Here is a 288,358-nt window from a genome sequence, read left to right as displayed (position 1 = left end):
TAAGTCTCACTAGGTCTGGAAATGTGTATTCAGCCACAGCCCAACAGTGCAGAGCACAGCATCTCTAAATGAAAGAGATCAAGGCAGCAGTTGGTGGTGAAGACCTCCTGCAGCTGCAGTTAGAGCCCTCAAATGCCAGTGTCTGAAAGCTTACCATGCATTTGGTGATTTTTTTTTTTAATGAAGTAAAACATAAGTCATCATACATTCTAGTAATCTGACTCAATATATTCCTAAGAGAAATGGGGGAAACCCAGACTACAGAAAGAGCAGTACTCAAATGTTCATGCTTATTTACAATAGGTTGGAACCACTACAGAAATATAAATTTGGGTATGTTACTTCACAACAGTACTACTTAATCATACAAAGGAACTAGCAGCGGCCGAGCTGTGCAGTAAGTTGGTGGAACTCAAAAACATTCTTCCAAGAGAAATAAACATATGATTTCCTCTGTGTGAAATTCTAGAAAATTGAAATTCTGGGAACAAAAGCAGATAAATGTTTGTTTTAGTTGGGGAGCATAGTTTTCTGTTATGGTGTAACAAATTACCACAAGTTTAGCAACTTAAAATAATTCCTATCAATTGTTTTATACTTTCATAGTTTTAGGGAGCCAGTCCAGATAGGCTCAACAAGGTCTCTGTCCTTGGTGTCCCACGGCTGAGGTCAGAGAGTCAAATGTGTAGGTTCCTCAGGGAAGAATCTGCTAACGGGCAGATTCTTTTCCCTGTAGGACTAAAATCTCACTTCTCCGGCCCTAAGGGCTCCCCACACTCCTCATGTGGGCTCCATATCCTTGTTACCCTGTAGGGGTGAAATCTGTCCACCTTCTCCCTACCCTCTACCAGCTAAAGAAAGCTTTCGTTGCTTTTAAAGGCTTCTGACATTAGATTTCCCCCTCCCTCCCAAATAATCTGTCATCATCTGTCAGAAAACAGATGCCATCAATGGATTGTATCTTGCCTATCCTCGGTTTTGGACAGTAGGGTGTAAAGTATGTGAGTATGTGTACATGTATACATGCATATTATTGTACTTCTCCCCATACTGGAAAAGGTTATGGCTGTGAAGAGGCTTGAGAGAGCTTTCAGGGGATTGGAAACAGTTGGCTGGGGTAGTGATTACATGTCAAAACTCATTCAGCTGTACATTAGAGGAATGAATTTTGTTGAATAACCATGACTCAGAAAAGCAGGCTAGTTTTTAAATCCTGGATATAAGAATACAGGGAGTGATACTAGTGTCTCCCAACTGTTCAGTTTTTATCCTACTGAGTGCTAAGACTGACCACAATATAAGCAGAAGAGAAAAGTAGAGTAAGAAATCTACAGTAGTGTGCATAATACCGTTAAGATTAATACAAGGTCAGGGTTTGGCCAGCCCACTTAGATCTTCTTTTAGGTTTGGAGTCCCTGTAGTGTGCTTTGTTTTTTGCTGCTCAGCTGTTGGACCTGGAGATAGAAAATCAGGACAGCGTGAGCCCTTTCATCTTTGATTTTACGTCTGAAGAGTTCCAGTATTCTTCCCCTTATCAGTGGGACCCGCTGCCCTTACCCAGGGCCATGGGATGTCTCACACATTCCTGGAGCAGCCTTCTGATGGACTGCTCTCATGCACTGAGCTCACTTACCCACCTAGCTTTGGTCTATCACTGGACATCCATCTATTATAAATAGGCACTTACCTCAAGTGCTGGCACAGTCATGCTGTGAGGTTTGCCAGTCGAATGGGTATAAGTAGTAAGTTGTATGTTCCAAGGTTGAAATGTGTGTTTGCCATTTAGTCTTCTCTGTCTGTTGACTTGTAGTCTTAGTCTTACTTTCTGCTTGTGTAATGTGTCATGTTTTAGCCTTCAGTAGTTCTGTGTATTGCGTGTATAGTCATTCTCTGTTGGTTGTAGTTCTTGGAACCTTGTCTCATTTCTATTTGAAGAGAATTGTTTTCTTAATTTTTTTAGTCCTTTGTATTGTAGTGATTTGTATTCAGTCTTGTTTTCTGTTGTATCCAGAACTTTAAATTTTATCAGCTTCTTTTAAGCTTGATGTGTATTGCCTTGTCATTGAGTTCTATATATTAATCTTACTTTTTTAAAATTTTTTTAATATTTTCTAACTTCACTCAAATAATTTTTTAAGATTATTTATTATTTAATGTATATGCATACACTGTAGCTGTCTTCAGACACACAAGAAGAGGGCATCAATCCCATTACAGATGGTTGTGAGCGTCCATGTGGTTGCTGGGAATTGAACTCAAGTCCTCTAAAAGAGCATTCAGTGCTCTTAACCTCTGAGCCATCTCTCCAGCCCCACTTTTTCTTTTTTTTTAAATTTAAAGCATTGGTTTGTTGTTTACTTCTAATTCCTACAATAGCTTGATAGTCAGATGTCAGTTTGATACTGAATTTAAAGAGATACCCTTTAATCTTGCATGATCCTAACATTGGTGCATTAAATGTCTTTAGATTTAGTTTCCTTGCTTATCCTTTTGTGTTGTGAACACATATTTACATAGATAACTTTATAAGTTACATACATGAGACTAGTACAATTCATAATTATTTTTGGCCCAGGTTTTTCCCTCCTTGTCTGCAGGTTGGTTGAGCAGCATTGTTTCAAATATAAATGAAATTGCTTGGCTGTTCATGTAAAACATACATGCGCCCACTGTTCATGTAAAACATACATGCGCCCACACTTCCTTGCTTTACACCAAGTGGAATCATTGTTGCATAAGAACACTGTTGATTTTTTTCTTTAATTTGGTGTCATGGTCTCTCTGGGGAGTGGCTGTGAACAAGCCCTGCCCTGACAGAGCTTCAGGTGACCTGGGTCATGGGTTCTTATGCATTTTTCATGATATTTTTATTCTGACATACAACCGAGTGCCTAAGCACCCAGGACCTGTGTGTGACCAAGTGTCCTCTCCCTCAGAAGTTACCTATGGCAGATACCCTTGTGGCCCTACCCTTGTGGCCCTTGCTCAAATTGCATTCAGTTTGGGATAGCCATTCTCTCCTAAAGCTCTAATGGGAAAGAAGCCAGGTTTGAGTGTGTTTAGCCAGGGAGACAAAGGGGACTTCTTACCACAGCTCATGGAATAATAGAAACAGTTTATCATTTTCAGACTCAGAGAGAAGAGGGGTGGGCCAGCAGGAGGAAGAGGTACCCCTCATGAGTAGCAAGAAGGGGTGTCCAGGATGCTATCTAGTGGTGTGTCCCACAGAGTTCCTGCAGGGTTTTGAGAGCAGCCTGCCACATGTTCCATAGAGTCACACAGCTGAGAGGTGGGTGTGCTCCTTAGCCACTCCGTCCTTTCAGAGCGTGATGCTGAGCAAGTCAAGTACATTGGATCTACCCTCACCATAAGAAAGTGGTCAGCAGGAGGCAAGTGTAGAGGCTGGATAAGGCCTTGTATCTACCATACTGATAAGGTGGGAGAAGTTTAGAGAACTGGAGCTGTGGGGAGTAAACAAGCCCCACCTCTCATAATGAAAGCCCACTTCATGTTGAGAATGGATGCAGACCCTGCAAAGACCTTGTTAGACTAGTGCGTCTCTGCTAATGGTTCCTGCTTTGTTTCCTTCGTGATTTACTGCTGCTACCCAGTAGTCAGTAATGTTTTTATTCTGCACTGTTCAGCTCTCAGTGTTGGGTTTGAAGGCTGTGCGAGTGCATGTGTGCGCACGTGTGTGTGTGTGTGTGTGTGTGTGTGTGTGTGTGTGTGTGTGTGTGTGTAACTAATCAACAATAAAAGCACCATTTCCCTTTTAATACACCAACAATTATTTTTAAATTGTGAGATTGGTAGCTCTTAACTGCTACATTATTCGCCTGAGTTGAAGCTATTGAAGAGCATCCTTTACTGTTTCACTGCAGGTCTCAGGATGGCTGTGTAGTCCTACCTTACTCATTGTAGTCTCCTTGCAGTGGGAAAATATAAAGCAAAGTAAGCACATTTAAAAATAAGGTTTCAGGGGCTTCCTGCCAGTGAGCTTAGGCAGGACTGTCCTTCCTCCAGTAGAGACTTAACAGTGATGTGAAAATGATGTCTGCCAGGAAGCCCACTAGAGACTGCCAGACATTTTTGTTGGAGGATGGTTACATAGTCATTCTCTACTGAGAATACGCCAAAATTCTAGCCTCCAAGGATAATTAACATTTGTGATAAGTCAAGTTGTCTGAAGCTTAGTGCACGCATGCCCCGGTAAGCGAGAGGGGAAGAAGCCTCCAAGCTCTTGAAGGCCAGCCTTCAAGCAGACCAGCAAAAGCCAGACCTGCCATAGTAGGTTTTCTTTTTGAAGTATAAGTCATGTATGGTCTAATTCCCTATTTAAAGTACCTGCCAGTAGTTCTTAGTTACCCACACAAGTGTATATCCATCACTATGATTTTAGGGTATTTTATCACCGAGAAAAAAGAGGAACAACCTTGTACCCTTAGCTGCCACCCCCTTTCCAAATCCCACCCCCACTCCTAGACCTTTCTTCTCCAGTCCTAACCAACCCCTGTTGTACTGTGTGAATAGAATCACAGTATGTGGCCTTCTGTGTCTTTCACCTAGCTCGTCCATCCCTGTAGCATGTTACCAGTAGTTCATTTCTTTTTGTGGTGATTGATGTTCCATTGTATGACCACACCACATTTTGTTTATACATCTAGTCTATCTTCCAGTCAATGGAATTTGGATTATTTCCACTTTTTGGCTATTATGAAAATGTTACTTCTTTTCAACATAGTCTCCCCAATGCTTTCTAGAGCATAAATATAGACTCCCATTGAAATGAGCTCTACCTTTCCTTCTCTTGACACGCTTTTACTTAAAATCTTTATAGAAGCTGCAGTCTTATGTCTTACTGGTCTGAGGCTTACCACACTTGGACATGAAGGTTATGCTTCCTTCATTTGGGGCTATTTTGTAGTTTATTTTCCCTGTGGCCTGTGATAATTTAATATTGGGAAATGATAACTTTTTGAAAATTGGGTAATGTTTGACTTTTCATCCAATTCTGGTGCTACTGTCAGTGGGAGAAGGCTTGTCTCTTTTCTGTTTTCCCCTCAACTATTTAGTTTTTTTGTTTTATACTTTTGCTTGAATTACCTTTAGGGACTATACTTTCCCGTACAGTCATCTGGACCTTTAGATTTTTAGAAGTTTTTTTGTTTTAACAGTGTTTTCACTACTTACATATGATCTTGTCTCCTAGATCAGTTCTATCAGTTTATCTCTCCCTTTTCTTTAATCATCCTTGTGAAGATTTGTCTAATGTGATAGCTTTTGCAGAGACTTAGTTTAATTCATCCTTTCACCTGACGGTTTCTCTCCTACTCCCTTTCTTCGCATTATATTTGGACTTTACGCCATCCATCTGGCTTGCTTATTTCACCTCTCAAGTTGAGCTCTGAAACTCTTACATCTTTTTAGAGGTATTTGCTTTTTCTTTTTAGGAATCATTGATAGAGTTTGAGTACATCCATGCCTCTCTTAAATAGTGTTTATGATTGTGTGTGTATATGTATGTGTGTACTGCTTTTATAGTGCTTTATGTGAGAACTTAAGAATATTTTTAGTAGTTCTCTGAAAGTTTTGGATAACATACCCCGCCCCCTTCTCTTTAGATCCAGTGCCTTCCTTATCCATCCAATGTGTGTTGTTTTAAAACCCATCAAGACAGATTTGTGTTGCCCAGATATTCTGGATGTGTGGCCCTTCTTAGAGTATGGTCTACTCACCAGGGGCTACATTCTTAGAAGACACTGATTCTCCTAGAAGCCATCTGTTGTCTCAGCTAGGGCTCCTCAGCTAAGCTGGGACTTCTGACTAACTCTAATCTCCATTTTGGATTTGGTGTGGCTTGAACTTGCAGAAGACTTGTGTGGGCTGTCTCAAGTACTGTGAATTCGTGTGTGGAGTGAGTTCATATTTCTGCAGGGTCCAGAAGATACTGTTTCCTTTAGGTCATAGACTACCTCTGGTTCTTACACTTTCTTCCACCTCTTCTACATTGATCCCTATGCCTCTGGAAATGGGGTACAGTATATCCGTTCCACTTAGGGCTGATCATTTGGTCTCTGATTTCTGTACCTTGGCCAGTCTTGGGCCTCTGTGTTAATCCTATCTACTGCAAATTGAAGCCGATGGGCCTTGAGAGGTGAGGCAGTGTATGGGTATAACCTGAACTCATTGCTCACAGAGATTTTCTTCTCCACTGTATTTGTTTTCATTTTCATTGCCAACTAGCTAGTACTGTGTTGTTTGTCTTTCCGCTGCTCTTTCATTTCCTATGCTATGGAGGGTTCAGTTCATTACCTCTTTTTGGCTCTTTGTTATTTACCTTGCTTATTTATTTATTTATTTATTTACTTATAGAAAATAAGCATGAGATTGCTTGTATGTGAACATATCACCACACATGTGGCTGACATGACAACTTACGGGAATTGGGGTCTTTATTCCAAGGATCAATCTTGGACTGCCAGACTTGTTGGCAAGCATCTTTAACCAGTGAGCCATCTCACTGGCCTGCATTCTCTCTCTATTCATATTTTTTAAGACTCCAGTCATATTTACCTGAGGAATCATAAGCTAGTCCTGTTTGTGGGAAAGTGAAGCAAGGTGACAGCTCTAATATGTGTGTGAGCTGATTTCAGGGAATAGAGGGGAGGGGAGGGAATTCAGTGATGAAGTCTGAGAATTTATGCTTATAAAGAACTTTTTAAAAAAATTCTTATCAGTGATTTTACGTATTTTTATTTTATATACACTGGTGTTTGCTGCATGTGTGAGGTTGCCACACCCCTGGAACTGTAATTACAGACAACCGTGAGCTGCCTTGTGGGTGCTAGGAATTAAGCCCTGGTCCTCCAGCAGAGCAGCCAACGCCTTCACTGCAGAGTGACCCATCTCTCCTCTAAGGAGCTTATCGCCTGCTCACAGGAACAGGACTGTGTAATGGGGGTGAGGACAGGGACAGAGGCCATGCTCTTCTCACTTTCACTTCCCAAACTGTTTTTTTCTGTAACACTGATTTGATGTAAAATCTCCCCCAGGTACACTGGGTAGCGGTCCTTTCCCTGTCATTGTGTTGTGTGGATTTAGAGTTCTCTGGAATGAGAAAGTTACACCTAGAAATGTCTACTTGTTCTCTTAGCTGATGTTACCTTCCTCCTATAGGAGCCAGTCACTTGGTATCCTCAGGCTTTCTCCATTTTTCATTAGACTGACTAACTTTTTTCTGATCTTTAGAAATAGGTTGAAGCAGTGATTCTTAATCTTACTAATTCGACTCTTTAATACATTTCCTCATGTTGTGGTGTGGACCCCCCCCCCCCATAAAGTTACTCTTGTTGCTACTTCAAAACTGTAATTTTGCTTCTGTTATGAATCATAATATAAATATCTGTGTTTTCTATTGGTCTCAGGAAATTCCTGCGAAGGGGTCATTTACCCACCCCCCCAGGGGTCATGGCCTACATGTGGAGAAACATTGGGTTAGAGGAAAGGAATCAAGAGCACATACTTACTTGTCTGATGTCTTATGTAGAAATGGAAGGCACAGTATTTTAAAGTATCAATCATTGCCCCTCACAAACCTGAGTTCTTAAAAGGAAATAATTGTTTCACATATTTCATGGTGTGGAATTGGTGACAATTAAGTTTTGTTGAAAGAATATAATTGTAAAAGGACATTCCATTAAAAATAGGGATTTATGGACTGGGGAGATGGCTTAGTGATAAAAGTGTTTTCTGCAAGTGTGAGGACCTGAGTTTGAACCCTCATAAAAGCTGAACACAGGGCACAAGTGTCTAATCCTAACATTTCTACAGAGGGCTGAGAGCTGAGAAACGGAGATGAAATTCCCAGGAGCTGACAGGCCAGCCAGTCTGGCCTACATAGCAGAAAGACAATGAAGAGACTTTGTCCTCAGCAAGGTAGAAAGTAGAGATCAAGACCAGAGGTTGTCCTCTGACCACTGCTGTATGGTATGTGAATGCCCCTATTCACACACAATTAAAATAATAGAAATAGAAATTTGATACTGTTCTAGTTACTTTCCTGTTGCTGAGATAAAACACCATGATGCTTTTAGAAGGAAATATTTATTTGGGGCTTACAGTTTCTAGAGGGATGGGAGTTCATCAGCATTGTTGGTGGGGAGCGAGGCAGTGAGTAGGCAGGCCTAAGAGAGAGGTCAAGTCTTGATCCATTAGCAGGAGGCAGAGAAAGCTAATTGGGGGTGGTTTGGGCTTTTGAAACCTCAAAGCCCATCCTCTGTGATACATTTTCTTCAACAAGTCCACACCTCCCTCTCTGTCTGAAACAGTTGTGCCAACTGATGGCCAAGTATTCAAACATGTGAGTCTATGGGAACCATTCTCATTCAGTCACCACATAAAGAGTTACTAGTAAAGAGCTCCCTTAATGTACAAACATGGATGGATTAATTAAAAATTTAATTATATGATGCGTTTCAGGATTATTTATATCTCTTTAAGAGAAGGTTGCAAATTATAGAGTTAAATAGGAGAAACAGCTAGCATACCTTATAATTTTAAAAATATTTTACTTCATTAAGCAGGTCAGTTACGGTGACCTCATGGAGGAGGTGAGCATCCTTGATTCTGGGGTGGAAAGATTGTATCTGAGACAGGCAGCTGATAAGCTGGCCTGGAAACAAGGCCTGTTGGCGTGCTCTGTAGAGACTGGTGGCTTTCTTCTTTCCAGCTGTGTTCCGGTGGGTATTTGATCAGTGGTGGTAAGCTGACCGAATCCCTCTTCTCTTCCGTGCTGTGAAGATGGGACGCAATGCCTTTCACCTCAGTTTGCCAAGGCGCTTGTTAAGACCGGAAGCGCTCTCTCCCGCCTGCATCCCTTTGCTTTCTTCTTTAGCATTTCTCCTGCCACGCTGGGCTTCTTTGTGCTCCTCCATCATACCTGACCTGTGGGCTCAGCATCTAAAGTCGCTGTCCCTGCTAATTGGGGTTCTTCCCCTCAGGTGGCATTATCTCTTTCAAATCTTGATGTAGATACAACCTTCCTACTGAGTCCTTTCTCGGCTGTCTTGCCCTCCTGCTTCCTTACCTTCCCCACATTAATACTGAACAGGTAACTTCTGCTTGTTTATTCTGTTGTCCAAGGATGAGGCATTGTCTGAGTGTTGCTCACTGTGCTAATTCAGTGTTTGGCACAGAACGTGGCTCAGTGGGTATTTGTTAAATGAAAGAGTGCAAGAAGGAAATTTAGTTGATTAAACAAACTGTTGATACTGAGTACTTGTTTTTAATCGAGGAGTTGAACATTTAAAGTCCATTAAAACAGGAGCACACATTTGTGAAAAAAGTGGAATACCTCACTCGGGATTTTTATTTAGTCTAGTTCCTTTTAGGAATTTAAATAAAATCTAACTGTCTTGGAAAAAATAGTCTGTTTATAGACCATACATTTATTTAATACAATAATTTGTTGTTGACAAATACAGATTACCACCTCAGATTTAATGTAATTTTTTCAGATATTTTTCTTAAACCTTCCTCTGAACATGGCAGTGTGGGGTGGGTAGTGATTAATGTCCTAACAACTTAAAAAAAACCTAAATGAAGTGTTTTTATTTTTATATTTCAGAATGCTGTTCTAATTCTTTTGAAGATAAATTGTGATTTATTCAATGATTGTGTGAAATAATACGTGAGAAAGTCTTGATCAGCTTTTACTTAATTTTTTTTTTTTTTGTAGATTTGAGTCATGCTGATGAAGTATGGAGTCCTTTGCTAACTTCACCCAGATCAGAGAAAAGCTGCTTCACTAAAGACGCATAAAGAAAACAATGACCAGAGGAGCCCTGCAGACGCCAACTGTGCAGCTTGGATCTTCTGTTCTCAGCCCAGCAGGACTAATGACTTACACGTTAAAGAACATGATCTATTCATCATATATTTTTAGCAGTTAATTTTTATCAGTGTGTCCAACTTATAAAATTTAAATGTTATCAAACCTGGAAGGCCTTGTTTAAAATAGGTTGCTTTTTTTAGCTCTCAGAAATTCACCATTTACTTTGTTTTTACATATGAAAGTCCTCAGAAATGTAGCCCATCAGGAACAATATGGGCTTGGAAGCATACAGTCTTATTGTGGATTGCCGTGGAATTCAGTGGACAGCGCAACATCACCCATTTTCTTGTCCAGAATACCACATCAACACACTACTTTAATGCAAAAGAAGTGGCTTGAAAATGGCCTGGGTGAAATTTTTACGGAAGCCTAGTGGTAACCTTGGCAAAGCCTATCCAGCTGGAAGCTTGCTGTCCCTGGCCCCTACTGTAGGCCTGTTAAATGAGCCAGGACAGAACAGCTGCTTTCTTAACAGTGCTGTACAGGTGAGACCATTAGATCCTTGTTTCAGCCTTTACTGCGCTTTAAGGGACTCTTATTTAATGATTCTTTTAACTCCTCATTGACTGGACTGACTTCTCTGTTGTGTGTAGGGTTGGTTGTATGAACCTCTTTATATGTGCATGAGCATATAGGTTTCTGTGTGTGTGATACATGAAGTCAAAGTTAGTTCCTCACCTGCTTTCCACCTTTTTTTTGAGGCATGGTCTCTCACTGAACATGCAGCTCATCCATTCTGCTTGGCTGAATTGGCTGAGCTCCAGGGAAATGCCTGACTCTCCTCCTTCCCCACCACTGGGCTTACACACTTTACCATTGCTGGTTTCTACATGGTCCATCTGAATCAGGTCATCAGACATGCATGAGCAGTGTTTTACCAGCTAAGCCTTCTGCTTACTCTTTGAATACGTTCATGTCACTTTTAATGGTGCAGAAGATATTCTTGCTAAACATTTTGGTTTTTATGATAACTAGAAGTGATATTTTCCCATAAAATGATACATTGCTCTGGTATAAAGAACATTTTTATTCAAAATGCTTAATAAATTAAGAATATTTTAAAGTAAACACTTTTTGCTTTAATTAGCTAACACACTCTTCTGCATGTTCTTTTAAAAAATAAGTATAGAACCCAGTCTACGGGATAAAAACAAATGAGCTAGGTTGAAATAAGAATGCAAATTTGGGGGGGTACCCTCTCAGGTAAGGGGGAGGGCAGATGGGGGGAAAGAACTCTGGGAGGGAGGATCAGGAACAGGGTAACATTTGGGATATAAATAAAATAATTAATATAAAATGAATGCAAATTTATTTTATTTCACCTCACAGTGACCCTTAAATTGTTTCTTGAATTATAATTTGAGTGTCACTGTTTTAGATTAATTGAAGATTATATCATCAATCTCGCACCATTTTGAAATTATTTCAATAAATGTGTACATAAACATCCCTTTCTATTCTTAATAGTCTTCTGTGAAATATGCTTTGCTCTTTTAGCAGTTCTGTGTGTTTTCTTCTGAACACTAATGTTAGACAGAGCTCTATCATTTGTTCAATGATTCTCACATCTGTGACGTGCCACGTACCCCAGCATCTACACGCTTGTTCTCGGTTATTCTCCACCTGGACCAGATCTCCCCCTGAACGTTCTTTATTCCCCCAGGAAAGGGAGCCAGAAGCATTAGGAAAACACTGACTTAGTTCACTTTGGACCTACAGAAGTGTTCCATCTGGCTCAGAGTCTACTGCTGTTAAGAGAAAAGACAGTCCTTAGAGAATGGCAGTGGATATCAGGAAACTCAAGCACCAGATATTTGAAGTGCTTTGATTGGATTCAACTGTCAATTTAGGTCTTTTCCTGTTTTCTACTTTTACTTTTTTTTCCCTTTAGTTCCCACAGTTTGTGTGTGTGTGTGTGTGTGTGTGTGTGTGTGTGTGTGTGTGTGTGTGTATGAGGTTTAGGGGGACAAAACATGTTATAACAACAAATCGCAAGTATGGAAATGTTCACAGTCAAGAAAGTAAAAATATTCCATATACATATATTCTAAAATACATATATTTTAAATGGACATGTCATAAAGACTTTTTCTATATAATACTTGTTTATGGTACGTCCCGCTACATTAAATAGTACCACCTTCAATGGTAACAACTTTTTCTTCTGTTTGAAGGACCTTTACCTTCTTTATAATCCTGGCCTGTTAGTAATATATTCTACCTTTTGCATGTTTGAAAGAAAATCCATTTCACTCCTGTGTTTGAAAGATTAAAGAATTAAAGGTGGGTGTGGAAGTGCATGCCTTTAATCCCAGTTCTTGGGAGGTTGAGGCAGGAGGATCAGAACTTCCAAGATCAGTCTTAGGCACATCCCAAATGGGGAAGATGACCTTCCAGGCCTCCTGATGGCTGTCCTTCCATTGTTTCTAATGAAACTATGATTCATCTTCGCTTTTCTGTTTGCCATACATCCTTTCCTTTGGCCACTCTTAAGGTTTTTTCCTAAGTGTTGTTCATGGTTGAGTTTGTTGGATCTCTTGAAGCTGTCAACTTGACATTTTTCCTTCCTGTCCCTCCTTTGGAGGACTCTAGTTATGTACATGGTTGTTCCTAGTGGCATGTGGTGTTCACTTTCTTAGTCTTTTTTCCTCTGTGTCATTCTCTGTGGATTCTGTTTCTCTGTCCTGAAGTTAGTTCTTTACTTTCCAATGTCTAATCTGCTGTTTGTCATATTTTTCATACTGGGCATAGTGGTGCACATCTTTAATCCCAGTACTTGGGAGGCAAAGGCAGGTGGATCTCTGACTTCAAGGCTATACTGGTCTACAAACTACGTTCCAGGAGAGTCAGGGCAACACATAGAAATCCTGTTTGGGAAAACAAACAGCAAACATATATTTTTTTTATCTTAGACATTCTGATTTTCATTAGTAAATATTTTCTATGTGTCTTCATGTGTTCAGTCTTAACCTCTTGTCTCTGAATTGCTTTCCTGTGCTTATCTACTGATTTGCTCTTTATACAGAATTTGAGTGTTCTCTCCCCCACCAGCCCCTTTTTTTTCTTTTGGTTTAATGGTCACTAATTTTTATTGGATGTCATAGAAATTTTACCTTGTGAGGTTATAGATATTTTCAGGATTCCTAAAGATAATCTTAAACTTTATTCTGGGTTAATTTAGTTGGAAACAGTTTGATTATTTTGGTGTTTTGGTTTCTTGGGCAGGGATAGTTTTATTCATTCCTTTTTTAAAAGATTTATTTGTTTATTTTATGTATATGAATATACTGTAGCTGTCTTCAGACACACCAGAAAAGGGCATCGGATCCCATTACAGATGGTTGTGAGCCACCATGTGGTTGCTGGAATTAAACTCAGGACCTCTGGAAGAGCAGGCAGTGCTCTTAACCACTCAGCTATCTCTCCAGCCCAGTTTTATTTATTCTTAAGGTTAATTTCTTTTCAGATACTTCTTTTCTTCAGCCAGTGCTCTATGAACCTAAGTTTTCCACCTAGACTATTGAGAATAGGTCTCATCCTGGTTCTCCCTGAGCTCTGAGCATATTTCTTCTAGTTCATTTGAGTTCCTTTCCCTGGCCCACGATGAAGTCCTGCTTGTGCTTACTGGCACACGTGGAGGGAGCCTGGTGACCCTGGTGGGGCTCTACATGCTCTGCCCTACTTGCTCAAGAAGCCTCCAGGGTTCTGATGGTGCTACAGGCTGATTCGTAAAACCAGTTCTCAAAAAAAAAAAAAAAAAAAAAAAAAAAAAAACCAGTTCTCATCAGATTAAAAAGCTACTATTCGAGTAGACTTCCTGTCAGAAAATGTCTTGTTAATAATCAGTTTCATGATTATTTTAAAGCTTGCTCAGAAATAATTGAGGACTCCATCTTATAAGGCCATACCAATTTCAAATGCAGCTATTGAAAAGGTATGGACCCAGTGAAAGGCAGAGAATGAATTTATACACTGTCTCATTTCTTATCATTTCAGGATTTTTTATAGTGTTTTAAAATGAGGAATATGATCAAGTTAATATTCCTTGGGGGAGACATGATTATATGCACTAATTTGGGGGGGTGTTTAAATTGTATATAACGATGTAAAAAACTGCATATCTTTTAGGATTTATATTAAATAACTACATGCAATAAATTAAAAAAGGAGTATATATTGCTAAAAACTAATTAGTTCAGCAATTAACTGAGACTTATTTTGTAACAGGTGCTAGAATATAACTATTGAAATAGCATAAGGATGGATTATAATTAGCATAATTTTGTAGGATTTTTAAGGTTTTTATGCTATTGTATTGAATAATGTACAGAAAATAATATTTTTTAAATTTTCATATGTATACAGTGTATTCTTATACCCATCCCCCACTACCTCCGTCCGGTTTGTCTGGGACTCCCCAGCTCGTATCCATTCCTGTTTTGTGGCTTGGTGGTGGTGGTGGTTATCATCATCATCATCCTCTTCCTCTCCTCCTTTGAACCAAACAGTACTGATGTATGTATGCACATGGACTGAAGCCCATGTCACAGTAGAGGCCACACCCCCACCCCCAAAGTGACTCAGCAGCCATTAGTCATCAGTAGTTCCTTTGCTGGGGGTTAGGGCTCCTATAGTACCTTTCCCATTCGTGCTTGATTTTTTGCTGGCCTAATCTTGTACAGATTCTTTGCAGATAACCATAGGGACTGTGAGATGGCATTCACAAAAAACATGTAGCATTCCGAAGTCTGCATTTCAGAGTTCTCTTCATCTGGCAGCTTAGTGTTTACACCTGGTCATTGGTCAGATGCTCTCTGCATTAACTGTTACCCACAACAAAAAGAAACTTCTCTGACCAGAGTTGAGAGCAACACAAATCCATTGGTATAAACTTAGATATTAGAAGTTAACTTGACAAAGTAACGATTTGAGTTTTCCCTACCCCTAGCTCCTAATATATCCCAAGTCATGGCCTTTTGACAAGTTTACAAAATCAGAAATGAAATGAAGCAGACAGCTTGCTCCCATAGCTGTCACGCCACTGTGGCATAAGTACACTAAATGTGGCAGGCAGGTCAATGTTGTAATTCACGGGGTCCTTTAAGACCACCGACGATGTCTTCTCTCCTCCATTAGCCTGCATGACGCCTTCCAGCACTGTGAACACTAGCCAGTGGCAGAGGGTTGCCCGGCCCGGCAGCTTGATTTCTCTGTGTCGTGCACTGGAAGTGACTGTAGGATCTTATCTAGTTATGGTGAGCAAGCAAATGCAATGGTAGCCCATGTGTTTTGAGGTGCCTCTAGGGAGGCGCGTGGTAGGGAGATATCCATCCACGCCTGGCACTGAGATTGCCACTGAGAAAACTCTGCTGGCCCACCCATGGAGAGCACTTCTGTTCAATCTCCTTTTAAAAATAAATTTAAAAATTGAAAGACATTACCGACTTTATCAACAGATTCTTGAGGGTTTCCTGTTTACTAAATGATTTAAATTTTCAGGTGCCAAGGAAGTATGCACTTAAAATACCATGTTTGGCGTGTTGGGTGCTGGTACATTCTTTAAGTTAGAAGCAATGTTCTATTTAATAGCCGACATTTGCTGAGTAGTTACTGTGTATTAGATCCTTGCCTGCTTATTGTGGATGCCATTTTGATTAACCTTTGCACCTCCTGGTGATGGATGCTACACTGACTGTCAGTTCAAGAACTGCTCAACAGACGAACCAGAACCCAAGCCATCTGTCTTCAAAGCTGTGTTGTTAGACATTTTCCTATCATTAATCTTCGTTGTCTTTGTTGAGTTCTTTGAAATAAATTTCAATCTTGTATTTTTATGATTTGCTGTGACAATATATAAGAAGTTAGTGTTACCAAGTACTTTATAAAACATTTTGTTTTTAACATCTTATTTTTAGATGAGAGAATTTAGATATTTTAAGTGGGTTCTTCTAAGTTATATTATTTGAAGAAATTACTAAAAAGATACAGGGGATCTTTTATTAAAATATTTTTCAAGATTTATTTATTAGATATGAATACATTGTCGCTGTCTTCAGACATACTGAAAGAGGGCATCAGATCCCATTACAGATGGTTGTGAGCCACCATGTGGTTGCTGGGATTTGAACTCAGGACCTCTGGAAGAGCAGTCAGTGCTCTTAACCACTGAGCCATCTCTCCAGCCCAGATATAGGGAATCTTGGTAAACTTGCTTATACACTATTTATGTGTCAGGCCCTGCAGTACACGCTTTGCCTTTTGTATCTTCCCCAAAACTGTGGGAAATGTCATAATATTATTCCACTGTGTAGAATGAAATGGGTTTTAGGTACTGGACTAATTTATTTCAACTGTTAAAGTTTTTTGAAGTTTGACTTTGTCTCTTTATAGCAAATGTCCAAGGCGTAATTGCAGCAGATACATTCAGGTCGTTGCTTGGCCACGCTGTTCTATCACCACAGAGTCTCCGTTTAGTGTGCCTGACCACACACATGCTGGCCACACGTCCTTGCTAAGACACACTGACCACTCTTTAGTACACCCTAGCTTTAAAGTCTAATTGTATTTCCCTCCTAGGTGTCCGGTATTTCCAAGTATTATAATCTTTTCCTCTTTCATGTCTCTGCCAAATACTCCATGTAGTAGCCCATATTTCCTGTCTGTGTGCAAATACTTAACTGAAAGCTTCGAGGGTTTTTTTGTGCTCTATTCCCATCGTGGCTTTTCATGTGAATCAATAGGAATTTCCTCTATGCAGTGTTGTGCTTCCTGTTTCTAGTGATTATGTACAGGAGATGAAAGAGGTCACTTACTATCTTACTGCTTTTAAAATGTCCAAATATGCTTTTTTGTCAGACTGTGAACAATCTCAATACTGCTTTTCATTCAAATGGTTTTTTTTTTTTTTAGGTTTTATGGCAATTAGATATATTCCGAAGAAGCTTGAGAGTTCTGACTGGACATATATGTCAGGGAGATGCCTGTATATTTTGTGCATTGAAGGTAACTGTTCAGTAATTACTATTCTTTCTCCAAAACTCCTAAAAGTAGGAGTTTTTAATCTCCTATTTTTATGTTAGATAATTAAAATTTATTTTTAAGTACTTTTTTATATTCTGTTGAGAATATTCTTCATTGTTTTGTAATTATTATTTATTTTAATGACCGTGTTCTTAGCTACTACTGAGTTCTAGGTCCTGCTCTCATTATTGGGTTAATGCTGTAAGCATTATTTTTGTAACAATCTCTGTTCTTCCTACCACTGGGATGTGGAAGCAAGTAAATTTCAAGTTCAAGACTGCCCTGAGCTACACAGTGAGATTCTGTTAACATAAACAACAACAAAACCCTGTTCTCCTGGAGCTAGGTCCTTTTGTAGCATAGGAAGCAATGTGTAAGCTGCATGTAGAGTATGTTAGGTGCTAAAAATAATGTGAATGGCCAAGGAGGAAATATTAGCCAGGGAAAACTAGGAAGTATTAAGGAGCGAGAAAAACCTCACCAAAAGGTTCACAATTGACTCAAGACCTCAAAAAGGTGATTGAGTTTCACTAAACTGCCTTGTGGGAGAACCTTCCAGGTAGACAGAGAAACAACTTCAAAATGTTGTTTAGTGAATACCAAAAAAGTCTGGGCACCAGAAGCATTTTGAACAAGAGAGTGGTAGAGCTGGGCCTCAGAGGTAAGGGGAGTTCTGTTGGCTTCAAAGTAGGTCTGTCCCAGAGGAGGGAAGGATGGCTTAGTGTTTGCTGTGCAAGCATGAGGACTCAAATTTGTTCTGGGAATTAAAGGTGGGAAGGGTGCACTTGGCTATAGTGTGTCTCCCTCGGTCATTCTCCATGTTGTGTTTTGAGCAGGTCTCTAGCTGAATGTGGACCTCCATGAGGAGTCAGGCTAGCCAGCTTGTTAACTTGATACAGAATTTTAGGACTAGGCTGTTCTTGATTTATTTCTGCGTATGGGTTTACTGTTTATGTTGTGGTGAAATTATTTATGTGTCTGTAAAGTTGTTTGCTTTCGACCTACTGATATATTTTTGATTTCTAGACAATATTTGCACAATTTCAACACAGTCGAGAGAAAGCACTTCCGTCAGATAACATAAGGCATGCTCTTGCAGAGAGCTTCAAAGATGAGCAGAGATTTCAGCTTGGCCTCATGGACGATGCTGCCGAGTGCTTTGTAAGTGTCTCTGACAAACCGTAAGAACTCAGGAGAATAGTTTCAATTCCTTGTGTGATACAAATTTGAAAACAAATAAAAATATAAATGAAAAAATGTCAGAATGGGTCAGTGTCTCTCTATATTTTATTCATCCTTCAAAGACCAGTTTGTGTTGCCCAAAGTATTTGGGATGTGTTGTTCCACTGGAGAGTAGATTACTTACCAGAAGCTACACTTTTGGAGGAAACTGTCTCTTCCTCTCCCAGCAGCTGACTGTTGCCAAATCTGTATGGCTAAGGGTGGAATTTTATGCACATCTCCCCTTTCTGTGCTGAGATTTGATCTAGCTTCAGTTTGCACAGGATTTGAGTATGCTATCAAAACCTCTGAGTTCATATGTGCAACTCTTCTGCTGTGTCTAAAAGGCAATGATTTCTTGTAGTTATCCACTATTTGTGGGTCTTAACAGTCTTGACACCCTATCAGTGATCCATGAGTCTTAGATGTGGGCATATGATATCTATATATGGAGTGTCTCTCTCTCTCTCTCTCTCTCTCTCTCTCTCTCTCTCGCTCTCTCGCTCTCTCGCTATCTCGCTCTCTCGCTCTCGCTCTCTGTGACACACACACACACACACACACACACACACACACACACACACACATTCATTAGCTTAATTGGTATGCTCCAGGCCAATGAGAGCCATTGTCTGAAATGATGTTGCCAGTGTTCCTAAGTTTGACACTTTTTTTTTTACTTAATATGGGAATGTAAGAAATTCAGTTTCTGATACTGAATTCTATATATCATCCATTGTAATTGGTATTGAAAATAATGCTTTAAAGTTTGTTCATGGATTTTTTTTTTAAAGCTAGCATTGCAAAAGGTAAATTCTTGAACATTTGCAGTGATTAGAAAGGAGAATTGAAAAACTAGCAGTTATGACATTTCTGTATTTACACTTTGGAAAATGTTCAGTTAAAAATAATTACATATTAAGGTGTTCTCTGCAAGATCAGAAACTTATTTCACTTGTGGTTTTTTTTTAATTTTTTTGATTAGGAAAATATACTGGCAAGAATTCATTTTCACCTGGCGCCAAACAGGGATGCAGACATGTGCACCTCTAAATCGTGTGTGACTCATCAGAAGTTTGCCATGACTCTGTATGAACAGGTGAAATGCCGTAGTTATTTGTTTAGATGCTAGACCTCTGTCTCGCGATGAGAGATTAAGCGTATGTCTTTAACTGCAGTGTGTGTGCCGCAGCTGTGGAGCGTCCTCAGACCCTCTGCCCTTCACGGAATTCGTGCGGTACATTTCTACAACAGCCCTGTGGTAAGACCTCTCCAAGAACATTTAACGAAGAAGCCAGGAGCACATCTAAACACGTTGAGCCTTTATTCTGTAAAATTGTAGCATAGGATGGAGTTTCCTTTCTGACACTATTGAACATGCTTTAATAAGAGAGCCCAGGAGTTAGCTTTCTCAGCTAAAAGCTTAGAATTTAGCTTAATATAGGTTACCTGGAGTGCTTGACTAATGTTTCAAATTTAGGTTTGGAATACTTGCATATATGTAATGTAGCATGTTTTTTGTGGAACCTAAGGCTAATATGGAATTTATTTGTTTATATAGCATGCATATAATCTAACACTAATTTGATGACGTATATATAGTGAGCCTACACTTAGGTGGAGCCATCACATAAACTTAGGGTTAGAGTTTACCATTTGTAACATGATATGATATGATATGATAACCCTCAAATTTCAGATTTTAGATCATTTCAGACTAAATGCATTATATAATGAAATGTACAGGATTTATATCTTATATTTATAGCAGACCTCTGGAACTGGGAAAATGACTTAAAATGAGAAACTCATTGGTAAATGAACTGTGCAAGATGTCGTCATCTTTACTATGATGCTCCCTTTGTATTGGCCTTTTTCTACCATTGTCTCCTTTATAGTGATAAAAGCTAGGGTAAGGTGAGAAAAAAGAGAAACATGCATATAACCTTAGTTTATTGTATGTGAGACCTCAACAGTCACCTTAAAAGTTTGGCATGCTTACTGCCTGCCTATCTGCCGGCTCCTTCCCTCTCCCTCTCTGTGAAACAGCTGGATAAGAGGCAAACTCTGTTGTAGATCTTATGCTACATTTGTTAATCAAAGTTACTTCAAGTCCTTTATCAATTTTATGAGGTTAATTTGGTAAATCTCTACCTCCTAGGTGGATGGATTAAGACGGAAACCCAGGTCTGATTACAGAATTTATCATTACTCGGATACTATCAGTTTGTAAAATTATCATGTGTTCTTTGAATGTTTATCAGACTGAGTGCTTTCTAGTGTACTTGTACAGTATGTTAGAGGATCTAGAGTAGAAAGTAGTGATGGCGTGTGACCTGTAACAGCTTCCTTTGAAAATGCCTACACAGGTGTTTTAATTGCATGCTATTTTACAATGTGAGGGGTAGTCCCCAGTAATGTAGGAAAATGTCTGTCCCAGCTCAGAAAAGCCATTAGTATTCACAAAACAAGCAAAAGGCACTTAGGCAGATTTGCTGGTGGAGTCTGCCATCTTCTAGCTGAAACGCTTAACTCCACCTCTGGCAACTTTAGGCCAAGGAAAGATACTTTTCTACAATTTGTGTTTGCTCAAGTAGAATTTAAATTCAAACTTCTTGTCAATTAATAGAATAAATAAAACTTTATATTAGAATTACTTCCACATAGAACCTTTACCCTCATCCAGGAAGTACTAAACAAAAGTATAGCTGACAAGGTGACACTTATCTGTAATCCTAAGTGTTTGGGGCCTGCGGGAGAATTTCAATAAGTTTAGGCCATTGTGAGCTTAAATAGAAGGATGATATCTCAAAAAGTAAATAAATAAGTAAATAGAAAGGGTACTCGAATATGGTGCTATATTTGTCTTAATTCTTCATATATCGTCCATATTTAGTAATTTTTCACTATATGGTTACGTTTTCAGATAGAAAAGTAATGCACACCTATGAGAATATATTAATGCTCAATTTTTCAAGTGAAATTGATTGATACACTTGTTGTAAGTTCATAGGCTAGGCTAGATTAAAATTCCTACTGTTTTTGTTTTTTTTCAGCAATGAAGTTGAAAGAATGATGGAAAGGCATGAACGATTTAAACCAGAGATGTTCGCAGACTTGCTGCAAGCTGCAAATACAGCAGATGACTACCGGAAGTGCCCTGTGAGTGTAGTCGGAGAGCATTAGTGTGCTTCTATGTTGATAAACTTGACACTCGGCATTCAGAATTGTCATGTAAATACTAATTGGACATGTATAAAATGTATCGTTATTTAATGATATTGGAGATGACTTTACATCACATAAGCTATTTATCTTAGTGCTGTTATTGTGAAAATTCTTTAACTTATGCTCACACCTGTAGTCCTCGCTACTTGGGAGATTAGGGCAAGATCATTTGAGGCCACAGATCTGTGACAAGCCTGGGCAACATAGAAGAACCACCATAAAGACAAAAACTTATTAGCTTTGCAAAATTGTTCATTTTTTCAAAAATTGTTTTATATTTATGTATTTGTAAGTATACCCAAGTGTACATGGTGGCCACAGGTCAGAAGAGGGCATTCAGTCCTTAGGGACTGGAGTTACAGATAATTGTAAGCCACCATGTGGGTGGGAAGGATTTAACCTGGGTCCTCTAAGAGCAGCAAGTGTTCTTAAACACTGAGCTAACTCTCCGGGCAACCCCACTCCCTTTTTTTATGAGACAGTCTTATTCCTGGGCAGCCTGAACTCACTGAGTAGACCAGGCTGGCTCAAACTCACAGAGATCTGCCCACCTCACTTTACTAAAAAATGTAAAGTATCATGTGTTGGTTGAAGTCTGTCAGAGGTCTGAAAAGTGTCCCATGACTGCAGAGGACTCATGTTACTCTCACTGTTGCTCTGAGTAATTGTGACAAATGGTTTTTTTTATTGTATAATATTATAAACAACTTCAGTGATTTTTTTTTTTTTAAACAGTCTAATGCCATACAGCCTGACAAACACCACAACCAGCTGTTAACAACCTTCTGGGTTTTTTTTTTTTTTCTGCTTTTTGTTGTTGTGTTCAGGATGAGTATTTGTTTTAACACATCTAAAAGTAGCAAGTGAGTTAAAATTAAGGTCTTGCTTAATCAGTAAAGACAAACAGCTGATCATAAGCCAATTTCCAATAAACTGAAAAACCAAATTTCAGATACACTTTTTTAATTGTCTAAGGTATATATAGTAACTAATTATTTAAAAACTTGCCTTTTGTGTTTGTTCTTCTGTAGAGTAACTGTGGCCAAAAAATAAAAATCCGCCGTGTTTTAATGAATTGCCCAGAGATTGTTACAATTGGATTAGTCTGGGACTCTGAGCACTCGGACTTGACTGAAGATGTTGTTCGAAGTCTAGCCACGCATCTCTACCTTCCTGGGGTATCACAGTTGCTTTCATTCAAATGTTATATATCATGATGGTCTTAGTTTTATTCATCAACCTAAATCTTTTAAAGGAAATATTGATATCCAGATGTGCTTTGATGAAGATAATTTTGCCTAATCAGACTAAGTGGAATACCTTTCTCCATAGACTAGAAATGACTTCCAATCATAAACTAACACATCTCATGCCCTCTCACCCTAGAGTGATGATTGGTGACAATGTTAGTTACCATAAATACTAATCTAGAAAGGGTTTAAGGTTTAAAATCAATCTGTGTATTGATCTCCCTGATACATGTGTGCTTTTTAAAATTGATCCTTTCTAAATTTACTTTGTTATTGTTACAATTAAAAAGAATTATACTTTAAGTGATATTTTAATGTTTCTTCAAATGTGCTATCTAATCAAGAATATATAATTCATCTTACATTTGGAGTATAAGTAAAGTGTCAATTTTGTGTTGCTAGAGAAACTTACTGCACTAATACATGGTGAATCCAATTTGTGGAGCTTAGAGGTTCTGTAGACTAAAAGTGCTCTGTGACAGTTCTGTATCAGTGGCACCTTCAGTAATAATGTTGGATCAAAGCCAGTCTGTAGGTGAAATATTTTCATATAATGTAGATGCATGATTCGTAATTTAAAGAGACAATAGTAAATATACATTAATATTTTTAAATAGCTTTTTTACAGGGTTACTGATGAAAATGCCGTAGACAGTGAACTGCACCTTGTTGGTATGATCTGTTACACCAGCCGACACTACTGTGCCTTTGCGTTTCACACCAAGAGCTCCAAGTGGGTGTTTTTTGATGATGCACTTGTGAAGGAGGTAAGTAAGACCTGTGCTGACTGCAGTAACCATTGGGACTTCCACACGACAGACGTACATAACAATATATACGGTACTGGCATAATTGTTAAGAGTAATGGATTAAAGGATAAGCTACCTATTGCAATTTTTTAAATTTTAGTTTATTTTAAAACTTAAGTTTTAATCTAGTCCAGTTTTAGAGTAATGAGTTTGGGGGTAGGGATAGAATGAGGCACTGTTTTTCCAGTTTTGTGTATATAATAAGGAATTGGGTATATGTTCTTTTGATAAATTATTTGTTTGCTTTTTGAAACAGTGTCTCACATTATAAACCATTCTAACCTAGAATTAATATGTAGCTAAAATAGCCTTAAACTCACAGCAGTCCTCCTATCTCAGCATCTTATGTGTGGAATTGTAGGTGTAACACATTGTACCTGGCTTGTTAAAAATTATCTGTTATTTGTTTGATATGTATGCTGTAGTGTGCCTGTGCGTGTCTGTACATACACATGTATGTGTGTGTGTGTGTGTGTGTGTGTGTGTGTGTGTGTGTGTGTGTGTATGTGCGCACCCGCGCGCGAGTGTGCGCATGTGCGGCTCACCCTGCAGGGGAAGTCAGGACAGTTTACATGAACTGATGCTCTCCTCCCACCATGAAGGTTTCCTGATGAGAACTGGGTTGTCAGCTTGTCACGGGTGCTTTTGCCCAGCAGTTCACTGCTGACTCGGTGCTTGTCTTTGAATAAACTGTGGCTGGACTCTAGAATTCTTCCTTACCTAGTAGATGCCCAAGGATCTGAGGTTTTAAAAAAGAGTTCTAAAACAGATTTAGACCTGAGAAAGTTGAAAGCAATTGATCTTGTGAGCACTTCTCAAAGTTCACTAGCTTTGGAAATTTTATTAATAAACTGTTAAACTGGTTTTAAAATTAGAAATCCATAGGTTTTACAAGCACGTGGTATGGAACTTTATGTACTTTCTTCATAACACATAACAAAGGCCATTTGTCAACTCTGATTGTTTTCATAGACATTTCTTAGATAGCATTCACTGAACATCTTTTAGGCCATAAAAAATGAATACTGATAAATTGGGGTCATCAAAATTTAATAAAACTTTTGCCCTTTAGTAAGACGTTCTTAGAATAAAATGACAAGCTGGAGGCTGGAAGAGAGTATTTGTCTGACATATGTAATAGAGCCAGTATCCAGAATGCATGTCTTAGGTTGACTTGTTTTTAGTATAGGGGATTGAAGCTTACAGCGCTATATATCCTAAGCAAGTGGTCTCTGCCACTGAACTTTAGCCCCAGCTCTGTATTCAAAATATTAAAATATAAAATTTTACAGCTCTACAATAACAAGATGACCAATTTTTCTTTAACAAATGAATAAGACTTTGCTAAAGTATACAAATGTTTTCTGTTACATTCTATTTATCCTCAGCTGTTGAGAAATACACAGAGTTCATGGCGGGATCCCAGTACTTACTCAGTGTATTGACTAAACTCAAAAAGAATTACTAAAACCATAATTAGCAAGGATAATGAAACTGAGGAATTGAGCAGCCACTTGAGAAAACAGCCTGTGTTTGTTTTTAATTTGAGGGAGGGAGGAAGGGAGGGAGGGAGGGAGGGAGGGGGAGAGAGAGAGAGAGAGAGAGAGAGAGAGAGAGTGTGTGTGTGTGTGTGTGTGTGTGTGTGTGTACAGGAGGGAAGGTTTTAGAGCAAGGATTCTGTAATGTACTTTGAAATGTAAATTAATTCAGTTTCTGCCTATTAATATTACAGACGTCAGGAATGGTTTATGTTTCTTTACTGTGATTTTGCTTTTAAAGATCGGAACCAGATGGAAAGATGTGGTCTCCAAGTGCATCCGATGCCACTTACAGCCACTTTTGCTGTTTTATGCAAACCCAGATGGTACAGCAGTCTCTACTGAGGACGCACTCAAGCAGGTTGTCCACTGGTCACATTACAAATCTGTTGAAGAAAATATGGGTAATTCCTTTTAAAAAGTAATTTTTGATATTTTTCATTTATTACAATTAGCTACTGAATGTAAGAGGAATGTGGAGAATATTTTAAAATTGAGTTTTAGCCAATTGAAATCCAGGATAATTTTACTATGTTTTGTTGATCTTTTCAAAGAAACCTTTCCCTCCCAGTAGCCTCAGAAGGCTGTTAGGAATTCCCCAGTATGGTCAATGTGGTGCACCCAGAGCACAGAAGAAGCTATAGGGAACTCTTTCTGTCAGTGAATTCTGAGATGGTAAATGTTTAGTAACCAGAAAAGTCTGAAGCAGCAAAACACAGCGAATAAAGCCCTGAGTGACGTCACCCCTAGGATATTAACTTATTTTGTCTGGGGTATTAAAAATGTCTGAACAATGACTTAAATATCTTTTCTTCTAATGAGAAAGAAAGAAATAATGTGTTTTTAACTGTCTTTTCAAGGATGTGAAAAGCCTATCATTTATAAACCAGATAATTTGAAGGAAAATGGATTTGGTGGTCAGATAAAGCAGAAAGAAAATCACAAATTTCAAGGTGATAACATTTCCTCCTTTAATCGGAGCCAAGTGCAGACAAGTGGAAGGAGAGCACCAGGTATGTTTTTACTCTGTCCGGTGTGCAGGGTGTGTGAACAGCTGAGCAACCTGTAACTCCTGGTAAGAACTGAACAGAAAGGCTAAACTGCCTTCCTCTGCCCGTGAAGAGACAAGGCTAGGTAGATTTGTGTCTTTTTGTGAATGTGTTTCTCAGTTAGGATTCCACTGACCTGTTTGAGATTGTCTGTGCAGTGGAACAAGACAGCATGAGTTCACACGAGTTTTGTAAACTTCGGCCAGCTTTTCATTATTCTAGGCTTTATATCTTACACGAGTTGGATATAGTTACGGTGCCCACCTCGGAGACCTCCATAAGTCAGAATACTTAGAGCACAGCAGTTCCCATCCTTTTTCTTACACATGCGTTAGGGACTGTAGAAAACATTTAAAGAAAGCGTGGGTCTCCAGTGTCAAGAAAAATCATGCTGAACATTAATTAAGCATAAAATGAGCTCATATGTTCTTTGTTTTTTGACATTTGTCTGTGTGTGTGTGTGTGTGTGTGTGTGTGTGTGTGTCTGTCTGTCTGTCTGTCTGTCTGTCTGTCTGTCTGTGTCTATGTGAAGGTGAAAGGACAACTTGGGACTTGATTTTTTTCTTTCTATTATATGAGTCCAGGGAGTGTATTCAGGTCGGCAGCTTAGCAACAAGTGCCCTCCCCCTGAGCCATTTCAGTGGGCCGTGGCTGTTTATTTTTATTGGATTTTTTATTTACATTTCAAATGTTATCCCCTTTCCCGGTTTCCCCTCTGGAAACCCCCATCCCATCCCCCCTCCCCCTGCTTCTATGGTCCATGCTGTTTTAAGTCTAGATTTTTTTTTTTTAGTTCAAGGTTTATTTTTGTTGAACAACTTGAAAAATAATGTATATCATTATAAGGATTTTTTTTTTCTTTTACAGTTAAGTTAAGCCATGATCAAAGAGAAAAGATAAAAGACATTTCCAGAGAATGTGCTCTGAAAGCCATGGAACAGAAAAATGCACTTTCTTCTCAACGAAAAGAGTTAGAAAAGGGACAGAGGAAAGACACAGGCCGGCACAGAGGTAAGTTATGCACTTAGAGCATGAAAATCCTATTTAAAAATGGAGTTTCCTGGTATACTATGTATATTTATATACTACATTTTAGATGTTTACATGTTTTCAGTATTTCTTGAATGCCACTTTATTAAATATGAACGTGAAATTTTTTTCCAGCTCTTACTTAATTGTAATTTTAAGATATAGCTCAGTTACTGTTCTGTTGCTGGGAAGAGACACCATTACCAGGGTTACTCTTGTCTAATAAAGGAACAGGATTTGCTTGTAGTTTCAGCAGGAAGCAGCAGGCGTGGTGCTGGAGCAGTAGATGAGAGCTTTATGTCCTGATCCAGAGGCAGCAGCAAGACAGAAACTGAGCCTGGTGGGGACATCACAGTGACACATCTCCTCCAACAAGGACACACCTCCTAATCCTTCTCAGACTGTTCTACTAACTGGGGACCAAGCATTCAAACACATGAGCCTATGGGGGCTGTTCTCAGAAAACAGTCCCAACGTACTAGTGTTTATGTTTTCATGTCTATGGTATTTACAAATGCCACTCACTCATACAGTACCGTAAACTAAGAAGGAAGGCCAGGGGTAAGAGTTCTTGGTAGAACTCCTGCCCACAAGCATGCTCAGGCTTTGTAGTTGATCCTCAGGGCTGAAAACAAAGAGGAGAGTTACAGAAGGTTTCCCACTGCACATACTTGTTTGTTATTAATGTGGTAACTTTGAGTGCATTGTAAATGTAACCTTTTTGGATTTTATGGTCTTTTCATGGATATAACAGCTTTTCCGCTGTGTTTTAAATGCTGAGCTCAGAGGTTTGGTACAGTGATGTCCTGTCATGTACACCCTTGTGTATATTTTGGGGTGTGGGTATGACATGACATTGCTGAGATGGACACTGCTTCAGGGTATATCTGTATCTGGTTTGGACAGATGCCCTCAGTTGTCTTCTGGAAGACTGACAGCACCTTGCAACCCAAGGGACAGTGTGTCTGGTTCTTGAACGTAATTTGAAAATCTTCACCAACATGGGAAATATATTTATGATTGTTGTTAATTATAAGTGAGCCAAATGCTTAATTCTTTTACCAAAAACAAACAAACCCTTTTATGATCTACTTTCTAGGTCTTTTTAAAGCCCAGTTAATTTTATAAATATTTCTCATTTGTAAATAAATGATAAGGCATTGTTTTTGTTTAGTTGGGTAGACTTTGATACAAGATCTTACTATGTAGCCCATGCCGGCTTCAAACTCATAATCTTCTTGCTTCACTGTTTTAGCCTCCCAGGCACTGATAGAAAAGGCGTGCACCACCACACCTAACTTCACCCAATGCACTGTAATCCTAAATCAGTTTGCAATGTGTTTGGATTATTATTTCACGTGTCTTATGTTATTTCTTTAAAGATGTGGTTGATGAAGACCTGTCGTCTTTCAAGTCTGCTTCACCTCCTGCTTCAGATGGCTTTAGACAACAAGGGAACCCCCATCTGTACCACAGCCAAGGCAAAGGACCTTGTAAACATGACCGAGCTGCCTCTGAGAGCTCCTCCTCAGGAAAAGTGATGAGTTCAAGCAGATCCCAGAATCCTCTTGTTCCTGGAGAGAAGACAACAGGCAAAGCTAAGAGTGACAGTGGCACTGGTTATGATACAGACAGCAGCCAAGATTCAAGGGACAAAGGAGGCAGCTACGGTAGTAGGACCAAAAGCCGCCACCGAGGCTGGAAACCCATGAGAGAAACATTAAACGTCGATAGTGTTTTTAGTGAAAGTGAGAAAAGGCAGCATAGTCCAAGGCGGAAGTCAGATATTGGGAACAGACCTAAGTGTAGCAAGGACCAGAGTTGTAATAACTGGCCAAAAGCAAACCCAAAGCGAAAAGGCTTAATGACCATATATGAAGATGAAATGAAACAAGAGGCAGGAAGCAGAAGTTCCCATGAAACTAATGGGAAAGGAGCAGAGAAAAACACAGGCGCTGCCGAGAGCAGAGGTCCTGGAAGCAGCTGGCAGATGCAGAGGACAGAGTCTGGGTATGAGAGCAGCGATCATGTCAGTAATGGATCTGCTAGCTTGGACTCTCCTGGTATTGATGGAAGTGGGGCAGTCATGGATGTCGGTGGTGGTAAAGCCTTCAGGTAATACACAGTCAACAGTTTCTCCCTCACTGATCATATGTCTGTGTGTGGGGGGATATACCATGTTTGTGGGGGTGCCTGTGGAGGCCGGAGGAAGTCAGTGGGCCCCTTGGAGCTGGAGTTACAGACTGTTTGTGACCTTCATACAGGTGCTGGAAACCGAATTCTGGTCCTCTGGAAGAGCAAGAAGTGCTTTTAACTGCTGGGCCATCTCTCCAGACCCTTCTTATTCTTTTTAAAAATGTTTTTTTCTGCTTTGAAATTTTTTTATTACAGATTTTTATTTATTTTATGTATCTGAGTACACTGTAGCTGTCTTCAGACACACCAGAAGAGGGCATCGGATCCCATTACAGATGGTTGTGAACCACCATGTGGTTGCTGGGAATTGAACTCAGAAGCTCTGGAAGTCAGTGCTCTTAACCACTGAGCCATCTCTCCAGCCCTGAACTTAGGCAAATGGCTTAGGCTTTCTTAAACAGCATTCATTTGCTCATGCTAGGTGAGCAGTCTACCTCCAAGCCTCATCCTCCGTGGTCACTGCCCATTTTCGCTAATTATTTGAAGTAATTTTATAGATTTGGGTTCAATGAATTATTAGGAAAACTTCAGCTTATTTGAGATTTCATATTTTCAACTTAAATAGTTATTTCCTAACTCCAAAATAATGACTGTGGTTTTAGGAAACTTGAAAACCACAGAAGTACAGCCATTATTTTTATTATTATCAATTTGATTTTTAAAAATAAGTTTATTTGTTTATTTTGTGTGTGGGTGTTTGGCTTGTGTCTCTGGCACCACATCTGCCCATGGCCTTCTGGAGCCAGAAGAGGGATGGACCCTATGAGTGACAGACAATTGTGAGCTGCCATGCGATTGCTCGGAATTGAACTCAGGTCCTCTGAAAGAACAATCAGTACTCTTCACCACTAAGTTGTCTCTCCAGTCCTCAACTATTAATTTTTTACAATAGGCTTTAAAGTGTTGACTTAAATTGGTATCTTAGTTTTAAGTTGATTGTTGAATTCTTCCATATATACATGTGTGTATATATATACGTATATATATGATATAAATTATCATCTCTGACACTTGTATCTCAAAATTGAGGTTATTTCTGTTATTACAAACCATTTCCATGGAAGGAAATATAAAAAATTCAATCAGACAAGTTTGTGATCAGTTAATTAATTCTGAATACACATTTTTATTACTGATGTTAGCAACAGTGCATTTGGATTTCTCTGTCATCTCTCAAGCACGCTTGTTCTCAGTGTAATACCGATTTCTTTTTTTTTTTTTTTTCTTCCGGAGCTAAGGACCGAACCCAGGGCCTTGCGCTCTACCACTGAGCTAAATCCCCAACCCCAATAACCGATTCCTTAATATCACTCTTACGACTTTCTTCTGTTTTTAATTTCTCAAAAGCATACCCAATTTTACCTAGTGCTTGACAACATTGATTCATTTTGAAAAATCAGATTTAGAAGAATCAGTTGTTTATACTCTATTAAAATGATTGATTCCATAAAGAATTAAAGAAGATTTTTTTTCCTAGTGTTATAAATTTCATGATGCTTCTTGAAATGTACTAGTACACACAATAGAACAGGACTTTGTAAAGACATAAACTTGCATTTTAATTATTGGGCAAATTAATTTGACTTACAGCTCAGTTTCCTGTCATAAGAAGAGTGTACCTCATTCAAGTGCTGTAGGCTAGGAGTGAAGGAGTACACAGCAGGCAGGCAGTGCTTCGGAGGCAAGGCAGGGGATTGCGGATTGTAGGTCACCTTGAACTATAAACAAAGCCGAACAGCAAACAAGTGTGTGCCCCGTCTTCACAGCTGGCATAAGAGCATTTAACACGTGTGCTTCTTCTCCTTAGGGTGAGCTAACAGAACCCGCAGTAACCGAGCACGTGGTGTGTGTGTGTCTTATTTTTCAGTGAGCAGATTAAGATGAACAGCCCAAACACGGACAGTGTGGAGTGTGTATCTCATCAGAGCAAAGACCTCCCAGAAGGTACAAACCACTCCAGTATACTTCGAGGGTCGCTGTGAAGAGTGAATTACAGTAATTTATTGTTTGTGTATGGGCATATTTAATATATTTATGATATACCTTCTGTCTTCGTCAGTATTTTTATTGCTGTGATGAAACACCATGATCCAAGCAATTTGGGGAGAAAAATCACTCTTTATCATCAAAAGAAGTGAGGACAGGAATTCAAACAGGACAGGAACCTGGAGGCCTAAGCTGATGCAGAGGCCATGGAGGGTGCTGCTCGTTCCCTCCCTGTGGCTGCGCAGCCAGCTTTGTTATAGAACTCAGGCCCACCAGCCCAGGAATGGCACCACCCACAATGTGCTGGTCCCAGCCCCATCAGTCACTGATTAAGAAAGCGCTGTATCGGCCTGCCTACAGCCTGAGTTTTTGGAGGCCTCTTTCTTAGTATACACTCCCTCTTCTCAGATGACTTTAGCTTGGGCCAAGTTGACCTAAGCCTATCCAGAACACCTTAGAAAACCCTACATGGCCAAAATAATTATTTTGTCAGGTGATTTGTGCCTGTAATTCCAGCACTGAAGAATTTAAGACACAAGAATGGTTATGTCGGAGGCCATTCAGTAGAGTAAGACAAAACAAATGGATAAATGCAAATAATATTTTAAATAACTTTATAATTCCTTAATTTTGCCTTTCATGGTGTCCCAAGATTGTCCATGTGTATATATCTGAGTGATCCTATTCTCCTCTGCCTTTAAGTTCTGTCCTCCACATGATTCAGGGATTTTCACTGAACTTTATTTGACCAATTGTATTTTTCATTTCTATCATTCCAGTCTGTTTTTTCTTCAGTATTTCTATTTCCTTATTGACTTCTATTTTCATATTCCAGATTGACTTTCTTGTTTTATTTATTTGTTCTTAAATATAAATGCATGTCCTCTTTGACTTGTTTTGACCATATTTTGAATTGTGTGTCAGGAATTGTATCTAGCGTGTGTCGCTGGTACTCTACTGTGGGGTTGTGGCAGTTGGGATAAGATGAGGGCATGAGCAGTGGGGAGCCAGAGGGCCTGCCACAGTTACCCTGTCAACTCTACTGACACCCTGACCTTGCTGGATGACCTAGGATGGAGACTGGCGTCTCAGCACTCCCTAACCTCAGACGGCAAACCAGAGCTGAGGCCAGCATAGAGATAGGCTCCCTACTGTAAATTGTGAATCAAAAGTGAGGCCAAGGTACCGGAGCATTCCCTTATCCCAAGTGGAAAACCAGAGCTGGGCTCTTTGCCATAAGGGATGTTCATGCTCCAAGGCTTGTAAAAGGTGGGATTAGCTAATTAGGTACTGAGAAAAAGGAAACATCATCAATCAGGTATACTGGTTCAAGGTTACAGTATTAATTTTAGTGTTGCTGTGATATACCTGATAAGGCAACTTGAGTTACGTTGGCTTATAGTTTGAGAGTATTAAACACCTTGTCACACTGTGTCCATCATGCGCTGTGAGGATGGAGAGAGAATACACCTTGAAAGAGCAAAATCTTTTTACTATTACCACATAAGCAGTTGCTGATCCATCAGGACACTAGACCAGGACTTGGAAACTGGTTTCTTCTGACAGCCCCAACTGGGGCTGAAGCAGGGTTTATATGCAGAGAACCCACAGGCATCTGGGCTAAGTTACAGTTGGAATGTTTACCAATCAGAACTGGGAGATTAGGGACTTTCCCAGGTGTTTTTGTCCAGCCAATCAAATTATTGGTTCTTTCTGTTGTTAGGAACAGGTATTATGTTTTGGGGAACCATTGTTGCTTAGAGGGGGAGTTGGGCAGCTTAGGTAAGATGGAGTCCTAAGTAGAAATGTCAGTACTTAAGTCACATTGTCCTGCTTGTTCCCAGCAAGCTCAGCATGGCCAGGATGGCATGGCGGTGAGAGCTTGAGGGAGCCGAGTCACACCGCATCTGCAGTTAGGAAACAGGGGAAGATGAGTGCTCCTACTCAGTCCAGGGTGCAGTCCAGAATGGTGCTGCCTCAGTTCTTCAGGCTTCATGCTTGTGTCTAGAGATGTATTTCCTCAGTGGTTCTACTGTCAGTTTGACAGCATTAACTCACACTTTCAAGTGGTACTATCTCCAAGACTTCAGTGTCCTGTCACAGTTTATACCTTATTCATACATGTATACAGAGAGTCAGCATGGAGTGTTTTCCCAGGTCCCAGTCAGTGTCTCACAAATGTGGTGAGTGTAGTTGTAGGAATGAAAAGAGCTTACAACACAGAATCATCTCTGGGCTCTTCAAATCTTACACTAGAAATGGCGCTTGGACCTCTACGCACAGCCATTGTCCATGGGAACACTTCAGGCGGTCCTAATTTTAAGAATGGGAACATGAGTTTTATAAATGCTGGAACTGAATTAAGTATCTGTACGAACTGCAGAGATGTCGGGACAATGGGAGAATGTCGTTTTCCAGATGCCTGTGTAATAGCTACAATGATACCATAGGCGTTAAGAAAGAGTAACAAGGGTCATCAGAAAAGCTTCAGTTTGGAAATAATATGCAGTGGTCTGGCATTATTACAGGTGATATGCTAAAAATATACAGTAGCTTATAAGCCAAGCAAACATGAGCATTTGTGGTAAGAAAAGGGGGTTGTGTTGAAATAAAAGAAACTTTTTAAGTTTTAGAAATCAGAATGGGGGTGTAACTTTTCACTGTGAGCAGCCATAAACAACCAATTACAAAACATTTTAGTCCTTGTTTATATTTGTAGAGATTGTTTTTCAGATTACAAGCCTTGACTGTGATTATTTGATAATTTATTTTGTTTTCATCAAATGTATGCTATCAGGAGGAAACACTTTATAGTAAGGAAATAACTTTCCCTTCCCATATCAAAATGCCTGGCTTGTTTTAAAAATCCGATAAAAGCCTAAGTAACCAAGTATTACAGGAAACAGTAAAAGGTTGGCCAGAAACCACAGCAGGAGTCGGTGAGACACGAACAATAACTGCAGGTTCAGTAAATGCTCCTTGCTTCCTGATGGCTGCAAAACAGAAGGCATAGAGATTGTGATGGTGGAAACGTCATTGTTTATGCATGTAATATGGTGAATGTGCGTTATACTACATCTCCACTTTTATTTCAGTAAGGAACGCTTTTAAAGACTCACCATGGAAATCACCTTTGTGTCATTAAGTACTTTACATTGTACATTACTGTCACCACCTCCAGCTCCCAAACGATCGTATCAAAAGCCCAACTACACAGCTCTTCTCTTCCCTCAAGAAACTGGCAGCCATCATGCTGGTTTGGTTGGTTTGTTTTGTCACCAGTTTGGCTGTTCTTGGTCCCTTGTGTAGGTAGGCTTGTGTTTATCCTTTTGTATTTGGGTTATTTATTCATAATGACCACAAGGGTTAACCATGTTGTAACACATATAAATGCATCGTTTTTCTTTTATTTTTGAGATAATACTGTAATTACTCATTTCCCATTTCGGTTTCCTCCCTCCAAGCCCTCACCTGTATCCTTCCTTGCTCTCTATCAAATTCTTGGATTCGTTGTTTTCATTAATTATTTTTACAAAAATATATGTATGTACATATGTGTATGTTTGCATGTGTATATACATATATATGTTCTTAGATACCTAAATATAATTTGTTGAGTCTAATATTATTTATGTTTTCAGATACTAACATTGAATAGCCAGCCAGCTGGTGTGTTCTTCCCTGGGGAAGACTCCTCCTGCTGTCAGTATTCCATAGTTGCCTACAATTCTTTGTGTAGGGTTGAGGCCCTCCCCCCAGACTTTCCCCTAGCCATGATATCATTCTATTGTTGCTTTGTAAGGATTTCATTTTCTTATAGCTCATCCATTCCTCTCTTGGTGGGCATTTGAGCTGTTGCTACACATTAGCTATTGTGAACACTGTTACTGTGAACATTGGTTTGCAAGTATGTTCCTGTCTTCCTGATCATTTTTTTTAGTGCATATCCAAGGAGAAATTGCCAACCCTGTGGTAGCTCATTTTCTTTCTCTTTCTCTTCATCCATCTTTCTTTCTTTCTTTCTTTCTTTCTTTCTTTCTTTTCCTTCCTTCCTTTCTTCTTTTTTTAAAATTTATTTTTGTGGATGCCTGTGTGTTTCTGTGAATGTCTACCACATGTGTGGGTGCCCATCAAGACAGTAGAGGGCATTAACTTTGCATTACTAGAGATACTAAGTAGCCTTACCTCATATGATGAGTTCTGCAATACAAGGGTATTCTTGAAGTTGCCACAGTGGTATTTGAAATTTTTAGCTTCTCTTTTAAAATAAATTCCTAGTGGGATTTTAAATCCTTTCAAATACAATAAAAGAAATACATTAAAAACATGCTGTCAAAATAAGTAATGATATTTGAAAACATAAGGTAGTTGATGTATGCAAAGTGGAATGTATAGATGTAGTGGCAGGCATGGGATGGCTTCAAGAAGGATTAACAGCGTAAATCATGGTGTGGCTTTGCTTTCTTTGGTAGCTGTGTAGAGGGTGAATTCTGAGCACTGAGAAAATTCTTTGGCTTTTCCTTAACCAAGGCAGTACCAGTGTCCAGAAAGATGACTTCAGTGGGTAGACATACATAATAAAGAAAAGGAAGGAAGCCATGTTTGGGCATAACTAGATGCACCACTTACCAAAAGGGGAAAATACCTAATGGAAGAAGGGATATCATGTTCATTTTTAATTTATTGAACTCATCACCTTGATAAATGGGCTTTATTATTCAGTGAAGAACGAAGTTTAGAAATAAGGAAAATTTTGTGATTTGTAACCACCGCGTATAGGATTGACTGCCTTATGTTTGGATAGATTATTCAGTAAAATTGTACAACGGCAAAACAAGAATCGACAGAAGCAAAGAAGCTGGGTAAGAGAGTGGTAGTCGAGGGCAGATGGAGGGAGGAGCAAGTGCTAAAAGGTGTGGAGTCGCAGGACCTGAGAAGAAAGGAGCAGAGGGCACTGCAGAGGATCCAGAGAGGGGAGCTTCAAGGAAGGCCACAGACTAAACAACTTAAAAGTACCAGCTTGGGTTTGCAACAAGCCATTAGTTACGTGAAAAAGAAGTGCTGGAAACAGTGCTACAGTGAGGAAGCATTGACTTATTTACAAGTAAAGGACCATTATGTATATAACTTATTTTCAAATGTCTAAAGGAGGGGGATTTAACGCTTGATTATTTGGGGAACCTTTAGTTAATCTTTGTATCACTTTCAGTTTTTTAAATTTTTTCTGAACTTTTTGAAATATAATCTGTGCATTTTTTTAAACTAAACTTGTACTATTGGAATTGATTTATAACAACATGTTTTTTTCTTTAAAATACAATCCCATGAAAAGGGAAGTTACTGACTCCTATCACTTTAGTTTATAGCATCACTGGGTATCATTAGCACAGAGTACTGTATACTGTTAATCTCTTTTTGGTATATGGTAGGAAAATATTTGTAGACAGTTGATGTTTTATGATCCTTCTGAAATAATTGAGTTATGTTTTATTTGTAAATTAAGTCAGGGATTACATTCCTGTTCTTGACTGCTTAGCATTTGCAATTATAAGTGGAAATAAGTCTAAGTTGAAAACTGTAATAACTACTTTTACATTTTTAAATGTTACTGCAATAATGAGTGGAGATTGCACTGTCTAGGTTTTATTTCTCCATGAACCTGTTCTGAACATGAACCATGTTTTTAGATAAGGCATGTATTTCAAGTTCTTGAAGATTATGTTGTGGAGTTTTTACAGAATCAAAATTAACCTCAGTTAAAGCTGCGTGCTTTGGTATTGAGGCTTCTACTGTGCCAAGTGTTAAAATTGGACTATCAGATTTACAAAGAATGTGGAGCCAAAATTCCCTGTAAGACATGTGGATGTCTATGTCAGCAGCAGAGAAAAATAACACATCTATTTTTAAGTTAGTTGGAATTCTGAAGTCAAACCCAGTGGGTTGAATGCCTGCCACAGCGATATTAAATTTTCAAACATGGTTATAAGTCCTCTGCTGCCTCCTGCTGCTTATTGTGTGAATAATTAGTACAAGGAAAGAATTGGGGTTTTAAAGTAATTAATTTTTGTCTTTTAAAATGTTTATTATACATTTACAAATTGTATTTGTATTTATTGGGTACGAAATGAAATGATTTTTTTAATCAACCTGAAATGATTAAATCATACCAATCTAAAGCTTTAAGTCATTTCCAAAATTTAACTTTCTCATCATACTGATATTTTTAGAGTAACAGTTATTTTAATCAACTGTAGTTTCCAATTGAATTTTGAAAGATCGGGTTTGTTTGTTTTTAATACCAAAACAATCTATTTAGGGATTAAAAGTGCACCTAAGTTAAAGTAATTCAATTTATACATGTCATTTTTCTGTTTTCTTTTGTTTTCTTTATAGGCTTTAATTCATAGATGTGATGTTCAGATAAATTAGAACCAGGGGAATAAAGGGAAACAGATCAAATGGATGATGAAAATGTCAATTAATGTAACTAAAATGTCTGGTTTTGCATTTGCTACCTAATTATAAAGGAAACAAAAAATATGAATTGTACAGTGAATTAGTAACTTAAGTATTTGGGTATTTTTCTTTGGCTTTAACTTCTTGAGGAATATTGTTATGTGGTGGGTGCTGGTGGGCTATGTTGAGAAGGCAGGGGCAGGAAGATCATGAATGCTAGACCTGTCTGAACTGCACTTTAAAAAAGATAGATAGATAGATAGATAGATAGATAGATAGATAGATAGATAGATAGATAGATAGATAGATGATAGATAGATAGATAGATTAGATAGATAGATAGATCATGAATGCTAGACCTGTCTGAACTGCACTTTAAAAAAGATAGATAGATAGATGATAGATAGATAGATAGATAGATAGATAGATAGATAGATAGATCATGAATGCTAGACCTGTCTGAACTTCACTTTAAAAAAGATAGAGAGATAGATAGACAGACAGACTGACTGACTGACTGACTGACTGACTTTAGAAAAGATAGACAAAGTGATCAATCATATTATCTGGTATTTAAACTAATGTCTTTATTTCATCCGCATGACAGGTGATTTGGGGCTTATATGTTAATAATATGTGCTCATGAAAGCTGAGAGATGGCTTTCAGCTAACCCAAGATAAGCTAGCATTGATTAAGTTTCCTAACTTCCCACAACCTGCTTCCTCAAGTTTGAAAGGGGAATTGGTTTTGCAGAGTACTTAAGGCTAACATTTTAAAAAAGAACACTATTGGCAGTCACCTGGACTTGGCAGTCAGCATTTCAAAGGAAATGTGGGAAATGTTATATTTAGGACATCTTTACCCTTAGAAAAGGATTGATCTACCAATGGGGTTTGTTTCTGTGGATTTTATCAGCATTTCCTATGCTGGTGGTAGAGAAAGAAAATTTTTAAATATTTATTCACATAGAGAAAATCTAATACACACTGACATAAACAGGACTTCTTGGGGCAGAGAACCAAGCTCAGAAAGAGTAATAAAGGCAAAACTGGATATTGGCGTGGGGGACATTTGATTTTAAACATTGCTTTCAGAACAAACAGTGAAAGGAGGGAGGAGTTGAAATGCCTTCTTCGTCTTAGTGGTTTGCGTTCAGACTGTCGTGTTAGTGGTTTTTTTCATATATAAAGAAAATCTTGCTTCACATAGATAGCAGTTGAAAAATGTCAGATTTTGTTTATTCTAAAAATAACCAGCACTTCTTTGACCCTACTCACATACATGATAGTTTCTCCAAATAATAATTGCAATATAAAATGTGATGTAGGCATAAATTTCTTGCAACCTACTTTTTATTTTCAGTAAAGATCTTACTTTCATTTCAGTGAATTCTTATTTATTTATTTATTTATTTATTTATTTATTTAACACTCCAGATTTTATTCACCTCCCAGTCCACCCTCCCCCACAGTTCCACATCCCATACCACTTCTCCTCTCCCAACCCCAGTGTCTCCACAAGGATGTCCCCACCCCACCACACCCATCCCACCAGACCTCTAAACTTCCTGGGGCCCCCAGTCTCTTGAGTGTTAGGTGCATCTTCCCTGACTGAACCCAGACCTGGGAGTCCTCTGCTGCATATGTGTTGGGGGCCTCATCTCACCTGGTGAATGTTGCCTGGTTGGTGATCCAGTCAATGTCTGAGAGATCTCAGGGTCCAGGTTAATGGAGACTGCTGGTCCTCCTACAGGGTTGCCCTCCTCCTCAGCTTCCTCCAGCTTTTCCCCAATTCAACCACAAGGGTCAGCAGCTTCTGTTCATTGGTTGGGTGCATATATCTGCATCTAACTCTTTCAGCTGCTTGTTGGGTCTTTTGGAGGTCAGCCATGGTAGGTTACTTTTGGTGAATGCCCCATAGCCTCAGTAATGTGTCAGGTCTTGGGGCTTCTCCATGAGCTGGATCCCACTTTGGGCCTGTTGTTGGACTTTTTTCCCCCAGGTTCTTCTCTGTTTCCATCCCTGCATTTCTTTCAGACAAGAAGAATTATGTGTCAGAGTTTTGACTGTGGGATAGCAACTGCATCCCTCATTTGATACCCTCTCTTTCTGCTGGAGGTGGGTTCAGTAAGTTTCCTCTCCCCACTGTAGGGCCTTTCATCTAGGGTCCCCCCTTTGAGTCCTGAAAGTCTCTCACTTACCAGGTCTCTGGCACATAGTTGTTTATTTCCATTCTTTCTGCTGGCCCTCAGGACTTCAGTCCTTCCCCCCGCCCCCAATACTAGATCATGTTCCCCTCTCCCCCTACCTCATCCCCTTTAACCTCCCTGTGCCTGTCTCCCCACCACCCTGTTGTTGCTTTCTTCTCCCTCCCGAGTGGGACCGAGGTGTCCTCACTTAGACCCTTTGGCTTGTTGAACTTTTTGAATTCTGTGGACTGTTTCTTGAGTATTCCGTACATTTTTTTGTTTTTGTTTTTTGGCTAATATGCACTTATTAGTGAGAACATACTGTGCATGTCCTTTTGGGTCTGACTGAGTTTCTCACTCGGGATATTTTCTAGTTCCATCCATTTGCCTGCAAAACTCAGGATGTCCTAATTCTTAATAGCTGAGTAATATTCCATTGTGTAAATGAACCACATTTTCTGTATCCATTCTTCTATTGGGGGACGTCTGGGTTGTTTCCAGCTTCTGACTATTACAAATAAGGTTGCTATGAACATAGTAGAGCATGTGCCCTTGTGGCATGGTGGGGCATCTTTTGGGTATATTCCCAAGGGTGGTATTGCTGGGTCTTTAGGTAGGTCTATTTCCAATTTTCTGAGGAACCTCCAAATTGATTTCCAGAGCAGTTGTACCAGTCTGCAATCCCACCAGCAATGGAGGAGTGTTCCTCTTTGTCCACATCCTTACCAACATGTGTTGTCACCTGAGGTTTTGATCTTAGTCATTCTGACTGGTATAAAGTGGAATCTCAGGGTCGTTTTGATTTGCATTTTTCTGATCACTAAAGACTTTGAACATTTTTTTAGGTGCTTCTCAGACATTTGAGATTCCTCTGTTGTGAATTTTTGGTTTAGTTCTATACCCGATTTTTTTGATTGGGGTTGTTTGGTTTTTTGGTGATTAGCTTTTTAAGTTCTTTATATATTTTGGCTATTAGTCCTTTATTGGAGGTGGGGTTAGTGAAGATTTTTCCCAATCTGTAGGATGCCGATTTGTCTTATTAACTATGTCCTTTACCTTACAGAAGCTTTCCAATTTCATGAGGTCCCATTTATCAATTCTTGATCTTAGAGTGTGAGCCATTGGAGTTCTGTTTAGGAAATTTCCCCCAGTGCCAATGAGTTTAAGGCTCTTTCCCACTTTCTCTTCTGTTAGATTCAGTATATCTGGTTTTATGTTGATATCCTTGATCCACTTGGACTTGAGCTTTGTGCATGGTGACAAATATGGGTCTATTTTCATTTTTCTACATACAGACAGCTATTTAGACCAGCATCATTTATTGAAGATGCTTTCTGTTTTCCATTGTATATTTTTGGCTTTTTTGTCAAAGATCAAGTGTGCATAAGTGTGTGGTTGTTGTGGTATAATTAAAATGGTTTCTTTTATCCCGCACTAGTGCTGGCACTGTAGTGCCACATGGCATCTGCGGGATATTTTCATCTCAGTCAACAAAGCCTCTTGCCTGCTAAGCTCCATCCCATCTCACACTGCCAGTGGCTACTCTCTGAGCCTGGCAGCAATTTCTCTACCCATCTAGTTCCCAAGGCAGGTTGCCACCGTGTCAGGCATATACATCCCAATCCTGTGATGAGCCCAGTGTGTCCTACCACCACACGCTCTCTTGAGCTCAACTAAGTCACCAGATGAAAGAACATACCACACAATAACCTGTGATCCAATTGATAAGATATAATCTGCCCATCTAGATAAGATAAAATTTGTTCATCTAGACATACAAAATCCTGAACACATCCATCCCTTAAAAATAGTCATATCAACCTGTAAATGTGCAGAGAGAAATCTTAACATCTGCCTCTATGTTCTCCCAGCTGCTCCCTCTCCTCTTGCCTGGTCTCCTCCTCTCTAAAACTTTTCTCCTTCCCATCCTTCCTTCTTGTCCAGTGACAATCCTCATTCTATCCTGTACCTGCCTTCACCTGCATAATGACATCAACCTATACTTCACCCTTTCTGTCTAATTAAAAAGAAAACTTTTCTCTCGGATGTCAGCTGAGCACTATTATCATTTTGTAATTTAAAAGCATAAAATACACCTAACGCCCAGGCCAACATTTTGATCAGTTAGAACATTTAGTTATCCATTCCAGCTTAAGAAAGGCTTAAAATCTACGTTATATCCTGGCTAGCTCATACACTGATAACTGTCTAATTAGATATGTATTTTCAAAGTTAAACAGTCTGAGTAGACTATGAGTCTATAATCAGTCTTCAGCCCCATCAGAATGACCAAATATCTATAAACATAGGAAGCCTAACACGGCTTCCAGAACTGAGAGGTTGTAGAGACAAATCTCCACTAGCACAGCCCTCCAGTTAGCCACTGTGAGCGCAAGGCTTCAGCCTTCTGGTCCAGGATCAACTGACAGACCCTTGAAATGCAGAGATCTTGAAGGGCTGATAATTCTGGCTAGGCAAAGATTATCAGTCGACTATTCTGCATAATGTGTCCTTTTTTGGACAGTATAGTCAGTAGGTGAAATGGGCAGCTTCTGCTCAGTGGCTGCCTAACCACAAAGATTTTCCTCATCTGGAGGTAGAGATGCTCAAGTTCTTTGTTAAATCCACCAAAGGGGAACAGTTAGGAGCAGATATGTCTCAACCAAAGATAAATAACTTTAAATGTTATATTTTATGGATATCTGACGTTTTTGAAAACTATGTATCTATATAAGGTAATCTGGACTTTTGTCCATTAACTATTCTCAGCTGTTTCTGACGAGAAGTTTTTAAAACATTCTAATGGTGAACCAGGAGCTACGAATTCGCTATTTGGCCCGTAATTCCTATGTTTAATTAACTCAGAATTTTGTAATGGCATCAATAGAAGGATTGGGTCCAAACCTTGTACTTTTAAAATTTTGTAACAAATAAGTTCTATACTAAAGTAAAGATATGATTTTAGCATAATTACCAAATGAGATTATGGCTGTACAAATCAATCTAGCTAATTCCTTCACATTAAATTATGACCATTTCTAAATTGCTCGTAAAAACAACATTAGAATAACCACCTTCAGCCCCCCAAAGTCAAGGGAATCAGGGTGACAACTCTTCAATAATTTCAAGTGTACATGGGCAATGAGATAGATATCCTTGGGTGGTAGGGGATAGGGAAAATGGATCGAATCTTGTACCCTAATGTGTCTGTCTATCTTGACCCAGCTGAAAGTCCTTGAGATCGGGAATCCAAGCAGGTGCATTCTGCAAAATATAATTCCCAAGACAAAAGTTTAGAATCGAGATATCTTTTTGTTTGATTCTCTTGAATTTAGTTTTTCAGGTGGTCTCCCTCTATCAGATCTGATCCATATAACTTGGAAGGTGTCCAGAGCCTAATCACCCTTTTTAAAAACATAAAGACAAGACCTTTCTCCCAAAATACCATGTTCCTTAGTCTTTAACCAGCAAAACTTGTGTCTTGCACTCTCACCCAGAGGAATAACAAGACTCAAACTCACATGCATTATGAAAATTAAAACAATTTTACCGAAAGAAGTAAGCTGAACAAAAGTGTCTGAGCCCGTTTAGGCTTTTCTAATCTGTCATAACAGGAAATTAAGTCAAAATTCCCATGGAGCCCACAGTAAGAGAACCTGAGCTTCCTGTTGTAGTAAATATCAAAATTAACCACGAACCCTCGCTGGCCAGCATCTTTGAGCCATATGGCCTTAGCAGGGTAACTCATAAAACAAGTTAAATATCTTCAATCAGTTCTAATACCAATAGGAAGTAAGCAACTTATCAAACCGGGACTTTAGCCCAAAATACATTGATCTATCAAGCTCTCTACCCAGAGCCTCAGATTTTTATTTATTAATAACTTCCATAATATATGTCTGTATTCACTCTACCTGGTGTACAGACTTCTATTTTTAATAACCTCATTAACTTGTAAATATCACCACTCTGTACTTAGAGTCAGTGACTAATTTTCCCTATCCAAGTTCTGAACCGTGGGTGAAAATCTCCATGTGGTTTGGGTAATCTCTGTACTCTCTTCTTCCAAAAACAAACTTAAATCACCTTCCAATAATACTTGTCTTTAAGAAGCAGGCAGCTTGTCTAACTAGGATTTTAACCCAAAATTCCTGTGGAGCCCACGTTAGAAAGAATATGAGTATCCTGTAGGACTTATGAGAGCATTGTATCTTTATACCGTCTACCTGTTAAGCTCTCTATCTGGAGCATCAGACTTTATTAATAACTTTATAAGATATGTCTGTATTTACTCTGCTTGGTATTACAGAATTCTATTTTCTTCTATCTTAGTTCCAAGTCATGGGCGAAATTCAGACAAACTCTGTATATATGTATTCTTTTTTTTTAAAGACACATTTATTTAGCATCATGATCAAACTTTGACATTTAGCAGTCAGCAGCATGAGTGGGAAAGGTCTACAGTAAAACCCTTTGTTGGAATGCTTTGTACTTTCCACAGAACAGAAACTAAAATAACCTGTTATACAACTAGTCACAGATACAGTCCCACACACATGAGTGTTGTTTAAAACATGCCTTCTTTGTTAGCAACAAGGCCCTGCCACCACTGTGCTTGGCTGAGGTCACAAATCTGTTTTAACCTGTGACTTCTCTGGCTCTCCTCTCCCGATCAGCTTTGTTTCCTGGTTATAATTAGAACCTCCTGCCACTGTCATAGCTACTGCTCCGGTTTCCTGGTTTAGCAAATTAGCAATGTACTGACTTCCACCACCATAAGGGCCAGAGCTCCTGCCTCCAAAGTTTCCTCCTTTCATTGGTCCAAAATTTGAAGACGGTTGTTGCAATTGCCAAAATCATTGTGGCTTCCACCATCTCCAAAATTGCTTCCACTACCACCGCCAAAGCCGCCTCCTGTCATGGACATTGCCCTGGTTTGCATAACCCTGTTCACCACTTCCATAGTCTCTGCTTCCTCCAGAGTAACCAGGGCCGCCTCCTCCATAACCACCATCATTGCCAAATCCATTGTAGCCATCCCCACTGCCACCATATCCGCCACCACCACGGCTGCCACCAAAACCACCACGACCACTGAAGTTCCCTCCTTGATCAAAATTGTCACTGCCACCAAAACCACCTCCATGACCACCACCAAAGTTTCCGGAACCACTTCAACCTCTCTGGCTGGACGAAGCACTAGCCATCTCTTGCTTCGACAGAGCCTTTCTTACTTCACAGTTGTGGCATTCACAGTATGGTATTTCTGAATAACAATCTTATGCACAGATTCATGGTCATCAAAGGTGACAAAAGCAAATCTCTTTTCTACTGTCTCTGTCAGTCATAATTTCAATCACTTCAATTTTCCCACTGTTCAAAATAATCTCGTAGGTGATGTTCTTCAGTGTCTTCAATACCACCAACAAAGATCTTTTTCACAGTTAAGTGGGCACCTGGTCTGAGAATCTTCTCTTGACACAGCTCTCTTAGGTTCCACAATTCTGCCATCCACCTTGTGTGGCCTTGCATTCATGGCAGCATCCACTTCCTCCACAGTGGCATACGTGACAAACCCAAAGCCTCTGGATCTCTTGGTTGGTCAAAGAGTATATAAGTATTCTAAAAGCAAATAAACCAGCCTTTTTAATCATGCTCTAATCAACATCTGATAAGGAAGCAGGCAACTCCCATTTGTTTAACTCTCTGTGGCTAGGAGCAGCCTGCACTTTTCACAACAGGGGACCTAGAGTCTGTTAGCAGACCCTCCTCTGTTCCTTTAAGGTTCCCACTCTTGGGCCATCACATAACTCAGCATGGCGCTGAGCCCCTCTTACTTAGAAAATAAAACTTTCTAACTCTTGGGCTGAAAATATTTACTTACTAGTGGATTCTTGTCCAACACATTGGTTTGCCACTTGTTGCTGTATAATTAAAATGGTTTCTTTTATCTCCACACTACTTCTGGCACCATAGGGATTATTTTCATCTCAGTCAACAAAGTGTCTAATCCACCAAGCTCCATCCTATCTCATACTGCCAATGGCTGCTCACTGAACCCGGCAGCAATCTCTCTACCTATCTAGTTCCCAAGGCAGGTTGCCACCATGCCAGGCATACACATCCCAATTCTGTGGCGGGCCCATTGTGTCCCGCCATTACACACTCTCTTGAACTCAAGTCACTACATGAAAGAGCACAACACACAATAACCTGTGATCCAATTGATAAGATATAATTGCCCATCTAAACAGCACAAAACACTGTACACATCCATCCCTTAAGAAAAGTCATATCAACCTGTAAATATGCAGAGAGAAATCTTAACATCTGCCTCCATGTTCTCTAGACTGCTCCCTCTCCTCTCGCCCCATCTTATCCTCTCTAAAACTTTTCTCCCGTCCATCCTTCCTTCTCATCCAATGACAGGCCTTGTTCTATCCTGTATCTGCCTTCACTTGCATAATGACATCAACCTACATGTGGTTTTATTTTTGGGTCTTCATTTATTCCGTTGATCAATGTATCTGTCACTATACCAGTACCATGCTGTTTTTATCACTATTGGCTCTGTAGTAGAGCTTGAGGTCAGGGATGGTGATTCCCCCAGCCATTCTTTTATTATTAAGAATTATTTTCACTATTCTGGGTTTTTTTCCTTTCCAGATGGCTTTGAGAATTGTTCTTTCCATGTCTTTGAAGAATTGTGTTGGGATTTTGATGGGGATTGCATTGAATCTGTAGATTGCCTTTGGTTTGGTAGGATGGCCATTTTTACTGTGTTAATTCTGCCAATCCATGAGCATGGGAGATCTCTCCATTTTCTGAGATCTTTGATTTCTTTCTTGAGAGACTTGAAGTTCTTATAAACGTCTTTCACTTGTTTGGTTACAGTTACCCCAAGATATTTTATAATATCTGTGGCTATTGTGAAGGAAGTTGTTTCCCTAATTTCTTTCTCAGCCTGTTTATCATTTGTATAAAGGAAGGCTACTGTTTTGTTTGAGTTAATTTTATATCTGGTCACTTTGAAGTTGTTTATCAGCTGGAGAAGTTCTCTGGTCGAATTTTTTGGGTCACTTTTGTAGGCTATCCTATCATCTGCAAATAGTGATAGCTTTAATTCTTCTTTGCCAAATTGTATCCCCTAGATCTCTTTTTGTTCTTATTGTTCTAGCTAGCACTTCTAGTACTATATCGAATAGATATAGGGAGAGTGGGCATCCTTGACTTGTCCCCGATTTTAGTGGGATTGCTTCAAGTATCTCTCCATTTAATTTGATATTGGCCATTGGTTTACAGTAAACTGCTTTTATTATGTTTAGGTATGGGCCTTGAATTCCTGATCTCTTTAATATTTTTAACATGAAAGGATGTTGTATTTTGTTAAATGCTTTTACTACATCTAAGAAGATGATCATGTGATTTTTTTTTTAAGTTTGTTTATATGGTGGATTACGTTAATGGATTTTCGTATATTGAACGAATCTTGCATCCCTGGAATGAAGCCTACTTGGTCATGGTGAATGATGGTTTTGATGTGTTCTTGGATTTGGTTTGCAAGAATTTTATTGAGTATTCATTGATATTCATAAGTGAGATTGGTCTGAAGTTCTATTTTTGGTTCCGTCCTTGTGTGGTTTAGGTATCAGAGTAATTGTGGCTTCATAGAATGATTAGGTAGTATTAGGTCTTCTTTGAAGGTCTGGTAGAATTCTGAACTAAATCCATCTGGCCCTGGACTTTTGTTGGTTGGGAGGTTTTTAATGACTTCTATTTCCTTATGGGATATAGGCCTTTAGAAAGTTTACCTGCTCTTTATTTAACTTTGGTATGTGGTATCTGTCTAGAAAACCATCAGTTTCATCTAGACTTTCCAGTTTTGTTAAGTATGGGCATTTGTAGTAGGATCTGATGATTTTTTTGAATTTCCTCAGTTTCTGTTGCTATGTCTCCCTTTTCATTTCTAATTTTGCTAATTTGGATAATACTGCCTCTGGGCCCTTTAGTTAGTTTGGCTAGAGGTTTATCTTGTTAATTTTCTCAAAGAACCAGCTTTTGGTTTTTCTGATTTTTTTTTTTTTGTACTGCTCTCTTTGTTTCTATTTGGTTGATTTCAGCCCTGAGTTTGACTATTTCCTGCCTTTTACTCCTCTTGGATGAGTTTGCTTCTTTTTGTTTTAAAGTTTTTAGTGTACTGTCAAGCTACTAATGTATGCTCTCTCTAGTTTCTTTTTGGAGGCATTCAGAGCTATGAGTTTTCCTCTTAGTACTGCTTTCATTGTGTCCCATAAGTTTTGATATGATGTGTCAACATTTTAATTAAATTTCAGAAAGTTTTTAATTTCTTTCTTTATTTCATCCCTGACCAAATTATCATTGAGTAGAGAATTGTTCAGTTTCCACATGTATGTGGGTTTTCTGTTCCTTTTGCTATTATTGAAGACCATCTTTAAACCATGGTGGTCTGATAGGATGCATGGGATTATTTTAATCATCTTGTATTGGTTAAGGGTTGTTTTTGTAACCAGTTATATAGTCGATTTTGGAGACGGTACCATGAGGTGCTGAAAAGGTTTATTCTTCTATTTTAGAGTGAAATGTTCTGTAGATATCTGTTAGATCTATTTGGTTCATAACCTCTATTAGTGTCATTGTGTCTCTGTTTGGTTTCTATTTCAATGACCCGTTCATTGGTGAGAGTGGGATGTTGAAGTCTCCCACTATTATTGTGTGGGGTTCAATGTGTGTTTTGAGCTTTAGTAAAGTTTCTTTTTGAATGTGGGTGCCCTTGCATTTGGGGGCATAGCTGTTCAGAATTGAGACTTCTTCTTGGTGGATTTTTTTCCATTTGATGTATATGAAGTATCCTTTCTCATCATGCTTGATAACTTTTCGTTGAAAGTCTATTTTATTGGATATTAGGATGGCAACTCCACCTTGTTTCTTGGAACCATTTGCTTGGAAGACCTTTTTCCAAGATAGTGTCTGTCTTTGTTATTGAGGTGTGTTGTATGCAGCAAAATGATTGGTTTTATTTGTGTATCCAGTCTGTTAGCTTATGTCTTTTTATAGGTGAGTTGAGACCATTAATATTGAGAGATAGTAAAGACAGATGACTGCTGTTTGCTTTTTAGAGGTGCTATTTGTTTTTAGAGGTAGCTTTATGTGCTTGTGGTTTTCTCCTTTTGACTTTGTTGTGGGATGCTTAATATCTTGTCTTTTCTTTGGTATAGGTATCTTCCTTGTATTGGAGTTTTCCTCCTGGGATCCTCTGTAGGGCTGGATTGGTCGATAGACTGTTTCAATTTGGTTTTGTCCTGGAATAGTTTGGTTTCTCCATCTATGTTGATTGAGAGTTTTGCTGGGTATAGTAGCCTGGGTTGACATTTGTGTTCTCTTAGAGTCTGCATGACCTCTGACCAGGCTCTTCTGGTTTTCATTGTCTCTGTTGAGAAGTCTGGTGTAATTCTGATAGGTCTGCCTTTGTATGTTACTTGGCCCTGTTCCCTTGCAGCTTTTTTTTTTTCTTTTTTTTTTTTTCGGAGCTGGGGACCGAACCCAGGGCCTTGCGCTTCCTAGGCAAGCGCTCTACCACTGAGCTAAATCCCCAACCCCCCCTTGCAGCTTTTTTTTTTTTTATTCTTTTTTTGTTCTGTGCATTTAGTGTTTTGACCATTATGTGATGAGAGGATTTTCATTTCTGGTCCCATTTGTTTAGTGTTATGTAGGCTTCTTGTACCTTTATGACTATCTCTTTCTTTAGGTTGGGGAAGTTTTCTTCTATGATTTTGTTGAAGACATTTCCAAGTCCTTTGAGCTGGGAATCTTGATTCTCCTCTATTCTAGTTATGCTTACATTTGGTCTTTTCATTGTGTCCTGAATTTCCTGGATGTTTTGGGTTAGAAGTTTTTTGTTTTGAATTTTCTTTGACCGTTGTTCAATCTCTTCTACAGTGTCTTCTACACCTAAGATTCTCTCTTGTATTCTGTTGGTGATAACTTACATCTGTAATTCCTGTCTTCTTTCTAGGTTTTCCATTTCCAGGTTTGCGTGTGTGTGTGTGTGTGTGTGTGTGTGTGTGTGTGTGTGTGTGTGTGTGAGAGAGAGAGAGAGAGAGAGAGAGAGTGTGTGTGTGTGTGTGTGTGTGTGTGTGTGTGTGTGTGTGTGTGTGTTTTCTTTATTGTTTCTACTTCACTTTTAGGTCTTGGACCACTTTATGCAGTCCCTTTATCTGTTTACCTGGACTTTCCTGTATTTCTTTCAGTGAGTTATTTATATCCTCCTTTTAAAGGACTCTATTATCTTCATGAGATAGGAGTTTAGGTCAGCTTCGTGATTTTCAGGTGTGTTGGTGTATTCAGGGCTTGCTGTCGTGGGGAAACTAGGATCTGACGATGCCCATGTATATTAGCTTCCGTTGCTTATGGTCTTGTGCTTGCCTCTTGCCATCTGGTTATCCCTAGTGTTTTCTGGTCTCAGTGACTCTGTCTGGAATCTTCTTCTTTTTTCCTAGGTTGCAACAGGTCTCCTGGTAGGCCTGTTGCCCTGGCTGTAGCAGACCTCCTGTGGGGCCTTCCACCTGGGGGTGGGGTCTTCAGAGGCACAGAGAAGCTGCTGATCTGTTGCCTTGGCTATAGTAGATCTCCTGGGAGGCCTTCAGACTGCTGTCTCTTCAGAGGAGGAGCAGTCACAGATGCCCTGGGTGCAGCAGGTCTCTTCAGAGGAGGAGCAGTCACAGATGCCCTGGGTGCAGCAGGTCTCTTCAGAGGAGGAGCAGTCACAGATGCCCTGGGTGCAGCAGGTCTCTTCAGAGGAGGAGCAGTCACAGATGCCCTGGGTGCAGCAGGTCTCCTGGGATGTCTCAGGATGTGGTGTCAAATGTTCTGAGTGCAGCGGTTCTTCCAGTATGTCTCAGGATATGATGTCAAATGTTCTGAGTGTAGCAGATCCTCTGGTAACCCTCAGGATACAGTGTCTTCTGGGAAGCAGACTAGCTAGCAGTCTGTCCCAGCAGAAAGGACCAGGCAGAAAGGGACTGTTATTCGGCAGGTGGGGTGGGGTGGTTAGGGAGATGATGGGTCCCTGAGTTCACTGGCCCCCAGCAGCTGCTGTGGGAGTTGGGGGTGCCGGTCTCTTATCAAATGCTGAGTGCAGTGGATCCTCTGGTATGCCTTAGGATATAGTCTCTTCCAGGGAGCAGACTTGCTAGCAGTCTGTTCCAGCAGAAAGGACCAGGCAGAAGGGGCAACCTACTTTTAATAAGGGTTCAATGTCTCCTCCAAACCCCCCCGCCCCCAGCAGAGGTAGTAAAAGAGGAAAGAGTTAGGATGTGGGGAGTGGACCTGTTCAACAGTAGTTCTCTGGGGGTGAGCTGGATCGTCTTTGGCAGCTGCTACCTTTTATATGGTACAACATTGGCTTCTAGGGACTAAATAGTTCTTAAAAACGAAAATGTGGTTTGGGATTTTTTAAATTCACAATGTTACTTAGGAATAACAAGTTGAATCCTAAAGTGATTTTTCATAAGTCTTTAGCATTCAAAAAACCTCATATCTATCATTGTTAGAATTGAGGGTAACTTAAGCCACACGGTACATAATATGAATCATGGTGAATGTGGGCATGATTTGGGCATGGGTCAGTGGTAGAGCACTTACCTATTGTGCAGAAGGCCCTCACTTCCATCCCCAGCACGGAGAGGAAAAGCACAGGCCTGAGTTAGACAGATCTGGTTTTGCATTTGCTGTCTAATTAATCTGGCAAGTCATGTAGCCTTGCCAAGTCTGCTTCTGCACAAAGATAATACTTTCTTGGTAAGATTGGTGCACATGCCTTGACGTTGTCTTCTGTGCTGTTCTCATACTGTCGCAGTATTTGAACTGACTGATGTCACTAGCCAGTCCTTCCTGTGAGGCAGGTAACTGGGTTCTTGTCTCATCCGCCTCGTAAGGGCGGCAGGTGTGGATGCTTCAGAGGCCTGCTTAACGTTACCATGTCTCCTACAGGCTTTTCCACTGTTATATGTTCAGTAATGATCATGCAGTGAGGAGGAACACATGACCCAGAACAACAAGATTGTTCTGAGATTGGTGGTACCTTAGAACAAGTAATCTTAATCTTGCATAAAAGGATTTAGTAAACAAATGGGAAAAATTGAACTTTTGTAGATCACATACACAGATGTAACGTGAGTGGACTAGAAGTGTATAAGATGATTTAAATTATTTTGTTTCCCTTCTGTTTCCCCCAGGCTTTAGAAAAGACCTCCAGGACTTGGAAGCAGATGATAAATCTTATGAGCTCCACCCAGAATCACATGTGCAAATAAAAAACCATTTGATAAAAAGGTAATCATAGATATTTAGAAATAGGAAATTTTCAGTTCCTGAATTCATATATAATGGAAACTCTTGCAGAGGGAATAGATGTGTATTTTCAATCTGAAAGTATTACAATGCTTATTTTATTGGGTAATTTAATAGCATGTAGACCTGAGGACAGAATGCCTGCAAGCTGTTTGGTACACATTTTACTGCACTCTCATATGTAGCAGGCATACAGAAGTGCTGATATCCTTAGCTTTTCCTTATACTTAACCTCAGATGCCTAATGCCTTTTCCACCTTAACTGCTCAGTTGTTTACCCTCTAACACTCACTTTTTCGTTTTGAGGTGTAAATAAAACCAGCAGGACTTTAATTTTTCTTCTTTATGATCTTGGGCTCTTATTGTTCTCCAATTTTCCTAAGTCTAGAACTTAAAGAAGCTTTTTTAAAGCACTTCCTTTTTGTCCTGACAGAGTTGACATCCTCAGTCACTGTGGACTAGGTGAGCACAAGCACAGGATAGGACACAGCAGCACCCTGTGTCACAGCCTACAGGTAGGCAGGTGGGCAGGACTCAGACAGTCTAGGGAATGCTGCCCAGAGGTCTGCACAGTTGAAAACCGAACTCATAATGTCAGGAAGCTTTCGCTTAGTGACCGGCACTGAGTTAGCATTGGGTAACTAAACCCTTAATGGGGAGGGTCTAGTGTATTTACAAGAAACACTTTGCAGTTTCCATGGTGACATGAAAAGCAATGGAGCTGGGATTTCATCATAGTTGTTTCTGTTCAGCCATGCCCTGCTGCTCTTTGAATTCCAAATAACTCTGGAAAAACTGCTTTTACTATAGAGAAAAATAATTTAATTATTTCTCTTTACTTTAAAATCACTTACTACCTCAAGACAGTCTTGATTAAGATTACTACGCTGTCTCGCACTGTATATCAGAATTTAAGCATCTCTGCTGCCTAGAAACGTAATCTTGGTAGGAAATGTTTAAGCTATTGAATTGTTTGCTTGTAACAGTTCCCTTAAATTGTATATGTTATCATAAATAAATGTAGTTTCAGCATTTTTAATCTGAAATGAGTTTTAAGATCACATGTGATTAGCATGCACAGGCCCTGGGTTCAGTCTCTTGCCACTACCACTCCCCATCATACAGTGAAGATACTGATTCGTGAAGTGATGGATGTTTCTGGCATATATGTACTCTTCTGGCATATAGATTCAGGATCAGAGAGCACCGAAAATGTTAACAGCTGCAAAGTAGTCCCCATTTGTACTACTGTGCTGTAAAAATGTAAACCATAAGCTGGGAAAAATCAAACTAAAAGACAAATACTTCATTTCCCTCTGTGGTTACTTGGCTTTACTTTTTATTTTTATTTTTAAATTTCAGGTCACAGATTGGTGAAACCAATGACAAGCTGTTTCCTTCAGCCAGCTCACAAACACCTGCAAGAGAGTATGTCTACCAGACAAATGAACAGAAAGGAGAAAAACCAGATAGGACCAAATGTTCTGAGTGGCGTAATACAGAAATTTCTGAAGGAATGGGTTTGCCATTTCATGTTGATGAGAGTTCTGTGGCTGGGAAGAGAGTCAACAGTAACGAAACAGTCTCGCCATCTTCATTGTCTTCGTCTGTGAGAACTGCTGGGCTAAAGGCCGAAACTGGACCCGTCATATTTTGGCCACAGCAAAACATCACAGAACAGGGTTACTCTGAGAATTCGCTGTCCAGAGAACTCACACGTCAGTCTGCTTGCAATGCTGATAGTTGCCAGATGCCAAAACTCCACTGCCACCGTTCACCACCCCCTTTGCCACCAAAGAAATACTCTACAACCAGTGTGCCCAGGTTAGAGAGAGCTGGATTTATACCTGACGTCAGGCTTCCCGAGGCATTTAACACTAATTTCTCCAGTCTTCCAAAACACAGCTTGAGTACAGCCTCAGGACCAAGTTCAGAAGGGAGTGCGTACATGACCCAGGAAAAAGATAAAGAAACCATTCAAGTGAAGCACCAGGCTGCCAACAGCTGCCCATCTAGTTGTTCAACTGGTGGTTTTCAGGCAAACTCAAAAGCACTCGTCAATATGTTTTGCGAGCCAGATCAAGACTCTAGGTCTATGTGTCCCAGTGAAACAGTTTCGTTAACTACCTATTTCTCAGTTGATAGTTGCATGACTGATACGTACAGATTGAAGTACCATCAAAGACCCAAGCTCTGTTTTCCGGAGAGCAGTGGCCATTGTAGTGATAAGTCACTGTCTCAGACTGAGCAGGTAGAGGGATCTATTACATAATGGTCCTTTCTTCAACCTGTCCTCCGAGCAAAGATTAAAAACCCTGGCATGCATTGTTTGATAAATGAACCAGCCATTAAAAATACCAACTGATAAAACCTAATGATATATAAAATAAAACCTGTTATTTTGAAAATTATTAATCAGGTTAACATATATTTTATGATCAATTTACTGAATATTTTAGAAATTTCCTTTGGTCTTGGCGTGCCTTGAAAAATAAGGAAGTGTCTAATTAATTTGCTGTATGTAACAGTTGAGCAAGCGCCGTGCCTCCTACTGTTAGGTAGCAGGTGTTTAACTACTATACTTCAGTGTAGGCTGGTGAATTCTGCTAAATAAGAAGTACAGCGTGTCTAGGAAAGCAGTATCCGCTTTCGCAGAGCACTTTCTGGTGGGTAACCAAAAGATGGCTATACCCACATGCTTTTGACTTCTATGATAGTCTAATACAAGTGATCTTTCAAGTGTCTTAAAAATGCCCATGGATTTGCTATGTTATCATCTGGAAAGCATTTGCTTAATGATGAACAATTTTTAATAAAAATATCAAGGTCATATAAAATTTACTTTGTTCCTAGAACTTTTCAGAGTGTCTATCATAATTAGCCATTATAACTTGTACCCAAAAATATTTCAGTCATGTAAGTTAAAAATAAAAATATGGTAGTATATTTATCTTATTTAATTGTCTTCTAGCTTTATATGAAATGTGAAAGATCTTCCCTTTGGTTTGATTTACTTTAGGCTGCTATTAACCAATGTTACAAGTTAACTTTGGGCTTCTTCTCGGGATGGTCACTGCTGCTTTGATCACTAAAAGATTGCTAGATGGTCTGTGCTTTTACTATTGAGGCTTCCAGGTTAAATTTCTGCCTTTATATAAGGTTTAATCTTAATGAAATGTTTTCTTTCTTTCTTTCTTTTTTTTTACTTAAACAAATAATGGCTTTAGCTCCACTACCATCACGGAGTGGAGTTTATTTATATTAATTTTTTTCATTATTTTGAAAGTAAGCTGAATTGCCTTATTAGTTTTTATTTTATTTTGTAACAGGCTGAAAACTAGTTTTAGCATAGTTTCATAATAACTATTCCAGAGAATTAAGAACTACAAAATTAGTTGTCTTTATTACCTCTCTAAATGGGAAGGCTCATAATCATGACTTTAAAACTCATAGCTCGCTGAGCCCTACAAACTACTAAAACTCAAAACCCAACACTTGTTTAAGAAAAGGTACTTTTAACTCAAAATTGCTTATAAAAGTGTTGTCAATTCTTAGCCAAACCCTGTTTTTGTTCATTTCTAGCATAATTGGTGACCATTTCTTTGTATTCTCTTAAGGAACACTTGAATATAAAATTAAAATTTATCCTTAAAGATTATTTTTTAACAGCTTTTAGTACGGAGCGTTTGTAAATAATGTAAACTTTGTAAAATTGTATTTGAAATGTCAGTGTTTATAATTCTTGCTTTTATAACACTGTAAAATACTAGAAAAGATCTTGTTATTTTTAATAGTTTTTAAAAGATTTTAAAGTTTAAAAAAAATCCCATTTGGTCTCTATTCCCTGTTGGGAATGCATTATCTGAAGCACTAACTAATTTCTGTGCATTACAGCAGTTTCCTAGATGAACCTTTCGACTCCGTCGAGTTTGCAAACAGAAGTGTCATTTCTCCTCTCGGTTGATGCACAGCTTAGTTACACACTCTGCATTATCTAAGACTGAAATAGAGAACCTGCTCGTTTGTCAATTCAACACAGAATAGATCCAGTACGTTTGCCTAATTAATTGTATGTATTTCTTCTCTGGTGCCTATTGTTAACCAATGTTTCCGTGTCGATAAGCTTGTAACTTCTTAAATGATGTAATCATGTTTCACATAGTTATCTTCAGAGTATTATATTTTCATGTGAAATCAACTTCTTTTGGCTCAAAAAAAATGAAGCTTAATTTTAAGCAGTATAGTTGATCTTTTCTTTGCCTTTATGAACTGTGGTCCCCTTCCCCAACTACTCAATTTATGGGAAACATTAAAAAACAAAAATTTAAAGTTTACAAATGTTAGCCGAGGATGTTCCCAAGATTTACATCCCCAAGTCAGAACCACAGCTCGTGGCAGCAAGTTCTGGGCAACATGTCAGTGATTTAGACTGTGGACAATGTGGATAGTAAATCTCTGGAACACAGCATTTTTGGATTGAAAACAGCCATAAACAATTCGTAATGGGTATGCAGGGCTGTTTTTTCAATTAAAAGCTTACCAACATCAAATCTAGATTAGATGTGACTTTCATTTAATAAGAAATTATTGTTTTCTATTCACTTCCAAGTAGTAAGAAAAATAAATGTGTACATTTACTCCTAGCACTTAGGAGGCAGAGACAGGTGGATCTTTCTGAGTTCAAGGCCAGCCTTGTCTGCAAAGCTGTGTACAGGGCTGCACAGTAAGACCCTGTCCCAGAAAACAAAATGTAAAAGCAAAAGCAAAGTCCATTCTTGACTAAGAAGCCTTATAGCAAACATTTGGTCCAGTGCCCAGTTCTGTGCCGTCACTGACTTCCATGTGTGTCTTGTGTTTAGTGCCCAGGGTTTGGAGCTCTTTAACTCCTGGAACTTTCAGTTAATGTCCCCCTAAAAAGTTCTTCCAAGTCCTCAGCCAGTTCAGATGCAATGATCAGAAGCTACTTCACGTTTAGAAACCAAATGTGGATTACTTTTTTGCTGTCTTTAAATGGGAACAAATTTGCAGCTTGCCTTGAAGTCCCATTTTTATATTTCTAGTAACTTCTAAAGTGTGAGCATCATAGTTTCCTTAAAAAAAAATCTCAATTATCTATAGGACTTGGAGCCTTCATGCTGTTCCTGTGTGGCAATTACAGCTATGTATTAACTATTCTTGAGTTCCTGAAAGCACTATAGAGAGAGAAATTATCAGCAAGAAATTGTCTTACATGAGGCCTAGAAATCTCATCTATCTACTGTAGGCTTGACGCCTAGGGAAGGTTGAGTTTTAGTCCAAACCTTAGGGACTGGCCAGAGCCTAAGAACTCAGAACTGTAAGCACTGACGTCCACACAGATGAAAACTGAAAAGCTGGTAACCTGGGCAATGGGGGAAGTAATGAAAAGGGCTGGAGGACTGTTTATTAATTACAGCTGTTCAGCTACAGTGGGCATGACAGTAAAGACAAACACTTTCAAGGAGGCTATTTTAAGGGGAGGGGTACACGACTGAAGCATTAAGGCAGTGGGTCAATGTCAAGGTACTCAGAACAGTCCCAGCTGGGGCCCAAGGTCCCAGCTTAGTTAACTCCAAGGTCAGAGCAGTCCTGCGTGGAGGAAACACCTGTGCTTTGAACCCAGCTTGTCCTGATCTACTGTCTTGTTCTGAGGCCAGGCTACATCAGCGCAGCCTTTGCTCATCTCAGGACAGTACCCACACAAATAGATGTTCCAACAGAGAGATCTGCCTTCTCTTCTTGTCCAGGCTCTAAAAGGGGGATGACTGGTCTCACATCATGGAGGCTTCCTTTACTGTTTTTCCAACAGATTAGCTTTTCCTGAAACAGACAGACCCAGGAATAATGTTTTGCCATCTGTCGTGAATCCCTTAGCTCAAAGGGACCCAAAAACTCACCATTATACTAAGTTCTCCAAACTAGAAATGTCCAGAGCAGCTGGCACCTGTGGTAGGCTGGCTTGGGACACAAGAGAAAAAAAAACAGTGTGACCTAACGGCAAGCCAGTAACCTCCCCACACTACCACCAGAGAGTCTGACACAGTGAAGCTAAATTCAGTGATTAAACATTTATTAGAGAATATTAGTAAGCAGTACAAATCGGGTCCCAGAGTGTGGTAAACTCAGTGTCACCCCAGTCCTGTATTCTAATACACATACTTCAGTTACACTTTGCACAAAAAATTATCCAAGCAAATGCAACAGTATCTTAAGACAACTGTCAACAGTTTACCAAATATTGTGAATTATAAGGGAGAAGAACACCACCTCTGAATATTTTAGGCAGTTCTCATGTACTGAAACCAGCAGTATAAAAAACTCTAATTACCCAGATCTTAAGGTGAAAAGGAATAGCTTCCAAAATATTTATGGTAGCTGCTTTGGGACTGTAGCCTTTCTGCATAAATGCTACCTACTCAACCCTAGATGATAACTATTTTATAATGGCATAGTTTTAAAACAATATCTGAGAAAGTAAGCTTCACAAAGATAACTTTTTTTTTTGCTGATGTTCACTGCTGTGTCCCAACTGATGCCTGGGTAATAGAAAGGGGCCGGATACCCGATGGATGAGTAAATGCTACATAAATTTCCTTAAAGTACTTAAATTACAGGCATTATTAAAAATATATATTATATATCATTTAGCTACAATCATGGTTTTAAACATATAGTACTACTTTAGGGAGGTCAAGGGCTGAAGGAAAGCCTGGAGGTCTGGAATTCAGCTCCTGGAAGTCCTCTTCATTCAAGAAGTCTAGTAGTTTTCAGGATTCACTCCAGAAGCCAGCCGTGTTCTAGACTCTCAGCAAACCAATCTGTAAAGACCAAACATTTGTTTCCTTTATCTGCTTATTTTTGACATTTAATGAGACACTGGACATCGATATTGCTAGCCTTTGCCTATCCCTACATAATTTACACTATGGCTTACCAAAATGGCTTAACAAGTTTTTATCAAAAATTCTTATCTTTTCATCATCAGATTACCAACTCCCCCACCCCTCATTCTCTGCCTTCTAGTTTGCCACAAAACCGAAAAATGAGAGCCAAAGCGAACCCAAGATACTCCATTCTTTGACAGAAGTAGGAATGGGGATACTTTGGAAGATGAGTGTATTTGCATAAATTTGCATACAAATTTACAGGGCTTGCTTTGGAATAACATTTTAAGTACACGCACAACACTCAAATCACTTTAGATTAATCACACTTAACCTAATTTTTTTATTATTTACGATATTTACTTTTTATCTTTATTAGTTTTTAGTAATTTTTATTATTTACGATAGATCTAATTGTGAGTATAGGTTTCTAAAACTTAAGCAGTTCCGTTGTGGTGGTGAAACTCAGGACAGCGCACCTGAGGTGCCAAGGAAATCCACTTTCGCTCTTTCTCCCAACTCCGCCATCTCTAGCTGCGGCCCCTCCCTCCCGGAGAAGACTGGAGCAGTCGCCAGCCTCCTGAGCACTTCCACTCTGTACTCAAGACACTCACCAGGGCAAGAGGTACACGAAGATGAACAACGCCAGGTCGAAAAGGATGAAGAGCCAGAGATCCAGCCAGTAGGAGTGTTTCGGAATCCCGTTCATCCCCGACTGAACGGGCTCATCTTGGCTCCTCCTTCTAGCTGCGGACGAGCCCCTCCGCTCCCGGACACCATCGGTACCAGACGCCGCCTGGCCCACCTCCATCTTCACGTCGCTTCACTTTCCGCGCACCTGAGACTAAACCTGAAGGCCGCTGCGCGCCCTCGTCTTAGCAATCGATTCCGGACAGCCCCGCCAATCACTTAGGCGCCACGCCCCGTCCCGCCCCGCTCCGCCGCTCCGCCCCCTGGACCGCGCGCAGGCGTCCTCCCTTTCTAGGAACTCCCCGCACGCTGTGTTCCGCATCGCCGGGAACGCGCAGACTCCGCTGGTCCGGCTGCTGAACTTGGCGCAGGCGCCTTCCCCGCCTTCCCGATCGCACGCATGCGCTCTGTACCCGCCGCATGCTTCCTGGTGGCGTGGTGGGTGGCGTGTTCGTCGGTTGCTTCTGTGGTACAGGTTCGCTGCCTCACGTAGCGCACATCGCCTTGCACAGCGCACAACTGGTTCTACCGGTTTCTGGGACGAAAACTGTCTCAACCCCTTTTCTCTGGGTTGATGCCAGAACTTTAGGAACAGCCTCAAAGGATTCCAGTCTTGACCACCCACAAAAGTAGTCTTTTGTAAACACGAGCATGTGTGGGGATTTAAAAAAACAAAACAAAACTGGATCCTGAGATTCTCCGATATTAACTTTGGAGATGATAACATTGTGTGGCAATGTAAAAAGGTTGGCAGTCCCCTTAGGATCATCTCTAACACCTGTAGTAAGCCTTTTAGTTGCATGTTTGGGAAGTTTGGGTGATTTTGTACAGACTTGGGCGGTTTGCTCTTAAGTTTTGAAACGGTTTTGATGAGTTGCGCGTTGTAAGGGTCTATGATTTGCTGAAGCATGATACCCCGGACTCAAATAGTATGTAAGCGCAAAGAGTGTTTTATATTGCATGCTTGGGTCTCCTATTACCAAGATAGAGAGACAATCAAATATGCTCGCAGTCCTGATTTACAGCACGTTAGGGGAATTCTAGGTTAGATGGGCTTTGCCTTACTCTATCGCTAGGCATTCCAGAACCATTACCTTGGCGTGTTGGCTGCAAACAATTGCTGAGGATTCCGGAGATAGTTGGCCTTACCTTGCTCTCTTCTGAAACTACTGTGTCAGGGTGTGAGGGCTGAAACTGTTGTTGACCCATTTTCCTTGCTTCAGGCCAGGTATCAGGTCAGTTTCTGATGGCAGGGCACTTTCTGGCTAGCTGCTTGAAGCCTGCAGATTTTAGGCCTAATCTGAACTGACAATTTGAAGCCTGTCATGGAGTTAACCTCTCTCATCAATGTCACAATTACAATCGTGAATTTTCAGAAGGATCAGATCGGTTAAAGTGTGAAATTTACATAGGTATTTTGTGGGAGTATTTTTAATAAGACTCTCAACTCTGTGTCAAAACATCCCATAATAGATTAAAAACCCCTTGGAGTCTATTAACTTAGCCCACTAACTTTTACCAACCAAATAGCCCAGATAGTGTCTTGGGCCTGTAGATAAGCTTCTTTCTCCCTTCCCGAACCTGCCTGTCTAATGTACCCACCAATATATTTTGGACTTGCCTTGATTTATGCTTTTTTTTTGTTCTGTAAAATGATTTTTAAAAACTTTATGAAACTGTTTCCACCTGGGAATCTGAATTGAAGGTAACCTATATATCTGTGTTCTGTGGCCATTCAGGGTGATTCCAGGATAAACTGTCTCTTTTTTCCTTTATGATGAGAGCTATAGTTTTTGCATAGACAACACAAAGGTTGGTTCTGGATTTAGAAAACTGGGCAAAACTGACAAATTAAGGTTACTAAAATAACCATAAAGTGAACTTCAAATTCAATATCTTAATACTATCAGTGTGCCACTAACTGGGCTTCACGTCGCTAGTAGGACATACAGACAAAGACAGCGTGCATCTCCAAAGGAAAATTCTGTATCCTTTGCCTTGTAGATTGTGAGAATGAGAGTCATTACCTGGGAATTAGTCACACTGTGTGTTGAGCTTCAGGGATCTCCACACAAATAACTCAGACTCCTGTCTCAGTTAAGCAAGAATAGTTTATTGAATGCACACCCCAAGACCGATTGATCAGGGTCGAAGCCCAGGCTCTGGAACTAAGACTGGACCTTGAACCTATAAGGGCCAGCTTATAAAGGAAAACCACAGTGACCACACACACAGCCTGGCAGGGAGGTTGGCTCTGAGTCAAGCTAGTCTGCCTAGCTAGACAGAGCAGTTCTAACTGACTGACTTACATTCTGATTGGTCTTAAGTGGACCTTATGGTTGTGGGATTTCTTAAGCTTAACACATCTAAGAAAATACAGAAAGTAACATGGTGTGTGGGCAGCATGACCCTGCTGTGAGCCAAGATATTTTTCTGCCTCACTAACTGGCAGGCGTGGAACAAAATGTCTACAGCTCTGCTGGGAGAGAAGGCTTCAACAATGTACCGGAGACAGATTATCTCACATTCATGGGCTAGAAGTGACCTGCTTTTAATTAATATTTAGTGTTTACAATCCTTTAAAAAAATTAAATGAACTGCTGATTCTTCCAGAGGTAGATCATGCATCCACCGGCAAGGTAAGACCACTTTCTAATTATTGACATAGGACTGATAAAACTTGAATTTATTAAAATAGAAGTAGCCTGACATAAGGTGAAAAAATTTTGAAGTGTTTCCAAGTACCCCTGGTACTGAACTGAGTTTGATGCCTGTGTGGGTGTTGGTTTTCTTGATCTATCCAGGAAGGAAGGGCTCTCCTGGGCACGAGGTGAGGGACGTCCACGTGCAAGTATTGTTCCTCTGGGGACAGTAATTGCTGCAATTAGACAGGGTCGTTTATGTCAAATTCAGTTGAAGGATCCTTCACCCCTTCAGACTTAGCTGTGTTGGTTCTTGGCTACTCCACATAATGGAAGTGAATGGAGAGCATGTCGAGGAGGGAATGCTATGCCAACTGGTTAAAAGCTCGATTGAAAAAAAACAAGAAGAGATTTCTCTGTGTCCAAACTGAAAGATTTTTTAATGTTTTGTCTAGCATATTGGCTTGATTTGTGCCACTTTATTTTTATTTTTATTTTTACAAATTTGCTATGTTGTTAGGCTGGCCTAGAATTCCCTGTCCTCTTTAGGTAGTAACATAGGTTCAGACCCAAATGACTATGGGCGTTAACCCTGGGAGAAAGAGCATCCACTGAGCTTGCCAGAGGGAACAGTCCTTACCCAACACACAGAAAAATCAGCCACCTACAACAGTCAAAAAAAAAAGATCCACGTCTTTCTGAGAAAGCTTCCCTTCCCTTTTGAGCTGTGAAACTGGGAAACAGTAGATGGCTCTTAAAGATTCGTGGTTCCTTGAGTCTTCTCCAATCCTCTGGAGTGGGTTAGGAAGAAAAAAACCCCAACTTTCTCACCACTACCACAACTACTACTCTGTCTTTACAAAAGAATAGTCATTTGTTTGTTTGTTTATCTATTGTAGCCAGGGTACAGGCCAGACCACATGTATGGAGGTAAAAGACAACTTTGCGAAGTCGATTACGCTCTTCCACTTGTATGAGGAGCCTAGAGATTGAACTTGGGTTGCTTGCAAGGCAAACACGTTTACTGGCTAAACTGTCTCTCCAGCCCTACTCCACGTCTTGCCCAATCCCATATTCACAAGCCGCAAAACCTGGATCTCATGTCGTAGAACATGCACAAGACTTCTACCAGTAACTTGTCTAACCTTCCTGGCAAAGGGAATACATCCTTGCCTGGCTTGTATCCACTTTGTGTCTTCCCTGCAGAGTGCAGGCTGCCCTTTAGCAGGGAGTTGCCATTTTACCATCTTGGCACCATCTACAGTTCCTCAGACAACACCTTGAAAATAGAAGGCATTCAATATTTATTCGATTTTATTTTGTTATATCCTGTTAGGATTGCCTAAAGCAGTCCTAGTCAAACATACTTTTTACAAATCTCTTTTAAACATTATAGTGTAATAAATAATACCACAGGATCTGATGCAACTGATCTGTCAATCTTGGCAGGGGTACTTTCTGAGGTTTACTTAAGTACTAGTAGTTAATACATATTAATTCAGTCCTTCCCTTTACACAGCCCCTTTTGAATAATTCAGAGAATCAAACCTAGCATTCAGGCTTCTCAGCAAGCGTTTCCCACTGATTTACATCCTTAACCCTTAATTACTTTCCTTCTTTAGCTTTACTAATACTTTCTGACTACCTACAGTTTTGTCATTGTCTAGAAAGCCACAGAGGCAATAGTCACACGGTTAACTGAGAGCGCCGATTGAGCACATCAAAAACAGAGCTCTGAGATTCTTCATAATGGCTTGTGTATTTGGACTCCTAGGCAGAATCCTCTATCTGTGAGCAAGAAATGTAATCTCTTCCCTCTTTCTCCTTCCACATGTACACCATATAGACTGCTACCACAAGAACACAGTTTGCCCGCATTTAGAGTTCCACACATGATTATATTTCAAAATAAAGAAGGTGCCTTGGTAAGTTTTACAGTTTAGAAACAGTTACAGTATGGAAAAGCTAACCTAATGGGCACTGATAAGAAAGGTGCTGAAACTCACAGCCTGAATTCTCTTGATGCTAATCAGCTAAAGTATCAATGGATTGTTTATGAAGGACATTGGAGAGACAGTCACTATGAAGAGACACATACTATTCCATGAAGTTGCACGGTAGGTAGTCTTGTAAAACCACAAAACATTGACCTGACCTGGAGTAAGAAAATGAATGCCAAGATGATAATTAAACTATTAACTAGAACTGCACTTCTCATAAATATAAGAAATGTCAATATACTTACAGAAGTTATGTCTAGAAAATGGAATCACTCATGATTTGAGTCTCTGAACCTACGTATGTTCTCAGTGAAAATGCACTCACCACAAGTTGGTTTGGGTTCTTTGTTGTTGTTGGGGTTGTTTGTTTATTTGTTTGTTTTTTGGTTTTTTGGTTTTTGGTTTTGTTTGTTTTAGTCAGAAAATAAGCCAAAGTTATCTAAAACCAAATTAGTTCAGTATTTCTCGTATCAGATTTCCTGGCACTGGAGAGATAACAAACATCAGGGAGTTTTTAATGAATTTTAACACCTTTTCAGGCCAAACTGTGTGAGGTTCAGGGATTACCCAAGGGTAAATATGGAAGAAATGGCTGTGCAGAAGCCAGTATCAAGCCTCTGCTGGTAAAGTGTACATTCTTAATTTATATCTTAAACTACACCCTACCTACAGCAGGAAGAGGGAGAGGGCGTGGGTGTGTGAACCAAGGCTACAGTGAGGGAGCCAACAGAGACATGGGCAAATTATCCTATAGGAACAGCAAGCAAGCTGGAACTGGTCTGTTCTAGTAGATACAGCGTGTGTTACACTGTTTCGTTAAGTAGGGGCCATTATAATCTGTCTCCACACCTGGCTTTATGTAATACTGGGAAATAAAGCCAGCACTTCTTCAACACATGCAAGGATTCTAGAAGGCCTCTCTAGCCTTCTCTGATAAACACCTAAAGAAAGATATATGCCAGTCTTTTTCAAACTCGAAGAAGAAGAAGAAGAAGAAGAAGAAGAAGAAGAAGAAGAAGAAGAAGAAGAAGAAGAAGAAGAAGAAGAAGAAGAAGAAGAAGAAGCAGCAGCAGCAGCAGCAGCAGCAGCAGCAGCAGCAGCAGCAGCAGCAGCAGCAGCGAAGGAACCCTTTCTGTCTTGTTCTGTCAGACAGAGACTCTAACCAAGCTGGATAACGTCACAAAGAAAGCAGAGGTGCCTGGACATCCATGTTTAATAGCAGCTTTGTTCACAACATAGTGTCCACCAATAGATGAACAAAATGTGTAACAATATTAATATACAGTGAAAACCAGCCTCGAAGGATACTCTGTTGCATTACAGCTTAGATCACCACTAACGATATTAGGCCAAGTAATATAAGCCAGTAACAAAAGAGAAATACTGTATAACTCACTTATTTATAGTATCTAACTGAGTCATTTCACAAACAGTAAAGATAAGGAAGGGATAATCTTGTGTAATGGGTTTTGAATCACAGTTGTGCAAGATGAAAATGTACTGGAGATTGTTTCTTTATAGTGTGAGTGTGTTAGATAATGCTAAACTGTACGTTGGGAAACAAAATTAGCATGTGTATTGTGTGCTTCTACCACACTGAAATAGGCATTACCCAGTCTCAGGAATTATCTATTATTATTGGTGTGTGTGTGTGTGTGCGTGTGTGTGTGTGTGTGTGTGTGTGCGCGCGTGCATGCGTGTGCAGAAAACACTACATGCTCACATTTCAAGGTGCATGTGCAGAGATCAGAGAGAGGACAACTTTTGGGAAGTAGCTCTTCCCAAAAGCTCTTCTCTCCATGAGCTCCAGAAATTGAACCTAGACTGTGAGATTTGCAAAGCTTCAAACATCCTGCCCTATTCTTTTAGGCAGTCGTGAGTGCTTTATTAACTGGGACTGTCAGGAGTCCATTCACTCTGGTATTTATGTCATAATAGCATTCCTTATTAGCGCAAAAGGTGAAGTTGGAGGGTGCTGATAAAGAGAGAGTGGGAAAGCTTGGGCGGCATGGGGACTTGGGAGGTGGATGACCACACACCCTCTAGCCCTATGCTCCAACTTCGAGTGCTAGACGTGGTTATCAACATGGAAGCAGGAGGCTGAGGACCCGTGGCTGGATCTCAGGGAGGCCATCTACCTGCTTTAGGATCAGATTGAAGCAGACCAGACTGACTGCTGCTTCTGGGAACATCTATGGCTGTTTTGAGAAATGCCTTTCATTTACTGCCTGAAAGCGTGGGTAGACCAGAAGAGCTTAAGCACTGCTGGGTTGGATTCAGAATGAGCCGGCAAACCTTGACCTAAGTACACAGAACGGAGTTCTGAATCGGGGGTTTCATGTGAGAGGAAACAAAGTTTTTATATTAGAAGTAAGTTACAAACCAAGTGTGGTGACTCGTGCCTGTAATCCCAGCAACTCAGGGGGCTAAGGCAGGAGGATTGCTGTGGGTCTGAGGCAAGGCTAGCTAGTGAATCTACACATTTGGAGGATCCTTAGAATCTAAAAGAAAAACAACAAACGCACTTCTGTCTTCTGCCCAGTGTTTTGGGTGGTCTAAGAGGACAGTGTGCTCACTTAAGTTGGAGCACTATATCTCTGTTTTTAAGGTTGGAAAGATGTTTCTTGCTCTGGGAGGGGGAGGGGGAGGTGGAGAGGGAAAGAGAGAGAGAGAGAGAGAGAGAGAGAGAGAGAGAGAGAGAGAGAAGAAATGGACTTTAAATGAGTGTGTAGACATGGATATAGGTTTCTTATTTATCCATGAGAAGAGCTGTAAAATTGCTTCATAATTTCCATGGAACCTAGGTAGTTGTCCAAACAGTTTTCTTTTCATAAAGTGATCCTTATTGGGGATGAAGGGTCCTCTATCGAGAGCCATTTTGCTGCTTCTGTGAAAGTCTACCTGTCAGGCAGAGTCAAGACGGGTCAGGGTCCGCTGGAAGATTTCCTGGCCTTGTGAGGCATGGAACCATAGAGGAGGTGCACTTGAGGCTCAAGGTGAGTGTACATGGCAACAGTTGCTTCTGCTAGCTTGTGGCTTTTTTTCCCTCAGTACTGTGGAGTATAAAAAAGCTATGCAAAATCAACTTGGAGCCGCTTCAGTATTTACTGTCAGCCCTCCCCAATCTCTCTCCCTCTTCTTTCTGCCTCTCCTATCTTTAGTCCTTGCTCCCCTCTCAGGTACTGTTTGACTTGTGTCAGCCAACTCCAGCACAGTCCTCCCTAGAAGACTGAGTCCCAGTCAGGTTTCTATTGCTGTGATAATGACCATGATCTTGCTCTTCTTGCTTGTTCAAACTGCCTTCTTGTATCCTCAGGACCACCCGCTCAGAGGTGGCGGAGCTGATGCCCCGCACCCAACACACATCAATCTTCTGTCAAGAAAATGCTTCCATTGGCATGCACAGGACCTGTGCGTGCTGTCATAACCACAACAGGCTCCTATGTGCAGCTGCCCAGTTGTATCTGGGGACGACTGTTTCCTTGTATTCATCCACTGGCCTCCGGTTCTCACAGCTCCCCAAAGCCTCTTCTGCAGTGATCTGTGCACCTTGGGAAGAGAGTGTAGAGTGTAGACCATTCATCCGGGGCCGAGCATCCAGCGCCCTTGCTCTCTGCACGTGGCCAGCCTGCTCATCGCTGTCACTGCATACTTTTCTGATGAAGGTTGAGGGATCCATTAATCTGTGTCTCCTGGCCGTGTGGGTAGTAGAGCTATTTGGTTTTGAGACAGGGTAGGAGAAGTGAAATGGCAGAGAGCAGGGAATGAGCTATTCTCAATCTGCTCTGTATGACACCAGTAGAGGGTCTGACAGGAAGAGCACAGGGCTTGGAGTCATGGACTCAGGGAAATTTTGAAATTTTGCTCATTGCACTGGGTGAGGACCTAGGCTCTATAAAATATGAATAGCTCAATTAATACTGCCTTGTGAGTTGGGGGTTGAGAGGTGTATAGTAGAAACAGTTCTATGAAACAAACAAGTCTCTTCATTTCTTTTTTTTTTTCATTTCTTCTTTTAAAAGAAGTATTTTATCTTATGTCATAGGTCAGAACAAATCCCAGCATGGAGAGGAAGGTGGACACTAAGCCCCATCTCCAGGAGGAGCTGTTGGCATCTGATAGCCACTGAAGAATGTAGGTCGGTTTTAACAATGTACCTACCAGTTAAACCATCCTCCAGTGGAAGGCCGCACATCCAAGATATCGATAGCTCAGATCGAACTCTGCCTCTACCTCCCAAGTGCTGGGATTAAAGGTGTGCGTCACCACTGCCAGGCTTACTTTTGTTTTTAAGAGAGCAGAGTTGGATAGCTGTAGAAGAGGGTTGGGTCTGGGAGATGCGTACAGTTGAATATGGCCAAGCGTAATTGTACAAAAATTTCAAAGAACTAATAAAGGAAAAAAGATTTTCAGGCCACAGGTGGGGGAAAATAAACAAAACCCAAAGAGGTGAAAAAATTCCAGGTACAATAGAACAGATGCATGTATGAATTTGCAGATGATAGATAGCAGCATGCATAAGACTCCTGTAAGTTGAAGTCAGGTCCTGGCACTGAAAGGAGGACTGACCATGGGGTCCCACACGTAAGCAAGAGGGGAATTTATACTCACCAGCAAAGGGGAAAGTTCATACTTTTACTGGTTATAGTAATTGCACACCAAGGCTGGTTTCATGCCTAGGAGTAGTTGGCCAACATACAATAAACTCTGTGTGTGTGTGTGTGTGTGTGTGTGTGTGTGTGTGTGTGTGTGTGTGTGTGTGGTGTCTCCTTTGTGTTTTGTTTCATGTTTAAAAAGTATTTCTACTGATCTTTGCTTGTCTTGATTTTTGATTTTGTGGTTTTGAGGGGATGGAAGGGTTTAGTGGTTTTGGTTTTTTCTTTCTTTTTGTTTGAAAGAAAAAGCTGGGTAGATAGGGAGGTGAGGAGGATCTGGGAGGAGTTGAGAGAGGACAGAAACATGATCAGACTATATTTTATGAAAAACTTAGCTAAAAAATACAGGAAAAAAAGAGGTGAAAATCGATGTTCTGGAGCACACAAGGACAAACACTTTTCTGGGTTGGAGGATGGAACTGTGCTCATCCATTCTTCCTGCTCAGATAATTCGTTAAAGAGCTGCCTCACATTTATTCCCTTTGACATCTCTTCCAAAAATACTATTGCTACATTATCTAGAAGTGAAGCAAAGGGATGACGTCAATCGTGTGCTCCTTCATCTAAATGACGGTTTCTCTAAGTTCAGGATGAGGGTTGTTCTTTAACCCAAGGGACTTTGCAAGTGGGGTGTGAGTGTGTGTTTGTGTGTGTGTATGCGTGAGTGTGTGTGTGTGAGTGTGTGAGTGTGTGCGTGTGTGTAAGTTGATGTGGCCTTGAAACTGGGCTGACACTTGGGGAGAACTTGGAGCTTTCCATTCCGATTTCTACTAATCACCCACCTTCTCACAGTCCTAACAACTGGTTACCAAATAAAAATTTAAGTTCTTTCTTTAATTCTTTGTGGTCTAGAGACTCCCAGGGAGGCTTCTGTAACCGTGCATTCTAATGGGATCCTCAGTGGGGACCATGAACTGAGACACACTCTGCAACTGCTCCTTCTCATGACCACTGACTGGTCCATGTCTCCTGGTCTTTCTCAGCTACCATTGCCTTGTTCATTCTTCCATCCCTTTCATTTCTCCAATAAAACCAATTTGCACCAGCATCCTGAATGTTGATCTCTGGGCTCAAGCAAAGCCAGGTACACAACCCTGTGAGTTAGCAAACATGGTGTCACTATCCACTTTCAAAAGATAGTAATGCTACGTTAGGTGTTCTGATTCAAAACTAAGATAAACCTGAATAAAGTAGCAATGCTGTTTCTGTTTAGGAAATGAAAACGGTTTTAGGGAATTGCTCCTGCAGAACGAAAGATGAGCCTTTGTATTAGTTTTGCTTGTATAAAGCCTGGAGCCGTGCAAACATTCAATACCATTTTAAGCTTTAGTGCATGCGGTAGATGTCTTGCAGCAGACCCTGAAACATACATGGAAAGAGTCCATGTCCTTGCCCAGTAGAGGGCGCTCCTGTACTATAACCAAAGCAAGCTGATATCAGCCTAAGGGAAAGACCATCTCATAATTGAAGCATCTGCCCTGCCTCCCACTCCTCACAAAACTACTCTAGCCTCCATTCTGTATCATGCAACTATCTTACCTACACACTTAGGCTTGAAGTGCCCATTAATGTCTTGCTGGCATTGTCTGGCCATTCTTTTGAAAATACCTTTTTGTACTTATGAACAATCCGTTCATAGAGATGGAAGTGGAGACATTCACAGGGCGCTGACTGAGTCACTCTGGGTGGATGTGTGCTGAACAAGCGTGAGGACCTCAGTTTGGTCCCTAGCACCCACATAAAACACGAACATAGTGGTGTGCCTCTGTAACCCCAATACTGAGGGGGCGGTAGATATAGGAGCAGGGGTCCCCAGAGTTTACTGACTGGTGAGCTCCAGATTCAGCTAAAGAACCTGTCCCCTCAAATATGATGAAGAACAATAGAAAAAATACTCAATATCAACTTGGGGCCTCCATACATACCCAGGCACACATGTGTACAAGTATTCCCACATTACATCATAAACATGTACACATGCACACACCGACACACATACACACACCGACACACAACGAAAGGAAGGAAGATAGAGAAAATACAATGGTTCTATGTAATCGAGAGTCTTAAAAAAAAGTAACAATAAGGCATAGGGTTAAACAAACATAGGGTCTTTCTGAGCCAAAACCTGCTGTGAGCCCATGAAACCAGCCAAATTCAGGAAGGAAGTGATATTTCCCCTCCCCCTCCACGTTCTCTATCCTTCCAGCACTCTCCCCACATCGTATCCCGAATGGCTGATGAAGAAAGGGGAGTAACTGTTATTCAGACACCATATTATATTGCATAATGTAAATATATTATAGTATGAAAGGAGCTGAGAAATCCAGTCTAATTGCCTCATTTTAGAGAGATGAAGTTCACACTAGTTATGTGTAAGCCTGGACCAGATTAAAGAGGTCTCATCTGCCAGGGTGAGGCACTCACTCAGACCCATGCAGAAAGAAAGAATTAAGAGTTTCTCACTCTCCTCAGAGTGAAAAACTACATTTTGGTCCATTCTCTCTACGAGAAAAGGACACACTCTTTTATTACATTCATTGAGGACCAGCTATATTCAAGGGACCACTCAAGATGCTTTATGTGATTGGTATATCAATTAAAAAATGTTCAGAAAAATCACAACTCAGTACATACACTATTTAACAGTCATCAGTGCATATGCCACACAACTCTTCCTGAGGAAACACTACATACAAAGCAATGTGGGAATAGGATTTATTTTTTTAAAAGACTAGTTAATGTATATCATAAGGATCCTAAAACAAACAAAGTCCTAATCAACTTTTACTTCTTTGGCTCTGACAAGGCTTGGAAGCAGTGCTCATGACACAATGAGTGAGCCTGCATTATCAGCGAGATGGAGAAAGGAATCCGACACCAGGCTAGCCCTTCTGCATTGCGCCAGGCTCCAAGAAGCTGGCCTATTCCTTCTTAAAGATCCGCTTGGCCTCCACTCCTTCATATGTGTAGGTCTGAAAGATGTTGACAGACATAAAAGGATGTGCCGTTACGATAAAATCTCAAAGTCATAAACAGTAATGTTAGAGCCTACCCTAGCATTTTCTTATGCCTGATAGCAGCATTCTCGGAAGATATAGACGGGAGCCATTAAATTAAATCTGTGGTTTAGGCATTTATGGTTTTTGTTAACGTAGGAATTGATGTATGTATATATATATATATATGTAAGCTCTTGAATAAATAATACCATATATATATGTCTTGTAATATATACATATACATTACACATAAGTACACACACATATATATGCATGTGTATGTGTATATATGTATATATACAAATATACAATATATATATTGACAAGATCAAAATTCTTACTCATAATCACGTTTGTCTTTGGAATATATTTATTAATGTTTCTTACAACTTACCTGGATTAGTTCGTTACCAGAAATCTCTCGGACAGCAATCAGCTCCTTTCCATTGTCTACACGTTTGAATTTTCCAACAAGTTTATTTCCCTCCATGGTCCAGGTCCCCTGTGTCACAGTAATAAAGCAGCATTTATTATAGTCTTAGATGTATCTAACATGAATTCCAGTTTTACAACCCACATTCATTACAGTGACCCTATGGCTGGTATGAAGCAATGCGTTACCTCCATTTACATCTATGGAGACAGTGAAATGACAGCAATTCCCCAAAACTCAGAAAGAGCGCTGTACATGAGCTATGGGACTCAAGGCTCTGTGGCAACCGTTAAGCCACCTGAGGATAAATGCTATACACTGATGAATATCGATCATCATTAGCGATAAAGTACTCAACACTTACACCATCAGGGCAGGGCGGAAGAGATTGCTCTGCTGGTAAGAAAACTTGCTAAACAAGCCTGAGGACCTGACCTCAAACCCTGAAATCCAACATAAAAAGGAGGGATCACATATACCTGACACCAGTGCTGTGGAGGACAGAGATGGCATCAATGAGGTTTATGGTCACCAGGCTGCCTCCGGGTTCAAGAGTTATACCCTTCTCCCTGTGCACCTACCACATACACACACACACCACACACACACAAACACATACACACACACACACATACAAACACACACACATACACACCACACAAACACACATACACACTACACACCACACATACACACCACACACACACACCACACACAAACACACATATACACCACACACATAAACACACACATATACACACACACATACCACACACACAAACACACATAAACATACACATACACACATGCCACACACACACCACACACACACAAACACACATACACACCACACACATACACACACAAACACATGTACACACACACACATACACACTACACACCACACATATACACCACACACACACACCACACACACACAAACACACATATACACCACACACATAAACACACACATACACACACACACAAACACACATACACATACACACACACACCACACACACACAAACACACATACACATATACACACACAAACACACATACACACCACACACATACACACCACACACACAAACACACACACGTACACACCACACACACATAAACACACATACACACCACACACACCACCACACACACACACACACACACACACACCCCAAGGCTAAAAAACATTTTGAAAAATTAGTTGAAAAGCTTATCTCCTAAATTTTTTTTATCTTTTCCGTTGAAAGAGCCATACTTAATGACCTATGATACATTAGCCTTTCACATGTGGCTACTCGTTTATTCATCATTAATTGTTTAATAGTCGTTTTATCAGCTGAGATCTCATGTAGCCCAAGCTAGCCTCACACTTAGTCTGCATCTGAGGACAAGCTTGACTTTATGAACTCCAGTTCCCAAGTCCTGGGATCTCAGGCCTTGCGACCATGGCCAGTTTTATACACTGCTGGGGTTTGTGCTTGCCGTAGTCTCCTGATTCACCTACACTCCCCACCTTTATTGTTCAAGTGCATTTACAAAGCGGTTATTAAGTTTGAATATCATGAACGCTAAAAGCTTGTGGGCCACCTGCATGTAGAGTTGAAAATATAGAACTTCACATTTCCTTGAGACTGTCCCTACACTCAGTCAATCTGAGAGGGTTGATCTGAGTCTTATTATTCAGTATAGCTTTTTCACAGACACATACATAGTGAAGTACTATATTAAACATTTTGTCAATGTGCATAATATAAGATATTTGCGGCCTTTTCAGTAAATGAAGAAGGTTTGCATTAGCTGCTCTTTCCATGAGATAAACCATTTTGTATTGGTAAAAAAAAAAAATCAAAATGTTCTGCCTATGAAAATGTCTTACAGTGAGTTCTGTTCCATCTGCTAGACTATAGGCAAAGTCGACGCCGAGTTCAAACACAACATCAATGTTTCGGAAGTTGCTTGATTCTTTGACTGTGAATTTATTTCCTTCCTGTGTGATCGTCAGTTTCAGGTTGTCATGAGCTCCAAGCTTCCTCTTCACCACATTAATGCCTGCAAAGGAGAGAGATGGAGGGAGCGTGAGATTAGAATGTCACCCAAAGGGTTTCTCTTCCCAAGTTCTGTTTCCATTTGCTCATCTTTATTTTGTGGGTGTGGAAGAAAAAGCAAATAGTGTCATGTATGCAAACAGCACCAACAGGCTTCTAGAGAAAAAGGGAGAAGCACTGGCAGATCCAGGGAAGGTTCAAGCTGCTTTTCCAAAGTAAGAAAATGTAAATGAAGCCACAAACGGTAGCACCTCAGCCCTGGATAGCATGAACGAGATTAGCCGACCTTTCGCTTCCATGATCAGGCAAATTTCAGCAACGTCAAGTGAAGTATTAAGAGGCATATTGATATATTAAAGAGACACACGCTCAGGTTTGAGTATTTATTTCCAACACTACTTTGCTTTCAAAATTGCTTGTATTTATTTTGTTGTTGTTTGGAACCAGGTCTTAGTGTGTAACTCAGGCAGGCCCCAAACTTACTGCATAGCACAGGCTAGCCTATAACTCACAGTCCTCTCTTTTCACTCTTCAGGACTGTTGAGATCCCTGGCGTACACCATGGTTTGTTTGCCTCGTAATTCTATTGACTCTTTGTAGCATTCCTCATTGGCCTAATCCAGAAAAATTATAATGACATTTTATGATTAATTCATTATAATACGAAATTTTATAAACTTCAATTCACAATCCCTCAAGTGAAAGAGATAATTTATTCAGGCTTTATTTTGAGAAATGAAGCATGTTTGCCCAGTTTGTAGTGTAGGCTACCAGGATATTAGCAAATATGTATAATATTGTTAAATTACACCTCTGTGAAGAATATACCGCTTTTTATACTTATTCCTGAAGTTAGATAAGTCAGAGAAAAGAATTCCATATGATTTATTCAAGCTGAGTTTTGACAAAATTCTTTTCTTTATTAAAAGATCCTTGCTTTTTAAATCCCCTATAGGCTAGTGGTTTTTTTTTTAAGCTCTTGAAATTATCATAACTCACCATACTATTCTTTTTTAAATGAACACAAACATGTCAGTTTTTACACAATTATCAGGCAAGGGAAGAAACCACAGGTGGCTCTTCCTTGGTGTGTTTCAGAGAGCAGGGCTTGCCCTAGCGAAACAAGATATTCTTCCTAAAGCAGGAAGTGCAAATATGGGTTTCCTGGCTCTGAACAATCACGCCTAGAACCTTACCACATCCCAAGTCATTCAGTAACTACAGACAGGAGAAAGCAAATAGACAGGAAGCCAGCCCTTACCCATTTTCTCCATGAACTTTTCATAGTTCTCATTCCGGTCTACTTTCCAAGTGCCATCAAATGCCATGATGTCAGCTGTGTGTGCCTCTAGGAAAGCAGAGATTCGGTCCTGTCCACTAGAGAGAATTTATTCTATTTCTTATCTTCGAACCAATTCATACCATGATGTGGAAGTTCAAAGTTCAAGAGATAACCTGGCAGTTTTGCATGCCAGGCCCCTTTAGTTTCTCTTCTAGTGCTTTCTTTGAATCTATTGCTGAGATTCAACTGCATTCAAATTTGGTAACCATACCTACTCTGTCTCCGACTACAGCATGTAGGCATTTTTATTCCAAGAATTAGGGTCAAGTGTGATGGCTTCCACCTTTAATCCGAGCTCTCCAGAAGCAGAGGCAGACAATTCTAGCCTGCTGTAATAAGGAGTTCCACTCCAGCCAAAAGACAAACAACAAGAATGAATCAGGCGATAAACCAAACCAAACAGACAAACAACAACAAGAAGAAAAAACCCTCAAGATACTTTTCTATTTACAGGTTCAAAGTGCACACTCTACAGCAGGTGTAACTATGTAATTATGTAACTATGTATCATTTGTAAGAAACGTCAAACAACTGGGATGTGAGACTTATACCACGAATCTTTAACAGGAGTTGAACAAACTATACAAAAGTGCAATTGCAAAGTTAAAGTTTAAGTGATTATTGGAACTAAAAAATGTATTTTAATTTTTCTGTGTTCCTAAGGTTATTTTATTGATATCAAATCAATCTAAAATTTAGTATATAAACTATTTGCCCAAACATCTCTATTATCATATTCTGAAACAGTGTCATTATCCCCAAAAGAAACTGCATACATTTTAAGCAGTGGGTTTTCATTTTCTATTTTTTTTTTAAAGAATTTTTTACTTTATGTATGTGAGTACACCACCGCTGTCTTTGGACACACCAGAAGAGGGCATCAGATCCCATTACAGATGGTTGTGAGCCACCATGTGGTTGCTGGGAATTGAACTCAGGTCCTCTGGAAGAGCAGTCAGTGCTTTTAACTGCTGAGCCATCTCTCCAGCTCTCATTTTCTATTTTTAGACCATTAGGTTCCCATCCACTTTCTACCTCTATGGACATTTCATACAAATATAATTATATATCAGGTAGTCTTTTTATGTTTGAATCTTTTCACCGAATGTGTTTTCAGTATTTACATATCAGCTACCTCTTTATTTTTTTAAATGTTTTGTTCTTGACTAATGTGAGTAAATTATGCAAATTAAGGAATTCAGCATGACATTTCAATACAGGCATAATCAAATCCAGTTTCCCTCCCTCCCTCCCCCCACGCCGACCTCCAGCAACATACTCCAGTCAATGTTCGTATTTGAAGCTATGTTTTCTAATATGCCCTTTTGCATTGTACTTTGGATCAGCAGCGTTTTATAGAAATAACCCTGGTTCCTGGCCTACTTGTCTGATGCCCTAGGAATCATGAGATTTTTTTGCATCCTGAAGGGTGATAGATCACCAAGCAAAATCTCAAGAGGTAGCAATGTGGCTGTGTAGTGAGAATTCTGGTATTTGGGTTTCTTTTAAAAACAAAGACATACTATGGGGATGTGTTTTTACTTTGATCCACTAGTGTACGGGCCTGCTTCAGACTGTGATTCGATTCGTGCTGTAGCAGGGGTGTGATTTTGCCAACTGCAGATGGTTGCTGTCGGTCGGGTCTGTTAAGTAGTCATGTGAAAGAAGAAGCAAGAAGAGGAGGAGGAAAAAGAGGAGGAGCAGAAGAAATTATATATTCTGACCTCAAAGATCAAACATCCCAAGAAGTGCAACTCCCTAGTCATCAGAGTAGTGTAACACTAACATCAGCCCCTCTCTGACCCCTGACTTTATTGAAGGATCTCTTTCCTTTCCTTTCCTCTCTATCCTTTTTCCTCTCTTATCTCATGTTAGGGAATTGAAAGGATGAAAGAAAGAAGAACCCATGAAATAGCCCAAAACCAGCTACATGGCCGCCTCTCACAGAACTCTCCGAATCAGTGTTTACTATCCGCCATGTGAGGAGAGATCAAAAGCCAAATGCTAGGTATGCTATTTGATTTTTTTTCTCATTTTCTGCTTTTTCCACACTAGGTAGAATCAGAAACCATTGCCCAGTATGTGTGTTGGGGTAGGGGGAGGAGGCAGCGGGGCAAGAGAGAACAGCTGGAACCCACATCTGTCCCTTCCTTTGCTGCTGGCTCGGCTTATAGAGGCCTGGGCTGGAAGAGGGAAGAGTGGCAGCACAGAGAAGGAAGTCGTAATTGTTAACTAGTCTTAAGATGTCAGTTACTGAAAAGAGAGGTTTACTATGAATGATTGTGCTCAGAGAATGTCTTAACTCATGGGGGCAAAGAAGCTGGACTTTCTTTCTAGATCAGGGGAAGAAGATGCCATCTGAATACTACATTGGAGAACAGAATCACATGTGAGAATTTTGATGGTTGTCCATTGGGCATCTGTTTTTTGGTGAAGTTGTGCTATCACACCAAGTCTGTTTGCACCACGAGGAAGGGGAAAGAATACACCAGTGGGCTTGTGAAACAGCAAAGTCTTTTATTATTCCCACCACATAAGCAATGTTGATGATCAATCAGGGCCACCAGACAAGGAGTCTGGAGCCTTGTTTCTTCTGGCTTTGTCTATGGCTGCTTTAAATTTGTAAAAAGGAGCAAAAGGCTTCGTTGTAAGATAATACTGTTTGGATCCACACACGCTGCTAACAGATGGGCATACCAAACTTTATTCTCAGTTTTTCAGCTTGGAAACCCATTTTCTCCATGTTGTAGCATCACTAAATGTCTAAATGCCCTGCTCAAATTTTTTTTTAACATTATAGTTCTTCTCTAGTTTTCCTTCCATACAATTCTTGTTGCTCACTAGATTCTATCTAGGAAAAAAAATTATCCAAGACCTGTGGGCAGCACAACCTTTTCCTTACAGACTTTCCCTGGCAGACTGAGGCAGCTAACAGTACAGACCTAGCCTGTTCATTTCCCTTTCTTGTAGAACTATAAAGCTCAGCATCTTAGGGCTTGGAGGAAAGTGTGGGGATGTGGATGTAGATGTGGTGGAGACTATGGAATTCAGTTGCCCTCTCTCCGGGTTCTGTTGTCCTTTCCCCCACCTGAGTGGAAGAAGTGGAAATTAGTGAAGTCTTCTACTGAGTCATACCCATGTCTCCAAAGAAGAGCCAAAAACCTTGTTTAGCATGGATTCGATTAACTGCTTATGCAGCATGTCCCAGACTTCACTGTGTACCCCATGTTCCAGCATGGCCTCTCACTACTCTACTGAGCCTGCTCTGAACTGCCAAGGGTGAGTCAGGTTACTCCCCCTAGAGTGGGTATAAAGGTCTCAGGATAGAAAAGACAAATGGTAGATTGGCGATAACAAGCGAATGTCATTATCACGATGTCCAGAGATGTCATGAGCAAGGGAAGGAGGATGTCCCAAGCTTATCTCAGTCAACTGACCTTTAGAATCTCACAGAAATCCCTTTGCCTCGCTGAATAATGATAAAAAGCATTTCTAGGTATTATATTCTGTATATCATAAGAAGAAAAAAAAGCATTATATATAAGGCATGGTATAATTACCTCGGAATCCGTGGATTCTGTTTCTTTTCCCAAGCTCTTCAGCTTTTGCATATCAAAGACTAACAGATACCCTGAAAGGACTGAATTGGCAGAGACATTTATATTACTCTGCATCCCTAGCAAGGAATGGGGAGCAGAGCATGCTAAAGTCTGCCAACAAACACTAGCACATTCTGTGTTAATGGACCCTTACAGCGTGATTTATTTTGTTTCAGAGTTTGAGAAGACTGCCTGGACTCCTTTCCAAGACTGGGCTTGGCAGCGTGCAGGGGTGTCTAGAATACAACAGAAAGGATGTTTTCCTGCTTCTTAATGAAATCGAGATTTTTAGAGCATTCGCCATACTTATTATTCAAAAATGTCAATCTCCTTCTTTTCTTTTTTCCCCTCTTCTGTTTTCCTGAAATGGTTTTGCTGTGTAGCTCAGTCAGGTCTTGGACTTTAGATCTTCTTGTCCCTGTTCCCAACACATAGAATTCCAGGCAGGTCCGCCACGCTGCATGACCGTGGCTGTGGAAGTGTGGCTCCTCCATGGTGTAAGTGTATCCTGAGGATGGGTTCTCTTTAAACAATGTAGGGAGCAGGTGCCCTAAGTGCCTTATATCACAGAGAGCAAGGATAGGCTTGCAATATCACAGCTCCTTACTATCCCAACTAATTGATTTCTCACAAATATCACACACATACATACCTTTCATATATGTGTGTGTGTATCTCTCTCTATATATATATGTATATATATATATTTCACATCATACACACACGCCTTTTCCTTTACATCCAGTTTAATTTCACTCTATCCTCTTCCAACCTGTTTCAACATTGATATCTACCATCTTATCTCTCTCTATCTTTGCTACAGATTGCACTACCTGGAGTTATCTGCTGTCTACACCTATATAATTTTATCTGCCTCCTATTACTGAAAACCCCCGTATGCCATCATCTTGATGGACCCCAGATAAGCCACGTCTCTCTGGCCTTCCATTTCCCTAACTCCACGCTCTGCATCAATACCTCATTGCTTTGCCACCTTCAACCCAACACTGTCCTGTGCTGAGTCACTGCTCTCACACACCGTCCAGTGCAGGCTGCTGCCCATGGCTTTGTCATCTCGGTTCCTTCGTTTTCCCACACAGCATCAGCTCATGGTTCTGTAAGAAAAACATTGTTCTATCTCTATAAAAGGTGTTCAGTTTCAGCAAAAAGTCATATTTTCTGAGCTCTCCTCTTTCCGTTTAGCCAACTGAGGCAGTTAGTGAAGTCGAGCTCTTGCCAATGGCATGACATAGAGTTACCCGCTAGGGCAGGGACAAGAGATGGCAGCCATCATGGTCCTGTGTGCTTGCTGGCCAGGTTTGGGCCCCAGCACACCCATTTTACAAATAGAATTGCCTTGGCAAGCCACTTTTACTTTGTTTGATTTGTTCATGTGTTGGTTCCTGTGACTCAAGATTAGTGTTGGCTTTTAGCAGTCTGAAGAAAATGTCAGTTAGCTGTTCCCCCTCAAGCTAGAGCACCTTCTGGGTTTATCTGCATTCTCTCTCCTAATCAATTGCCAATAAAAAACAAACAAAACAACTTCTTCGAGCTTATTCCTGATGATGGTGTTATTATTACACATTCATAGTTTCTGGTCCCCCCTAATCATCTGCCTTGCCTAGCAAGACTTCTATGTGTTTTTCTGCTTTATAACAAGGTGTGCCTTTACTCATTTTGTAGCCTTTTACTCTTTCCTCAGAGATGACCCAGGGGAGGAAAGGGGAAGGAATAAACCCTCTCGCTACTCTACCCTAACTTTATACCTTCTTGGTTTTAAAGCTACTTGTTTTGTCTGTCTTAGTTCTTTCTCCCATTTCTGTGTTAAAAAAATGTATCCATTTCCATCCAGAGGACAGACTGTCGGTGTTTGATCATCTAGTGTGTCGAGGCATCAGGAACTATATACGACTATCTTCTATGGTACAAGGTCCTGTTTTCCCAGCATAATATTTTGACTCCTCACCTACTTTGCAGCTTGACCAAGGAGTTCCTATCTGCAGGCTCACCCAAAGAAATGTAATTGAAGATAGATGGCTCAGAACCTATCTAAATGGCAGGCTATGACCCGGGACTCTGACTCCTTATGAAGTGAGTCAGGGCTTCGTACTAAGTTCCTGGCCATCAAGGGCATAGTTGAAACTTTATCTCAAAATAAATAAATAAATAAAACAAGCAAAAATCAATCCATCAACATTTTCTTATCTTTAGAAGTTCCTGTGTGTGTGTTTCATTGTACATGTGTGGTATATGTACTTGTTAGTGCCTATGTGTTTGCAGAGCCGGGTAGTGAATGACTTTGGTCAGCCATTTTTCACTATTTTTTTTTTTTGATACAGAGACACTCATTAAACTTGAAAACTCCCTGATTTGGCTAGACTGGCTGCCCAGTGATCTTCAAGGCTTATAGGCATACACTATCATGTTTGACTGTTTATATAGGTCTTGTAGATCTATGCTTTCATGGCTAACAATTTACAAGCTGAGCATCTCCTGAGCCCCTGCTTTCTTTATATTTTTTTAAAAATAGAAATACAGTCTAATGAGTGTGGGTAATTTAGAAAGTATAAACATACTTGAGGAGCTCATTATTGGGTGGAGCTAGTCAGACATTATAAACTTTCTGGGAAATAAAAACTAAATTCAGATGCTAGGAAAAAGACTATATAAACAAAACCTCTTGGTGAGTGCCCTAGGTTGCTGTCCTGGGTGACAGTGGGTGCCTGCTTGTGCCTGGAAACTATGGCTCTGCCACAACACCTGAACACAGCATTCCCTCTGGCTTAGCTCATCCACTTGGGAGGCCAACCTTTGAGACAGGCGATCAGTCAGACTTTGAAATTTGCTCCCAGTGTCTCTTTCAATCAAAATATGCCTCTTAAATCCTTTTCCTGCTAGGGGAACAGACTAATTTAAATGTGAACACTTTCCTTAATGACTTAAATTGACCCAATAATTCCCCAATTAAAAATCAAAAACCCACAATTTATGGGGCTTAATTTGAAATGGAAATTAATGTTTTCTTTACTCTTTCTTATATCGTGTGTATACGTGTGTGTGTGTTTTATGTGTACATGAGTTTGTGCATAATTGTGTGTGTGAATATAGTTGTGTGCCAAAACACCTGCTTTGCCCTTGAGTAGTATTTGGCTTTGTGTGGTTGTGGAGATTTGAACTTTAGCACTTTACATTTGCAAGGCAAACATTTTACTTGCTGAGCTATCTCTTCAGTCTCTAATTTTCTTCTTTATCTTTCACTAAGAGGTTTTCGTTTTCAGTGAAAATGCTCAATTTAAGCCAGGCTGTGGTGGCAAACACCTTTAATCCCAGTACTTGAGAGGCAGGTAGATCTCTTGAGTTGGAGGCCAGTCTGGTCTACAGAACAAGTTCCAGAGCTGCATAGAAACACACACACACACACACACACACACACACACACACATACACACACACACATACACACACACACACACTCACACACTCACACACGCACACACTCACACTCCACCCCCCCAAAAAAACGACCAAAAAGAAAGAAAAAGTTAAATTTAAATTAAACTTGTCCATCCATCTATCTTGTGTTAAGGATAATAAACATCAATTTTTAAATACTAGTGATTGATCTATTTTAATAGTTAAACTAAGGACTCTGAGCTAGAACTATTCACACTTACAAAGGCAACACTTATGCAGAAGGCCCCGAACACACACTATGTATGTAAAACTAAAGAAAATAATGTGTTTTGTTAATCCTGTCAATCAAGAATAAGGTGACTACTATAATTTTGAGGCAAATTTGAAGGAAGCCTTCATTAAAACTCTCCAAGATGATGGACTCTGGCCAGGTTTATTCCTAGGTTCCCAGAAAATGGCGATCAGTCACATTCTGCAGAGGCTTATAAAAGCAAACCCATAGGACACCATATTTCCCATCAGGTCCCATCGTATGTCCTGAGGCAGGAATACATCCTGACATACTTTCCGCCTGCGTGCCTCCCCCCATGTGACCAAGCACATCTGGTGTAGTCGGGTCAAAAAAACATGTGGCTTGTCACACCCGTAAACAGCAGCGTACGGCATTTCGGGAAGTAGCTGTCTTTGGACAAGGGGTTAGCAGGTTAGAGGCAGTTCTGTTTCATGGATCTCTTAGGCACAGTAATTAAGACTTAAAACATAACTTTTTTGGCTCTCACAGTCCATGAATGGAGTATGTGAGGATTCTGAGAGTTTGGAGAAAACTCCAAGAAAACAAGAGTCCTGCGACCTCTGTTCCTTCTAAACATGGGTGGTTCTTGTACCTTCCGGCCCCTCCCAGGTATGGTCAATAGGAGTGGGTTCACTTCAGATTACACAACATCTACTGTTACTGTTCAGATATTGCCAAAGGGATTATCCTCGCAGCTGCATGCAGCCTAAACCAATGTGACCTTTGCTCATCTGATCTTGCTTGATCCTCAGGATACTCTCAGAATAAATTATCTGATGCTCCAAGTAAAGTTGGCCACTGCATGAGATTTTAGGCTGCTTCATTTTCAGGCCAGATTCACGCCTCCGACTAAAGCAGTAACCATGGGTTACTTATCTTTTTGGTCATCGGCACCAACTACTCTGCCCTAATGCCTCTCCCTCAGAGGGCTAAACCTTGAGAGCGGCTCTGAGTCAGTTTATCCTATAGGTTCCAGTGGATTGGTTGTCAGTGTAAACAAATGTCCACCTTCCGGTGCAGACTATTGGCTTTGTTAGAAAAAAAGTAAGGGCCTCAGACCAAGAATCCTCTGTTTTCTTTGTTAATGGTAATTTTATTACCCTTCAGGTATTAGGAGGTAAAGAGGATTATGTTAAATTTTATATCTCATTGTGTGTTTTGTGTGTGTGTGTGTGTGTGTGTGTGTGTGTGTGTGTGTCGTCTGTCTGTCTGTCTATCTGTCTCTTAGTGGCTTAATGATCTGAGTTGTTTTTTTTCCAGTTTGGAAAAAGTTTGGAAAACATGTTTTTCTAGTACTAAGGATTAAACTTGTCTTGCTATTGAAGTAGTCTTAAAAGTGTTATGAAAACATTGTAAAGGCTGAAGAACCTAAGCTATAGGTTCCAATGATTTTGAGTGGTCAATAATACTTCTGGAACATATATTTAAGGCCCTTCTGCCCGCCTCGTTCTGTACACACGGTCTGCAGTGGTCAGCTGGGCAACCCTGCTCTGTCAGTGCTGTCTGGAAAGCTGCCAGCTTGGTTTGGGTTAGACAAACTGTAATGTAGCATGTGTTAAGTCTCAAAGACCTGGCACAAATGCCTGAGGTGCCTACTAACTTAACAGCAGACCCCCCTCCCATCTGCCCCCCATCCCCTCTCTCTCAACATCACTCAATACCTGTAGCTCCCCCCAGGACTTTTACCCTCCACCCACAACCTTCCCCTTCCAGGGGCTGGGCTTCTGCTTCCCCCCAGTCAGCTTCTCCTCCCTGAATAATTCTTAGCCACAGACTATCAGTCTCCATGTGATCTCTTGGTTCTCTGGCCTCTTGGTTTGTTCTTGGCTTTTTGGTCTAGGGCTTCTCTCTTGATCCTATGTGTGCTCCTGGTCCAGGAGCTCTCTTGGCCCTTAATCCTTGCCTCCCAGCTTCTTCCTCCCACCCCACACTCCTCCTCTCGTGGCCCAGTCAATCTATTGGCTTGGTTCAATCTGGATCCTTCCAGATGCCTTTGGCTATTCTCTCCCACATATCTAAAATAGATTCCTTCTCCTCCTCTTCTTCTTCCTCCTCCTCCTCCTCCTCTACCTTGGAACAGTCATGTCCTCATTTTTTATTCAGCATCTACACAAAAGAAACTTTCATAGAGCTGCTTCTGCCTGGGATACCATGGTACATTTACACGGTGGAATATTATTCAGCTATGAAGAAAGATGAAATAAGTAAAATTGCAGGTAAATGAGCACAGTTGGAGATACTCTTCCTGAGGGATGGAACACAGACCCAAAAAGACAAGTGTTGCTTGTTTTCTCTTATGTGTTGGTGTTAGCCTTTAAGCTTTAGATATGTGTGTGTTTTAATCTGAACAACAACAGAGGTTAGGAACCTAGTAAAGGATCAAGGATGAGGGAGAGGGGCATCTTCCAAGGGGAAATAGAGTATAGTGTTGCAAAGAGACAAAGGTAACAAGAGTAGGAGGATTAAGTGGGGAAGAGGGAGGGAGGGCAGGGTAAAGTAAGCACTATGGGGAGGGAAAAAACACTAAAGCCCTTTTGAAAAGCCATATCAAAACCCACTGCTCTAAACACTTCATAAAATACATACATATCAAAAAGAAATTTAAATGGAATCACGATATAATGTGGAAGATAATGCCTAACTAGATCTCTTACAGGCCAAGTCAAACCCCCAGAGCCAGGAGTGAGTTAAATCTGATGAGTCTTTAGCCAAAGAAGTCCCACAGCTGTTCCCCCAAAACATCACAGACCTTTGCCAGAGCTGGTGATGACTCCTTATAACCTTATGGTGAGTTTAATCATAGTCCAAGAAGTTGTCTTAGCCTCTGGCATATGAACTGTGGAGCCACAATTGCCAGAAACGTACTATGTCAACATGACTCATAAGCTATAAAAATAGATGCCCAAACCAAATAGAATTGTTTCATGTCATGCTGTTTTCTTAATTATTCTGTTTGAAGAGTGTTTCTTCTTTTCCAAGGAGTCCCCACTGCTTGGTAAAAGTCATATTTGTTCAGAAGGCCAACCCGTTCAACGACAGCACTGCCACTAAGAAGACCTCTTGCTGCTAGAGAGTGGAACAGTGAGAATAAACTTCTAGGAGTCAACGCCTGACGAACACACCTATGGCCACTTGACCTCTGACAAAGGAGCCAAAACCATCCAATGGAAGAAAGACAGCATTTTCAGCAAATGGTGCTGGTTCAACTGGAGGTCAGCATGTAGAAGAATGCAGATCGATCCATGCTTATCACCCTGTACAAAGCTTAAGTCCAAGTGGATCAAGGACCTCCACATCAAACCAGATACACTCAAACTAATAGAAGAAAAAGTGGGGAAGAGCCTCGAACACATGGGCACTGGGGACATTTTCCTGAACAGAACACCAATGGCTTATGCTCTAAGATCAAGAATCAACAAATGGGATCTCATAAAACTGCAAAACTTCTGTAAGGCAAAGGACACTGTCACTAGGACAGAATGGCAACCAACAGATTGGGAAAAGATCTTTACCAATCCTACATCTGATAGAGGCCTTATATCCAAAATATACAAAGAACTCAAGAAGTTAGACTGCAGGGAGACAAATAATCCTATTAAAAAATGGGCTAAAAAGACTATACATGGACTGACCCTGGACTCTGACCTCATAGGTAGCAATGAATATCCCAGTAAGAGCACCAGTGGAAGGGGAAGCCCTGGGTCCTGCTAAGACTGAACCCCCAGTGAACTAGATTGTTGGGGGGAGGGTGGCAATGGGGGGAGGATGGGGAGGGGAACACCCATAGTGAAGGGGAGGGGGAGGGATTAGGGGGATGTTTGCCCGGAAACCGGGAAAGGGAATAACACTCAAAATGTATATAAGAAATACTCAAGTTAATAAAAAAAATGGGCTAAACAAAGAATTCTTAGCTGAGGATTATCGAATGGCCAAAAAGCACCTAAAGAAATGTTCAACATCCTTAGTCATAAGGGAAATGCAAATCAAAACAACCCTGAGATTCTATCTCACACCAGTCAGAATGGCTAAGATCAAAAACTCAGGTGACAGCAGACACTGGCGAGGATGTGGAGAAAGAGGAACACTCCTCCAATGTTGGTGGGATTGCAGACTGTTACAAGCACTAAGGAAATCAGTCTAGAGGTTCCTCAGATAATTGGACATTCCACTACCTGAGGACCCAGCTATACCTCTCCTGGGCATATACCCAAAAGATGCTCCAACATACAATAAAGACACATGCTCCACTATTTTCATAGCAGCCTTATTTATAACAGCCAGAAGCTGGAAAGAACCCAGATGCCCTTCAACAGAGGAATGGATACAGAAAATGTGGTACATCTACACAATGGAATACTACTCAGCTATCAAAAACAATGACTTCATGAAATTCGTAGGCAAATGGTTGGAACTAGAAAATATCATCCTGAGTGAGGTAACCAAATTACAGAAAAACACACCTGGTATGCACTCATTGATAAGTGGATATTAGCCAAAAAGCTCGATTTACCCAAAATGCACTCCACAGACCACAGGAAGCTCAAGAAGGAGGATGACCAAAATTCGGATGCTCCCACTCCTTAAAAGGGGAAAAAGTATCCATAGGAGTGGATATGGAAGCAAAGTTTAGAGCAGCGACTCAAGGAACGGCCATTCAGAGCCTGCCCCACATGTGGCCCATATATATACAGCCACCAAAACTAGATAAGATTGATGAAGCTAAGAAGTACATGCTGAAAGGGACCAGATATAGATCTCTCCTGAGAGACACATCCAGAACATGTCCAATACAGAGGTCAATGCTAGCAGCAAATCATTGAACTGAGAACAGGACCCCTGTTGGAGGAATTAGAGGAAGGATTGAAAGAGTTGAAGGAGCTTGCAACCCCATATGAACAACAATGCCAACCAACCAGAGCTTCCAGGGACTAAGCCACTACCCAAAGACTATACATGGACTGACCCAGGGCTCTAACTGCATAGGTAGCAGAGAATAGCCTTTTTGGGGCACCAGTGGAAGGGGAAGCCCTTGGTCCTGCCAAGGTTGGACCCCCAGTGCAGGGGAATAGGGGGAGCAGTAAGGGGGATGTATGGGAGGGATACCCGTATGGGGAAGGGAGGAGGAGAGGAGGGGATGCGGACTTATGGACAGGAAACCGGGAAGGGAATAACATTTGAAATGTAAGTAAAGAAATATATCTAATAAAAATTTTAAAAAAGGACACTGGTAATTCAAAAACCATTCATATATTTCCTGAATACATTTTAACACTACATAGAAATACAACTCACAGCAGGGTCTTTATTTGAGCTACCTCTGGCCCCTCAGCTTACCACCTTTGCACAGGATGGTTTTTGGTGGAGAGGATCCTCGAACAGCTATCAAGGCAAGGCTTTATAGAAAACAGCAAGGTGGGTGGAGGGGTAGTAAGTGTGGAAGCATCTAATTGGAAAGCTATTATGGCCTTTAGCAAAATTGGCTGGTGCGAGGAGTCAAATTATAAACTTAATTTCTGTTTCTCTCTGCATTGGTGGTTGTTAAGCATGGATACAGATTTGTTGGGGAAATAACCTGGAGATGACGCTGGTCTTGTTGGGGATGTAACCTGGAGATGCAAGTCTTATTGGGGGTTAGGCTAGAGACCGGAGCTAGGCGTGGGCTTTGTTGGGGGTGACTTGGAAACTAATGTTAGGTAACCAACCTGGTAGTTTACCTGAGTTCAACTTCTCTAAAATGGAGTCTGAATTTGAAAGATTTGGCCTCTCAGTGCCTCTTGCTTGTCTGCCCCAGAACATGAGGCTATCAATACAGTTAGCTAATGTGATGTTCATTAGAGGCCTAAGGCAGTTAAGCTTCCAGAGGATCCAGGTTCAATTCCCAGCACCCACATAGGAGCTCAAAACTGTCCGTAATCCAGCTACAAGTAATTTGATACACTTACACAGACATACACGCAAAATACCAATCCACAGAAAATGAAAACAAGGCATGTAATTTCTAGGTCTTTTGGATGTGAGAGTTAACAAAATTCTCAAGGAAGACTATAAATTTATTCCATGTATCGTGTTTTATGTACTTCTTTGTTGACTTCTTTTGGGTGGGGATGCTTTGTTTTAGTTGACTGTCATTCCCAGAACCTTCCAGTTTCTCCAGGGGCCAACCTGATTAATTAGATGGGGATACAATGTGGGTCATCACTCTCATATCCTTATGATGTCTAAAAGTGGTTCTAATACCTTACTTAGATTGTGGAGAACCACAGTTTGCCTGTCTCACCTCTGGGAGTATCGAGCTTGTCAGCCACCCATCATGACCACAGTTGGGCTTCCAATCGACTACTTCAACCTTGCTGTTCATTTTGATGGCTACCAGGCTTCCCTTTGCTTCACCAGAGTCTTATTTCCATTTTCACCAGGAAGATGAGCTCTCCCACAGCATGTCCTAGGTCCTCACTTTCAATGGATTGTCACCACAGAACATGTCGAGGACAGCTATGCTCCTGTCACCCATTCTGTCTTATCACTAAAGTCAACGAAATATCTTCGGCAGTACCACACAATGATGGCTTTCAGAGTCTGGGTACAATCAGACTAGCTGTCTCCATTGTAAGTAGTAGGATGCCCCTATTCCTCCCCTATTACAGTGGCATAGTAAACTCACCACAGTGGGAGGGGGTGGTCTGGTGTCTGGGGCTCTGCTGTCTTTATAAAAGTCTTGGTGGCAAGTCCTTAGTTCTGTTTCATTTTGGTTTTGGCTTTGTGTTTGGGCTTCCCAGAAGGCCTCTGACGGTCCTGCTCCAGTACGTTGCCCATCACTCACACTCTGCATTTCATTCTCCTCCTTCAATATACAGATAGCATGCAACAATGGGTATAGGGATTCCTTGTTCTAACCAGTCTGACTGCAGAAGTGGCGAGGATACTAAGTCCATAAGTTCACTCCCTTCTGTTGGTTTTCTGTCCCTATCCACCACAAGAGTTTAGCCGCTGCTGTTCTCTCTAACGAAGTGGTTTTCATTGCCTTCTGGCTGGCTGGTGTTACAGATCCCCAAGCCCACTTCTGAGTATGTGTTCTCAGACCACTTCAAAAATTATTTGCAACTAGACTCTCTGTGACTCAGAACTGTGTGACAATGTTTACTGGGGGTTACTGCAGCTTGAATATGTTTCTTCTACAAACTTCTGTTAGAATCTAATTGCCAGTGTAGTGGTATTAGAGGATGTGGCCTTTAAGAAGCCATTATCATGTGCTGAGCTAGTTTTTGTCAACTTGACACATACTGGTTATCTGGGAAGGCGGAGCCCCAGCTGACAAATTGTTTCCAGTAGACTGGCTTGTCCACATGTCTCCAAGGCAGTGGTTCTCAACCAGCAGGCCATTACCTGCATGTATCCGAGATTTACATTATGATTCATAGCAGTAACAGCAGTAGGACAGCCAAGAAGTACCTGCTCTGGGGCATCTTGGTTCATTCATCAAAGACTATGAGATCCTCTTGCACACGCAACTTTCCCCCCAGCCCCAGATACTTCTTGAATCTTCCCTTCCTCAAAACCTCCCTGATTATTGGAGAGAAATTGTGAGTTCAGATCTGAGTTTTTGCAAATTCAGGGTACTTGTCTGTAATTGTGGAAGGGATGCTTTATTAGGACATCATGCTTTATTATTTTCACCGAGGAAGAAAACATGGAGGATTTTCACATGTTTTCCAACAAGACTTGTCATTCCCAACAGCATTGTTTGGGCCCAGGCCCACACTCCCCACGGCCTGCTACATACAGGTCCAGTCTGACACTTATTCCCCATTTTTTCAAGTCTAATCTGTTCCCACAACTGCAAAGATTTCATGCATCTTCGACAAAAACTACCCTAAAACATTCTTTGAAGACTAGTTCTCCTTCCTTTATCATATGTATACAATTGTTGTATTAATGTGCAGCTTTTCCTGTGAATTTTATTCTTCTCATATTTTGAAGTAAGCCTGTCACTATTAAGCCTGGCTTCTAACTTAGAAAAGATTTTTTTCCTTGTTTCTATGTGTTATGTTAATAAATCTTCTCATGTGTTATAATTCAATGGTCAAGAAATGAAGATTGGAAAAATCATGTTCAAATCACCATATTTTTATACTTAATTTAATGACCTGAGGGCTTCAGCTTTAAAATAACAAATGTGTTTTGAATTAGCCGCAATGCACATCTTATGGGGCTCCTCAGAGCTGTGTGAAATGCTAACACATTATTATAGGCCTGGTATTCTTGTTATGATATGGAGCTTCAAGGCATGGAATCAAATAACAATTCTGCTTCTATTAAAAGATAACATTTTGAGAAACTTTATGAGGCCTGGGGTAAAAAGAAAAGTCCAATTCTAAAATCCGTTTTGCCACCAACTGCTGTAGACTCTGTCACCTGTTACAGAAGACGATGCTGCCAACTCAAGTCATCTAAAATAAACATTTCTTAATCTGAAGCCAATTCACCTTTAGGAGGCCATGGACAAGTGAATCAGCACCTTGGTGACCAAAGTGCACAAGGAGAAAGGGCACGTGTCCCGGAATCAGTGACCAATTCACAGTCTCTCTCTGGCGCTCACAGAGGACACCGGTCATAAGGCACAGGTGCAGTGCAGAGGGCTGTGAGATTACCGTATTTCCAAGCATGCTGCTCTCTGCCTCTCAGCAGAGGGGCTGTGTGGATACAGAAGCTGTCTAATGTCTTCTGGAATCATTTCTAGAATACTCTTAACTGTGTTTTCCACCTCTCTTGATCACAAAATCAACAGAGAGAGGCCTTTCTTAGCAAAGCCAGAATGTATAGAAAAGTAAAAACAGCTAAGTCAAGTAGAACCGTTTATCTCTGTCCTGAGAGCCATTTTTTATCAGTGTCATGTAATGCAGTCACAGCCTTTCTAATAAATGTATGCTGGGCACGGAAATCTACTTTTCCATCTCTCAGTTTGACGACTTGGGGCTGGGGAGGTAGCTCAGTGGGTAAAAGTACTCGCAGTCAAGGCCTCACAGCCTGAGGTCAGCTCCCAAAGGGTCATGTAAAGGCTAGACAGTTTGTCCTCTGACCTCCACACACATACTGCACACAGCCCAGGAGCAGACTCGCACACAGACATGTATACAGACATACACAGAATAAATAAATGTTAAACTACTTTGGTGGAACTGTTTATAAATAATTTTAATGTCTTTATGGTATTATTTTATGTAAATATCTCATAATGTAATTAGTTCAGCATATATGTATGTACATATATATATATGTACCATTTGAAGCTTTCTTTCTTTTTCTGATTTTTTTCTTTATTGGATTTTTTTTATTTACATTTCAAATGTTATTCCCTTTCCCAGTTTCCTGGACATACGCCTCCATCCCATCCTCCTCCCCTTCTTCTATAAGGGTGTGCCCCTCCCCAACTGTCCCCCCTTTCGCCGCCCCCAGACATTCCCCTACACTGGGGGATCCAGCCTTCTCAGGACCAACTGCTTCTCCTTCCATTGGTACCCAACAAGGCCATCCTCTGCTACATATGCAGCTGGAGCCATGGGTCTGTCCATGTATAGTCTTTGGGTAGTGGTTTAGTCCCTGGGAGCTCTGATTGGTTGGCATTGCTGTTCTTATGGGGTTGCAAGCCCCATCAGTTCTTTCAATCCTTTCTCTACTCCCTCCAGCGGGGGTCCTGTTCTGAGTTCAATGATTTGCTGCTAGCATTCTCCTCTGTATATGACATGTTCTGGCTGTGTCTCTCAGGAGAGATCTATATCCGGTTCCTGTCAGCATGCACTTCTTAGCTTTATCAATCTTATCTAGTCTTGGTGGCTATATATATATGGGCCACATGTGGGGCAGGCTCTGAATGGCCATTCCTTCAGTCTCTGCTCCAAACTTTGCCTCCATATCTCCTCCTATGGATATTTTTGTTCCCCTTTTAAGAAAGAATGAAGCATCTGCATTTTGGTCATCCTTCTTGAGATTTATGTGGTCTGTGGATTGCATCTTGGGTAATTCAAGCTTTTGGGCCAATATCCACTTATCAGTGAGTGCATACCGTGTGTGCTTTTCTGTGATTGGGTTACCTCACTCAGGATGATATTTTCTAGTTCTATCCATTTGCTTTTGAATTTCATGAAGTCATTGTTTTTGATAGCTGAGTAGTACTCCATTGTGTAGATGTACTACATTTTCTGTATCCATTCCTCTGTTGAAGGGCATCTGGGTTCTTTCCAGTTTCTGGCTACTATAAATAAGGCTGCTATGAACATAGTGGAGCATATGTCTTTATTGTATGTTGGAGCATCTTTTGGGTATATGCCCAGGAGAGGTATAGCTGGGTCCTCAGGTAGTGCAATGTCCAATTTTCTGAGGAACCTCCAGACTGATTTCCAGAGTGGTTGTAACAGTCTGCAATCCCACCAACAATGGAGGAGTGTTCCTCTTTCTCCACATCCTCGCCAGTGTCTGCTGTCACCTGAGTCTTTGATCTTAGCCATTCTGACTGATATGAGGTGGAATCTCAGGGTTGTTTTGATTTGCATTTCCCTGATGATAAATGATGTTGAACATTTCCTTAGGTACTTTTTGGCCATTCGATATTCCTCAGCTAAGAATTCTTTGTTTAGCTCTGTACCCCATTTTTAATAGGGTTATTTGGCTGTCTGGAGTCTAACTTCTTGAGTTCCTTGTATATTTTGAATATTAGCCCTCTATCAGTTGTAGGGTTGGTAAAGATCTTTTCCCAATCTGTTGGTTGCCATTCTGTCCTAATGACAGTGTCCTTTGCCTTACAGAAGCTTTGCAGTTTTATGAGGTCCCATTTGTCCATGTGATCGAGCTTTCTTTCTTACAATGTACATCTCTGTCTTTGAGAACTCCCTGAAGCAGACTGGGAGAGCTAGGCCCAGTCAAAGGGCAGCTCACACACAGACATGTGTGCCCTCATGCTAGGTCAGGTCAGAGCATATCTGGTGGCTAGAAAGTGCTTCTTCCTTCTTATCCCCGTTGTCTCTGCCCTGGAAGGCCATGCACTAGGGAACTCTGCTGTGTGGGGCTGGATTCTATCGTGGAATTGTCCTGAAAAGCAGTTTTTTGAAACAGTGATGCAGTTGTAGCTAGTGAGTCCTAAAACTTAAAATTCTTTTTTATATAAAAACTAAATGATAGTTATATTGCTAGTGAGGAAGGGTGTGTGTGTGTGTGTGTGTGTGTGTGTGTGTGTGTGTTTGCATAGATAGGTAGCTCTATTTTTTAAAGGCATTCATTTCTACAGAGGGTTACTTTGGCCACTTGAGAGTAATCAAAACAAACTCCAAAGAAACCTTTGAATGATTAACTGGCTCAAATATGATTGGTGATTATGAACCCTTCATATCTCAATCTTGCTCAGAGACACTAGAAACACAAAGGCGTGTGCTGAGACTAGCAGACTTGAGCGAGTACCCTGATTATCTGAACAATAAAATACTCACCTTAGCCCTGTTCCCCCCTGTGTACGAGATAACAAAACTCCTGATGGTGGATTTCTGTGTAGCTGGGATGTGTGAGGGTAACTTGGAAGGAGATAGGGATGCAGAACAAGGAATAGATACATAAATAAGGATCACTCATGAGAAAAAACTTCTAATTAGATGTCTGTGATCTCCAACTCCTTCTTTAAAACATCTTCTTATTACAGTGTGTGTGTGTGTGTGTGTGCGTGTGCGTGTGTGTGTGCGTGTGTGTGTGCATGTGTGTGTGCGTGTGTGTGTGCGCGCGCGCGTGTGTGTGCGTGTGCCTGTGTGTGTGTGTGCGTGTGTGTGTGCATGTGTGTTTCATGGAGTGTGTGAAGGTCAGAGGACAACTTTTGGGAGATTTTTAGTCTGTTCTCTTCTTCCACCAGGGAAGCTTGTTGTCAGGCTTGTGTGGCAAATGCTTCAGACACAGAGGCACCTCACTGCCCCTCCTCCAACCCTTTCTGTAGCTGGCAGAAGACATATACAACAATTCTCTTAAATCTGAAAATTAAGGCATTCACCTAAAGTCAAGAAAGATGGCCTGGGTGTTCTCTGAACTCTAATTGCTTTTGTGGCTGACAAGTCACAGAAGATGTGTTCTTCCTCCCAGTACCAGGCAGTCAGTCCATAATGTCATGCTAGTACTGTGATGAAGAGTGTGCCCTTTGAGCCCCAATCGCATCCTCCCTCTGCCTCCTTGAAGCTGCTTGTTATCAGTCACCTAGTCTTGCCTGCATTGCTCCCCCAAACAGGATCAGACATCTACCTAAGGTGACTGCAGGGAATGGAAAGGGTTGGCAAACAGTTGCTGCTCACTAACGACCTCATCCCCTTCCTTCTCCTCTGCCTTCCCACCAGCCAGAAAGCTGCCATCTGGCAGGACTGTGGGGAAAACCTGGTAAGGCAGGATGGCGCCTGGCAGTTATTTTGAGTAGCCAGGTTGAATGCAGCTCTTAGAAGCTAAGGTAGAGGCTTGGGACAAGGTGATGCTTAACTGTACTGCTGTCCACATTGCTCACCAGGACTCTTGCCTGTCTGGAGAGCAGCATTATCTGATCCACACACTTGCCAGCTCCATTCTCACTTAGACTGGCTCCAGGTATAAACAGTCTGTAAACCAGAGCAGCAAGGAAGGCCTAGGACTAAGCCAGGCAGCAGTTCTGCCCTGCGTTTTTGCCTCCATTGAAAGCACCATTGGCCTTTCCTTCCCCTTTGAGTCCCTTTGGAAATCATTCCTCTCTGGCACGGATGCTGGGCCATCCAAATTGCTCCTAGATATTAATCCAGTGTATTTGTATAAACAGGATTTTTATGGTAAAATGTCCAGTCTCCAGGAACTCTGACTGGCCACACTCACTCACTCATTCCAGAACAGTTAGAGAGACCAGCAATGATTAGAAAGGCAAAACCCAGAGAGAGGCGATTTAACCAAAACACATTGGGAAGAACAGCCCCCATCAGTTTCATCTTCAAGCCACTGGTGTGAGCTTCAGGTTTAACTTGAAGACGAACACGTGTCAGAACCCTGCATGATAGCCAGGTCTGGTCCCAACTCTGATTCTGCAGATGAGTCCTCTGCCACCTTTGTATACAAAGCTGTTTGTATGCAATGGAGACTTCTGTTCTAGAGCATAGCCCCTCCGACTTAGAGTGTTGCTCTCATCTTGACTGTGTTAGACCCTGCCTGTGAGATATTGGTGCTCCTGGTAATGGCTGGTTTAGCAGGATGATTCTGTGTCTTCAACCTTAAAAGAGGAACAAGTCAGGGTTTTAGATTAGATCTCCAGGGTTTTAATAATTATTGTGCCTAATAAAATGTCAAAGAGTAGTGTGACCCAAGTGAAAGGGACACTCAGAGGTATTGGCTTTTGCCTGCTGCGTTGGCCCAGATGAGTTTTAGTAGAGGCTCTGTGTGCCTGTAACGTGAGGATCTATTCAGATGATAAGTCAGGAAGAACACCGGAAGCCTGGGAGCACTCAAGGGTGCAGCTACAGCAACAGAAGAATCAATGCTTTTTTTTTTTTTTTTTGTAATGCCTTGATTTTAAGCCTGCTTTGTCCTGTCACTATAGAAACACCATGAAACGATTTTCTAGCCACTAGAAATACTTGATAAATTACTAGTAAGCAGTCTCACCTCAGATAAAATGCCAGCTTTGCTTTTGCCCTTCACAGAATCTCCATGAAGACACAACAGTTTCCTAAGGTAGAAGGCAGAGCAGTCTTGGCTTAACTTCCTGTGTTTTCAGCCTTCAAACTTATCTACTTAAACCTAAAAGCTTCCATTTGAACCCCTAGGATTGGTTTTGAAATCTCCATCATTTCAGTCGTGATGATGTTGATGGTGATAGTGATGATGATGATGATGGTGGTGGTGATGGTGATGATGGTGGTGGTGATGGTGATGGTGATGGTGATGGTGGTGGTGGTGGTGATGGTGATGGTGATGGTGGTGGTGGTGATGATGGTGGTGGTGGTGATGGTGATGGGTGATGGTGATGGTGATGGGTGGTGGTGGTGATGGTGATGGGTGATGGTGATGGTGGTGATGGGTGATGGTGATGGTGGTACCTACTTAGTCATCATTAATTGTATTTTCCATTCTAAGCATGTAATGCATTGATTGTGTTTATATCCTTCAAATGCCTTACCTAGCTCAGTGAGTAGACATTTTGGGCCAAGCCTGTTGATTTTAAGGCTCTGCACAGGGAAAGGGGACAACTGAGTCCTGTGAGTTGTCTTCTGACCTGATGCCACCGCACAGGATGTTGACCCAGCAAGGTTCTTTGTGCCTCTGTGGGAATCCTGTTTAACAGGTGAGTGGTCTACCAAATCCCCTTCATCTTTGGGGTCAGACTGTGATTCATGTGGCTGTCTTCTTAGATTAAAACATACATAGCAAATGAATGTAGTAACAGCAGCAGCAGCAGCAGCAACAAAACATTCATAAGGTCTACTTATGAGACCTGAGTAATGCATCTTCCTTGAAATCTTGGCCAGAGGAGCCACAGAGCATGAAAATTCTCTGCTTTTTCACATATCAGCTGTAATATTGAGGATGGGAAAATAATTCGGGGATAGAACAAGTTCCCTAGCCTGCATGTCACCCTAAGTTCATGATATACCTTAAATATATCAATAAATATCGTAAACCTCCCTGATGAAAATCACACAGCTCTCTCTTCAGAGGGCATAAGAGATAGTTTATTCTAGAGCCAAATTTGAATGGCCGTGGCCCAAGAAACCCAGGTCACCCCAAGTTCTGTGTTCCAATGTGGAAATTGTTTCATGGAGGCTTTACAGTAACAGAACAAAGCAAGCTATAAATCAAGGCGTTTAAACAATCACACTGCTGCAGCTTCCCCCTAGCGCATCCCCAGGCCTTCTCCACTGTGGCAAAATGAAGGCCTGGTTGCTAATTGAATCCCAATGAGATCAGTGAAATCACCAGCAGCAGCTGCCATCCGATCCGGAAGCTGATCAAAGATGGAGTCTGGAAGCCTATGACCATCCATTCTTGGGATAGATGCTAGAGAAACGCCTTAGCTCCATGGAAGGGCAGGCATATGGGTATACAGAAGCAGGAGGGGATGGCCCATGTTCAAATGCCCGAGAAGGTGAAAAAATCTTTTTCTTGGTTGAAAAAGATTTGGAACCCAAGCTGGGTCTCACGGTGACACTGAATCTAGGAAGACTGCCTGCCACACTAGTCTCAGCCTGACCCCGAAGGTGGAGGGAATGTGGTGCAGTTCCTTGCCTGTTCAACAGGATTCCTACAAGGTCACCTTGTAGGTCATCATAGAAAGGAAAGTCTGTTAGGATATCCCGTCTCATCTTGAGCAAACAACTTAGGAACAAGAGACTTCAGGAGAGAAGCGTGTGCCATGTGCCGTGTGCTACAACAGTTTCCTCATTCCTAAGCTCCTCCCCCACCCCTATAAAGGGCCACCTTTTCCCCTAGCAGACCACTCCCCGTCCTTCAGGAGAGAGGCTGCTCTTTGCTGTGCGCGCTTATAATCAGTCCCTTCCTTTGAAGGTCAGACTCCTTCTGCCTTTTGTCTTTTTACGAGGCCTCAGAAATCTAACAGAATGTATTAAAAAACAAGCTGAAGTCAGACAAGGCCAGCAAGCAGCTCCTGGGTGACTAGGCTGAGGCTCACAAGGAAACACGCAAGACACTGTCCAAGGAGAAAGAGAAATAAAGTCCCCCTCGTATGGGTGCATGGGAGCCTTGGGGTTGCAACAATCATTAAAATAAAAAGCCTTAAAAATAAAAATAGTATTAATAATAATAATAATAATAATAAATTATAAAATAAAAGTATTTCCACATCGGTGGAAATATTGAGTGGACATTTACAACAGGCAGAAGAACCTCCACTATTGGTCTCATGAGTTACTGGCAGTGTTCTTAGCTCTTCCTTTGGTGGGGAACGGGGTTCTGTTAATATATTCCAATGGCTTTTCATTGTCAGAATGTTAGCTCTGATACAGAGCTGGGCAGGGAATGGATCTTTAAAGGGACAGAAATGGCCCCAAAGAAATTGCAATTAGCCTCCAAGCAACTTTCCAAAATCTCCTTAGTGGTTTTTCTCTTGGTTGATCTGTGCAGGCAGCATCTTTCCCAGGAATTCTTATCAACCCCCTGCTAAAGAATATTATTCAAAACACAAAAAGAAATGAGCTACTAAACCCCAAAAAGACAAGAAGAAAATTTGTAAACAACTTCCTGGCAGGAATGAGGATATTGTAAAGAGACACTTGTGTCCCTCCCTTTGCTGTGAGATTTGAAACAATGGGACCCTAAGAAGCTAGAATCAACCATGCATCCGGGAGGAGAAAAGGCATTGGCTCTGAGCCAGATGAGGTGCCTGCCTTGGGAAGAAGGACTTGCAACCATTTTGCCGCAGAGACTGGTAGTCAGAAAAGGGCCAATATTCCATAAATCTGCCCCACTTTGTAGACCTTTTAGGTTAATCATTTAATCTCCCCCCACCTTCTATAATTGTTATACAAAATTTAAATCTCTCATATCAGGTGAACTTTTTGTTTGTGCAAAGTCCCCCTCTTATGATGACCTGGAAAGGCTGATTTCTGTGTTCCCTTTCCCTTCATTTCCTTTGACCAGTCATGAGTGAACCCCAGCCAATAGAGAAAAGACATAGTCACCATCTGCCTTAGAACAAAAGCTAGGTGAACTTCCTGCCCTCCAAGTGCTTCTTAGCCTGGTTTTGGGTGTGTATCCTTTTTGTAAAAAATAAATTGCCTTGCTGAGACTTTCCCTGCTATTTTGTGTGGCACTGATAATATCCGTTCCCAACACTCCCAGCAATACATCTGAAAAGTGTACTGAATTATAAGCTCCTTGATCAATTACAGTGAAGACTTCATTAAGCAGTCACTATTTTGCAGTATGGTATTTGTAGTCTGTATTTATGGGTCACGGTCAGTCACACTGGCTCTAGAACAAACTATCTCTTATCCCCTTTGAGATGAGAGCTGTGCTGCCATTATTGATTATGGTGCCCAACATCCCTGCTCCCTACCCCTGACCCAGAAACAACCCACTTCTCACCAGAAGAGGCACCATAGATCCGGTAACTATGGACCCCTTGCATCCAATCATCTGGCATTGCCAGCTTGGGTGGGTGGTAATGAGTTGATTCTGGAGCTCAGGCTTCTTTTGATTCGGTTGAATTCTGTTACTTTATTCTGAGTTACTAAGGGTCAGAGCGTGGGCCATGACATGCCAGATTGATCCAGTTTGACCACCCAGCCTTAATTAGCCAATGAAACAAGTAATAATACAAAACCAAACCAAAACAACAACAAAGCCCTGAAACAAATAAGAGAGGTTTATTCAATGTGACCACATTGCAAAGAGGTACAAAGTCTTCGCCCAACCCCAAGTCCATCCATGGGGTCCAAACTCAGATAAGGTTGAACTACAAGGTGAGAAACACATAATGAAGAAGTCCTGGTCACTTGATGGTATGATCCAGCCATCCAGCCATTATCCAGCCATTATCCAGCCATTATCCAGCCGTCCTGCAATGTGCTCTGACAATACCTGTGTGAAATTTCCTTCCAGGAAACAAGTTTGACCTCTAAGTAGCACCGTTTTCTGTCTCCTACCATGATATTGCTAGAGAAATTCTAATTCCTTGTGTTTCACTGTTTTCAGCAGTCTGAGAGCTAAGTGGAAGACTCACCCATGTCTCTTCAGAATACCCTCTTCCCTCTCAGTCCAGCTGCCTCTCTACAATCTTTGTTGAAACATCTTAGTGTTGAGCTGGACTATGCTTGCCTTGGCTTTGTACTGCCATGATCAGACGCCATGGCCAATTCATGGAGGAAGAGTTGATTGTGGGGGAGGGCTATAGTTTCAGAGGGTGAGTCCATGAGCATCCTGGTAGGGAGCATAGCAGCAGACATGGTTCTGGAGCAGCAACTGAAGCCTACATCTTTATTCACAAGCAGGAGGCAGAGAAAGTTAACTGGGAATGACCAGGACTTTTGAAATCTCAAAGCCTCACCCAGGACCCTCCAACAGGACCACACCTCCTAATCCTTTCCAAACAATTTCACCAACTGGGGACAAAGAATTCAAATATAGGAGTCTATGAAGGCCATTATCTGTCAAACCACCACAATGTTTGTGTCTGAAGCAAATGCTATGAATTGAATACAAGTTACTTGGTTTTCAGTCACTCTTGGAAGGACAGGCGTAAGCAAATACATCTTGTTGATTTGCGACTGGGTGCTACCATAAAGCCTATGCTGGACTCTTCCAGTTCCCCTCCTTCAGCTTCTCAAGTGCTGGGAACAAGCAAGTGCTACCATGCCAAATACAACTTCATTTCACATGATACATCCCCCTGGGTTCTGAACAACGTCCTCTGAAGACGTTGGAGACTAACCATCTGGCAGTCTGTTATCCCTTGTCCCCAGGATAAGATTTTTCCTAGTAGGTATGATTTGATCTCACTTGGGGGTGCAGGTGGGTGTCACTGACCAGTATTAAAGGATTAGTGCTAATAAAGTTTTTATGACCGGTCTAAATCAACTAAGATACAGAAGGAGTGGCAGGCCTGGAGTCCATTCTGCTTAGACTGTGAGTGCTTTCCTACCATCACAGGTTCCTCTGTCAGAAGTTATACTTCTATGGAATGTTAACAGACAGTGATTTAATATAAAGCTTTATAAAAACAACAATTACAAAAGCAAACACTTTTGCAGAATGCTGACAATAGCTACAAAGCTTTGTGAAATAAACAAGAGTGGAACTAATTTGATAATGAAGTATTTCTTTAAAGGCTCACCAATGTTCAAAACCCCTTAAGTATTTTTTTTATATACAATATAGCTACTTGCTAATATATAGCTATTTACTGCAGGTTTTTTTTTCCCATCTTTATTAACTTGAGTATTTCTTATTTACATTTTGATTGTTATTCTCCTTCCCGGTTTCTGGGACAACATCCCCCTAGCCCTTCCCCCTCCCCTTCTATTTGGGTGTTCCCCTCCCCATTCTCCCCCCATTGCCGCCCTCCCCCCATAGTCTAGTCCACTGGGGGTTCAGTCTTAGCAGGACCCAGGGCTTCCCCTTCCACTGGTGCTCTTACTAGGATATTCATTGCTACCTATGGGGTCAGAGTCCAGGGTCAGTCCATGTATAGTCTTTAGGTAGTGGCTTAGTCCCTGGAAGCTCTGGTTGCTTGACATTGTTGTACATATGGGGTCTTGAGCCCCTTCAAGCTCTTCCAGTTCTTTCTCTGATTCCTTCCTATTCTCAGTTCAGTGGTTTGCTGCTGGCATTCGCCTCTGTGTTTGCTGTATTCTGGCTGTAAAACCCCTTAAGTATTAGATTAGGAGGAGTGATTTAGGCACCCAGTTTTAGGGTCTGTCTAATTTTCTTTGCTAAAGAGAACAATCATAATACAATTTAGAAGACACAAACATAAAACTTGGAGATGTTAGTTTAGTATCCTCATCGATTCTGTTTTACAGGACACCTTCTGGGTAAACAGTTTTCCTAAGCTTTGCATCTTAAAAGCCTAAATGTATAAAAGAGATAGCAATAGTTAGCGCTATTCCACAGAAGAACTATGTGGAAGTTCTTACAAAATGAAAGTTTACAACATCAGGTCTCCAAAACGACACTCTCACTGAAATGAGAACTCAAGACACACAACAAGCACAGCAAGACTTCTAAACAATTCAGCAGCTCAGAGTGGTTGGAAATGCTGTGCCAGGAAGTGGACAGCATGAAGCTGCTTTTCTTTCTTTCTTTTTTAAAATTTTTATTTATTTAATGTATGAGTGCGCTGCTGGACATTCATCCGTAGGCTAGGAGAAGGCATCGGATCCCCCTATAGATGGTTGTGAGCCACCGTGTGGCTGCTGGGAATTGAACTCAGGACCTCTGGAAGAGCAGCCAGCGCTCTTAACCACTGAGCCACCTCTCCAGCCTGAAGTTGGTTTTCATAAGAAAGCTGTTGTTTCTTGTTTAGCAAGATGCTTCCTTCATGCACAAACCATCACTGCTAAGTAGCCAGAAGATATTTCTTCACAAAGAACTGTGACAAAAAGGGGGGAAAGGTGCGGGCACTGTTGCATTTTTAAAAAATAATTAATAAATTTAGGATAAACTTCAGATTTTTAAAATAAGAATAGTGAAGATAAAACTTAGTTTTGAAAATGTTTTGTTCTTTAAATATATAGCTTACTGCTACTGTCCTTGGCTGGCTCCCATGGGTTGAAGGTAAATCTGATCGCTGAAGACACCATGAACTTTGGAAATAAGATATGGAAAATGTAAGCTGGATCTGCTTTGAAATGTTCCTATCTGAGGGTTAGTTTTTAATACTACCTGAAGCTTCTATTCAAGTTTCCAAGGGAGGGAAACAGCTAATAATCTATAACATCTATGAGCCACAGTGACAGTCACCATGGCACAAGAACCCTAAGGGGCACTTGTATGTTGGTGATAACCAACAGTTGTTTAATTAAATTTAAGGCCTAATCCACAGGAGGGAAATCATGATTGGTACTGTAAACCTAGCCATCTGCCTAGAGTTAGTAGAGTCATAGATCATAGAGGAGAACCTATTACTGCCACTTTACTAAACCAACATAATTTCTAACCGCATTCTAAATACTCATCCTTACATCAACAGATATAAGATAGAAGTATAGCTCTTACCTCTTGCCAAAGAAACTTGTCTTTGCAACGGTTGGAGACCATTGCAGAAATCCACAACAGGTCCAGATGCAAAGGAGAAGCCTTCCTGGCTTCCCAGCTGATACATCTGTAATACAAACTCATGCAGCTAAGGCTCGGGATCATCAAGGAGAGGGGGCAGACAGATGTAAGAGAGTCAAAAATCCTGCTGTGAGCTTGTTTCTCCTAAAAATGCCAGGGCTGTTTCAATCATGGCATCTCAACAATGCGGCTGCCTGAAGAAAACCTGAAGAAGTGTAATGCCAATGAATCTGTGACCAGGGAAAGATGAAATCTTACGAGGATCCACCCACAGACAAAGAAGGACAGGCAACTGAGGATTGCTGCCTGGGAGTTTTCCTTGGGGATGCACCCCTAATTGCTTATTCAGTACCCCAATACCAAGTAGTCAGCCCTGAAATCATATGCAAATAAATAATACTAAATAGACTGAGCAGGGCGTGTGTGTGTGTGTGTGTGTGTGTGTGTGTGTGTGTGTAGTATAACACATACACACACACATATATATATATTTATACATATGTAAACACACACACACACATATATATACATATATATGTATATGAGAAAGAGGCCAAGAACCAAGAGAAGTAATGAATGCATGGAAGAGATTGGAGGGAGGGAAGGAAGGAATGAGAAAGTGACCTAATTTTATTTCAATTAAAATAAAATTAAATCCAAAATATCATAGCTTATCTTAGTTTATTTTCCTGTTGCTTTGATTGCCCAACAGAAGCAACTTAAAGGAGAATGCAACTTGGCCTCATAGTTCAAAGGTGCAACCTATCATGGGGAGGAAATCAAAGAGCTTGGAGCAGCTATTGTATCCAAAGTCTGGAAGGAAAGAGAAATAAATGCTTATTTAACTTTGCCCTTTATTTGAAATTAAACACATTAAGCTTCTTCTTTAAAAAAAAAAACAATTTGTGTTTCCTTGTGTTGTGTCTGTGTGAGTATATGTCACACATGTGCGGGTGCCCACAGGTGCCACAAGAGATCCCCAGGAGCTGGTGTTGTGAGCTATCACTGTGTGTGTGTGTGTGTGTGTGTGTGTGTGTGTGTGTGTGTGTGATGACAACTGGCGTCCTCTGGAGGAGCAGGAAGAGCTCCTAATCACTGTTGCATTGCAGTGCCTTGTACCAACCTCTGTTTTAGTTTTGTCTCTATGCTGTAACAAACATCAGCTAAAAACAACTTAGGGCAAGAAAAGGTTTATTTGGCTTACACTTCCATATCACAATCTATCATCAAAGAAAGCCGGGCCAGAAGGTTGAGCCAGGAACCAAGGCATAGTCCACGGACGAAGGCTTGCTTCTGTTACTTGATTATAAAACTCAGTACCGCATGCCCAGGAGTGGCACCTCCAGCAGTGAGCTGGGCCTTGTCACACCAATTATCTGTAATCAAGAGGAAGTCCTACACATGTGCTCACAGGCCGGCCTGAGGAAGGTCATTCCTCAACTGCGGTTCTCTCTGTCAGTGACTCCAGGTTGTGTTGTTGACAAAAAGGAACCAGCACCCTCTAAAGAGCTCCAGAAAGTGAGGAAATGGTCTCTAGAAGTCGTGCAGCCGAAACAATTCAGCTTAAACTTTAAAAACATTAGTTCCTTTACAATTCTGTCTAATAAAGTTTAATTATATTACATGCACCCCCTCAATTTTCCGTAGATATGCCCCTCCTCTTCATACGCGCCCCCCAACAAGGTTAATTTGTTCTGTCCAAATATTTTTGGACGTGTGGTTTTTCCACTGGAGTGTAACCAACTTGCCAGGGGCCACACCCTTTGAAGGAAATTGATCTAATTTCTTTTCCAAGCTCTTGGCTAGGGAGTACAACTTCGCCCCCACCTCCCCTTTCCAGGCTGAGATTCGGTCTGCCTTGGGCCTGCACAAGTAGTGTGCACGCTGTCCCAACTGTGAGTTCATGTGTGCAAGTGACTTCCTGTGTCAGACAACAGTTCCTTATAGTCCTCTACCACCTTTGGCTCACAAATCTTTTCTTCACAGGAATCCCCAAGCCTTTGGAGAGGAACTTCAGTATGTACAATTCCTTCAGGGCTGAACATTCTTCAGTCCCTTATTGTTAGCGCCCTGGCCAGTCCTGGCTCTGTTGGTTGATCATTATTACTGCAAGCAGAAGCTTCCCTTATGAGGGTTGAGAAACTCATTAATCTATGGGTATAATGAGAAGGCATTAGGAGTTGGCCTCATATGAAATCAATTTAGCAGAATATAGGTTTTCCTCCAGAGCCTATGACCTGTCTAGCCACAGGTTCTTGGCCCAATAAAGGTGCCAGGTATGGATTTCTTCTTGTGGAGTGGGCCTTAAATCCAATCAAAAACTGGCTGGTTCTTTTGACGTTCGTGCAGCTATTGAACCAATAGGCGCATCTTCTCTTACCAGGGCAGGCCTCTCACAGGCCTCAGAGCTGGGTATCATGAACACTTACTTTCTCATCTGGTAGTTGGCTTAGAATCTTCTAGCAAGCCAGGCAGTGAAGGTGCATGCCTTTCATTCCAGCACTTGGGAGGCAGAGGCAGGCAGACTTCTTGAGTTCGGGGTCACTTTGGTCTACAGCGGAGTTCCAGGATAGCCAGAGCTACATAGGAAACCCTGTCTCGAGGAGGCGGGAGAAAGAATCTTCCAGCACTATGCAATGTGGTGGGGATGAAGCTTCCAGTTGAGTACCATGGTCTAAGAATCAAGTGTGGTGTGTCTTCAGCAATAATTAGGAGGGCTAAATGGAATTTCGAAGCCTTTGGGACCTCACTGGCCAAGAACTACAGAATAAGTAACCCAGTTCTGAAAGCAGGCATTTGATTTGTTAGTATGTGTTGTTAGGAGGAGCATTACTGCTCCATTACAGGATAACCATGTTTAACTCTTAATTTAAAAAGTATCTATTCTTCTCTCATATGATATATCCCAACTGTAGCTTCCCCTAGCTCCACTCCTTCCAGTCCCCACAACACACCTCCCCCTCCCCCATCTCCCTTACCTCCCCTCTGACAGTTGTGGTGGCACATGCCAGTAGGATTTGCTGAAGGAGGTAGAGACAGGAAGATCACTAGTTCAAGGCCAGCCCCAGCTACACACTTTTTTTTTTTTTTTATGTATGTATTTAGGTGTATTTTAGGAAGGCTCCTTAGTAGTAGGTACCCACGTGACTTATTTTGAAAACTCTTGAGTTACTACAGGCCAATATCTTTGATGAAAATAGATTCAGAGATTCTCAGTGAAATGATTGCAAGCTAAACTCATGAATAAACCAAAAGTAGGCATCATAATCAAATCAGCTTCGTCCTAGACATCTCTGTGTGGTAACCATAGAAAGGTATGGTTTTCTATAATCGAGAAAACTGGCTGGAAAGTCCTGTTAGTATCATACAGCAGCCATGAGAAAGCAGGAGAGCAAATGGTTCTCAATCTGTGGGTCGGTCAGGAGTCCTTTGGGGATCCTTTCATAGCAGTCACATGTCAGGTATCCTGCATATCGGATATTTACATTACAATTCATAACAGTAGCAAAATCATAGTTTTGAACTAGCAAAAAATAATTTTATGTTCGAGGTCGCTACAACATGAGGAACTACACTAAAGGGTCAAGACGTTGGGGAGTTGAGAACCACTGCTGTAGAGGGTAGGCCCAACCTCACGCAGAGAACTTGGTGAATGTTCAGACCAGGCAAGGAACTGTTTTTTTAAGGCTTTGAAATATGCATGACCTCACTCATTCTGCTTCACTTCAGGTCTTAGGACTGCTCACTTGCCTGGCCACACTGAAAATTTCCAGCTTGTACTGAATCCAATATGGCAAAGAACCCCAATGCACAGCCTTTGCTTCTGTTGCCTTGAATTAGGTCACCTCCTCAAGAAATGCAGATAAAGGTCGTGACTCCTCAAACAGATAGATGTCTTAATGGGTTGCGTCATAGGTGAAGCAAGAGGCCAAGGGTATCCCTTTAGGGATGAGGAATCCTTGATTCTCCAACACTGTCAAAAGGTTCCACTGTGTGATCTTAAAATTCTCCCTGACCTTTGTCTCCTGACTCTGGCATCATGCTCTGGGAACTGTTTTCATGTTTGCAACCATGAATAATGAACTTGTGGTGTGGTTTCTGTGGAAAGTGGAAGGACCTGCTTGTGGATGCCTCCCTTTGAATACATTTGGTTCTTGCTTTTGTCAGGTGCTAGGGCTATCCCTCGCCCAAGATTTCTTTTGTGTGCTTACACATTCTCTATCACAATCATATTCAAACCCTTATTTGTGTGAATGAGAGGGTAAACTGAGTAACTTACATATATGTGCATGAACATATATTCATGTGTGCTTATCACAGAAAGACACATACAGTGCTGGGTTAGTGATTCATAGCTGTGAATCAGAGCACTTGGGAGGCAGCAGGATGGCAAGTTCAAGGTCACCCTGGATTGCATAGTGTGACTATCTCCATTCTCGGCACTCGGAAGTAAGCAGTGCCTGACTTTGTGTGTATCCTTCTCTGAACTGAGTTTAGAACCAATTATTTGGGAACCAGTGACCATCTTTGGTTATCTTTTAAAGAGCGTGAATGAGGTTTCCTCTACAGGGTAATTAGCTGGTGCTTTTATACATTTTCACTGGAGCCTGGCAATAAAACCTCTTGGTAGATAGAATTCTACAGTGGCTATCTATTTATTCAAGAAAAGCACAGCAGCAAACCTACTCTGCAAAGTGCAGTGGGAATGGAAACGTTTTCTTAGCCAGCAGTCTATGAGATGCGTGCTTTTACAATCTTAAGTTTCATCCCTTGTTCAGTTATTTCTTTTAATATTGTGTTGACTTTTTAATCACGTATTACTAGAGTCAACGTCTTTCTTAACAAAAAATTCAATTTTATGAAGAGTAAGAAATCATAAGAAACTGTTTTTTCACTAAAACAAAACATAGAGATGCTGGAAACCTAAAAGAGCTTTGTGGATACAGAGAGTGTAGGCCCAGGATAACACGTGCTTGTCGGGAGGGTGTGGTTAAATAGGCAAAACGATTTCTAGAAACAGGGGGAACACTGATGGGCCGGGCAGCCCTGTTAACACACCCCAAGCTTTCTTCTTCTTATTCCGACACCAGTAGAACAGCACCCTTGGCTTCTTCCACTGGGATTTCTGAACAGTGCGAATGATGTAAGACGAGCTATTATTTTTACACCTTTCCTCTTGGTCTAGTTAAACGGTGAGACTAGAAAATTACTTTTTAAAGTCCTTGGAGAATTTCAAACATGCATAGAATCTATCTTGATCATATTTCCACTCCCCACAGCTTCCCCTAAATCCTCAGATACACCTCCTACCTTGACACCTTCCCAAGCTCCCTTCGTTTCTTTATAATCCACTCAGTCCAGTTGGCACTGCCCATGAGCACTAGTATAGGGCCGTCCTTTACTTTTCTATGGTTGTGATAAAACACCACGACCAAAAGCAACCTGCAAGTCTAGGGTGTGTGTGTGTGTGTGTGTGTGTGTGTGTGTGTGTGTGTGTGTGTATGCATGCATCCGAGAGAGAGAGAGAGAGAGAGAGAGAGAGAGAGAGTCAGTCAGGGTAGGAACCTGGAGGCAGGACCTGAAGTAGAAGCTTCACAGCAGTGCTGTTCACTGGCTTGCTCCATTAGGCTTGCTCAGCCCGGTTTCTTTTAGCGCCAAGGACCACCAGCCTAGGGTTGCCACCACCCACCATGGGCTGTGCCCTCCCACATCAGTCACTAAGGAAGAAAATGTCCTACTGATTTGTCTACAGACGATCTGATGGAAGCATTCTTTTTTCCATTACGATTCCCTCTTCCCAGATATGCCTTCGCTTGTGTCAACATGAGAGCAAACAACCAGCAGACATGAGACTAGAAACCTAGTTGGTAAAGTGGGAGCACAGACCTTAAAAAAATAACTTCTCGAAGCTCCTCACGAGAGACAAACAGCAACAGGAAGAGAAAATGTGAGCCGTGGCTCGGGGCAAGAATTCAGGACGTTAAGGTTCAAAATGATCATGATCGCTATGCATACCATTTAATTAGAATGTTTGGCTTCAAATAATTATGATTTTCATTCCATTCATATTTCTTAGGGCTTTAAAACAACTACCTTGTTAGCTACAAATCCTTCTCCTAACCCCATGATCTTTAGCTGAATGTAGCTTCAAATAAAGAATACTCATTGCATACGAATTGTGTTTTTCTGTGATTGGGTGACCTCACTCAGGATATTTTCTAGTTCCATCCATTTGCCTATGAATTTTATGAAGTCATTGTTTTTGATAGCTGAGTAGTACTCCATTGTGTAAATGTACATTTTTTTTTAATCCATTCCTCTGTTGAAGGGCATCTGGGTTCTTTCCAGCTTCTGACTATTATAAATAAGGCTGCTATGAACATAGTGGAGCATGTGTCCTTGTTATATGTTATAGTTGGAGCATCTTTTGGTATATGCCAAGATACAATCCACAGACAACGTGAAGCTCAAGAAGGACAACCAAAGTGCGGATGCTTCAGTCCTTCTTAGAAGGGGGAACAAAAATATTCATAGGAGGAGATACAGAGACAAAGTTTGGAGCAGAGACTGAAGGAAAGGCCATCCAGAGACTGCCCCACCTGAGTATCCAGACCATATGCATAACCCAGACACCCAACCCAGACAATATTGCTGATGTGAAGAAGTGCATGCTGACAGGAGCCTGATAAAGCTGTCTTCTGAGAGGCTCTGCCAGAGCCTGACAAATACAGAGGTGGATGCTCACTGCCAACCATTGGACTGAGAATGGGGTAAGGGGTTAGAAAAAGGATCGAAGGAGCTGAAGGGGTTTGCAGGCCCATAAGAACAACAATACCACCAGCAAGAGCTCCCAGAGACTAAACCACCATCCAAAGACTACACATGGACAGACCCTGGCCCCAGCTGCATATGTAGCACAGGATGGCCTCGTTGGGCACCAATGGGAGGAGAAGCTCTTGGTCCTGTCAAGGCTCGATGCCCCAGTGTAGGGGAATGTCAGGGCAGGAAGGCAGGAAGGGATGGGTGGGTATGTGGGGGAGCACCCTCATAGAAGCAGGGGGAGAGGGGATAAGATAGGGGGTTTATGGATGAGAAACTGGGAAAGGGGATAACATTTGAAATGTAAATTAAAAAATATCCAATAAAAATAAAATTAAAAATATTTTAAAAAGGGACATCTGAAAGAGGTGCAACAGTGTGCACCCAACCAATGGACAGAAGCTGCTGACCCCTGTGGTTGAATTAGAGAAAAGCTGGAGGAAGCTGAGGAGAACGGCAACTCTGTAGGAGGACCAGCAGTCTCAATTAACCTGAACCCTGAGATCTCTCAGACACTGAATCACCAACCAGGCAGCATACACTAGCTGAGATGAGGCCCCCAACACTTATACAGCAGAGGACTCCTGGGTCTGGGTTCAATCAGAGAAAATGCACCTAACCCTCAAGAGACTGGAGGCCCATGAGGGGAATAAAATCTGGCATGTAAAAATAAATATAAAAAAAAGAAAAGAAAAAGAAAGTTCCAAGAAGGAGGAACTAGGTACTTTAACTTTGATTTCAATTCATTTCTTGACCTGGGTGATAATTTTATGTATATTTTTGTAACAAATTATTGAGTGATTCACTTTTTTATTTTTCTGCAGATGTTTTATTTTACACATTAATTGTCACGAATCTGGAAATATATATTTAAAAGAGCCCTCCCCCCCAAAAAAAGAGTACTCAATGCAAACTCTCCGGCGACTTAATGTCTGTCCTTTAAAAACAGAGAATTCTGTGTATTTAATGTAGGACCTGGAATTCCTGTTTGCTGAGAGACAATCCCAGCGTTGCGCACCTAAAGACGTTGTTAACTGCTTCCCGTCTCTGCAGAAAGGGCCGTTGCCCCAGGAGGGGAATTCTCAGTGGCAGAGAACTAAGTGATCTTACCATTTGCTTGGAGAAAGTCTTCTCAGTCACTGGATTAAAGGGCTAAACAAAGTTTTAAATGTCCATACAAATCAATAGAGAGAGATGAATCTTCCATTACTTTCAGAATTTCTCAGTTGGAGTTCTTTTTTATATTTGGTTACCAAAAAATATTTGAAGAAGCAGTTCTTAATTATTTTATTTTTATGGCCAGTTAGTACCGTTTTGAAAATACAAATGAAATTCTGGTGCCCTCTCATGGTCAGAAATTGTTTAAATATTCTATTATGTGTACTGGTGCCACTCTTTGGGGTGAGCTGTTTTCCCAACAAGAGGGCTTGTCTAGTGGCGTGAGCGCATGCGCGAGCGCACACACACACACACACACACACACACACACACACCACACACCACACACACACACACACACACACACACACACACACACACACACAATATCTATACCCTGTTGTCTTTTATACCAGAAACAGCAGCGAGTCCCTTGAGGCATTACATTAACCCTTTATCAGCAGAACTAAATCAAGGAATGATGCTCACAGAACCAAACTGTCTGAGAAAAACAATGTTGTTTATGAAGCTACCAGGCAGTATATTCAATCTAATAAGACAGGATGTGGGGCTTTTAAAACACCATATTCAAAAAGAGCAAGGCGTAGTCTTAACATTGGCTGTGAAGCCACCCATCTGGACTTGACTCAAGTTCAAGCCATTTGGCAAGAAGGCAGCACCTAAGTTTTAGCTCCCTGTGGACACCAGGTTGTTAATACCACACCTCTCCATAGCGCCGTTAAGGTGGGAAACACCACTCTCAAATTGGTAGCATGAAACATGACCGATAAGGAAAAAGACTGGTATTGAAGAGTCTATGTAAGTACTGACTAGTGGTCATGCCACATGTAAGATTCTCTCAGACCAGCTGAACCAGCTTCCCCAGTGTAAAGCCCTCAGCCTCAGAGCTCCAGGTCCCCTAATGATCACACCACATGCATTCTCGTTCATTCCCTTTATTTTTACAGCACTGCAAAATGAGAACCAGCAAAGTGGTGAGTTCTCCCCTTCCCTGACCAGGTCTGACTCCACAGGGACCCGGGGCCAGGTGGGTGTGTGCTTCTGGAGAATGACACCCTCGAAGAAGGATCACTGGAAATGGTTTATCATGTGGGGTGAGGAAAGGAAAGAAACCAACATTTCAGTCGTTTTTGGATGACTTCACAGCAAAACATAATTTACATAGTAACTCTTTGATGCTAGTATAAAAATAGTGGCAGAAACTATATATTTGTTCAGATATATTGAAAAGGCATAAGAATACAAATAGATCGTCAACAGTGGCGAGTGACTGTTCATTAGAGTTCTTAAACTGTAATAGAAATTTCTATTTTTCAGCTATTTACATCACTTTCAATGACATTCAAGACATGTCTACACAGGCTTTTGATAACAACGTGGAGAGGTGAGGTAAGCTTTAATACTTCCTTATTTGCTCTCTGTGAGAGGGCAGAAAGTCCAAATCTGCAGTTGAATGGTCCGAGAACTCTGATCTCTCTCTCTCTCTCTCTCTCTCTCTCTCTCTCTGGTTGCATGACCTATGTCACGGAAGATGGGACTCCTTATGTAAGGTGTTCTTAAAGCTATCAGCAAGGTAAATGATCCATGCCAACAGGAAGACAGAATGTTCACTGACAGCTTCTTAAGAGGTTTTGGATAAAAGTGCACAGCGTGTGTTACAGACGAAGAGGACAGCGATACAAAGCCTTGTGCCCTTGCATGTTAGGTTGGCAGGTCGAGGAATGGCACTCTTAGTCATTTCCTGTGTGGCCCATGAGCTCCCCGGACTCCCTGCTGTTTCAGCATCTGAGCACTGTACCTAACGTAAGGAGAGGATCTAATAAAAAGGGGCTGAAGCACGGTGGATGCTGAGTAATTAAATTCTGCCACCTTATTTGAGACAGCTGTTTCCAGGAGAGCGGGGAACATTTCGTCTCTTCTCACCTTAAATCAAGTTAAAGAAAAGGCCATGCCGCTCACCGATAAGGTTTAGGAGTGTAACCTAGCGAGAAACTCGGGAAGTTTGGAAATGTAACAGGTGCCAAGCCTCACACTTCGGCAACGTTCTGAGAGTAAAGGCACTTAACAGGTAGGCAAGAGTCTCGGGGACTCAAGTTCCTCCAAGAAACCATTATCTCCAGTACATTTTCACATACTCCCTCATCTCCATGCTGTCCCTAAAAGAAGCTCTGTCATCATTAGCCAACCAGTGAGAGTGTCATCCTGCGTCTGTGCTCTGAGCCAGGTCTGTGTGGAGTGAATCAAAAGTACTTGGGGTCACTCTGCCTCAATACCCCGTTTTCCGACGGGGTCTCAAAGGCCATAAGGAAGGCTTAAGAGCTGCTTCCTGGGACATTCCCCTCAAACACAAGCTCTTTCCGAACTGCTGCACACCTTCCTTAGGTCCAGAGGTTAAGCATCCTGACTGGCAAAGGCGACTCTTCTAAACGTGTAAGATCAGGACACTTTACACACAAGTCACCAAACCATGAGGATTTTTCTGGCTGAAAGTTAAAATGAAATGATATCGTATTATTTCACTACAGCCGGCCAAGCAGTTTGTCAAACAAAGAGTCCAGGACCAGAGCACCATCTTGTTCATAACGGGCACTATCGATTCGCGGCAGCATGAGAGGGGAATTATAATATTACAATGTGATAAATATATTCCAACTTGAGTGGATACTGAAAAGGCAATATTCACATTAAGAACAAAACCTATGACTTGTTTTCTTGTACCACAGATAGAAATCCACGTATGGAATGGTTTTCCTATAAAATAAAAAAAATTACTTGAATTAAATAGCATTCTCCTCTGTCTGAACTAAAATACCTAGCAGTAAAAATGTCACAGGCACGACACTGCTTTTCCTATGTTAATGTCTAGAGTAAAACAAACCATTGCCTAAAGCAAGCAGATAATTTCCAATCTACATAGGACTTCTTGCCTATTACTATGTTAGACAAATCCTCCACTTATGATCTGTCATCTTTAAAAATACTCTCAGTGGCTCAAGTCAGAGGAGTGTGGAGAAGCTACACATGTCTATGGCGGTATTTCAGCAGAGCTGCTCAGTCTCAGTGTGTGGGGTACAACGCCAGGCTTGTGGGCATCCTCTAGGCAGCACGTCCACACTCTGCGTAGGCGTATTCAATGCTGATATGATTAGTATTAGTGAAAGTCTAATCATTTACACACCAGTGCATTACAGCAACCTTACAGGTTTCATCTACACGACATGGAATAAAAATAAAATAAAATTCTGAAAATAAAATACACGTATTACAACAAGAATACATTTAGCAGTGGGTGACAATTCCCTGGACTAGCCTTGACCAGCACAAAGCAATACCAGCCTTGCCCTTCCATATCCGAGGAAGAACAAAACCCCAATAAAATATACATACACAGGATTAAAATGACCATGGTGAGTTTTAAACAGAGAGGAAAGGGGAAAGAAACCATTTTAAGGCAAATTAATGCTAGAAACCCAGACCAAGTACTTCACCCTCATTGGGAGAACTGGGGGAGAGGGTGGGAATTAAGAAATCATACCCTTCTAATTCTGCCCAGACCCAAACCATCCTGCACACGTGGAGCAGATACTCTTCCCCCACTGCAGTCGCTTGGTTCGATCCATTTTCTATTCCCCCAGTACTAAACGTTGTTTTGTTTGGGCAGGAAGACTTTTTCACACACTGCTCCTTTGAATTCATTGTCTGGCCTGCCAATTGGAAACAGACCTCCCCTACTCATAGAATTATTCATTTTTTCCTGTCAATTTCAGGTGACAGAAGGAATAGAGACCATACTTGCACTCACATATGTGCCATCCTATCTACCTTCAGGCAGGCACTCCTGTGACCACTTCTCTGTTGAAACTTAAAACTGTTGAATTAAGGAGATGAGAAGTAAAAGAAAAATTCAAAAAGGAGAGTTTAAAAAGTTTTCAGCGTTTAAAAAAGTGGATTGTCAGAAAGACCTTCAAGTAAAACATTTCTCTTGGCTGAGGGCTATCCAGGGCCCTCCCATGTCTGACAGGCACTCTCTCTTAGGACAGTCAGTGGGGGGAGGAATCATCTGGCCCGGGCGTTCTGCATGCTGAAGGGAGACTGCGTGGATGGGCTGTCGCTTAAGTTTGTTCGGCCACAGATGGGATGCACTGCTAGTTCTCTCCATCCCAGAGAGAGCAGAGCAATTAGGTACCACGTTTTCTTGCTTCACAAGTCTTTAACTTGGTCGAGACACTTCCGACAAGTTAAAACACATTCATTTCTCCCTAACATCCACTCAGCGTTAATTTCAGGATGGCTTTAAATGTCCCAGGACACATTCAGTTCGCCCCTAACCCACTTCCGAGAACGATTCCTAACGTGTTTGAAAGACTGGTGACTCAGAAACACAAAGGCCGGTTATTCATACTCCCCAAGCATAACCAAGCTGCGTGTGGGAATGCAGTTTACACCACTCTTATCAAAGTGTTAGAGTGGGCATGACTGACGGCTCCACTTCAGTGGCATAAAACAAAAGCACGGAAAGTAGGTAGCAATCTCTGAAACACCTCATGCTCTCAGAAGTTGTGCAAAAATAAAATACAGCAGTGGCAAAGTGCACTCGAGTCTGCATAGTGTATGGCGAAACCAGGCCTAGGGCAGTTCGAACACCCGGTGGGGGTGGGGGAGGGGAGGAGGGGGAGAAGGTCAGTCCCGCTTGGCCTGGCCGCTCTCCCCATTAAGGAGCGTCTTCTCCTGCTGGTCTGCGAGGGCTTGCCATTTCTGCCTGTTCTTCCTGCAGCCATCCAGCAGGGGCAAACAGTCTTCTGAGACGTGGGTCAGGGCCTAAGGAAAAGAAAGGAAAACAATTAGGGAGAAGCCGCTGCTGCAGGCTTGCCACGAGGGCCACATCCATTGCCTGAGCAGCGGCGCGGCTGGCATTCTCATAGGTTCTAGAAACATACACAGGGTATTTGCCACGGATTCCCCTTACGCTATCCGGCTAAGGAGACATACTTAGAGACAAAGTACAGGTATTTCAAAGTAACACTGAGGGAGTTTGATGGCGTGGTGGTGGGGGGGGGGCGGTGATGGCTTGGCAGCTAAGAACATATACTGCTCCTTGTATAGGACCTGAGTTTGGTTCCCAGCTCTCATGTTTGGTGCCTCATAACTGCCTAATGTCCCAGGGGTCCATTGCCTCTGGCCTCTAGGAACGCCTGTACCCCTTTGCAGGTACCCATGAGAAGACATGCATAATTAAAAATAAAAACGAATCTTAAAAGTTCGTAAACACTGAGCTTTGTGTGTGGGCTCACTGAGGTAGATCTTAACCTTCATGCAAGCTGTCACTTCCAGAGGGTGACGTGGGAGGCCGTACCGTTGCTTTCCCACAGAATGGCTTTATACAATGTGCTTTTATAATGCAAGATTTTAATAAAGGTTATTATTATATACCAAGCACAGTGCCATTTAGCTACCAGAACATTTGCTGTAGCTTTCTTTGTAGAGACATGACAAATGTCACAGCAAGGCTTAGTAATATCTTAAAAGTATTTGATGGTCGTCACAAATGTCTCAGGCACACCTCTGTAACAGAGCCATGTGTGTTATATCATGGATTTCAAAAACCAATTTTTTATTAAATGACATTAAGACACCTTACGGCACACGCACCAGCATCGGTAGCTACCTCTAAATAGTAAGACCGTGAGAGACTTTATCTTCCGGTTTGCCTCCCAGGGCGTTCTGTTTGCTTTGCAGTGAAAATGTACTACTTTCACTGTAAAAGTAAAACACTACTTAAGATCATACAGAATTCCCAACAGCATAACGAGTGAGCGTACAAACCGCACCACAGAGTGGAGTCTACAACGGCTCTTCTGACAACACAATTCTTTCCGATTGATTTCAGGGATGGGAAAAGTCAAGAGCCACGGGTGTCATCGGCTGAGAAAAGCTCTTTATTCAACCAACAGAGAAGGTGTCTGTCATGCAGAGGAGGGTTGAGGGTACCTAAAATTCTGCTCCTAGCCGCTTCTGAGGAAGAACTACACAAAGGAGGAAACTAACCAAATGGACCCTGTAGTCTGTGGGGAAACAGTGCTGCAGAGGTGGACATGCAGTGGCCTTTTCCTCAGTTTCCTTTGGTGTCTTCTGTTCTACCTTCTCCCTCATCCTAATTAGCAGACTGTATTAAACCTGTCCATGCTTTTTTTGGTGGTTTGAATACGATGGCCCCCATAGACTCATATAGGCTCAGTGACCAGGGGGTAGCACTATTTGAGAAGGATTAGGAGGTGTGGTCTTGTTGGAGGAAATGTGTCACTGGGAGTGGACTCTGAGGTTTCAAAATCCCAAGCCCAAGCAGCTTCTCTCTCTCTCTCTCTCTCTCTCTCTCTCTCTCTCTCTCTCTCTCTCTCTCTCTCCATCTCTATCTTCCCTCCCTCCCCTCCTCCCTGCCTCCCTCCTTCTCCCCCCTCTGCCTGTGGATGAAGATGTAGTTTTCTACTTCTCAACCACTCGAGTACCGTGCTTGGCTGCTTCTGGCCACAATGATAATGGACTAAACCTCTGAAACTGTAAGCCAGCCCCAATTAAATGCTTTCCTATATAAGAATTGCCTGGTCATGATGTCTCTTCACAGCAATAGAACACTGAACCCCAGAATAAGGATAAAAGCAGTGGATTCTCAGTTGGGGTCTGCACTAACTACACATTTGGAGTGAATATTCTCTCTGTGGAAGGAGAACTTTACACATCCAGTTATTGAATCTGCAACGTCTGGATTGGAAAATTGTAGTTTCTGTCTGGCCTTAACCTTTTATGATAACTTCAGGATAATTTCTCAAATAAATAAAACTTAAATCCATTTGCACTTTTTAGAAACAAAGACATGATCTCCTTTCTGTAGTGGGATAATAAACATCTAAACACTGAAGTTTTTTGTTTTTTTGTTTTTTGTTTTTTTTGTTTTTGTTTTTTGTTTTTTGTTTTTTTTTGTTTGTTTTTTGTTTTGTTTTGTTTTGTTTTGTTTTTTGCTGGAAGAACAAAAGCTACAAAAAGCCAAGAAGTAAAACTGACAGAGGGTAGAAATCGGAGCCTGTATTCCTGTAACCTCCTCCTTTTAAAATGTCCCCAGAAAAATGTTCATAATATGACAGTGAAAAAAAAAGAGTCGGGTGACAATTTTTTGTACTTAAGCTAAAATTAAGCTTTAGCAAGATTATGCTACCACAGAGTATGCAGGAAATATCCCCCTCGAGGACAGCACCATCATGCGCCTCTTAGCATCCCCTAAATTAATGTCAGTGTCCAGCACACCCTAGGCACTCTGTAGATATTTATACCCGGAGTGAGTCAATGCCTTTGCAAAATAGTGAATGTAAAATGTATCCCTACATTTTACATCTGTACAGACATCACATTCATCAGCAAAAAGAAACAATACCAGTGATAATTATGTTTTTTGACATAGAAGCAAAAATACGCATCTAGTGTTAATCTTTTCAATGCACTTCAGATTCAATTCACAACATAATCTAACTTTAGCAGTCTAGTATTTCTAGTATTTTTCTCTGTAAATACCTCATACAGCTGCAAGCAGATGGCGTCTATGAACCCAACTTGCATACTTGGGATTTTATTTTTCTTCTCCCTGTTCATTAGATCCTGAAAATATACACAAACAGGTCTACATTTATTCAAAGTGTGCAGGAAAGGCTGACTGTAAAAAAAGATGAATTGGTGGTTACCTTAAAGGGTGCAAACATATGTAAATACATGCAGGCAGACACATATACATACATACATACATACATACATACATACATACATACATACACATGTATGTGTATACATTCCCAACTCTACAAAGAAAAGGAAGTAACTGAAGTATAAATGGTTTGAGAAGAATCCTTCTCTCCCATCTGAGATGCATACGTTTATATTAAATGGTTGCTATGCAAACACTCTTGAAGTCATTGCTCCCCTATGGAAGTTTATTTATCTCCACAGAAGAGTAAAAAAGAGCAACGCAGCTCTTATCACAGTGCTGTTTGTAACAATGAACGTGGCAAATATGACAGCAAAGGAAGTGAATTAAGTTGTGGCTGCATATATTTCATATAATTATGATCCGTATGCACCTATGATCATATTAGAATAAAAGCACCTTATTACAGACAAACTAGAAGGAAAAACAAGGCCATGATATGTAAGCAATATTTGTCTTCCTAGCTGGCTTTTGTAATCACCATGTATAATTCTTCTAAAAAGAGAGAAAGTGAGAAGTGTAGACACTCCTGAGAACTCAGAGGAAACAACTACTCTCTGCCCACATTCCCAACCCAAGGGGAAATCGCCTAGTGACATCTGTGTCCCCTGGGCACAGGGACCTAGGAACAGTCTGGGGCAAGACCCTTTGGATTTCTGCCTGCTCCAAGAGCTGAAAGCCAGTCACCAGGAGTGCCTACACAGCTGAGAGCAGAGGTAAGATCAACTTTTCCGCTCCAAGTGACCTGCCTGGTAGACTCAGGACACACAAAGGCAGAACTCCTCTGGGATGGGACACTTCCGGTTTCTGGCTGTGCCTGGAACTGAACTGAACCGATCCCACAGCTCCCTGCACCCAAATCTTGTGGGAGAGAAAGCTGAACTCCCAGAAGTGCAGACAATCCTGAGACTGCAGGACAAAATGCCACTTCTGCCCACTTCTGCCCACATCTCTGGCACAAGAGGAAACTGCATAGTGGCCTCTGGATACAGGAATATAGCAGCAGTCAGCAGCAGGAACCTGCTGATTTCTGCCTGCTCCTGGAACTGAACTGAACCAGTCACATAGCTCCCTGCACCCAAATCCCATGGGGGAGAGCTGGACCTTCAGAAGTGAGGACATTTCTGAGAACTCAGAGGAGACTACTACATTCTGTGCATATACCTGACCCAGGAGAAAATCAGTGCCATCTGTGCCCTCTGGGCACAGGGACCTAGGAGCAGGACCCTTTGGGTTTGTGCCTGTGCCGAGAGCTGAAAGCGAGTCTCCTGGAGCATCTACACACCTGAGAGCAGAGTTCTCTGATCCCAGATCCAGCTGAAAGAAAACAGATCTACAGGAGTTCTGACATATAGGCCTACAGGAGGATCAGGTCACTGTCAACAACAGCAAGACAAGCTAACACCAGAGACAACCTGATGGCAAGAGGCAAGCGCAGGAACCTAAGCAGCAGAAACCAAGACACTTGGCATCATCAGAGCCCAGTTCTCCCACCAAAGCAAATACTGGATATGCAAACACACTCGAAAAGCAAGATTTAGGTTTAAAATCACATTTTATGGTGATGATGGAGGACTTTAAGAAGGACATAAATAACTCCCTTAAAGAAATACAGGACAACACAAGTAAACAAGTAGAAGCCCTTAAAGAGGAAACACAAAAATCCCTTTAAAAATGAGAGGAAAACACAATCAAACAGGTGAAGGAATTGAACAAAACTGTCCAGGATTTAAAAATGGCAACAGAAAGAATAAAGAAATCACAAAGGGAGACAACTCTGGAGATAGAAAACCTAGGAAAGAAATCAGGAGTCATAGATACAAGCATCACCAACAGACTATAAGAAATAGAAGAGAGAATCTCAGGGGCAGAAGATACCATAGAAAATATCTACACAACTGTCAAAGATAATGTAAAAGGCAAAAAGCTCCTAGTCCAAAACATCCATGAAATACAGGCAATGAGAAGATCAAACCTAAGGATAATAGGTATAGAAGAGAGTGAAGACTTCCAACTTAAAGGGCCAGTAAAAATCTTCAACAAAATTATAGAAGAAAACTTCCTTAACCTAAAGGAAAAGATGCCCATTAACATACAAGAAGCATACAGAACTCCAAATAGATTGAACCATAAAAGAAATCCCTCCCATCACAAAATAGTCAAAACACCAAATGCACAAAACAAAGAAAGAATATTAAAAGCAGTAAGAGAAAAAGAGTCAAGTGACATATAAAGACAGACCTATAAGTATTACATCAGACTTCTCAACAGAGACTGTGAAAGCCAGAAGATCCTGGGCAGATGTTATACAGACCCTAAGAGAACACAAATGCCAGCCCAGATTACTATATCCAGCAAAACTCTCGATTATCATAGATGGAGAAACAAAGATATTCCATGTCAAAACCAAATTTACACAATATCTTTCCACAAATCCAGCCCTACAAAGGATAATAGATGAAAAACTCCAACACAAGGAGGGAAACTACACCCTAGAAAAAGCAAGAAAGTAATCTCCTTGCAATGAAACCAAAAGAAGAGAGACAAACAAACATAATTCCAACTCAAACAACAAAAATAACAGCAAGCAACAATCATTATTTCTTAATATCTCTTAACATCAATGGAATTGATTTCCCAATAAAAAGACATAGACTAACAGACTGGATACGTAAAGAGGACCCAGCATTTTGCTGCATACAGGAAACACACCTCAGTGACAAAGACAGACACTATCTCAGAATAAAAGGCTGGAAAACAAGTTTCCAAGCAAATGGTCCAAAGAAACAAGTTGGAGTCTAATATTGAATAAAATTGACTTTCAACCAAAAGTCATCAAAAAGGATAAGGAAGGATACTTCATATACATCAAAGGAAAAACCCACCAAAATGAACTCCCAATCTGGAATATCAGCCCCAAATGCAAGGGCACCTACATTCGTAAAAGAAACCTTACTAAAGCTCAAATCACACATTGCACCTCATACAATTATAGTAGGAGATTTCAACATCCCACTCTCATCAATGGACAGATCATGGAAACAGAAATTAAATAGGGGCATAGGGAAATTAACAGAAGTCATGTACCAAATGGATTTAACAAATATTTATAGAACATTTCATCCTAAAACAAAAGGATATACCTTCTTCTCAGCACCTCATGGTACCTTCACCAAAACTGACCATATAACTGGGCACGAAACAGGCCTCAACAGATACAGGAAGATAGAAATAATCTCATGCATCCTACCTGACCACCATGGACTAAGGCTGGTCTTCAATAACAACAAAAACAACAGAAAGCCCATATAGACATGGGAGTTAAACAACACTCCACTCAATGATAACCTGGTCAAGAAAGAAATAAAGAAAGAAATTAAAGACATTTTAGAATTTAATGAAAACGAAGGCACAACATACCCAAACTTATGGGACACAATGAAAGCTGTGCTAAGAGGAAAACTCATAGCTCTGAGTGCCTGCAAAAAGAAACAGGAGAGAGCATACATCAGCAGCTTGACAGCACACCTAAAAGCTCTAGAACAAAAAGAAGCAAATACACCCAAGAGGAGTAGAAAGCAGGAAATAATCAAACTCAGGGCTGAAATCAACCAAATAGAAACCAAAAGGACCATAAAAAGAATCAACAAAACCAGGAGGTGGTTCTTTGAGAAAATCAACAAGTAGATAAACTCTTAGCCAGACTAACCAGAGGATACAGAGAATGTATTCAAATTAACAAAATCAGAAATGAAAAGGGAGGCATAACAACAGAATCTGAGGAAATTAAAAAAATCATCAGATCCTACTACAAAAGCCTATATTCAACAAAACTGGAAAATCTGCAGGAAATGGACAATTTTCTAGACTGATACCAGGTACCAAAGTTAAATCAGGAACAAATAAACCATCTAAACAACTCCATAACTCCTAAAGAAATAGAAGCAGTTATTAAAAAGTCTTCCAGCCAAAAAGAGCCCAGGACCAGAAGGGTTTAGTGCAGAATTCTATCAGACCTTCATAGAAGACCTCATACCAAATACTGTCCAAACTATTCTACAAAATAGCAACAGGCAGAGCACTACCAAATTCCTTCTATGAAGCCACAATTACTCTTATACCTAAACCACACAAAGACCCAACAAAGAAAGAGAACTTCAGACCACTTTCCCTTATGAATATTGACACAAAAATACTCAATAAAATTCTCATAAACTGGATCCAAGAATACATCAAAACAATCATCCATCATGAGTAGGCTTCATCCCAGGGAAGCAGGGATGGTTCAATATACGGAAATGCATCAACGTAATCCACTATATAAACAGACTCAAAGATAAGAACCACATGATCATTTTATTAGATGCTGGGAAGGTATTTGAAAAAATTCAACACCCCTTCATGATAAAAGTCCTGGAAAGATCAGGAATTCAAGGTCCATACCTAAACATAGTAAAAGCCATATACAGCAAACCAGTAGCTAACATCAAACTAAATGCAGAGAATCTTTGAAGCGATCCCACTAAAATCAGGGACCACACAAGGCTGAAGGGAAAGGCACACCCTTATAGAAAAGAAGGGGAGGAGGATGGAAGCAGGGGCTTATGTCTGGGAAACCGGGAAAGGGAATAACATTTGAAATGTAAATTAAAAAATCCAAAAACGAGAGAGAGAGAGAGAGAGAGAGAGAGAGAGAGAGAGAGAGAGTGTTAAGTAGTAAACCTGATGAAAGGTGTCATAGAAGTGTTAAACAATATACACTTTAGGCAAGAGTGGTCACACCCTTGTCACACCAGCACCAAGAGTCTGAGGCCATAGGATTCATGACAGAGAGAAGAATGACATACACAGTAAGAACCTGTCTCTAAACCAAGTAGTTAGCATTAAAATGTAGCGAAGGATTCCAACAAAGTGGACTTACAGCGGGCTCCATGTTAAGTTCTTTTCTCTCTCTGTCTCCTTGATCAAAGAATTCGGCTGCCACGAGTTCTGCTATCTGAAACACACAGCAGACTGAGTGTTAGGGGTAAAGCATCCTCTTGGAAACAGAGACTTTGAAAGAAGATAATGAAATGTAGCAAACCTGTTATTTCTACCACATTAGTAACATTTGTATGAAACAGTAATGAGAAACAGAAACAATGTTGCGTTTGCTTTAACCACATAATCACGATAACATGATCCTCTGTAACAAGAGACACGTTTCAGTTTTGTCAGTAAATGGCAAGACTACCCACCTACATGAATAACCAGCAACCTACTTACAGAGCCACCATTTCTTTAATTAAAAAAAGCACTAAATTCCTTAAGAATTTCATACAATGTGTTTTGATCGTATCCACCCTCCACTCCTTCCCTAACTCTTCCCAGATCTACTCCCTCCTCCTCGCTTCCTGTCTTCTTTTGAAAAAAAATTGTTTTTAATTTTTGAGATTATGAATATAATTAGAGCATGTCCCTCTCCTGTTTCCTCCTTCTAAGCATTTCTGTATACCCATTCCTTGCTTGTTTTTACATTCTTGGCTTCTTTTTTTCATTAATTGTTATAACGTGTGGGGTGTGTGTGTGTGTGTGTGTGCAAGCAAACACACACAGAGAGACATATATTTCTAACTACACACATACAAGCTGCTCAGTCAGAGTACTGTTACTTGCATGTATGTTTTCAGGGCTGAGCATTTGGTATTGGGCAATCAACTGGCGTGCTGGGGAAGATGGTCTCTCTTGCCCCCACTGTTCTTTAGTTATCTGTAGTCTTTGCGAAGGGTTGAGGCCTTGTGAGCTTTGCCTCAACCATGTCGTCATGTCTATTGGCATCATACTTGTTCAGCTAACATTTGGGCAGTCAGGTTGATGAGACTTTATGGATGTAGCTTCTGGCAATCCTGGGAAACAAATGTCACAGCAAACTCCATGTCTTAAGCACTTGTTTATAAAAGGTGTGTGAAAAACACCACCAAATACTGTATTGAAACTGGTAGATAGGTCTTTAAGTTTCTTGTATTTTTTTCTTTTGACCTTTTCTTGCAATTTCTGTTGCTGATGAATCTTCTGGTTTGGTTTCTCAGAGTCTGGTTTCTGTAGACCACGTTCTTATGATGCCACTTTCAGCTTTCTCAAGGCTCAGCTAGATTGACATTTCATTTTCTTCTCAGTCCATTTCCTTACGCATGACGCTGCAGACTTCTAGTAGTGGCTAATTACATGGCGTCTGCCCCTCTTTTTGTGATACTGGAGTCCTTTTATTTAGGGGTTTTTCACAAGGGTGACAGTCAAAGCCAACACTTCTTAGGTTTATTTTATTTAATTAATTTAATTTTATTATTACCAGAGAAAGTTTCCCAGATCAATTATTTGGTTGTGCTCAGTGTAATTCATATTTAAGAAAACAGGTTTCTTCCAAGTATATCCATTAAAAACAGACTTGGTTCTCAAGCATTTAGCAAAGGGGAAACAATAGAATGTAGGCAAGGACCAGCCTAGGCTTGGAGAGGGGCTCTGAGAGAAGGGGTGTTTGAGAGCTGCAAAAACAAATGACTCAAAGTCAAATCCTGGGTCCAAGCTGCTAGCCTATGTTCTGATCAAGACAGCTTTCCAGACTGATGTTTGTGTTCTTGCTCTGGCTTTCTCTTGCTATTCTAAACTCTCTGGATAGCTCATCTCTTGCAAATCAAAAGCCCAGTTTTTATTTAACATATCAATTCAGTCTTTACCCCAATTGCCTTTTGATTATCCCATGAATCTGCATTCCATGACCCCAGCCCCTTAATTCTTAGGAAGAGACAGCAAGCGCAAGCAGACAATAAGATAGTTGGATGAGGCGGTGTCCTGGAATTATCATTCTGACAACACTTGGATCTAAATTCTCTCTGTTCCAGTTGACCTTGAACTCAGGAATCTGCCTGCATTTATGTCTGCCTGTCTATAGCTTTCTGATAAACTGGTTCATAGCTGCATTTGTTCCTTTGGATCTTTGAAGCTCCTTATACAATTAATCCTTATATATTACATAGTTGAAAAATCACATATTTTTGAGCTCATGTTTTTAGAGTTCTTTTCCACAGCCATCAGGGCCATCCCAAAGATCTCAGCATTTACCATTTTGCTAAAGACATAGCCACACCCTCAATTCCTGGACTCGTGCTGTCTCTGATTATCATTGGAATCATTAATGTTGGCAGAGAGGGCATTCCTCAAAGGAGGAATGTGAAAAAATGTAGTATATATTTAAAAATTATTATTATTACTATTATATGCACAAGCCTTAGGCCCACTGCAACCACAATACTTGTGAAGCCCCATGCCCTGCTGGCTCTGACCTAGGGGCAGGAAGCCACATCATACTGCCCCTTACATAGCTTTATTATTTGAATTCTTGTATTAAATTTATTTATATATTTCAGTCCTTCTGGGTGCTTACCTTCTTTCATTTTGACCACTACAAACTTCTCTGTTCTCTGGACACAACTCCACTGCTTTCTGGTAATCTCCTTATTTTCAGTGTAACAAGGCTGCCTGTACTCACCTAGTTGCTCCCTAGTTCAACCACTCATGTCTCGGTGGAACCATGGCTGCTCCAGACTGAATCAGAGGCTACAGTCTAGCAGAAGCTCCGTACCAGTCACTGGTCATTGTGCAGGAACTCGTTCAGGGGACAGAACTAGAATGCAGCATAATTTCTCAGGATATTTTCAATTCAAACTCAGGACAATAGGATTCTGTCTAACGAAACGCCACCTGCCTTAGATTCTCACCTCTCAGTTCATTTTTAAAATCCTAGCTCTCAACACTGATCAAGCTTCAAGTCTGCCTTTATCCCATATCACTTACAAAATTAATTATCAATATAAAACTACCGATAATAACGATTACTTTTGAAGATTTTTTTACATTTGTTATTTTACATGTATGAGAATTTTTTACATGTTTATCTGTGTACCATGTCCATGTGTAGTATCTTTAGAAGCCAAAAGAAGGTTTCAGATCCCCTAAGACTGGAGTTACATTCGGTTGTGAATCACCATGTGGGTTACAGGTCCTCTGTAAGAGCAACAGAGTTATTAACCACTGAGCCAACTGCCCAAATAAATAGTAATGGTTATTAAAAAATTATTTTAGCTTCTATATCCTCCCAGACTCATGTCATTACCTGGACTTTCTCATTGTCTAATATTTACGCTTTCTTGCTCTGCTTTCTAAATTACACTCTTCCTACATGTGCTTTTGTTCACATCAATGGACATATATATCTATATCATCTGTATGCAGATCTGTGTCTATACATTATAGGTTTTTCTTTCCGAGACTGTGTGACCTTGTTCAGTATTATATATCCTAAGCTCACCCATTTTTATGAAATTGTTGTGGTTTTTCTTGAGAGCTGAAAGTATTTGTTTAAGTTTGTACCATATTTCCTGGTCTGTCATCTGTTGATAGACTACAAGGTTGATTCCTGACCTTTCTTAGAGTGAATCAAACAGCAGTAAACATGAGCATGTAAACAGTACTGTGTACGGCATGCAGTTCCATGAACACATGCCCAGGAGGTATATATAGATGGACCGTACGGTAGGTCCATCTTTAAGTTTTGGAGGAACCTCTAAACTAACTTCCATATCGGCTGGGTTGACTTACACTCTTGTCAGCAGTGAATAATGGCCCCCCATCCCCCTTATTGTCTCCAACATTTGCTATTAAATTTGTTGACGAGAGCCATTCTGACTGAGGTAAGATGGCATCTCAAAGATAGTTTACATCTCCTTGAAGGCTAGGATTCTTGAACCCTTTTTAAAATAGTTATTGGCCACCTCTGTTTCTGCTTTTGAAAACTGTCTATTTCTTCATTAGCCCACTTGTGCATTTGCAGTTTTATTGCATATTCATAGCTGGTGCAGACCTGCTCCGATCCTGTCAGTCTGCTCTGCTGATGGCTTCTTTTGCTGTGTGGGGATCTTTTCATTGCAGACAGGCCCAGGTAGTGGCTGCTGGTGCTTGGGACTAGTTTCTGTGCTGTAGAAATTCTGCCAACAGTCTTAGGGAGTATTCCCTGTGTTTTCAATAGTCTCACTATTTTGGGTTTTAAATTAAAGTCTTTGATCTACTTTGAGTTGACTTTTGAAAGATATGAATCCTCCCTTATTCTCCTAAAGGTAGACAGCAGGTTTTGTCAGGACCATCTGTCAAATAGGCTATCCTCCCTCCCTGCAAATGTATGCTTTTCACTCCTTTGTAAAAACTCAAATGGGTCTAACTTTATTAGAGTTTTATTTCTGGGTCCTCTCATTGATCCCTTGAAATATGTCTATTTAATTATAAAAAATTATGTGTATGAGTTTTGCCTGTGTGTACACATGTGCACTGCATGCAGACCTAGTGCCTGCAGAGGTAAGAAATGTTAATCAGGTCCCCTGGGATTGGAGGTGCAGACCATTGTAAGCGGCCATGTGAGGTGCTGGTAACTGATCCTGGGTCCCCTGGAAGAGCCTCAAGGGCTGATGTCTCTTCATCCCTATCTTATCTGCTTTATGTCAGTACCAGGCCTTCTTGATCACCATGGCTCTGCAGTATAATTTGAGGTTAGCCGTTATGATACTTTTGTAAGGATTATTCTTTAAAATTGCTTTGGCTACTGTTTTTCCAGTTTTACCAAATCTGTCATTAATTTTTCTTTCCCCTTTTCCTCTGGTGGTAGATTAATGCATAACAATATAATTGACAGTCAAAGTATAAAATCTAACGTGACGCTCACGTTTTCAGAATGGCTATTCTAACTGTAGAGAAGGTGACTGAGATGTAGGTTTCCATAGAGAAACAGAACTCTCCTCCGTGACTTAACTATTCACCTGCTAAATCTCCCCAAAGCATCACTGTTGCCACTGACACCTGAAGTGCCATCAGGTCTGTGGATCACATGATCCAAGTGGTAAAGCAGCCTGCACAGCAGCCTGGACCTGCTGAAGAGCCTTCTCCTGCTCCAGGCCCCGGACACAGCTCACAGCCTTCCTTGTCACTTCGTATATGGGCCAAAGTCATACACCTAAGTGAGGAATGTGCTGTCCCCAGAATCCAAATAGGGCCACTAAATGTTGTGCTTGGTTCTTAATGGTGGGAGGGATAAGACACAACAACTTATCCTTCACCTTAGAAGGAATATCTCTCCGTGCCTCACACTACTGGACTCCTAGAAATTTCACTGAGGTAGCAGGGCCTTGGGTTTTGATTGGATCCCTCTAATGTGCACATGTGCTACCAACAAGTCTAAAGTGATTGCTACCTCCAGCTCTTGCCCAGTCAGCATAATGTCCTCAGTAGAGTGCACTACTGGTGATATTTTCTGGAAGACACAGATGATCAAGGTCTTGATACTTTTTTTTTAATTTCATGAGCATTGGTATATGTCTGCCTGAGGGTGTTGAAACTGGAGTTACAGATGGTTGTGAGCTACCATTGTGGGTGGCAGAATTTAACCCAGGTCCTCTGGAAGAGCAGTCAGTGCTCTTAACCACTGAGCCATCTCTCCAGCCCCTGACACCTTTAATACAACAGCAACAGCAACAGCAACAACAACAACAACAACAATAACAACAACAACAACCCAAAACTGTGTGAGCTTCCTTATTGAACCCTGACCTCTCCACTCAGTGGGTCTACATCAGTAAACTCAGTATGATTTACTTTATGTTTCTTCCATCATCATCATCCCATACCCAAAATCCACACCCACAACATATTCTCCAGTCTTCCGTTAAGTGAATTAGCAAACTCTTTAAGCTCTTCTGTGGTATAGCATACCTCCTCATGGACTACACTTTCTATCTCCCCTATAGCAGCCTATAGGCTTTATAGGTTTAGAAGCAACTATTGGTAGGCCCTGAAAGACATCACTATTGTCTTGCCTGGCATCTCCTACAGAAAGTCACACAGGTTCAATAGGCAAAGAAGAATTAATTCCCCCAGGCAACGGCAGAAAGGGCGATCTTTTTGCCGGAGGTCAGGGTAAAGATGCATCCTCTGCAAGGGGTGGCAAGATTGCTTCCTCTGCGGGGGGGGACAAACCCTTCGGAATTTGAGAGCTCAAAGTCCTCAGCCTCAGTAGGGTCTTCCTATACATTGCGATTCCAAGGACCCAGGTCCTTACCCATTAGTGCCTTCCTTAACTGATGACACCTTGTGAGGTTGGGACTTGAGTTTTCATTTTAATCCAGCCATTCTTATGAGGGATTCCGTTTGATTTTCCAAAACTTGAGCTCTATGGCTGCTGGAGAGAAGGCTCTCTTCCAGGGCACACTTAGAAGCCTTTGCATTGTATTATACACCTCTGACATTGCATCACAGAGCTCGTTGTTTTTCCATTGTTGCTGTATACTGAGACGCTAGAAGTTGGTTAATTTTATCAGGAAGCTCACTTTTTTCTTTTGTTAATAAATCCAGAGGTGCCAGAAGCAACCAGATGGCACTGCTATTTTCCTCCAAATTGTCAAAAGTTTTATGCGTGGAGTCAGTAAATTCCTTGCTCTTCCCCAATAGGCTGATCAGTATAAGGAAATATATTTATCTCAGCACATTCCTCAAATAGTTCACTGTGGATTTTTTACTGCTCTCCAACCCTCTAGGAGGCTCCAGTAACTATAGGTGCCAGCAAGTTGGAAAGTCTGCTCCAGAAAATTTTAAAAATTCATCCTTATACTTTATTTTCTGCACAGCCGTTCCTGGTATCACAGTCTGTGCTAGTCAGGTTTTCTTGAAGGAATGGAGCTGATGGAAATTATAAACTATTATATATATGCTATATTTAGATGGCATTTATTAGTGTGGTTTACAGACAGGTCTGTGGTATAAAGAGTCCAACAGTGGCTGCTTCCCAAGAATCCAGTATTTGTTCAGTCTACAAGGCTGGGCGTCTCAGCTGATCTTGGGTCTCTGTTGGAACACTGAAGATAGTTGCAAGCCAACGAAAGGAAGTCTCAGCAGTAGGGGAGATGGACTTGCCAGCCAGCATAAAGGGCATGCAGGCAGAAGAGAAAAGGCCTCCTTTTCCATATCCTTGTCTCTGCTCTGCCACCAGAAGGTATGGCCCAGATTTACAGTCTGCATTCTGAACATCAAATGATTCAAACTTAGGGAAAATCTTCCAACCTCACATGATCAGATTAAGAGAATCCTTTAAAGGCATGCCCAGCTCCTTAGGATTTAGTTGACTCCAGATGCAGTCAAGTTGACAACCGAGATTAGCCATCACATAGAGTTTTTGAGTCTGGCGAATTTCTCTGTGACATGTTTTTATTTTAAGATGTTTTTTAATGAAGTTTTAATTATAAGAAGTCTTTTATCATGATGTTGTTTTGAAAGTAGATCCGTCTATAGATATGGGCAATTTCTGTTTCAAGGACTTGGGAAAGAGTGCTTGCCTAACATGTGCAAGGCCTGGATTTCATGTCCAGTACCAAAAGTTAGACAAATTAATTAATGAAATTACTGTTTTTTATTTTAAAGATTATTTAGTTATTTATATTTTTTATTTATATGTGTATCATGTGCAGTGGGTATAACTTCTGGAACTAGAGTTAGAGACAGTTGGCGGATGTAGGTTCTAGGACATGAAGCCCAGCCTCTGAAAATGTTCTTACCAGCCAAGCTATTTCTCTTGACTAGAAATTACAGTATTAATGTCAGAAAAAATAAATTAGTCTTTCTCACAGTATTGAAGTTGTTTCCATCTAAATTAAGTATATTTATTTTTACTTCCATTGTCAATTTATTTTAAGATTTCCATTTATTTATGTATCCATCTATGTATCTATGTATGTATGTATGTATGCATGTAAGTATGTATGTTTGTATGTATGTATGTATTATCTATGTATCTATGTATCTATGTATCTGTGTATGTGTGTGTGTGTGTGTGTGTGTGTGTGTGTGTGTGTGTGTGCATTCATGTACCAAGATGTGTGTCTTGAGGTCAGAATATAACTTTCAAGAAGTAAAAAAAAACAAAACAAAACAGATTTAAGGAATTTATATCTACTAAAACAGTTCTGTAGAGGGTATTAGAAGGAATATTTAAGTCTGAAGATAAAATCAAACATTCTCAAATGGATACAAGGAATAAATATTCAGGAACAATTAACCAAGAAGCATAAAAAAGCTACACCATAACAAAATAATAGGAATTATCAAATGCTGTTCACTAATAATTTGAATTAATAGTCTTGGTTCCTCAATAAAAAGGCACAACACAAAGTAACAGATTGGATTAGAGAAAAGTAATCCATCTTTGCATTGTCTTTGAGAAACACTCCTCAATATCAAGGCTATCACCATGGGTGGGGGAACAGTCCAAACAAATAAAACTAAGAAACAAGCACGCACAGACTTCAAATCAAGGCTAGTTAGAAAACTAAGGAGATTTCATATTGATATTTTAAAAAACATTTACCAAGAGGACATTACAATTCTAAACATTTACATGCCAAACACATGGAAACCTCACTTCATAAAAGAATCATTATTAGATTTAACATCATAGATTGACCCAGCACAGTGACAGTGGGTGATTTTAATATTCTCACCAACAGACAGGTCACTTAGTTAGAAATTAAAGAGACACTTTAGAGTTTAATGACATTGTGGTGGTTTTAATATGCTTGGCCCAGGGAGTAGCACTATTTGGAGATGTGGCCTTGTTGGAGTAGGTGTGGCCTTGGAGGAAGTGTATAACTGTGGGTGTGGGCTTTAAAACCCTCATCCTAGCTGCCTGGAAGCCAGTCTTCTCCTAGTGGCCTTCAGGTGAAGATGTAGAACTCTCAGCTCCTCTTGCACCATGCCTGCCTCATCACTGCTATGCTCCTTCCTTGATGATAATGGACTGAACCTCTGAACATGTAAGCCAGCCCCAATTAAATATTGTATTTATGAGAGTTGCCTAGGTCATGGTGTCTGTTCACAGCAGTAAAAACCTAACTAAGACAGACATCATAAATCAAGTCAGACATTTACAGAACATTTGTCTTAAACACCAAAGTGTACACTTTCTTCACAGCACCCCATGGAACTTTCTTCAAAGCTGACCACACATTAGGACACTCAGCAAGTCTTTAAAAATATAGGAAAAGTTAAATGGCATCCTTCATCTTGCTTGATCATAAAATAATGAAGTTAGACAACAAAAGAAATGGCAAATAGTATACAAACTCATAGAAACTAAAAACACACCACTGAATGACCATTAGGTCAAGAAGAAATCAAAGGAAATTGAAAACTCCCTACAATAGAATGTAAATGAAAATGCAATATACCAAAGTCCATGGGAAACCACACGTGCAGAACCAAGTAAGTTTATAGCATTAAATGCCTACATAGAAAAAACAAAACAAACAACAAAAAAGGAGAAATTTCATATCAACAATTAATTGTATACCTGAAAGCTTTAGAAAAAAATAACAAATGGTACCAAACAGTGGAAGGAATGATCAAACCCAAGGATGAAATTAATAAAATAAAAATATCAAAATAGAATACAAAGATAGAGTGAAATGAAATGAAGAGTTGGTTCTAAAAGCAAACACACAAACAAACAAAAACTTAACACATGATAAACCTTTAGCCAAATTCACCCTAAGCCAGAGAGGATCAAATGCATGAAATTAGAGAATAAGGGCCTAGGCTACAGCTGAGTGGTTAAGAGCACCGGCTGCTCTTGCAGAGAACTCATTTAGTTCCTAGTGTCCACATGATGGCCCATAGCCACCTACAACGCCAGTTCCCAAAGATCTGAGACCCTCTTCTGACTCCATGAGCACCAGGGATGCTCATAGTATACACATACCATTACTCAGACGCATAAAATAACTCTAATTTTAAAGTAGAAAAAGAAAAAGTAAAAATGAAAAGGGAGACAACAAACACTGAGAAAATTCAGAGAGTCCTAATCCTATACTTAAAAAATCTGTTTTCTACCCAACCGTAAAACCGAAAAGAAGTATATAAACTTCCAGACATATATGACCTTGTTAAGAGCACTTATTTGAGAAGTAAATAGCTTAAATAGGCTTATAATTTCCAATGAGATGAAAGTAGTAATTAAAAAAAATATCTCCCAAGTGAAAAAAGACCAGAGCCATATGGATTTAGAGAAGAATTCTACCAAAGAATTCTACTCAAAGAAGAACTAACAGCAACATCTCTCAATTATCCTGTAAAATAGGAACTGAAGGATTATTTCCATTTTTTGAATAAAACTAGTATTACCTTGATACCAACACCAAACAAACACTCGACCATAGCAGCAAATCATATACGGCGAACACAGATGTAGTAATTCTCAGTAAAACACTTGCAAACCCAATACAAAAACACTCAAAAGGCTTATCCACCACGAACAAGCTAGCTTCATCCAAATGACGCAGGGATGGTTTGGCATACATAAATCAATAAGTGTGATCCACCATGTAAGCAGACTCAAGCATAGAAGTCACACGAACATCTTATTTGCACAAAAGGCCTTCAACAAAGTGTAAAATACCTTCATGAAAATGTCCTAGAGATACGAGGAACAGGAAAACAATGCACTAAAGCCAACGGGCAGCAAGCGCAGAGCCACCGTCACCCTAAATGGAGAGAAACTCAAAGCATTTCCGCTACAATTACGAATAAGACAAGGATATCTGCTCTCTCCACTTTCATCAAATAAAGTGCCTGAGGTCTTAGTTAGAGCAATACGAGAGGAGGAGGGAAAGGGAATATTAGTAAGAAAGGAAGACACTAAAGAATTTTCATTTTCACATGATGTAGCTCCATACATAGAAAACCCTAATGGCTCTACAGGAAACTCCTGTAATTGATAAATACATTCAGCAAAGCAGCAAGATAAAAAAATTAACACACAAAATCAGTAGTTTTCCTTTATACAAACGGCAAACATACAAAGAAACAAGCAAAATACTTATACAATAAAAATCTTAAGACATTGAATAAAGAAATGGAAGGCGATACCAGGAGAAAGAGATCATGAATCGGTAGGATTAATATTGGGGAAATGGCCACCTACCAAAAGAAGTCAATAGATCCAACCCAATTGCCGTCAAAATCCCAACACTGTTCCTCACAGAAATTAAAAAAGTAAACTTCATATGGAAACAAAAACAAAACAAAAAACTCAGCATAGTTAAAATAATCTTAAGCAATCCAAGAGCTGCGGAAGTATCCCCATTCCTGATTTAAGTTATGATTTGATGGGGTGTGGGTCAGGATCCATCCCAGGCTGGCCGCTGAACTCGGCAGTGTTTCTCACCTACTCCTGCTTTTAGAGGTGTGGAAGATTACGAATGCTGAGTGCTCAACGCTGCTACTTGGGATGAACAACACCAGTGGCTGAAGTGGCAGAGGTGGTAGCAATGAACATGTATGTACCTTGTATGAAGCAGTGCCACTTAATCACTAAAACACGTGATGAGGTAAAGGCCTCCATCTAACACAGAAAGGAATGAAAGTCTATTTGCTTCCAAAGCTACCTTTAGGCGAAGAGATTTATTTCTGATTTTGACTTTTTAGTTCTGCTTTGATCACCGCCAAGCAACATACCCGTTGTTGAATAGGCCAGGGCTTAGTAATGGCGGAGAGATCACAGGCAGTCATCAGCATTGCCCTGTTAAGGGAGAAAGAGAAACCCCCAAATCTTGTGAATATTTATCCTCAATAAGTTGTTACCGATAAAAAAAAAGTTACATTAAAACCTGCTTAACAAGAGAACACCCAAAATTCGAAGACTGAAGAACGAACAGTATTTATGTGGGAAACTGGCTGTTGGGACTGTGGTACCACCTCCCTGTTTTGCTTGCCCTGGGAGTTGCTAAAGTTTGTCCTTGGGATAAAAGCGAACCTGCTATCATTGGTTTTTCCACATTGATAGTAAGATGAAATCATACAGATTAATCAGAAAGATAACATTGCTCATATTAATGAGGACAGTCCTGGTTTATAGTGGGTCACCTGAATTCACTCAGCATCTGCAGGGCTTTCTATGTGATAACTTTTGCATGGTAGAGCAGTATATGCTAGAGAGTCCTTTTCTGTTATGCTGTTAGCCTTTCTCTGATTATGCCTGTGGGAACTACCCAGTCCCCAGGCTCAAACAATGTGCCTTGGAATAAAACAACACAGCTATAAAAACTACCTTTTGGGGCGCGGGGAGGGTCTCATATATTTTGAGGCTATTCTATGTAGCCAAGATGAACTTCAGCTTCTGATCCATCACCAAAGTTCTGGGATTACAGCTGTGCTCACTGTATCTGTTTTATGCACTGCTAGGAATTGAACCCAAGCTTTGTGACCACTACAAAAGCCTTCTAGCAGCTGAGGGACACCCCTAAGCCCAGTGTCTGACTTCAGCACAGTCTTTCTCTGAGTCCTATTCAAATGTCTAACAGTCCCTTTACATCGTTTGAAGAAATAGGCAAAAATGCTATTCATGCAAAGCAGACAATTGAGGTAAAGTATCATCGGTTCCTCTGGAGATTCTCCACCTAAGCACGGTTCTCTACCCACTCAAGGCTAATGTTGTCGTTGTCATGTTCTCTCCAATACTAACTCTCCCAGAGGAATGAGCACATTGGAGGTATTTTAATCACAGTTGGAACCCACTGTCCCAACGGATTTCAACCATGCTTGCCAGTATAACTAGGCCTGCCAAAGGTGATGGACCATTGGACCTTGATTACAAACTTCTCTGTGAAAGAGAAAACTGGCTCAAACTTGGAGCTTTGTGGCATTTCTCTCTTTGTTATTACAGAGTGCAGGCTAGTCACAGGAGCAGGCCCGCGCCTGTCTAAGGTGCTATTCTGAAAGAGAAGTTGCTGTTAAGGAAAGCATGATTGTATAGACGAGTCAGCCAGGTGTTTATATGTCGTTTCTTTTTAATTTACGTATTTGTTTTGTGACTAAGCAATTCGTTTTTTAAAAATGTCGACATCGTCATTGTCTCAACACTATCTGTAATTCTGCAGGACCGTTAGTTATTGACTGTCGTTTTGTTTTATTGTTTAAGGCAGGGCCTCAACATTTATATCTCTGGGTGGCACTGAACTTGTAATAATCATTTTCCTTCATCTTTCCGAGTGCAGGGACTATGGTGCCTTCCTGGTTCTGTTTTGCTGATACAAGTTATTGCCACGGCAAAGACAGAGGCAAGTAGCAGGAGAGCGCTCATCCACAGCTAGAAGACGGAAGGAACTGCTGTACTGAGCTAGAAACACAAGTCCTCTTGACGGCTCCACTGGAAAGCACTGCTGTGCTGTGGCCCACGAGAAGTGACCTTTACAGCCATCGTCTTGTTCTCACAATCTATAGGATGTTAATTTTTCCGTTTCCGTTCCAAAGGATGGGAGAAATGAAGCCAAACACTAATCCTTGAGCCACGAATGCTCCACTTCCCCACTGTACCCATCAGTCACCCTTCAACAAGGCAACTGTCCGTCTCCTTCCTCTCCAGTGACCGCATTCAGCTCTTCATACTCCACTTGGGAGCAGTCAGCAACCTCGAAAGTCATTACACATAACAAACGATCCTCATTAATGACTGCTCAGAGGAAACTAACCAGGCAGCAAAGCTAGTGTGGACAGTAAAGCCAACTTACAGAAACAACTCCTTTTGAAGAGGATCTTCAAAACTGAATTCATTTTTTCTTATAAGTTCAAAAAATTCTCCTCGTCTCCTTAAAAAAAGAATTAGAAAAAACACAGTGATTACAGTGAGACCGTGAGTTCCCCAGCTCTTCTTCCCGTGATCTACAAGACTCGTGGGATTCCTACCAGAGGAAAACCTCTACTGTCCACATCGCAGAACCCGACAGCAAAGCTTCATCCACACTCAGTATCCCGCCTTCAATGTCCTATTGCTTATAACTAATGGCAATTTCGAATCAGGAAAATTTTTTATTTAATTTTTAAAATTATTTAACTAACTTTAAATTATTCAATTAAATATTTCTTAAAATTATTTAATTAACTTTAAATTATTATTTTTTTTTTGGTTCTTTTTTTTCGGAGCTGGGGACCGAACCCAGGGCCTTGCGCTTCCTAGGCAAGCGCTCTACCACTGAGCTAAATCCCCAACCCCAACTTTAAATTATTTAATTAACTTTAAATTATTTAAATAATTTTTAAATTATTTAATTAAATAAATTAAAAATTATTTAATTATATAATTTATTTTATTAAAAAAACCAAAATATTGTGTGTTAGCGTTCTGTCTAAGCTCTACCCCCACAGTTACCAGGCAGCAGCCAGGTATGCCTGGCACTGTAAAAGATGCTGCTTGCCCCCTGCTCACTCTCTTGCTCCATCTTGTTCTCTCTTGCTTTTCCCCTCTTCCCCTTTGTCCCCTCTCTCTCCATTCCCATCCCCCTTCTCTCCACATGCTCATGGCAGGCACCTCTACACATCTACAGCTCTACACCTCTCCTCTCCTCTCCTCTCCTCTCCTCTCCTCTCCTCTCCTCTCCTCTCCTCTCCCTCCTTCCCTCCCTCCCATCCCCCCTACTACCCTCTTAACTCCCCTCCCCAGGCCCTGAATGAACTCTATTCTATACTCTACTGTAGTGTGGCTGGTCTCTCAGGGTAAGGGATGTCTCAGCATGGGCACAGGGGCACCCCCTTTCCACAGACCTCCATAGAACATATCCCCCCTTTTATATTTTATAAACACAGCAGTGTGAGTTAGAATGTATTGTCATGAATGATTTAAGATCTCCTAAGCACAAAGGGGTAAGCGCGTCTAAGATCTCTAATTCAGTCACATCTTGCTGCAGATTAAAAGAAGGGCAGTGACGATGAGACATGCTTTGGAAGGGAGGAACAAGTTTTAGATAGTATTTCCTGTCACTCCACAGACATAAGAGTCCCCAGTGTCTCTGGGAAAGACCTCCTTTGTACCCAGCATCAAGTATCAAGACCAAACAAAAGATAAACGGCCATGATAAAATGGACCGTGTATGATTAACTATTGAAGTTCCACACAGAGAGGAGAAACTCATGCGGCATAAAAACGGGAAGCCTATGCAGACTGGGTTGTTCTTCAAGTTCTTTGTGATTTTGATCCGTACTCTGAAATTACTTTTCTACAACCTGAACTTTGCTCTATTTTCTTCTGTTCTGATTCCCCTTAAACTGACCCAAATTTCAAGGAAGCAGACACATATACATTGGTAGACAGTGAGCAGTGGATGTTGTGTGTGTGTGCCTGATGTAGACATTCGACTTCTGCGTTAACACTCACAGTTCTACATTAACATTCCTGAAATCCGGATTGCTTTCACTGTCCTTTGCCTGCCCCCTGAGGCTTGGTGGCCATATAAAAGAATCATGAACAGGCAGAAATTAGCAAGTGAGGGAAAAGAGGTAGATAGGGAGCCTTTGGAATCCACCATGATGCCTCAAGGGAGTTTCAGAGACAGCAATACTAGAGCATCGAGCATAGCCTTGTGCTAGCATTTGTAGCAACACAAGTGCAATGGAGCGGGCTCCTCTGGCCACCTGTTTTTAAAAACTGCCAGTCTGGTAACAACTCTGTCAGGACGCTGGCTTCTGTAAAGGCTTCCCAGTGTGAACATGAGAACGTCTTCAAGACTTACTTCAGAGGGTGTCACTTCTTAAAACTTACTTAATGTACAGTGCTAGGTCAGTGGCTAAAATTGCTTGCTTGATTATTTTCAATGTGGTCTTATATTCTTCAATGGAGAGGCCACTGAGGATCTGGTTGCCCTTTATATAAAAAGAGAAACATTGTTAGTGCTCTACCCATTGGAGCGGCTGTGAAGAACAAACTCTGAAGCTACAGTTGTATGACGGAAAAACCAGCCTGGTATTCTGAGCCTGCTTGTTTAAAGTCTATGCTATTCTTCCTGCTCATCATTATCCCACCACCCCAGCAGGGAAGATAAAAACAGCCACATGACCTTATCCCTGCCTCTGTACATGTGTGTTTCTAACTCATAACCTCCTTGAGACCAAGTTGAAATCTAAGTACCAAATACGTATGTCCTTTTCCTTTGAGCAGGTTAAACCCAAATCACATCAATGACTGTAAAGAACAGAGTTGTGAAATTTTTAGATAATTGATTAGAGGCAGTCCTCTGTGACTTCTGTAACAGACTTGGTAACATTGTTGCTTCATATTTATAAACTGTAACCAATACTGAGAGTCCTTGCGTGTTCCTTAATATGACAACATAGATGGTTAGCAGGCTTGAGACAAAGGTGCTTTACTAGTTGGTGATCTAAGAAAGCCCGGGCTCCAGGGTCTGTAAGGAACACCTAAAAGGGAGTAACCCATATTCTGAGAGCAGCTGAGTCCTCCCCAGGGAGCACAAACGCGTGTGTAATAACAATGAAACAGAGGCCATGAATTGGCAAGTTAGCAAGGAGGGAAAGTAAGAGGGTTGGGAGGAAGGAAAAGAAAGAGGGAATGATGTAATTATATCACAACCCCTCCCACAAAGAGTAATAAAAAATGATGCTAATTTTTCCTTGTAGGTCCTGTTTCCATATTAGTAAAATACTCTTCTAAACAAGAGTAGGGGGGTAACCCATGTATACATCCCTGAAGGGTTTTGCTACATAACATCCTGTATTTTTGTCTGCAATTCAAGACAGAGTAGCTCTTTGATCTTGAACTAAACAAAGCACAAGCCATTCTGAATACATTCAAAACCTGTGTAAACCCAATCTTACAGCTTTCTAAGTCTCAGAGCCAAGAGGACGCTTTAGAAGTGAGATCTGGAAGCAAAGAATGAAGTCAGGGAGCTGGAACTGATTTGCTCAGCTGGAGGAAAGGAAGGGGGCAACGACAGTGATTAGTGGGTAATGAGAGTCTAAAACCAACATGGATTGAATTAATGACCAGAATCTATAATTACAAACACAATCGTTATTTTAAAATATTTCATCATTTTAGATTTGGGCCCAATGAAACTATTCAGAAAACTCCTGATGCCTTTACTTATTTTTAAGAGAAGACAATTTCCAATAGAAACTGAAATGTCTCTTTTGATACTGCACTGCTTTCCTCCGAAGAGCAGAGTCTGCATATTTTTTTAAAATTGTGCTTATGAAGATAGAATATATGGACGGCTTTTATGACTTAAGCCAGCCAAATGTCCAACCAGATTCCTTATGTGCTATGCTAAGCAATAACATAGTAAATAATAATTTATACATTATCTAACAAAAGAAGTACGATAGGAAAATATTTAATCCGCCTTTCTAAAGATTAGTAATTTATTTCCTTTGGAACTGAACTTGAAATAAGACACCAACAGGACATTTTTAAGTTGGGTGTAGTAGTGAACTCCTGTAATCCCTACACGTGGGAGGTAGAGGCAGGAGGATTATGGGCTCGGGACCAGCTTTCAGCTATTCAGTGAGATAGAGGGCAGGTTGGGGTAGATGAGCCCATGGGGTTTTGTTTTTTCTTTAAACCTACTCCCTCCCCTACCAAAGAAATAAATAAAAAGTTTTAGCTGCAGAGCATTTTCCCAAGGAAAGTCCAGATGTTTCTACTCTAACATGCATATGTTTCTCCAGGCTCGATTTTGGAAAATTGTACACTAAAAATAACATAGTTTATGGGAAACATGGGGTTTGGGCAGATCACTGAAAACCTATGCCACTTTGAATGAGAGCACAAAGCCGACCAAGAGAGGTTCTTAGAGGTGAGTTGACCCAGAAGGCCTTCAGGCTGCCCCCAAATGTGCTGGAAGCTTACAAGAACAATGGGAGAAGGTGCTGGACTGTGAGGCATGAGGCAGTGTGGACAGGAATGGATCAGTAAAAGTGAAGCAGTGCCCAGAGCCTCACATAGCCTGGATACGAGGGCACAATGGCCTCACTCCTCAAATACTTTCTTAATAATTCCTACAATAACTTGCATGTTATTCCCATAATACAATGCATTAAAATTATACGAATCACGTATCAATGAGATCACACTTGTTATTGCAAACCCTATTAAGTCTTTCATAAAACTTTCATATTAAGTCTTTCATTAAACTTTCATAGGAGGCAGTCAAATATGTTGGGTAACTTTTTTTAAAACAGTGTTGGGGGTCTAACCTAGTATCTTACACATGCAAAACACACTCTACCCCTGAGTTGCACCCCTAAGCTGCAAGCTTCTTAGCTTTTTAGTCATACCAAGGTGTTAGGGAAGAGGTAAAAAGTCCCTTTGTCTCAAGTAGGAGAGAGAGGCCCTGTGTATGTCTTCTGTGATCAGTGAGGAGGCTGGCCACTCTGTAGCTGTTGTGGGGTATCCCCACAATGAGGGTGCTCTGCAGGGACAATGACATTATCACCTACCAGGCACAAAGAGTGGGACACTCAGCAATGTCAGTCTCTTAAGAATGGCCAGACCCCCTCTCTTGCCTCTCTGCTTCCTTGTTCTCTGGCTGGAGAAGTAGGAAAAGTTACAGAGGCAAGAGGAAGAAGGAAGAAGAGTACAAAGGAAGAAGAAACATAGAGTAAGGAGCAGGAGATGTGGGCAGAGGCAACGAAGGAAGAAATTGAGCTCATAGTGTGAACTATTACCCCGAAGTGGCCATTTTGGTTTGCAGCATGAGAATGGTATATTATATTAGCTAGCCCTAAAACTAGTGACCATAACGTGACTCCCTAGTTCTCCTCTAGCCGGGAAAAAACTAGACTCGAGCCCAGCAAATGTGAAGACATCATGATAAAACCTCAGATCGTGCATTATGCATTATGACTGTTCAAGGTAATAGTTAAGAACTGTCTGCTTTTTTTTCCTTATAAAATGAACACAGGTAGACAACACATAATGTGAGCATGTTGTTAATGCTATGCTCGTTAAATGTGTGTTTATGTAGCAAACCATATCATGTGTTTTCTTATATTTACAAATATTCACTTAGCCAAGTCGCCCAGTAGCTTTCTCGTTCCTTAACAAAATGGTTTGTGAGCAGCTAGAAGCTCCAATGAAACAGAGGTCTGGGAGCACAGCCTGCCAAAGCTCCAGGTTAGCAGGCACAGGGCCTCGGGTTCAACCCTGGCATAGCCAAAAGGAAAGAAGAAACAGATACTGATCTGTATGCAACCCTTCATCTGTTGAAAAAGTTAAGCAGCAGCCATAAAATACCAGTTTGTTTTCCAGTTTGGATTAAGTAAAGGTCAGTAATCGAATTTCCCTCGTGAGCAACATTAGATCGTTTTTTACCGTCCAGAGAAGTGAAGCTGTAGAATGTTTGGGCTATTCCTTCCTTACCCAAAAAGGAGTAGAGAATGTTCAAGAATTTATGATGCCGGGAATAAGTCCAAAACCTAAAAATACGACTGCATGTATAAAGCTCTCTTTTGGAACTCACAACACTAAATGACATACTTACTGGGCTGTTTAGAACCATCAAGCACTGGTCGAAGTGACATACTTACTGGGCTGTTTAGAACCATCAAGCACTGGTCGAAGTGACATACTTACTGGGCTGTTTAGAACCATCAAGCACTGGTCGAAGTGACATACTTACTGGGCTGTTTAGAACCATCAAGCACTGGTCGAAGTGACATACTTACTGGGCTGTTTAGAACCATCAAGCACTGGTCGAAGTGACATACTTACTGGGCTGTTTAGAACCATCAAGCACTGGTCGAAGTGACATACTTACTGGGCTGTTTAGAACCATCAAGCACTGGTCGAAGTGACATACTTACTGGGCTGTTTAGAACCATCAAGCACTGGTCGAAGTGACATACTTACTGGGCTGTTTAGAACCATCAAGCACTGGTCGAAGTGACATACTTACTGGGCTGTTTAGAACCATCAAGCACTGGTCGAAGTGACATACTTACTGGGCTGTTTAGAACCATCAAGCACTGGTCGAAGTGACATACTTACTGGGCTGTTTAGAACCATCAAGCACTGGTCGAAGTGACATACTTACTGGGCTGTTTAGAACCATCAAGCACTGGTCGAAGTGGTGGTGCTCCATGGTGGAGTGGCAGTACAGCTGGGCCAGGGGGTGCTCGCTCCTGCGGGTCAGTATGTCGGAGAGAGGAAGGGAGAAAGCGCTCCTAAACACGTCACGTCACCAACTCACTCTTACTCTTCACTGAAATCATCTCAAAAGCAAACTCATCATTTTCTCCCCTGCTGAGGAGAGTGGGGGGTAACCTCTCACAAATAAATACTGCTGTAAACTGTTTTCAAAGATGCTGCAGTCTCACTGAAATGTGAAAACACAGGGTATGAGGAGTAAGCCCAGCCCTGGGCACAGCCTTGTACCACCCCACGATACCTGGTACTGGATTAGTTTCAGGTTCAGGACTCCAACTGACTTAAAGTCTAGAACAAATCTGGGTTGCCCTTTCCTCTGAAACAATGTTTGAGCAGAAGGCTGGCTTATTTACATGTGCCTACATAAAAGGAAAAAGTTCACTGAGACGGGATCCACAGGGTCCCAAGGTGTCATGCCTGTGTGCGTGTGCATGCGTGCCTGCGTGTGTGTGTGTGTGTGTGTGTGTGTGTGTGTGTGTGTGTGTGTGTGTGTGTGAAGTGGGAGGTAGGGAAGCAGGAAGGAGGGAGATGAGTCACAGGGTTGTTTGAGAGCAGGACAGCCCGCAAGCTTTCTAAGCTGACCTTGGGAGAAGCATCGAAGACTTCCTGCTGGGTGAATTGAGGGGGAAGGGTATTCATTGCACTGTTTACTGTATGTGTGGGACAGTAGTCACAAAAGGACCTCTGATGCATGACAGGAAGCCTTCCACTTCATTTCTCATGACCCTTCACTTGTGAAAAGCCACACTTTCCACCATTCCTTCAAGACACAGAAGGATCCTGTAACTTGTTCCTCTTAAAATGTATAGGAATGGATGGGGCTTGTGAGTTGCAAAGCCCTACAATCGTGTGCTAGAACGATGAACAGTTTGCTATTTCCTTACCAGAGTGTTGTTTTCCATTTTATTTGTTCATATAAAAAAAATGATACTCTGAGGTAAGAAGATATCAAAACCAGACAGATGCCTGTCAGAAAACACAAGCTAAAGCCTTTAGAGTGTGGTGTGACGTTGCCTGTTCCTATTGAAGGGGTCGCTCGTCTTAATGCCGATTTAATGTTCTATCTGTGTAACCTGTCCCAGGCTTGTTCTTCTTCGCTCCTCCTTTACTTAATGATCAGAAGCTGTGCTCAACGTAGGAGATTGAGCAGACGGTGAACCAAATTGCATGAACAGATTTGCTGGAAGGGTTTGCTGTGATGCGTGGACTACCTGGGGTCAGTTAGGGCACTGTGGCACACTTGGAAGGGCTCAAAGGAAGTGGGGGAGAGGCATCTGCTGGCTGTTCTGGAGTTAGATCACAAGGGAGCTGGCAGGAATCTGTCCTGCAGCGAGCAGGCTCAGGTGAGGAGGGCTGATAACCTCTCTTCTGAATCTTTCCATGGACTCTCTATTCTCCTCTGTTCCCCCATGTTGAAGCCAACTTTACCAGTACAATGGGCACCTCCCTCGTCCAATTCAGGCATAATAAAAGGAAAAGCTTTTAGGTGTCTGTCATTCTCACTTACACAACAAGTAAAGTGCACAAAAGCAGGGTGCGACACTGGGGAAACTGAGGCTGGAGGAGCTTTAGTTAGAGGCCAGCCTAGGATACAAGGTAGGAACCTGTCCTGGAACCTATCAGCTATCTAACCAACCAACTCACATAAATGTAAGACACAACTTGAAATCGAAGCTAGAGGCCACACCCTTAGTTTAGTATCCAATGTTTGGTGTTTGCTGCTTATAAAGCTTTCACCATGCCAGACTTTGGAATCTGCTGGCATTTGTTTTCCCCAGTGGAAACAGTTTCCATTTATCAAGAACCTGCAGCATGGCAGGCATTGAGCTGCCTGCTTTACTCTTATTGTATCTCACTGTATAAGCACTGTGTCAGAATCCTCACACCCACCTCCTCTTTCAGCCACTGATAGATACAGTGTTTCCTTCGTTCTTTAACAGACTTGACACCGGTGCCAGTAAGAAAGCTCTCTGCCTTGTCTTGGTCCACCCTGGGTACCTTTCATCTGACCCCATGGCTGGTGCCCACACTCACGTTGTCCAGTGTAGGTGAGATAAGGCCTAGGAAGGGGTGAGGGAACTTACTGCTATCTGCCTTAAAGCTGAGTGGTTCCAGGTCTCCCTTCATAAGGTTCCTTCAAATCACCTCTGGCAGAATTGAGTACCAGATGCTCAAATATGTGCATATCTGGATAATATCTCTCTCCATCCTTCATCCCAGGCCTTTCCTCCTGTTCCTGAGGGTCATAGTTCTAATAAACTACGCATAGACCAAATCTTACCTCAAGCTAGGGTTTCAGAGGAACCGAGGCTGAGACTGTTATAAACGAGCATTTCTGCACGTGCTTTTTAGATAACTAGATGATCAACTAGAGAATCTCACTCTCTCAATGGTGATGAATGACAGGCCTCGGGTTCAGGGGTTCAAGTATTTCCTCTCATTGCCTGGCACTGCCGTGGTGCAGCGGGGCCCTACGCAGTGTCTACTCGCTGACCTAGTTAGGAGCTTGTCCAGGAAATGCAATTAGGCAGATATAGCACAAACCAGTTGGAGCTTCAGATGTACATTTTTAGGTGAGGCAGAAAGAACTGCTTCACGTTAGAGAGGACTTTTTGGCTTGTGAGACAGACAAATGCCAAAATGTGATTGTCTCTACTTATATTCTAAAAATACAAATTTCATGAATCAAGCAATGGGTGAAAATGTCTCAGATTTCCTGTTTACAAAAATAAAAAAATCACGAAACCAATGTATTCATGTTGCCTCTATTTAAGGCCACATCAGAAGGTCCTGTGTAAACCACTGCCACTGTGGAATTCTATTCCCACGCTGATGTCAGTGAGCATTACCGGACTGGCGTGCTTCCTCTGCATTTTCCTCTGTCTGGTACAGCCCTTGGTCTTTCTTGGACAGTGGATTGGGAAATGTACAAGAAACAGAAAGCCTTAGAAACTGATTCAAAATAGATGTCCTGTGAGAAGAACGGCCCTGTGACCCGGGCTCCCGCCAGGGTGATCTTGACTCTGCCTGTCACACAGTGCAGGACCCTGGGTTGGAATCTCTACAGCTTTTTAACCAATGACCCTGCTCCTTCACACTCACCACCTCAACATCGCTGTAGCAGTTTTTCAGACCGGAAGTCCTGACCTTTCTCTCCCGGCCTTGATACATATAACTCCCATCCCTTCTCTAAATTAGCAGCTTTCCTTTGGCCTCCTCCCCCTCTACTCAGTGTGATTGGCAGCTTATCACTGGCTTCTTGAGGTAGTTTTCTGATTGAGCTCTGTGGTTCTAATATCGACCTATTTATCATGTGGCTCACGCGGTGACTTCTTCCTAGGCAATGTCCTTATTGCCCATGGCAACAGTTCCGTTTTACAAATTCTATCAATTTTACTACATGCTGCTTAAGTGTTACTCCCCTCCCTGGAAGGGATCTTGTGGCTCCTCCTGCTTGTCCATTTTGTGGCTGGTCTGCACTACTGTTCTGTGCCCACCTCACGGCATCCTGGAATGTCTTTGTACTTGTCCTGAAAATCCACCCCCATTTCAGCATCTAGCTGTAGCCTCATTTTCTCTGTGAACAGTGGAGATGGACTAGACTTTGCTTGGCCAATCTCTTTCTCTTATGGACGCTTGAAGCCCTCTTCATCAGACGACTCAGGACTTGGTAGATAATTTCTGTCACTGTCATTTCGAGGGTCAGAGACTACAGTGTACATGTCACTAGCAAAGAGCCGAAGCTCTAGCAACTGTTTCACTGGGCATGGAGCATCATTTGTGATCAATCACTTTATAATCATGAGACTTGAAACTCAGCAAATAAACACACATGCAGATCCTATGATATCGACCACAGGTTTGATGCAGAAACTTTCTCTATGCAATACAAGTTTTATAACTTAAAAATAAAGTGAATGTTTGCACGTTAGCTACTGTGTTTTAGCCACCCACTTGTTTTGTTTTATTGTTTTGAGCCAGAATCTCATGTAGCTCAGGCTAGCCTCTCACATGCTATGTAACTGAGGTTAACCCTGAGCATCGTGTGATCACCCTGCCTCTGTCTCCTGAGTGCATCGCCAAGCCTGGTTTACACGGTGCTAAGGATCAAACCCAGAGCTCCACGCATGCTAATGCAAGCACCCTATCCACCGAACTACAACCACAGTCTCTACCAGCGCTCATGTCCACAGTTCTTATATGTCTGAGAGAATTCCTCCTTCCCTCCAAAACAAGAAGAGTACATGGAAGCAGTTCCCTTAAATAGATCACAGGATACCAGTGGGACTCCTTGGCAGTCTCAGTCTTCTTAATAAAAGAAGGAAGCAAGGAATCCAACGGTGGTCCAATGGAATAGCCTCCTCCCCAAGGAAAGCCTTATCTCAAAGTAGTTTCCCCCAAAGTCACTTAAGAAGAAAGGAGGAAGACTTCAGTTTCTGATTCCATTAGCAATGAATTCCTCCTTCTCTCTGACTAACTGCTCTTATTTCTGTACCTTGTTTTGTATTTTTATTATGTGTCACTTCAGACATCTCGTGGGATCTGGCACTGTATGCCCCTGTCGAAGAAATAACTTTATACGGGGACGCTTACAGTACTTTTCCACCTTAAGTGTCCGCCTGACACTTTAAGTGTCCTATTTACCAGTCCCACTTTAAGTACTGGTCATTACCAGTCAGGAAAGAAAAAGTCCTGCTTTCCTGTACGCAAAGCACAGTGATGTGGGAAGAAATAAAAGTCTCCAAGCTACTTTAGGTTTTTCAAGAGTTACTACTTTGTGTGGTGTATGAAAGTAAAATTCTACAATCTACATGCCCCCTGCCCCCAGCTCCGGGAATTTTTACCTAGAGAGAAGATGCTATCTCTCCAGATGGTCTTCTGGGTAAATGTTTTTTAGGTGAAAAAAAATTTAATAGGTTAAAAAAATGTTTAATAGTAACTATTTTTAAAGATTTTAAATGAGAATAGAGTTGCAATTTTTCTTATTTCTCGCTTATATAGAACAACATGAGAGCAATTTCTACAGAAAATAACGGTATCTGTACTAATAACACACTCTACCTTTCTGAGCAAGGCAGGAAGGACAGCTATGTGTGTATATGGGGTGACCACACTGTGGGTCTTCTGCTACCTCCCTTTCATCACGTGACACTCTGGGTCACAATCATACAAGGCGCACTGACAAAGGACATGCCACCAAGTTAATTCTCCAGATCTTTAGGTTTTCAAGGGGACACAGCCAGTCACGACTGCTCTCGCTCATTACGTAAAGTGTAGCACAGGTCGTGTTGGACCATCCTTGTGATTGTTCTTACATTAGAAAGGTTTCACAAACACCCTGGACACACTTGGGATTTCCATTTGAGAGTGATGCAGTCAGGTCACTGGAGCACTTACAAAGACGCTCAGCAGTAACAGATTCTGCCGCTAAAACGTAGACTTTTCAACCAAGTTGCTACGAGGGGTCCAGCAGACTGCGGCAGGGGCTCGATGATTTGATGAAAAGTACTGTCCGTTTTATTAGCTCAGTTGTCCTCACAAGACAACTTCAGTGTGGTCCCAGCAGTTAGTCTTACTCTTAAGATCTGCCAGTGAGAGTGTCATGCTCGACACAACCATCTGTAGGAACTGTCGCTAGAATTCAACACAATGTATGGCAAACCTTCCTCTGGGTGGTGACATTTGTGGTCTCTGAAAACACTCGCCAACACTGTGATATGGGCATGCCATTATTTCCGTTTTAAAGGAATTAAGGTGTAGAGAAATCGGCTTCCTTGCCCAAGGCTACACAGGAACGCTGGCAGAGCTACAGCCTGCCCACAGAAGGAGTTCTCTAACACGGTGACACGTATGTACTGCTCCTAACGCCGAAAATCTTAGTCTGCTGAGCACCATAAGCAAAGAGGGCCAAGCTAAAGACTTTTCAATACTGCCTTTTCCACTGCACAGTAAAAATCCTAACCCTTCTAGACTATTCATGGTGCTCTCTCTCTCTCTCTCTCTCTCTCTCTTCCTCTCTCCCTCTCCCTCTCTGTCTCTCCACCTCTCTCCTTCCTTTCTTCTTTTCTTTCTTTCTCTTTTCTTTTTTTTTTTCAAGATAGGGTTTTTCTATGTAGCTCTGTCTGTCTTAGTAGACTCACTTTGTAGACCAGGCTGGCCTCAAAATCACAGAGATCTACCTGCCTCTGCCTCCTTAGCATTGGCATTAAAAGCTGGGTGGACACAAACTAAAGCAAATGATCATGCAATAAGACTCAACAGAACCAGTGTTTGAACATCAGGCTTGAATGTGATCAGTACAGTCTGACACTTGACATTCATTTCCTATCCTCCTCAAAAGTATTCAGACTATAAAGAAACCTGGCCAATTTATTCTTTGTACCTTTTTTTTGTAGCTCTAATTTATAAAAGTACAGTTCGGAAATGTAGCAGAAACCCTTTCTTGTCCTCTTGGCAAAGCCATCTTACCGCTGTATGTATGAGTTGTTCACACCACGATGGTCCAAATCATGGCTTAAAGCGGCAATCAGCAATGCAAGCGTCTCCAGATCCGTCAACTTGTTCTGTGTGCAAAGGCATTGGAGGGAAGAGAGATGAAGCGTGGGGCAGGCCATTCTCCTACGACTTCTCGGTATTCATTCCTGTACTTGTGTGTGGCCACAGAGGGCTCTCCAGAAATTCTACTCTGCAGGTGACCGTTCATGTTGTCATTCACAATGAGCTTTTACAAAGGTCACCGAACAACAGAAAGGAGTAACCTGTTGACAGTAGGCCGGCTCAGTGGATAAAAGTGTATGCTCTGAATGTAAGCTCAGGTCTGGTAACGAAAGGAGCCAGGACAGACAGGCAGACCCACCTCCCAAAGCCGACCTCTGACCTCCACTTGTGCCATGACAGATGTGCATGCCAACACATCCTGACGCTACATAATTTTTTAAGCAGAAAAGGAAGAAGGAGGAGGAGGAAGAGGAGGAGGAAAGGGAGGAGGAAAGAAGAAGAAGAAGAAGAGGAGGAGGAGAAGGAGGAGGAAGAGGAAAGAAAAAGAAGAGGAGGAGGAAGAGAAGGAGGAGGAGGAGGAAGAGGAAAGAAGACGAGGAGGAGGAGGAAGAGGAGGAGGAGGAGGAGGAAGAGGAAGAGGAGGAGGAGAACATACCCACCATAGTTAATGCCATGAATCTCATGTTTACATATTGGAATGATTGTAACACACTTTAATATTTTCCCTATTGTTTTCTGTAACCATTATTTTCCTCCCTGTGATAGGCTACTATATTGTTAAGCAACCAAGACAATGTGACTGTTAAATAAAATAGTAGAAATTAAATCACTGGAAAAAAATGGCTTTCAAAACTTGCATACTATATTCCTATGCTACATATTGGTTATTTTTGATTATTTGTCATTTATATTATTTACAGTACTATGCCAGTTGTCAGTGATACAGTGTATGAAATGTGAGCTAGACTGCCACACCATTCTATCCTATGGGGATCCCAGCACTGTGAGCTCTGGACCATGTGTGAAAACTGTCATCTCGTTCTTCTTCATGAAAAGCACTGGCAGCTTTCTGCTAGAACTCATGGTCAACCCAGGATAAGCATATCCTTTTCCTACAGAATTTTCTATGGGATTAAAAGAGCTATTGTGTTATTTGTATAGCTGCCCAGACAATGGTTCTGCAATCGAATCCAAGGCTGTACACATGGTGTTCTAGTGTCCGATCGCTTAGCCCAACCCAAGCCCAGATGTGTCCTTTAAAACTGGCCACTTCAAATGTGCAACCTATGAAAGGAGGATAATATTGATAAGAGATTAATATTTTTAAAATTTATGTTTTGAAACGGGGAGGCTCAGATTTTGAATTATGTAGCAGATGCCTAAGATCACTTACTTAGAATAACTAGTCACTTCCCTCTGAAGATGAAATCTAAGGAGAGAGATACAAAGGATTTGGCTGGAAAGGGACACTGTTGTGTGAGTATTTTCTGCACAAATCTTTCTTTTACTCAGGCTCTGATCAAGGCACATGAAACAAAACCTGTCTGAAACAGCATTTTTAGAAGGGACAGCCTTCTACCAGAGTGCCACAGACAATGAGCTCATTCACGATGGCATTTGGTGGTTTTTGAGTAATTTTACTAAGGAGCAGTTGACGGTGAAATGAGAAATGTAATGTTTTTTTTTTCACTGTCTTCCTCTAATGGAAATATTTATTTGCCCAAGGATTACTAAATGTAACATGGGAATTTCACTACATAACCTTTATTACAAATGAAATAAAGTTAGTGGCCAACTATGGTCCCGTGCTAATTTTCAACCAGCCACAAGTCACTATTTGGTAAATTATTCAATCACTATAAGAGTGCCCTGAAGATAATTTGAAGAGATAGGCTGTCAGTTCCGCTGAGCAGGAATCTGAACGGCGCCGTGAAGTACCTGAATCTTGCCTGCTTTCAGAGCAGCAAACATGCACTGTGCCGTGTTAAAGGCGTGCCTCCAATTGTGGTAGGCAACGTTCTTCCGATAATTCTTCTTGACACTCAAAATCCATCGGCAAAGAACCTGTAGGAAGTGAAGCATACGGAGTGACCGTAATTGCCAAGTTAGTTACACATTTTCTAAGATCTAGGTACCTTACAGGGTCCGCGTTCGATCCCTACAAGCGTGAGGGAGGCTCACGTGACTCTTCAGATCATTTTACAGAGGAAGAAACCAACTCTCAAACAGGCAACCTGTGATTGGTGGTTGTTAAGGAGGGGCGGGGCCAGAATTCAAATACTATCGGTTCAACCAAAAACCTACCAAGCAGGCCTAGTTAAGTTAGATGAACATGGGTAATATCTTAGAGAAAGGTACTCTGTCACAGGTAGGGCACCGACTACCTTCATACAAACTATCCCCCCGTGTGTCCTTGTTAGCGTGTGCGTATGTTAATAGAGTCATACATGCATGGATGTTTGGGAATGAGTTCTCTCACGTTCTCGAGCTGCACACCTGTGAAGGTATTGAGTCCCAGGATCCAAGGTGGCTGGGATTGACGTATCTAGCTCAAGTTTCAGGAGAAACTAAAATTACAGATCTTACAGCTTAGGTTCTGCCTAGCGCAGTTAATGCCTGGCTACCAAGAAATCAAAATTTGAAGAGAATGTATAAAGCTCCTGGGACCCATATGGAAAAAAAAGATTTTTATTTTAAAAGATGGGAAGTGGGGGAAAAGGCAAAATTGTTCAAGCAAGTCTTCCAAGATGGGTTTAATTTTCGTTCAAAGCAGAATAGTAAATAAAACCCTCAGGGACTCATGATCTGAGCATGGTGATTCTGCTTGTGTTATCAGTCTGCTTCTCTTAAAAATCTGAATGATTTACTACGTCTTTGTAGAAACGAGCATGAGCTTTCCTTGAGCATGTCCCTGGGGATATCACAAACTCAAAGAACATTGCCTTGGTTTTGGGAAAAGTACACGGGAAAAGAATGGCGCCTTGCAAGTGTCCAACCCTGCGATTGGCTCTCGGGGCTGAGCGGGAACCTCCTCCCTGGTGGTAGAAACTGCTCAGTCACAGGGGACTTGGCATGATCCCCTTTCTCCAAACGACCTTTTCTTCTGGTTCTCAGTTCAGTTCACAGGGAATTCCCCCAAAAGGAACCTTTGGATCTCTGAGCTCCGGCCCCTGGGAGCCGCTCTAGTGTAAGTACGTTTGTGTGCCTGCAGTGGGTGTGTTCTCCATGAGGCTGGACATCTACGTACAGGTCTCCGTACTCTGGACATTTTTAAACAGTCTAGTGGGGGAGATAACAGAATGCTACAGCGGGAGGATTTTAAATGCGAGCGCCAAGTTTTACTTTGATGTGTTTTGAGAGTCGGCGCTGGCATCAAGTAGGAAACTACTTGTGACTAATTAAAGCAAGAAAAATCGTCAGGAAGACTTCGAATTCGGTGTCTGTGTACATCTTCCCCTACTCCAAGACTTAAAGGTGTGGCTACTGAAAATGTATGCCTACCCTGCTATCGAACCAATGTACCTGGCTAAAGTAACTCTTGAGAGGAATTTGATAAAACTGACGAGGCTTGGGACTTTTTGAGGATGGCCCTTCCATGCCAGCATACATGGCACCCCACCTCCTGAGTCTCTGAGGAGGGAAAAGTGTTGCAATAGCTCAGGTCAATTCTCAGTAAAGAGGCTTGGTCGGTAGTTGAAAACACTCTTTGAGGAAGGCCAAAGACAGTCTTAAAGACAACGACTGCCAGGAGTGGGGAAGATGAGGTGCTTAAGCACAAGTTAAGGGGAGACGTGTACTCCCAGACCCCAGTAATTACGAGCTCACACTAAGCCTGCCTAGTTCTAACGGAAGGAGAATGACCTTTTCTTTCCTTTCTTCCTATCTCCTCTTTCAGAACCAAACTGACCCAATCTCTAAAGCGGCTTGCCCTGTCACTGGGCATTTTTTTTCTATGAAAACCCCCAACCTCAGCAGCTGCACACAGACTTCCCGGGCCTGTGTGGGCTCTGGGCCTCCCACTCACAAAGCCCGACATCTCGTTCCCTCTCTTCCTGGCAGCTGCTGAGATTCCCAACTTACCTTCCCTGTGATTTCTCTCAAACTCCAACAAAAGGATGCTCGAGTTTCTGAGTCTGTTTAAAATGTCTTCTTCTACCTAGCTAAGAAATTGCAGAAAGGACCTGTTCCCCGGTGATGGTGGCAGAAGTGCAGCAGGGGCAGCTCAGGGGGTCAGAGGAAGAAAGGACAGAGGTGGAAAGATATTCACATGTTGCTCTAATAGAGTGGAATGTTTCAGAGACCAGTGACAGGCAATGGCTGCCACCAGCATAAATTAATACTGAAGGTTTGTTGTTCCCTGTGAGACATCTTGGTAAGGGCAACCTCTCTAGCAAGGAATTTTAATTTTCTCCATCTAAAATTATATTGACAATAAAACCTGAAATGAAAGAGACGACTAGACAGTAGGGCTGGACACTCAACCAGAATAATCCTAACACCCAGGTTGACGTTGCCCAGAATAAATGTAAACAAATGAGGTTTGGTTTTGGTTTTCGTCTAAGTTACTTGGCCCACAGAGTGCCAATATTCCATAAAATTCCTTCATCTTGTTAAAGTTTTATGTAAAGGAACGAACATCTTTTAATCTTCAACTCTTCTGCAAACCTATTAATCTCACCCACCTGGTAAAGCTTTCGTTAATGCAAAGGGGTCCCTGTGTACCTGGAACTCATTTCCTTAGCACTGACTCTTTTAAAACCACCCAGTCTCAAATACAGTGAGGCCAGAACCGGCCAGTGGGGAAAATACAGGGCCTCCACCTGCGTTAGAAGACAAACGATGCACACTTCCTGCACCGTGTGCTTGCTGGCTTAGTCTGCTCGCAGGGTTCCTTTTTTTCCAAAAAGAAATTGCCTTGCCTAGCTACCTTGATCACGTGATTTTTTTGAGAGACACTGACATTGTGTATCTTTTTTTTTTAACACTTAGAGAGGGATTAGATACAAAGAAAAGAAAAGTGGGGGAAGAGTGTTTTCCATGGGTAGGAATCCAAGGGAATGATTGCTAGCGAAACTGAGTATCTACATCACCCAGTCCTCAAATGCTATCCGCCAAGCAGAATCATCAAGAGTTTTACAAAAAAATCACACTCCCCTGTTCTAGCCAAGCCTTGGAGGAGAGTCATTGTTAGAATAAAGTAAAACTGTATATGTGTAGAGTAGGGTGTCTAACTCTAGATGGTTTTGTTGTTGCATTCAAGATTTATTTACTTTATGTATGAGTACACTGTCACTGTCTTGACACACCATGTAATTGCATCGGATCCCATCACAGATGGTTGTGAGCCACCATGTGGTGGCTGGGAATTGAACTCAGGACCTCTGGAAGAACAGTCAGTGCCCTTAACCACTGAGCCACCTCTCCAGCCTCACGGAGCAGACTTTTAAAGTGAGTCCTATCTTGTACAGTGGAGAACTTTGCTGGTGATTTAGCATAGTCAAATTCTGTCTAAAGCGTGTGGGTAACTGACACACTCTCAGTATCTACGGAGTAAGTAGAGCCGTACAAGCACACATATACAGACACATATGTCATTCACATGGCCTCCCACGGGGCAGCAACATCATTTACTCTGAAGAGGTGCGGAAACTGAGAATGCAGAGGCAAACTGACAGAGTGAATGTGCACTGATCACAGAGCGCTATGACTGACACCCGTGACATTTCCACTCCACGCTGGTTTGGATTCTTCATCTGCGAGTGGGACTCGCTCATGAGAGCTTATTGGAATAATTAAACAACATGATATCCCTCAACTAAGCCCCCAGACGAGAGTGACGTGTTATTAGCTTATTTGTATTGTCGGGTTGCTAAGTAATAAAACCTTGAAGACCTTAAATGTTTAGATAGGAAATCTATATTTGGAGTCTGGGGTTCAAAAGGGTCTCATTTCTGCTCTACAGAGATGACTTTGTTTGAGGAGTTTGGCCCCACGACAGGGACAGGTACCTAGGGGCTCTGGTCCGTTCTGCATTGTTAAGCACAACCCTGGCGATGACATCAAGTTACTTCCCTGCTTCGAAGTCTTCGCTGAGTCGCCCCTGGTGCCAGGAGGGCGGGCAGTGCTCCTTGGTGGCTCGCCAGTCTACGTGCCCTGCTGTCTATCTGTCCAGGTGCTTCTCCAACCACCCTCCCCTGACCTGTGTTCCACAGAATCTCCTGCCACCTTATTTTACACTACTGCTGTGCTGTGGCTGTAAGATCCTTCTGCATTCTTCAACCTCGTGCTGCATACACAGCAGTCATCAAAAAAATGTATCTGATGGTTTATCAAGCATGCTGGCAGTCAGATCCAGTTCTCTATCTTACACACACACATGAACGCACGCACGCACGCACGCATGCACGCGCACACACGCACCACTGCCTTCCTACCTCGTGTTTCATCTGGAAGTTCTGCACAAGGTTGAGGTCAGTGAACATCCGAATTGTACACAGCGCTGTTTCCAGATCAGACAGCTCGAAGTCACTGAAGCTGAAGTCGGTAATTTTAAGGGTTTGGGCAGACGGTACCACAGCAGCCTTAAAAAAAAGAGAAGGAAATGAAATAAGGCTATGAGTTAAGAGAGCAGCTTTTCATGATGCTTTCTTTTCTATGGGGAAACAGAAGACCTCATTTATTTTTCCTTTCACTATTGCTTCAATATGGAAATATTCAATATTTCACATTTGGGTCTGGAATGTTTCCTTAAGTGCCCTTCTGTTAAAGGTCTGTCCTCCATCCCAGCGCTATTGGGCTGTCTTAGTTAGATTTTTCTATTGCCGTCGCAAAACACCCAAAAGCAACTTGGGGTAGAAAAGGTTTATTTTGTCCTACAGCTTGTGATTTGTCATCTAGGGAAGGAAGGGACTGAACTCAAGGTAGGAACCTGGTGGCAAGAACTGAGGCAGAGGCCACGGAGGAGTGCTGCTGACTGGGTGCTCTTTATGACTTGCTTAGCCCGCCCTCTTACAGCACTGGTCCAAGGTGGGCGCTGCCCGCAGTGAGCTGGGCCCCATATCAATCACCAATCAAGAAGAGGCACCAATGGCTTGCCCACATGCTGATCTGGTGGGGGAGATTTTTTTTCCAATTAAGACTTGCTCTTCCAAAATGACCATATAGGAAGCCAGCTCACACATGTGAGGGGGTGGAACATTTTAGAGACAGACCCAATTAGATTACTAGAGGTACGCCCTAGAGTGGGTGACTCTGAAGCCTTCTTTTCCCCAAGAAGGTTTCTCTGCTAGGCTTCTCCCATAATGTAGCGTGTTCTCCCACAATGTACTGTGCTAGCCCCAGACCTCCCAAAGCAGTGAAGACAACTCCATTCCACAGTACAAACTCTGAAGAAATAAGGTCACGCAAATGTCCTCATTTTCTGTCAGTTACCTCCAGTGTTTTGTCAAGCAATGGCAAACTGCATTACACTAGGAATCTTTATCACAGGATCCCCTACACTTCTTATACTGAGTCACATGGAGTTAACACGTCTGGACAGGTGAAAGAGGAGAGAGGCTTGCTACCATTAGCTTGTACTTCAAACAGTGAGCGGCACAGAGGATCCCAGCCGTCTGGCTCTTGTACCTCTCTGGTCTTATTCATTCCATGGGACTATCTGGAATTATTCCATCTATGCAAGGCAAGCAGGTAAGGATAATGGTCAGAGCAATTTGCATCCCATTCATACAAAAACCTTATGGGTACCACTCGTCCATTTCTCGAGCCACACCAAGGGAAGCACAGAGAGGCTGGGTGAGGGATAAAGATTGGTTTCCATGACAGTATGTTGCCTAGCTCAGATTGGACCTTATTGCTACTCTGTAGATAGAGTCTACAATGTAGACTAAAGGTGATTCTCACCAAAACTTGACCGTGACAGTCACCTACCCACCTAAACAAACAAACAAGCAAGAAAGAAAGCACTTGCTTGGGAATTTCATTACAGGTGGCTCTGGGGAGCTGGTTTGTTTGTATTTTGGAAGGGGTGGTTCCGTGGTGTGTGTGTGTGTGTGTGTGTGTGTGTGTGTGTGTGTGTGTGTGTGTGTTAATGAAATCTTTGGCTTTGGTTTTAGAGTCCTTTAACTGTAGCGAGCACCTTGAGTGTCTTCAAAGATACCTCACTCTTTTTCATCAATCTCTCCTCCTTTGTACCATCTGCTTCTGTGGGCTGCCACTCTTGAATCGATAAATTCCTCTAGGGCAGGATTACAATCCAACCTAAAGTTTAGGAGCCCCTGCAGCTAGCCCTCTCTGGGAACACTCGTAAATGGCATCAATGACTTTAACTTAGTTTCATGTTTCATACGTTTTTCTATTTATTAGCATAAATACTTACCAAGAGCAAACAAAATGGAAGGGAATAAGAATCTTATTCTCTTTGCATAAAGTGGCAACCATTTTCATTTTATTTAAAATGGGCCTTCTATGTTGCTCAGGTTAGCCTGGAACTCATGACCTCCCTGCCCTAGCCTTGCCACTCTAGGTATCATAGGTATGCGCCAAGACTGCCTGTGTTGGAGTCGTCCTGTGTGGGTGCGTCCTAATCTTGTCAAACTCACCTAATTTTTTAATGCTGTTTGCATATTAGGGAGATTAAACAACAACAACAACAACAACCACATGACTGGGAACTTTTTCTAAAATATCCAGTGAAAGAGTCATTGGCCTCACTGCTCTGAGGCTTCTCCTGTATTCTTGCCGAGTCTGTGCTACTTGAACTTGTAGGATGCCCTTCGCCTTCACCTATGGATCATGTACCCTATGGGCAGGTAAATAAGTGTTACTAAGTTATTAACCTGATCAGGCTGAGAGTAACTTGATAAAAAGAGCCTTTTGTTTATTGAAAAAAGAAATGTTAAGAGTTGAATCAGTTGCCAAACCCCTTAGGTTTTCTAGTGTCCAGATGACCCTATCCTATCTGACCTTTGACTTTCCTAAACTAAAGCCATCAAAAGACGAAAGTCTCTGAGCGCTACTGAGAGCCACGCAGTCCTTATAGCTCGGAAACTATTTCTCCTGCTCTTAGTGTCGGCCATGTTCCACCTCACCAGACTTGTTCCCTTCCCTAAGACTCTTTCCCGACGACAAAAATTCACAAGAAAATAGTCCCTCTATAAAGCCAGTCCCATGGACTGATGTGCAGCCTGAAATGGGGAAGACAACGGAAAATCTTTAGAAAAAGGTCCCATTGTTTACAGTGGCTTCTAGCATCTGAGATGGAGCAACTCCAGCTGGAGAGGAAACAGATCGCAGCTGCTCTCCTTAAGCGCATTCACCAGACAGGAGAACAGATGTTTTATTCTTAGGGCATCATTTTTTTCTTATAACAGGACATTTTCTTCTTTCCTTCAAAGTATATTCTATAAGCTGCAGGAAAGGTGGCCTGCACTGTCCAGGCCTCTCCTTCATGTAAGGAAACTCTGCCTCTCTGACTGAGAAAAAAAGCAGCTTCCTTTCCTCCTTCAGTTATAACCACACCACAGCACAAGCAAATTCCATGAGCTGACCCGGCATGGACACGCAAACATTTTCCAGGAGAGCCTCGTCGTCATTAAATTGTGGTTCAATACTGGATCCATCACTAATGAAACACGAGAAATCCCTCAAAACCCTTCTCTAACCATGATATAAAAGGTCAACTTTCTATTTGTTTTTCTTACTGTTTCAGAAGATTAAAAAGCTCTACATTTTCCTAATAAATAGTAGAGACTGAAATGTGTGGTATTTGAAGGTTCATTTCTAGGTTCCTGGAGCTTTTGGTCAGAGCTGTATGCATTAGATTTAGAAAGTGAGATGCCAGCCAGGGGAGAAGGTGCAGATCTTCACCTCTCTCTTCCTATGATGCTGAGTCTCCTCTCAAGCTCTGTATCAGACCACCTGCTGCAGCCTCCCTTCCCTCCCTCTCCTCCACACCTATCTCTAAGGAATCACAGACCCTTTCTTCCAACATTTCCTCCCTCTTGCTATCCAAGCTCACAACTCCAGTAGGCTTTCCCTGGAACCCACCAGCCAAGCCTGTCTGAGAAGCCAGCACAGGAGGTAGGAAAGCTTCAGATCTCCACACTTCCTGGTCTTCTCCAAATCTTAATTCCCCAGTCTCAGCTCCAGCTCCGTGGCAGACTACTTGTTACAGCCTTTTCTCACTCCCTGCACTCATTCACAGGGGACTAAGGAGATCCTGGTAGAATGCCCTGCTTTCCTCCCTCCTGAACCTCCTGTGGCCACACCTATCAGATTCCCAGAATAATTCCTTACCAGGCAACACTTAGACACCATAGTCTCCTAAGAACCAGACTGAATAACAGAAACTAAGAAACAAAACACCAACAAAGACAAGACCAGATACCAGCACCTAGAATTACAATCATACCAAACCCAGATGCCTGGATATCGGCATAAAAACATAATCAATACCAGTCAGGACAAAGTCTCCTCTAGAGCCCAGCAACTTTACCACAATAGACTCTTACAACATGGCTGAGGCTCAAGACCAAGACCTTAAGATGGCCTTTATGACTGTGATAGAGATTCTTAAGGAGGAAATGAATGAATCCCTTAAAGGAATCTATGAAAACACAAACAATAAAATGAAATAAATAAAAACAGTTCAAGACCTTAAATTAGAAAGAGTCAATAAAAAACAAAACAAAACAACCCCCCCCAAACTACACAAACAGAGGAAAATCTGGAAATAAAAATGTAGGAATTCAAATAGGAACCTCAGAGGTATGCTTCACCAACGGAGTGCAAGAACTGGAAGAGAGAATCTCAGGCACTGAAGACAGGATAAAAGAAATGGATACTTCGGTCAAAGAAAATGTGAAATCTAAAAAAACAAAACTAAAGAAAAATCCATGCAGAAAACATCCAGAAAAGCCAGAGACGCCATGAAAAGACCAAATCTAATAATCATAGGAATAGGAGAAGGGGAGAAACCCAGGTCAATGGACTAGAAAATATTTTCAACAAAATCATAGAAGAATATGTCCCTAATCTAAAGTGGAGGTGCCTATCAAGGTACAAAAATCATACAGAACCGCAAATAGACTGGACCAGAAGAGGAATTCCCATTGGCACATAATAATGAAACTCTAAACATACAGAACAATGGAAAAATATTAAAACCTGCAAGGAAAAGAGACCAACTAACATATAAAGTCAGACCTACTAGAATAACACCTGACTTCTCAATGGAGACTCTGAAAGCCAGAAGGACTCAGACAGATGTTCTACAGAATCACAGATGGTAACCCAGAATAATACTCTCAGGAAAATTTTTCATCACAAAAATAAGAGGGAGAAAATAAGACATTCCATGATAAAACCAAAGTTAAACAATATCTATCTATAAATCCTAAAGGGATTAACCATGCTCAGACCAGCAAATTAACACACACACACACACACACACACACACACACACTCCACACGCCACAAAAATAAAATAACAGGAATCAACAAACATCAACATCTCCCAGTATTATCTTTCAATATCAATGGTCTCAAATAGTCCATCCTTCTGCTTCTTCTGAGAAACACATCTTAAAATCAAGGATTGACACCACCTTAGGGTAAAAAAACTAGACAAGGATATTCTAAGTAAACTGACCTTAGGAAAGCTGGTACAGTCACTTTAATATCTGGCTTAAAAATCAAAACTAGTGGGGAAGAGAGCAGACCACCCAGGAGTGCAGACATCCCGAGGCCACAGGACAAACTGCCACCTCTGCACACCTCTGCCCACATCCCTGGTGCAAAGGGAAACTGCACAGTGCCTCTGGACACAGGGATATAGGAACAGACAGCCGCAGATACCCGTGGTTCTGGTCTGCACCCAGGACTGAACTGATCCGGCCAAACAGCTCCCTGCACCCAAATCCCATGGGGGAGAGAGCTGGAACCTCAGAAGTGTGGATGCTCCTGAGAAGTCAGAGGAGACTACCCTCTGCCCACAGTCCAGACCCAAGAGGAAATCGCATAGTGCCAACTGTGCCCGTTGGGTGCAAGGACCTACACAAGCAGTCAGGGGCAGGACCCTTTGATTCCTGCACACGCCTAGAGCTGGAAGACAGTCTCCAGGAGCACCTCTACAGCTGAGAGCAGAGCACCTGTTTTCAGGAAAGGCTGAAAGAAAACAGGAAAACAGTTCTATAGGAGTGCTGACACACAGGCTTAAGGAGAGTCAAACCACTGTCAGAGATAGCAAGACCAGCTAAAACCAGAGACAACCTGATGACAAAAGGCAAGCACAGAAAACTAAGCAACAAAAACCAAGACTACTTGGCATCATCAGAGCCCAGTACTCCCACCAAAGAAAATACTGGATATCCAAACACATCAGAAAAGCAAGATTTAGATTTGAAGTCACATCTTTCTAGACAGATACCAGGTACCAAAGTTAAATCAGGAACAAATAAACCATCTAAACAACCCCACAACTCCTAAAGAAATAGAAGCAGTTATTAAAAGTCTCCCAAACAAAAAGAGCCCAGGTCCAGATGGGTTCAATGCAGAATTCTATCAGACCTTCATAGAAGACCTCATGCCAATACTGTCCAAACTATTCCGCAAAATAGAAACAGACGGAGCGCTAGCAAATTTATTCTATGAAGCCACAATTACTCTTATATCAAAACCACACAAAGACCCACAAAGAAAGAGAACTTCAGACCAATTTCCCTTATGAATATTGACGCAAAATACTCAATAAAATTCTTGCAAACTGAATCCAAGAGCACATCAAAACAATCATCCATCATGATCAAGTAGGCTTCATCCCAGGGATGCAGGGATGGTTTAATATATGAAAATCCATCAATGTAATCCACTATATAAACAAACTCAAAGATAAGAAACACATGGTCATTTCATTAGATGCTGAGAAAGCATTTGACAAAATTCAACACCCCTTCATGATAAAAGTCCTGAAAAGAATAGGAATTCAAGGCCCATACCTAAACATAGTAAAAGCAATATACAGCAAACCAGTAGCTACCATCAAATTAAATGGAGAGAAACTTGAAACGATCTCACTAAAATCAGGGACTAGACAAGGCTGCCCACTCTCTCCCTACTTATTCAATATAGTACTCAAAGTCCTAACCAGAGCAATCAGACAATGAAAGGAGGTCAAAGGAATACAAATTGGAAGGGAAGAAATCAAAATATCACTATTTGCAGATGATATGATAGTGTACTTAAGTGACCCCAAAAGTTCCACCAGAGAGCTACTCAACCTGACAAACAACTTCAGCAAAGTGTCTGGGTATAAAATGAACTCAAACAAATCAGTAGCCTTCCTCTACTCAAAGGATAAACAGGAAGAGAAAGAAATTAAGAAAATGACACCCTTCACAATAGTCCCAAATAACATAAAATATCTTGGTGTGACTTTAACCAAGCAAGTGAAAGATCTGTATGACCGGAACTTCAAATCTCTGAAGAAAGAAACTGAGCAAGATCTCAGAAGATGAAAAGATCTTCCATGCTCATGGATTGGCAGTATTAATATAGTAAAGATGGCCATTTTGCCAAAAGCAATCTACAGATTCAATGCAAACCCCATCAAAATTCCTACTCAATTCTTTATAGAGATAGAAAGAGCAATTTGCAAATTCATTTGGAATAACAAAAAACCCAGGATAGCAAAAACTATACTCAACAATAAAAGAACTTCTGGGGGAATCATCTTCCCTGACTTCAAACAGTATTGCAGAGCAATAGTCATAAAAACTGTATGGTATTGGTACAGAGACAGGCAGGTAGATCAGTGGAACAGAATTGAAGACCCAGAAATGAACCCACACACCTATAGCCACTTGATCTTTGACAAAGCAGCTAAAACCATCCAATGGAAGAAAGACAGCAATTTCAACAAATGGTGCTGGTTCAACTGGAGGTCAGCATGTAGAAGAATGCAGATCGATCCATTCTTATTGCCCTGTACAAAGCTTAAGTCCAAGTGGATCAAGGACCTTCACATCAAACCAGATACACTCAAACTAATAGAAGAAAAATGGGGAAGAGTCTTGAACACATAGGCACTGGGAAAATTTCCTGAACAAAACACCAATAGCTTATGCTCTAAGATCAAGAATTGACAAATGTGGAGCTGGGGATTTAGCTCAGTGGTAGAGCGCTTGCCTAGGAAGCGCAAGGCCTTGGGTTCGGTCCCCAGCTCCAAAAAAAAGAACCAAAAAAAAAAAAAAAAAGAATTGACAAATGTGACTTCCTAAAACTGCAAAGCTTTTGTAAAGCAAAAGTCACTGTCATTAGGACAAAATGGCAACTAATAGATTAGGAAAAGATCTTTATCAATCCTACATCTGATAGAGGGCTAATATCCAAAATATACAAAGAACTCAAAAAGTTAGACTCCAGACAGCCAAATCACCCTATTAAAAATGGGGTACAGAACTAAACAAAACATTCTCAGCTGAGGAATATCGAATGGCCAAAAAGCACCTAAAGAAACGTTCACCATCCTTAGTCATCAAGGAAATGCAAATCAAAACACCCCTGAGATTCCACCTCACACCAGTCAGAATTGCTAAGATCAAAAACTCAGGTGACAGCAGACACTGGCGAGGATGTGGAGAAAGAGGAACACTTCTCCATTGTTGGTGGGGTTGCAAACTGGTACAACCATTCTGGAAATCAGTCTGGAGGTTCCTCAGAAAATTGGACATTGCACTACCTGAGGACCCAGCTATACCTCTCTTGGGCATATACCCAAAAGATGCTCCAACATACAACAAAGACACATGCTTCACTATGTTCATAGCAGCCTTATTTATAATAGACAGAAGCTGGAAAGAACCCAGATGCCCTTCAACAGAGGAATGGATACAGAAAATGTGGTACATCTACACAATGGAATATTTCTCAGCTATCAAAAACAATAACTTCATGAAATTCATAGGCAAATGGATGGAACTGGAAAATATCATCCTGAGTGAGGTTACTCAATCACAGAAAAATACACTTGGTATGTACTCATTGATAAGTGGATATTAGCCAAAAGCTCAAATTACCCAAGATGCAATCCACAGACCACAGGAAGCTCAAGAAGAAGGATGACCAAAATGCAGATGCTCCCACTCCTTCTTAAAAGGGGGAAAAATATCCACAGGAGGGGATATGGAAGCAACGTTTAAAGCAAGGACTCAAGGAACGGCCATTCAGAGCCTGACCCACATGTGGCCCATATGTATACAGCCACCAAAACTAGATAAGATTGATGAAGCTAAAAAATGTATGCTTAAAGGGACCGGATATAGATCTCTCCTGAGAGACACATCCAGAGCATGTCCAATACCACTGAACTGAGAACAGGACCCCTTTGGGGAGAATTAGAGGAAGGATTGAAAGAGTTGAAGGAGCTTGCAATCCCATAAAAACAACAATGCCAACCAACCAGAGCTTCCAGGGACTAAACCACTACCTAAATACTATACATGGACTGACCCTGGGCTCCAACCTCATAGGTAGCAATGAATACCCTAGTAAGAGCACCAGTGGAAGGGGAAGCCCTGGGTCCTGCCAAGACTGGACCCCCAGTGCAAAGGAATATTGGGGGGGCAATAAGAGGGATGTATAGGGGGAACACCCATATTGGGGAGGAGGAGAAGAGGGAATGGGGGCTTATGGACAGGAAACCGGGAAGGGGAATAACCTTTGAAATGTAAGTAAAGAAATATATATAATAAAAAAATTTTAAAAGTGAGATTAAAAAATATTATTAAAAAGAAAAAAACTAATCAGAAGAGATAGGAAAGGACTTACGGATCTAAAGAAAAAATCTAGGAAGAGGAAATGATAATTCTTAACATCTCTGCCCCAGACACAAGGGCGTCCAAATAAGCAAATTGAGCACGGCTACAGCTTAAATCACAGACTGACCCTCACACTGACAGCAGCAGACTTCGATCCCCAGCTCTCACCAACAGACAGGTCACCCAGACAAAAGCTAAACAGAGATACTGAAGCTAAATGAGGATATAAACCAGTATTAGAAACAGACATCTACAGGGTGTTTCACCCAAACACAGAAGAGTATACCTTCTTCCCAGCATCTCATGGAACTTTCTTCAAAACTGACTACATACTTGGACACAAACCAAGTACAACAGATACGAGAACACTGAAATAACATCCTGCATCCCATCTGAAAACCAGAGATGAAAGCTGGATATGAACAAGAACAGAAACAACAAAAATCTTACAAATTCATGGAAACTGGACAACTCGCTCCTGAGTGAAAAGTGGGTCAAGACAAAAAATAGCAAAGAAATGAAAAGCTTTCTAGAATTTAATAAAACCGGAAACACAGCAAATCCCAAATCAATGTGTATGATGAAAGTAATTCTAAGAGGCAAATTCATAGCACTGTGTCTACATTAAAAACAAACAAACAAACAAAAAAAAAAACAAAAACAAAGACGGAGAAACCTCATATTAGTCACTTAAGAGCACACCAGAAAGAATTGTGGGTATCCTCAGCCATCTCAAAACTACTCTGAGGTTTCATGATACATCTGTCAGAATGGCTAAGATCAATAAAACAAATGACAGCTCATGCAAGAGAGTCTGTGGAGTGAGGGGACCACCCCTCCATTGCCGGTGGCAGTGAAAATCTGCTCAGCCACTATGGAGATCAGTGCAGTCATTCCTCAGGAAGTTGAGAATCAATCTGCCTCCAGATCCAGCTATACCATCTTTGGGGATGTAATCCAAGGATGCTTCATTTTATAGAGAAACAAGCTTAACAGTGGTTATCCCTGCAGCATCCATTGTAAAAGGAATTTTAATAGTGGTGGTGTTTCTCTATCCCCAGCTATCCCAACCGGAAGAGGCAGAATCTACCAGAATTAATCACGTTTTACTGGACCATACCTAGGCAGTCACTGACTTATTCTAATCCGTAATCTAATCTCGCTACCTCCCAGCCAAAATCCCTGAGACACTTGCATTTTAGTATTGGCCTGGCTCTCTGGGCTTCAGGTATGTTCTCCTCTGATGTCTCTCTGACCCCTTCCTCATGGTCTCTCTCCCTTGTGCTCCCCTGTCTGGTGGAAGTCCTGCCCTATTCTCTCTTCTGCCCAGCCACTGGCTGGTTAGCTTTTATTGACAAGTCAGAGAACAAATGGGAAGCAATGTTGATACAAGCTTGACACAGGAGATACTTAGAATGAGCGTTACAGTGCCATGTCCAGATTGCAACAAGATATGGGGCAGAGAAACCAGCATTCGGACATGGAGACGTCCAGCTGCTGCCTACCGAGAGCCTTCGCCTCTACAGACTAACATCCTTGATACAGGAAAGTACTCTGCAGGCTACCAAAGGAGAAAAGTAAACACAGAGATACAGGACTAGAAAAGCCGGGGTGGGCCCAGGCCATCTTTGTGTTACAACGAGCTTTCGGAGTGATTCTGATGGATGTAAACATGTGGGAGCCACTGCATTAGGAGAGGTCATCAGTAGTCAATGACAGATTTATGTGGTCACTGTGGCTATCTTCAGTGAAATGGCTTTTTGTGAAACTAATGGTCACCACCATGGACAGAAACCACAAGGTCAACTAGCTGCTTTCCTCCTGCTTCAGAAGGATGGATACACACACACACACACACACACACACACACACACACACACACACACACACAGGGCTCTTTTGGTTCAAACCATGATCAGAAAATAAGAGAATTTATGAATTTCATAATAGAACTGGCTAGAGACAAAATCCAGACGCATCTTAGCAGGTTGGTGAATGAAAATCCTTGCTGAAATCCCGCCACCTCTCCCATGTCTAAGATTAGAGCACTGATCAAGAGGGAATGGGGCACCAAGAGATTTGGAGACACAGGTATAAGTTGCTCAGAAAAGAGTACCTTTATAATTTCAAAATGCCTGATATCTCTCATAGTCAAAGTTATCTTCTGTGATTATATTATATATTAATATACTATACACATTACATATGTACATACATACATACATTACATATCTGTACACAAATACACTCTTGGCATATTTGATGACCTAATACAGTACCTGCATAGCCTAGGAGGTAAAGACTAGGTTTTCTTTAGATTTATTTACTTATCTTTTAAAAGAATTATTCATTTATTTTATATATCTGAGTACATTGTAGCTGTCTTCAGACACACCAGAAGAGGGCATCAGATCCCATTACAGATGGTTGTGAGCCACCTTGTAGTTGCTGGGACTTGAACTCAGGACCTCTGGAAGAGCAGTCAGTACTCTTAACCACTGAGCCACCTCTTCAGCACAAGACTGAAGAGGTTTTAAAATTCATCAACTACATGATCAGTTTTCTATAACACGTAGTTATGTTTCCTATGAATTTCACTTACAAACCACTATAATACAAATGTCAGTATTAGTAACGAACCACACTGCTAAAGGAACAATACATCCTTGTAGTACATGGCTTTACTCTTGTAGGTCTCCTCTTCATCTCACTTCCTCTGGAAAAATTAAAATTACAGTTAGATTTTCCTTTTCTTTCATTTGTATTATGGTACTGCATACATAATTCTGCACATCAATTTCAGTTTGTGTGCATATCAATAAGCTTGATGTTTTCATGCTCAAGGACACTGGGAATTCAGAGAGAGGGGGGAGGGGGGAAGAGAAAGAGAGGGAGGGAGAGAGGGAGGGAGAGAGGGAGGGAGGGAGAGGGAGAGAGAGGGAGAACAGGCCTGAATAGTTCCTCCTTGTGAGTAGTCATGGTAGAAAGTCACTTGGAATAGTCAACTTTAGATTATCTTTAACAAGTACAGAACTAGCTCCAGTTTGTAAACTGATTTTAATTTAGTTAAAACACAGGATCCATCTTTCCCCTGGAAGTGTTCTACCTACCCCTCTGCATAGTTTCTAAGGTGCTGTCACAGTATTAGGACTTGCAAAACAATGCTTACTGTATGGCAGAGCCACAAGGACCTCAACGTTGCTGCAGCTAAAAACAATAACTGGAAGTCCATGGAGATGCTGGCACCAGGAACCCCTGTTACTGCAACTCTGCGGGTTCATGTTCAGGGTCACGTTCTCTTCTTCCATAGATGTGGGGGGCAGAGATGTCATATGACACTATCATAACACGTAAGAAGTCTGACTCTATCAACAGTTAAAAGCGGTTTCATATGTTTTTATATTTTATTATTATATTTCTTAAGTGTGTGGTTTCTGTGAAAACCATTAAGCATGTGGGAGCATGGAAAATAATGCTACACTTGGGTAGAATAAGCATAAGAATCATTTAAATATTATTGAGTTTCTTAGTTTTGGTGAAGGCTTCTTTAAAAAGATTCTATTTCATCTGTGGTTTGGAAGGTCTCTGGTCACCTCAGCAGAAACTTAAGATGTAGGCACATGGCTACACAAACGGGGCTATCTAGTTGTGTGTTTTATATACGTATTCATATTCATATGTATAAAGTCACATTGATAGCAGGGGTATTCGGTCTGGTTTAGATTTTAAGTATCAGATCTCAAGTCCAAAATACACAGAAACAATTATTTACATCCAACTGTTGATAAAAGGCTCCTTATTCACACACAAGACATTATTAAAACAAGTCTGAAAAGATGGGCAGCTTTTGAACTTGATCATCCATAAAATGTCAAAGTCTCTCAATCAGCATTAATGTTTTATAATGTCCTTTTGTTTTATTTCTCTTTGATATGAAGTCAATAAAAATGCCTAAGGGAATTTCAAAGTAGTTCTCATTTGACGAGGTGTACATTTAAGGTATATTCTGGTATCTTTCTTTAAAAGGATTGTTTATTTTTATTTTATGTGTATAAGAGTTTGCCTATATTTATAAATGTATATTATTTGTGTGCTCGGAACCTGAAGAGGCCAGAAGAGGGCACTGGATCCCTGAAACTAAAGTTACAGATGGTTGAAAGCTACCACAAGGGTACTGGGAACCAAACCCAGGTCCTTTGCAAGAGTAGCTAATGTTCGCAACTGGTTAGTCATCTCCCAACCTTATATTCTAGTATCTTAATTTTCTAAAACCATGATCACATGACTGGAGGCTTTTTTATTGCTTTCTCAGCAATCTGTGTCTAGGAGTCACCAAAAAGATGACAACAGGCTCAGCTGAAAGGTCCTATGTTATACCCAGTGCTAACCCAAGAGAAGGCCAGACTGAAATTGGATTTAAAAAAAAATCAAATTAACCCCCCCCCCCCAAAATGTGTTCAATTACTTCATTATGACTAGAGAATTTCTCTGGATACATGGAAAACATATTTGGTAGGAATATTATTTAATCTCTTAAGAGTAAAATTTCAAAATAAAAAAAAAAGGACAGCTGGTGAATTTATTTTACAGTTGGAATGGAGATGAGGAAGCAAACACATGGCAAAGACGGTGATTTGGGGACTTCCTGGGTGACTTGGGGACTTCTTGGGTGACTCAGACACCTGGGTAGCTGGAGCTGAAAAGAATTTTTATTTGGTTGACAGGAAGCTAGAATTAAAATCAGTTGCTGAATTCCAACCAATTTAAATAAATTACTTGACCTACAAAAGACGCAACCCTCCACCCCACAGCGCAGCTGCCAGACATCTATTTTCCAAACGGAACAACAGATGGTTCTGAACAATACGCAGTGTAGCAATTTTCAGGCACTCCATGGTGTTTTTCTCTTGCTAAAATTATAAGCATAATTGAGGGGGGTGAGGAACCAAGCTCAGACTTTTATGAAAGACTCCACTATTTCTGAAGTGTAAAACCATTTAATGTGCTCCAGCCATGGTTTTAGCATTGTCTTTAGAAATTCCTGCATTCGCTCTTAGATTTACACAGGACGCACAGCAGGGTGGGGCTCCCTTAGCCTTGAGTTCTACCTGGAAGGGCTTGAAAGCACAGAACCGTTTCCTGCTCACAGTGTGTATTGAATTGAAAAGCAGATCTTGTTGGTGAGCTGGGCAAATATGCCAAGTAACTTGGGTGAGGTAGCTCGCACCTATACCTCTAGGATTTGGGAAGCTGAGTGAGGCAAGTGGAATGTCAGGAGTTCAAGTGACATCCTTGGCTAGTATGTATGAGAGCCTGGCTCCGTCTCAAGAAAAAAAAAAAAAAAAGGATCAACTAAGCCCAAGGCAATGATACTTTAAACCCAATACCTCTGTAAACTTTTCGTGACCTTTCAGATAAAATTACCTAATGACTGACTCTTTTGACCTCTTTGCTAGATGACTCATCTTCCTAATCACAATTTAACTTAGAAACTCTCCACTGCCTCTTTCTATTGGCCTGGCCGTGTGAACTTGAAGTTTCTTTGGCTTTTCTAGACACCAGGGTGGTCTTCACAACCCAGCTGGAGTTTCCATGAGAATGCATTGATAAAGCAGGAGAAAGTTATCTTCTGGCCAGCTATGGTGTCGATAACAACAAAAGAGAATTTCTATGACCCTCTCAGGCTTTCCCCTCCTGTGCACAATTCAAAAAGACCCAGCTAGTGAAAGAATTGCAAGTGTACTAAGTGTGCTGTACACTAAAGTGCACAAAGTACACTAAAGTGTGCAAGTGCTTCAGATTTACACATACCACTACCAAAGTGTTACCAGCCAAGACCCAGAGTGCCCGGCATGTGTGCTCACAAGTCCGAATGCTTTCCCCTCACAGCATCCTGAATGATGACAGGACTCCAGTAACTAACCTTATCTGTTCCTGATTTCAAACACCTTCCCATAAACCATATGGTCAGAGATCAGACTGCTCTCTGTTCTTGCCAATGCAAAGCTGGTCACCGGTGATAACCAACCACCTATAATGCACCCCTCTCAATCTCCCCAGTACAAGAAAACTAAGTTAATTTTGGTGAAAGAGAAGATGTGACATCTGTATCAAGCACTGGGGGGAAAAGTCAGGGTAACAGAATAGCATGACAAAGTCAACATAGACCGCTGGTGCTTTGTAGTATCAGTGACTTTATACCCTAGCAAGAAAGGACAGATCACCGTGAAGAATTTCTGTGTCCATCTAAATATTTACCACTAGGAAAAGCACTAATATACCAATTAAATGGCTTTAGTCAGTGAGTTCCCAAAAGAAGAGGATTACCGCTAGAGCCTGGAGCTCCCTTGTTTCTTCCTCCGCCGCTGATGCGTGATAAGACAGGACCTATGGGTAAGACAGGAACCCAGGTTACACAGGTAGGACGACTGATGCACACAGAACATCCGACTGGAGTCCTGCTCCAACTTGTGAGGCAGGTAACAAGGGTCTCTCACTGCCAACTCTCAGTTGTGGCTTTCATCAACACAGTGAAACCTCCATCGAGGGTTCATTGTGTGCTTCTGAAGCTACACTCCTTAGTTCTCAAAGAAAGTCCTGAAACTTTCACTCTGACACTGTTGATATAACAAACCCATTGTTTATAAGACACTCTACAAAGGATGACTGGCTCACGCAGCAGCAAGATTATTTTGAACTGTTTTTTTTTTTTTTTTTCAGAAACAGACTTGTTGTGTTCAGCCTAGGGGTGCAAAACTCTTGCCCGAAGAGTTGCTGTTGGGATGGGGGGAAGTGGTTTAGAAATGGCTCTCAGGTGAAATCTGTAACAACTATCAAATTCACTCTGGAATGGACACTCACGCAGGATGAAAGGGGCTCTTAGAGTCTACAAGCCAGGGACAGAGAAAGTAAAGCGGCAGCTGAAGACACTGGCTATTCACGGGAGAACCAGGACTCAGTGCTTCTTCACGAGCTGGGCTTACTTTAAACCTTCTAACGAACGAGATAAGAATCATAATTCTCATTTTCAAAAAGGGTGACTTGTAAGCAATGGGGGATAATTTTAGAAATTCCCTTTAAACCAAAGATGTGGCTGTATTCAAAGGCTTATTTTATACTTAAATAAAAAATGTAAAGTTCTAGTTCACAGAGGGAATAATATTTGCAGCCTCTCCAGAAACCTAGCTGTATCAGAAGGAAAAGTCCCTGACCCGTTAGTGTGAAACACTTGTTTCTGCCATTTACTGATTTTCCTTTATTTATTTTCCTTTATTTTTTTTCTTTTCCTTACTTTCAATTCTCCCAGATTGGTAGGGGACTTTTTTTTAAAGATTTATTTATTATATATTATTGTAATTGTCTTCAGACACACCAGAAGAAGGGATCTGATCCCGTTACAGAGGGTTGTGAGCCACCATGTGGTTGCTGGGAATTGAACTCAGGACCTCCGGAAGAGCAGTCAGTCCTCTTAACCGCTGAGCCATCTCTCCAGCCCAGTAGGGGATTTTTTTTAAAAAGCTTTTTGTTTTTGTTTTTAAATAGATATCCTCATAAAGAGATGTGCAAGCGGGAGATAAACAGGGAAGAGACAGACACAGTGATGGTGGGTATCCCCATGAATGGAGAGCAGCAGGCAAATACTGCTTTAAGCAGAAAAAGCAGGAGATGGACCAGAGTCTTGGTGTGGTCCTATTAGCCTTGGTAAGAGTCTAAATATTTGGGATCTCCTTTCTTTAGCTTTTAAACAAGCATATGGGCATCATCATGAGCATCCCGTGTTTTTATGCTGTGAGTGTTAGGAGGAGAAGCTGAGTGTGTCCCCGGGCAGACCAAATCCCACGGGCTTCTTCCCACCTCTAACGTCACCATCTGCTTGGCCATGGCTCTCTCCACCGCTTCGTACATCTGTGTGTTCTGGATCCCCAAGCCACAGAAGATGACAAAAGCCTCCAGGAATTGTTCATCGTTTTGGTTGAAAGCCTTAATCTTGCCAGTCTTCTCCTCCATCTTATTAACAAGTTGGCAAACCCCTGTAGCGATCCAAGAAATTAAGCACATATGACTGTCAGTCACCACAGCACCGATCGGCCTCAGTATTCACACTCAAAGATTGCCTTACTGTTTTCTCTCAGAAATAGTGTCTCCAAGTGAGAACAAACCTAGGAGAGGGGCCCCGATTAATTTCTATGAGTGTTAGTTTTACACAGCCCTGAATGTATATCGTGTATGATATAAAAAATTCCTAGAGGACTATTTTCCTCCAGTTTGGTCATGAATTTTAGATCAGTTGAGTCCCCAAAGACAACTTGTCCTTCGGAAACTAATTGGATTTTTGTACATGAGCCAAGAGAACAGTTTTGAGGCAGATCAGAGTTTTGGGTCACACAGTCTGCCTTCCTTTACGGAGAAGTTGGAGTTTAAAAATGCAATTACATACAGAATAGAATGGGGAAAATAGGCAGCTGACATAGGCAGCTTCGAATTTCAAATATATGCTCGAGTATTCAAGATAATCACATGGGAAGAAGTAAACACAGATACAACGAGTATTTTAGATAATAAAAGCAGACTTAGTCCCCAAAGAATACCATGATGTCTCCTTATAGGTCAGCCATGAAGTTGGGCAAGAATGGCGGGTTGTCTTAATGTTAGGATAATCTTTACTCAGCTGGTGTTGCTAAGAGATTCTGTGTCTACAGAACAAGGTTCCCGCACAAGGCATGGGTGTACGCGGCCCATGACTGAGTAAAATATGTTAACTTTTATCACTTTGTCACTAAATAGAAGACTTCCGGTATGTGTCCACTGTGGGATAGGCACTGTGCTGGGTTCTTGAGTAGATACACAGTCTCTGGTCCTCATGATTTTCCTTATGAAGGTGGTGGGACTGTTACAGGAACGAGGAGGAGGTTGCTGCGTTTACTCACAGCTACATAGCACCCACGTGAATCTAAAATCCACCTCTGCCGTGGCTTACACCTAGCTCCGTTCACTGAGCACGCTCACTCGCATGCAAAGCTCAACCTTTGCGGTGGACTCTCCATCTACCTGGGGCCTGCGCTGCTGTCGCGTGCTGTCCTGCCTGTTTCCCAGGTAAAGCCTACATCTCCTTCAAAAAGAGGTCCTCAGCCTCGCAGCTCAGACACAGGGCAGGCGTTTCTCCTCCTTGTGTTCACAGTAACACTGGGTGAGTGAGGACAGACTCCGCTTCTGTTTCTTTCTTGGCTTTAAGCGTGTTGGGTTTAGCAATCCCCTCCCCACAATCCCACTTTCTCAGCTAACAAAATCCTGGCAGACAGTAAGAATTTTAGAGAAAAAAAAATGTTGAGTTAATGAAAAAAATTCAGGACCCCAGCTCTGACCCGAGGTACTTTCCCACGGAGATTATATCGACTATTAGCCCTTATTTTTCCTGGAACACAAAAGATTTTCATGGTCTGTGCTGACCATGTCTGATTACATATTAATTCCTTTTGTCACCATGGTAGCACTCTCTATTTTAACAAATGATGTGGATTCTGCTTTTCATTTGTGTTTGCCTACGTAGTGTTTGTGCCTGCATGCTCTCTCCTAGCTGCATGTAGTTCTGCGGGGACCCCCTTTCCAACACTATTCTATTATAAAGCAAGACTTCAAACAAGACATAAAGACGGTGGACCATGAGAGCAAAAAGCCACACATAACACAGCACCCAGCATTCATTATCTTAACAACACACACCCCATATTTGGTAAAAACACCAGGGCTATGTCCTCTCATCTTTGTGGATCCTCACATTATAACCATGGGACTGTTTACATCGGCTCTGCCTGCCTCCCAGCTGGAATTTTCCTGCAAGTCATCTGTTTCAGACCCTTCCGCTCCGATCGCAGATGAAGGGTCTTTCAGTTTTCACACAAGTTATCTTAGACACTGGTGGCCATTGCTCAGAAAGAAGATTTTTCAGATTACCTCATAGCAGTTTCCCCAGGCGCACAATGGAAAGTGTGACAGAGGGCTCAGGGTGAGCAATTTGCTAAGCTATGCCCTAATTAAGTCTGGTACACAGCAATTCAAATCTGTCCTGGCTAAAATTCGCTTAACAACTATGTTAAGAGGTATTAATGGATCTGGAGATGGAACTCAGTGGTGGACTGCAAAGCTCTGAGGACAAAAAGGAAAAGAAGGAGGAGGGGAGAGTATTAAATGATACTCTGGAATTGCTCACAAACCATTTAAATGGAATGCCAGATGCATATTAAGTCTGCTGTGTCCACAGCCTAGTGCAGAACGGATAAAATGCTCCCGTGTTACAAGCCACCACCACAGGTGAAGAAATACAGACCTAAGCTCCAGGGCGAGAAAGGGAGCCGAAGGCAAACAGCCACTTAAGCACGTAATTAAATTCTCGCTCCAGAGCTGGCTGGGCAGCACGAGTGCCGATCCCACTGATCACATTAAATCCCTTAGAAAATCTAATCGTGGCAAGCAAAACTCCACGGGAAGGTTTATAAGACACCAATGGAGTTGCTCCTGGAGAGAATTTAAGACTTGGCCACATAGACTGATTAAATTTTCACCATTTCTTCACAAATGACCCATGAGAAGAGCTGGACAATGCGATGATGGAGTGCGAGGCGTGAAAACGATTTCATGCGTTTTAATAAATATAATCGTAAGGTAAAAATAAGACCCAAGACTGAATTAGGAGGAAGTGGAAGCAATAATAAAACCAAACAGTAAATTAGCCATGTTTCCTAATATCACTGTGGGGGTGGGGCACTTAACATCAGCTCCTGTGGCCACGGCCATTGTAAGAGCTGGTCACTGCCCAGCACCGCTGGAAACCACAGAGAGGATGCTGGGAAACCTGCCACTGCGGTCTTTCTTGAAATTCTGAGGCTCCTCATCTGCTCCCAACCTCCTAGCTTTGTGGCAGCGCAGGGCGAAGGCATATGTATGTACTTTGCTAGAGCAGCAGACTCTCTCTGCCATAGATGCGAACATAAAAATTAGCGCCTGGCCTTAAAATAAACCAAACCCACTTTAACACCAATCTTAAGAAAAAAAAATGTTTTTTGCTCATCCTTGGGGGCCAACAATCTTAGTCAAGAGGTTTTAAAAACTAGATTTAATCTTGTAAAAGATATTTGTGTTGACTTTTTCAGGTAATTAAGAGAATCATCTCCTCAAGAAGCAACTGACTCCTGGCATTGAGTTTTTTATTTGGAAGCGTATGGTGTCTCACAGGGGGCAGTGTCACACACATGGATGAGAGGTAATTCCACTTTACATCCATGTAAGCTTCTGCAGAAGTAGATTAATGTTGCTCCATGATCCTGCATCCTATGCAACCCACCCTGGTCCTTCTTTCCCCTTCACAACTACACCTCTTAGCATCAGCTTTTAAGGGGGGATCCTTCATTGGTTCCAGACAATGGCCTCACACTCGGCAGTATTGGGGCAGCACAAATTGGACTGCATGGGTTTAAAAAGAGAGAAAAAGGAGGCAAGTTGGGTGGGCAGGGAGGTCGGGATGGATCTGCGAGAAGCTAGGGCGAATATGATCAAAATAAATTGGCTGACATTCTCAAAATTAATAAAAATATTTTAAGAGTCATTTTGCTGGGTGTGGTGTCATGGGCTTTTAATTGGTAGGCAGATATCAATGAATTCAAAAGTTATCAAGTTCCAATGCCAGCCAGGACTTCAAAGTAAGTCCGTGTCTCAAAGACCAATCCACCCCTGTCCTTCCCCAACAATATCCACAAATGAGAGAAAACCAGGGTATTTGCCTTTCTGCGTCTGGATTGGCTCATACAGAATCAGTGCCAAGAACAGTTTATGTCTTTGGGCTCCATCGACCCCAAACATTAAAGGTGATTGCTAACACTCTTCGTTACTCTTAAGATGCTGAGGACACCACATACTGAAGTCACAGACATGGAGAAGCCATGCTGGTTCCAACATGAAAGTTTTGTCTCTGTTGTTAGCTTTCAGAGCACTGGGAAGTGCTATGTGTAGTACCAGAGAGAAAAGTAATCACCATCCTGAGTCAGCCATGAACCTGTGAGCCACAGCTGCAGTTGGCCTGGCAAGATATGTTTACTGGTCCAATAGTGGCACCAGTGTCATGGCAGTAACCAACTACTTTCCAATTGGACTTAAGGCCCGCCCACAAGCCGAAACCTACACTCAGCACCATCGCTGAGACCAGAACTCAGGTCTAGAAACAGCAAAGACTCAAAAGGAGAAACCGCTGGTTTTACTATTAAGTGAGTAGAATATTAAACTGACCAACAATTTATCATTATATTCATAGACTAGTGAATCTGTCAATTCTCATCAAAGAAGATTCTTTTTGAAGTATATGGTAATTAATACACCTGTTTAAATTGCAGAAAATAAGAGAAAAATGTGGCCCCCTGAATGGGACATTTATCTTACCACCCAAGACTCAGGGATCGTTGTAAAAGAGGGGGAGGAAAGACTGTAAGAACCACAGACAGGGAATGACTAGAAAGAAAACAGTGTTGTCTGATCCCCACAAGGCGGTTGAACATATGAATTCAATTCACGGCAGTTGCGAATGTACAGGACGTGCATAGACTTGAGCCAGGCAGAATCTCAACATAGGGAGAGAAGGTGGGTATAATATGGTGTGTGACAGATGATAAACAGCATATAATATATAATATAATACATAATATGTAAATATAATATAATGTATGGTTTAAAATCTAAAAATATATTACCTCCTTCAAATATGCTTTGAAGTTGGTATGGAGATTAAAGATCAAAATACCTGGAAAGATAACATGGAGCAAAGGGCATATTTAGCTTTATTAACAGGGCAAACACACGGTTAAAATGAATGAATGATAACTGAGAAAATTTTCTTCTGGGGAGTGGTGGAAACATTCTATATCAGGCAGTGCAAACAAAAACATTTATTGATAGGATATAATACTTTGGGTAATAAAGTTGATGATACAACAGGCTCTGAACTGGTCTAATGTTTATAATTTCATCTAAATGTCAGTAATGAAAACCAATGAAGAGGAAGGAATAAGATTACAGAAAGACACACAGGGTGGCCTGTTTGTCTGCGTGTAACTCTGTGGGGATTCTCTATTAGAACGCCATATGGGGATCTGGTCTGTGACATTGAAGACGAACTGTCCACAGCCATGATCTTTTCCCCATGGCTCCCATGGAAATCTAACTGTGTGCAGGACTCTATCTCCCAGCTTTTCACACATACAAACCAGCAGGGAACACTGGGAAATTTCCATTTCACACTTGCAATGAACTCGAGTACCTTGTCTGTTCCACAAACTCACACAGGAGCTACTTATTTCTCTTTTAAAAAAGGATTTCTCTTTTTAATGGCTTTTGATGCTCTTCGCTTCTGCTTTTCAGCAGGATGTGAAAGCATGGGCCCGATTACTCATATTCTTTGGTTTTGACTTTTGTTTTTTGAGACAGGGTGTCTCTGCTATGCAGCCCTACCTGTCCTGGAACTTGCTCTATGGACCTCAGACTCACAGAGATCTGCCCATCGTGTGCACCGTGCCTGGCTGAGTCTTCTCATTCTAAGCTTTAAAAGCTTTGCTCATTTTCTGGAAACCGACACAGGATCAAAGAGTGAATTTTGACAGATCCACGAAGTTACTGAGTGCTCCTAATTGTTTACATGAAAGTGAAGCAAAGGGCTTATGAGTTCCTTCCCCAGGCCTGGGCTCTGTAACCAGCTGAAAGTGCAGGAGTGCCAGACGCGTCTCTCCCTCAGCCCCGGTGACCCTGCCTATCATTTCACAGCGACGGTGTTGAGGGTCTTTTTCTTCCTTACGACAACGTATTAGTAAATGATACCTCCCTGAAGGAGCTCGATTCCACACTCTCCAAGGCAGCTTATGTTAGTTTCTTATAATTACATAAAAAACATTTTCTAAAAGCATAACATAATGTAATCCCCGTTGGTCTCCTAGCAAGTGAAGTTTTCTAACAACATTTGTTGCTTATTCTGGAGATCGGCTGGTGATGATGTTTATAGATATGCTTCCATGTTTGTTGGCTTCTGGTCTTTTTGTCTGAGCCCAGAAGAGCGCTGCAGAAAACACAGTACAGCAAGGAGTGGCCTACAAGCTTCTCGGAGTGTATGTGGGCTCTGACCCGGAGCCTGACAGGTGCAGGACCTACAGTGGCATGCTGGTGACAGGGGACAGCAAGACTGGTGAAGAAGACCAGAACAGACAGGAAACGTAACTTTAGAACGCAAACGTGAACCTGAAAAGTAACCGGTTCCCTTCCTATGAGCTATGCTGGAAGGCAAATCAAATAAGGGAAATCAGATTAGTGGGTCTGGAATCAGAACCTGGGAGGGCAGCTCATGGAATATTTAATGGCTGGCTAGCAAAGGAATCAGAGTTGTGTCCAAGTTACACAGGCACTTTCAACATTTGTAAAACACACACACACACACACACACACACACACACACACACACCCCACACAGGCACATGCACGCTAGCACACCTACCTCCCTGTCTCCATGTTAAATAATAATGCCTCTTTTTCTTACAATTTGAAAGCTATACAGTTTTTTTAAAGATAAATTTATACATAAGTGATGTTCCATTGGGGTTTTCGTGTCAAATTTTAGTCTTTTGAAGTCAGCTGTCTTTCCTTTATTTCTACAATCTTGGGAGCATACTTGGGAGCAGAACTGCTCTCTCTGTGTCAACCATGGATAACCAGAGTACAAAATAACATACTATTTGTCCACCTCTGTCTTTTTAAACATGGGGTTTCACTATGTAGGCCTGGGTGGCCTCCAACTTGGAAATCCACCTGCCTCTGCCTCTTGAGCGTGGGAACTAAAGCAATGTGCTACCAATGCCCAGCAATGTTTGCCCTGCTCTTAATAAAGCCCGTGACACCTAGGGGTAAACACATCAGTGACAGGGAGCATCCTTCCATTGTCTGGGGGAAGGCATTTTGTGCCATTATGTAGTAGAGGTTGTCCTTTAACCTCCGTATACAAATGTAAGACCCTAGGACAGGAGGGATTTCTGCTTTGCTCACTGATTTATGCCAGGTGCCTAGACTGTGGGAGTGCTCGCAATAAATACTGATTAAACAAATAAACGAATTAATCCAGTCTACAACTTCTACTACATATTTGAAAAGTCAAATATCAGGAAATAGACTAAATATACATTGTCAGTTGATGCCTCTCAGTGTATGAACTTTGAACATGTTTTATGTGTATGTGAGTGTGTGTCTGTGTGTGCACAAAGGGGGTTGTGCAAGTGTGTCACAGTGTGGATGTGGAGATCAGAAGACAACACTCGAGTTGGTTCTCTCCTCTACCATAAGGATCCTGGGAATAGAATTTAGGCTTGGCGGCCAGCACCTCCCCCACTGAGCCATTTTGCCAGGACAGTCTATAGTCTTTAGCACATCAATCTTAAACAAAACTCTCAGATAAAACCGTATCTTGATGATTAAAACATAAAATATATCTAATAAAATGTCTGATGTGTATGGAGGAATTTATCAACATAGTTAACTTCTAACTCTAAATTTTCTCTTTCCTCAGACATTTTATTCTTTCAATTCACAAGTCACATTTGAAAGTAGTAGGGAATATTTTTCTCTTACACAAATTCTGAGTGTTCAAGCAGTGGAAAGGTCTTACCTATGACTTTGTTCTTCTTCCCATTTTTTATAGGCGTGCAAAGCAAACTTCCGATGCAGTGCGTGCTTATATGGCCCATGTTTTCATTCTAAAGAACAAAACCAAGACCGCTAAAACAACAGTAATGGCTGGTCCCACAAATATCGCATTACCTGTAAGGTACATGTGAAATAACTCATGTGCTCATCTTAGATCAGCCACAGACGATGAGCAGCAAAGTCAATCTTTATTAGAAAAATATACCAAGTGTCCTTTATTCTACTTAAACCTTTCAAAGAGTCTATAGTAAAAGCAAGTCAAATAGTTATTCAGTGTGTGCTACCCTGGTGAGGTAGAGGTCTCAATTCACAAAGCAGGCAGAATTCAAATCCTAAAACAACATATTACAGTATTGGAATTCTTAATAACGCCACCATTCTTGAAGCCTACATTTCCATAGTCTGACAAAGTTGTCCCAAGTATGCAGACAACAGAATCAAGACAGCCTTGTGTCACAGGCTGGCATTTTCGAAAGATTAAAGAAAACACCGAATTCAAAGCGTTCAGTGTCTGCGGAACACATCTCTGTAATGACTTCGCTGTCAAGGCAAGCGGATACCCATCTTTCCCAAGGAGCAGCTCACTAAGAAGACTGCCAGTGGCGTGCATCCAAACCACAGGGACCTTAACTTTTACAGATAAAATCAGGAACTCCATCTGAGGAAAGTCTCTGACACCATGTCCTTTAAATCACCTCAACTTGCACATGCTGGTTTGTCACTATACAAAGAGTCAGCGGAAGCACACAGCACACCCTCCCCAGCAAACATAAACATACTTTACCATCCCCTCCCTCGAGCAGGAAAACCAGAGATCCTCCCCCTTAAACAGCCAGTTTCCAGCCTAGTCCTTCAGACAAAAAGCAGCTGTGCATGTGGGTCTGAAGGGAAAACAGCCGGTGAGCATCAGGTCTACAATCGGGTTACTTACTGTCCAGGGAAATCTGTTGTCCTTGGTGACATCTGGGATATTAAGTGGCTCCATCGTGTTTTTGACATACTGAGCATACATGTAATTGATTTTGTTTGCATCGTGCTCCCTGTAGAAATAATAGATGTGAGTTCCTTCCACGCGGTGGGAAAACACGCTATACAAATCGGTAAAGGAGGGACGCGTCTGTGAGCTGCAGGGGGCAACCTACATCCTAACCTGAAAACATGTTAGATGAATACAGCTCAGTCATCACCCCAATCTGAATGGTCTGATACAGCAAACACCCACACGGTTCCGTCTGTCCAGAACAGCAGTTCTCAACCTGTGGGTCGTGACCCCTCTGGATGTCACATTTCTGATAACCTGAATATCAGATGTTCCCATTACAATTCACGACGTACAGTTATGAAGGAGTAATGATGTAATTTTATGGCTGGGGGCCCCCACAACATTTAACTTTATTAAATGGTCACACTTAAAAGAATTTTAGTAGGTTTTCTCTAGATGCGTCATCCTCCGTGTGTGTGTGTGTGTGTGTGTGTGTGTGTGTGTGTGTGTGTGTGTCTGTGTGTGTAGTATTTTCTGTCTGACATGCCTCTTTTAGTTGCAGTTTTACTAACTGAAGAGATGGGGAAGTAGGAGGTGATATTTAAACATGAATATATGCCTTAGGCCTGGGATACCTCCCTGAGTTATTGGTCAGTGAATGCCCTCTCCCTGAGAAGTAGATTTCATGGTTCCAGAAGGCACCACACAAGCTTTCAGGACTAAGTGGGAATCCTACAGCTATGATGCCCGTGAGCCACCGCAATGAGCAGCGTAGCAGAATAACTGAGGGTACAGTAGTGGCATGAATGCCTCAGTGGTAACCAAGAGCTCTCTAATTGGACTTAACAGCCCACTTGGGTGAACTCATGCCTGGCACTGGACACCAAGCCAACAATGCAGGGTCACTGAGGTCATGCGTTTGGAGGAGAACCTACAGCTGCTGCTTTAGGAAATCACGATGTCTAACTACATCCTAAATATTTGTCCTTATACCGACAGATGACGGAAGTTCTCACACCTTTATAAAAGGAGCTTCTCTTTGCAACAGAAGGGGAGACCATCAAAACCACAACCAATCGAAACGCAGAGATGTGGAGTCAAGTTTCTACCGCTACGTCTACAGCACAGCTCCTACACCCGAGACGCAGGGATTGTTGGAGGAGTGGAAAGACGCTAAGAGCCGGGATCGGAGAGTTGGCGGTGAGGTTGTCTCCTAGGAATGAGAGAGACTACACCCCTAAAGTTTCACCAATATGGCTGCCTAACCACACGCTGAACAAGGTTGACTTTAATAGAAGTCATGTAATGTGGATGGGGGAAAGCTCACAAGGCCCCAGTCCTACACACACACACACACACACACACACACACACACACACACACACACACCTGTGTAACAACAACTAAAAGGCCACAACTTTGAAAGAGACGGGAAGGTTTGGAGGGAGGAAACGGAACGGCAACATAATGTCATTATATTATAATATCAACAAATAAAAGAAATAATAAAAAGTAAAAATTTTTTAAAAATCCTAAACAAAAAAAGCTATTGGTCAGGGAGTCCCCCGGGGTCTCCAAAACAACCCATCCTAATCACACAGTAAAACCTTACTGCTGAAGACACCATATATTTTGGCTGGAAGACACAAAAGAAATCAACCTGAAACTAAGCAGACTCTTTCTCCCATCTGGCTGGCTCTCACGGTGTCAGCAGGCGCTGTGCCGGCTGCTAGGGAAGGGAAGACATCTGGTCCTACCGAGTGCTGGACTCCACGTGCAGTGCGATGACCTTCAGGCGATATCTGCCCACCCACCAGTGCAATGGAAGGATTGTTATGGGGTAACTACTCCATTACTGGTTGGACTTGAGACCTGCTCCCCGGGGCGGAGAGGGCTTCATACCTAGTACTGTAATACTATACTGGTCAGAGGCCCACAGCGATAGGTCACAGACCCGAGGGAAGAAACCACTGCTGTTGTTTAAATGAACATGTCACGTTGCCCCCTGAACATTTGTGTTTATGCCACGGACCTCAGATGCTCTCAGTCCTGGTAAGAGAAGCTTCTTTTTGCAGTAGGTAGCTGTGGTGTTTCAAACGAGACTGGCCCTCAGTAGCTCATGTGTTTGAATAACTTGTCCTCAGTTGGTTAACTGTTTGGGAAGGATTATGGCAGTACTTCTCAACATGTGGGTTGAGACCCCTTCGGGTGTGAATGACCCTTCCCCAGGGATTGCATATCAGATATCCTACATAGCAGATATTTACCTTATGATTCGTGACAGGAACAAAATTATAATCATGAAGTAGCAATGAAAATAAATTTTTGGATGGGGGGGGGTCACCACAACATCGAAGAACTGTGTTAAACGGTCACAGCGTTAGGAAGGATGAGAACCACGGGGTTAGGAGATGTGGCATTATTGGAGAAGATATTATCACTGGGGGTGGGCTTTGAGGTTCCAAAGGCTTGTGCCAATCCATTGGTTATGCTGTGTTGTCACAGCAACAGAAACCCTAATTACGACATCAGCAATCAACGTATAATTAGTCCAAGTGCTGAGAGTAAAAGGCTGAGGGCTCGGCCCCAGTGGGAACTCTTCCCCAGTCGCCCCTCCCCCACCAAAGTTCAGGCAATGCCCTAGAAGAGGAGGTGGACTAAGATCAGGAAGAAGTGGAGGAGTTCAGGGAATGACATCTGGACATCGTGTAGCTATTAGAATCATCATCTCTTAGCAGCTATGGTTCACCTGCTCAAGAACTGCACAAAATCCAGCCAGAAAAAAAAACAAAACAAAAAAAAAAAAACAAAAACAAAAAAAAACCAGCCAGGCCCATCCTAATTACATCTAAATACTTCTATTGTACCGGTGGATGGGTGGGCAGATATCGCCTGAAGGTCATTGCACTGCACGTAGAGTCCAGCACTCAGTAGGACCAGATGTCTTCCCTTCCCTAGCAGCCGGCACAGCGCCTGCTGACACCGTGAGAGCCAGCCAGACTGGAGAAAGATTCTGCTTAGTTTCAGGCTGATTTCTCTATGTCTCGCAGCCAAAGTATGTGGCATCCTCAAGAGTAAGGCTGTACTGTGTAATTAGGATGGGAAAGGAGCTCTCTAGCTCCACCCCTTACCGGGAGTGATTGGCAGTTGACAGTTGTTGGGAAAGACAAAACCATTCTTCCTGGGTGGGGTTCCCACTGGCAGGTTTTCTCTGGGCCAGTAAACGGGCCCACACCCACGTATGTGCAATGCTAATTGGACTTAGTGGGTTATTAAAAGCAACATTTGGGAGCATGTTCTAAGGGCACATGGAAGAATTGGAGGAGGGGAATGGAGGTATGAGCATATTTCACTGTATATATAGGTATTGAATTCTGAAGAGTAAAGAAAAATTATAATTAGAAAAAAATACATATCTTAGAGAAGAACTTTTCTGGTTCTAGATTTCCAAGGTTCCAATCCGGTGCCTGACTACTGTCCTTTATCTGCAGGCTATACCTTGGAACAGTGATGCCGTACGGTGTTCCACAATGATTCAGATATTTCAGCATTCCTTCTGTCATATGTATTTTGACTCGATTCTAATATGGTCCAATAGAGGCTTTCTGCTCTGGAAAGTATTACGCATGAATGAAAGAGAGTGCAGATGATATTACAGACAGTAGCAGAGGAACAGACGGGCATGAGATGAACTTCCAGCTCGGCCTTGAAGGCATTCGGACTGCCTTGCATAACAGATCTCCTGGGTCTGATTACATGTGTTATCTGCATGACATTCAAGGAAAAGGGTATAAGTGCACGCTTGAGCTAATGGCATAATACTTAAAACTACACATTTTTTTAAAACAAATAACGGCCTAGAGACATGAAACAAGAAGAAGCCATAATTTAGACAGGAAAAGTAAAAAGGTTGCCACCAGCAGAAAGAAAAACAACAGAAAAGATGCTTTCCATATATGTCTTCCACAGACAAAAAGTGAAAATAGTAACAACGGTGCTATTCTCACCATTACCTTCATCGTGGTGTCCACAACATCGGTCAGAAGCAACTCAAATGCCTAAGAGACTCTGAAGGGGCTACAGAAGCGCGAGTTCCATTAAAGTTACATAAGACCGTGGTTATTTCCTATTGATGCATTGTTTCCTGCCCTCAATAAATACAGCCTGGACACCTGTTCCCCGAGGCCACTCTTGGATCTACATGTGACTGAAAAGCAAGCTTCAGTCACTACAGTGAGGAGCTTACTAGCCAGGAGGAAACTAATAGAGTGGTGGAGGTTTTAACTGCGTATGCTGCTTGGGCAGTGTCTAGTAAAGATACAGCAGCTGTCCCCAAACTAACTCCTCTTTGCGTGGACACAGAGCCATTCAGAATAAAGGCTGCATTACTCTCCAGCCCAGAGTTAGCGTTGCCACATGAATAATTCCCAGTCGATAGGCTGACGAGGCATACTTGGGACAACTTCTTGACTACTGGTACGTGCTTTTGCCTCCTGGTCCCCTGGTTAGAGCATGAATGCGATGGCTTGGTTCCATTGCGGCTCCCGATTGCATAGAGCATAGTTAAGGGATGTGAGGAACAGGCTTCAGAGATTTGGGACATCTGTAGACTCTCGGTCCAATGCCACCTTTGACCTGCCTAGCTCACAGCACACCCAGGAGAAAGTAATACAGATTACCTTCCTTTTAAATTTATACTTTTTTAATTTTGAGAATGTCCTACGTGAGTACTGTATTCAGACCATTCCCACGCTCTCCCATCTTCCTTAAGTTCTCCTGACCCCTCCTCAAATTCATGTCTCCTTTAATTATTGTTGCATACACACACACGTATGTATATGTAAATACAATCTGCTGGGTCCACTTAGCCTTGATCCCATGTGTGTGCTTAGGACTCACCCCTTGGGATTGCATGACCTATGATGGGACTCGGGTCTCCGGAAGAGCAGTTCTCCGTTTCTTAGCAACCATCAGTTGCCTATAGTTCTTCAGCTAGGAGTAGGACCTTGTGAGATTTCCCCTATCCATGTTGGCCTGTCAGCTGGTTTGACCATCGTGCAGGTCTTAAGAGGCAGCCACTTTGTTATGCTCATAGGTGAAATTTCCCTGTCGTATGTAGACGATGCCATCTTGCATTTCTGTTTGACTGTTTTTATTTTGTGCGTTTTTGATTCACAAAAACAAAACCAAATCAAGTACCGAACCTTCCTAAATACTACTGGTAACAATGCAAACACCACATGTGGAGAAGGAGGACAGAGAACATCCAAGTGGATCCCATTAGGAAAGAAATGGCACTGCAGAATCGTTCACAAAGCCAGCAGCGCCTTAGGAAGGGGTAAAGAGATGGGGGAAGAAAGGTGGGGTAAAAAGGAATAGGCAGAAAAAAATAAAAGGAGAACAATGCAAAACACATGTCTGACACGAATCGGTTCTACCTACACTCGAGAAATGTTCAGTAGCTGCAGATTGTTGAAAACAAAGTGGGCAGTGGGGCACGTGGGTGGAGGCAGCAGTGTTCGCAGCAGGTTGCAGCAAAGCATTTGGTGTGCTGGCTTAGCCTGCCAAGAGTCCAGAAGGCAGGACTTACGCTGACTACGAGTCTGTGAATGAGTGCATGAAGTATTTGTAAAATGTGTAAAGAAGAGAATGAAACCCAACATCTCCCATCGAATGTGGTGCTGGTCAGACACTTGGGTTTTATCAACCATCTGGCAGATCTCGGCTGTCGTTTTTACAGAACTGATCCACAGACGTATCAGCCTTATAACAAAGACTGGGTCAATGAGAAGACCTCTATGCCTCCTTCCCCCATACCGACAGTCTGGGAAGTAATTCAGTTGGAAACACTGGAGTTAGGGGCAACTTGGAGCAGGCAGAGTAAGCTGTAGGGAGCTCTTGCTGTGACACTAACCCTGTTTCCGTTTTTTGAATGTCTGGCAATAAAACATGAATGATACTTTCTTTCTGAAACAACCATAGCCCCTTTGCTGCTTTTGTTTGCTTGTTTTACTTAAACATTATCATTTTAATTCAGATAGAAAGTATTCTTCGACAGTAACGGTTGGCACCAGTCCTTGGAAAGGTTTGGATCTTCCTTATAGCAGTGAGTGAGATAACCCTTCGTGGGAGACTGGGGCTGGTGACAAGGTTAGTCATGTCCTCTGGAAAAGTCTTAGTGAAAAGTAAATGTTCTTGGGGGGAGGATAGAATAAAGGGGATGTTTCTAGCCAAAAAAATGTTTGGCTAGATAGACTAGATGGCGAAAACCTTCAAAGTGTAATACAACGAATGCGGAGGACGTCATCCTTTATGTAACAGTGATATCACGGTGGCCTTAAAAGATGCCTTAGAGATTGAGCAGCAGGAAGTGCATATGGCTCATGTCTCAGTTGCTGATCTCTAGAGGCTACTTTTGAGGCCATGCCTCCCGGGGACGTTTCAAGACTGAGCCCACCAGGACACTAAATCAAGACTGTTCTGAGACCCATGATTCTATTGCCAGGAAAACCTCAGCTAGAAGGCTCCCCAGCAAACCTGTTAGGCTTTCCTTCGCCATTGGAGCTGTCTAGGACAGCACACAGCCTCCCCCTACTCATTCCTCCCACACCCCACAGACCCCAGACTGGATAGGACAGTCATTCTGACCCCACCAGCCTCTCCCACATCCTTCCCCCTTTCCATTTTCTAGAGCATGCTGTGTTCTCTAGGCAGCTCTGCGCATTCAAACAGTTCTCCACATCTCCTTCTGGAAGCGCTGGGCTAAGTCGTACATTTCAACATTTGGAGAGCGGGTCTCAACAGAGCTGCTTGAGAGACGATTCCTGAGAAAGCAGGGGCAGGGAATTTGGGAGAGATAAGGCTTTCTGAGTTGCAGAAGTTCACAGAAACCATTCATTGTAAGCTGGGGTGAACCCCAAACACACCCGGGGCGGCAACCACACACTACAGGGAAGGGTTTTGAAGAAATGTTACAGGCATTGGGCTCTGTTGAGCCTTACTGAAATTCTATCATTACTGAGGAAGAAAGCGAGGCCTCAGAGATCAACGAAATCACACACTAGCTAGCACACAGCAGCACCTGTAGTTAAAATAGTCTGAGTGCTACATCCTTCCACATGATGCCTGTTATCTTTGCATTGGAATTTTTCTCACTTTAAAAAGTAGTAGGGAAAAGGAACTCCACAGGAAGACCAAGAGTCAACTAACCTGGTCCCTTGGGGCCCTCAGAGTCTGAACCACCAACCAAAGAGCACACGTGGGCTGGACCTGGGCCTCCCTGCACATGTGTAGCAGATGGGCAGCTTGGTCTTCCCGTGGGTCCCGAACAACTGGAGTGGAGACTATCCCAAAAGCTGTTGCCTGTACATGGGATGTGTCCTTCTAGCTGGGCTGCCTTGTCTGGGCTCAGTGGGAGAGGAAGTGGCTAACCTCTTAGAGGCTTGAAGTGCCAGAGTTGGGGGGTAGGCGGGGGCCCCTAATCATTCAGAGAAGAAGGGGAGGGGAGAATGGGGGAGAAATTTGGAAGGTGTGACTGAGAGGGGGGCAGTAAGCAGGATATAAAGTGAATAAGTAAAAAGTAAAATTAGAAAAAAGAGAGAGAGCACAAAAAAGTAGTTCTTCTTAAATTGAACTATATTTGTGTTTTCACATTTTAAAATCAATAACAAGTACTAGCTAGTATATATAGTCCAAGGTTATTATGAAGGAGCAACTCTTTGTGTTTATCATTTCGTAATTAAAATGCACATTTATTTAAGAAAAACAAATATCACCTGGACGGAATAGCAGCACTAAAATATCTCCTGAAAATGAAGGGTTAACACAACCCCAGCATGAGCATGAGCTCTGTATCATAGCACAGAGAGGAAACCTCCCAGCATCTGGAAATGTACCCCACTTCTGGAGTCTGGGGTGACAAGCCAGCTCTACAGGCCCTACTAACTTCATCCTGTTAGGTAACAATAAAGATACGCAGGGATCATGGATTAGGTAAGAATTCTAATAAAGATATGCAGGGTTCACGGAAATAGTTGTTTATATTTTGATATCTAACATTTGAAAACATACAGAAACTGTAGTCAATGTTATTTAAGCGTATAAAAGAAAACAATCTCAAAACAGCCCTGAATGTTTATCCTTGATTACTTCAGACAGGGTCTCTAGTCCACATCCTTGCACGTCCTGTGGAGCTAAGGGTGACTCTGTGACCCTACCGCCTTACCGTCTCCATCTCTGGAGTGCCAGGATTTCATGTGTGTGCAACTACACCTGCCTTAGGGCTATGCACATGCTTGGCAGTACATTACCAAGCGGGTTGAATCCCTAGGCTCAGGGCCCATGACTTTCAATCAATAGAAAAGAGCTTAAAAATGAAAATGATTTATTTAACATAAATTGTATAGCACTTCATCACATGGATGAGTTCTGAACTAGCAGAATGTTTAGTACTGAGAAATAGAGAGTACCAAATCTTAGTACCATCAGTAATCAATTATAGAAGTATGATATATATATAATATAAAATATAATATATGCTATATAATAATATAATAAACATTAAGGATCAATATCAACTTAACTCTTTCTCAAATGTTAAAGTTCAGTTTTCATAAAGCTAGACCAGATAACTAATTTTATAAGTAAACCATTTTAAATAATTTTATTAATGCATGAATGGTTTTTTATTGCATCATTAGAATAAAGGCTAAGTTTAAAACAATAGGCTGACAAAAGCCATTGACGGTTAATGGTTCCCATCACCATAATGTTAGTTTAAAAATCAGTTAGATTTTTCCCTTTTAAAATGACCACACTAGTATATTTATCCCTTATAAAAGTATTTTATAAGATACTTGGAATGGCAGATAATTATAAATGGTAGAGTATGTTCCATTTGGCCTACAGAGAGAATTTATCAAAAAGAAACTGAACATTTATAAATCTTTGCTTTTGCTGTTTTAAAATGTATATTTACCAGCAGAGGTCACTATTACACTAGGCTGGTCCAGCTATCACCAGATATGAGAAGACGTTGGTTGACTATGTAATGATACTCAAAATGGTAATATGAAAATTTAATTCAACAGATGCATGCTGTAGCATAGGTACAAAAGGCTGATTTACGCTTTTAACTGCATCCTATTAACTCATTTGGTCCTGTGGAGCAAAGGCAGTTATATATAATAATGAGTGCGCACTTACTCATATTTATACAGAGTGACAAAAGCAACAACGGTGTTACAGCATCATAGGATCATCATATATACAGCTTTTAAGAAGGGAAAAGTATGATAAGCGCTTAATTTCTGGCACCTCATCTTGGTGGATTTCTATTCTTTGGAATATCCTATCGCTTAAGAGAATAATAATGGATTTTGTTTTGGGTTTTTTTGTTTTTTTTTTTTTTGATATGGCTAAAAGAAATATTAGTAAGAACATTCAGTAGTTTGCCCTAAATCCACTTCATAATCTCCAGAAAGCACTTGCCAGATCGGGATAACTGCCTGTATCCTCCATCTACAAACACAGCACATACTTTTCAAAATAAATACTATTAATAGAAAAACGAGCACACATTTAGAAACTGTGGAAAAGAGCTTAATGGAAGATCTGATGTGATTCAGCCGGAGAGGGCACATAGATTTCTAAGATGAGGATCACAGACCTCCTTCTGTTACTAGGTAAATTCTCATGGCTGATTTCAACTCAGAATAGATTTACAGAAAGTTTGCCAGGAAATCTGATATTTCCAGATGTGCAAACAGAAGAATATAACGGAAGAACAGTACTTGCGGGTCTTAGCTGAATGAGTTTATAGGAACAAAAGAGTGAGTCGGAACTAATCAGAGTACTCTCTAAGAAATAGTTCTCAGGTCAATTCACACCAAAGAAAGTATCCTAAGAAATTAAAATCATCTTTACGGAGCAAACAGCCTGTCACGCATACACCTAAAAGCAGACTACTAAGACAGCACTTCTTAGCAGACACGCTTCTTGTGAGTCGGAAGTCACCTTACCTTGTCAAAGGCTCGGAGGATTTCCCTACTTCCTCCCACTCCATTTGAAACACACGAGAGAACGAGTCCTGAAAGCAGAGTGGCAGCATCGTTGAGACAAAACCATGGAAACCACAACACACACACACACACACACACACACACACACTGTGCTACACTAGGGTGCTAGTGCACAGACCTATTTCCCTTATTCTCGGACCAAATAGACTCAAGCACTAAATTCCCAACATCCTTAAAGATGCTTTCTATTATTGAAAGATCATATTACTTCTGATTTTACCCGAAGGAAGTTTTCAAGTAGACACTTCTGCTGCTTGTAAAACTCAGGCCTTTTTTATGTATATGTTCATGTGTGTCTGTGCATGTATGTGTGTGTATTCATGTGCATATGTGTTCATGAGTGTGTTTTTGTGTGCATATGCCTTCACAGGTGTGTGTGAGTGTGCATATGTGTTTGTATGTATATAACTCTGTGTGTTCATGAGTATGTGTATATGTAATGTGTGTGCATGAGAGTGTGAGTGTGTGTTTGTGTGTGTGTGAGAGAGAGAGGGAGGGTGTGGTATATGTGTGTTTGTGCAAAAGAGTGTGTTTGTATGAGAGGGCGTGTGTGAAAGAAAGAAAGAGAAAGTGTATGTGTGTGTGTGTGTAAGAGAGGGGGAGGGGGAGGGGGAGAAAGAGAGAGAGAAAGGCCAGAGGGTAACCTCTGGTATCATTCTCAGGAATGATATCCTCTAGCCTGGTGCTCACCAGTTAGGCTGACCTGACGGACAGTAGAGCCCTGAGGATCCTCCTGTCTCTGACTCCCAAGCACTGGAGTTACAAGCTTGCCCCAAACATTTTGGTATTGCTATGTGGCTTCTGAAAGCAAATTTGGGTTCTTAAGCTTTCAAGGCAAGGACTTTGCTGGCTCAGCTATTTCCCCAGCCCATAGAGTTCTTTCCTAAAGAGATATACCATTTGGCGACATTTAACAAGGAAAATAAAATAATTATGAAGACTTTAGTGATATCAGTGCTCCATGCTGTACTTACGATTGAATGACGAGATATTGGAAGGAAACACAAGCACAAAACAATAAAAAGTATAATTTGGGAATGGAAAAGCCAAGTGTATTTTGAGGGAACTTACATTTTTCTTTTTACTTGTGTTGAAGTAGTTGTAATCCATAAATAACAGTAACTCAACTAAATTCTTTTCTAAACTCAACGACTTATTTTTTCAAAAGAGGTCAGAACATATTCTTAGCCATCTTCTTGAGCTGAGAGTCAAACCACACTGATCTAAATCAACTTGTTGCCATGAGAGGTATTAACTGTTAAAAATTCCACAGAATGTTCATAAAGTGAGATTTAAATTTGTAAAAAGGAATGCTTCGATAGAAAAAATTAAAAAGTTAAATGCTAAAGAACAGATCGCTGAAGGAAAATCACAAGTTTGTATACTGAATTAATGAATTCTGATATAATCTTTAAAAAGCTAGCAAGTACCTTGTAATCATTTTTATTAAATATTTTAGAAGTGAATAGAAATATAAAATAGTAGCTACCCGTGAAAATACTGAGTATTGTTCTGATACAATGAATTTTTATTTGATAAACAATATGAATTTTACACTAATCAATGCATCCATCCTATCATGCATATTAAGAGGATAGTGAGTTGTCTAAATATCCAAGCCAATTAAAAGTTTAGTATGACCAAATGTCTTTTATTAGTCTACTTCTACCAGAAATGTCAACTCAAATGTCGTATATGAATTATAATTGACCTATTCAAGTGACAGTGCTTTCTTTTTTCCTAATAGCCTGCCAATGAGTCGTCTCCTCTTAGACGAGTGGAAGAACAACTTCCACCACAAGGAATATTCCACGGTTCAGACAGTGAGAAGAGAGAAAATCTGCACGAGACAAAACTGTGGCAGGCCAGTGGTCTGATTCTCGAGCAAACCCTCTCTTCCGGAAAAGCTTCCTAACAATAGCGATAAACGGACTGAAGATCTGTGTATTGGAATGGTGGGTCATTTCCTGCCGTTGGAAATGATGTCGGACTTAAACACTCCTTTACTCCTACCCACCACCTGCCTACACCTTCTGCTAATTTTCCTAAATAATTTCTGGTAAGACAGAAAATTTTATACTCCACACATTCAGAATGGGAGTCTACCTGTTTCAGATACCAAGGCACCTCAGCTCTTAATGGTTTAGTCTGCATGGTGCAATCAATACAAGTTGTTTTCCCATTAAGACAGAGCAGCCACAGGCAAGGGGTAGCTCAGAGAAAAAACCCTTGGTTAGTGGCGGGACACTGAAGGTTTCTGCTACCCTCGCCTCCAACCCACTTCATAAACAGTTCACCCTTGTATTGGTTTTGCATTAATATGTATAGGCACTGGGAGCTGGGGTGTGTTCTAAGGAAAAATAGCGTTTGAAATCAGAATACACTTTCAAGGAAGAGAAGTGTCCGTTTTTTGCAAAACCGGAAGTCCCTGTCTGTACTCACAGGGCAGTCTTCATCCACGATGAAGATGGTGCACTTCTGCACCTGCATGAAGGAGATAATAGTGGCGGCTATTTTCTTCAGAATTACTTCCAATGACTGCTGCTCCTCGAAAATTAAGCTAGCAAGGTCAAGTAATACCTGGACGAGAAAAGGTGACAGATTGTGATTGGGCAGAGACTAAAGCAATACAATGGGTTAAAGACTGTTTATGAGCAAGTCCCACTCAACTATTAAATCCATGTCTGTGTAGCTAATGCAACCCTGCCCAGATCATGTAGTCAGTATAGTCGGAAGATGATGGGAACTTAGACTAATGTAACCAGCTCCTAACTCTTCCCAGGAGTTAGGTAAGGCAGGGCAAGTTTGTAAGTGTGTATCATCGGACTTTTATCGGGATTACAAAATATGATATTTACAAGATGTGTTGAACAGTTATCTACCTGAAGGTGAATAGTTATCATCGTTGTAAACTTCTGAGATCGGCATTAGCAACATTGTTAATGCATTAGCAACATTGTTAATATTTCATAAAGTACAAAGGCAGCAAAGTTTTAAAACTCCTCCTTCCTGTCCCTCTATTCTGGTCTCTTCAGCTCTATCCTTACTCAGGCTGCAGCCTGCCTACAGAAGTCCTTCGTCAACCCCCTTCATGTCTTAGGGACTAGACCTCCTGTTGCAGATCCAAGACCACCCCATCCCCAGCTCTTTCCTTCTAATTACCTCCATTTTTTTGTGACTCCCTGCTGACCCGCAGAACAACTGGATAGCAACAAGAGAAATGGCGGAAAGTAGAGAGATTGATGGAAGCTAAACAACTGGTTACTGAATGAAAATTAGATAGAGACGGAAATTAAGAAGGAAATTTAAAACATTTTAGAAGTGAGTAAAATGAAGACACAACGTGCCCAAACCTAGGGGACATAAGGAAGGCAGTTCCAAGAGACAAGTTCACAGCACAAACTGCCTATATTTTTTAAGAAAATAGAGAATCTCATAACAATGACAGTATCAAACTAAAAACTCTAGAAAACCAAGAAAAAATAATAGCCCCCGAGAGTATATTGGAAGAAACAGACTCATGACAAAAATCAACAAAGTAGAAACAAAAACAATACAAAGACTCATGGAATAAAGAGTTGGTTCTTTGAGAAAATTTACAAGATTCACAAACTCTTAGACAAATTAGGAAAAGGACAAAGATATGTCCACATTAATAAAATTAGAAATAAACAGGACCAGCACAACTGACATCGAGGAAGTCCAGAGAATCACAGAATATACTTCGAAACTGTAGTCTAACAAACTAGAAAAAACGAAAAGAAATGGATACATTTGTTGATATATCTAGCCTGACAAAGTTAAATCAAGATGAAATAAATAATTTAGGTAGACTCATAATCTCAGATGAACGAGAAGGAATAATTTTTAAAAAATCTCTCAACTGAAAAAGCCCAGGGCCAGATGGGTTCAGGGCAGAGCTCTACCAGACTGCCAAAGAAGAACTAATGTCAACACTTCTCAAATTACTCTGCAAAACAGAAACTGCAGGAACATTACCTGATTCTGTTTACAAAGCCACTGTTACCATAATAGCCAAAACCCTGCAAAGACCCAAACCAAAAAGAAAAAAGAAGAAAGAAAGGTATATAGGTCGATATCCCTTATGAACTTGTAAATACTTGCAGATTGTATTCAAGAGCACATCAAAAGATCACCCACCATGATAAAGTTGCCTTCGTTCAGGATGCAGGACTGGTTCAGCATGTCTACATCAGTAAAGTCATGCTCAAGACAAAGAGTCTCAAGGACAAACTCACACAATCATTTGGTGCAGAGAGGCCTTTACACAATACAATAGCCCTTCGCGATACATTCTGAGAAGGTGAGGGGTACAAAGGACATAGTGCAACACGTAAAAATATGTATAGCGAGCCCGTAGCCAATATGAACATAAACAGAGAAAACTCAAAGATTTTCCATCTTGTAAGTTGTCCCCTCTCTCCATAACTATTCAATGCAATACTTGAAGTCTTGGCTAGGGACAAGAAAGTGAAGGAGATCAAGGGGGTATAAATAGAAAGGGAAGAAGTAAAAGTATTTTTTTATCTGCAGATGATACGATTTTATGCTCAAAAGACTCCCAAAAGGCCCTATAAGAAGACTTCTCAAGCTGATAAACATCTTCAGCAAAGTAGCAAGACACACAGTTAACATGCAAAAAGTCAATAGCTTTCTTATTCACAAATGGCAAACACTGATAAACAAATCAATGAAACGATACTTTTGTAATAACTTCAAGAAAGATTTGTGGCATAGGATCTTTGAGACACTGAGGAAAGAAATTGCAGAAGATCTAAGCAGATGAATCTCCTTGTGAAAATAGGCATCTTACTAAAAGCAATTCACAGATTCAATGCATGTGCACAATTGTACTTCTTGTTTTGTTTTATTGTTTTTGGGAGAGGAGGAAGGGAGGGAGGGAGAGAGAGACAGAGAGACAGAGAGACAGAGACAAGACACAGAGACACAGAGACACAGAGAAAGACACAGAGACACAGAGACACGGAGACACACAGAGAGAAATTGTGTGGCTTGGGTTATGGAGATGAGAAGGATGTGGGAAGAGTTGAAGAAAGAACTCTTGTCAATATGACCCAAATATATTTTGTGCAAAAAAAAAAAAACATTTTAAGTTCCCTCTGAGCTTTTCTAAGTATTATCCTCTGCTTCTGGATGCATGGAAGTCTTTGCAGTCTCTCTTAAAGAATTTACATGATGAAGGCCAGAAAGAAGTTTCCTCTGGAGGACTTGTGCATGCCACACCATTCTAGCTGCGCTTGGGAGGACAGGATTCAGTAAGGTGGACTCGGGGAAGTCAACATTTCGGAGAAGCAGAAGTGAAATGAATTATGGGAGCACACCGCACAAAACAGGACAACCAGGGAGATGAGTCCTCATGAGCAGAGGCTGCCCCGCCAAGCCTCAGGACTCCAGGGGGCATGGACCGTGAGCTCACAGGAGGGATGTGGTGTTATCACAGCTGTATTTGTAAAACTAACTGAGATAGAAGGATTGAGATCAGAGTAGGAGATATGGAGAATTCTCTGGTTTAAGAGCACTGAGTCTTCCTTCCTTTTTCTTCGTTTTTGGTGCTGGGAATTGAACTTTGGGCTTCACCCATGGTAGTCAAGTGGCCTGCCATTGAGATAGAGTACCAGACTAGCATTAATTCCGAAAAGAGAAAATAGAGTGTGGAGAAGTTTATGGATTACAAAGTCATGAAAAATGATTACATGAAACTGAAGGTTTCCTGATACCTCCAGTCTTAACCAGATGGCGTGACACACAGACATGATAAGAAGAGACCTTGTGAAACTGCTACGAAAACAAATCCAAGCACTACAAAAAGCTTAGAAATGTAAACATATAGGACAATACAGGTCCTATTTTATATATAATGGACAATACACACAAAGCATTCGTAAAGAACCAAGGGTCAGAACCTGAACGCTCATCAGAAGACTGGTGGCCCTTAACATCTGAGAAACTCAGCTTCCCTCACACCAACCGAAGGGGTGCATGGTAAATCAGGCATCTTCATGCATGCAGGGATTCACAAAGATTACCTCACCGATGCTGCTCTTAGACATTTAGCTGAGGACATGCTGGAGCAAAACAGGATGTAAGTGAACAAGAAGTTGAGAGATCCAGAAAATAGAATCTTTTCTAAGAGAAGCTTGAAGGAAAAGTCCATGTTGCTGTACACACTCCAGGCACAGAGTGGAGGACTTTAGAGTGACGGGAAATATGGAAATCCTTAATTCAGACATCTTAAGAAAAGAAGAAATCTATAAAATATGTAAGTGAGAGAGGTGAGTGTGTGTGAGGGGCAGGAACAGAAGATTACATTAAAGCGAAAAGTTCCAAGAAATGAGGGAAGGAATTGGTTAATATTGGGGGAAACTATAAGTTATATATAGCAAAAGCAATACAGATATGTATATAGCATAATTACAAATTAGAATTAACATAAACGAAACCTAAGAATGGTTCATCATGGCCATAGACCAATATGTACATTAGCAGCTTCAGCAATAAAAAAGAAAAAAAGATTCGGATAGCAGGTCTAAGAAACAGGATTCAGGAAGGATGTGAGGAAGACCACGGATGCTAAGGTGCTCCCCTTGGTAAACTATGGAGCAGAGTGGAGGCCACAGTTGAAGAACAGCTAAAACCATCATTCAAGGACACGAGTTCATCCACATCTTTGAAGGCAAAGAACACGGTGGTCTAACAGAGATGGTGCTTTTCCACAGCACGGAAAACGGAAAAGGAAGTGACCATCAGAGTCTCGGGAACTGAATTTTAATAGTTTGCATTCATAAATCAGATAAAAACAACAGCTTTTTTTTTAAAAAAAAAAAAAAGGGGGGGTGTGGGGAGGCCGCCTTGATCTCTTTAGAGATGACACTCACCTGATTTCTTTTGTTCTCCAGCAGTGACGTTTCATAGAGCTGGGCGTTGTGAAGAACAATGCCACAAAATGCCAGATAGGCAGCAAAGTCCTGGAACAGAGACGAGAACGGCCAGGTTGGAACCGCCTGCAGCACCGTCTAGAAACACCTCAGAGACACGGAAGTACCCGTGATTGAAATAAACACAAAACACCGGAATGCAGGCGCTTGCTATGCACGGATGCAAGGTAAGCGTTAGGCAAGCGGCACAAGTAACCAATGGGACGGCCGAGCATTGGCTCTCATGTTATATGAGGGGGAAGGGGAGAGGAACGGAAGTGAGCATTGTGTGTGCGATCACGATTTCCCCTATAGAAGATGTGGTGGACATTGTCCATGACACTGATTCAATAACAAATACAGTTTATTATTGCAGCCAATGGAAACTCACGGGTTTAAGAGAACACTGGCTGTAACAAGTTAAGTGTTACTTAAGGCTGCAGGTATCAGTTTAAGTATGTCATCTTTTTAATATGGATCTGAATCCTTATTACTCTGCAACAGGGTGATGTGCCTCATGGTCAAGTTAGTGGTTAAAGCACTCTGCAAGATGGTACGATTTATCCATACCCATGGATGTATTTTGTCAAGATGTGATACAGCCTAAATATTTATTAAGAGCAGGTTTCTTCCAATGGACTATATAAATAGCAGACATAAAGTTTATCTAATAATCATGCTTTCCTATCAAGTGTTCAGGTGTAATTACTAGCATAGAAGTATGCTACTCAGACTTTAAAAGGCACTTCCTGTGGTCTGGATCAATTAAAACATGGGGGCTAGCATAGGTGTCATTACTGCCACATAGCAGAAACTCCAGTGATCGCCTTGTTTGAATGCCTTTCGAATTAAAAAGCAGCGACTAGTTTTTAGAGGAGCCAACATGTTAGCAATGGCTTGGAGCAGTGGAGATGCCGTGGGCTATGACAGATGTATAATACATATTTAATAGATAAGACTCATCAATCTCTGGAGAACGAAGGTGTAGGCAGACCTAGGGGAGACCAGGGATGGAATCTTGTCAATGTGAAATGTGGAATGTTTTTCTTAAGAGTTGGACGGGAACAGAGAGATAACACTGACCGCTGTTCTTTCCGAAGCTGAATTCCTATAACCCATCCTGTATTTACACCTTGGCACGCCTGTGTGAAGCTTACAAAGCTAGGGGATTTGCTTTACCAGCAGGAAAATGATCATTTTCGGCCAGTGCAGGGTGCAGGGTGCAGGGTGCAGGGCTTAGAGAAATCCTTTCTCCCCCTCGAGGATTTTTTTTGCAGCACTCATGGGAAGTACAGTGAGGACACTAGAGTACGGAGGACCCTCGGTGTGCACCCAGTTCAGGGGACAGCTGGCTGGTGGCTCCATGAGGGAAGAGCACAGGGTTGCCGATGACAGTCAAGCACCCTCAGGTCACACAACACTGCAGCCAGCTGAAGGCATCCTTCTAAAATTCACGCTGTTTTTACCTCTTTTCCTCTTAAAATATATTTTGAGAATTTCACAGATGAGTACTGTAGTTACATCTTTCCCTCCTACCCTTTCGCCTCTTCAACTTATGCACTTGCACGCATGCACACGCATGTACACACACACACACACACACACACACACACACACACACACCCCACATCATTTTTAACTTTACTTTTTTTCAAGCAACCGTTTCAGCAATGCCTTACTCCAGAGGTCATGTGCTATAGAGAGAACACGTCTCTCTGAGCTGGCATCGTGCCAGCCTCTGGTTCTGTTACCTTTTCATCTTTTTCAGTGAATGTCCCACCGTTTCCTGATTTCTTGTTGATGGCCTGAGCTACACCAACGACCTAGGATAAGAAGAAAAAAAATGACACATTATTTTTCCATTATCTTTAATCCCTCAAAGTGAACATGCTTATAAAACACAAAGCCAAAAGTTAAAACAAAACTCCTGAGTCCGGTCTTTTATTCTTAATAAGGATAGTAATATTCCTAATTTCCTAGAGCCCAAACTTCATTGGACTTTGGGATTTCATCTTATAACCAGATTAAGCTAGCGGGTAATTGTGTTTTAAGTAAATATTCTGCATAGTCTTCTAGTACCAAAAAAAAAAAAAAGGCAGAACAATCTTTTACGTTTCCAATAAAATATATAATTAAACAAACTTTTTACATTGATCTAGACTATTCCTAAAAGGCTAAGCGCTCATTCACTAAAAGTGAAGCAGGACCGAGCGGCCAGTTGCAGAGGAATGCAGGGAATCATTAGCGCACAAGAATTTCTCAGGCAGGAATGCGGCTCCACTTCTGAAACTCTGGCCTTAAAAATTATTTGACCTTCAAGAGAATTATTTTTGGGAAAAGAAGTTATTAAAAAAATAATAAACCCAAACAGGAATTAACAGGCGAAGTCTACTTTCACATAGGTCAGAAGGAATTTGAAAGATAAACTGTACTTAAGTTGGCCAAGCTAAACTTGGCCCGTAAGCCTTCAGCTTCACAAAAGGTTTAGAAAGACTTGAAGCTCCAGAGGCTGTTATTCTCGCTCAGTTCTAGCTTAAGGTTGAGGAATTACTTCAAGTCAGTAACAGCTTACGACTTGCTTCAGCTCCCTCTCGCTATGAATTCTACTGCTCCGTCCTTTCCCAATTTAGTCTCATCAAGATAAATTATTTCCCTCAAGTGCTCCTGCTTTAGGAAATGCAGCCCGAATTCCGTTTAGAAGAGTCCTCTTTCTTTGCTCAGTCTTTCTTTGCTAATTCTCTACCTACAAGAAAATGATACAAAGTCCTCCCTTGGGAGGGCAGATTGGGAAAGGGAAAGGTTCTCTCAACACTGATTTGTTACTTTCCTCTTTGTTTTCTCTCTTCTTCTTCTTTATTGAATCCTAAAAGAATAATATACTTTTTAATAAAAAGAGAATTACTCATTTATCCTAACTCTGTTTGTTGCCCTTGGTTGGACTCACCCTGACTTTTGCAGGCCTCTTGTAAACTTAAAGTCTTGAGATGCTCTAATCTAAGAACAAATGCTGGGGAAAGGTTTTGGCTCAGGTCAAGCATGTCTGTTCATAGCTAGATATTTTCACTTGAAATAGAACTGATGAGAACAACCCGAGGGGGCCGATGTAGCAATGCAAGTCTAACCTGATTTTAAACATTAGTTCATTTGTTATTAAATGAGTGCTAAACTGCCTACTAGAAAAACTCAAAGAATAACACATAGAATAAAAGGTTACCCAGAAAGAGTTCAGAGCTCAGTGGGCAGTGAATGACCCACGCAGAAGCAGTATACCTTGGGATGTGTTTTATGGTGCAGTTGCTCATATTGGGGGCACAGTAGTGGGACCCTTCTTAGAACACTTAATGTGTTCACTCAAAAACTCACTTACTTAAAAACTGACCCAAATCAAATCAGAGTAACCCATCAGTGGGCTACCATAAATCGACAGTGAGGTAAGTCAACATTAAAGTGTTAAAAGAAACAAAATCAGTTTTACGACTCTGAAATTAAGAGCTATAAAAGCCACATTGTGATTTAATGAGGTTGTTGAAGTCCCCTACGAGTGAAGCCAGCATAAAGACAGGCCATTTGGGTCTCTGAGTTCCCGGATTATGAACTTAAACCTGGTCAGTGGACTGTATAGTTGGTGCCCGGGCAATGACTGGGATAACCAGGGAGACCTACAAGAGAAGAAGGTGGGTGGGTCAGGGAACATCAATATCCAATAGAAAAGCAGACTCAAAATACTGCTGCCCCATGGATTTCCTGGGGTCTTCCATTTTAGAATCAGAACGCTTGGAACAAGGTTTCTTCGGCAGACTCATGAGGGTCCCTGGGGCTCTCCCTTTATTAAAATCTGTGCTCCAATTTTTCTCTCTCATTTCCTCGCCTCTTTCCTTATCCCCCTCCTCCATCTCTCTCTGGTTTCTTGACACAGTCTCTCTCACTCTGCATGCCGGGACATCTTTGATCTTGCAGCAACCCTCCTACCTCCACCTCTCATATGCTATGCTTGCCGGCATAAGCCTCCACAATTTTCCTTTGAACTTAAGTTTTAACTTACAGTTTTGACACTCAGAGATAGTTATTTATAAATAAGCATTATTTGTGACAATGAAATTTAAAGTTTTCTTTCTGGTTGAAAGAAAAATATCTTTGAAGCCATACTTTATCTGGATTGATCCTTCCTTCCTTCCCCTCTCTCTCTCTCTCTCTCTCTCTCTCTCTCTTTCTTTCTTTCTTTCTTTCTTTCTTCTTTAGATACTAGTGCCTGTGGCCCACTTCAGAAGGGTTAGCTTGAACAGTAAATTCACTGTTTATTCAGTGATTTGCATGATACCAAGGTGAGAATTTGAACCTGCTACCTGCATGGGGCACAGGCTTAAGCAGAGGGCAAGTTCCCTCATTGCTTGTCCTGACTGCTGATGGATGGAGATGAACTCAGCCCCTAGGTAGAACTTCACAGATGACACTTTTCAGAGTTCCCTTTAAGCCCACTGGCTCCCACCTGCTGCGTGGGCTCTCCTACAGTCCACAGATGCCACTCACCCACTTCACTCTCTCCACACAGAAGCTCAGACACTGGGAGCCCATTTGGCTTTTGGAAGCTCAGTTTCCTAACCTTGGATTCCCCACTTGGCTTCAGACATCCATTGGTCCCCCACCCCAATGCCATCTCCCCTTTAAACTCATTTGTACAGTTTAAACCTTGCTTTTTGTACCATTTGATCCCAGACTAGTTTGCAGAATGCTAGAATTTCTACATCAATTTTGTCTTCTTTGTGTCCCAGAATACCAACGATTTTCTATGTAATTGGACCCAAGAAGCCACAGGGAATCAGTTCCAGATTCCTACCATTCAGAGATGCTATCTTGGTAGTTGCTATATTGAACTATTCAAGGAATTACAAAAGAAAAGATATATATATATATATATATATTGAACAAGCAAATTTTTCTCAAATATATTTATCTGAAGTTAGATAAATTCATGGAGGCAGAACCCATCATCACAGAAGGCTGACTATATTTAATTCCTTCTAATGCTAAAGAGAAATATGTACTTAAGACAGTTTCATAGACTGAGTTATTCCAACAATAAATTGCTCATATTCTCTGGTAGCCTATGGCTTTTCTACTACTAATGTTGTAGACTTAGATGAGAAGTTTTCTGTTGTTGTTTCTGTTTTAGTTAGGAATGCTGAGTATAATATTTACATTAAAAAGTGGGCAAGTGAGAGCTGGAGAGATGGTTCGGCAGTTAAGAGCATCGGTTGCTCTTTCAGAAGACACATTTTTTGATCCCTAGCATCTAAGGGAAGCTCACAGCAATTTGTAACTCCAATCTCAAGAGATCCAACTCCCGCTTCGGAACTCTGAAGGCATTAGGCACACACACAGTACACACAGGCAGGCAAAATATCCATACACATAAAATACATTTAAAAAGGAACTAAGCAAGTAGCTACCCGTAGTAGCACATATCTGCACTCCCAGCACTAGGGAGGCTGAGGCAGGAGGTCTGCTAAGATTTCAAGACTGACTTGAGCTACACAGTGAGTTCCAGGTCTGCCAGGTTTATTAAAAAAAATCTCAAAAATAGAATGATAGATAGAGAGATAGATAGAGATAGATAGATAGATAGATAGAGAGAGAGAGAGAGAGAGAGAGAGAGAGAGAGAGAGAGATCAATCGAAACCAAACCAACCAAACATACACCAAGTATTTCTCTCAAGAAATTACCAGATCAGGAGGGAAAAATAAGTGTGTGTGTGTGTGTGTGTGTGTGTGTGTGTGTGTGTGTGTGTGTTCTACTTTCAGAAGGATGACATACTAAAATCACCATGGAATAAAGCAATAGGTTAAGAATAGACACTCGGGATTATAGCTCAGTGGTAGAATAGTTGTCTACCATGAACAAGGCTTTTGGTTCAGGCATCAGCATCATCAGGAACAAAAGAAAGAAAAGGTATGATGCTTGTCGAAAGTGACACAGAGTAAAAGACAAAAATACATCAGTGGTCTGAATTTCAACCGCCCAGAGCAACATCGGCGTCCTCCACCTTCCTTGTGCGTCTAGAAAAATCTTTCCCTGTAGTCTGCTGTGGATTGCCCTTTGAACAAATTGGCTCATTTTCTTAGGATCAAATAATTACTTTGTGGTTAGCTTTGTTGCTTAGTTTTTGATACAAAGTCTCTCCTTAACTACTATAGCTGAGGCTGTCCTGGAACTTACTATGTAGCCAAGGCCTTCAGGCTTCACATTTGAGAGTCAAAGCCACTGTGACTGTCAGAGTCATTATCGGGAAGCCCATGGGCGTGCTGCCTCCCTCCTGCCCTGTGCTATATTTTCAAGCAGAAAGGGGCCTCTATTTTCCTGGCAATCCCCAGCATCAACAGGGCTGGATGTTCTCTAGGAATGACTTGAGTTTCTGAGTGAGCAATATGGAATGCGAAAGCTGGTCATGTCAGGGACAACCCATCACTGTCACAGAGGGCAAACCCTTATTCAATAAGCAGCTAATCCCAGACATTTACTGAGGTCGCTTATCAGTCTCAATTTCAGTTTCCAGTGGAAGCTCCACATAACATCTGAAGACACGGGAGAAATGCGAGAGACTGCAAATCCTGACATCCCACCGCTGGCCACACACCTCAAGAAAACCACAACATAATGAAAAGACGACAACAGCAATACCCAATATTATCAACATGGGGAGAATTCACCCAAGTGTTCGTTTCAAAAATTCCACTTCCTCTGTAAATAAATGAGTGTCTTTGGGGCTGGGACATATCTTCCCAGTGCAAAGCGAGGAATATGCATATGTTAATTTTTCCCCAATAATAAGAGAAGAATGGTGCCGGCACTGGTTAATTTTCTTACAAATACCTGACAAGAAGTAAAACAAATGGACAAAGGTTATGGATGAGCTGTGATATGAAAATGTAAGCAAAATAAATCCTTTCCACCCCAGCTTGCTCTTGGTAATGGTGTTTCAGCCCAGCACCAGAAAACCTAACTAAGACACATCTCTTTCTCTTGAAATTGAGCCTGGAGGACCAATTCTCTCTTTATGGTAGAGAAGAAAGCAGGATTTTAGATGAAGTTTCAACATAATTCTTTTTCTGATGTAGATAGCATAGCTGGGTCTAAAAAGAAACATGAGTCACAGAAGCTGACAAAGGACTTCCCTGTGAAACTTCAGTTCTTAGCTGAAAACAGATGCTGGCACAGACATCTACTTAGAGTAGTAATTCCATTGATAATTACTGTAAAATGTGCAAAAAATATTGAACTCTATCTAAAGGTCTAATTTTGCAGCCTTGAGTCAAATATTACACAAAGAAATTGTTTCTTTTTATCCCCAACTGGTTCCAGTTCCTTAACACTCACCACTGAGGACTACATAAAACTCCTCAAAATTAAATTTATGAATGAAAATTTTCAAAGCAGTACCCTCCAAGAAGCATCAGAATGGTTAGAGAATGTACCAGTGAAGTTGAGCCTTCTGCTGAATGAAGGGTAACATGAACCAAATTTTCTAAGCTCTCTCAATGAGGTCTCATTTGAGAGATAGAGCACGCTGCCGATGGCATCCTCAAGTATGAACTGTCGATGCACTTTCTTTTCGCTCTGGGTCCGTGATGTAGATACAAAGATTTCACCAATTAGACTCTCCTTCATCTGCTATTCTTAGGAAACGTCCCTGCCCCCCTTGGGAAAGTGGTTACCTTCTTCTCTGACAGTCCACTTGTTTATTATCTAAGTGCTAATGTGGAAAAGGGAAGGTTCTTCAGCATCCCAGCATCCAGTCCAGAACAAACAGAAAGTGCTCCCAGCAAGTCTACTTCGTTTCTAAAACAAACCTACAAGAAGGAGCACTGCAGGGGAGAAAGCCCAGGGAACAATTGTTTCTAAAAGCTGGCCAGCTCTGTGAGACTAAAATAGACCCAGACCAACTGACGGTCCATTAATAAACTTTGCCGAGTTTTGTAATTATACTTCCCTTGGAATTGAAGGATTATAGGCATATAAATCTAACGTTTTATTTTTACGGACGGAATCTTCCTGTCAAATCTGAGAATTCCTCCTCGGTTACGACGGGCTTTGATTACCTGTTCTTCAGTCTCTACCTTGGTGCTGGAGAAAGCACTGAGGAGGATCATGGGAGCAGGTGTTTCCTCCTGAAAGGCTGGAGGCAAACACACAGAGGAATACAGCAGCCGGTTCTCGCCTTGCACTGCAAAGCCTCAGCTCCTTGATCCAGCATTTCAGGGGAAGGCTGGATCCATTTAACATCCATCTCCTACAGAATTGCCCCTGGGGCACAAGCCCTCTCACTTCGAATGGAAAAATTAAAAGCATGTATTTTGCTTGCTTCTTTAAAAAATGTATCTTTGTTGTTGTTGTTGTTGTTCTTTGCTTTTTTGAGACAAGGTCTCTCTTTGTAACCCAGACTACTCTTGAATTGATAACCCACATCTCCACTTTTGTAACGCCAGACTTATTTATTTTCCTATTTATTTTCATCTCTCTTTTGTTTAGATCTGTATCTATGTATATCAATAATTCAACTATCACTTGTCAAATAAGACTCGGTGTTACAGAAAACAAGTGAGAATATTTTTAAATGGTCAAACATAGGCCATAAAAAGCTTAAACTCCACAACACATTTACTTTTGCATGACGTGGTTTTTTTCGTGCCTTCTTGTGTGACTTGGGTGTGAGTTAAATGGCTTTAATCCATCAAAGTATTTATCTCTCAGGAATCTAGTTAGAAACTGGCAGATGCTCTCTTCAGCACTGCACTATTTGGTAACGTCCTGCCTTCTGTTTCCTACTCACCCCTCCCTAGGTGATCACAGAGAAAGCAGCAGGAAGTTCCTAGTGATGAATCCCTGCATGGGAGTATGTAGGTTTGGTCCCTATACAAGCGAGGGAACACTCAGTTCTAGTACTGTTACAAGGAACAATACTTTGGGGAAGGACAGTGTTTCAGAAAGAGGCCATCTGGTCCAGTGGCAGCTGAATTCTCTGTACTCCTTTACTAAACATAAGAGAATTCTGTCTGCTTACATAAATAACTGATGCAAGTGACTAAAATAAGAACTGTCTCGAGTGCCTTTGCCCGAAAAATCCAGAATTAAGTCTGAATGAAATTTAATAGCAGGTCTGAAAAGCACACTTGCATTTTTTCTTCCAGTTTGCTTTGTAGGCATACCATGGGGCATGCTGGCCCAGCTTAGTGCAAGAACCCTCTTGGAGCTCTTTCGTCTATAGTAAAACCTTGCCTCTGGAGTCTTCTTACGGTACTAGAGAATGTGTCTCTGCCCCTTCCTTCCTTCCTTGTCTCATATTTTGAGAGAAGCTTTGTGTTAAGTGACTTAGGCCCTAACATTGAATGGTCATCAGAAGACCCTCAGGTCCCCTGGCTGTGCCCACAACACAGCATCAGGGTCCCCTCCATCCCTTCCCATTCAAAGCCACAGAAATTCAAGAGGGAAAGACAGTGCAGCTGTCATCCATGGTGGAATGTCGGTGATTCTTTCCCGGATTGTGACTGCACAGTCCAAAGGTGTGTTTGTGGGTGTTGGTTTGAAGTTCCTAGTTATGTGACCAAGACCCCTAAATGTGGACCATTTAGTTTCCTGATCTGTTATGAGGGCATAAAATGTATGCTTCCGAGGGTGTTATGAAAATGACAGACGCCAAGAACAATTCCCACAGTATTTACTCCAGAAATACCACACATGGCAACTGCCTTCCCGGTAAGCAATAGGTGACTACCTCCCATGTCTCATTTCACACTGCTTAGTCACTCTGGACAGATCTTCTCTCTTTTGATTGACTTTTGTCCTTTGGCCATTCATTTGCCTCTGACTAATAGCTCTTTGACCTTTCTGAAAAAAGACTTCTGTAGCTTCCTCAAGCTTCTCTAGTCTCCCCACCCTCCGCCTATCAACCCCTATCTTAAGAAGGAACAGAGAGAAGAGGGAGAATTATAAAACCTTACTCTCTGTATGAGTAGCCATGACCCGGGCTTCCAAAATGACACCACTATATCCATTACATCAATGGATTATAATGTAATATTATGTGTTAAAATATTATTATATATTATAATGTAACATTATTGAAGAAAACTAACTCCTGAAAAATTTAATTTGCTAAAATATCTCACAAGAACAAGAGGCTAGGCTGGCAAGATGGCTCTGCAAGTGAAAATGCTTGTCTCCAGCCCTAAAGACATGAGTTTGATTCCTGGGACCCACGTGGCAGAAGGAGAGAAACAACTCTTAAAACTCTGACCTTCCCATCTCCATGCATGTTTGTGTGTGTACACAAAGATAAATAAATAAGCAAATACATAATAAGAGGCAGTACTCAGCATTTAGTGAATCCTAAATCTTGCGGGGTGTCCTGGCTTGTGTCAGAACACAGACTTCAGTGTGTCACACCCAACTCCCCCAGCCACACAAATGCCAGGAGTATTTCCCCTGAAAAATCAGTCACTAAAAAGTATAAAATATTTTATAAACAAGAGAGAAACAGCAATTCAATAATAATAGCTCTTTTAGGTTCTCTGGTAAGTAACAAGAGTGGGAGATAGCCTAATAGGAAAAAGAAGGCAAATCCACTCTGCCTCAATTATGAGGGAATAAAAGACTAGAAGGCCATGTTTTTTTAAGTTGACAGTTACTTAAGGGATGATAAACAGAGCATCCAAGCCCAGGCTATGCCACTGTCATCGGGCCCAGCCTGCTGATTACGAGATGGCTAGTAGCTGCCTTGGGCTCCCCTCGTTCCTTCTCTTACAAGTTCCATTATTGCTACTCATTCGTGTGATTTCAAAAAGCACTAGACGGTATTTACGGACCATTTCCACAGTGTCACAATGCATGTCTAGCCCTCTGTCTGTGGGAACACAGCTTTGGGACTCGGTCTTCTATCGCCCCCCACTTTGCAGAGAAGGAAAGTGAAGTTCAAATGGATTAACCCTGCTTAGTCATATAGGAAGCAGTAAGATGACAATCAAGCTCAGAGCAAACAATCTTTACACTTATTCCAAAAGGCTCACTGTGCCCAACTGTAAGTTTTCATTTAAGAAAATTCAAGAGACTTCCGGTAAGTTAGCAGTCAAGAGGTTATCTCTGCCTGATATGATAAAGGAGAGGAGTAATAACAACACAATTTTTTACACTGTTCCAAAGACAGAGAAGAGCTTTGGAAAGTCACAATGGCGATGACAGAAACGTGTGGAGGAAAAGATTGGCAACTCCACCGGGAGGAAATAAACCATGTTAGACAGCCCCAGCCAGCCTTCCTGACAGTGGAAGGAGCAGAAGCCTCAACCCAAAGGTGAGTAGAGCCAGGCAGTCCTGCTCTCAGGACAGGCCACAGCTTCACAAACCCCAAACCAGTTGTGGATTTTGGTCAAAGAGTGATTCCTCATGCAGAAGGTCAGGACTAGAGAAGGCCAGCAATATCCATTCGGCCACCGCATACGATTCAGAGGGCAGTGGCCAGGCACACCCTAAAAAAGAACCTACCATTTAAAACTTAGCTACCCTAAGGGCCTGACAACGAGGAATAACCACAGGTCTGAGAGCTTTAATTTAACCCAAAATAGTCCAAAATGAGAAGCCCTCTAGGAAGCAATGATGAGGAAGAGGGAGACTAGACACTGACAGGAGAAAAAAGTCCAGCTAGCAGGAGGCTTGCCTCAGGAAGTGAAGTGTGTAGACAAAGGTAGTCCTGACACAGCTCATGGGAGATGGGTGTCTCTCTAACTGAGGCCAACAAGTTAATCAATCTGCATATACCTATTTCCCCTCAATGCAGTGGAATATGAAAACTGTAAACCTCCAGGAGTCTTCTTGACATTCACAGTTACGTTCCTCCAGTAGAATGACAAAGAATTTGGTCTCAAAAACATAAACCTTAGTACTATGGTTGTTTCCCAATTCATTCTGGAAGCCTAACTAGCAGTGCAGAGCTGGGGGATGCTCAGGAGGGTAGGAGAGTTGGCCCAGCCCACAGACTGAAAATTTAAATGTGCCCTGTGAGAGGAAAAGAAGGGATGTGTGATGATGTCACGGGTGAGGCAGGTACAAGATAGAAGGAGGTCTGTTATTGGACGAGAAGGAAGGATGGGCAGGAGAAAAGTTTGAAGGAAGAGGAGCAGACTGGAATGGAAAGGAGGTAGAGACAGGAGGGACAAGGAGAGAAGCCATAGCAGGACAATATGGCGGCTGATGTTAAGATTCCATGCTGTACCTTTACAGGTTGCTACGAATGTTTTTAAGGGATGGATGTGTATTGGGCTTTGTATGTTTAGGTAGGCAATTATATCTTATCAATTGGGCCAAAGGTTATTATGTTGTGTGTTCTTCCATGTGTAGATTTAAGTGTAAGAAAGTGTGCAGTGGCTGGTCTGGGCTGCCACAGAGTTGGGATATGTGTTTCTGGCATGGAAACCTGCCTTGGGAACTAGATAGGTAGAGAGACTGCTGCCAGGCTCAGAGAGAGGCCTTCGGCAGTGTGATATGGGATGGAGCAGAGCAGGTGAGACGCTTTGCTGACTGAGAATTAAGATATCCAGCAGATATCTTGGGGCACTGCAGTGCCAGACCGAGTGGGGATAAAAGACAACCTAGTGGGGGATAAAGACAGCTTTTTTATTTTTTATATTTTTACAACAACAAAGGGATGCTATTAAAAATGAAGACAGCTGTGGTTGACATTAGACCCTTGTTGGATATGAATTCAATATGAGGATAAACCATAGGAAAGGCATGAGTTTATACTCCACTGTCTCAGTGCCCATGCAGACAATTCTCTGCTATGCAGTTGAGGCTAAGACAGGCACAGAGTTTATAGAAACCTACAGTGGCTTTTGAATTCTCTGAGGATCTTGCGGTAGTTAGAATCAGAAATGTCTCCCATAGGCTCAGCTATTTGAACATTCAGTCCCTAATTGGTAGTGTTATTTGTGGAGGATCCGGGAAGGTTAAGTACGTCAGTAGAGACAGTCACTGAGAGGTGAAAGCTTTGCCCCACTTCCACTCTCTCTGCTTTGTGCTTGAGTGTGAAGATGTGATTCTTTAGCTTCCTACTCTGGTGGAAAACTGCCATGCCTTTCTTATCATTGTAGACTGACTCTCCCGGTAACACAAACCAAGATAAAACTTCTTCCTTATGTTGTCCTTGGTCAAGATGTTTTATCATAGCAACAGAAAAACAGTTAATACAGACATTCCATAGTACTTGGGTTAAAGGTTAATTTTATACATCCTCCTCTTTTAGTGAGCCCAGGCAACAGGTATAACCATTTCTGAGTATGTCTGTGAGGATGTCTCAAGAAGGAATAGCACCTAAATCAACAGACTCATGAAGAAGAGTCTCGATCCACCAGTGACAGTGGGCACTGTCCAATCCACTCAGGATCTAGGTAGACCAGAACTCTAGGACCTAAGGCATTTGGATTTGGTCTTACACAGCAGCCCCCAAGGTTTTTAAGCCTTAATTACACCACCCACTAAAATAGTTCTCTGGGTTAATGAAGGAAGATGATGACCTTCAGGTATATTGGCCAACTCCCATAATAAATCTCAGCTGAATTTATAAGCATTCTATTGACTCTCTTTATCTAGAAAACCATGACTCACCCAACTTGTGATCTTTCAGAATCCCCTGGTTGACGATAATGTGAATTCAGATTTGAGAATGTGCAATTCAAACATTTGGTTTAATTGACAACTTACTATTTTTTTCCATAGGAGTATAAAATAAAGAGGAAACTGAGTACTATCAAAACCTAGGTAAAATATAAAATATTTTCACTTACCTGATATAATTTTATATCTGAACCTAGGTCATTGAAACTAGCTACAATTCCTGTTTCCCAAAATTGCAATATAAATCCAAAGAAATTGACTAATAATGATAGCAACCGGAGGACCATTTCTGAAATAAGCATTATTTAGGCAATAACATACAATGTTAAAGTCCATTAGAATCATACCATAATGACATGTATAAGATAGAATAAGACACTCCAACTGCAGAGGACAGATAGGAAATAAAATGTACACAATTTATTTCCCAATAGCCATGGGAAAGTCTCTAATTAGCATTCAACATTATAACTACAGTTAAAAAATCTCAAACAGAATATGAAGTATTTATATATTCAAATTAAACAATGTGTCAGTATAGTATTACTTCATACATGTCAGAGCAAAAAAGATGTTTTTCAAAATAAAAAATATTTCTAAATGACCCTTTATATAAAATGAAAAATTGGCTTACCTCTTCCCTGTGGTTCTTAATTGGCATACAAAGGATACTTTGTGTCTTGTAGCCTGTAATTTGGTCAACTTCTGCATTGAACCGGGGATCCTGGGAAGGAAAGAGAAATTCAATTTATTGGTTGGCCTGTACAAAGATTGATTTGATTTTTCTTGTGCATTAGATTAGAGAAATCTAACCTTTGACTTACCTTGTTACTATTGAGTAATGATTTTATCATTGTGAAAGGCAATAAATCATGTAAGCCCATAGCATCTGACAGAGATGAGTTTCAGGGTTACTTTGGGGGGTCCCAGTATTTATGAAAACTAAGCACTCCAAACCCAAAACAAGATTTTAAAAATAATTAAAACATAAATGACATACAAAATATTTAGAAAGTTTTATGGTTGAGGAAAAGTAGCCTCTTTGACTGTCTGACAAAAATTATTTGTCCCCATCTGTCTTCTGCCAGTGCCAGTGTCACTCACAGAAAAGCAGCCCTGTTCTAAAACCTTCCCAATAAATGGCTTAATGTCTGTTGTAAAGATTGTTCTACACGTCCACCCTGTCCTTCTGAAGCAGGAGAATAAGATATGGAAACTATGGAGATGGAAAAGAAGAAGAGCCTCATCCTACAGTCTGGCAGCCAAGTGAACATTTCCAATTTTAGCACAAATGACATTTTCCATAAAAGTTGCTGGAATAGAATTAATATTCATTTCATATACATCTGTCTTAAGTTAAAGCAATGATGACCTAGGACTGAATTTAGGTAAGGCCTCAAACCTTTTCCCCAGGATATGAAATCTGTTAACTTTGCTTATACTAAAGATACATTCCTATGTGCCTGTAGATTAGATTCTCACCTTATCAGCTGAATCCTGAAGCTGCCCAGGACCCACTCAGTGACCTCATTGAGGGTCCTTGGCAACTCTTTAAAGATAGTAATTTCAAGCCCCACCCCAATCCTTTCTGTGACTGTTTAAAACACAAATGAGCCCAACTCTTCTTTGAGTGATCCATGCCCACTCTTGAGCATGTCTTAGTTTCTTCTGAGTGCCTCTATTTCTCTTAACCCATATACTGAAGCTCACTTACAGATTGCTTTCTTAAATCTCAACACTGCTTCATTAAGGGGTTAGTCCTAAAATCCTTTTCTGCATCAAAGTCACTGATCTTTGTTGGTTTTAAAGTCTAAGGGAAGTCTTCAGGGTGGGGAGGTTCTCGGCAGGGAGAAATGGATCCTCCCTTGACCCTCCAAAGTGCTGATGCTTCTCTATTGGGTGATAGGAAGGATTTTGTTTGTTCCTGAATCTCATTGCAATTAAAAACTGCTTTTAATTGTATGAGTGTGTAAGTATGTGTGTGCATTTGCATGTGTGTATGTGTAAGTATGTATGTGTAAGTGTGTGTAACTGTGTGTGTGTAAGCGTGTGTGTGTGTGTGTGTGCGCGCGAGCACACTTGCATGTGTGTGTACGTGCACAGTTGTAAACTCTCTGCTCTGGTTGATAGGAACTGAACAAACCCCAGTCTTCTGCGTGTGCAGCAGGTGGCGAGCTATCTCTCCAGCCCCATCTTTACTTGTTCTTTTTTAAAACACAGGGAGGCAGATCTAAGAATCACAAAGGATATGTAAAAAAGTGTAAAAGTTCTAAATGTAGGTCAAATTAAGGCAGTTTCCCATCATCCTTTATATTAGCAAGATCTATAACTGAGCTATGAAGTCTGTAAAAGTTTTTAAAAGCTCTCTCATCCGTCATCCAAGTATTCTTCATACCTGGTAGCTATCAATAATTGGGAGAATTCATTGTGTACATGTACCGCATTTTCTGTATCCATTCCTCTGTTGAAGGGCATCTGGGTTCTTTCCAGCTTCTGGCTATTATAAATAAGGCTGCTATGAACATAGTGGAACATGTGTCTTTGTTATATGTTGGAGCATCTTTTGGGTATATGCCCAGGAGAGGTATAGCTGGGTCCTCAGGTAGTTCAATGTCCAATTTTCTGAGGAACCTCCAGATGAGTTTCCAGAGTGGTTGTACCAGTCTGCAATCCCACCAACAATGGAGGAGTGTTCCTCTTTCTCCACATCCTCGCCAGCATCTGCTGTCACCTGAGTTTTTGATCTTAGCCATTCTGACTGGTGTGAGGTGGAATCTCAGGGTTGTTTTGATTTGCATTTCCCTGATGACTAAAGATGTTGAACATTTCTTTAGGTGCTTTTCAGCCATTTAGTATTCTTCAGTTGAGAATTCTATATTTAGCTCTGTACCCCATTTTTAATAGGATTATTTGATTATCTAGAGTCTAACTTCTTGAGTTCTTTGTATATATTAGCTACTAAAAACAATGACTACATGAAATTCTTAAGCAAATGGATGGAAATAGACAATATTATCCTGAGTGAGTTAACTCAGTCACAAAAGAACACAAATAGTAGCCACTCACTGAGAAGTGGACATTAGCCCAAAAGTTTGGAATATCTAAGAAAAAAATCACAGATCATATGAAGCCCAAGAAGAAGAAAGACCAAAATGTGGACGCTCCAGTCCTTCTTAGAAGAGAGAACAAAATACTCATGGGAGGAAATACAGGGACAAAGAGTGAAGCAGGGACTGAAGAAAAGGTCATGCGGAGACTGCCCAACTTGGGGATCCATCCCATATGCTGCCACCAAACCCAGTCACTATTGCTGATTTCAAGAAGTGCTTGCTGACAGGAGCCAGATATGGGTGTCTCCTGAGAGGCTCTGTCACAGTCCTACTGATACAGATGAGGATGGTTGCAGCTAACCATTGGACTGAACAAGGGGACCCCAATGGAGGAGTTAGAGAAAAGACTGAAGAAGCTGAAGGGGTTTGCGACACTATAAGAAGAACAACAATATCATCCAACCAGACCACACCATAGCTCCCAGGGACTAAACCACCAACCAATGAGTGAGTACACATGGAGGGACCCATGGCTCCAGCCACATATGTGGCAGAGGATGGCATTGCCCAGCATCAATGGGAGGAGAGCCCTTGGTCTTGTGAAGACTCATTTCCCCCAATGTAGGGTAATGTCAGGGTGTTGAGGTTGGAGTGGGTGGGTGGGAATGGGAGCGCCCTCACAGAAGCAGGGGGAGGGGGTATGGGAGAGGAGGAAAGGGGGATGACATTTGAAAAGTAAATACATAAAATATCCAAGAAAAATAAAATTATAATAAAAAGATACTAATTGGGAGAATCATAATGAATGACACTATTGTTATCAGATGTGGTCATTTGTACCATTGTAATCCCCAATCTCAGAAAAGAAAGGTCATGTCTAAACATGGATGGTCAGGTTAGAATGGAAACACTCCCTCTAAATGGTCCGACCCGAGTGAGCTCTGTCCTCTACCTAATAACAGTCTCCTTGCTCTAAAAGCTGCATTTGAAATTCCCCTCAGGACTACGGAAGATTCACTCAGGAAAGCCCTCATCTTTTGAAGGTCATTTCTATTTTTTTTCTTTAAATTGGTCCAAAGTTGTGCAAAGCCACAGCTGTGAATGAAGGAGGTAATTACACCAGATTCCACCAAATGGGGTCAGAAATGAGGCCAATTTTCTCAAGAGGACAGCACTGAAGTTGGCTTTAAAGATAACTTCAAAGGAAAAGATAAATTAGTATAAATATTTTACATTACAAACACTACATTCTTTTGTTTTCTAGCAAATATGCCCTAGGTTTTACTCAGATACACAGGAAGTGTTCGCTAAATGTTTCTAGTAAAATAGTTCTTATTTTAGCTTTGCAGATCTAGACATTTTTATCTTTAGACTTTGCTGTATCTAAGAAGAGTGGAAAGATGTTGATGGTGATGATTAAAGAAATAAAAATTTACAATTAGTGAATTATTTTATGTAATACTAAATCAAAGGTAGAAAATAAAAATTTATCTTTTGTAATAATTCTGTTAATGAATGTGGGAATTACAAATTCAGTTTATAAAAAAGATTTAACTCAACCATTTATTCAAAGCAGTAGACTTTGTGTCTACACACAAAAATTACAATACAAACAGGATATCGGGTGAATGGAACTTCTAGGCTAACCTTAGATCTATGCTGGGGTAACCAAGCACCACACAGGGGTTGGGAGTTTTCTCCCTCCCCCATTTCTCAGGGCCTGTGTTCCCTTCAGACTGTTTCTGAGTTTTAACAAAAGGTTTAACTTTTGAGTCAGCCTTGCTGAGAACTGTTGATCATCTGATCAAATGACTGAATGTGACAAGGTTCAAGAACTCTCACTGTGACAATGTGAAGGAAGTATGGCATCCCATTTGAGGCTGGTGTTGGGAGACAGAGCATCTGGGTGGGGCTGACACCTTAACATGTAGGTTTTGTGCCTCCAGTAGTTTTAGAATTAAACAAGAATGTAAATTTCCACCTCCCACTGGAGAATTGAGAGTTAGTTGTTTGGAAAAAAACAAACAAGGTCTCAAGATTAAACATCTATGGGATTCTTGCCATAAAAGCCTGGCTTCGGTCTATCCAAGAAAGACAGTCTAAAAACAACTGCCCCGTACTCTTTAGAAATATCTACATCAAGACAGATAAACGTGGAAGGAGGCACCACAACTCTATGCCAACTTTGATCTAGAATTGCATCCTGATTGGAAAGAAAGATAACTGTGCAAGGGATATTTAACAGGATAACTGAAAAAAATGGAGCATAGATTGTGAGATATTTTGTACACATTGTATCGCTGTCAGATTTTCCGAATTTGTTCATTTATCGTATGTCCTTCCGGAAGAGGCCAAATGAAAGGTCCAGTGAGATGATTTGGTGGACAAAGGTTCCTATTGCTAAGCCTGGAAACTTGAATTCAATCCTTGGGGCTCACATGGTTGGAGAACTGACGCCCACAAATTGTTCCCTGACTTTCCACAAGTGCAACACACACACACACACACACACACACACACACACACACACACACACACTAAAAACCACAATGAAATATTTAGCAAAAATATATCTGCAACTTATTTAATTTTATATACAATGTATTGGGACTTACATGAGGTAGGGGAAGAAGGGCAAAAAAAAAAAAAAAAAGCATGATTAAAAAAAAAGCAGGAAAAGCAGGAAGGGCAAATGGAGAGCCAAAAACCCATGTGGCTGTATCTTATACTGATCTGTGAATTCAAAACAAAAATGAGAGAAAACAAAAACAAAAGTGCAAAAGAATTGCCAAGTAAGGCTCATTTTCTTCAAGAATGGCATTTTAAAGATGATGCCTAAATTTAGAGCACTGAGCATGACCAGACAGAGACACAGCAGTTCCCAGCCTGTGCTCCCTGGGGGCACGGCAACACCGCGAGGGCCCATGATTTATCTAAAGTGAAGCATCTGCTGGTGCTCTTTCCTTTTCTAATATTTATTTTGGAAATAACTGTACTCATTAGGAATCCACCAGAGAGACTTCATAGTCCTTTAAGAAAGGAACTCGATGAGTCCTTCAGTAGAGACCGGGGACCACAGAATGAGAGAAGTTGGTTTGTTCCTCTGGAAAAGAGGGAAAGGGAAGGGCGAAGCAAAGGCTGGAGGAGGCAGTTAGGACAGTGATGTGATGACAGTCTCATAAATGGTGGCATGACTCCTCCTCAACACCATCCACGCTCTACCGAAATCCAGGTCCACACGGAGTGGCTGCCATGCAGAAGCAGAACCCGAGGTTTGCATTCAAGTCAATTCAGGAGAGAGGCAGGAGTTTTAACACTATAAAACCTTGTAACATAGGCAGCATAATACAAAAACCTTCTTTAATAGCTTTGTTGGGGCACCAGTGGAAAGGGAAGCCCTTGGTCTTGCCAAGGTTGGACCCCCAGTGCAGGGGAATGTTGTGGGGCAAAGGGAAGGTGTATGGGGGGGAAACACCTGTATGGGGGGCTTATGGACAGGAAACCAGGAAAGGAAATAATATTTGAAATGTAAATAAAGAAAAATATCTAATAAATAAAATTTCAAAGAAAACCCCAAAAACCAAAAAAACTTCTTTAGAAAGTAGACCAGTTCAAGATGGCCTTGTGTAGGTACTGGATGTTTTGTTATTATGATAACACAGCTTATTAAGTCTCTAACCTACACATAATAATGTTTCCTTACCTTCTTGTTGATAAATGTTTTAATTATCTTACTATTGATAAATATACCACACTGAAGAAGTTTCCCCAACTAGGAAGTCATAAGACCACATCAGTCAGTGTTTAAACCTCTCCCACCAGCTAATCCTCTCATTGATTGGTGCTATTCATAGCCCAACAGAATCACTGGACTAAGCTGAGGACATTGACTTAAGCTGGAAACATGCCAATCTGTTAGTTTTTGCAGTATTTTCAAGTTTTTGTTATTTTATATAATTTTCTGTGGTGAATTTTTAAATAGCGACTCAATGTTGATAATTTCTCACAACTAAAGTGTCCATGAAAATCTAAGATTTGCTCTCAGTGTCTGTACAAGAACTATAAGAGTTCATGGTCACCTCTTGTGTTTCCGCTGCATCATAACCTTTAGAGTGCCAAATATCCTTAAGAAACAAAACACATTTTTACTAGCGCATTATTAAAGGAGTCAGACTCAGGAAGCATCCAAACGTATGTTCATAGCTGACGGCTTTTACAAAAGGTTCCGGGACAGCATTTTTAGTATCCAGTTACACTTGAAGCACTCATAGTGGAATTAATGGACATGAAAATCTGCAAGGCCACCATAAACATGGAGGGAGGGTACCAAGGTGAAGAGCAGGAGAAATCCAAAGCTAAGAGCCTTCACCCTAGGATTCATGCAAATGAGAGGAGCTGATTGTCCTGGACTGATGTGGTCTTAAGACTTCCTACTTGGGGAAACTTCTTCAGTGTGGTGTATTTATCAATAATAAGATAATATTAAAACATTCATCAATAAGAAGGTAAGGAAACATTGTTATAGACTTAATAAGGTGTCCTAAGAATTAAATCGCTATTAACTACAAGGCAAAACCACACTGCCAAACTTTAAACATGGGAAGTATATTAAGTAAAATACAATCGGTTCACAGGATGGAAACATGCAAGACCACAGGACAGGTGACAGATTTCTTGACAAAGCTAAAGGTATTTATGGTCCTACAGTTTTGGGGACTGTGGTGCCTCTGAAAACTACAGACCCAGCTGTCACCTACAATGGGAGGGAGTGGACCTGCAAACTTGGCAGCAATAGAGAATTGTGGTTCCTGGTTCTCTGGGTCAGTTACCATGTGATGTCACCCACAGCGCTCGGAGAGGTTGGGGAATAGCTCCTGGAGACCACATTTCAAAAATTAAAAACAGTTGTTTATATACAACAAGTTGGGGGTGGGTAGGGGTGGGAATGTGGGGGTGGGATGGGGTATCTTTGGAGTTAAAGTATCTAATTAGCTTACCACATCCCTGCCGCTGATACCCCTGGGCATCATTATTCATCTACCCCTTTCCAAAACTCCACTCGTTTCTGATTCCACCTCCTACCAGCTGCCAAGCTCAGCAGATCCTGCTGCCACTGGGAACTCCACTCCTTTCTTTTGATCCATCAGTTCAAAGTAAGGTTCGAAGACCCACTTGCTAGTAAAGTGTTAAAATAATCTATCCTCCCTCCCAGCTTCTAGATTTTCTAGTATGTGTTATGACTCACAAAGATGATAATTCATCTTTGTAAAACACAATTTAAGACATTCTCATCGCCTTTCAAAACTTCCTTAATTCCTCCTTTAGTTCTGACGCTCTGATACATTCCCCATCAAGAGTTCGGCAGTTTCCTGGCTGTGTGCCCACTGTTCCTTAACGTCTGCTCAGACTTTGACACTTGCAGTCCACAATCCGATTTCCCTGACTCTCCTTTACAATTCTCTCTACTGTTAGATCTCACCAGGCCCACATCCAAGTCAAATCCTACATACTTTACAGGGCCTATCTAAGTATTTCTTTCTCAAAAAAAAAAAAAAAAAAACCTTTCCCCATCTTCCTCACTGGATGTCATACCCAATCCTGACTACACTTTCTTGACATATATGACCAGTTTGAGATCTGATATTTATGCTAGAAATTCTAGTTACCTATTATAGCTAACATAATTGTAATGCAATGAATGTTATTAACTCCTATCTACCAGGCACTAAAACAGGCAACAGGACCACAGGAGTGAGCTGGGCCACACTGTGTGTTCTAGCACAGAGCTAGAACAACTGCCAGCCACTGTAAGCTTCCTCATCATGAAGCAAAGTAGCACTTTACCCAGTTAAGACGTTTTGCTTAAGAATTATAATTCTCTTTTTTGAGGAACCTCCAGACTGATTTCCAGAGTGGTTGTACCAGCTTGCAATCCCACCAACAATGGAGGAGTGTTCCTCTTTCTCCACATCCTCGCCAGCATCTGCTGTCACCTGAGTTTTTGACCTTAGCCATTTTGACTGACGTGAGGTGGAATCTCAGGGTTGTTTTGATTTGCATTTCCCTGATGACTAAGGATGTTGAACATTTCTTTAGGTGCTTTTTGGACATTTGATATTCCTCAGGTAAGAATGTTTGGTTTAGCTCTGTACCCCACTTTTAATAGGGTTATTTGGCTCTCTGGAGTCTAACTTCTTGAGTTCTTTATATATTTTGGATATTAGCCCTCTATCAGATGTAGGATTGGTAAAGATCTTTTCCCAATCTGTTGGTTGCCGTTTTGCCCTAACCACAGTGTCCTTTGCCTTACAGAAGCTTTGCAGTTTTATGAGGTTCCATTTGTCAATTCTTGATCTTAGAGCATAAGCCATTGGTGTTTTGTTCAGGAAATTTTCTCCAGTGCCCATGTGTTCGAGATGCTTCCCCATTTTTTCTTCTATCAGTTTGAGTGTATCTGGTTTGATGTGGAGGTCCCTGATCCACTTGGACTTAAGCTTTGTACAGGGTGATAAGAATGAATAGATTTGCATTCTTCTACATGCTGACCTCCAGTTGAACCAGCACCATTTGTTGATATCTTTCTTCCATTGGATGGTTTTGGCTCCTTTGTCAAAGATCAAGTGACCATAGGTGTGTGGGTTCATTTCTGGGTCTTCAATTCTGTTCCACTGGTCTATCTCCCTGTCTCTGTACCAATACCATACAGTTTTTATGACTATTGCTCTGTAATACTGCTTGAAGTCAGGGATGGTGATTTCCCCAGAAGTTCTTTTATTGTTGAGCATAGCTTTAGCTATCCTGGGTTTGGTTTTTTTGTTGTTGTTGGTTTTTTTTGTTTTTTGTTTTTTTTTTTTTGTTATTCCAGATGAATTTACAAATTGCTCTTTCTATCTCTATAAATAATTGAGTTGGAATTTTGATAGGGATTGCATTGAATCTGTAGATTGCTTTTGGCAAAATGGCCATTTTTACTACATTATGGACTGACCCAGGGCTCCAACTGCATATGTAGCAGAGAATAGCCATGTTTGGGCAACAGTGGAAGGGGAAGTCCTTGGTCCTGCCAAGGTTGGACCCTCAGTGCAGTGGGATGTCAGAAGGGGAGGGTGGTAAAAGGGGTGGATGGGAGGGGGGAACACCTGTATGGGGGAGGGGAAGGGGATGGGGACTTATGGACAGGAAACTGGGAAAGGAAATAACATTTGAAATGTAAATAAAGAAATATATCTAATAGAAAAAGAATTATAATTCACTTTAAGGCATTGTAGAGATAGATCCCTGGTTAAGAGCACTGACTGCTCCTCCAGAGGATCCAGATCAGATTCCCAGCACCCACACAGAGGCTAACAACTGCCTATAATTCCTGTTCCAGGGGATCTAATGGCCTACATGTACACAGTACACATAGATATAGACAGAGATGTAGATGTAGATGTAGGCAAAACACACATACATCTAAAATAAATAACTACAACCTTAACAAATATAATGAATTTTAAAAGGAAAATTTGAAAGCAAATTTTTAAAAAAAAAAGCTGTGCATAGCTGTAATAAATGTAGAACTATCAAAACTTTTCATAAAATACCTCAGAGCCAAAATTTCCATTTAAAAAGAACATAGGCATAAGTTTATTTGTTTAAAAGGAAAAAAAGGCCTCTGGGACCTGCAAGCACCATGTGACCAAACTTCTAGCTCCGAGGCCTCCAGGTCCAATGCAAGGACAAAGCTTCAGCTCCAGAGAGCTCAGGCTCCCCTGAGAGACAGAAGCTCGACTTTAGTGGTATCTGAGTTCATTGTGGGTGTGGGATTTTGACATTGGGGTTCCAGTAGTCCCCAAAGGACCAAGAGACTATTCTGCTGTAGTCGGGGTTACTTTGTGCCTATGACTCAAACGACAGCCTCCACATACTAGAAAGACTACAATGAGTATCTGCCTCAGGAAGTTCGCAATATTAAAGAGGTGACCGAAGTTTTACTGCATCTGGTTGCTTTGGGGTTCAGTGTGAACATGGTGCTGTTGGCACATAGGTGACACAGTATCACCACAGAGTCTTCATCTGACGGATCATCACCAAGTTTCACCAATCCTATAGCTGTAGTTTATGTAAATATCCCACACAGAACAAAACATTCACATAGATTCCTTCCTATGGGAGAGAATAACTGAAAGACAAACTCAATCCAAGAGATGAGCAGACACTGCAAAGCAAATGCTACAATGACCACCCACAGCCCACCAACCCCCCGAACTGACCCCCCAACCGACCCCCAACTGACCAACTCCCCATTAGAGAATCCAACAATGCAGAGATGAAATAGCTGAGAAAGAATTCAGTCTTATTTCAAAACATAATAACCATATAGAAGATTAAAACAGATGGATGAATTAATGAAATCTAATGACTCAACAAGGCAGTCTCCAAAGTGAATAAAACAGTAAAGTGAGGTGAAAAGTCCAAATAGCGAAAGTTTCAGGAAGGAGACTGAAACACTGAAAAAGGACTAAATATAAATACTTGAAATGAAGGATATGAACAAATAAATAACACAACAGGCAACACCATTAACAGAACAGACTGAAGAAAAATGAATTTCAAGAATGTAGACAAAGTCAAGACAATAAGGCAAACACACACACACACACACACACACACACACACACACACACACACACAATTTAAAGAATCCTGGGATACATTCTAGAGTCTAAACCTGAATACTCATAGTGCCGAAGAAGCAAAGATGAAATTAAATAGAATAGACTATTTATAGTGAAATGTTAGCAGCAAACTTAAAGAAATGGACAGCTAAACTGAAGAGATATACAACTACAAATGAAATGAACATAATATTTAGGATATAAAAATAAAAACTAAAGAAAGAATCCTAAAACCAGTATGAGGAAAAATATCAGTCACACAAAAAGGCAGAAAAAAATCAGAATTAACCCCAGAATTTTTAGAAACCATAAAAATTAGAATAGTGTGGAGTTAAATATTTCAAGTTCTGAAAGCAAATAACTGTAAATCAAAAATGCAATACCCAGCAAAGTTATTTTTCAAAATTGATGGCAAAAAAATGGGATTAAGGTAATACCAAGCCAACACTGAAGGAAATTCTTCTTGCAATACTTTACATGAAGGAAGAAGAAAGATAGTGTCCTTTAGAAGAATGCATTAAAGGAAACACTCCATGAAAAGAACAGAAAGACAAAATAGACTCTGAAAAAGAACCTTAGCAAACCCTCAGAACTAATGGAGAAAGAAAGGAAATGCCAGCGTCACAGCAAAACAGAAAAGCACTTAGCAAATTCATAGATAATAGCAAACCCTTTTCTACAATAACTTTAAATATAAATGGCCTAAACTCGCAATTTAAAAATGCAGACTAATGAAATGGATAAAAAATGAGAAACAAATATATATTTTCTATATAAGAAACACAATTAGTGAGCAAAGATACTCAAAAGCTAATATCAAAATATAAAGAACAAACTACTAAGTAAATGGAAAACAAAAATGGGGAGACTTAGCTATCCTTATTTTAAAGTAAATGCCAAATCAAAACCAGTTAGAAGAGATTAAAATGGGACACTATATATTAATACAGGGAATAATTTATCAAGATTTCTAAACATGCATGCACCAATACTGGAGGTTCTAATTTCATAAAACAAACATTATAAAGCATAAAAGGACATAAAATCTTGGAAACATAATAGCGGGGAACTTTGAAACTCTCATTTTTAGAAGTCTTCCATATTAAAAGCAAACAAAGAACTTTTCAGCTAAAACATACTACCTACCAATCAACTAGAAGTAACATATATTTGCATATATATTTATATATACACTATTCCACCCAACAGATAGAAAAATACACGTTTTTTCAGCAGCGTATGAAACTTTCTCTAAAATCAATCATATCATAGTATAAAAATCAAGTATCAACAAGTAATAAAAAACATGGTAATCTCTTTCATCCTATCAGATCACAGTATAATTAAAGTAAAAAGCAACAAGGCAAAGTATAAAAACTACAGACACTTGGAAACTAAACAATACAAGAAATTACTTCATTCAGTGAAGCCAATACTATCATGGCATCAAAACCAGGTAAAGACATGATAAAAAAAGAAAGAAGGAGGGGTTGGGGATTTAGCTCAGTGGTAGAGCGCTTGCCTAGCAAGCACAAGACCCTGGGATCGGTCCCCAGCTCCGAAAAAAAGAAAAGAGAAAAAAAAAGAAAGAAGGATAGATAGATAGATAGATAGATAGATAGATAGATAGATAGATAGATAGATAGACAGACAGACAGACAGACAGACAGACAGACAGAAAACTAGAGAACAATGTCTCTGCTGAACACATGCAAAACTCAACAAAATATTTGCAAATCGAACTAAAAAACTTATTAAAATGATCATGACCATGGCCAAGTGGGTCTTATCTCTGAAAGTCAAGATTGATTGAACAAAAGTAAATACATAAATTACACACATAAAAATAAAATACTTAAGGACAGAAACTATATTATTGTCTTGACTGATCCTGAGAAAGCATTCAATAAAGTTCAACTTGCCTTCATACTCGAGATGTTAGGATTCCTCAAGAAAACAAAGTTATATACAACAAATCTATAGTCATTCTTAAGTTAAATGGAGAAAAACTGAATAAATTTCCTCTAAAATGAGGATTGAGATAGGATACCCACTCTCCCCTCTCTTCCTTACTATTTCCTTGAAGTCTTAGCAATTAGACAAGAGAAAGGTAGCATAGGGATGAAAACAAGAAAGGCAGAAGTCACATGACCCTTATTAACAGATAACATGAACCTACACTTGAAAGACTACAGAATCTACCAAAAAATGCCTACATCTAGAAGACAGAAAGACTGTCCGTACCCTTGGACTGGCAGAATTGATGTGAAAATGACCCTACTATCAAAACTAATCTATACATTTAACTCCGTATCCTTCAAAATCCTGATGTCACACTTCACAGATCGGGGAAGAACTATCCAAGAATTTATATGAAACCACCAAAAAGACCATGAACAGCCAAAGCAATCCTAAGGAGCAAAAATGTAACTGGAAATATCTCACCTCAAATACACTGTGAGGCCACAGAGGTGAACACTGTCTGCTATTGACATAAGAACAAGCAGATGGACCAAGGGATAGGATCGAGAACCCAGACATAGCTGACAAAGCCATGCCAACATAATCTTTGACAAAGGAGGCAAAAGCATACATTGAGAAAGCCTCTTCAACAATGGAAGCAAAACTGGATATCCTCTTGTAAAAGGATAAAACTAGATTCCTATCTTTAACCTTGTACATAGATCAATCTAAAATGGATCAAAGAAACTAATTTACAAACTGAAATTCAGTCAGGGGGTGGTGGCAGACCCCTTTAATCCCAGCATTTGAGAAGCAGAGGCAGGCGGATCTCTTAATTCCAGGACAGCCTGGTCTAAAGAATGACTTCCAAGACAGCTTGGGCTACGCAGATAAATCCTGACTGGATAAACAAAATAAAGAAACAAACAAAAAGCCTAAAATGCTGAAGCTATGAGACAAAATAAAAGGAATAAAGGGATACTCTCCAAATTACTGTGGTAGGAAAGAGCTTTCTGAACGGAATTGGCACGGGATCTAGCCTCACATATCAACAGATGGGTCAAGGTGAAGCTAACATTTCTGCACAGCTAAGGAAGCTACCAGCAGAGCACACTGGGAGAAAATCTTTATCAGCTATGCTTCAGTTGAGGGGCTAATAGCCAAAATGTATGGAGAACTGAAAAAATTTAATAGGGAGGAAAAGGAACTATCAATTAAGAATTGAGCTCATGAATGCAACAGGAATAGTTAGTTGCCTACCGCCCCCCCAAAAAAGGAGGAACAAATGGACAATAACTATTTTATTTTTTGGTTTTTTTTTTTTTTGGTTCTTTTTTTCGGAGCTGGGGACCGAACCCAGGGCCTTGTGCTTCCTAGGTAAGCGCTCTACCACTGAGCTAAATCCCCAGCCCCCGACAATAACTATTTTAAAGTGTTCAATATCTCTAGTTTTTAGAGAAATGCAAATTTAAAATACTTTGAGGTATCACCTCACTCTTTGAGAATGGCTGTCATTAAGAGATCTGGTGAGAGAAACTGGAGAGGAGGCTCAGCAGAAGTGAGCACTTGCTGCCCTTTTTACGAGCATCCACATAGCTAGTATCTCTAATTCCAAAGGATCTAACATCCTCTTTTGGCCTCCACAAGCATGAAGAATGCACACAGTGTGCGTATATCCATACAGATAAAATACTCATCCACATAAGATGAACTTCTTATAAATCTTTTTACAAAAAAAGAAATAAAAGAAAGAGAAAGAAAGAAGGAAAGAAAAGAAATCTGATAACAAATGCTAGAATGTGTAGAAGAGGACTATTACTCATTGTTGGTGGATATACATTATTAGTCATTATTAAAATCAGCTTGGAGGTTCCCCCCAAAAAATTGAAAAAATAGAACTATCACATGACCTGGTTATTTCGCTCCTGGGCACAGACCCATAGAACTCCATACACCATACTACCATGGAGTATATTTGTATACTAGGTTTATTGTTGCTTATTAACTATTGCAAGGAAATAGAACCAACCTAGGAGCCCATCAACAGTTAAAAAAATAATAACAATCTGGTAAATACATAAGATATTATTTGGCTCTATTGAAAACTGAAATAAAAACTTTTTAGGAAAATGAATAGACATAAAATGCAAAATATTTTGCAAGGTCACCCAATCTATGAAATGGGGGGAACCACATATTCTCCCTCATATGTGAATCCTAGCCTATAACATATATATTATATATCTAAACAAATATGCATGTGGGAACAGTTACAGAGAAGAAGAAATATTAGTGATAAAGAAGGACAGAATTTAGGTAAAGGATATAACACAAATTTATAGTGGATAAATGCAAAAAAATGATAGTTGAAATATAAAACCTAAGCTTCAGAATGTCCATTCTACCAAAATAATATGTATTCACTAGATACATAGAGTTTAGGACTTGCCAAGTATTTGTCTGAGTGACTATGTTAATGATATGTGCATGATATTTTTATTTATAAGTTCATTACAAAAAACTAGGGGCAAGCTATACAAATTTAAAGAAAACAAATAAATGAGAGTAATTATTGACAATATTTCCAAAGTCAGGGTTATAAGGACATAAAGCTTCCTAATATCTTTGCAAATAATATTTTAGTATTAAAAGTTGAGACATCCAGTTCTATCAGAATTCTGTCATGACCTAACTGCAAGTATTTTGCAGCCCCCAAGTGTACCATCTGAGAAAAAAGACAAGTTTGTTTACTTATTTTCACAGGATTTATTCAGATCTATCATTTTAGAATCTCAGTTTAAAATCGCAAAGCTCATATAGAGATAGCTAGGTACATTATATATAAACATCATATTACAAATATGAGAAGGATTTGCTCACATTTTATTTAATGGAAAAAGAAAACACTTCCCTTGGGCTCTGCCCTTGACTAAAGTACTAGGGAAGAAAAACTGGCATAGACAAACTAGCAATGTTCCTATCCTACATTCTTCACTTTTTTGTTTGTTATTTTTTTAAAATCTCCTCAACCCTCTGAGGACTAGAGAGTCAATCCAAGTTCTTGCACACAAGCAGTCCACCACTGAGCTAGAGCCCTGGCTACATTCCAGTTTTCAATAACTATGCAAATGCATCTCAATTTCCCACATTCCCACCATTCATTCACAAGCTTTGCTTAATGTTCTAACCATACTTTTCTTCCCGTTGTTCCCTACTTACCTCATAGGCATCTTTGATGTTCAAGGGCTCTCCAAAAGCTGCCACATGTCCCACAATGCCTTTGTTCCATTCTAAACGGATACAGTTATTTGAAGCTTCCTCCAGTGTTGAACCTTCAGCAACATCAAAGAGGCGACTGACGAGAAATTTGTCTTTAGAGCTGTCCTCACAGACAAGGAACAGGGAATAGCGATCAGCAGAGATAAGTCCATGGATATGCAAGAAAATTTTGTGACACAAGGCTGTGACATCCAAATGACTGGAAATATCTTTTACTAGTTCCAAGAGTCTTGAGCACTGGTCCCCTTCATCACTATCAAATCTTGGAGAGGTTAGTGGCATCTGTTCCTTTTTTCCTGAGTCAGAGAGAAAGCTCACGGTTCCCTCAGAATCCTTGACAACAATGGGTCTAAGAGGTCGGTCAAATTCAGAGGCAGAGATTTTTCTGGCTGGTGCTCCAGGGGTGGTATTATCTGCATGAGGACTTTGAGGCAGAGAGCAAGAGCAGGACTCGGTGTGGGCCCGGATGCCTTCCTTGCACACAGGAATGTTGTGAACTCTCTCTGAAAACCATGCATTGACCATGTCTCTGCAAAACAAAACATGGAAAAGGGTACTGTCCTTTAAAACTGCCAAAAACCTTGTCAATGTATAGTTATAAGTCATTCTCCAATCTTTCTGGAATATTAATATATATGGATGTCTGTGGATAGCAATTTCTTTCTCTAAGATAAAATTCATTTTCCATGTAACAAAGAAAATACAAGGGTATTTGACTGTAATAGTATCTGCTATACACATAGGCAGCAATGAATATCCTAGTAAGAGCACCAGTGGAAGGGGAAGCCCTGGGTCCTGCCAAGACTGAACCCCCAGTGAACTAGATTGTTGGGGGGAGGGTGGTAATGGGGGGAGGGTTGGGAGGGGAACACCCACAAGGAAGGGGAGGGGGGAGGGGGATTTTTGCCCGGAAACCGGGAAAGGGAATAACACTCGAAATCTATATAAGAAATACTCAAGTTAATAAAAAAAAAATAGTATCTGCTATAGCAAAAACAAGCAGCCTCCTAATTCCATCTGATAGCTGGCTATACACAGCATGACACCTACAAAGAAAAACTTGGCTGACTTTAGCAATAGTTTGTGCACTAACAAATAATGTTTGTAGAAACTGGGACTGTGTAATTGCCATGTCCCAGACCTTGAGTTATTTGCAGCAGCTTTACTTTGCTGTGTTCTTTAAGGAACAGAAAATTCCTGAGGAGCTTAGCTGTTAGGGTCTTGCACTGAGGGCCCTTCTCCCTTTTTTCTACCTTTTAGTAGAAATCAAGTCTTTCTTTAATTTTACTCAACTCCTTCCGAAAAATCTTTGGCTCCAACATTAAATTTCCTGGTGTTATTTTTCTCTTCAAACTGGACATTTTCTACTTCTTTATTTTCTTTTTTTTTCTTTTTTCTTTTATTTTATTTTGTTTGTTTGGTTTGGTTTTTTTGTTTTTTTTTTTTTTGCCCTATTTGTTCTTTTTCACTGCAGACCTGCATAAGAGTGATTACTAATAACCATAGGACAGAGTCAACACTAAGGTATCTTGAAATCTCCACCACCAAGAAAATTAAAACTTTTCAATTTTCCTCAGGCAAATTTGTAGAACAAGGGTAGAAGGTAGCCACATTCCTTGCCAAAATATCACAAGAATGCATTCTATGAAGAGGGATTTTAATCCAATAACATGGTTGCTGTGGCAAGGGATCACATCCCAAGACCTTCTAGGACTGTATGATCTAACCAAAAAGCACACACACACCCTGGACTATAGAATGACCTGGCTGGAATACAGACAAGCCCTTAGTACACACCTTTAATACTTAACAATGAAGGATAAGTTTGTAGAAGGAAGTAGCCATTTTTGAAAGGCAATGTCTAATTTAGAGGCAGACAGTGATGAATTAGGGAAAGATTTGACAGAATGAGTCAGATAGCATATGCCCAACTCTCACAAGAAAGCACAGGAAAGAGAGGCTACTTAAGAGCAGAGAGAGAGGGGAGGGAAGAAAGGTGATATAGTGGTGTCTGTGTATAGAAGCTTTACTGGGACAGTTGGACAAGCACAGATTGCAGAGAGAGAACAAACTACACTCAGGTAAAAAACAGAACAAGTCAGAAAACGAGGAGTTAAAAAATTAGAACATACTGCCAAAGTTAGTATGAGGCCAAGCAGAGCAATTCAGTCAGAAGCAGAGAGAAGCCAGATTGAATCAGTCAGCTTGGAAGACTAGATTGTAGGGAAGCTAGAAGTCTCCAGGGTTGGGCCTAGGGAGAGTTAGAACAGAGAAAGAAACATTCTGAGCTCAGCGCAAGCTGTGTATTCGCGTGACTTGGGTAGAGCACCAATCTCCCCATCATCTGAGAATATAATGCAATATTTACACTTCTAGCCCAGCTGCTAATATTGTTCCCCTCTGAAAACTCTTGAACAGAACCTGCAGAGTCCACAACTGCTTTCAGCAGTACTGGCTTCTAAAGCCTACTACGATGGCCCATTAAACCTTGCTTACAGAAATCAGATGCTTTCCTAGTCCAAAATCTCAAAGTCTTCCACATTCCTCCAAAAATATACCATGTGGTCAGGCCTGACACAGCAATAGTCCACACTCTGGTTCCAGCTTCTCTCTCAGTTACTTTTCTATTGCTGTGACAAAACACCGTAAACAAGCCAACTTATAAAAGAATGTATTTAATATGCAGCTTATGGTTTCAGAGGGTTAGAGTCCATGATGGCAGAGTAAGGAATAGCAGCTGGAATGGCTGAGAAATTACATCTTGTTCTGCAAGTTAGGGGCAAACCAGAATGGCGCCAGTCCTTTGAAATCTCAAAGGGTGACCTTGCTAACACACCGCTTTCAACAAAGCCACTACTCCTAATCCTTCCCAAACAGTTCTACCAACTGGGTCCATTTATTCAAACATACCACTCTATAGGGCCATTCTCATTGAAACCAGGCCTGGGTGGTAGTGAGAGCAAGGAAAGTCACTTCTGCAGCCTAGGATACTGTCTCAACTTTCTCACCTCTTTCTTGACACTGGGGAACTTTGTCATTACTCTTTAAAAGGTATTATTTCTTTAAATGTGGTGAGGCAGACACTAATAGTCTTACTTTCCAAACTATGAAAGTAATTTACATATCTGAACCAAATCCATTCTGTGATCTGATGGCAAAACCAGGTCCCCCATTCCTAGTGCTGTGATGCAGAAGAATATCGACTTGCCAAAATTACCCATCACTGCCTGGCATGAAAAGGTACTTATTAATTTAAATAATGAAGACACAAAGAGAATGTGATCATTTATGATAACATGTTTTCTAATCCTCTACATAGGATCATGTTAATGCTATATTGTAAATATACAATTAAAAATATAAACTGAAAGAATCCAAAGGAAAAAAGATTCTTGAGGATTAAAAAAAAAATCTAATAAAATCCCATCATGTCTATATTTCTCTGGAAACAGGTCATATTTTATAAACCAAAATAGCTTTGCATTAAAAAGAATACATAATGAATATATTTGAAAAATATTCTAAGGGTTTAGACTATAACAATAACAACAGCAAAAATACTGGACACCTAGGTAATGTTCAGTTCAGGAAAAACAAGGAATAACCATCTTATTGTAAGTAGTATTTGATATTTAAATTTAACTGGGTGCCATGTATTTCAACTGGACACTTCAGTAATTCTATATTTTTTTTCCTGAAATTTCTGGTGAACACATAAGGTCAATTTTATCTATCATACCAATGAGAATGCCGCCTGGTTACTAATTTTATCACTTAAAAGCACACAAAACATAGCCACACTGATTCTCTTTCTGATAACTGGACCGTTGTTAAAACTAGAGCATAAAATTTGCTTTCAAACCTTTATTTATAATATATTTCACAGGAGGGCAACCACCCTCAAATTGAAATATTAGGAGAAATTATTAATTTGTAAAAATGTGGGGGACTATCAGTTTTCAGATTCCAAATCTGAGTTTCAATCATGGCCTCTGTTACTAACGGGATGTGTAAGCAGTGATAAGGAACTTTCTTCCTTTGAGTTTCAATTTCATCACACGTAAAACACAAATCAACCATCCCAACTTCGTTTTTTAATTTTTTACATGTACAGGTGCTCTGCTCACATGCATGTTTTTAACTTATTTTACATGTACGGGTGCTCTGCTCACATGTATGTTTGTGCTGCAAGTGTGCATCTGTCACGTGTGGGGGCCAGAAGAGGATATCAGATCCCCTGCGACTGGTGTTTCACGAGCAGCCATGTGGCACTGAGAATTGAAAGAGCAGTCATTGCTTTTAACTTTTGAGCCAGCCCAGCCCACCCCAACTGCTCTGCAGAAAGTAAAAGGCACCTGACTGTCTTCAGTGGAGCAAAAGGTCACAAATACTAAACTAGCATGAAGGGAGTAATTCTAGATCCAACCTCAACACCTCACAGTTGAGACACCCGTTTGACATGCAAGTCAAAGCAGAAACTCTACAGTTCCTCTGGTGGTCAATTTGGTTCTTTGTAAAAGTTTCTTATTAGCGTATATTAGTGCTACACAGTGAGGGTTTCACTGTGGCACATTCTTTCGCCCTATCACATGTTCTGGTCATATTTACTCCTTCAAAACCCTTCCTTTCCTCTCTCACTCCTGTACTCCCTGTTCTCAACCGGTCCCTCTTTCCCTGTCAGGATTTCTTTCTGCTCTCTCCCCACCCGCACCACTCCCTCTTTCGCTGTGGCTCAGTGAGTTTAATTAGGGTGGCTTATAGAAGTGTGAGTGACGGGTTGTTTACAGGAGCACGGCTGCCTCACCAGTGGTCATACCAGTGAGGATAACGTCTCTTCCTTTTCAGATGAACACAGATCGACAGCCTTGGGAAGGGATGGCACTCCATGAACCCCTCCCCCTCTCTAACAGCAGGAGGATGGGCCCAACCTTGTGCAGCTCTTTGGCTGATGATCACAGCAGTTCAGCCCTCAAAATCAACAGCCTTGCTAGCCACAAAGAATCCATAACACCTTCCCTTCCTCCAGCTATTACTGTCTTCTGCCCCCTTACTGAAGACACAATGTTCCCCAAGCCTCGAAGGGATGATTTAGATATCCCATTTAGGGCTCAGCTTTTGATAGTCAGTTACTCCCAGAAGCCTGGAGGTCAAACTGTTTAGTGATAACGATGGCTGCTGCAAGGACAGGTTAAGGCCCCAGGGCAGTTTATGTTATCCACCAGACAGAAGGGGGTCTCAGGTCAGCAACTGAACCTCTTTTTAATCCTCCCCTCCCCCATTTAAACAGGAGGAAAGTCTCCTGTGTCCTTCACCCTTGACACAGGGTTGATGGGCAAATCAAATTAGAACAATTACGTGCCAGCAATCCGTACCCTCTTCTCAGAGGGTTAAAAACGTATGCAGAGAAAGCACAGGGACCCCAGATAGAGAGTTTTGTTATCTCCTAGATCCTCAGCATGATGCCAGTGGAGATGACGAACTAAGTTCCATACAGTTTAGTCAATTCGAAAAGGCTAGAACGAGCCCATATAGGACAACTAAGGTTTGGTCTAAGCAAACTACATGCATCACGGACAGTCGGGGCCATGGCCAAAGCAGACACTTGAAGGGTTATCCTTTGCAGAACACTTCTCTTTACTGTTTTTTGTTTTTTGTTTTTTCTTTTTGAAGTACCATTTAAATTACATAACAAACTTCTGGGTGGAGAGATGCTCTAAGCTCTGATGATTTAAGGTGAGGCTTTTACGTGCAAGCATGTCTTCATTAACTGCCCCTCAAACATGAGAGCAATCAGAAAGCACAGGATTTTGACTTTTACAAGGCTGTTAATAAAGGACAAATTGCCCAAACAAAGGCTAGCCAAGAAAAACATGGTAAAAGTTGATGCCGAAGATTCTCATATGAGCATCCTACCCAAAAGTTCCCTTTCTCCTCACCAAATGACTCTCCAGTCATCTTACTACACACACACAAATGTTCACCTCATAAATGAGCTGCATTAGACATCCATTTCAAGTGGGAAAGTTAGGTTTTTTTTTTCAGGTTTGACAACATGTCTTAAAATAATTGAAGAAAACCAGGAGGGTCTCAAAAATCAATACTGGCAGGGACCACTCTCAAGTAATAGTAATGGTGAATACCACTTGTGTTTTCAGTCTTGTCTACCACAGATGGTGTCCGGGCTCGTTAAGCTTACACTAAATACAGAAAACACCAGGTTCATACACTATAGATGAGAAATGGAATGAAATGGAAGTTATGACCAGCAAACCATGAGTTCCTGTCTTAAAAGGGACTTGAACCTTAAATCTCAAGTCTTTTTAGATGATGACTCTAATTAGAAATATAGTATTCTAAGGTTCTATTCTAGAGACGACACTTGGTACCTCAAAATATTTATGCAGTGATGTAACAGAGCAATCAGTGCCTTTGAAAAAGTGCTTAGGACGTTCTGATTTCCTGGGGCTTTGTGGTGGTTTGAATAAAAATGGCCCTCATAGGCTCACAGAAAATGTTACTATTAGGAGGTGTGGTCTTGGTGGAGGAAGTGTGTCACTGGGGGTTAGGCTTTGATGCCTCAGAGTCTTAAGTCTGGCTAGTGTGTCACTATGTCTTCCAGCTGCCCATGAGAACTCTCAGCTGCCTCTCCAGCACCAAGCTTGCATGCATGGCATGGGTGCCGTGATGATAATGGACTAAACCTCTGACCTATAGGCCAAGCCCAGTTAAATGTTTTCCTTTATGATGGCTGCTGTGGTAATGGCGTTTCTTTATTATAAAGAAACTAGCTAAGACAGCCTTCTTTGTCGTACACCTCATGGTGCCGAGACCGTCTAGGTGGCGAGCCTAGGAACACATCCCCGATTTCATGACTAGCCAAGCTCCAGCAGCTACAGTACAGCCCAGTATCTGAGAGTTAGTACACCGAAGCAGGAGTCAGCTGTCTGGTGGTTACAGAAGATTTGAAGGAACATCGTGGGGTGATTAGGAGGTCAGTTGTCATGAATTTTTGTGATGATTTTAACAGCTGAATAAAATGCTATACATTTAATTTCATATACCTGATTTAAAACAATGTATGATTACTAGTTGGACAGATAGCCTAAAACTAGTAATGCTTTCTAAAGAATATTTAAATAAGTTTAAGTATGGGGCAGGAGATGTGGCTCAGTTTGTAGAGTTCTAGCCTATTGTTTTAGTTATGGTTACTACTGCTGTGATAAAACACCACACAGAGGCCATGGAGGGATGCTGCTTACTGGCTTGATGCCCAGGATTTGCTCAGTCTGCCTTCATTTAGTACAGGACCACCAGCCCGGGGATGGCCCTGCCCACAGTGAGCTAGCTGAGTCTCCCACATCAGCACCAATCAAGAAATACTCCATAGGATCACTCACAGGCCAGCATGGGTTGGGGGGAACTTTTTTCAGCTAAGGTTCCCTTATCCAAATTAACTGTCCGGTTTGTCTCAAATTAACCTAAAACTAACCAGCACGCCTAACAGTCATGGATCCCCAGAAGTGCATAAAACCAAGCCGAGTGGTTCATGGCTGCCCTCCCAGTTCCCTAGAGGTAGAGGCAGGAGGGTCAGAAGCTCAAGATCATCCTGGCTACACCATCAGTTGGGATCCAGTGTGAGAATAATAAGATCCTGGCTCAAATAAACACAACAGTTTTTTATTTTGCTTGTTGAGTAGGTCTTGACTTACATCCTCCAATGTTCTCATAAATTAGTAATGCTTTTAAAAGTGAAAAATTATATGGCATTCACTGTGTGACGACTAAACCCTCTCACTTTTCACTCAAGATTATTTTACTCTTAGAAAAGAAAAGGACGACTTATAGTTTGTATCTTTCATTTAACTAGACAAGTCACAGCTCCTTCCTGTTCACAAGTATTTTCTTCTTTTTTTATTAAAAATAGATTTTTTTTTTTGAGTTGGATGTGATGGCCCAAGCCTTTAATCTCAGCACTCAGAAGGCAGAGGCAGGCGGATCTCTGTGAGTTCAAGGCTAACCTGGTCTACAAAGAGAGTTAGTTCCAGGACAGCCAAGGCTGTTACAAAGAAAAAAGAAAAACTGTCTAGAAAAACTAAAAAAAAGAAAAAAGAAAGAAAAAAATATTTTTTATATGTTTCTCCCCCTTCTTTCCCATTGCCCCACCCAGAAAATCCATACCTTTCCTTCCTCTCATCAGAATAAAAGTGGGTACCAATAATGATGAGAAAGATGATGATGATGATGATATAATGAAGACAAATCAGGATAAGACAAAACAATCAGACATGAGCCAAAGGAAAAGCACAGGAAACACATATGGATGCTGAGACACACATTTGGACACACAGAGAAATTCCATAAAAAGAAAATCAAATGCTATAATGTATAAGCAAAAGGTATGTGAGATTAAAAAACAAAAAATTTAGGACAAAGCATTGTGAGACAACCCCCTACCCCCCCCCAAAAAAAAAACAGCAATGAGCTCGTTTTGTGTTGGCCACTGACTGCTGAGCATGGAGCCTAAAAGACACCGAAGGCTTAATTCATTGATAGAACAGAGGGAAGAGAATTGTCACACATTTCACATATGATTAGCTTCTAAATACACACACACACACACACACACACACACAAGCACACGCATGTGCACACACACATGCATTTTTGTAAGTAGCTCCATGTAGTAGTAATATCACTTTCTATCAAAGTCTAACTGCAAATGGCTTCAAATGCATACTAAATAGTCTAGATGTCTCAACAGTGAAAAATAAAATATTTTGTCTATGTTCTATAGAATATTTGGAATGTATATATACAATATATAGAATATTATGGAATATCTTGAGATCTAGAAAAGTAAGGAAAGGAAACAGAAAAACTTAATTATTAAACCTAATAACTGTTGTGAGTTAAAAATACAATCAGATAAAATCTGCTTACAAAGCAACCAATTCAATGCAACTTACACTTTTGCCCAAATTATTGTTTTGTAAAAATCTATGCATTTATATATTTTACATGTATAAGTGCCCTGTCTGTAGGCACTTACTCTTGCAAGTCAGAAGAAGCAATCAGGTCCCCTTATGAGGTTGTGAGATACCATGTGGTTGCTGGGAATAGAACTCAGGACCTCTGGAAGAACAGCCAGTGCTCTTAACTGCTAAGCCATCTCCAGAGCTTCCCAAAGAAATGTTATTAATTTTTTTAAATTGAAAATATATTGCATTAGGTATCTTATAAAGATACACATATGTATGTATGTATCTATCTATCTATGTATTTATCTATCTATGTATCTACCTATTGGCATGTGTGCCTGAGTATATTCATGTACACCACACACATTCAGGTGCACACACATTCAGGCGGAGGCCAGAAGAGTACACAGATCCTTTGGAACTAGAATTACAGTTGTGTGCTGCGTCATCTCTCCAGCCCCAAACTTAGGGTATTTTTATTCTAGTACTAAGATCTAATTTCAGTAGCCTGAGATCTAAAAATTCAGACACTTAAAAAAATGTCATTAGGATTTTATGTTAAAAATTATAGACAAAAATTAAATTCCTGTTGGCAAAGACAACCCGTTAATTAATGTGCCTGCATGCTAAGAGAGGGTAAAAGAGACACTAATCTCTTCCTGAGTAAGATTTCGCAATTAATCTACAAGCTTTGGGTTTCCTTCCACTGATAATGAACTTCAGTGTAACACAGCATTCAAGGGGCTCTGGTCACATAGACTCAGGACTCAAACCCAAACCAACTCATTCAAAGAATATGACATTAAGTGTTTATTTACTCTCATTGTACAATAAGATATTATTTCCCTCCCAAGGTCCAGAAAACTAAATAACTCAATGTGCGTAGTGATGATATAATTAGTTGAACATTAAATGTAGTATGTATTTTAAATCAATTGACTTTTTTAAACAATGAGAATTTATTTGATTTACTTAAACAGGATAATAACCATTGTTCCTTCCTCTGTTTTGTTTAGAAATCATCAAGGCTGGACTTGAGCTTAAGAATCTCCTAGTCTTAGCTTCCCACCAGCTGGGATTACAGGTACAGGCCATCTTGTCCAGCCCTTCACTTCTTACTTTTTTTTTTTTTAATTAACTTGAGTATTTCTTATATACATTTCAAGTGTTATTCCCTTTCCCGGTTTCCGGACAAACATCACCCTCCCCCCTCCCCTTCCTTATGGGTGTTCCCCTCCCAAACCTCCCCCCATTGCCACCCTCCCCGCATAGTCTAGTTCACTGGGGGTTCAGTCTTAGCAGGACCCAGGGCTTCCCCTTCCACTGGTGCTCTTACTAGGATATTCATTGCTACCTATGGGGACAGAGTCCAGGGTCAGTCCATGTATAGTCTTTAGGTAGTGGCTTAGTCCCTGGAAGCTCTGGTTGCTTGACATTGTTGTACTTTTGGGGTCTCGAGCACCTTCAAGCTCTTCCAGTTCTTTCTCTGATTCCTTCAACGGGGGACCTATTCTCAGTTCAGTGGTTTGCTGCTGGCATTCGCCTCTGTATTTGCTGTATTCTGGCTGTGTCTCTCAGGAGCGATCTACATCCGGCTCCTGTCGGTCTGCACTTCTTTGCTTCATCCATCTTGTCTTATTGGGTGGCTGTATATGTATGGGCCACCTGTGGGGCAGGCTCTGAATGGGTGTTCCTTCAGTCTCTGTTTTAATCTTTGCCTCTCCCTTCCCTGCCAAGGGTATTCTTTTTCCTCATTTAAAGAAGGAGTGAAGCATTCACATTTTGATCATCCGTCTTGAGTTTCCTTTGTTCTAGGGATCTAGGGTAATTCAAGCATTTGGGCTAATAGCCACTTATCAATGGGTGCATACCATGTATGTCTTTCTGTGAGTGGGTTAGCTCACTCAGGATGATATTTTCCAGTTCCAACCATTTGCCTACGAATTTCATAAACTCGTTGTTTTTGATAGCTGAGTAATATTCCATTGTGTAGATGTACCACATTTTCTGTATCCATTCCTCTGTTGAAGGGCATCTGGGTTCTTTCCAGTTTCTGGCTATTATAAATAAGGCTGCTATGAACATAGTGGAACATGTGTCTCTTTTATATGTTGAGGCATCTTTTGGGTATATGCCCAAGAGAGGTATGGCTGGATCCTCAGGCAGTTCAATGTCCAATTTTCTGAGGAACCTCCAGACTGATTTCCAGAATGGTTTTACCAGTCTGCAATCCCACCAACAATGGAGGAGTGTTCCTCTTTCTCCACATCCTCGCCAGCATCTGCTGTCACCTGAGTTTTTTATCTTAGCCATTCTCACTGGTGTGAGGTGAAATCTCAGGGTTGTTTTGATTTGCATTTCCCTTATGACTAAAGATGTTGAACATTTCTTTAGGTGTTTCTCAGCCATTCGGCATTCCTCAGCTGTGAATTCTTTGTTTAGCTCTGAACCCCATTTTTTAATAGGGTTATTTGTTTCCCTGCGGTCTAACTTCTTGAGTTCTTTGTATATTTTGGATATAAGGCCTCTATCTGTTATAGGATTGGTAAAGATCTTTTCCCAATCTGTTGGTTGCCGTTTTGTCCTAACCACAGTGTCCTTTGCCTTACAGAAGCTTTGCAGTTTTATGAGATCCCATTTGTCGATTCTTGATCTTAGAGCATAAGCCATTGGTGTTTTGTTCAGGAAATTTTTTCCAGTGCCCATGTGTTCCAGATGCTTCCCTAGTTTTTCTTCTATTAGTTTGAGTGTGTCTGGTTTGATGTGGAGGTCCTTGATCCACTTGGACTTAAGCTTTGTACAGGGTGATAAGCATGGATCGATCTGCATTCTTCTACATGTTGCCCTCCAGTTGAACCAGCACCATTTGCTGAAAATGCTATCTTTTTTCCATTGGATGGTTTTGGCTCCTTTGTCAAAAATCAAGTGACCATAGGTGTGTGGGTTCATTTCTGGGTCTTCAATTCTATTCCATTGGTCTATCTGTCTGTCTCTGTACCAATACCATGCAGTTTTTATCACTATTGCTCTGTAATACTGCTTGAGTTCAGGGATAGTGATTCCCCCTGAAGTCCTCTTATTGTTGAGGATAGCTTTAGCTATCCTGGGTTTTTTGTTATTCCAGATGAATTTGCAAATTGTTCTGTCTAACTCTTTGAAGAATTGGATTGGTATTTTGATGGGGATTGCATTGAACCTGTAGATTGCTTTTGGTAAAATGGCCATTTTTACTATATTAATCCTGCCAATCCATGAGCATGGGAGATCTTTCCATCTTCTGAGGTCTTCTTCAATTTCTTTCCTCAGTGTCTTGAAGTTCTTATTGTACAGATCTTTTACTTGCTTGGTTAAAGTCACACCGAGGTACTTTATATTATTTGGGTCTATTATGAAGGGTGTCGTTTCCCTAATTTCTTTCTCGGCTTGTTTCTCTTTTGTATAGAGGAAGGCAACTGATTTATTTGAGTTAATTTTATACCCAGCCACTTTGCTGAAGTTGTTTATCAGCTTTAGTAGTTCTCTGGTGGAACTTTTGGGATCACTTAAATATACTATCATGTCGTCTGCAAATAGTGATATTTTGACCTCTTCTTTTCCGATCTGTATCCCCTTGATCTCCTTTTGTTGTCTGATTGCTCTGGCTAGAACTTCAAGAACTATATTGAATAAGTAGGGAGAGAGTGGGCAGCCTTGTCTAGTCCCTGATTTTAGTGGGATTGCTTCAAGTTTCTCTCCATTTAGTTTAATGTTAGCAACTGGTTTGCTGTATATGGCTTTTACTATGTTTAGGTATGGGCCTTGAATACCTATTCTTTCCAGGACTTTTATCATGAAGGGGTGTTGAATTTTGTCAAATGCTTTCTCAGCATCTAATGAAATGATCATGTGGTTCTGTTCTTTCAGTTTGTTTATATGATGGATCACGTTGATGGTTTTCCTTATATTAAACCATCCCTGCATGCCTGGGATGAAGCCTACTTGATCATGGTGGATGATTGTTTTGATGTGCTCTTGAATTCGGTTTGCCAGAATTTTATTGAGTATTTTTGCGTCGATATTCATAAGGGAAATTGGTCTGAAGTTCTCTTTCTTTGTTGGGTCTTTGTGTGGTTTAGGTATAAGAGTAATTGTGGCTTCATAGAAGGAATTCGGTAGGGCTCCATCTGTTTCAATTTTGTGGAATAGTTTGGATAATATTGGTATAAGGTCTTCTATGAAGGTTTGATAGAATTCTTCACTAAACCCGTCTGGACCTGGGCTCTTTTTGGTTGGGAGACCTTTAATGACTGCTTCTATTTCCTTAGGAGTTATGGGGTTGTTTAACTGGTTTATCTGTTCCTGATTTAACTTCGATACCTGGTATCTGTCTAGGAAATTGTCCATTTCCTGAAGATTTTCAAGTTTTGTTGAATATAGGTTTTTATAGTAAGATCTGATGATTTTTTGAATTTCCTCTGAATCTGTAGTTATGTCTCCCTTTTCATTTCTGATTTTGTTAATTTGGACGCACTCTCTGTGTCCTCTCGTTAGTCTGGCTAAGGGTTTATCTATCTTGTTGATTTTCTCAAAGAACCAACTTTTGGTTCTGTTGATTCTTTCTATGGTCCTTTTTGTTTCTACTTGGTTGATTTCAGCTCTGAGTTTGATTATTTCCTGCCTTCTACTCCTCCTGGGTGTATTTGCTTCTTTTTGTTCTAGAGCTTTTAGGTGTGCTGTCAAGCTGCTGACATATGCTCTTTCCTGTTTCTTTCTGCAGGCACTCAGCGCTATGAGTTTTCCTCTTAGCACAGCTTTCATTGTGTCCCATAAGTTTGGGTATGTTGTACCTTCATTTTCATTAAATTCTAAAAAGTTTTTAATTTCTTTCTTTATTTCTTCCTTGACCAGGTTATCATTGAGTAGAGCATTGTTCAATTTCCACGTATATGTGGGCATTCTTCCCTTATTGTTATTGAAGACCAGTTTTAGGCCGTGGTGGTCCGATAGCACGCATGGGATTATTTCTATCTTTCTGTACCTGTTGAGGCCCGTTTTTTGACCAATTATATGGTCAATTTTGGAGAAAGTACCATGAGGAGCTGAGAAGAAGGTATATCCTTTTGCTTTAGGATAGAATGTTCTATAAATATCCGTTAAGTCCATTTGGCTCATGACTTCTCTTAGTCTGTCTACATCTCTGTTTAATTTCTGTTTCCATGATCTGTCCATTGATGAGAGTGGGGTGTTGAAATCTCCCACTATTATTGTGTGAGGTGCAATGTGTGTTTTGAGCTTTAGTAAGGTTTCTTTTACATATGTAGGTGCCCTTGTATTTGGGGCATAGATATTTAGGATTGAGAGTTCATCTTGGTGGATTTTTCCTTTGATGAATATGAAGTGTCCTTCCTTATCTTTTTTGATGACTTTTAGTTGAAAATTGATTTTATTTGATATTAGAATGGCTACTCCAGCTTTCTTCTTCTGACCATTTGCTTGGAAAATTGTTTTCCAGCCTTTCACTCTGAGGTAATGTCTGTCTTTGTCTCTGAGGTGTGTTTCCTGTAGGCAGCAGAATGCAGGGTCCTCGTTGCATATCCAGTTTGTTAATCTATGTCTTTTTATTGGGGAGTTGAGGCCATTGATATTGAGAGATATTAAGGAATAGTGATTATTGCTTCCCGTTATATTCATATTTGGAAGTGAGGTTATGATTGTGTGCTTTCATTCTCTTTGTTTTGTTGCCAAGATGATTAGTTTCTTGCTTCTAGGGTATAGCTTGCCTCCTTATGTTGGGCTTTACCCTTTATTATCCTTTGTAGTGCTGGATTTGTAGAAAGATATTGTGTAAATTTGGTTTTGTCATGGAATATCTTGGTTTCTCCATCTATGTTAATTGAGAGTTTTGCAGGATACAGTAACCTGGGCTGGCATTTGTGTTCTCTTAGGGTCTGTATGACATCTGTCCAGGATCTTCTGGCCTTCATAGTTTCTGGCGAAAAGTCTGGTGTGATTCTGATAGGTCTGCCTTTATATGTTACTTGACCTTTTTCCCTTACTGCTTTTAATATTCTTTCTTTATTTTGTGCGTTTGGTGTTTTGACAATTATGTGACGGGAGGTGTTTCTTTTCTGGTCCAATCTATTTGGAGTTCTGTAGGCTTCTTGTATGCCTATGGGTATCTCTTTTTTTAGGTTAGGGAAGTTTTCTTCTATGATTTTGTTGAAGATATTTACTGGTCCTTTGAGCTGGGAGTCTTCACTCTCTTCTATACCTATTATCCTTAGGTTTGATCTTCTCATTGAGTCCTGGATTTCCTGTATGTTTTGGACCAGTAGCTTTTTCCGCTTTACATTATCTTTGACAGTTGAGTCAATGATTTCTATGGAATCTTCTGCTCCCGAGATTCTCTCTTCCATCTCTTGAATTCTGTTGGTGAAGCTTGTATCTACAGCTCCTTGTCTTTTCTTTTGATTTTCTATGTCCAGGGTTGTTTCCATGTGTTCTTTCTTGATTGCTTCTATTTCCATTTTTAATTCCTTCAACTGTTTGATTGTGTTTTCCTGGAATTCTTTCAGGGATTTTTGCGATTCCTCTCTGTAGGCTTCTACTTGTTCTCTAAGGGAGTTCTTTATGTCTTTCTTGAAGTCCTCCAGCATCATGATCAAATATGATTTTGAAACTAGGTCTTGCTTTTCTGGTGTGTTTGGATATTCCATGTTTGCTTTGGTGGGAGAATTGGGCTCCGATGATGCCATGTAGTCTTGGTTTCTGTTGCTTGGGTTCCTGTGCTTGCCTCTCGCCATCAGATTATCTCTAGTGTTACTTTGTTCTGCTATTTCTGACTGTGGCTAGACTGTCCTATAACCTGTGTGTCAGGAGTGCTGTAGACCTGTTTTCCTGTTTTCTTTCAGCCAGTTATGGGGACAGAGTGTTCTGCTTTCGGGCGTGTAGTTTTTCCTCTCTACAGGTCTTCAGCTGTTCCTGTGGGCCTGTGTCTTGAGTTCACCAGGCAGGTTTCTTGCAGGGGAAAAGTTGGTCCTACCTGTGGTTCCAAGGCTCAAGCCTGCTCGTGGGGTACTGCCTAAGTCCTCTCTGCTGTGGCAGCAACCGGGAAAATCTGTGCCGCTCCTTCCGGGAGCCTCCGTGCACCAGGGTTTCAGATGACGTTTGGTGTTTTCCTCTGGCGCCTGGATGTGCACAGAGTGCAGTCTCTTCTGGTTTCCCAGGCGTGTCCGCCTCTCTGAAGGTTCAGCTCTCCCTCCCACGGGATTTGGGTGCAGAGAACTGTTTATCCGGTCTGTTTCCTTCAGGTTCCGGCAGTGTCTCAGGCGCAGGGGTCCTGCCGCTCCCGGGCCCTCCCCTACGGGAACCCAGAGGCCTTATACAGTTGCCTCTTGGGCCAGGGATGTGGGCAGGGGTGGGCAGTGTTGGTGGTCTCCTCCGCTCTGCAGCCTCAGGAGTGCCCACCTGATCAGGCGGTGGGGTCTCTCTCCCACGGGGTTTGGGAGCAGAGAGCTGCTGCGGTCCGGGATCCGCCGGTGTGGGACTTCCCCACTTCTTACTTTTAAGCATTTCATTTGAAAATACCTTTAGGGGCAGGCCAAATGGCTTAGCAAGTAAAGGTATCTGCCTCCAAGCCTGAGCACCTAAGCAGATGATGGAAAGAGAGAAACGACTCCCATAGGTTGACCTCTAACCCCTGTAAACCAACTGCGGTACATTTGTACACACAAGCACATACACACACACACATACACATGTACATACACACACACATACTCACACATATAAATACACACACTAAAATAAATGTAAAAGCACCATTTTTACAGAAACTCTTAAAATGCAGAAAAAGAAAACTTTCAATGTATTTTTAAGTTAAAAATTAAAAAATATATTCCCCACATGAATAGGGACACCCATATATGACATAATTTTCCTAGTCATAAAGATTATGAGCTAAACATTTAATTGAGAAAAACAATTACAAGAATGAATCTGTGTCTCTATTACTACTAAAAGGATAAAGTCATCTAGCTAGATGTTAGAAAACATGCAATAATTAATTCGTAGCAGTATGTTATAATATAATTCTATATCTTAGCATGAGCATGTTTTTTAAAAACTTGATAAAAATGTTATAGGACATCTGGGTATAAAAACTGGCCATTTTACACTTTATCCAACCTAAGGGAAATAGTAAAAGCAAGCTGATGGCACCCCTGGATTTCAAGGACACTTCAGAGCAGTTCTTTGAGCAGTGACTTTTGAGAGAGCTCTCTTGGGTGCCTTAACCAAAACAGAGGAAAAAACCTGCAGGTGTGACTAATCCACAAAACACAAGTGCATGTTCGTGTTTATAATTACACTATTAAAATGTCATGGTTTTGTCCTTTTCCATGTTCTCTATCCACCAGTTGGGTCAATTAATCACTAGTACCTGAATTAGAGAGAGCCTACTAAATCCTCAGACTGGAAAGAATGATTGTTTAAAAATCTGCTAAAATTATTTGTAGGAAAAAAACACAAAAATAACTCCCATAAAAATAATGTTGGCTATTTTTCCTGCTCTTAGATCCTTATTTTATACAGTTTTTTATACAGTTTTAGTTACAATGTTTGCATAATTTGACCTGGATCCACTACTCGAGTTTGGAAAATTACAAGAATGGAATTGTTTAGTTGAGAGGTTGATGCTGTGCTCTCCTGAGAAGAGATGTTAGAGCTGAGGTGACTGTCAAAGTTCACGTGTGTCTGTGTCCTTGCTCCTCAGCCCCTCACCGTTCCTGTCTTCATTAGCATTGAAGTTGGGTGCAAAACCTCACCACCTAATTCCTATCCTAGTTACCTTGGTATAGCCTTACATATATCAATCAGGCTGGCTCAAGCCACTAATAAAAAGTCATCTGAAAATGAGGGGCACTTGAAACTTTCTAAAGTTCCTATTGTGTTGCTCTGGTTCCCATTTGCCAGAAACATGGAGTGACTATCAACATTTATGAGTATGTTTTACGTGTTATTAATTCTCAAAGTGAAAATTACCAACTACCAGAAAAACAACACACTGCTAAGAACAAAACACCATTTAAAAAGACGGGGAACATACACTATCTCCTTTAATTGTCTTGAGAACTTAAAGGGTTAAAGCCCATCTGGTCTAATTTACAGCCAGTAAATAATGTATCTAAAGTCATTCAGAAAGATGGCTTCGGAATTGACACCTAAGCTTGCCACATGTAAGATTCCTAATCTCCATAAACAGAAACGCCTTTCAAAGGTTGTAAAAACAGTGGCTCTAAACTGAGTAGTGGAGCCTGTCCTGGAGGGAAATGTGGAAATTCGTGGGAACAGATTTGATTTCACAATCTTGGGGGTGTTCTTGGCATCTAGGATGCTTGTGGCAGTAAGTGTCTGGGGCCTGGGGATGTAATTCACCCTGCCATTTTGATGGACAGCCTCTCAAGGCAAAAGCATCACAGCCAAATTTCAACCTCCACTTTTTTTTTTTTTTTGGTTCTTTTTTTTGGAGCTGGGGACCGAACCCAGGGCCTTGCGCTCAACCTCCACTTTTGAGGAACACTTTACTGAGTAAAAGATCAACTGGCTATAAGGATATTAAGTGAAACAGGAGATTTGAGGCACCTCACTTTCTCGACAATCTCCACTCTGATGTTAAATGCTTCCCTTGGGTTTGACATGGCAACAAAACAAATTCTCTGCCTCAGTTACTCAGTATTCATTAAGTGAATATTCTGCCTACAGTTCCTCTGCATTTAAAAAGGCTCTCAGAGAGGAGAGACGCTTTCTAAGACCAAATCAGAAAATGCAGAACAGCTTCCTGAAGTCCAAGTTGGAAGGGTCATTCTGCTTCGCATATTTTTCCTTACATTCCTAACTATATGTAAGAATGATATCGCCTCAAGAGAAGCCTGCTGCAATCTGAAAGAAAGCATAGGCACCATAGCCTTCGCGCTGAATAAATATATACATTGGCTCGCAGTTCAGAAACCAGAGAAACTGTGCCAAGGGCTCGATACAGATATACTTTACAAGTGCTTTGGTTTGGTATTTTCAAAAGATCATAATTAAAGCCTAAAAGGGTGGGGGGGAAGTATGTCATAAGTAATTGAAACCTCCCACTTACTACCAACTTATTGCCCTTCAATTTTAGTGGGGAAGTAAACTTAACATGCAAGAAGCAGACTGTCAGATCACATGAAAAAGGAAATGCAAAAAGTGAGTTTGCTGTGCTTTAGGACTAAACGGTCAGTACACGAGAGCTCCCAGGGCCAGCACACAAGAGCTCCCAGGGCCAGCGGAAGAAGTGAGCTGTTGCAAAGCAATGCTCTGTTGGACTTTGCAAGGGGCATTTGATGACTGCTGTCAATTCGCATTTGATTGTAGCCTTAGCACTCTCTCCTGAATTAACTTAAAATGTGATTTAGGCTGGCAGCTGCCTAAAGGTTGTGACTGTGATTGAATTTTATTTATATTCATTTTACTTTTGATAGTTCCACATTCAGCTTAACATTCTAATGAGAAGAACTCAAAGATGGCTATGACTCACACTGGGAATCCCAGCACTCAGAAGGCTGAGGCAGGAAGGCTACTACGAATGTGAGGATACATGGCCACACAGTGAGTTCTAGAACAGCCTGCAACACAGAGTAAGGCTCTATCTAAAAAGAAAATTTAAAGGCCGTGAGTAGCGGAGGGGGGCGGGTGTCAATACCAGTTACGGCATCTGGCAAACTGGGTCTGTGCACAGTAGCACTTTCTATAGACTTTTAAAAGTTTATTAAGCTTACAAACCCCTTCCCTTCCTCACTCCCACCCCTGACCTTGTTCATAAAGGGAAACTGAGACTGCGGGTTTCCTGCCCTATTAAAGTAGTCAGACTTCCCTACTCTCTTGGATGCAGTGATTGGTCCAGAGTAGGCGATGACCCAAGTAAGGGAGGAGCAGTGTGGGGAGCACGGCCAAGAATAAGGAGCCTTTTTAACAGCACACGTGTGAGACTCATCAAAGACAAGCTCTGCCAGCACACGGAGAAAGCAATCAGGAAAACAGAGATGAAGTTCAAGGCCAAAAGACAGATGAATGGGTAAAGACAGGCAAAAAAAAAAAAATAGATTCTTAACCAGATTAGCTGGTCAGGTGACCTCACAACTGATGCAACAGCCATTCCAATCAATTTCATAGGCGCTACACAGAGAAACCCTGCCTCGATAAACCAAAAGAAGAGAAAAAAAAAAAGAGTGTTTGTCAACATAGACAAGTAGAAACTCAACACTCAATTTCTTTTGCCTACTTTAAGTATTTGATTGGCAGTAATTACAAAGCTCTACCATTCACTAAAAATGAATAACGTCTTTACATTTAAAAAAGATTCAATTTGGGGTTGGGAATTTAGCTCAGTGGTAGAGCACTTGCCTAGCAAGCGCAAGGCCCTGAGTTCGGTCCCCAGCTCCAAAAAATAGAAAAAAAAAAAGATACAATTTAAAGTAAAACGAGTTAGTAAATAATATTATAGAGCTAAATATCAGAAGAAGGAAACACGTGTCGAGACTCTCTTCAGACTGACTCCTGTGTGTGCAGCTCCCAGGTCCTGACTTCTAGAGAGCCTGATGTGAAAGTTACTTCCAAGTCCAGTCATGGCCATAACAGCAGCCAGCCTTGACCCACATCTGTGCCTCTACGCTAATGAATGTTACAGGAAGCCCAGTAGAGTCTGCACACTACGTTCAGAAATTAAGCATTTTCAGCCTCTCCATGACCAATCGACTCACTGATGTATTCCCTTGTCCCATGTCTGACTAAAGAATTTTTCAGCCCTACATTCAGCTCTGAGAACAAGAGAAACTGACGTAACTTGAAAACCACAATTGAAAGTTTAATAAGAAATTGTGTTTGGGATCAAAACAAATAAATGCGACCCAGCTCTGTTTAGTCTTTTCCGCTACAAAGGAAATCATTCTGGAGCATCATTAAAAACACCCATGACAGTTTGAGCAAAGCTGTAATTTGTGTCTCCAAATACAATGGAAGGGGTGAGTCTCAGTAAAACACTTTGTCTGCCATTGATGCGGAGGGAGTGTACAACTTTATACAGTTTTTTAGTTTAATTATCTTAAAAAGAAACAATGTAAGAGACTAGAGATCATCCATGTAGAAGGAATTATTTTAAAGGCAATTGGGGCTGAGTACATACATAGTTCTCTAATGGGACACTTGTCTAGGTGCTGGGGGTTATAGATACGATCTCTAACTCGGTGAAAAATAAATCATGATACCTGAATTATGCAAAAAAACCAATGTTTCCTAATCTCAAAATACTGTGGATGCGTTTGTGTAGAACCACTAGTAGTTTCTATAGAATTTTACAAGTGTACTAAGTTTACATTATGACATAAAAATTGCTTTATTTCAAGATAGCCATTTGTGACTAATCCTGTATGAAATCTACACATTTTTTTCTTTTTACAAATCTTGTTCACATAGTTCAGGCTCTAAGAAGGATCTAGAACTATGAAAACATTACAGAGAGGAGGGACTGGGAAATGCTGTTGTTTGACGAGCTTCTATGTTTTCTTCTAGGCCAGAAGAATTGAAGTCTAACAGAATGCTTCGGGGACACTAGAAGGCAGCACAAATATATGGAGCCCAAGAGAACACAAGAATCTGGCCATTATTGTATGAGACTTACTGCTTTCAATAGAGGAACTCACACACAGTCACGCTCAACTGGGCCAGTGCTCTGAAGATTCTATTATTCCTAATACCAGCCTTGCCTTAAAAAAACATGCTTACTAAATTATTTGAACACTGTGAACGTTTCTATTCCTGTGTAGTTACAGAAGCAGTAAGTTTTTAGAATGGATAGCAATATTTATTCTAAGGATGGATAGCCATATGTATTTTCATCCTCCATTTAAATTTAACATAGGTATCTTACAAATAAAAATGTTACATCTTTTAGAAATGAAAAGGGAACCAGGCCTAGTGGCCCATGCTTATGGTACAAGCTTTTAAGTATTTGGGAAGCTGAGGTACATTCAGCCTCAGTTACATAGTGATTCAAAACCACGGGACAACTTAATGAGACCTTATCTCAAAATAAATCTTTGCGTGCTGGGCACGATATAGCTCAATCAGCAGAAACACTGACCTTGCATATGGAAGGCCATAATTCCCAGTACTGCACCGAAAGGAATAAACACAAAAGGTCAAGAAGAGAACGACAAAGAATCCCATATACAGGACCCAGAGACTCAACTAATTCGGCACGGCTTTGTGCTGTCTAATATGTCACGGGAGGCAACGAGGACCTGCACAACTTCTGTTCCTGGACTTTGATCGAACCTGCCATAAAGCTGGACTCCTTTGAGCCTCCAGTTTCCATTCTATGCCAAGTAACCTCAGACTTTTGCCTGGCACAAAACAAAGCAATAAAATCCAACCATCTCACCCGTCCAAAACTAAATGACTTAAAACATCACCCACACTCACAGACCTGACCAGTCTACTGGAAGGTAGCGCTATTCATAGGTACTGTCAAGAATAACAACAGCTACTGAGAGGCTCCAGCACCAAGAAGGCCTTCGCTATAAACGTCTACATATTAAAGCCTCCAATGAATGCAGTCCTGGAGGAGTCCATATTGTTTAGATTAGTGAGGGTAGGAGGTGTCCACTCGCAGCTCACTAGGAAAACGATGTTAAATTTCATGTCCATAAATGATGTTAACAACTTGTTCAACTTTCATGCTCATACAAATGGGTCGTGGAGACTGAAAAGCCTCCATTCGTCCCTTTGACGGAGAATAGAGCCATTACCACAGCATGTAGCTGTTGGTTTGAAGATAATTTTAAGGAAAAAAAAATCTTGGCAGTGTAATTGTTATCAAGGTCCGAGCGAATTAAACCCGTGTTTGAAAATTCAGGAATGCCAGGAGTTTCAGCATGTCCCAAGACTATCCTTAGATGTAGGTAGTCAGGCCCAGGATAGAAGAGAGTATGATACATTTGCATCAAATCACACCAACCAATCAATGCAGAAACATTTCCATCGGAAAGCCTGGTTTCTGCTGTAGATGAACAACCTAAACGGATCTGCATTCATTTCAAACTTTAAAATGTCTCCCATGCCTCTCTCTAGAACTATTGTTGCATGGGTTACCTGAATCACATACATTTTTACATATTTATGTATATTAATCCTTACAAAGCACAACAAAATGATGGAGGCTTCTGGTTTTAAAAGAACTGTGCTGCAAAGTTAAACTGGACACAATAAATTTTTTATATCAGTAGTGTAAACCACCCTAGATTTAGTAGTCAAACTTTTTAAAGATGTAATAATCGAGTGGTGTCCAACTTCCTGTTCTTATTTTAAAAGCCTTCAATTAATATCACCAGCATAAAACTAAACTTCAATTCCATGAAGAAGGCCCTCAGACTACACTCCCTAGATTATTGCTCATTATGCCAATAATTTTCTGAACTTTCTCCTAAAAGTGAAGGTCTGAATTATTTTAAAGTATTTCACGGGTTCATTTTCCAGGTTATACTCTTAAGAATGCATGCACACGCACTCGCACTCGCACATGCACACACACACACACACACACACACACACACACACAGAGTACACACACCAAAATAATGTCCTAACTTGAAAAAGTCTTTGGGAGTCGCAGAATATCTAATTTTACAGTTAGCATTGTAATTGAGATATTAGTAATATTTTAGTTGTAATTTTAATTTCTACCTGAGAGAAAAAGGTAAAGTAAATGTATCAAATGACTCTTTTTACTTTCAACCACAATGTGGCAACTCTTTCAAGGTTTTTGGAAGGTTTTTAACAGTGCGCTAGCCTAAGACCACTCAAAAACCCCCACTAAATTATCCATAGTTTGTCTTCAAAGTTGGAGAGGGAAATCGAAGAATGGGGCACTTTTGCTGTATTTTTAGCTTTCAACTGTTAACAGCCTATCTAAAGGACACCTCCAAAGCAGACTTAAAACTCAGCCCAGCTCTCTGGCCCCTCCCCATTTTCTGTGCTCTAATTCAAAGGGAGCACAGGGTGGGAGTGTACAGTGAAAGGACACCGGAGACAGATGGTCACGAAGTAGCTAGTGACCCCTGGAAACTGGTGGTTCCCAGCAATCGATAATTCTAGGTCGAGATGGTTTGTCTTGGTGCTTCTGCTCAAACTCCCTGCAATGTTTTAAAAAGAAACTCTACCTTCTGTGTTATCATCCGACCCCTCTAAGCTCAGAACTTGATGAGGAAGGGCATAATGGGGGCAGGGGGGTGGAGGGTGAAAGGAGGGCTGGGTACTTAGAGCCTATCCCGGCTGGAGAGAGCGCTCAGCCCTTGAAGGCTAGACTCACAAGCAAAACGCCAAAACTGTCCAGAAGAGGTTCGGTGAGAAAAGAGAGAAAACTGACCCCCGTGTAGTATCTCGGTGAAAAAAGCAAGGAAAGGCATGGTCATACTGCCCATCTTTCGTGCGGCTTAATCTCCCGCAGGTGTGCGGGGTGTCCCTGCCAGCTCTGGCTTATCCCGCACCCCCTCCCCAGGCAAAGTGGCCAGCGGGATGTTGAAGGAAGTACCTCGTTTTGTCTCCAAAGGGCAACATAGCAGAGGTGGGGCGCTCGTTTCCGAACTCCTCGGATGGTGGACTGGGGAGACTCTGGGGGCCCGCGGAGTTCCGTGGGTGCCCGACCGGCTCCCTTATGGCCCCCGCCGCCTCTTCGCTGCGGGTCGCCGGCTGCGGACCCCGCGTGGCGTCGCCCCCTGGCGGGCAGCGCCGGGCCCTGTGGCGGCCGCGCGCGGGCGAGTCCCCGCCGGCTCGTCCACCATCCCCGCCCGGCGAGAGTCGACCTCCCGGCTCGGGCGGCCAGCACCAGCTGCTCGACGGCCGTTGCCCCAAGGCGCCGGTGGCGGGGCTCCAGCCCCTTCTCCAAAGCAGAGCTTGTTAGTTCAGCCCAGATCGGCGCGCCGGAGGCAAGCGCGCGCGCGGGCTTCGCGGCGACTCCTCGAGCTTCGGGGGACCCGCCCGCCACGCACTCCGCTCCACCCTCTCGTCCCTCCGCTCCACTCTCAAGTCTGCGCGCGTCCCGACTGCCCGTGCAGCAGTCGGATCCTAAAGGACAGGCTCCCTCCTCCACGCCCTCCGCGTCGGCCTCCTGGCGTTTGGCTCGCGACCAGGAAGAACTGGCCTCTGGGGTGCTCCGGGTCCCCGGGTCCCGGAGTCCGCCCCGGCCGCCTCCCTCCCGCCCTTTGTGTGCGCGCCGCAAAGCTCAGCGAAGAACCCCCCCTGCGGCGGCGCAGCTAGAAGAGGGATGATCAGGGGACTATCGGGGGGCCAAAGGCGACAGTCCTCACTGGGGGCGACCGGGGCAAGCTGCTACACCCAGGCTTCCCGGTGGCCTGGTCCAGACCCCCGGCTTCCCCGCCCCTCCAGGGTCAGAGCAAGCCGGGCAGGGGAGGAGCGCGGCCACTGGGACGCGCTTCCGGAGCGGCTGGGAAGGGGCTCTGGCTTGTTTTGGTTTTTGCTAAGCCGGTTTGGGAGAGAAACCGGGAGAGCAGAGGGGAGGAGGGAAGGCCCGTGAGCGCGCGTGAAATTAATCTTGTTCCCGGGCTGGGTGTACGCTTTTGTTTTTAACTTCGTGGGCAAGTCGTTTCTAATCCGACGCCTCGCTTCTCAACTGTGCTCGCTTTAAGTCGAGGACTCCAGTCCGTTCTGAGACCGAGAATCTACTTCCGAAGCAAAAGGCCTGGGAACGGGGATTGTTTAATGTGGCTCAAGGGGAAAATTCAATGGGGAAAAGAGATCAGCCCCAGCTCACGCTTCATGTCCCTAGCCGTGTCCTTTGTGGCTCCTCTTCTTACCTGGTGGCCTTTCTAACAAAGTAAGAGAAGGTAAAGTCCCGGTGATCATCCAGCCACGCTTCCACCCAGTCCTGGTCCCGCTGCTGCTGCGACTGCACGGAGCTGGGGCCCGCTCGTTCCATGGTGTTTGCCGCGGGTTTCTGCGGCTCGCTGATGCCGGATTTCCACCCGGCAGGGTCCCTCTCTCAGAGGAGCAGGACAGTGTTCGAGACCCTCCCCCTTTGCCCTGCAGTCTTTCAGCGAAGCCTCAGAGAGGCGGGCCAGCCCCGGAGCTCGCTCAGCCCCGCCCCTCCAGGTCCCCGACGTTTCCAGGTGGCCGGCGTCCTCCTTGGGGTCCCGGGGAAACTGACTTTCTGCATCTGCCTCTGCGCTTTCTGACGAGCTCTCCGGAAGCCAAGTGGCCAAGGCTAGGAGGAATCCAGACTGCCGCTGGGGTGCGCTGTGGGCCGAGTCAGCTTCCCTCTGTGCGCAAAGGAGACAGTGGGTTTGCAATTCCCAACTAACCAACTCTGGGAAGGGAAGATCACGTCCAGGACTCATCTGAAGGCGAGAGGCAGGGAGCTTCACTAGAAAGCGAGAGAAAAAGTTAACCCGGGTGTTTTCCCCCGTTCTTAGTAGGATAGCGACAGCCCCACTTTACTTTTCTTCTTAAAAGCAACTCTTGGTGGAGAGGACCCACAGCCTATCTTCCTCACAGCAGCTCTCCCAGTGACTCCAAGCAAGGAAGAGAAGTGAGGCAGAAACCTCTAGGACAAACCTGCAGGTGCTGGACTGAGTGACTTCCATCAAAACCATACAGGAGCTTAAGGCTAACGTCAGTCGTAAAGTGCTTTGATTCATACACCAAAGACCCGGGAGGCATAGGACATAAAAATGCCAACCACCTGTCCTTGCCTGTGAATTTTGAAGATAAGAATACCTCTACACGATTATGCTGACTTAAGAACACAAATACTAGCTACCCATGTACACCGGGAACACCCAGTTAGCTTGATTTAAAATTAACTCATATTTGACAGGCATCAATGCCTCAGAAACAGGATTTACTGTTTTATGTTGCTATTGCTGTAATAAAATTCCATGACCAATGCAACACATGATAAGCTATATTAGATTTTAAAATGACAGTTCTCTCCTGGTGTTAACTATAACATTAACATTAAATACAAATAGAGAATAGGGGGGCTTGAACCCCACCCCACATCTACCAGGAACTCAATTTAAAACTAAACTCTAGGATAATGGCTAGAAATTGGGCCTTAACTGTTTGTGCCCGCCCCCTGAAAAGTTCATATTGAAACTTAATTTCGGACCTGGAGAGATGGCTTAGAGTCCTTCCTTCTATTCCATGGGTTGAGGTTCAGGTCCCAAGCTGCCTTGGCCAGTTAAGTCATTTCTTCCCTCTCCTGTTCTTCTCTCTTTTCTCTGCTCTCTTCATTCCCATAGGCTACCTGAAGCCCCATGGTTGGCAGCCAGCTTTGCCTGATAAATCTCTCCTCCTCTGTCCCATCAGCTTTGCCATATCCACACCCACAACACTTGTGCAGAACAAGGTTTGAATACCACCTTTGCCTCTTCTAGTTCAGTCAAAGAACTCCACGTGCCTACTGGAGTCACCCAGCTACTGCATTACAGACTAAGACAGGGCAAATTCTTACATCAAACACACAACCAAAGACAGGTTGACACTCACAGGTAACAATATGAACAGCCAAAATGGTGTGTGTCACATCAAACCCAGTAGTCCTATAGAAATGTTTTCTACTAAGAATTACTTAGGTGAACCTCAGAGCACAAAATTTTAAAGAACAATCAAACTTTTTGGAAGAATTCAAGAAAATTAAAGAAGACACAGACACCACATTGAACTTTAAGATAACAATAAATGCCTGAGTGACATTCAAGAAAATATGAATATATGCCTGAAGGAAATGACAAAGACAATTTAGGGTTTGAAATCAGAATTAAACAAGGAGATAGCAATATTGAAGAGAGCTCCTGCTAAAATAGAAACAGAATGGAAAAGCTCAATAACCCACCTAAACTCAAGAGACAGCCTTAAAAACAGAATAGATGGAAGGTAAAAAGCAATCAAAGAATGTGGAAAAAACTTTAAAGCACAGAAAATGAGTATGCAGAACGTGTGTAACACCACGGAAAGAGCAATCCCTTGAGTTCTCATGTATAGATTAGAAAGATCACAGAAGAAAATGTTCCCATATAGAAACACCCATACAGATACAAGAAGCACACAGAACATTAAATTGACAAGACTATAAAAGAAACCCCCACATCACATTCTAAGTAAAAAAGTAAATATGCAGAACCAAGAAAGATTATTGAAAACTACAAGAGAGGAAAGAAAAAAACACGTCACATATAAAGAGAAAGTCTTCAGAAAAGCAGCTTAATTTTCAATGGGAACTTTAAGATCCAGAAGACTTTGGATCGGTGAACTCCAAATTCTAAGAATCCTTGACTGCCAACATAGACTACTATACCCAGCAAAACTATTTGCTATTACAGAAAGAGGAAAAAAGCTTTCTTTGATACAAACAGCTTTTTAAAAATTCATGTCCACAAAAAGAACACTACAGAGACTTCTAGAAGCAATGCTTCAGACTGAAGAGAAAAATTAGCATAGCCAAGCAACTATACAAAGAGAACAAATGAAGCTATAATTAAATAGCACACACACACACACACACACACACACACACACACACACACACACTCATGCATACACAATCACTACAATCTACATATATCTTTCCCTGGGGTGTTTTTATTTTGTTTGGGAGAGGGGTGTTGTTGTTTTGGTTTGGTTTGGTTTTATTGTTTTGTTGTTGTCTGAGACAAGATCTCACTATACAACTTTGGCTGACCTGGACTGGTTATGTAGACCCAGTTGGCCTCTAACTTATAGAGTTCAATGTGCCTCTGCTGGAATTAAAGGGACACACCTCTACATCCAGCCACATGTCTTTCAATAATAGCTACTAATGGCCTCAACTCTGTAAACAAAATACATAGGTAGCTCAATGGACTAAGAAAGAAAGCATCAGAATTCTACCAGATCCTCAAAGATCTAAAATCAATACTTCTTTAGTTATTCAAAAGAACTGATAGAAAGAATGAGAGAAAGAAAGGAAGAAAGAGAAGGAAAAAAACCAAGAGCATACCCCAACTTTTTCTACAAGGGAATATTACTCAAATACCAAAACCAAATAAAGACAAAACAGCAATAGCCAAACCTTACAGAATACAGACGCTTATCAAGGAGATCATCCACCACCAAGTCAGTCTTATCTCAGAAGAGACACGAGGATGGTTCAACACACATGGACTTAAAGAGCCAAGTATGAGCTCACATAACTATAGTCACCTGAAATTTGACAAAAATTTGCCAAAAATATACACTGGAGCAAAGACAGAATATTCAACAAATAGTATGTGGGAAAATTCAATTTCCACACACACAAAAAAATGAAATTATCCCTATATCTGTATCACCGTGCATAAAAATTAACTCCAAAGACCTCAGTTTGAAATCTAAGGTACAGTGCAAAAACTGCTAGAAAAAAGCATAAGAAACACCCTAAAAGGTAAGTATAAGAATGAACTTTTTGAATATCAGAACTCCATTTACCTAGGATTTAAGGCCAGCAATTGATAAGTGAGAGCACATGAAACCGAACTGCTTGTGTGCAACTAAAGACACAATCGACTGAATGAAGAAATCCACCGAACAGAAGAGAATCTTCACCAGCTGCACAAAGCTCTAGTATTACTATTCAGTTGATTTTGTCATTTAAACTCAGAATCAGGATCTGACTTAATTCACACATTTAAAATGTGAGGTTATATTTCAATTTTTAGGCTTATATTAAGATGCCTGTGTAATGAGTTAAAACGTGTGTTTGAGCACTATGAGCAGAAAATTTCACGGTAATATGTGAATACACAACAAAATATTTGCTGAAGAAATATTTGTTGGGTCTATTTAAAATGAAATGTTGGACTGTTCTTAACTTACTATGACCGACCATTCTTTAGTGTATTGAATGTTCAAATTCAGTGATTAAACTTTGAAGAAAATGTTTTGTTTATTTGTTCGCTTGTTTGTATTTTTGTTTTGTGGTCTTTGACACTTTTACCATACTTGCTAGTACAACCTTCCCGTGTAGTGGCACTAAGCACCTACAAAGTACACTTTTCTGTTGACAGTACTTGGAGAACCTATTTCAAGTTGTTATACAAGCATCCTAATATCAACCAAGAATTTAAATGCAGCCCTCTATTTCAAACGTATGAATTTAGGTCAGATACTGATTCTCAGTTTAAAGGACAACCAGTCTAACTGTAACACGTGGGTCATAGTGATCCCATGAGTGTACAGGACACCTTCTACCAAATCAAATATGGAGATTTCCTACAGAAGTCTCTTCCAGCAGCCAGGAACTTAGCCTGATGTGCGAAAGCTAATCCACATGGGAAGACCTTCTGTAGATGACTGTAACCAGCTGTTCTTCACAGCAACAACAGTCGTATGTTGGAGGAAATTAAAGTCATATTAATGTAGGGTGATTTAGGACAGATAACAGACACACTTTCCTGGCAGATGGATGGAACACGGATGGACTTAGAATGAAAACCAACTGTGGAATCTTTCCCTGGGGATTTTAATGGACAGTGTAGGCAACTGTCTGTTGACAATGCTTTGAAGTCATGTCTAAGACACAGATCAGCCCAAGAAACTGAAGGAGGGCTGAACTTTCCCTTTCACCTGCACATGGAGAGTATGTTAAACAGAGTAATTATGCTTTTCAGTAATAAATAATACTAGCTACTTAAAAATACCTAACAGCAAAAATACTCAGAAAAAGTCCACCTCTCCCATCCATTTTTCTATTAAAGAGATTCTATTCTCTAAAGAAAATGCCCTATGCTAACCAGAATGGCTAAGCATAAAATGAATTAATTGGAATGAAAGAGTAGAGTGGGTCAATTCTGTCAACTCTATCAAGGTGTGACACATTTAAATAAAAACCAATTTAACAGTGGGTCATTTAAAATAGACTCTCAAAGTGGTTCTCAACCTTCTTGATGCTGCAAACCTTTAATACAGTTCCTCATGTTGTGGTGACCCCTGAACCATAAAATTGTTTCCATTGCTATCTCATAACTGTAATTTTGCTGCAGTTATAAACCATAATGTAAATATCTGTATTTCCCAGTGGTCTAAGGCAACCCCTGTGAAAGGGTCCATTGACCCCCAAGGGTTCATGACCCGCAGTTTGAGAACCTCTGCTCTAGGGGCTGGTGAGCTGTCTCAGCAGTGTAAGAACACTTGTTGCTTTCATAGAGGACCTGGGTTTGATTCCCAGCACCCATATGGCAGCCTGTAACAATCTGAAACTCCAATTCCAAGGGATCTACTGCCCTCTTCTGGCCTCCAGATATGCACAGATATATGTAAAGGCAAAACACTGGTATACCATAAAGGAGAACAATAACAAAGTAAAATAAACTCTAAAACCTAATGGTATAAAGATGTACCATTTCCATAGAAGTAGAAGCTCTCTGATTATGAATTTGTATTCCAAAGAATCACTCACATTTCTCTTATGAATACAGGAAACACAGAACAGTGGGTGCCCAAAGTCACATTTGAAAAACATAAAATAGAAGTATTCATGCACAGGATTATGGAGCCTGCTGCCTCCCACATAGGTAATGAAAAATCCGATTTTATTATCAAACTAGAGATAGAAAAAAACTAAAAATTGCTTTTAGAGAAGTTTCTATAAGATGATTCTTTTCTTTAAAACACCTTTTAAAATTTAGCGAAAGTCGGGGCTGGAGAGATGGCTCGGTGGTTAAGAGCACTGGCTGCTCTTGCAGAGGACCCAGGTACAACTCCCAGTACACAGTACAGGGAGGTTCACAACTGTTGCAACTCCAGTCCCAGGAAATTAGACACACGCACAGCCAAAACACCAATGCACATGAAATAATTTGTAAAAATTAGTGCAAATCAATGAAAAGCCAGACCTTAAAATTAGGTTTGCTATGATTTGTATAAAAACGTTCACTCTACTTTGATAAATGTAAAAAAATGCCTTATTTTTGAGATAAACAAAAATATTGATATGTTTACATATGGATTGGGACTAGGTCAAAGCCCACTCTTTTTTATAATTTCCAGTTGTGTTTATAAAAACTATTTGGTATTAAACGGTAGCACTTCCAAGAATAACCGTGAATTTGACAGGAAGAAGCTATATCCACAAGACAGACTCAGTAACTTGAGGTTCATTTGCTCTCATTCTTTGCTGACCATTGAATCACCAAAAGGCATGAATTCATTCTCCATACAAGCTCTCCTGGCACCATGGTAAGACCCAAATGATTTTTTGACATCATAGCTAAAAATCACTTGTACATCTGAAAAAGTTCCAGAAATGTTTCAAAACTGAAATTTTAGCAGTGCGAATGATTTTTCTCTCTGAAGGGATTACCTCACGGCACATACATATTCACTCGTTATGTTTGGTTGCTAAGAGCATTTTAACCCCCATTCATAGTAGTTTCAGTACCCAACTGTATCCAATAAACAGGTCATATGTACAAAACAAATGAATGGAGAATTGAATGACATCATGCATCAAATGGACTTAACAGCTATAGAATATTCCACCCAAATGCAAGAGAATACACATTGTATTCAGAGGCACGCAGAAGTGTCTCAAAAAACAGAACACATACTCTGACACAACACAAACCCTTATACAGTCACAGAGGTTGAAACAACTCCATGTATCCCATCTGACCACAATGTAATAAAACTTAAAATTGACCACAAACCAATCGCTAGTAAAAACACAAACTCGTGGAGATTAAACCACTTATTACACAATGATGAATGGGTCGATGAAGAAATGGGGAAAGAAAATAAGAAATTTCCCAGAACTAAATGAAAACAAAACCAGAGCCGGGCAAAACCTCTGACCACATCAATACAGTCCCATGAGAGAGATTTACAGTTATGAATCCCTACATTAAGAAGCTACACCCATGAGTCTCACCAAGGAGGTGAACAAGGTTGGCCCCATTAACACACCATACAGAGAATAGACCTTAAGGCCTCAACCGTGCACGAAGAGCTATAGGCAACTGGGGAAATGTAGGTGCTAGAGAGGTAATATTCCAGAGCATACAGATTTATTGTCTAATGCTAAATGGTTATCCCAGAATTGATATAAACAAGTAGCATTGTATGGAGTGAATGGCTTATATTTAGGAATATTCATATATCTGGATATTTGTTAAAATTTATAGCAATTAGTTTGTTAAAAATGAGGCTATGAAGGTGAAGAAGAGCAGGGAGGAGTATATGGGAGGGTTTTGAGGGAGGAATGGGAAGTAATAAATGTTGTAAGTAAATTATAATCTCAAAAATAAAAATAAAAGGAGGAAAAATAAGGACTGGATGATATGACTCCAAAAATCAGAAAAACAAGAACAAACTAAATCCAACCCCAGCTGACAACAAGAAAAATGTAAAAGCCAGAGCAGAAATTAATGTACAGAGAAAAGAATAAAACATCAGAAATCTAAGAACTGATTATTTGGAAAGATAAACGAGATTGATAGACCATTGGGCCAAAGGAAGAAAGGACCCAAATTAACAAGACAGATAGGAAAAGGGAAACATTGTAACTGGATGCCTCAGGCAAAGGAATGATATTAGACCCTTATCTATCACTTTGTACAAAATCTAACTCCAATGGCTGAAGACCTGCATGTGGGGCCTAAAACACCAAGGCTGCTAGAAGAAAACACTGGCAAAATATAGATGTAGGGAAAGGCTCCCTGAGTAGGACATCATGTGCCCAAGAATTAAGGCCAACAGTTGATGAGTAGAATCTCAGAAAACTAGAAAACACACTGAAAGTAATAATCAAGGAAGCAAAGAGAAAGCCTGCAGAAGGGAGAAGAATCTTTGCTAGCTATACGTTTGACAGAGAACTAATATCTAGAACGTATAAAGAACTAAATATATTATATGGCTAAGAAATATATCAAAAGGTGTTCAGCATCCCTATCAGTTGGGACAACACAAATCAAAACAACTTTGAGCTTGAAATTTCATCTCGCCCCTGTCAGAATGATGGCAAAGATCTGCAAAACAGCCAACAATAAATGTTGGAGGGGGAACACGGAGAGAGGAGCGCCCCTTCACAGTTGGTGGGATGGCAAAGTGGCCCGGCCACTCTTGAATCAGAGTGGAGAATTCTCCAAAACTAAACCCGACAGTAGGACCCAACTGTAGCACTCCTGGACACGTGCCCAGAGCTCTCTACATCCTACCACACAAACACTCGCTCAGCCTTGTTCATCACTGCTCTATTCAGGGGTGAGAAATTAACACAACCTAAACGTCTTTCAGTGACGAATAAAGAAAATATCAACACTATGGAATACTATTTAGATGTATGAAGAGATAAATGATAAACTTTGCGAGTCAATGTATAGAATTGGGAAAGATCCCATCGAGTGAGGTAAGGCGGGCTCAGAAAGACAAACATAGGTTACTCTTGGCAGTCATCCACAGCTCTCTAATTGGCTAGACCTATTCAACAAGTAAGAAATCGTGCTTTGGGCTGGAAACCTAGCAAACTCTCCAGAAGCCAGTGAAGTCATGGATCTTGGAGTTCTAAAGCCAGCACTTTCCTAAACCTGCATAATCTCTAATGGCATTCTAAATATGTGTACTTGTGCCCACAAATAAGTGTGGGTACTTCACCGGGGAAATTTTTCTTTCCAACAGATGGATTCCATTACGGAAACCAGCAACCAATCAAAATGCAGAGTTGCGGGGGTCAGTCTAAACCGATCCATCTACAATACAGTTCCTGCACCGAAGGCTCAGGACCACTGTGGAAGAGGGGTAGAAAGATTTCGAGAGCCAGATGACTAAGTTTGGTATGAGATTGTGCCTCCTTGAGATGTCAGAAGCTACAGCCATAAAATGTCATCAGTGTGAGTGCCTAAACATGACACGAACAACACAAGCAAAACCAGACATGCTAAAGTAGATGAAGGAAAACCCACAGGCCTCAACCCTACACAAAGAACTACCGGCCACTAAGAAACCAAGATTAGAGAAAGGATCTCCATGTGGTGGAAAACCACACCAACTGGTCATCTAAGGCCAAATGGTCAGGGCTGGATGCATATACACAAAGTAGCATTATATAAACTGAGAATGTTGTATTTAGGAGTATATACGTATACATGTATATGCATTTATATACATATATATTTATACATATACACACCTATAAATGTGTATGCAACAACAGTTAACTTAGAAAGAGGCCATGAATTTTTTTTTAAATCAACCAATTTCTTTTTTTTAAAGATATATTCATTTATTATATGTACACTGTAGCTGTCTTCAGATACACCAGAAGAGGGCATCAGATCTCTTTACAGATGGTTGTGAGCTACCATGTGGTTGCTGGGAATTGAACTCAGGACCTTTGGAAGAACAGTCGGCACTCTTAACCACGGAGCCATCTCTCCAGCCCCATGAATTTTAAATAGAGCAAAGAGGCCTACTTTGGAGAGTTGGGGGGGAGAAAAAAAGGGAGAAATTATGTAATTATATTATAATCTTTGAAAGAACAGAAATAACTTTTAAAACATTTAGCTAACATCTTTAGAATGCATTCGGAATCCGCGTGCATCTTGAAACTCAACAGTGACGAGAATCTGGTTTGTCAGCTTTATGATGAGAATATTGTTTTCTCTATTTTAAATACTAAAAGTCTCTCATCTATAACCTTATGGGAAGTGGGGGCGTGTGTTTGTGTGTGAAGTAAGAAATGTTCATAAAATTACTAGACTTGCCCCTTAAGTTGAAAATTGGCATTGTCAATGTTCTAGCTGTGTCACTATAGGCCATGCACTTACTGCTCAATGACTCATCTTCACAGAAATGACAAAGCCCACATAGGATATGACCATTGTCTTAGTCAGGGTCACTATTTGCTGTAAAAATCATCATGACCTAAGCAACTTGGGGAGGAAAGGGTGCATTTATTTGGCTTACTCTCCCATATCACAGCTCATCATCAAAGGAAATCAAAAACAAGAACTCAAGCAGGGCAGGACCTGGAGGCAAGAACTTGGAGGCAGAAGCCTTGGAGGGCTGCTGCTTACTGGCTTGCTCCTCATGGCTTGCTCAGCCTGCTTTCTTATAAAACCCAGGGCCACCAGCCCAAGAAAGGCACCACCCACCTGGGTTGGGCCTTTCCCTTACATCAATCACTAAATTAAGGGATCTCCTATAACCAGATCCGATGGAGGCATATTCTCAATTAAGGTTCCATCCTTTCAGGTTGACTGTAGATTGTGTTGAGTTGACATAAAACTATCAGCACAACCGTTTAGTGGTGTGATAATGGGAAGTGGTGCGCCATCCCGCAAAAGTCCTTCCACATCTACTTGTATTCACCATTCATTCAAAGGTCTCTCAGAATCCATGGCTTGTCGTCAGCTCTCTGGTATGACTAACTTTTATTTGTTGTTCTCTTTCCAGCCATCCACGGAGTCCTGCACATTGATCTTATCTGTCGATTCTTTAAAATTCATCCCCGTTTCTCTTCCCACATCTGCTACCTGTCTTCAGTCTATGAAATAGTGCATTCTTTTCACTACAGAGTGAGCATCTGAATTGAAACTCTGCTAGAGTCACTCTCCTCTAAAAATATTATAGCAACTCCTTATTATCCTCTGAATATAGGACCTGTCTCTCAGTAGAGCCCACCTGGCCACTGTCGATCACATCCTGATTTCTTACTAGAAACATATCAGTGTCAGTGTTCTTGAAGTATAGCATGCTGTCTCTCATCCAGAATCTGCATGTGCCTTGTATGTCCGTACTCTGGTTCTGAGCTACCATATTCCAAGTCCCACTATCTTAAGAATGTCCCCTGTGGGGCCCTATAAGTAGTTATAAACAAGTTTCGTAGACAGACAATGATGTTAACTGCCTGCCCTTCCCCAAGCTGTTCCAGTAAATGAAAACACCTAATTGCATAGCATTCCAACCACAGATAAGAGTAGAAGTAAGGCTCAAGATATACGATCCTATCAAGCTGTCCTTCTGCCTCATTGTTCAAATCAACCCGGTTTGGTTACCTGCACTGTAAAACAGAGGCCATTCATTCCTGTTGTGTCCTATTAGAACTTCTGACTGACAGAATCATAAATGTAATACGTGACCATACATGGTTAAGTTTGGAAATATTTCTTATTCAGCAACAATTAGTTAAATTCCTTCCAGGCTTTAGTCAAGGTCATCCTTGGTTGGTTATGTACCTCTGCCAAAGTTTCTCTAAGACGTCCCTCCCAAAATAACTTGGCTCCTTTTCTTGACTATGGAAGAGAATGGCCTCTTGCTGTCAGTAGCTCTGTTACCGTCTGGTTTTGGCTTTTAATTTCACTCCGTCTTGTGAAACGGCCTCTGCTATGGTTGGGATACAGTTTGCCTCTCAACAGTTCATGTGATAGACGCTTGGCCCTTAGTATGAAAGTGTCAAGGGTATGGGGCTACTCATATTGAATGTAGCGTTCCTCCTGCAGGGGTTCTAGCTACAGTCGGAGGTCAGATATACACTTCTCAAGCTGTAGTGGGAAGTGAGGGGGCAAAGCAGCATTCTGTGGGAGCATTTCAAAATGTATACTTTCAAAAGCCAAAAGAGTGATCCTGGGGCTGGAGGGATGGCTCAGTGGTTAAGAGCACTGACTGCCTTCCAGAGGTCCTGAGTTCAAATCCCAGCTACCGCATGGTGGCTCACAACCCTCTGTAATGGGATCTGATGCCCTCTTCTGGTGTGTCTGAAAACTACAGTGTACTCCTATAAATAAAATAAATAAATCTTATTAAAAAAAAAGTGACCCTAGTTTTGGCTTCTTTATAAAAAATCAAGTGTTCATAGGTGTTAGGGTTTATTTCTGGGTCTTTGATTTGTTTCCATTGGTCAACGTGTCTGTTTCTGTACCAATACCATGCAGTTTCTATCACTAGTGCTTTGTAGTATAGCTTGAGGTAAGTGATGTTGATTCCTCCTGAAGTTTGTTTATTGTTCAGGATGGTTTTGTCTATCCTGGGTGTTTTGTATTTCCATATGAAGTTGAGAATTGGCTCCACCCAGCAGCTGACTCAGACAGATGCAGACACCCACAGCCAAACACTGGACGGAGCCTGGGGACTCTTATGGAAAAATAGAAGGAAAATTTGAGGGTCCCAGAGGGGATAGGAACTCCAAAGAAAGACCAACAGAGTCAACTAACCTGGACCCTTGGTTCTCTCAGAGTCTGAACCACCAACAAATGATCTTACACAGGCTGGACCAAGACTTCCCCGCACATATGTAGCAGATGTGCAGCTTGGTCTTCATGTGGGCCCTGGACAACTGGAGTTGGGGTTGTCCACAAATCTGTTGCTTGTATGTGGAATATGTTCTTCTAGCTAATCCATCTTGTCTGGCTTCAGTAGGAGAGGAAGTGCATAGCCTCTCAGAAACTTTATTTTTTTTTTTGGTTCTTTTTTTCGGAGCTGGGGACCGAACCCAGGGCCTTGCGCTTCCTAGGCAAGCGCTCTGCCACTGAGCCAAATCCCCAACCCCTTCTCAGAAACTTTAAATGCCAGGATAGGGAGATACCCAGGGGGGGCCCTACATGCTCAATGGAGAAGGGGGAAATGGGGAAGGATTGTAGAAGGAGTGACCGGAAGGGGACAGTGAGTGGGATGTAAAGTGAATAAGTAAAAAAAATATATATATGATTAATTAAAAAAAATGATCCCAGAAAAACAGTATGCTTATGTGTATAACAAGTAATTATACCTAGAAAATAAGATGTAATTCTGAATACAAACCTAATGAAATGGCTTTTAAGGTTATCCATATTGTTTTTCAGATTCAGTGAGTCTAGCCACATGCATTCTACAATATTTTATTTAATAGGATTTAACATCTCTCCCTTAATACAAGACACTCTTTTAAATAATTTATATAAAAAACAACTCATTTAATCTTTCTAATAACCCTGTTTGACATGACTTATTATTACCTATTTCATAGACGAGAAAAGGGGAATATAAGAGTCACATAGGAAACCCAGGTCTCAGTTATTGTCAGAGCTGGTGTACAAAAGCTTTATCTGTGGTCTGCTGTTTTCACTGAGGCACTTTGGAAAGAAGTGTTGAATCACCTTGGTCTATGTAGGATTAGGTTTCAGTCAGTGCTGGAGTAGATATTTCTAGAATAAATCTTGTTGCAATGCCTTCCTGTTCAAGCCCAGGCTAAGTCTACCACAGGAGGGGCCTCCCACTTGTGTTAAACATTCTTTCACATGTATTTCAATATAAATGACTTTGTATTACTTCCTACATTCAGACCCTTAGACCATTGTATCCTCTCACTTACTAACAGTCTGAAACTACCTCATAAAAATAATGGTCTTGTTTTTAAGTAATAATTACACATTCCATTTTTCAGCATTTGATATATACCATATTAAGTTTTAGGTAGAAATTAAATGAGTATTTTTGCTGTTGGGAAGCTATTTCCTGTCCTTTTAAATTTCTTATCTACGAAGTTAAATTCCACTGAATCTATAACCCTTCCAACATCTGGATCCACACACTTCACCTTTTTTGTTGTTCCATGAGGTAAATTGTCTCCTCTCCTATGTCTAAGCTGCTGTGATGCTCTAATGATTCTCTCTCTCTCTCTCTCTCTCTCTCTCTCTCTCTCTCTCTCTCTCTCTCCCTAATTTTATTCTCTGTTGTGTATTAAATCTCCTCAAAGCATTAGAACATCTGTGGTGGTTTAAATGAGACTGGCCCTGATAGACTCATATATTTGAAAGCTTAGTAACCAGAGAGTGAAACTGTTTGGGAAGGATTAGGAGGTGTGGCCTTCTGGGAGGAGGTGAGGCTTTATTAGGGAGATATGTTACTGGGGATGGTATTTGAGGTTTCAAACACCCACCAGGCTCAGTCTCTGTCTCTGTCTCTCTCTTCTCGCTCTCCTCTCATCTCTAGATCTAGATCTAATATTATGTCTAATATACATTTCTCGAGGTGTAATTGGAAATGAGGGAAAGCTACATTCTGTAGAAATTTTTCAAAAATTTACATTTCCAAAAGCCACAGAAAAAGTTAGCCTGGGAAAACAGTGTGTTTATGTGTATAGCAAGTATATCTAGGAAATAAAATGTAATTCTGAAGACAAGTCTCATGCAGCTCTCAGCTACTTCTCCAGCACCATGTCTGCCTGTCTGCTGCCACAGTCCCTGTCATGATGATAATGGACTAATCCTCCGTATCTATAAGCAAGCCTCCAGCTAAATTTAATGTTGTCTTTTATAAAAGTTGGCTTGGTCATAGTGTGTCTTCACAGCAATAGAATAGTAACCCAGACACACTTCCTCTCTTACTTATTAAGCAGACAGAACAAGAGCTCTTGCTTGGCTCTGCCTTTCCTCTCAGCTCTGCCGATTTCTCTGCCTACCCCTGTGGCAGAGCCTATAGGCATTTTGCTTTGTCCACATTCTCCTCCTTGTTTTATTGGTGTCCTTCCTCTGCCAGGCTCTTTTCCTTGGATGTCCTGGCTGTTTTTCACTTCTGACCAGAACTCGCTCCTGACCTCACGGCTGGCATGCGTTCTCCTCTTCCACTGCACAGAAAAGCATCCACATACCCTCAAATGACCCCTGTCCCTCAAGCCCAGCATACGTGTCCAGGTCCTCACATAAGTTGGTGCAGCATCAGCCCACCACGCTCTACTTCTCTTATTTTCCATGTGCTCATCCGGAGACTACACCCTCTCAAATTAACTTTCATATTACTTATAACATGCCCTGGAAATTTTATGCCACTATAGTGTGCTCATTCTAAAATAATTTCTCTGCTGATATCAAATTATTATTCATTTTATACATGAGAAAGCGGGCTGTGCATAACTTCCCAGCTCTCCAGGTCACAGGCAGGCACAGGCAGAGAAATCCTAGAAAGCACTGCTTCCAAATGAGAAATCTAAGTCGCCCCAATCATATAAATAATGTCAACCTAAGAACAATGACGTCAACAAGAATAGGGAGATGTTGTTTTAAATTCCTGATTTTTAAAGTGGTATTTAACAGTGCAGGTGAACTCAATGTTTTAGTTTTGGGGCTGGTATATTTTTTTTTCTTGACAGAAAAATTAAACTCAACTGTATTGGAAGAAACAATTTCCTAAAAATAGGACATTCAATAGAGCATTTAGTGCAAAACAGCTTGGCAAGACTAGAGAGCATCTGGAACCATAACCCCATCCTATCTAAGCTCAGGGCTACACTGCTCAAGTGTTCAGACTAGGAATATATGATTGATTACACATGGAAATTGAAACAAATGATGTATTCCCAAAGGGACTCTGGGGAACACTTTCTGCTTGTGGACATACCCACGAGGCTCATACTTTATAGATGTACTAGCCAGAAGAGTATTTTTTCCCAACAAGCTTGCAATGGAAGCCTTATTTTTCAAAAGAAAGCTTTTTTTCCTGGAAGTGCATAACTTTCTTTTATTTCAACTCAAAATAAGTTTAGATTTGTTTACTGACCTTAGGTAAAAATGAAACTTCTGGCATGGAGCATTTTTATGGGAGGTGGATATCAATTCTGTCATAAACTAAGAAGACAGTAATAAAAGCAGACACCAACAAGTTCTGAAGGAATGTCACGGAATTGGAACCCTCCCATGTCACTCAAGGGAATGTGGAACCAAGCAGCTGGTATAGAGCATGGATTGGCAATTCTTTAAAAGTTAAATAGTTATCATATGACCTAGTAGTTCCACTTCTAAACATTTACCTAGGGAAATTGAAGACATATGTCCTCACAAAATGTGTGTGTGTGTGTGTGTGTTCGTAAAGAAAGGTGTTAATAATGGCCAGAATGCGGGAAACTCCTAATGTGTGCATATCAGCTGGAGTGGACCAACAAAACACACAATGTCCTTATAACTGAATATTATTTACCCATAAAAAGAAATGGCACATGCTACTACATGAAGAAAGAAAAGAGACACTTGCTTCTCAAGCATGAGGATCTGAGTTCAACTTCCATAATCCATATAGAAATGTCAGGTGTTGTGTTATGCCCTTGCAATCAAAGTACCTGGGAAACAAAGGCAGGAAGGTTCCTGACAATGACTAGCTAGCTAGCCTACTCAACAAACTCCAGGATCAGTGAGAGACCCTGTCTCAAAGGAGGTGGTGGGTTTTCCTGGAGATGACACCCAAGGTTGTGTTCAGGCCTCCACACGCAGGCACATACATGTGTATGTGCACATGTACACACACAGATGGACAAAATACATTTTAAAAAGAAAGCAGGCACAAAAGGCTACATAATGTATAATTCCATTTTCATTAAATATGTACAAATAGGCAAGCTTAAGAAGACAGAAAAATGCTTTATTGGCCTGAATAAAGGGAGAGACAGTGTTTGCTAATGGGGTCCAAGATTATTTTGATGACTATGGAAATATCCTAGAATTATTAATGACAGTTCCACAACTTTTCTATTGAAAAGTACTGAACTGCATAATTAGGAATAAGCGTTTGTATATTGTATTATATTGTTATGTTATATCATATTATATTAAGCATACTTCTGTATAGCTTTAAAGAGCCATTTACAGGGTTATATAAAGAGGCATTGTGAGCTGAGGGAAGAATCATCTAGACCTGGCCAGGGTCAAGGTATGTTTGTGTCATTTCTGACAAAACAGTATTTCAAGTGCAATGTTGTTTTCAAATATCTGTTCCAGGAGTAGAAATATGCAAGGCAGAGTTGAGATCTACAGCACGGTGAAGAACACATCTGAAGCAACGGAAATGGATACCCTTCCTTGCCCAACAAATCGGGAGATAAAAGGTCAAAGGGTGAAGACCATCAGAGTCCAGATTGTGAAATGGACAGCACCACGGAATAGGAAACGTCTTATGTGGTTCTAAAGGAGATGGGGTGACGGGCAGAGCGTGTGTGTTTGTGTGTGTGTGTGTGTGTGTGAGAGAGAGAGAGAGAGAGAGAGAGAGACAGAGACAGAGAGAGACAGAGAGAGAGACAGAGTGAGAGAGACAGAGAGAGAGAAAGAGAGAGAGAGAGAGAGAGAAGGAGGGAGGGGGAGGGGAAGACAGAGACACGGAGATGACACGGAGACACGGAGACATGGAGACACGGAGGAGAGACGGAGAGACAGAGACGGAGACAGAGACAGAGAGCAACAACCCCAATTTCGTCTTGTTCAACATTGTCTACACATACAATTTGGGGCACTTTTCTGTTCAGAGACAAGATTGCAAAAGTGATGAGTAAAGGGAGATGAAGACTAAATCCCGCTCAGGAGGAGGAGACAGATGTAACAAATAGGCAGTAAGAAGAGCAGCCCCTGACACAGGGCTCCTATTTAATGTAAAACAACATCTCCCTCTTCTTGTCGACGTCATTGTTCTTAAGTTGACTTTCCGTCATTTTGATATTATAACAGTAATTTTTATGATTGGGGCAACTGAGAATTTTCATTTGGAAGCAATATTTTCTAGGACCTCTCAGACTGTGCCTACCTGTGATCTGGAGAACTGGGAAGTTATGTACAGCCCACTTTCTCGTGTATAAAATGAATAATAATGAAATAGAAAAGGCATATCTAATGTGAGCTAGTTTGATATCATCAGAAAAATTATTTTAGGATGAGCACTCTGTGAAGTAGCATAAAATTTTCATAGCATGTTATAAGTGATTTGAATGTTTGTTAGGGTTTAACTGCTGTGAACAAATACCATGACCAAGACAAGTCTTATAATGACAAGATTTCCAGATCTTCATCTGAAGGCTGCTAGGAGGATCTGTCTTCTGTGTGGTTAGGAGGAGGCTCTCATCACCTTCCTCTACAAAGTCACACTTCCTCCAACAAGGCCACATCTATTCCAACAAGGCCATACCTCCTAATAGCGCCATCCCTGGGCCAAGCATGCTCAAATGACTATAAAGTTCATTCTTAAATTCAAGCTAAGCTTTGGGAAAAATGAATTCATCCTAAGGCATAGTTATGCTATCTTTAAAAGTTACTTATTTCTTAGCATGAGTAATGAATCTAGTATTAATGTGGCCTAATTTTCTTGAAACAGCTAACAGGATGGAATGACAACTTTCTCTTGAGACTTTGTTTTAAAAGCAGGGTAATAATCCTTTGATATTTAAGTCATTCTTTTTAATAGCATACTTTACTCACTTTGTCAATAGTTTCCCAATTAACTTTTCTTCAGTTATTAACTAGTACGATCTACTATTGGCTAGTAGATATTAAGCATCATTGCCTTTGCCCATGATATCATCAGTGTTCCTAGATATTTTTCTAATGACCTTCATATTCACCAAGTTCTACAGTTGCACTGTACTCTAGGATGTGGAAGCAGAAAGACCACAAGCTTAATGATAGCGTGGGATATACAGTGAGTTGGTGATCATTTGGGGATAAAACAGGGAGGCCTCATCTCAAAATAAATAACTACTAACTTAATAAGTAACCACTATCCTCTACTTTGGTTCTTGAACTGAGATGAAGCCAAAGAAGCCAATTTAAGGTTGAGGTGTGATGAATCCATAAACCCAGTTAAACACTTTAAAAACATTTATTTTATCATTTCACCCTTTCCTTTCCATGCTCAGAACTCTCCCTCATGTTCTCCTTTGCCCTGTTTCCAATTCAAGGCCTATTTTCTCCTTACTTGTTGATATTCTAAATATATAAATACAAACTGCTTGGTCTGTATAAGGTTACTTGTATGCACATTTTCAGGGATGACCATTTGGTATTAGATAACCAATGGATGTGCTCTTTCCTGGGGAAGACTACTTTTCCCACTCAGCATCCTTGGTTGCCTGTAACTCTTTATGTGGGCATTAAACCTTCTGGGCTCTCCTGTCCATGTTAGCATGTTTATTAAACCTTCTGGGCTCTTCTGTCTGTGTTAGCACATTTATTAAACCTTCTGGGCTCTCCTGTCCATGTTAGCACGTTTATTAAACCTTCTGGGCTCTCCTGTCTGTGTTAGCATGTTTATGGGTGTTAACCATGTTTAGTTCATGCTTAGGCTTTCCTTCATAGTCCTCCATGGTTGTGTTGTATTGTCATAGCAATAGAGCAATAACTAAAACAGTTCTGCTCATTCTTCCTCACAAGCCTTTTCTAATAAAGGTAGCAGTTAGTAGTAAGTCAATTTGGAAGGAGGCATATCCACTCAATATCGTACTGAGCCATCTAAAACTTCACCTACTTTTAGCCTCTGAGAACTACAGTGATCTCCACCATTTTAATTATTCTATTCACCAGAGTTTTCCTGAACAAACAACTGGCCAAAAGAGACCGCCCGGAAGTAGAACTGCCCCACTATTATTAATGTGGATTATGTCTTCAAAGGGGGACATAAGAGGTCAGATGATTTAGGGTCCTTATATTGAATCTTTGAGTCGTATGCTTAACTCAGAGAATCTGTGAAAACCAAGAAACTGTGAAGGGACCACTGAGGCAAAGAGAAAGATTGACAGGCAAGAGTAGAGGGAAATACTGGAGAGGGATGCTTAAGTAGAGAAGGGATTGGGAGCATAGGGCAGAAGATGAGGCTGGGGGATAACTAACTATAAGAGTACTTGAAAATGCTATATGATACACACACACACATACATACACACACACGCACACACGCACGCACTGCTTAATTAGATTAAGGATTATGCTCATCCCAGAAGCATAGGTCGCCAAATCAAAAGGCCGGTGCCAGGTGTATTATACATGCCCTCTAGTTGCTGATCAGAGGTATCTCAGAGATCCCAAAATAATGCAAGTAATTCCATTTCTTTTGCTGAGTCACCAAAACTTGACAGTAAGATCCCATTGCTAAAGACACTACACGCTTTGATCACAAGGCACAGAGAAAACAAGCTGGTACGTATCAGTAAGCGTCCTCCTCACTGGCCAGGTTTAACAGTATTGTAGGTTCTGCATAGGCTGCTGGGGAGAAAGGTCCTCAGCTGTCTTACCCAGCTGTGAACCCTGCCAACTACAGTCATGGCTGGCCTGGCCAGATATGCCAGTGGATGCGATAATAACACAAATGGTATAGGAAGATATCTAACCACTTATGGATTGGATTGAAGGCCTGATTCATAGGAGGAAACACATACCTGCTACTGTCAATGTGACCAAAAACTTAGAGTTAGGAAACTCATAAGCCCTAAGGGTGAAGATATGCTATTACTGTGCTAAGTGGCCATAGCATCAAGCTGCCTTCTAAATATATATCTCTACGACTGTAGATTAGGACAGGTCTCAGACAGGTCTCATCAGAAAAGTGTCTGTGAAATGGATAGAGGTTAATGCAAAATTTCAAAACTGGTCAGAGTGCACAGAGTAAGTTTCAGTGGTTATCACCAAGATAAATATGGCACCACTCAAGGGGGGAGGGTTTGATGAATTGTGTATATTAAAATCTCTGTTGATTGAAAAATAAACTTAAGAATGTAAAAAGGAATGCCACAAGACAAGCAGTGATTTTTGTGGTATATGTTAGTTGCATATAACAACTTATGGGAGAAGCAGTTTATTTTGGCTTACGGTCCCAGATGGACATACGTCCCTCAGGGAGGACAGGCATGGTGGCAGAAGCAAGACGCCGAGATCCCACATCCTGAACCATAAGCACAAAGCAGAAAGTGTAAACTGGCAATGGCTTGATTTGGAAGTCAAAGTCCACCCCAGGTAACAAGCCCCCTCCAGCAAGCCTGCCTCCCAAGCCGTACCACTACCTGGCCCAGAAATTATGGGGGCATTTCTCATTCAGACTACTACAGGGCACCAAGATAGGACTCACCATCAGAATATCAAAGGGAGAGGAGAAAAACAGAAAATTTACTGACAATTCAATTCTTAAAAGAGAAAAGACAAAGAACACAGAACACAGCATATCCACTTGGCCAATAACCCTACAATTTTCTCTCTTTTGTAGACATGTTGCCCATGTAGCTCAGTCTGGTCTTGGACTCACTGTGGAGCAGAAGCTGGATTTTTACTCTTCATCCTCCTGACTCTTTGTAAATGCTGGGATTACAGGCGTGTACCACCAGGCCCAGCTCTCTAACTTCTCTTTCACTAGGGAAGTACAAATTGAAACCATGATAAGATACACCGTATATTCTCAAGAAGAGCTCAAACTAACAGACTGACAGACCCATGCCTGGGGGAAGCTTGGAGCAACTGGAGCATGGTTCTAGTCCAAGAGAAAATGACAATCAATTTGGAAACTACTTCCAAAATAAATATTAAAGCTATACAAACGTATAGCCAAATTCTCAGCCACTCCGTTTCTATGAACGACTGCAGTGGATATGTGGGGAGAGCAAAAGTCCTGTGCATTAGTATGTATCACTCAAATCTTAATAAAAATTAAAGCTGACAGTAGTTTAAATGTCCAGGAACGTAGAAAGGATGAGTTTGCTGTGTTTTACTCATCAGGAAACAGAAACAGCATCTACATGTTCCAACATGGATGGGTCTCATGCCACTACGTCCAGCCATTGTCAGACACCAAGAGCACTCACCACATGATTCTGCTTTTCATGAAGGTCAAAAGCAGGTAAGGCAGATCAAGTATCAGAAGTCAAAGGGTCCTGAGTGAGGTAACCCAGTCAAAAAAGAACACACATGGTATGCACTCACTGATAAGTGGATATTAGCCCAAAAGCTCAAATTACCCAAGATACAATCCACAGACCACATGAAGTTCAAGAGGAAGGACAACCAAAGTGCAGATGCTTCAGTCCTTCTTAGAGGGGGGAACAAAAATATTCACAGGAGGAAATACAGAGACAAAGTTTGGAGCAGAGACTGAAGGAAAGGCCATCCAAAGACTGCCCCACCTGGGGGTCCAGCCCATATACAGACACCACACCCAGACAATATTGATGATGCCAAGAAATGCATGCTGACAGAAGTCTGATATAGTTCTTTCCTGAGAGGCTCTGCCAGAGCTTGACAAATACAGAAGCAGATTGCTCACAGCCAACCATTGAACTGAGAACAGGGTCCCCAATGGAGTAGTTAGAGAAAGGATTGAAGGAACTCAAAGGGTTTGCAACCCCATAAGGACAACAATATCAACCAACCAGAACTCCCAGGGACTAAACCACCATCCAAAGAGTACACATGGACTGACCCATGGTTCCAGCTGCATATGTAGCAGAGAATGACCTTGTTGGGCACCAATGGGAGGGGGAGCTCTTGGTCCTGCCAAGGCTTGATGCCTCAGTTAGAGAAATATCAGGGCAGGAAGGTGGGAAGGGATGGGTAGGTGGGTGAGGGAACACTTTTATAGAAGAAAGGGGAGAGGGATGGGACAGGGGATTTATGAACGGGAAACCAGAAAGGGGGATAATATTTGAAATATAAATTTAAAAAATCGAAGAAAAAAAGTCAGAGTCGTGTTTGCCAGCAGGAGGAACCCTCTGAGGCTTACAAATTGCTATTTCTTAAATTGAAAAGTGGTTACCTAGGTGTGTTCATTTAGAGAAAGGTCATGGAATCGTGTATCATGGGGTATGTGTATGATGGGTGTGTGGGGTGTGGGGGGGTGGTATGTGTGTGGTGTAGTGTGTATGTGTGTGTGTTGTATGGTATGGTGTATGTAGTGTGTTGTCTGTGTGCATTATATTGTAATGGTGTGGTATGTATGTGTGTAGCACGGTATGTGTAGTAGTATGTGTATTTTATGTTTGTGGTGTGGTGTGTGTGGTGTGTATGGTGTCTTGTATGTGTGTATTATACATATGTAGTGTGTATGTGTGTGGTATTGTATGTGTGGTGTGCTGTCTGCGTGTGTTATATGTGTATGGTATGGTATGTGTGTAGTGTAGTATGTGTCCTGTCATGTGTGTGGTGTCGTGTGTGTATGTGTGTGTGTGTGTGTTTGTAGTGAATATGTTTCGTATGTCTGTGGTGTGTGTGTGTGAGAGAGTGTGTGTATGAGTGTAGAGACTATGTTGTCTCTCTCTCTGTGTGTATGTATGTGTGTGTGTGTGTGCGTGTGTGTGTAGAGACTATATTATGTATGTCTGTGGTGTGTGTGTGTGTGTGTGTTTGTAGTCTGTGTGTATGTGTGTAGTGACTATGTTGTATGTGTGTGTGAATGTATGTATGCGTGTGTGTCTGTGGTGTGTCTGTGGTGTGTGTGTGTGTGTGTGTGTGTGTGTGTGTAGAGAGACTAGGTTGTGTATGCAGTCTGTGTGTTACACACTTCCCTGCATGTACATTATTTGTCAATAAAAATCAAGCCCAGGAAGGAGTTGAAGTCACATAACATCATTTTCACCTCACTTTACAAGTTTTTCCTCCTTTTTTAGCAAAGAAGAGGGACTTTGGGTCTCGTTTTTCTCCTTGCAGAACTGAGATGTGTTTTGAGACACATTCCTACAGCACTCTTCAAATGTGCTTCTATTGCTGTCTTCTTGTCCCCAGGCTGTGCCTGCTCCATATTCTTTTTAGCGTTATGAGCTGATGCTGCTGTCGCTTTTCCATTTAACCCTGGGACAAATGCATCACCAAACAGTAAAGAAAGATAGTGGCCCTGGGGCTGAAGCGAGACCTCGGCACATCCTACATCTAATGGAACAGGGCTGCTGTCGATGGGCGTGAACAGTTTTATATATGCCGTCGTAGAGGGGACTTTAATGATGAGAACATAAACCTTACTGTGTCAGAGGCCAAAGCATCTTGTTACCTCTATAATGACTATTCTCTCCACCAAAACACAGCTCCTGACAGTGTGCAGCCAATAACCCAGAAAGACTTAGCTGGGCTTTAGGGTCTTCACGCAAAGAGTCAAACTCTAATCTACTAACAGTTACGCTTGACAAGGATTCGCTCTCTGAACTTCAAGTGACTTTCCTGTTAAGACAGTTATGTCACAAAACCATTATCAGGATTTAAAAGATATGTTATGTAAACATCCCTGCCATAATATTTAACCCATCTGGATGTTCAAGATGGGAACTCTCCCTCTTTCCACTCATTTCCTTTTTAGGCAAAAACTGGGCCGTTTCCATAGTTTACAGTCCTGACACATGTCACGGCATCTGACTTTAGAGGCAGAAGGCCTTGGGATATTGATTTTGTGAGTCTGTGTCAGAGTTGAGCAGCTTTCTGTGACTTTTCTCCTCCTTTCCACACAGGAAATTTGTATTCCAGGTGAGATTAAAACTGTGAAAGGATTTGTAAATTTCCTTTGGTAGGAAAGAAAATGCAATGTTTATTAACTCGAAGGTGTGAGAGTTTATTTTGTATCTACATTTTTATTGTTCTCTTTATTTTTATGCGTGTGTGTGTGTGTGTGTGTGTGTGTGTTTCCTGTGTTAAGTCTAAACTCCATGTATGTACACTGCAGAGCCTGCAGAGGCCAGAAGAAGGAGACAGATCCCTTGGGACTGGAGCTGCAGATGGTTGTGAGCGGCCATGATGGCTCTGGAAGTCCAACCCAGATCCTGAGGAAGAACAGTCAGGGTTCTTAACTGCTGAGTCATCTCTCTGGTCTCTTGTATCTGCTATTGTTTGTGAAGTTTCGCATCTGTGGACAAACTTCTGTTAATGACATTGTAACACAGTCACATTGTTTTCTTTTATGAGTTGACATTTGGCTACACTTCATTATAATCACTTGAAGCTAGGCTTTTTTTTTAATTCATTCCCTTGAAAATCAAACAAAGGTTTAGTAGTGATCAGTATCTTCATTTTATAAGTAAAAATAAAGAAATGGAGCCACTGCCTAAGGTAACCATTGAAAGTTAAGAATGAATGAGACTTTTTTTCCTCTGAAACTAGATACAAATGGAAAAAAAAATAACAAAGAAGTGAGTCAACATTAGCAAAGGTTTGGCCTCAGAGTTAATGTCTATGCTTGCTAATTGAATCTTTTTTAAAATTTTTATTTATGGGGTTGGAGATTTAGCTCAGTGGTAGAGCGCTTGCCTAGCAAGCGCAAGGCCCTGGGTTCGGTCCCCAGCTCCGAAAAAAAGAAAAAAGAAAAGGAAGAAGAAAAAAATTTTTATTTATGTATTCATTTATTCATTTATTTTACATCCTCTCTTCTCAGTCCCTTCCTCTCCCCTCCCCTCCCCCATTCTCCCCTCCCTTTCTCCTCAGAGAAGGGGAGGCCTCCCATGGCTATCAACCCACCTTGGCATAGCAAGTTGCAGTAGAACTAGGTGCATCTTCTCCTTTTGAGCCTAGACAAGGCAGGCAACAGAGTTAGAGACAGCCCCTGCTCTAGTTGTTAGGGGTCCCACATGACAACCCAGCGACATATCTGTTATATACGTATAGGGGAGCTAGGTCCATTCCATGCACGATCTTTGGTTGGTGGTTCAGTCTCTGGGAGTTCCTATGGGCCCAAGATAGTTAATTCTGTGGGTTTCTTATGGTGTCCTTGACCTCACTGGTTCCTACAATCCTTCCTCCCTCTCTTCCACAGGTTTCCTCAAGCTCAGCCTATTTGGCTGTGGGTCTCTGCATCGGTTTCTATCAGCTGCTGGGTGAAGCCTCTCAGGGGACACTTATGCTAGGCTTCTGTCTGCAAGTAGAGGACAATATCATTAATAGTGTCAGAGGTGGGCTTAGAGCCAGGCCCCAGAGCCTTCTGTAGTAACCAAGGTCTTGCAGCTAGCTGCCTCCACGTTCATCTGCCCGGTTGGCACCACAGAACAGATCCAGCCTGCCTGGCAAGCTAAGGCCTGGGACAATGCAATTAAAAAAGACGAGGTCACCTTTTTTCATTCTGCCCCTTCCAGGTGACATGGGGAGAAGGCCAGTGTCAGCAGATGCTTTTAAAGACTTGAAACAGTTCAGTTAATAGACAATTTGCTTAGTAATCTGACCACAGCATTTCTCTAGCCTACTTCTATCAACATTTTCCATCAGGGAAAATGTTAACTTGGTTTCTGCCCGTCTTAGTGACTCTTCTACTGATGAATAGACACCATAACCAATGCAACCTGTGTAAGAAGATATTTCATTGGGGGCTTGCTTACCGTCAGAGAGATAGTCTATGAGAATCACGACAGGGAACATGGCAGCAGGAATGGTGGTGGAACAGTAGCTGAGAGCTTGCCATAAGAAGCAGGCAGAATGAGAGCCTGGGTCTGGTGTGGGCTTTGGAAACCTCAAAGCCCAAACCCAGTGACACACTTCCTCCAGTAAGAACACAACTACTCCAACAAGACCACACCTCCTAATCCTTTTCAAACAGTTCCAGTAACTGGAGACCAAGCATTCAAACACATGAGCCTATGGGGCCACTCTTATTCAAACCACCACACTGCGTGAGTTACCAATGTCGGTGATATTTTTGGTACCATTTTCTTACTATTTGGTAGATTTCAAATTGTTTAGTGCAATGCTTTACACATAAAAGTCCTTGGAAAATTCCTCAGGATGTTGTCATTCTTACTGAACGTAACTTATGTGGCCCCTAGAAGATGAGTCAGTCCCTGGTGCAATTGTAGTATCATTTATTAGCAGGGAATGGTAGTGAAGGACCTATATATGGTTTGCTTCCTCTGGTTCATGGTTTATTTTGTCACTATGACACTGACTCCGTTTCAGTCATTTTTTTTTATATTCCAAAGAGGCTGAGAAGAACATAGGCCTTGAAGTACATTCTAGCTTATGAATGGAAATCAAAGAGCCCTCTATTTCAGTGGTTTTTACCCAGAGGGTGAGAAAAAAATTTCATGGGTAAGCCTTTTAGAAAATCTAGTGCATGATATCTGAATCCAGTTCCAAAGGACACATTTTACCACCCCCACATTTTACCATTTTACGGACACTTTGGTGTGAAGAGTCAGAGGGCAACATGTATCGCTGTCCCATTCAGGCCGATGTTGTTGTGTGTAGGGACATAAGAGCCCCATCACCAGCCAGCTGGCTTCAAGTCCCCGCTGCTGTTTCCCAACAGTGTGAGTTTGAGGAAGATACTTAAGCAGTCGCCCCTTGGCTTTCTCTTCTGTAAGGGACGCATGGTGATAGCAACAGGGTGTGCGTTAGAGGATCGCTGGTAGGAAGACCCAGACTGGTGTAGCTGAAACAATCTCTCTTCAAACACTTTTACCAAACAGTCACTTCTACTGTATAGTAAGGTGAAAATTCTCCCCAAAGCCAAAGAGAGCCTCCTTCTTGTCGTTTATGCATCGTCCTGAATTAGCGAATACATTGCTGTTCCTAAACAACGGATTAAGATGTTCTGCTGTTGCCCAAGCATTGTTCCCACAGTCGTACACTACACACTCCAGAACAACCGACAGACAGCTATACCACTTCACTAAGGTGTGAATTATTTATAGCTTTGTTTTATTGCGAAAGGATCAGGACAGATAACTTATGAAATATATGATGCAATAAGTTAAAAGTTAATAAACTCAGACTAAAATAGAAACAAGAGTAAGAAGACAGATTAGTCCTCCACTTTGGCTCCCAAACTACCCAGTAGGCATCGGAATCTTGGCCCTGAACAACATCATTCAAGCCTAAACACATACACAGTGTATGCAGTAATATCATCAACACAGAGAAAGGAGGATGAATTTTAGCATTGCTATTTTAATAAGCAGAGAAATTTAGACTTTAGAAAGCTAAGCACATGTCTGCAATCCATTCAATGTGATATTGACCTTTGAAATACAAATTCTCAAATGTTGTTTTACCTAAAATGACATAAATTGTGACAGATCATTGGATAAAATATAAAGTCTTTATAAACACTTGCTAGTCATTGCTACCCCCACAGAAGACAACTGTTTGGAGTCTGTGTCCAAAGATGAACCTAATATGTGTGCCAGATACAATGCTTATTTCTACCCTATGATTCACTTTTATCAAAGCTTGAACCCGCATGTGGTTAGCTCTACGGGCTTTAAAAGGAGATAAATGAGAACTCGAGAAGCTTGGCCTAGGATGACCCCACAATCTTCTCTGGACATCCTTCCTCCTTTGTCTTGTCAAACAACTGCCACTGGGAGAAGCCTACAGCTGGATATACAAGGCTCCCACCCTGGACAGCTTCCTGGCAGTCAGATAGCATGGCTTTGTATTCTCTGAGCAGCAGAGACTGTGCCGTGTTCCTGGGGGTGAATTCCCTATCTAAGACAAGAGAAAGACAGAAGAGCTGTCAAGTTAGGAGCTTTTTTAGAAAGTCATTTTGTGCTCCAACACTGTTAGCTTCGGGCTTGACTGTAGGAACACTTTTCCCTCTTTCAGATGAGACAAGTGTAATGTCACACTTTAGTGATGAATGAAGCTAAAGTTTTTGGATTGTCCTTTTAGTACATTTATTCCAAGACTAAAAGTTTCCAAGGACCTTCAGAGTTTTGAGGCCCTTCAAAGCATTCTGAACAAATTTCTATGCATAATATATATGTAAAATTCTCCTCCCCATATCGCTAACACTTCTTTTGATATTGTTGAAAGTGATATGTTGACTAGAAAGGTGAATATGTAAGATATCTTAACCCTGATGGAGCTGAATACTATAGATCGAGCAGTTTGCAAAGAGAGAAAATTCACAATTCTGGAAGCTGGGAAGATTGACAGAATGGCACTGTTATCTTATGAGGTCTTTGTTCTGTGTGAGATACAGAGAACTCGGCCAGGGCTTGAGACCTGGCTCACTGGCTTAGACGGCTCCCTGTGTGTCCACCAAGCCCAGAGTTTGGATCCCAGTTTCCAAGTAACAAGTTGTGTATCTCATAAATGCCTGCAACTCTAGCTTTAAGGGATCTAATCCTCTCTTCTGGCTTCCGTGTACACAGAGGCACATGCATCTGCATGCAAGCATAAACAAATATACATGTTAGGGGGTGGTGATTAAAACATAAAACAAAATTAGGCCAAACTAATTTATTTTTATCTCTAGCCCAATCCTGTAATAACAATATTAATTAATTTATGAGATTAGAGTGATAAAAAACAGAGCAATAAATTAAGGTCAAAGTCCTTACCAGTAAGTAGTATAACAGTAGTATTGCATTTTAGCAAATATTCTGGAGAAAATAGTCAACCTCCTGCCTGGTGTCATTTCCATACGGGTCTTACATTTGAGAGTCTATGTTTCTGCCTATGGCACTGTCAACTCCCATATCCTAATTAATAATTCTCACCTGCCCTGGAAACTTTCTCTTCCTCAGGACCGTCACTCAACTGTTCTCTTGAAAAACTCCCACAGGCCTCTGGGGCAAGGGACCCAACATTATGAATAGATATTTCAGTGGAAAGACCCTCCTCCCCTGGAAACAGGATCTCTGACCAAAGCAACTCTATGGCGGGGTCTGAAACCCAGGACTGTTTCTTCCTTTCTTCTCAGTCCCTAGTGCATACCAAGCAGCAGCAGCTGCAGCAGCACGGATCTGTTCACTTCACAGAAGATATGAATCTAATTTTCCTCCCTGTTTCCTCTGGCCGTCCCTTCTGAGGCCTAACTTCAGTCTCCACACTCATCTGAGGATGTCTCTAGGATACCACATTGGTGGGTCTGTCTGAAATCGTTCCAGCATCCTCGGTTTAACTGTTGGCTCCCGCACCAGTCGGTTCTTATGAAAGGAGGGCTACCATCGGAAGTTCCCTTCAGGAAACACCACAGGCCTTTTGAACTTTACTTCTTGAGTCCCTTAAGAACATTATAAACCCCTTTACCCTGGGGTGATGTCCTTCCAGGAACCAGAGTCACTGATCCACTGTCTGGACGTGGAACAACTCCCTTCTGGCAATTCAGACGCACCACTGGGATGTATTCTAAGGAAATGACGTAAATTTGATTCTCAGACCCTGGGAAGGAAATGCCTTATGCTCATTAAAATGCCACCAGATCTCTCCCCATAAAATAAATGGTTCTAATTCTAGTTTCTGTCTCATCATTTCAAAACATCAATTATCTTACTTCTTTATCCTACATAAGAAACTTTATCTTTGACATTTTGCCTTCACTGCCCCTTCCCAATATTTAGGTTAAACTCTATGTCTGTGAAATTTTCTATGTTGTTTTTACTGATGGTGTACTCTGATTAAATATGGCTATGTTAAATGTCTTTTGCGTTTCTTTATCAGAGTACTCATAATTACTGATTTGATATAATTGCTTACAAGTATCCTGTCCACTGTCCCACTGGTAGTCTATGTCTATAATTTGAGGTTTTAATTCTTTACACACTTAGCAAGAAAATACATCCTAAGTTTTGATTCAAATTGGCTTATAAGTAAGACATATATATTTTTTCACATACGTACATAATCCAACTTCCTTTAAACTTAACAAATTAGTCATTTTATGTTTGTTGATAAAAGAATAATAATGACTGTAAGAACATTTTCTTAGGATGATATTAGCATTTACTATGTTTTTGATACAATATCCTACATTTACAAAAACTGGCTTAAAATCCTAATACTGTACTTACTCATAGGCCAGCAAGTGGATGAGTTTTAAGGTGCTTGCCAAACAAGAGTGGTAACCTGTACCCAGTCCCCAGAACCCACGTCAAGGTAGGCAGAGAAAATTAATTCCACAAGACTACACACACACACACACACACACACACACACACACACACACACACACACACAGGCAAATAATAAATAAAAATGTTTAAAAAGATAATTACTTATGTTTCTTGCTAAGTTTGTCAGAGTTAAAACTACTTAGTGTAATCCGGTCAAATTTGGTCTAACAGTCCGATTGGCTTTGTCATGCTCTATCTCAACGTTAAACAGCTCAACTTTAAACTCCTATTATTCCTTCTTTAAAATTGGTGTAATAGACACCATGGCTATCCAACAGTCTTATCAGAGGCTAAACGCAGTGAG

General features: G+C 41.2%; 4 protein-coding genes and 1 long non-coding RNA gene across 20 annotated transcripts in view; 2 read left to right on the top strand and 3 right to left on the bottom strand.

Annotated features, from left to right (window-relative positions):
- Usp53 (ubiquitin specific peptidase 53) overlaps window positions 1-56,473 on the top strand; it is a 61,514-nt gene extending 5,041 nt beyond the window's left edge. For 2 of the 5 annotated variants that reach the window (XM_017590782.3, NM_001389268.1), the window contains exons 2-16: window positions 9,737-10,377; window positions 16,802-16,894; window positions 17,939-18,073; window positions 19,119-19,232; window positions 19,312-19,394; window positions 21,190-21,295; window positions 22,393-22,539; window positions 23,229-23,378; window positions 25,200-25,362; window positions 25,819-25,971; window positions 26,875-27,018; window positions 28,419-29,151; window positions 31,100-31,176; window positions 52,118-52,214; window positions 53,595-56,473. In XM_017590782.3, the coding sequence (XP_017446271.1) occupies window positions 10,234-10,377; window positions 16,802-16,894; window positions 17,939-18,073; window positions 19,119-19,232; window positions 19,312-19,394; window positions 21,190-21,295; window positions 22,393-22,539; window positions 23,229-23,378; window positions 25,200-25,362; window positions 25,819-25,971; window positions 26,875-27,018; window positions 28,419-29,151; window positions 31,100-31,176; window positions 52,118-52,214; window positions 53,595-54,504 (3,249 nt within the window). In that variant the 5' untranslated portion in view covers window positions 9,737-10,233 and the 3' untranslated portion in view covers window positions 54,505-56,473. Of the gene's footprint in view, window positions 1-9,736; window positions 10,378-13,807; window positions 13,827-16,801; window positions 16,895-17,938; window positions 18,074-19,118; window positions 19,233-19,311; window positions 19,395-21,189; window positions 21,296-22,392; window positions 22,540-23,228; window positions 23,379-25,199; window positions 25,363-25,818; window positions 25,972-26,874; window positions 27,019-28,418; window positions 29,152-31,099; window positions 31,244-52,117; window positions 52,215-52,665; window positions 52,748-53,594 lie in introns of those variants that run through there. The other 3 variants (XM_039102091.2, XR_010063594.1, XM_063281661.1) reach the window with 3 other exon arrangements.
- Window positions 56,474-58,299: 1,826 nt separating this feature from the next.
- Window positions 58,300-60,060, bottom strand: C2h4orf3 (similar to human chromosome 4 open reading frame 3). The gene is made up of 2 exons (NM_001271116.1): window positions 59,749-60,060; window positions 58,300-59,068 (listed from the first exon to the last, which is right to left on the bottom strand). Coding segments are annotated over exons 1-2 (198 nt in total). The 5' UTR covers window positions 59,946-60,060; the 3' UTR covers window positions 58,300-59,067.
- Window positions 60,061-60,185: 125 nt separating this feature from the next.
- Window positions 60,186-88,354, top strand: LOC102550474 (uncharacterized). 11 transcript variants are annotated; one of them, XR_010064423.1, is made up of 5 exons: window positions 60,186-68,131; window positions 68,512-68,600; window positions 77,828-77,960; window positions 79,728-86,044; window positions 86,237-88,354. It is a non-coding gene; the product is annotated as an uncharacterized LOC102550474 (long non-coding RNA). The 11 variants fall into 11 exon arrangements; XR_010064419.1 differs by having other exon boundaries at window positions 60,186-68,600; XR_010064416.1 differs by having other exon boundaries at window positions 60,186-68,721.
- Fabp2 (fatty acid binding protein 2) lies at window positions 71,893-75,950 on the bottom strand. The gene is given in 4 exon segments (NM_013068.1): window positions 71,893-72,096; window positions 72,518-72,625; window positions 74,442-74,614; window positions 75,872-75,950. Coding segments are annotated over 4 exon segments (399 nt in total). The 5' UTR covers window positions 75,939-75,950; the 3' UTR covers window positions 71,893-72,045.
- A 24,586-nt stretch (window positions 88,355-112,940) lies between the features above and the next one.
- Window positions 112,941-257,757, bottom strand: Pde5a (phosphodiesterase 5A). Of its 2 annotated transcripts, none has more exons than XM_006233260.5 (21): window positions 257,336-257,757; window positions 231,421-232,009; window positions 215,164-215,253; window positions 202,624-202,695; window positions 200,834-200,923; window positions 196,359-196,496; window positions 193,857-193,924; window positions 183,787-183,895; window positions 182,818-182,905; window positions 174,990-175,165; window positions 173,463-173,522; window positions 157,755-157,901; window positions 153,259-153,384; window positions 151,291-151,385; window positions 144,710-144,797; window positions 140,422-140,522; window positions 138,398-138,475; window positions 136,347-136,410; window positions 124,690-124,764; window positions 119,582-119,665; window positions 112,941-116,839 (listed from the first exon to the last, which is right to left on the bottom strand). In XM_006233260.5, exons 1-21 carry the CDS (start codon window positions 257,455-257,457, stop codon window positions 116,702-116,704), a joined length of 2,598 nt encoding a protein of 865 aa, XP_006233322.1. In that variant the 5' UTR covers window positions 257,458-257,757; the 3' UTR covers window positions 112,941-116,701.
- Between the last annotated feature and the right edge of the window lie 30,601 nt (window positions 257,758-288,358).

Source organism: Rattus norvegicus, chromosome 2 (genome assembly GCF_036323735.1).
Source record: "Rattus norvegicus strain BN/NHsdMcwi chromosome 2, GRCr8, whole genome shotgun sequence".
Taxonomy (NCBI): domain Eukaryota; kingdom Metazoa; phylum Chordata; class Mammalia; order Rodentia; family Muridae; genus Rattus; species Rattus norvegicus.
The sequence above is the reverse complement of the archived record's forward strand: the minus strand, read 5'-3'. Positions and strand labels throughout refer to the sequence as shown.

What these genes read in the sequence shown, in the direction of transcription:
- C2h4orf3 (NM_001271116.1), bottom strand. Translation starts at nt 59,945, where the DNA reads ATGGAGGTGGGCCAGGCGGCGTCTGGTACCGATGGTGTCCGGGAGCGG.
- Pde5a (XM_006233260.5), bottom strand. Translation starts at nt 257,457, where the DNA reads ATGGAACGAGCGGGCCCCAGCTCCGTGCAGTCGCAGCAGCAGCGGGAC. An exon ending in ACATCAAAGATGCCTATGAG is followed by an intron (nt 215,254 to 231,420) that starts GTAAGTAGGGAA and finishes TTTCCTTCCCAG; the next exon opens with GATCCCCGGTTCAATGCAGA. An exon ending in CCTGGCCTATTCAACAACGG is followed by an intron (nt 124,765 to 136,346) that starts GTATGTTGCTTG and finishes TGTGTGTTTCAG; the next exon opens with ATAGCAGAACTCGTGGCAGC.